The sequence below is a fragment of the Urocitellus parryii genome, chromosome 5 (assembly GCF_045843805.1).
Source record: "Urocitellus parryii isolate mUroPar1 chromosome 5, mUroPar1.hap1, whole genome shotgun sequence".
Lineage (NCBI taxonomy): Eukaryota > Metazoa > Chordata > Mammalia > Rodentia > Sciuridae > Urocitellus > Urocitellus parryii.
Window position 1 is genome coordinate 198,640,520 of NC_135535.1, and position 288,358 is coordinate 198,928,877.

Consider the following 288,358-nt stretch of genomic DNA (forward strand, 5'->3'; position numbering starts at 1 on the left):
TGTTTGTTAAGGAAATGTCACATTTTGGCAAAATCTGGAAATTGTAAAATCAATGGCATATTCTGAATCCATAATGATGAGAAAAATTGTAATAAAAGATGACCCAGAGAAAGCTGCTTTAGAGCTTTAGAGCTCTCTCTCTGGAGATTGCTCCAACTGAACGACTCCTTGTCTCATCCTTTGTGATGATGCCACTCATCCTTCAGGACCCCCTGGACCCCCTGGGGCAGGACCCCAGCACTATAGCTCTATAGTATAGTTTGAAGTCAGGTATTGTGATACCTCCAGGATTGCTTTTTGTTTTGTTTTGTTTTGTTTAGCTTAGAATTGCTTTGGCTACTCGGGTCTTTTATTCTTCCAAATGAATTTTAGGACCATTTTTTTCTATTTATGTGAAGAATGACATGGTATTTTGAATGGGTTTGCATTGAATCTGTATATTACTTTTGGTAGCATGGCCATTTTAACAAGTTCTGTCTATCTATGAACATGAGGTCTTTCCAGCTTCTCCAATTTCTTTCTTCAGTGCTTTATAGTTTTCATTGTAGAGTCTTTTACCTCCTTGATTAAATTTATTCTGAGGGTTTTTAAAAGACTATTGAGAATGAAATTGTTTTCCTACTTCCTGATTCCTTTCTTAGCAAATTTCTTGTTGGTATATAGGAAAGCTGTTGATTTTGTAACCTGCTACATTGCTAAATTTGTTTATTAGCTGTAACAGGATCTTCTAGGTATAGGAAGGATCATATCATCTACAGTGATAACTTCTTTCTTTCCTATTTCTATCCCTTTTATTTCCTTTTCTTGCCTAATTGCTCTGACGAGAATTTCTAGCACTATAATAAATATGAGTAGTGAGAGTGGGAATACTCGTCCCAGATTTTAAAGGAAATGCTTTCAGTTTTTCCCAATTTACTATGAGATTTGCTTTGTTTTTTTTTTTCATATACCTTTATGATGTTGAGGTAGGTGCCTTCTAATCTTACTTTATTCAGTTAAAAAAAATTTTAAATCATAATGGGTGCTGAATTGTGTTGGAGGTCTTCTCTGCATCTATTGAGATGACCAAGTGATTTTTGTTCTTTATTTATGTGATGAATTACATTTATCAATTTGTATATATTAAATTATTCTTGCATCTTTGGAATAAAACCAAAGTGGGTATGGTGTATAATCTTCTTATAATGTCATTAAACATGATTTGCTAACTAATATTTTTGCATTTAAGTATTGCAGTAAGTATTTTTGCATTTAAGTTCACCAGGGATATTGGTCTGTAATTTTCTTTCCTTGATGTGTCCTTATCTGGTTTTGGTATGAGTGTGATACTGGCATCATAGAATGAATGTGGAAGTTTCCATCCCTTTCTATTTCATGGGATAATTTTGAGGAGTATTGGCCTTAGTTCTTTCTTAAAGGTTTGATAGAATTCAGCTGAGAATCCAATTGATCCTGGGATGTTCTTTGTTGGAAGGCTTTTTATTACTGCTTATGTCTCATTACAAATTATTGGTCTGTTAAAGTTTTCTATGTCTTCTTGATTTAGTTTTGGAAGATTGTGTTTTTCTAGAAATGTGTGCATTTCTTCTTGGTTTTCCAAGTTATTGTAGTATAAGTTTTCAAAATATTCCCCAATGATCCACTGAATTTCTATGATGTCTATGGTGATTTCTCCTTTTGCATTTCTAATTTTATTAATCTGAGTTTTCTCTCTTTTTCTTTTGGTTAGTTTGGCTGATGGCTTACCAATCTTATTTATCAAAGAACCAACTCTTTTGTTTCATTGATCCTTTGAATTACCTTTTTCTCAAGTTCATTGATTTTGGCTCTGATCTTAATTATTTCCTTCCTTCTACTGGTTTTAGAATTGGTTTATTTTTCTTTTTCAAGGGTCTTGAGATGCATCATTAGATTGTTTACTTGGGATTTTTCTTCGGTAGGTACTCATAGCTATAAACTTTCCTCTCAGAACTTCCTTTATAGTTTCCCAGAAGTTCTGGTTTGTTTTGTCAATATTCTCATTTGAGTCTAAGAATTTTTTTACTTATTCATCAGTCAAAAGTATATTGCTCACTATTTATGTGTTTATGTATTTTCTTTAGGGTTTTGGGATAATGATTTCTAATTTCATTTCACTATGATCTGATAAGATGCAAGGAATTATAGTATATTTTTGTATTTGCTAAGAGTTGTTTTGTGGCCTAAAATATGGTCTATCTTGGAGAAGTTTCCATGAGCTGCTAAGAAGAAAATGTATTCAGCTGTTATTGGACAAAATATCCTATAGATGTCTGTTAGATCCATTTGATTTATAATATTTTTAAGGTCCAAAGAGTTGTTAACAAGTTTATGTCTGGATGACCTATCTAATGGTGAGAGAAGTGTGTTGAAATCACCCAGTATTATTGTACTGGAGTCTATCTGAGACTTCAATTTAAGTAGTATCTCTTTTATGTCATTAGTTGCACTCATGTTTGGGTCATAAATATTTATTATTGTTATATCTTCTTGTTGGATTGTTCTCTTTACCAGGTCGAGGTGACCTTCTTTGTCTCTTCTCATTAATTTTGGTTTGAGGTCTGCTCTGTCAGACATGAGAGTAGCCACTCTTGCTAGTTTTCAGGTTCCATTTGTATGGTATATCAATTTTCATTCTTTCACTTTTGGTCTGTTGCTGTCTTTGCCTGCAAAGTGCATCTCTTGCAAACAACATATAGTTGGGTCTTATTTAATCCATTCTGCTATCCTATGTCTTTTTTTTAAAGAGAGAGAGAGAGAGAGAGAGAGAGAGAGAAGTTTTTTAATATTTATTTTTTAGTATTCGGCAGACACAACATCTTTGTTTGTATGTGGTGCTGAGGATCGAACCCGGGCCGCACACATGCCAGGCGAGCGCACTACCGCTTGAGCCACATCTTCAGCCCTATCCTATGTCTTTTAATTGAAGAGTTGAGACTACATTCAATGTTATTATAGAGAGATGTTTATTAGTTCCTGTCATTTTGATTTATTTATCATGTTTAATTTGGTTTTGTTTCTCATTTGCTTAGCTACTCCTCACATAAAATTTTTTCATTTCTGAACTCTGGGGTTTGTTTTTAATTTCTTCTGTGTGGAGTATTTCTTTAAATAAGTTCTGTGGTGACACTTTAGTAGTCATGCATTCTTTTAGTTTCTACTTTCTTAGAAGAATTGTATTTTTGCTTTGATTTTTAAGGATAGCTTTGCCTTGGTTGACAGCAGTTTTCTTTCAGAACTTGGAACACATCCTTCCAAGCCCTCCTGTTTGTTAAGAGTTTGTGCTGAGAAATTGGAAGTGATTGGCTTGCCTCTAAATATGACCTAATGTTTTTCTCTTGAGGCTTTTAAAATTCTATCATTGTTCTGTATGTCAGGCGTTTTAATTATAATGTGTCATGGAGAAGTTCTTTTTTGATATTGTCTATTTTGAGTTCTGAATATTTCTTGTATCTGAATGTCCATCTCATTCTAAAGGTTTAGAAATTTTTCTGTTATTAATTCCCTGAAGAGGTTATCCATTCCATTAACCTGCATCTCACAGCTCTTCTCAATTCCAATGATTCTTAAATGTATTTTGCTAAAGTTGTCCCAGAGTTCTTGTATATTCTGATCATGGTTACTTATTTTCTTCTCTTTAATGCTGTCCGAATGTTCAAGGCTGACCACTTTGTGTTCTAGCTCTAAGATTCTGACTTCAGCAAGGTCTACTCTATTAGACTTTTAACTAAACATTTTATTCAATTTATTGTGACTTTCATTTCCAAGATTTCTGTTTGGTTCTTTTTTAAAAAAATTTTTTGATAGTTTGTATTGCTACATCTTTTTTAAAATTTTTTTAATATTTTATTTTTTAGTTTTAGGTGGACCCAGTATCTTTATTTTTATTTTTATGTGGTGCTGAGAATCAAATCCAATCCCTCATGCATGCCAGGCAAGCACGCTACCACTTGAGCCACATCCCCAGCCCTGATTCTTTTTCAATATTTCTACCTCCCTCTGAATTGAATTTCTCACTCATTTCCTATACTGACTACCTCAATTCATTAGTAGTTTTTCTGTTTTCTTGGAATCAATTGATCATTTTCACAGTGATTCTTTTGAGTTCTTTATCTGATATTTAATTCACTTCCATATCTTTGTGATCGTGAATTATGAACTTTAGGAGGTGTCATGTTAACTTTTCTTTTCATATTTCTTGTATTCCTATGTCGGGTTTTATACATCTGTTGGGAGAGATATCTCTTCTGCTCTTTTGTGTGGTCCCCTTTTTATGGAACAGTTTTCACTTGCCCAAGTGTCCTGGAGTGATCTGGATTGAGACCCCCTTGTAGGTTGGTGTCCACAGTCTTTGTGTTATTTCTGTGTTTTTGCAGTGATGTTTGTAGGTGGGATCTGGGGGCCCACCCCTAGCCATTTCTATTTGGGGCCTGGTCATTAGTTTGAGTTTTTATTTCTTCTAATCTTTGTATTAAAATATATCTGATCATTAATTTGTGGTGGAGCAAGGTGTGCTGTCTTTTGGGTGAGTTTAGTTCAGAAGCAGAGTCTCTACCCTGTGAACCTGTAGTATCCCTGTAGGTTCCCAGCACCTCACAAAATAGGGGGAAACAAACAATAGCAACTACCAATGCAAAACATACAATATGAAAATAAATACCTGGTTTCTACTAGACATCTACAATGTGAACTGCTACAAAAACAAAGAAGCAAAAAAACCAAAACCAAAAAATGGTGGGGTCACAATTGCTCCAACAGCAAAAACAATAAGTAACCATAAACCAGATTAAAGCAAACAACAGGTGTCAACTATGTCATCCACAGCAGTAATAACTTCAAAAGTATCAATGGTGGGGGCAGAAGTTATATAAACCAATCAGTTCTAAAAGATGGTAAAAATTCAGTTACGTGAAAACAAAATGTGAATGGGAAGGTAGAAAAGAGTTTACAATTTTAAGAAGTGAACAGAGAGACTGCAGCAGAGATGTAGCAGGTGATTGCTGTAAGGAAGCAGGAGAGGGCTGGGGATGTGGCTCAAGTGGTAGCGCGCTCGCCTGGTACGGCCGGGGTTCCATCCTCAGCACCACATACCAACAAAAGATGTTGTGTCCACCGAGAACTAAAAAATAAATATTAAAAAAAATTCTCTCTCTCTCCTCTCTCACTCTCTCTTAAAAAAAAAAAAAGAAGCAAGAGAGAAAGTAGGATGAACAAAGTAAAGGGGGAGAGGAAGAGAGAACAATAGAATTTTCTATTATCAGGAGAAGAGAGAAACAAAAGAAAATAATACAAAACCAAACCAAAATATACAAACTAAAACCCCTGACCCTCAAAAGTCAAGGTAAGGAAAAATAACTATTAAAACGATGGTAAAGGTGAGAAAAAAAGAAGCAAATATGTTTATGTGTATGTGTCCATGAGCCAATCAGCACGGCAATAAAACACACAAAACACACACACACACACAAAAGGAAAAAGATTCTTAATGAAAAATGAAGGAGTCATTTCCACTGAGGTGGTCAAAACAGTCCATGAGAAGAGAAGGTCACTGTCTGTGCCCACCTGTCTTTCTTTCTTCCTAAGCTGTGGACTGAGTGTGAGAAAGGGCTGGGTATTGTTAACTGCTTCCTCTTTTGTGTGGCTCTCTAAGCTGCCAGTTGGAGCGGCCTAAGACTGGAGATGGTTGAAATGATTCTCAGCTTCCCTTCTCAGCAGTATGAGGTAGGATGGGACGGGAAGCTGGAGTTTGTCTTCTGGGACCAGATTGGTGTGCTCCCAGAGTGGGGCTGGGGCAGTTCTGGGGGAGTTCAGGTGGGATTTAGCTCTAATCAGCCTCAGGGGCTGTACTGGGTCGTGTTTGCTCTGGAGAGACTGGATCACAAACCCCCAGGGCCTGGATCTCAGGACCCTCCCAGGAATTCTACTCAGGGGGCAGGAGCTCCACACACTCTGCTGCCCAGGGACGCCACCTTCCCAGCCTTCACCTCTAGAGCACTCACAGCACTTCAGCTGGTCACACCTGCCAGACTCACAGGAGAAGCCCAAGGGGCTCCCCTGCGCGTTTCTCACCTGAATCCCCCTGGCACAATCTCTCCTGTGCCTGCTCTGCCTCTAGGTACACCCTAGGCCGCCAGGCTGGCACTTGCTGGGACAGGGTGACAGTGTTTGCTCTGATTTCCAGGCTCCCACAGCAGCAGCAGCTGCAGCTTGGCCACCTCCAGATGGCTCCAGATTTCTCAGTCTCCAGCACATTCTGACTAACCAGTATTGAATTTCAGGGAATGCCCTTTTTCACCCACCTGCTGAGAAGCAGTACTTCCCCGTGGCTTGGATTCCAAGCCCCGGAGCAAAAGGGAAGCGGTCTTCCTGCAGCCGCCATCTTGACCCTTAGAGAGGCTCCTGTCCAGGGGTATCAGGCCCCAGCCAGGAGCCCAGAACTGGGAGCGCTGATCTTCCCCACCATCCCTAGAGAAGCTTCTTAGCTGTTACTTTAAATATGTACTTTACCTTTTCTCTGCCGTGATTTACATTTTATCAGAGCTGCTCAGGATCTTGATGTGTAAGCATCTACACTGTGGAATATTTTCAGTTAGACAGTTGTCATCCTCCCATCCCCAACACCACTCAATGGAAGACTCCAGGCTCTTTTGACCTTAGCCTCTTAAGAAATGGGCATCGGGTACAGGGCGTAAATTATGCATTGCAAGGAACATTCTCAGAAATGGGCAACAGGTTGGAGAAATGAGCCGCAGGGTGTGTGCCCTTTGTGGTGTTGAACTTCTGCTGAGCTTCCGAATGACTTCCCCTCTCTAACATTAAAGCATTAAAAATTCAGATCTTGGGGAAGAATGAATCTAAGTTGCACAGGGATTTCAGTGCAACTGCATGTTTCCTATGTAGACACGATTAACTGGCATACCAGCCCTCTTCTGCAGGGTCACAGGAATGCACATGTCCAAGTCTGGCTCAGCCAGTGGACTCTCTGGTGTGGAAGCCAGAATTAGACAGGCAGTGAGTATAGAGAGGTAAATCAAGTCAGGTAAGATCAAGGAGGCCAATTTGAGTGAGTCTGGGAAGTTGGACACTGTCCCCTGAGGGATTGAAATGTTAATTCCTTCAGAGCCCTTCCTCCACCCTTATCTAGAACCTTCCCCTGCTCTAACCTGTTGCCAAGGTAACCTGCCCCAGGAATTGCCCCTCCCTACAGGGAGTTATGAAGTTGTTAATTAAAGTGTCCTTGGCTGCTGCATCCGCCCTTCCCCCTTCAGCCCACCTGTGTCCCACCTTTGGGCCACCCCACCACGCATTCCTGGGCCTAGTCAGGTAAGCAGGAAGGACAAAGATCAGGGGGAAGAGGCAGGAGAACAAAGGAAGCCTAGGACAAATAAGGAGGGCAGAACACCTCGCTTCTTGAGATACCAGGGTACCAGCTATGGCCCCCTTCTCCCTCCCAGGAGAAGTCTCTGTTACCCCTTTTAAAATAAACCTGCTTCATATGCCTGCCTCCGCGTGCTTCTCTAATGTTCAGACTTCAACATGTGGGGAAGCAGGACTTGTCACCAATAACTGGTGGTATCAGTCTCATGGCCACCCCAGGACTGGCCACGCTCTGTTGGGAAGGGTCATTTCTACTGGAGGACAGAGACATATTTCTGATGTCTTAGCCGGGCGTAGTGGCACACATCTGTAATCCCAGTGGCTTCCAGAGGCTGAGGCAGGAGGATTGTGAGTTCAAAGCCAGCCTCAGCAAAAGCGGGGCCCTAAGCAACTCAGTGAGACCCTGAATCTAAATAAAATATAAAACAGGGTGTTGGTAAAGATGGTGCCCCGAGCGGAGCGCTTCTCTTCTGGGAGTTCAGGTCCAAGACTCACTGAATGGAGCGCGAACCGTCACCTCCAATCCCTGTGAATGGCGCGAATTTTGAATGGCACACCTCCAATCCCTGAAGTGGCTAGAACTCCAATGAAGAAGTAGCAGCCCACTTGCCCTGCTCCTCCTCATCCTGTGTTAAGCCCATAAGTATCAATGCCCTGTTTGTGCTCACTTTCTTACTCTTACTCTCCCTCTCTCTTACTTTGCCTCTCTTACTCCCCCCTCCTCTCTCTCCCCCTCCCTCCCTCCCTCCCTCCCTCTCTCCCTCTCTCCCTCTCTCCCTCCGCCCCCCACCTTCTCTTCTGCGACTGGCCGACTGGCCGCTATGGTCTTGCTAATAAAATCTCAGACAGGTAAAGGGTTGCTTGGGCTTGTTGAGTTTATGGAGCTTTTCCACCGTTCCTTACATAGGGCTGGGGATGTGGCTCAGTGGTCCCCCGAGTTCAATCCCCTGTACTCCCCCCCAAAAAAAACAGAAAGTCTGCCTCTTTGGAAGATGCCTTTCAGAATGCAAAACTTTGAGGAAAACAAACATTTATGAGACACCTATTATGGGCTGCATCCTCAAAACCCCCTTCCCCCTGGTGGTCTCTGTTGGGGCAGGGCTAGCTGTCTTGGTTTCCGCAGATTCTTGGTTCTTTCTGCTCAACTCTGGGGATCCACTCAGCTCTGACACAGTTCCCCAGCCCTGCCACACCTAGGTGCTGTGCGGCAGGGAGCTGGGCAATCCTAGGTGTCCCCTTTCTCAGGATCACTGTCCTTGGTTGCCTGCTGTCCAGTTTAGAAAAAAAATTACTTCATGTAACTTGTCTCTTTTTGGGTGTGAGGGTCAATCTTTTTAATGCATCTTGACTGGACTTATGAACTAGATCTGAGTTCACTAATTCTCTCTTCTACTGTGCTTAGTCTTCAGTCAAACTCATGTAGCAAGACTTTTTTTTTTTTTAATAGGCTTCATTTGGGGCTGGAGTTGTGACTCAGTGGTAGAGCGCTTGCTTAGCACATGTGAGACACTGGGTTTGATCCTCAGCACCACATAAGTAAATAAATAAAATAAAGCTATTATGTCCATTTACTACTATGTGTGTGTTTATATATATATATATATATATATATATATATATATGTATATATTTTTTTATTCATTTTTTCAGAGCAATTTTGGGCTTATAGCACAGTTCAGCCTAGAGTGTTTGTCTACACTCCTGTCTCCCCTTCAGGCACCTTCCCCACTATAAACTTTCCACACCACATGGTATATCAGTGACAGGTTCATTCTACACTCGTGCATCATTATCAATTGAAGCACCATGGCTCATGGTGTTGTAGAGTCTATGAGTTTGGAGAAGTGAATAATGATATGTATCTACCATGAGCGTATACAAAATCGTTTCATTAAAAATCCTGTCTGTTCTGCCTACCCATCCCCCCTCCCCATTCCCCTGGAAACCACTGATCTTTTTATTGTGTCCATCGTTTTGCCTTTTCTAGAAGGTCCTGTAGTTGGGGGCAATGTAGCATGAAGCTTTTCAGATTAGCCCCTTTTACTTGGTAATACGTATTTCATGGTTAGATAGCTAATTTTTAGTGCCAAACAATATTTCGTTGTCTGGATGTACCACAGTTTATCTATCCATCATCTACTGAAGGGCATGTTGGTAGGCTTCTAGGTTTGGCAACTGAATAAAGTTGCTATGAATATCTGTGTGCAGGTTTGTATGTGGACATGAGTTTTCAACTCATCTGAGTAAATACCAAAAAGAGTATGACTGCTGGCTTATATGGCAAGAGCATGTTTCGTTTTTTTGAGAAACCGCCAGACCATTTTCCAAAGTGGTTGTACCATTTGGTCTTCCCACTAGTAATGAAGGGGAGTTCTTGTTCCAGACTCTCACCAGCTTTTGGCTGTTAGTGTTTTAGCCTTCTAACAGGTGTGTGGTGTTATCTTCTTGTTTTATTTTGCAATTCCTCATGATACATGTTGGGGAGCATCTCTTCATCTGCTTATTTGCTACCTGTATTTCTTCCCCGGTGAGACATCTATTCAGATCTTTTGCCCATTCTGAAATCAGGCTGTTGTTTTACTCATGGTTGAGTGCCATGTTTCCTTTGCATGTTTTGGTTAACAGTCCTCTACCAGGTATGTCTTTTGGACACATTTACTCCCAGTCTGTGGCTTCTGTTGGCCTCAGAATTCATCTATTTTATGTATGAAATCCAGAATATCCTCTTGATTGTCTTTTATAGACTTACAAATTCTGATAGAATTATTTATTCAAACATTTGTCAATCTTTTTATTTTCTTTTACTTATCACTTATAGTTATTTTTAACTCTTAAAATTTTTACTTGATTTTTAATTGATATACAGTTATTTCAAGGCCCTTGTTTGCTAACTCTACATCGGGCTCATCTGTGGGTCAACTTTTTGCCCCTCTCAATTAAATTCAACTATATTCTCCTGTCTATTAATTTTTTGTTGCATACTGAGCATTAAGCATAGAAGACCTATGGCACCTTTAGATGACATCTGCTGCTGAGGGCCATTGCCAAGTAGGAATGATGCATCAAAATTTCCTTGCCAGCGTACCCCATGTTAAATGGACTTGCCTTGGAAATCCGCTGTGACCTTGCATGTGTGTTTGAGAAAGGCGACCCTGCTCAAGGACCAGGGTGGATCCAGGTGTAAGATGTATCTTGCAGGTTTGAGGAAGTATCCCTCTCCTTGGGTTTAAGGCGTTCCCGGTTTAAGACAAGTTTAGGGCATTCCTGCTGCCTGAGTTCCCTTTGAGTTCTCGTGGAATTCAGAAAGTATTTGGGACATGAATTGTGCGGGCAGATTTTAGATTTCCCCTGAACGTGTGTAGAGGCCAGTGTGAGTTCGGGAATAAAGAATTGCTGTTTGAATCTACAAAGCTCTGAGTGGCTCGTGATTCTGTGCCCAGCTAAGACTGCGGCAATCTGCCATCAGTAAGGTTCCTTCTTCCGATTGTTGCCAGATAAGGTGATGTAAAGGACCTCTGATCAACCTGGACTGAGCTGGGGGTTACTTATTAAGAGTTGTTATAGTTGGGAGGTGGAAGTCCCATCTGCCATGTACTGGGATCAGCTCACCCCCTGCTCCCCACCATCTCAGTCTTCTTGGCCTCAGCAGTCAGTTACATCATTAAAACCAGGATCCAGCCTCCATGAGCTCTCTGCACCAAGGATCAAACCACTGAAGAGTCACTGAAACAGCAAACCCCTGAGTCCCTCAGCTTGTTACTCAAGTGAACAGTGTTTTCCTCCACTCCCACCAGTGTGTTCTAACAGCTTCAGCAACTCATCCCCCAGGACAAAGATCAGTGGACTGCATTCCCTCCTGGTTAAAGTGCATACTGCCAGGAGAAGAAAACGGTTTTGGAAATGCACCTAATGCCAATAAATATTCTTAAACTGTAGCCCACCACTACCACCGAACAAACCCAGCTCCCTTCTTTGTTGAGAGATCAAGCTTGACTCTGTCTTGGTCAATGCTGTATGTCCCTTCCACTCCAGCAGGTAGTCCCCAATCAAGACTCTTGCTCCCATCCCCATCCTGTCTGTATTTGATTGTGATAGCGTGAGAACTCAACAAACCCCAAACACTCCCACTGGGGCATGGGCTTTTGGTGTGTCCATGTCAAGCCCATTTTCAGGCTCTTGTCAGTTTGTGACTCAACACTTAGGTTATGTTTGTGCAGGTGGCATCAGGGTCCTGGTGCGTGATAGGATGGTAGCTGGACCTTCATCTGGGGAGGACCTTGGCAAAGACTGCAAGATCAGCAGGGGGCTGGTGTAAGGGGCACAGCATTTCCTTCTGATGGAAGCCTCTTGGCCAGCGGGGGAGCAGGGTTTGTGAATGCCTATGCAATTCAGGGCTCTCTAAGCCCAAGATGCAAAACTATCCATTCAAAATTGCTTGTGTAGAAAAATATGGAGAATGTGAAAAAAATGACAAATTGAAAAACATCACAACACTTCGAATACAAAACCATTCCACCATGATCAGAGCTCCTCCTGACCACAGGAGGTCCCAAGCAAGCAAGGGACTCTGTGCTTAAGCTGGATCAGCTTCCTGGGAACCCACCACTGCCCTCTATGACCCCTAAAGGGACTCAACAGTCTCTGGTCCTTCCTCTCAACTGAGGAAGGCTTGGACCAGGCCCAACATCAAATCTGGGAGAGGACCGGCCAGGGAAGGTTCCAGCAGTCCTGGGCAGGTTCAGCCCAGTGGTCTGGCACAAGCCGTCAGGGGCAAAGGCTTGGACCCAAACACCAACATGGATCTTCCCCGGGGACTGGGGAGGGGTTCCTGTGAGCAACAGGTGTTCACCGAGGACCCACCATGCGCCAGCACGTGCCAGGGCAAGGGTGAGTCACCGTGAGCCACGCACACACAGCCATGGTGGGCGGTGGTCCCAAGGTGGCTCCTGGGTGGGAGGCAGTTAAGAGCCCTCAGGGCGGGTCGGGTTCCTTCTCTCCCCGCTGGCCAGGCGCCCTCACAAGCTGGGGCGGCAGCCCGCCCTGAGCAAGGCATACAGCAGCCCACAGGCCACTGTCCCGGAACACCAGGTCACCTCCTGCTGGTCACGTTTGGTGACAAGGCAGGACTCCCACACCTCAGAGGGCAGCAAGACCAGGGGCTGTCCCAGGCAGTCCTCAGGACACACCCAGAGCCGACTTCCGCTTGTCAGGGGTCCTCCAGCAGGTGGGGCACATCAGAGGTTCCTCTTCTCTGGGGACAAGGCGACAAGCATCCCCTCCCCTGTGTTCCCTTCCTGGGAGGCACCTGGAGGCCCGAGGCACCTCTCACTGGCCCAGAGAGCCCGGTCCTCGCGGTCTGGCGGCGCCACCTGGTGGCATGGTCGGGGAAGCGCAGGTCCGCCGCCGTCCAAGCCGCCCCTGCTGCTGTGGAGCCCAGGGGAAGAGGGTGGTGCCCCAGAGGATCCTGAGCACCTCACACCCCTGGGACTCTGCGGGGCGGCGCCCAGCTGAACACCGATGCTGACTGCTCTTCTCCCCAGAGCCCGCTGGCACTGCCCCTGGGGTGCCCCCATGGGGCCTCCCGGAGGGGCTCCCTTCATCACCCTCTACCCATCCCTTTGGCTGTCACTTTGAACTCATCACTTAGCCCCTGAACTTCCTTTTCTTCTTTTTTAAAAAAAGGTGGCGCTAGCAATACCTCTTGCCAGGCTGGCAGACAACTGGCCCGACATTTCACCACCCCTACTGCACTGCATGCCACCAAAGCTTTGATCCAGGCCTAGGGAGGGCAGAAATGAGCTGCAGGGGGGAAGAGGGCATTTCCCCAGAGTAGGAACACAGCAGGTGACCACTAAACGGCCCTCCTCCAGAGACCAGGAGTGGCTGGCACCTTCTGGACCTCCTAATTCAGGAGGCTGTTCTGGTAGAGCTGGGTCCTGCAGGACAGCTGAGAGGATCCCCAAGTGAGGCCCTAATCCCCTCCTCCGGACCCTGCAAGAAGCAGCCTCCTCCACACCAGGAGAGGCCCTGAGTTTGCAAATGAGCAGGAATGGCACCCTGGGGGACTGAGGGATTCCAGTCCTGGGAGGCCTCACTGCCCAGAGGCCCTGCCCTATAGCACCCCTTCCCACACTGGACTCCCACCTCTTACCTTTCCTCAGCTGCTGTCCCCATCACTGTTCCCACAGGGAGATGGTGGGTGGTTATTGCAATGGTTTCAAACCTGATTGAAGCATCAGAGTCACCTGAAGGGCGTGTTGAGCTCCAGCCTTGGGCTTCAGCAGGTCTCAGGTGGAAACTGAGAATCTGCTTCTCACAGTTCCCAGGTGCACTGGTGCTGCTGGTCCACTGACCACTGACTTAGAGTCAGACTGGGCCTGGGAGTGAATGCTGGCTGCTTGGCCTCACTTTCCTCATCTGTAGAATGGAGACCATTGGACCTAACCCAGTGCTGCCAAGAACATGGGCTGGATGCTGCCAAAGGGTTGAGAGCAGGATGAGGCACAGGGCAGGTGTGCAGAAAATGGAGGCTGCTGTCTTGGCATTTGTGTGACCCTAATGACCATGCAGAATCCCATCCCCAGCTGACCCAGCAAAGTGGGGGTGGGAGGAATAAAAGGAGAGAGAACAATGAAGAGAGAAACGTGGTCGTTTTATTTGGACAGCTCAGAGTTTGGAGAGGACACAAAAGGCAAGCACCCCATTCTAGTCCTGTAACAGGGATGCAGTGGGAGGATGGGGGGACAAGAGTGACCACTCCAGGAATCCAGGTCACTAGCTGGAGGGATCACAGGTGGAGGGAGCCTTGAGGCAAGTCTTCCTCCACCCCAGTGGGGAGACGGACATTTCAGGCTGAGAAAGTAGCTACTGCCCTGCTGCTTAGTGCTGGCCACACATTGGGACCACCTGGGGACCTTTGAAAATCCCAAGTCTAGATACACCCCAGACTACTGGCATCTGAGTCTTGGGAGTTGCTATGGACTGAGTGCTTGTGTGCCCCAGGTGTCCTAGGTGGAAACTAAGTGCCAGGGAGGTGGGGCTTCTGGGAGGCAATGGGTGGACAGAGGTCAGCAGGGTGGAGCCTTCAGGATGGGACTAGTGCACTCAGGAGAACAGGAGGTGAGCTTTGCCATCAGGACACCTTCTTTGGTGATACATGTGTTCGGATGCTGTGTCTGTATCCTGATGGACTATGGTTATTTGTTTTCATATTGTTGAGACTTTGTCAATTCTGGGAGCTCATTTTTAATTGCATCTGTTTTGCAAATGTTAACCAAGCAAGAGGAAGGAAAGTGACCTGAGATCCCCCTGTGTGTGCATATACTAGGAAGAGGACCTCACAAGACCTGGCCCTGCTGGCTCTGTCCTCACACATCCAGTCTCCAGAACCAGAAGTAAACTGTGGCAATGCACCCTGAGGTCACAGCACCTGGTTACAGCAGCTGGGCTAAGATGAGGAAGGGGTCAGGCACCTGAGGCACTTGATCCCCAGGTGTCAGTGTGAGTCCAGGGCTCCATGGAGGAAGGAATTCACCTTCCTGCACAGGAACAGCCCAAGAGGCAGGCATAGGAGGCAGGGCCAGGAATGAGCAGGATGTCACCCTGGGCCACTTCCTCAGAGCCAGGGAAGAAGTCTGACTAGCAAATGAAACAAGCAAATGGGCAGGACTTTGATTTGCATAGCGTGCAGCCTCAGGTCCATGTTTGCATAGGAACAGGACTTGCCATGCCTCAGGAACTGGCTGAGGGCTCCCCCAGCCTATCAGGAAGTGACTTCCAGGGTTCTGAGGATGCCCCTGGCTCGTCTTTGGATGCCCTGAGCCTGGACAATGGGCAGCAGCCCATGGGTCCAATAGCCCCTGGGTCCCACCAAGTGCTCTCCCTTGGGTGGCCAGTCTTGATGGCCTCAGGGATCCGGGGCTTTGCTGCATCTCAGCTGGGCTAATGTGCTTGGAGGATGCCGAGAAACCTCAAAAGCCCAGCACCTGGGACTGCTCCCCAAATCCCACTGGGGGTGCTCTGAGCCTTTGATGGATTTTTGTTCAGTTCCATGACCTGAGCTAGTCCCTCAGGGGCTGGAGGGACAGAACGTCTGATGGTTGTGGGGAAGAAGGGGAAGATCAGAATGGAAGAGCCCTCTGAGAGCTGGTGCTCAACACTGGGCAGAACCTGAGACTGAGCAGAGACCGGGAAGACGGTGCCTTCCTTTGCTTTCCAAGGATTCTCCCAGGGTCTCCCCTGGGCCCTGCCCAGCAGCTGCCTCCACCATTCCCCAGGGGCTCACTGACTGTGCTCACAGGACCCAGGAGGAGTCTGAAGACTCTCAGCTGAAGATGAAGTCAGGAGATGTTTCTAGTAACCAAGGAGGGAAACATCAACGTCAGGAGCCCGCAGGTGCCACCACCAGCAGTCCTGCTGCCCAGATGTCCCCAGGACTCACTCTGACATAAAGATTATTTTGCGAGTCATTTCTTAGGGAGGAGATCTCCGGAAGTCCCAGTAGAGGAAGAAGCCAAACCAGGAGACGAAGGAGGCCAGGGGACAGTGTGTCAAGGAGCACCTGAGGCTCATGTCCCCTGAGAGAAGGGGACAGCATACAGCACCCAGAGTGACCTCAGGCTGGGGCAGTGGAGCAGGGCACTGCATAGCCACCAGCTCCCTTTGGTCATTAGTGATGCTCATGGAAGCATTTGGTCCTTGTCACTTGCAGGTGGCCTGACATGTACCCACACTTTAGGGACCAGAGATGGAGCACAATGGGAGGCAAAGGGAGCTCTCCCAACAGGATGTAAGGACAGGGCACGTATAGCATCCAGGCACAGGGCAGTGAATTCATGTGTCCCTCCCCCGACAGGAACTGGGCCAGTGTGTCCACCCACCCACGAGGGCACCAGGCTACACATACGGCCCACTCGGGGGACACCATCACATGCAATTAGAGAAGTGGTCCACATAGAATCCAGCAATCAGGACATATCCCAGCCCCCGTGCACACAAGTGACCTTGTCACCAAGTGGCATCAGGGGCGGGACAGGACTGCTCCTACATGCACTCATGCAGTGATTGGAGAGAAGGGGTTGCTCAGGACCCCTGTGCCCTCCCAGTGACGGTCAGGAGCAGCTCAGGAAGGTCTACATGGCTGAAAGTACAATTCTAATGCAAAGGTAGATAATCTTGGGTCACAGGGAACCAGTGAGAGCACTGGATACTTCCTGGGCATGTGGCGGAGTTTTCTAAAAATGTGCACAAGAGATTACCTGCACTTGGGGTGAGGAAATGAAGGGCTTGTAGTGGATTTTGAAGGCCAAATTCAGCCTTCATGCAAGGCTTGTCCCCAAGCCCCAAGGTCTCGATGACAGGCTTTAGTGTCACTGCTCAAACCACACTACCCCAAAACGAGGAGAGAAGCCAGCTCTCCCGTGTGTCTCTGAGGAGTGGACAGAGCCCTCACTTCCTAGGCAGGTGGCAGCACCTCCCTGTGGCCAGGCACAGCAGGCCGTCCCTGTACACGTGCAGGAGCCTGTTTTGCATCAGCTTGAAGGCGATGCACAGGATCTCCATCCCGATGATGATGTAGAGGGAGAAGAACAGGAAGAAGGTCGGGTGGTCCAACTTGGTGTCCCCGAAGCCGATGGTGGTCAGTGTGATGAAGCAGAAGTAGAAGGCGCTCTCGAAGTTCAGGTTGGTCTCCCACATGGGGAGGATGGCGGCAGCACAGGAGATGTAGGCCAGGACCACCAGGGCGATGACAGGGAGGGGGACGTCCAGCCTCTCCACCTGGCACCCCACCTCGTCCAGGTTGCTGAGGATGGAGGCGGACAGCCTCCCCAGCGCCAGCTCTGGACACGAGTTGCTCCTCTCCATGGTCCGCGGGGCCAGGGCCAGCAGGTTCTCTTTCTCTTGTGGGAAGAACAGACTCTTCAACAGCTCTGCATGGCTGCCTGGGTCTGAGGGGCACTTGCTGGACTTGGGGCCGCGGGGATCTTCAGCGCTGATGACGATCCGAGGGACAGAGGCCACCCCTGGCTTGGCGATGGGCTTCCTCCTGCAGCACAGTCCAGAGCACCACTCAGAGGGGGCGCGAGGGAAGAAAGGGAGTTTTCGGAACTGACTGTAGGACTTGGACAGGACTGTCGCCAGGATGTCCCCTATGTCCGTGAGAACCAGGAACATCAGGGGGATCCCAAAGAGGGCATAGAGCATGCACAGGTACTTGCCAGGCTTGGTGACAGGGTAGATGTGGCCATAACCTGAAAAAGGTGATGGAGCCTGGGGTTCATTTCTGTTCCCAGCACTCCCCACAATCTTTCAAGACACCCCCTCTGTTTCCTCTCCTTGGCCTGATGTTTACAATGTGTCCAATTCGTCCATACCCACAGGAGAGCCCAGCAGTTGGGTATGGGCTTAGCGTGCACAGGGCCTGGGTTCAAGTCCCAGCACCAAACAGGAAGGAATGAAGGAAATTAAGATATGCTGCTCAAAGCCTTCACCACCTGCTGGGTATTGTGCCTGCCTTGGAGGAGGGACAGAGGGTGGGCGATCTCCTCCTAAGGATGAGGAAGCACTCATCCAGATACCTGCCTCCAAATAGCCTTGTCCAGGGACAACCCCCCTTCATGCCCTGTGGCTGTCTCTGAGGGTCTCTATAGGGGTGGTCTGCTCACCTGGAAGGTTAGGAAGAGCTCAGGAGAGGAACAGACGCTTTGCCACCCAACCCACCACCTCTCCTCCCTCCAGAGACTCTGATTCTAAGAAGCCACCCTTGTCCCCTGACGGTCTGGCCCACCCTCTGTGTCTGCACATGGCACTCGCTAAACGCCATTGGTGTGCACAGCGGTGTGCGCGGTGCTGGGCCAAGAGCAGGATGGAGGACAAAACCAACACAGCTGTTGCCCACAGAGCCTCTCAGAGGAGCAGGAAGTAACCCAGTGACAGGGAAGCTCTGAGCCCCCAGGGTGCAGAAGCCACACCTGGCTCAGGTCCCAGCCCTGACCTTGCTTCGCCATTACCTGACTGCTGGCTTTCCAGGTTTCAAGTCTGTAAAACACGGGGACAGTCCCTACACAGGGAGGGACCAGCTGGAAGGACGTCATGAGGCTGGGGCCTGCCCCACAGGGGGCCACTGATGGTCCTGGGTCCTGGCCCTGGAAAGCGGAGGGCTGCATGCAGCGGGGTCTACAGAGCTTCACGGGGTCCTATCTCCACCCTCAGAAGGGGAAACTGAGGCTCAGGGAAGGAAGCCACATGGCCAAGGGCACACCTGTGAGGAAGAGTGGAGTGCGGAGTGCAGTGCACAGGGTGCTGCAGGCCGGCCTGCTCCCAGGGTCAGACCAGGTCCTCGTCACCCGAGAGCACTGGCCACCTGGGCTAAGGGAGGGACGGGCAGGGGTCACCACACGGGGCACGGTCTTTCTGCCTTCACCCCCATACTGCAGAGGACAGGAGCAGACAGTCGTCCCACCCGCAGCCCATGGCCTGGGTCCTCGGAGGGCCAGCGTGGATGGCCTCAACAGGCAGAGGGAACAGCTCTGCTGCTCGGTGCCTGTGCTCAGTGCCCGATGCCATAAAGCCTGATTAATACACCAACATGCAGCCCAATTATGCAAATTAATTTGAAGCAATTCCCAGGCTGGCTGGGTGCCATCCTCCACAGGACTGCAGCTCCCTGGGTGAACGGGCCTCTGGCTCTGCCTTCCAGGAGCAGGTGGCATCCGGGACCCCTACCCTCCAGGACACGGTGAGGGTAGAAGGGGTGGCCCTCTAGGGGTCTCATCCATTTTCATGGGTCCCAAGCCTCCACACTGCTGTGGCTGGTTCCAGAGTGGCACCCCTTGGTGGCAGGGTTGGTTCCATGAGTGCACGCATCATTCAGTGCACATTGGGTGCTTACTGCATGCAGCGGGCACATGCTGTTGGCCAAGTCGGCGTGGCAGGCAATCTTGCTGAGCATCTGGATCACGGGAGGCAGATGGTAGTCAATAGCACACCTGCCAGGATTCATTGCAGATGGGGATCAATGGCAGGAAGTGCAAGTGCCAACTTCTCTAGGCATCAGTCTAGATTTAGGCTACCATAGGTTTCATGGTGAGGGGAGATTGGAAGGATGACCAAGGATTTCCATGTGCAGAAGGGGCAGCAGCATGTGCAGAGGCCCTGTGGTGGGTCTGTGGTGTGGTGAGGCAGCGGGTGCACTGCCGTCCATGCGGGAGTCGGGCACTTGGATCCAGCCTCGCCCACAGGCCAAGCTGTGAGCTCAGGGCACAGGGCACAAGGCTGTGTCTGCCCAGAGAGGATGCTGCTTTCTAATATTTACAAACTCTTCCCCCAGGCTGAAGCTGGTACCCTGTGTGACAGGCTGAGAGAAGGCCAGTGTGGCCAGTACACTAGGACGCAGGACAGTGGACACACGCTGTGGGTCTGTGGAGGTTGGCGGGGCCTAAGGGCTCACAGGAGAGAAGTGGCGGTGTCTTGGTCATTATGGAGGGTGGAGAAGACCCTCCAGATAATCCCAGGCTCATTCCTGGAGTCGGCTCCTCCCTCCTGGCCTGGAAGGGGCGGGGCTCCCCCAGGGCAGTGAGGATGATGAGGGAGGAGAGCAGCTGGGCCTCCTGGGAACCTGAGTGCCCTGAGAAGCCTCAGTAGCAGGAAAAGGCAGAGGGGCTTCACACCCAGGGGGAGGGGAGGCCATGTGGCCTCAGAGGCAGAGACTGCAGTGCTTCAGGCACACTGTGCTTCAAGGACAGCTGGGCCACCTGAGGATGGGCCAGGAGGGAGGCGCCTCTCTGACCCTGGAGAGCCCCGCCCACCACTCCTTGAGTTCTCCAATCAGAGCAGCTGGTCTCGAGCTGGTGGCCCCAGAACTCCAGAGAGGACAGGTCTCTGGTTTTAGTGTGTGTGGGGGGGTGTCCTACAGCAGCCACAGGAAGGAGCACAGTCCCAGCTGCACCCTGAGCACCTGCTGCACCCCCAGGGCTGGCCAGTGCAGGGGGCGGGGCTCAGGGTGATGGCCGGAGGCTTCAGCACACAGCTGGCCAGGAGAGTACCGGGCTGGGCCCTGTGGGATCCGGACAGGCAGGAGGGACTGCTAGACAGGGGTGTGTCAGAGACCTCAGCAGCAAGGGGATGGTGAGGACTCTGGGTGTCAGAAAGGAGCTGGGGACTAGTGCATGCAGCAGGCGCCCCCTGAATGCTGAGCAGTGGGGTAGGGTGCTGGCAATTCCCCACCCTGGGAGGATTCTGCACGTGGCATCCAGAAACTCGGGGACGCGGCAGTGTCTTCGCACACACAGGAGACCTTAATACCTTGCTGGGGCCAGTGTGCTCTGTGACCTTGGCCAAGGGCTTTACAGCATGCTGCCTCATTCCCTCAGGGACAATACCTAGTACCCAGCACTGGGGGTGGGGGACACTCACTCATTACATGTCAAGTGCTTGAGACAGCGCCCAGCCCAGAGCGAGATTAGAAAGCAAGAGACCTTGACTCTTGAGCTTCTGGGGACCCCATGACGGAGCCTCCACAGGAGGTGGGCAGAACGCACTGTGCGCCTGGCAGCAGGAGGTTTTGCAAGATGCTGGTCAGGGGGACAGGACGTTTGTCCTCTGGACAGATCTACCACAGCTAGGAGGCCAGCTGCTCATGCAGAGGAGGCTGGACACATGATGGACACTTCAGACCCAAAGCCACCTGCAGCTCCCGGGAAGCCAGGGGGAAGCAACGTGTCACCACCCTGCTCTTCCTTGAAGTGCGTCTTGACTGCCACCCAGTGGGGACGATGGAGAGGGTGGAAAATTCACTCTTTCTTTTAGACATTATACTTCTTGCAAATGGAGGCTGGCTCTGATGGCCCTCCCCTGCCCATGTCACTCAGGGCAGAAGCCAGTGTTCACATGGCCAAGAAGCTCTGTGTCCCCCACTTCATCTCCACTCTCCCCTCACGCCCTCTGCTCCAGCCATGCTGATGGGTTTACAGCTCTTCACACCAGGGGGCGGGCTCCCACCCCAGGACCTTTGCACTTGTGTTCACTTGGCCTAAAACCTTTCACTCAGCATACACACAGGCCTGTTCCCTCACCCTCAAAACTGATCCCATGCCACCTCCTTGGTGTTCTTCTCTCACTTCCCACAGCAGGCTTTGGCCCCTCCTTGCCCCTTGCCCTCTTTACTCTTCTCCATGACATTCTTCCTTATCTGACCCACTCAGTGTCACCATCTGAGTATCGACTTTTGTCTGTTTTGTCCCTGGATACCCACACTGTGCCAAAGACAGTGCCTGGCACTTCAATAAACAATGGTTGAATGAGCACATTCACTGAGCACCTGCTTTACACCAGGCAGGTGTGGATGGGGTTGGGACACCAGGAAGAGCAGGCAGAGGTGGCCTGATCCTTTGGGGTCTCTGAAGCTCTCCTGGACAGGAGCCCACAAGCCTGAGCCATGTGATCTCGCTGGAGTCCAGGCCTGGGGTGCCGGCATAGATTCCTGTGCCCACGCCTGGCATGGGCCCACGGAGCCAGCAGTCCTCAGGGATGTCAGTGCTGGTTAAGTGGAACCACAAACAGAAGCCAGCTCACTTTCCAGACAGGGCACACCCCCAGCTCTCCTGCACCCCTGCAGAGGTCAAGAGAGGCTCCAGTAGCAACTGGTAATCCCCAGCTCCCAGACAGGGTCCTGGGGTTGCATTTACTTGACTTAAAGGAAAGATCCTAACATTTCTTGAAAAGACCTAGAAAGTGCTCTTGGAGTCCAAATCCCCCCCCCCCCACAGCCAAACGAAGGCTGGCAATCTCCACTATGACCAGCATCCAGTGGACAAGCAACAGAGAAGTCTGGTCACACAGCCCACAGCCAACGAGGGTCTGCACCCTGGGCCTGAGGACCTTGCCTGTGCTCCTGCCCAGACAGAGGCTCTCCTGGCAAGGGGCGGGGGGGGGGGGTGCTGAGCTCCAAGCAAAGAGCCTTTGTGGCTGCCTCTGAGACAGAGAGGAACTGCAGAAGATGTGCTGCCCCCCAGAGCCTGTCCCAGGAGGGGAGGCTCAGAGCACATGAACCCCTCAAAGCAAGGTATTGACTACCACATTACCGGATGCTGCCCTGCATAATGGAGAACCACGCACTTCCCACAATGCACTGCGACGTCCCAACACAATCAGGGCTCTGCACTGAGTACTTCACTGCTCCAGCACTTTCCTCTCTGCGGCAAGGGGTCCATGCAGCTGGCCATGGCTGGGGACAAACCTGCCTCACAATTGTCAGCTGCCCTTTCTCAGCATCAAGGCCAGGTGCTTCTCAGGTGACCCAGAGATCCAGGGCAGGAAGCAGTATTCTCAGAGGGACCTTTGAACATATTATTGATTCCAGCGTGGAACATCTCCAACATCCTTCCGCAGCTGTGATTACTGTGCAGCCCGGGGTCCTAATTGACTCAGACGCTGGGTAGTGGCCTGGCTTTCCTGAGACCTAGAGCAAGCTAATGCATTCCACCAGACCAGAGATGCTCAGCCTGGGCTCCCCTGGGACTGCCTGGAGCGCTCTGAGAGACACTGACGCCTGGGCTTCTTCTGGAAAGATTCTGGCCTGATGGGTCTGGGGCAGGGCCCAGCCATGGGAGTTTGGGAAAGGTAGCAGGGTGGTTGCAGCCTGCAGCAGGCTGAGACCCCGAAGTACAGGCTGGTTCTTCCCCAATGGTGGGGGGCCCCAGAATCATGGAGAGCTCATCAGGAATGAGTGACTGGCCCCTGCCTGTAGCTTCTGGCTCAGGGGGTCTAGAATGGGCCTGAGGATAATCTGCATTGCTGAGAAGTTTCCCAGGGCCACTGAGGCTGTGGTGCAGGGCCACACTCTGAGGACTCTGACAATCTGTGCTTCTCAACAGGGGCCTCTGGGAACATCTGGAGACATTTCAGGTAGCCACAGTGGGTGGGTCAGGGGGAGGTGGAGATGCTGCTCAGCCCCCTCAGTGGGCAGCTGCCCCAACAGAGAATTGTCCAGAGCAGGAGGCCACAGGGCTGAGGCTGAAGAGCCAGCATTAGACCAATCCACATTTCTGACGTGGGGATGAGGAACTGTGTACTGTGCCTCTAGCCTTGGCTCACCTCAAGCATCTCCTCTGTTGCTGCTCTCTATGGCCTGTCTCTCCTTTATGGGGTCTGTGAGCTGTGGGTGCCCTGGAACAGCAGCAGGGGACTTGATCTCAGTCCTGCCTCTGACCTGGCGGCCTTCAGCCCTCTCTGACCAGTGCTCCTTCAGCTGTGGAAGGGGACATCCCAGCCCCTCGCTCCTGGAGCTGTGGTACGAGTTCATGCCAGGCCCACAGAGCCCCTGCCCCCAGGCTGGCCCCCATCTCTAGTGCTTCCCAAGGAAGCAGCTGCCATCTAGGTGTCGGAGACTCTGAAGCCCAGTGCTCCAGCCCTGTCCTCCCCCAACCCCCCAGGTGCCCAGGACCACATTTCCAGCAGGGCTGGGGACTCACCCTCCACTGTCCCCTTGCTCAACACCTCTGTCCCGGGCCCCCATCCTCACCACCCTCCCCAAGCCTGTCCATCCCACCCGACAGAAACTCCGGTGTCTCCCAGGAGTCCTCCTCACCCTCCCAGCTCTGGATTGTCCCCTGAAGTCTTCCTCCTGCCCTCCACCAGCCTCACAGCCACTGTCCTAGGTCAGGTGTCATTGTCACATTGCAGAAATGTGGTCTCTCGGGGGTGCTGATCAGCACACCCTTCCCTTGCTGGAAGCCCTTTAGTCACTCAACTGCCTGAGGGTCAACCCTGCATCCTGAGCCCAGTGGTCAGCCTCCCTCCAGCTCTTCCCTCTGTGACTTAATCTGCTTCTGCTCCTGATGCTCCTTGTGCTTTTGGGCTTTGGCTAGTGCCCTCCTGAGCCCGGAGGGGTTCCCCCACCTTGCCTCCCTCTTTCCTGGTTCTCCCCAGGTCTCTCTGCAGGCAGGCTGTGGCTTGTGGCTGAGCCACTTCTGCTGTCCTGCCCCTGCCTCCGAACTCACCCACGGTGCTAAACACCGTGCAGCAGAAGAAGAGCGCGCTCAGGAAGGTCCAGTCTTCTGGCTGGTGCAACCACTCGGGGTTCATGGTCTGCAGGTGTTTCCGCAGGTGCTGTGCCTTGCCTTCCGCAACTGGAGAAAGAGAGGAGAGTGAGGCTGCCCTTCAAGACAGCACTGCCCAAGCACAGGGACCGGCAACCCTGTCCTGTGGTCCCCATTAACACCAAAGCTTGGCCCTCAGGCCCTCCTGCTCGCCTTTAGACCGTTTCTGCTCCTCAGGTCCTGTCCCTGGACCCTGTGGAGAGCAGAGAGCCACACAGTCCCTTGAAAGGAGCCCTAAGAGACAGCCCTGTGCCCGCTGGAACTGCTTGGCAGCCTCGGGGAGCTTCCTTAACTTCCGGAACCTCCCTTCCTTTCACCTTTCAAAGAGGGACAAACCTTCTTGCTCTGTCTCTGTTGGACCTGAGACCAAAATGCTCTCTGGACACTCGGCTGAATCCTGATGCAAATTACATGGAGCCTGATGGGCTTTGGTGATCATACTGGGTTCTCTGGCACCAGGTGCCCTCCCTTATGGGATGGGAAGCCTAGGGTCCCCTGCATTGGCCCTGGGCCAAGAGGGCAGGGTGGCAACCCTGGCTTCGTGGAGTGGTTTCTGGGTAATTCTGTGGGCCTAGGCAACCAGTGGGCTTTGGGACTCCAGAAGATGCCACCAGAGGTACTGTCCGAAAAGAATGGCCCGCAGAGGGCTTGAGCACCAGCTGACCGGCACCCGCCCGGGAGTCCCCACACCTGGGTTCCAGGCTCAGCTCAGATTCTACCACTTCTGTGGCCATGGCCAAGGACAAGAGGCTCTCAGCCTCAGCCTCCCACGTGGGAGGCAGCACTAACGGCAGTGACAGGTTCAGACTCTGGAGTCCAGGTGCCTGGGGCTGAATCCCTGGCTCCTTTTTTCTAGTTTGTGAACTTGGACAAGTTGTTTAACCTCCCAGTGCCTCAGTTTCCTGATCTATAAAAGGGGACCATTCATGGGCTGGGGCTGGGGCTCAGTGGTAGAGCGCTTGCCTGGAAGACGTGAGGCACTGGATTCCATTCTCAGCACCCCATATAAATAAAAAATAAAGGCCCATCAACAATGGAAATGGATAAATAAATAAAGATTTAAAAGGTGAGGGACAATCATACCCAGTGTAAGGGATTCTCGGGAGGATTTAGAGAGACACTGTGTGAAATGGGATTAGCCCAGGGTCTTCACTTATGGAGTATTTTAATATCCAATGAAAATTAGTACAAAATGAAGCTGGGCCAGCTCTGTGTTCCTAGCCCTTGCTGTGCCTGGGAATCACTGGGGAAACCTTTTAAAAATAAGGTTTCCAGCCACCCTTGGAGATCCTGTTTGAGTGAGTTTGAGAAAGAGCCTAAGAATAGGCTCCCTGAATAATTCTGATGTGTGGGCTGGTTAGGAGAGCCTTGAACTTGCTGGAGTCTAGTCCTTGTGGTGGCTCCAAGTGTCCAGCAGGGGCCATGGCATCTCCCAGTACACAGGGTAGGCCTGTGTCTGTCTGCAAGGGCCCTCCACAGAGGGGATGCTTCCCATTTGGGCCAGCTAAAGCTCCTGCTCCCAAAGCAAGGCCAGCCGTGGGAGGGGCAGAGAGCCCAGGGCTGAGGCCAACTCCCGGGGAGGGTGGCAGAAGCTCCGCCACCCTGCTCCTGCCCTGGCCTCTACAGCCTGTTCTTCCTTTGTCTTGAACTTATTTCCTCGCTCTTGTTTTCTCTTGCTCTGTTGAATACACCTCTGTAAGCTTCCTTTGGGGAACAAGAGTAGAAACAAGAGATTCTGCACAAGGGGAGAGAACACCTGTAAAGTGTGTCTGTCTGCCAGAGGCTTCCCGTCCCTGAGCTGCTGTGCCTCCCACGGGGTCCCTGAGATTGGCAGGTCTCCGGTCTCTCCAGGAGACAGGCAAAGCTGGGAGGGCAACAGGTGCCGGACACGGGCCCCAGGTTCCCCTCGTGACCCCTCCCCTCCCAGCCCCACAGTAAGCAAGGCCTTTGAAATTGGAAATGGGAGAGTCGGGCAGGCTGCTGGCTCATCCTAGGGATCCAAGCCCAGTTTGGATGATTCCTTGAATTCCAGTCCCAGGAAAAAAATCTCAGGTCAGGCTGGCATAGTTCTGAGGAGCAGCAGAGGAAGCCCCCGTTCCACCTCTGCCCCCCTCCAGCCCAGACCGCCAGATCTCCAGGCATCCTCCTCCCCAAAGCCTGGGAGTCTGGGTGGAGCTGGGAGCAGCCCTTGCAGAGTATCCGTAGGAGACTCAGTGTTCTTCCCACATTCTTTGCAGCACCCGGAGAATCTATTAATCTCCCAACTTCCAAGGGAGAAACTGGAGGCTCAGAGAGAAGTCTTTTGCCTAAAGTCGCTCAGGAATTGGGAGGACACAGGCAACAGCTCCCAGACCCAGCCTGCTCCCAGGGAGCTGTCTTCACCCAGGGGGAAAGGCTGCCCTGCCCAGGGAGGCACCTACCTGTCCCATTGCATTCCAGGATGTCACACAACTTGTGCAGGAAGGCCTTGAACACCTCTTCATCTTCTGGCCTCAGGACTGGGCTGCCCTCAATGGCAGAGAAGAGTGCAGCACCTACCAGTGCATAGGTCACCAGGCAGCAGAGGAAGCAGAGGCCAGGGAAGAGCTTCCCCATGGCCTCTGGGCAGCACCTCCTGGCCTGGGGCGGCCCCTCAGCCTCCATCCTCCTAGAGCATACAGGACAGGGCAGAGCAGGAGGAGCCTGGGGAGGAGGCTGGAGCATCCAGGCCCCGCCAGGGGGAGGATGGTGGGAGTGGCAGGAGAATGGCCAGGCTCCAGCACTAAGTGCATGGTGTGTGGCTTCCCCCAGGAAGTCGGGAAGTAGTTGGAGCCTTGCTGTGTGGGAATTACTGACAGGCGGGCGCTCCTGCTGGCCGCCCCACCCCCAAGTTTCTAGGGATCCTCCTGCACAGCCTGGAGCTGCTGGCAGGGGCTTTGGAAGGGTGACATGGGCATTGTCTTCGGCTTTGTTTGGCCTTTGCCATCCTGAAACCACAGTTTCCACTTCCAAGTACCAAACCCAAATTTTTGTGTTTTGTCAAGGAACTGTCATGCTTCCTGAGGGTTGTCTGTGACACCCTGGCCTAGTGTGCCTGGCCTCCCAGACAGGCAGTGATAACAGCGCAGCCAGGGTGCCAGTTTCCAGGGGCCTTTATCATGTGTGGGTCTAGTTATTGGCCCCCTCTCCTCACTGTCTGTAAGGGAGGGAAGAATGGGCGAATGCCTCCTGCCCACTCAGAACAAGACTGGATGTTTCCATGCGCTGGGAAAGGAAGGGGGAAAACCTTGACCAGACCTCAGACCTCACCAGGAGTCTACACGGAATGGAGCACAGGTGTAAGTGTAAAACAAAAACCCAAACACTTTCTAGATGAAAACAATACCTAGGGCACCCACCCTGGGCCTGCAGAGACCTCTGACAGGACCTCACGAAGGAGGCTGGGTGCAGATGGGGTGGAGGGGGTGCACAGGCAACTGGCGCCTTCCAGGCTTGGAGACGGGGCTTCCTCCCATCCTCAGCGCAGCAGGGGAGCGGTGCAGTTCATTGCCTCCGTTTCAAATTGAAACAGGTGCAAGCGCAGGCCCCCACTGCCTTCCACCCCAAGCTCCGGGCTCTGCTGGACTGGAAGTTTCTTTTTGAACTCTGCCTCATGCCCGCTGCAGCAGGTGGACCTAGCCCCGTGATCAGCCACTGAGACATCCTTATCCAGTGATCTTCCCCCAAAGGTGGTTGCTGGCCTTGCAGGTCCATGGGGTGCTGCGGAGCCTGCCCACCCTGCTCAGGAAGCCAGAGGGAGAGGCAGGAGACTCATAGCTGTCAGGGGGCCCAGATTCCTGATGGCTCTGGCTAACACTTTCAATGTGCCCGGCAGTGTGCTAAGGTCATGATGATGGTGGTTAATTGAATCCCGATTCCTGGAGCCTCCTGCGGAGGGAAGGCATTTGGAGAGAGGGAGGAGGGGCCACACCATATCCCTGCACCTGCTTTGTATGTGTCTCCAGTCCCCAAGCTGAGGAGGAATGCCTAGTATAAGTCACCCAGAGCCCAGCAGGGCCACGGCGTGGGGAGGAGCTGTCCCTCCACTCATTCAAAGGGCTCTGGGCACCCTCAAAGCCACAAACCCTCCTCGTGGTGCTCCTGTGAAGCGTGGGCACCTGGGTCACGGAGGGATGGAACCGGGATGTGAAGATGCCTGCCTTCCTCATCCGGCCTTCCTCCCTCCCCCTCTTCCTCCTTTCTTTCTTCTTCCCTCCCTCCCTTCTGTCCTGAGTTTCTCCACAGATGCTCCCCGCCTCCCCGAGCACCAGCACATGGCAGGGGTGACTCTGGTGGCACTTTGCACTGGCAATGCGCCAGCATCTTGGAGGATGAGTTCGTCTGATGCTCACAACGAGGCAGATGCGCTCATCCTTTTCCCATTTCACACGGGGACCCTGAGGCAGCTGCAGGTCAGCCGGATGTGAGATCACACAGCACTTGTGCATCTGAGCCCAGGCCACCTGGCCTTACCCCGACCCTGCACTGTTCCCTCTGACCCTGACCTTCTGTGTCCCCAGCACACAGAACCAGACTGGTGCTCCCTGTCCTGTGGGGCTCTGGTGTGGCCCAGGAAAGGCCAGGGAAAGACAAGCCCACAGCCCCATAAACACCCAGCAGCTTGGGACTGTGTCAGGTGAAACAGAATGGGAGGGGTCCTGACTTCTCTGGGAGGGGTGGAGGGTTCCCTGTGGAAGTGACATGTGACCTGAGGTCTGAGCACCACTAGTGAGGCACTGAAGGGTGAGAAACTTCCCCCGCAGAGGAAGCAACCCAGGCAAAGCTCGGGGCTTAGTGGTCCCTTGGAAGAGATCACTGCCCTGGGGAGAGAGGACAGGGCAGAGCGTGGCGGATACCCTGTTGGGGAGTGAGGCCTCCAGGGCTGGGAAAGGGCTGGTCTTATGCCTGGACTCCATGTCCCTGGGCCAGCACTGAGATCACTGTGGTAAGGGCCTGCTCCAATCTGGCCTGCCCACTGCTGGTTCCCTTTGGAGGTCCAGCAGGGTGGGCTGGGCGGGAGGGGCCAGAGGAGGTGGAGGTGGTGGGACGCCCTCAGGCAGAGCTGTCCCCAGGAGCGTGGTTGCTCACTAGTTTCGGTCCCTCCTGGCCATCAGGATTTCTCCAGCACTGGATTTTCTCCATCCTGCTCAGTGGGTCACAAGATCCATGCCTCTCAACATGGCCAGGTTTCAGGGAAAGTGCTGCCCATCCCCTTCCATGGGACGGGTAAGCATCTCTTCCTGGAGGCCTCCCTTTGGGCCTGCTTTCCACAGACAAAAAGTTTAGCCAAAAGAAGGGCTTTCGGGTGAGCTGCAGCAAACTGATCTCTCCCTGGCCTGCAGGAGGGGAGCAGTGGCACTGCAGGAGGAACAGGGGAGTGGCCGTTGAGAGCCACCAGACTCTACTGCCATGTGCTCCAGGAGCAATGTGCAGACCCACCAGCTGTAAGGGACCTGTGGCTGCTGCCCTTACTCCCCCGATGCCAATACGGGCATGGGCAGAAAGGGCACAGAGCAAAGGACAGCAGGCGCAGCACTCAGCCAGTGCCAGCCTGGGGGCAGGGGCTCTGTGGGCCTGGACACGAACTCTTAATGTAGCCCAGGAGCGAGGGGCCGGGAATGTCCCCTTCCACAGCTGAGAGAGCACTGGTCAGAGAGTGCTCAAGGTCACCAGGTCAGAGGCAGGACTGAGATCAAGTCCCCTGCTGCCGTTCCAGGGCACCCACAGCTCACAGACCCCATAAAGGAGAGACAGGCCACAGAGAGCAACAACAGAGGAGATGCTCGAGGTGAGCTGAGGGCAAGAGGCACAGTACAGTTCGTCACCCCCAGTCAGGAACTTGGATTGGTCTAATGCTGGCTCTTCAGCCTCAGCCCTGTGGCTTCCTGCTCTGGACAATTCTCTGTTGGGGCAGCTGCCCACTGAGGGGGCTGAGCAGCATCTCCACCTCCCCCTGACCCACCCACTGTGGCTACCTGAAATGTCTCCAGATGTTCCCAGAGGCCCCTGTTGAGAAGTACAGATTGTCAGAGTCCTCAGAGTGTGGCCCTGCACCACAGCCTCAGGGGCCCTGGGAAACTTCTTAGCAATGCAGATTATCCTCAGGCCCATTCTAGACCCCCTGAGCCAGAAGCTACAGGCAGGGGCCAGTCACTCATTCCTGATGAGCTCTCCATGATTCTGGGGCCCCCCACCATTGGGGAAGAACCAGCCTGTACTTCGGGGTCTCAGCCTGCTGCAGGCTGCAACCACCCTGCTACCTTTCCCAAACTCCCATGGCTGGGCCCTGCCCCAGACCCATCAGGCCAGAATCTTTCCAGAAGAAGCCCAGGCGTCAGTGTCTCTCAGAGCGCTCCAGGCAGTCCCAGGGGAGCCCAGGCTGAGCATCTCTGGTCTGGTGGAATGCATTAGCTTGCTCTAGGTCTCAGGAAAGCCAGGCCACTACCCAGCGTCTGAGTCAATTAGGACCCCGGGCTGCACAGTAATCACAGCTGCGGAAGGATGTTGGAGATGTTCCACGCTGGAATCAATAATATGTTCAAAGGTCCCTCTGAGAATACTGCTTCCTGCCCTGGATCTCTGGGTCACCTGAGAAGCACCTGGCCTTGATGCTGAGAAAGGGCAGCTGACAATTGTGAGGCAGGTTTGTCCCCAGCCATGGCCAGCTGCATGGACCCCTTGCCGCAGAGAGGAAAGTGCTGGAGCAGTGAAGTACTCAGTGCAGAGCCCTGATTGTGTTGGGACGTCACAGTGCATTGTGGGAAGTGCGTGGTTCTCCATTATGCAGGGCAGCATCCGGTAATGTGGTAGTCAATACCTTGCTTTGAGGGGTTCATGTGCTCTGAGCCTCCCCTCCTGGGACAGGCTCTGGGGGGCAGCACATCTTCTGCAGTTCCTCTCTGTCTCAGAGGCAGCCACAAAGGCTCTTTGCTTGGAGCTCAGCACCCCCCCCCCCCGCCCCTTGCCAGGAGAGCCTCTGTCTGGGCAGGAGCACAGGCAAGGTCCTCAGGCCCAGGGTGCAGACCCTCGTTGGCTGTGGGCTGTGTGACCAGACTTCTCTGTTGCTTGTCCACTGGATGCTGGTCATAGTGGAGATTGCCAGCCTTCGTTTGGCTGTGGGGGGGGGGGGATTTGGACTCCAAGAGCACTTTCTAGGTCTTTTCAAGAAATGTTAGGATCTTTCCTTTAAGTCAAGTAAATGCAACCCCAGGACCCTGTCTGGGAGCTGGGGATTACCAGTTGCTACTGGAGCCTCTCTTGACCTCTGCAGGGGTGCAGGAGAGCTGGGGGTGTGCCCTGTCTGGAAAGTGAGCTGGCTTCTGTTTGTGGTTCCACTTAACCAGCACTGACATCCCTGAGGACTGCTGGCTCCGTGGGCCCATGCCAGGCGTGGGCACAGGAATCTATGCCGGCACCCCAGGCCTGGACTCCAGCGAGATCACATGGCTCAGGCTTGTGGGCTCCTGTCCAGGAGAGCTTCAGAGACCCCAAAGGATCAGGCCACCTCTGCCTGCTCTTCCTGGTGTCCCAACCCCATCCACACCTGCCTGGTGTAAAGCAGGTGCTCAGTGAATGTGCTCATTCAACCATTGTTTATTGAAGTGCCAGGCACTGTCTTTGGCACAGTGTGGGTATCCAGGGACAAAACAGACAAAAGTCGATACTCAGATGGTGACACTGAGTGGGTCAGATAAGGAAGAATGTCATGGAGAAGAGTAAAGAGGGCAAGGGGCAAGGAGGGGCCAAAGCCTGCTGTGGGAAGTGAGAGAAGAACACCAAGGAGGTGGCATGGGATCAGTTTTGAGGGTGAGGGAACAGGCCTGTGTGTATGCTGAGTGAAAGGTTTTAGGCCAAGTGAACACAAGTGCAAAGGTCCTGGGGTGGGAGCCCGCCCCCTGGTGTGAAGAGCTGTAAACCCATCAGCATGGCTGGAGCAGAGGGCGTGAGGGGAGAGTGGAGATGAAGTGGGGGACACAGAGCTTCTTGGCCATGTGAACACTGGCTTCTGCCCTGAGTGACATGGGCAGGGGAGGGCCATCAGAGCCAGCCTCCATTTGCAAGAAGTATAATGTCTAAAAGAAAGAGTGAATTTTCCACCCTCTCCATCGTCCCCACTGGGTGGCAGTCAAGACGCACTTCAAGGAAGAGCAGGGTGGTGACACGTTGCTTCCCCCTGGCTTCCCGGGAGCTGCAGGTGGCTTTGGGTCTGAAGTGTCCATCATGTGTCCAGCCTCCTCTGCATGAGCAGCTGGCCTCCTAGCTGTGGTAGATCTGTCCAGAGGACAAACGTCCTGTCCCCCTGACCAGCATCTTGCAAAACCTCCTGCTGCCAGGCGCACAGTGCGTTCTGCCCACCTCCTGTGGAGGCTCCGTCATGGGGTCCCCAGAAGCTCAAGAGTCAAGGTCTCTTGCTTTCTAATCTCGCTCTGGGCTGGGCGCTGTCTCAAGCACTTGACATGTAATGAGTGAGTGTCCCCCACCCCCAGTGCTGGGTACTAGGTATTGTCCCTGAGGGAATGAGGCAGCATGCTGTAAAGCCCTTGGCCAAGGTCACAGAGCACACTGGCCCCAGCAAGGTATTAAGGTCTCCTGTGTGTGCGAAGACACTGCCGCGTCCCCGAGTTTCTGGATGCCACGTGCAGAATCCTCCCAGGGTGGGGAATTGCCAGCACCCTACCCCACTGCTCAGCATTCAGGGGGCGCCTGCTGCATGCACTAGTCCCCAGCTCCTTTCTGACACCCAGAGTCCTCACCATCCCCTTGCTGCTGAGGTCTCTGACACACCCCTGTCTAGCAGTCCCTCCTGCCTGTCCGGATCCCACAGGGCCCAGCCCGGTACTCTCCTGGCCAGCTGTGTGCTGAAGCCTCCGGCCATCACCCTGAGCCCCGCCCCCTGCACTGGCCAGCCCTGGGGGTGCAGCAGGTGCTCAGGGTGCAGCTGGGACTGTGCTCCTTCCTGTGGCTGCTGTAGGACACCCCCCCACACACACTAAAACCAGAGACCTGTCCTCTCTGGAGTTCTGGGGCCACCAGCTCGAGACCAGCTGCTCTGATTGGAGAACTCAAGGAGTGGTGGGCGGGGCTCTCCAGGGTCAGAGAGGCGCCTCCCTCCTGGCCCATCCTCAGGTGGCCCAGCTGTCCTTGAAGCACAGTGTGCCTGAAGCACTGCAGTCTCTGCCTCTGAGGCCACATGGCCTCCCCTCCCCCTGGGTGTGAAGCCCCTCTGCCTTTTCCTGCTACTGAGGCTTCTCAGGGCACTCAGGTTCCCAGGAGGCCCAGCTGCTCTCCTCCCTCATCATCCTCACTGCCCTGGGGGAGCCCCGCCCCTTCCAGGCCAGGAGGGAGGAGCCGACTCCAGGAATGAGCCTGGGATTATCTGGAGGGTCTTCTCCACCCTCCATAATGACCAAGACACCGCCACTTCTCTCCTGTGAGCCCTTAGGCCCCGCCAACCTCCACAGACCCACAGCGTGTGTCCACTGTCCTGCGTCCTAGTGTACTGGCCACACTGGCCTTCTCTCAGCCTGTCACACAGGGTACCAGCTTCAGCCTGGGGGAAGAGTTTGTAAATATTAGAAAGCAGCATCCTCTCTGGGCAGACACAGCCTTGTGCCCTGTGCCCTGAGCTCACAGCTTGGCCTGTGGGCGAGGCTGGATCCAAGTGCCCGACTCCCGCATGGACGGCAGTGCACCCGCTGCCTCACCACACCACAGACCCACCACAGGGCCTCTGCACATGCTGCTGCCCCTTCTGCACATGGAAATCCTTGGTCATCCTTCCAATCTCCCCTCACCATGAAACCTATGGTAGCCTAAATCTAGACTGATGCCTAGAGAAGTTGGCACTTGCACTTCCTGCCATTGATCCCCATCTGCAATGAATCCTGGCAGGTGTGCTATTGACTACCATCTGCCTCCCGTGATCCAGATGCTCAGCAAGATTGCCTGCCACGCCGACTTGGCCAACAGCATGTGCCCGCTGCATGCAGTAAGCACCCAATGTGCACTGAATGATGCGTGCACTCATGGAACCAACCCTGCCACCAAGGGGTGCCACTCTGGAACCAGCCACAGCAGTGTGGAGGCTTGGGACCCATGAAAATGGATGAGACCCCTAGAGGGCCACCCCTTCTACCCTCACCGTGTCCTGGAGGGTAGGGGTCCCGGATGCCACCTGCTCCTGGAAGGCAGAGCCAGAGGCCCGTTCACCCAGGGAGCTGCAGTCCTGTGGAGGATGGCACCCAGCCAGCCTGGGAATTGCTTCAAATTAATTTGCATAATTGGGCTGCATGTTGGTGTATTAATCAGGCTTTATGGCATCGGGCACTGAGCACAGGCACCGAGCAGCAGAGCTGTTCCCTCTGCCTGTTGAGGCCATCCACGCTGGCCCTCCGAGGACCCAGGCCATGGGCTGCGGGTGGGACGACTGTCTGCTCCTGTCCTCTGCAGTATGGGGGTGAAGGCAGAAAGACCGTGCCCCGTGTGGTGACCCCTGCCCGTCCCTCCCTTAGCCCAGGTGGCCAGTGCTCTCGGGTGACGAGGACCTGGTCTGACCCTGGGAGCAGGCCGGCCTGCAGCACCCTGTGCACTGCACTCCGCACTCCACTCTTCCTCACAGGTGTGCCCTTGGCCATGTGGCTTCCTTCCCTGAGCCTCAGTTTCCCCTTCTGAGGGTGGAGATAGGACCCCGTGAAGCTCTGTAGACCCCGCTGCATGCAGCCCTCCGCTTTCCAGGGCCAGGACCCAGGACCATCAGTGGCCCCCTGTGGGGCAGGCCCCAGCCTCATGACGTCCTTCCAGCTGGTCCCTCCCTGTGTAGGGACTGTCCCCGTGTTTTACAGACTTGAAACCTGGAAAGCCAGCAGTCAGGTAATGGCGAAGCAAGGTCAGGGCTGGGACCTGAGCCAGGTGTGGCTTCTGCACCCTGGGGGCTCAGAGCTTCCCTGTCACTGGGTCACTTCCTGCTCCTCTGAGAGGCTCTGTGGGCAACAGCTGTGTTGGTTTTGTCCTCCATCCTGCTCTTGGCCCAGCACCGCGCACACCGCTGTGCACACCAATGGCGTTTAGCGAGTGCCATGTGCAGACACAGAGGGTGGGCCAGACCGTCAGGGGACAAGGGTGGCTTCTTAGAATCAGAGTCTCTGGAGGGAGGAGAGGTGGTGGGTTGGGTGGCAAAGCGTCTGTTCCTCTCCTGAGCTCTTCCTAACCTTCCAGGTGAGCAGACCACCCCTATAGAGACCCTCAGAGACAGCCACAGGGCATGAAGGGGGGTTGTCCCTGGACAAGGCTATTTGGAGGCAGGTATCTGGATGAGTGCTTCCTCATCCTTAGGAGGAGATCGCCCACCCTCTGTCCCTCCTCCAAGGCAGGCACAATACCCAGCAGGTGGTGAAGGCTTTGAGCAGCATATCTTAATTTCCTTCATTCCTTCCTGTTTGGTGCTGGGACTTGAACCCAGGCCCTGTGCACGCTAAGCCCATACCCAACTGCTGGGCTCTCCTGTGGGTATGGACGAATTGGACACATTGTAAACATCAGGCCAAGGAGAGGAAACAGAGGGGGTGTCTTGAAAGATTGTGGGGAGTGCTGGGAACAGAAATGAACCCCAGGCTCCATCACCTTTTTCAGGTTATGGCCACATCTACCCTGTCACCAAGCCTGGCAAGTACCTGTGCATGCTCTATGCCCTCTTTGGGATCCCCCTGATGTTCCTGGTTCTCACGGACATAGGGGACATCCTGGCGACAGTCCTGTCCAAGTCCTACAGTCAGTTCCGAAAACTCCCTTTCTTCCCTCGCGCCCCCTCTGAGTGGTGCTCTGGACTGTGCTGCAGGAGGAAGCCCATCGCCAAGCCAGGGGTGGCCTCTGTCCCTCGGATCGTCATCAGCGCTGAAGATCCCCGCGGCCCCAAGTCCAGCAAGTGCCCCTCAGACCCAGGCAGCCATGCAGAGCTGTTGAAGAGTCTGTTCTTCCCACAAGAGAAAGAGAACCTGCTGGCCCTGGCCCCGCGGACCATGGAGAGGAGCAACTCGTGTCCAGAGCTGGCGCTGGGGAGGCTGTCCGCCTCCATCCTCAGCAACCTGGACGAGGTGGGGTGCCAGGTGGAGAGGCTGGACGTCCCCCTCCCTGTCATCGCCCTGGTGGTCCTGGCCTACATCTCCTGTGCTGCCGCCATCCTCCCCATGTGGGAGACCAACCTGAACTTCGAGAGCGCCTTCTACTTCTGCTTCATCACACTGACCACCATCGGCTTCGGGGACACCAAGTTGGACCACCCGACCTTCTTCCTGTTCTTCTCCCTCTACATCATCATCGGGATGGAGATCCTGTGCATCGCCTTCAAGCTGATGCAAAACAGGCTCCTGCACGTGTACAGGGACGGCCTGCTGTGCCTGGCCACAGGGAGGTGCTGCCACCTGCCTAGGAAGTGAGGGCTCTGTCCACTCCTCAGAGACACACGGGAGAGCTGGCTTCTCTCCTCGTTTTGGGGTAGTGTGGTTTGAGCAGTGACACTAAAGCCTGTCATCGAGACCTTGGGGCTTGGGGACAAGCCTTGCATGAAGGCTGAATTTGGCCTTCAAAATCCACTACAAGCCCTTCATTTCCTCACCCCAAGTGCAGGTAATCTCTTGTGCACATTTTTAGAAAACTCCGCCACATGCCCAGGAAGTATCCAGTGCTCTCACTGGTTCCCTGTGACCCAAGATTATCTACCTTTGCATTAGAATTGTACTTTCAGCCATGTAGACCTTCCTGAGCTGCTCCTGACCGTCACTGGGAGGGCACAGGGGTCCTGAGCAACCCCTTCTCTCCAATCACTGCATGAGTGCATGTAGGAGCAGTCCTGTCCCGCCCCTGATGCCACTTGGTGACAAGGTCACTTGTGTGCACGGGGGCTGGGATATGTCCTGATTGCTGGATTCTATGTGGACCACTTCTCTAATTGCATGTGATGGTGTCCCCCGAGTGGGCCGTATGTGTAGCCTGGTGCCCTCGTGGGTGGGTGGACACACTGGCCCAGTTCCTGTCGGGGGAGGGACACATGAATTCACTGCCCTGTGCCTGGATGCTATACGTGCCCTGTCCTTACATCCTGTTGGGAGAGCTCCCTTTGCCTCCCATTGTGCTCCATCTCTGGTCCCTAAAGTGTGGGTACATGTCAGGCCACCTGCAAGTGACAAGGACCAAATGCTTCCATGAGCATCACTAATGACCAAAGGGAGCTGGTGGCTATGCAGTGCCCTGCTCCACTGCCCCAGCCTGAGGTCACTCTGGGTGCTGTATGCTGTCCCCTTCTCTCAGGGGACATGAGCCTCAGGTGCTCCTTGACACACTGTCCCCTGGCCTCCTTCGTCTCCTGGTTTGGCTTCTTCCTCTACTGGGACTTCCGGAGATCTCCTCCCTAAGAAATGACTCGCAAAATAATCTTTATGTCAGAGTGAGTCCTGGGGACATCTGGGCAGCAGGACTGCTGGTGGTGGCACCTGCGGGCTCCTGACGTTGATGTTTCCCTCCTTGGTTACTAGAAACATCTCCTGACTTCATCTTCAGCTGAGAGTCTTCAGACTCCTCCTGGGTCCTGTGAGCACAGTCAGTGAGCCCCTGGGGAATGGTGGAGGCAGCTGCTGGGCAGGGCCCAGGGGAGACCCTGGGAGAATCCTTGGAAAGCAAAGGAAGGCACCGTCTTCCCGGTCTCTGCTCAGTCTCAGGTTCTGCCCAGTGTTGAGCACCAGCTCTCAGAGGGCTCTTCCATTCTGATCTTCCCCTTCTTCCCCACAACCATCAGACGTTCTGTCCCTCCAGCCCCTGAGGGACTAGCTCAGGTCATGGAACTGAACAAAAATCCATCAAAGGCTCAGAGCACCCCCAGTGGGATTTGGGGAGCAGTCCCAGGTGCTGGGCTTTTGAGGTTTCTCGGCATCCTCCAAGCACATTAGCCCAGCTGAGATGCAGCAAAGCCCCGGATCCCTGAGGCCATCAAGACTGGCCACCCAAGGGAGAGCACTTGGTGGGACCCAGGGGCTATTGGACCCATGGGCTGCTGCCCATTGTCCAGGCTCAGGGCATCCAAAGACGAGCCAGGGGCATCCTCAGAACCCTGGAAGTCACTTCCTGATAGGCTGGGGGAGCCCTCAGCCAGTTCCTGAGGCATGGCAAGTCCTGTTCCTATGCAAACATGGACCTGAGGCTGCACGCTATGCAAATCAAAGTCCTGCCCATTTGCTTGTTTCATTTGCTAGTCAGACTTCTTCCCTGGCTCTGAGGAAGTGGCCCAGGGTGACATCCTGCTCATTCCTGGCCCTGCCTCCTATGCCTGCCTCTTGGGCTGTTCCTGTGCAGGAAGGTGAATTCCTTCCTCCATGGAGCCCTGGACTCACACTGACACCTGGGGATCAAGTGCCTCAGGTGCCTGACCCCTTCCTCATCTTAGCCCAGCTGCTGTAACCAGGTGCTGTGACCTCAGGGTGCATTGCCACAGTTTACTTCTGGTTCTGGAGACTGGATGTGTGAGGACAGAGCCAGCAGGGCCAGGTCTTGTGAGGTCCTCTTCCTAGTATATGCACACACAGGGGGATCTCAGGTCACTTTCCTTCCTCTTGCTTGGTTAACATTTGCAAAACAGATGCAATTAAAAATGAGCTCCCAGAATTGACAAAGTCTCAACAATATGAAAACAAATAACCATAGTCCATCAGGATACAGACACAGCATCCGAACACATGTATCACCAAAGAAGGTGTCCTGATGGCAAAGCTCACCTCCTGTTCTCCTGAGTGCACTAGTCCCATCCTGAAGGCTCCACCCTGCTGACCTCTGTCCACCCATTGCCTCCCAGAAGCCCCACCTCCCTGGCACTTAGTTTCCACCTAGGACACCTGGGGCACACAAGCACTCAGTCCATAGCAACTCCCAAGACTCAGATGCCAGTAGTCTGGGGTGTATCTAGACTTGGGATTTTCAAAGGTCCCCAGGTGGTCCCAATGTGTGGCCAGCACTAAGCAGCAGGGCAGTAGCTACTTTCTCAGCCTGAAATGTCCGTCTCCCCACTGGGGTGGAGGAAGACTTGCCTCAAGGCTCCCTCCACCTGTGATCCCTCCAGCTAGTGACCTGGATTCCTGGAGTGGTCACTCTTGTCCCCCCATCCTCCCACTGCATCCCTGTTACAGGACTAGAATGGGGTGCTTGCCTTTTGTGTCCTCTCCAAACTCTGAGCTGTCCAAATAAAACGACCACGTTTCTCTCTTCATTGTTCTCTCTCCTTTTATTCCTCCCACCCCCACTTTGCTGGGTCAGCTGGGGATGGGATTCTGCATGGTCATTAGGGTCACACAAATGCCAAGACAGCAGCCTCCATTTTCTGCACACCTGCCCTGTGCCTCATCCTGCTCTCAACCCTTTGGCAGCATCCAGCCCATGTTCTTGGCAGCACTGGGTTAGGTCCAATGGTCTCCATTCTACAGATGAGGAAAGTGAGGCCAAGCAGCCAGCATTCACTCCCAGGCCCAGTCTGACTCTAAGTCAGTGGTCAGTGGACCAGCAGCACCAGTGCACCTGGGAACTGTGAGAAGCAGATTCTCAGTTTCCACCTGAGACCTGCTGAAGCCCAAGGCTGGAGCTCAACACGCCCTTCAGGTGACTCTGATGCTTCAATCAGGTTTGAAACCATTGCAATAACCACCCACCATCTCCCTGTGGGAACAGTGATGGGGACAGCAGCTGAGGAAAGGTAAGAGGTGGGAGTCCAGTGTGGGAAGGGGTGCTATAGGGCAGGGCCTCTGGGCAGTGAGGCCTCCCAGGACTGGAATCCCTCAGTCCCCCAGGGTGCCATTCCTGCTCATTTGCAAACTCAGGGCCTCTCCTGGTGTGGAGGAGGCTGCTTCTTGCAGGGTCCGGAGGAGGGGATTAGGGCCTCACTTGGGGATCCTCTCAGCTGTCCTGCAGGACCCAGCTCTACCAGAACAGCCTCCTGAATTAGGAGGTCCAGAAGGTGCCAGCCACTCCTGGTCTCTGGAGGAGGGCCGTTTAGTGGTCACCTGCTGTGTTCCTACTCTGGGGAAATGCCCTCTTCCCCCCTGCAGCTCATTTCTGCCCTCCCTGGGCCTGGATCAAAGCTTTGGTGGCATGCAGTGCAGTAGGGGTGGTGAAATGTCGGGCCAGTTGTCTGCCAGCCTGGCAAGAGGTATTGCTAGCGCCACCTTTTTTTAAAAAAGAAGAAAAGGAAGTTCAGGGGCTAAGTGATGAGTTCAAAGTGACAGCCAAAGGGATGGGTAGAGGGTGATGAAGGGAGCCCTTCCGGGAGGCCCCATGGGGGCACCCCAGGGGCAGTGCCAGCGGGCTCTGGGGAGAAGAGCAGTCAGCATCGGTGTTCAGCTGGGCGCCGCCCCGCAGAGTCCCAGGTGTGTGAGGTGCTCAGGATCCTCTGGGGCACCACCCTCTTCCCCTGGGCTCCACAGCAGCAGGGGCGGCTTGGACGGCGGCGGACCTGCGCTTCCCCGACCATGCCACCAGGTGGCGCCGCCAGACCGCGAGGACCGGGCTCTCTGGGCCAGTGAGAGGTGCCCCGGGCCTCCAGGTGCCTCCCAGGAAGGGAACACAGGGGAGGGGATGCTTGTCGCCTTGTCCCCAGAGAAGAGGAACCTCTGATGTGCCCCACCTGCTGGAGGACCCCTGACAAGCGGAAGTCGGCTCTGGGTGTGTCCTGAGGACTGCCTGGGACAGCCCCTGGTCTTGCTGCCCTCTGAGGTGTGGGAGTCCTGCCTTGTCACCAAACGTGACCAGCAGGAGGTGACCTGGTGTTCCGGGACAGTGGCCTGTGGGCTGCTGTATGCCTTGCTCAGGGCGGGCTGCTGCCCCAGCTTGTGAGGGCGCCTGGCCAGCGGGGAGAGAAGGAACCCGACCCGCCCTGAGGGCTCTTAACTGCCTCCCACCCAGGAGCCACCTTGGGACCACCGCCCACCATGGCTGTGTGTGCGTGGCTCACGGTGACTCACCCTTGCCCTGGCACGTGCTGGCGCATGGTGGGTCCTCGGTGAACACCTGTTGCTCACAGGAACCCCTCCCCAGTCCCCGGGGAAGATCCATGTTGGTGTTTGGGTCCAAGCCTTTGCCCCTGACGGCTTGTGCCAGACCACTGGGCTGAACCTGCCCAGAACTGCTGGAACCTTCCCTGGCCGGTCCCCTCCCAGATGTGGTGTTGGGCCTGGGCCAAGCCTTAAAAGGCCCCAGTTGAGAGGAAGGACAGAGTCTGCTGCGTCCCTTTAGGGACCATAGAGGGCAGCGGTGGGTTCCCAGGAAGCTGATCCAGCTTAAGCCCAGAGTCCCTTGCTTGCTTGGGACCTCCTGTGGTCAGGAGGAGCTCTGATCATGGGCTGGCATGGTGAGATGGTTTTGTATTTGAAGTGTTGTGATGTTTTTCAATTTGTCGTATTTTTCACATTCTACATATTTTTCTGCACAAGCAATTTTGAATGAATATTTTGTGTCTTGGGCTTAGAGAGCCCTGAGTTGAGTAGGCATTCCCAAACCCTGCTCCCCCGCTGGCCAAGAGGCTTCCATCAGAAGGAAATGCTGTGCCCCTTACACCAGCCTCCTGCTGATCCTGCAGTCCTTGCCAAGGTCCTCCCCAGGTAAAGGTCCAGCTACCATCCCACCAGGCACCAGGTCCCTGCTGCCACATCAGCCATCCACCTGCACAAACATAACCTCAGGGTTGAATCTAAGGGTTGAGTCTCAAACTGACAAGAGCCCATAATTGGTCCTGACGGAGACACACCAATAGCCCGCAGCCTGGTTTCTGCCTGGTGGTAGGCTTGCTCATTCTCCCGAAAGTCCATAGAGAATATCGGAGATGGCCAGGGTGAAGGGGAAGGCAGTTAGAAGACCAGACCCTAACCCTCCAGACCGCCATGTTGTGGCCTGATGATTCAGACTTCTGGCACCTGGATAGCCTGGTCAGCCTCGAATCTTGGCAGGTCCTTGGCTTGTCAACTAGACATGGACAGGGCACCTACTTGTAGGGTGGCTGTGAGGCTCAAAAGGGATAGAAGGCACCTCGCCCAGCTCTGCTAGCTCTCAGAGCCCCAGCAGTGCCTCACCCTGTCTAGGAGGCCTGTTGTGGAGTCAGACTAGGTCTCTCAGCTTTCCTGGTCCCCTCCCTCTGTGATGAGGGAGCGGGGATAGATTGTAGGACGCTCACCGTGCGGTTTCAGTGGTGGCTACAGAACACTGTCAATATGACCCAGCCCCTAGGCTGCAGTCCCCGGATGTGGCAGCACGGACAGCCCCCAACAAGATGGGGCACCCCAGCACCAGCACCCAGCATGGACACTAGGGGCACTCTTCCTCTCCCCACCTGGTGTCCTTGGCTTCCTGGGCACAGGTGTCCTTCCCCAGCCTGTGCCTGTTACGTTCTTGTGTCTCCCGAAACACCACCCTTGCCTGACACTCTCGTCTGCTGGCCCCCCGGCTTTGTCCCCTGTGCCCTGGGGAAGGCACCTTAGACCCTGACTGTTGGCCAGCCCCATTCCCCCTCTGGTCTGATCATAAATGTCCCCAGAACTCCTGACTCCCCCTCCCCCCCAGCACCTCTACCTGGACTTGTCCCAACCCGCCTCTCATGGCCCTCCCCATCCCAGTGAAGGCAGCTCCAACCTTCAGTGGCCCAGGCTGGAAGCCTGGAGGGCTGTCCCTCTGTGCTCTTCTCTTCCCACTCTGACTGGAGGGACCCGTGGCACCTGGCAAGGAGCCCTGAGTTTGTCTCTTAGAAATCCCACAGCCGCTGGTTTCAGTTGGAGCCTGTGGCACTTGTGCGTATCGGAAGCTCCCGGGCGACTCTGGCTACTTTTCATTCATTCCTCAGTCACAGGCCTGTGTCCAATGACGACGCCGTGCCAGGCCTTAGAGCCCAGCCTGAAAGAGTGAACTTTGGATGTGGGGCACGCGGGCTACTCACGTGTTTTCAGGTAAAGGTACCGTTGGGCCAGTTGAGGGCTGACCTGCTGCCTCAGGATGGCAACTCTGCGAGAAGCTTAGCAGGACCTGCTGTCTGTGTGACACTCTCCCAGGTTCTTTCTTTATTTAAAATGAAGGCAGGATGTCAGTCACCCCCCGGGGGGTGGGGGTTTGTATCCTAAAAGCAACTTACCTTGTCCTTTGTCTAGGCTCTCACATGGCCAAACAGCCCACAGATCTGCAGAATTTGTGACTATCAACATCACAGAACATGGTATTTGGAGAAAGTTCAGGGAACTGGGATGTTCTCCTGGGAAAGAGAAGTCGTAAGCCATGTCAAATGATTGAGGAGCTGGGCAGGGTCCACTGAGGCCCCCAGGTCCCCAACCAGCTCTCTGGAATCTGGGCACACATCACGGCTGACCACAGGATGCACAGGGTGGGTGGCTTGGGTGACTCAGATGTTGCCATGGTGACCAATGTGCATCTGCGCTGAGCGGAGGAGAACTTTGAAGCTGACTTGGAGGCAGGGCCACGGAGGGGCCTCCATCTTGAATGCAGAGCCTGGCCACTTTCCATCCTGGCCCTTCAGTGCCCGGCTGTTATTCTTGCTATTTAGATCAGAGAATAAAATCCTTTCAAGTCCTGTGAATTTAAAACACGGGCCATTAAGGACCTTCTCTGATGTTCAAGCCTGCTTTAGTCTCTTCATAATGTCGCTGGTTTGTGGAGAATTAGAGATGATGTGCCAAGGCTCTCAGCCTTGCTTGCCTGTCCCTTACCCAGCATGACTTTGCTGAGCACCTATTTTGTAACAGACTGTTAGGGGCTGGGGATTCAATGTGGCACAAGCTGACCCAATCTCTGACCTCTCAGGGTCACGCCTCTGTGCCTCATTTTCCCCAGGGTACACTAAGGTCGTTTGTCAAAGTGGCCAGGAGTTTTCTTTAGGTGTTTGCTGAATCCCACGGAAGAGCCAGTCTCCCAGCCCTGCTTTGACCTCGGTGGTTTTCATGTTTCATGTTTTAAGTGTTTGGCTTCCTAGTCACATTTTGTTTGAAAGCAGAAGTCCACAACGACAACAAAAAAATATGAGGGTGGGAATGAAAAACAGGGCTGAGGATTCCCTAAGGTTTCTTCCCCACGGAATGTCTGTGGTGTGGACAGCCAGAGGACTACAGATCCTCTGGTCGTATGGAGACCAAGACCCAGGAGGAGGTAGGTTCTGTTTAGGACGTGCCCACCTAGGGTGTTGGCAGCTTAAACTAAGGACCCGGGGAGCACTGATCTGCTGTCCTGCTAAGCTCCTCCCTGCGTGGAGCGAGTACTTCCTTCTGCAGGGGTCTGCCCATCTCATACTGGGGATCCCACATGGGCCTCGAGGGCCTGCCCCCACCGTGGCCTCTCCAAGCTTCTTGGTGGCCAGCATCCTTCAGAGACAGTGTCCTCTTCTGAGGCTCCCTGCCCCGGTGCCCTGGGATGCCCTAGGGTCGGCCTTCTCCCCGCAGTGGGGCTGAGCCTTCTCAGACCTTGTAGGCTGAAGGGTCTCAGAGGAGGTGTGGGGACCCAGCTGGTGCTACCCCCAGGGGTGCCTCTCACCTGGCAGCTGCTGGGTTTCCTCCTGAGATGAGAAGAGGCGGGGCAGGCCTTCTGTGCCCCCTCCCCTCCCTCCTCAGCATCCTCTCTCTTCCTTCCCAACAGGTGACTGAGGGAAGGCGACCCTGATCTTTCCCCAAAGCCATGGACACTGCCTGGGCAGAGTCTCACAAGTGCCTGGGGTGCTGCTGCCTCCCTGCTGCCTAGAGGAGCTGCAGGAAGGCGAGACCTGAGCTGAGGCCCTGCGCGGCCTGGCCCCCTCCAGCCTCACGCCGTTAGTTCTGCTCCTGGGCTGAGTCTTCTCGCCCTCCTTTTTTGGGACACATATTCCGTCTCTTCCTGAGGGCCCTGTTAATGCAAAGCCCAAAGAGATACTCTGGCTTGGAGAAGAGCTTATATCCCACACCTCGAACTTGCTGGGGCCACCCCGCTGTGGGGGCTGCTGAAGTTGCCCTCCGCTGTGGCAGGCAGAGGCTGGAGGCTCCGGGAGCTGGGGCTGTGTCGTCCAGTTCCTTCCGTGAGGCCCTCTGGTCATTCTGCACCCTGCCGTCTAAGAGGCGAATGGCCAACCTTCCTCAGAATAGTGAGGAGCCCGGCTGCCACAAAGATGGGCCCCAGGGTCTGGACAGCCCAGTCTCTCTGCAAGGCAGCTGGCTCCTGGCCTTCTGAGGTCCATGGCTGTCCATGCCCCTGGCCTTAGGCAGTTGGAGAATGCCGGCCCTGTTTTGCTCAGGACTGAAGCCTCGCTATTCCCTGTCCTGCCCTTCCTTGGAAAGCATCCCAGTTCTCCTAGAGCCAGAGACTTTGTTTTGAGCTCTGTTGTCCCTCCTCAGCTCCCTGCATGGGCTTTGATGTCCTGAGCCCTGTCAGAGGCCTCTTACTTGCCCCCAGCATACCATGGAGCTCCGTGGACTTGGATGTGGGCTTTTGCCTGATTCTGAGTGTACATTGACTAGTGCCAGGCTCTGACACATGCTGCCTCCACAAGGGCAGAAAGACTGATGTGCTCACCACTGAGTCCTTGGTGTCTGTTACAACCCCTAGTACATAATAGGTGCTCAGTAAAGTGAAAGAATGAACATTGGATGGCACAAGGCAGGCCTTGATGATGTGCCTAGTCCTGAGCACTCAGGAGGATCCTCCAGGGCGAGCAGCACCCTGTGCTGGAGCTGGAAGCTGAGCCAGGTGGGCACCTGTTTGTCAGGGGAAAGACCTGGGTGAGGTCACAGAGATGAAAGGAGATAAGACAGACAGTCCTTCCTCTGTGCCAGAATTGCTAAGCTCCAGTGCCCTTCTAGAATCTTCAAAGCTAAACTGACAAAGGCTCTGAGCTCATCAACAGCTGGGCAGAACACATCCAAGGTTGGGGGGGCACCCTGCAGCAGACTCCCAGCACCTTCCTGTAGGTTGCACCATTTGGGACAGAAGGGTGGCGCTAACACCAGGGAAGGTGGCCGCAGTCTTGTAGCCACTGCCTGGAAGAGCCTCCCCCAGTCCTCCAGCCGCTGTGCTGTGCTGCTGTCACAGAGAAGATGGCCTGCAATATGGGAATGGGTTTTTGAAATGGCATTTATCCACCATGAAATTCCTGCTATTTGCCCCAACCATGCCACTCCTAGGGGCTCTCTGATAATTGCTCAGGGGAGAAGAGCCACGGTCCCAGGGATTGCTCACCGCAGCTTTATCTATTCTGGACAAACCATGCAAGTGTCCATTCACAGAGAGCCGTAGTGCAGATTCCTAAGCAGTCTCGCACTGGACTCTGCACCATTCATTGATGGTGCAACTCTTTTCAATCCACACCTGTTCCTGACATAGTAAGGCGGAAGCACAATAAAATATTTTTTAATTATTGGGAAGGTTTGCCACAGAAGGCTACTATTGCCGAGTTCGAATCCACAGCAGTAATTGTGCACAGTGCAGGAGAGTGAGGGCCTGCGGGGCTGCTGGCAAGGCTCCTATCTTGACCTGGGGAGCGGTCACATTGGGGCTCACTGCCCAATTATTCTTCACACAGTAAATGTGTTTTGTGCTCTCTTCCTTATGCCTGATACATTGCATAACAAAAATATAAGGAAAAAATAGCAGCCCTGTGGTAAAACAAAACAAAACAAAACAAAAAACTCTTTAAAAAAATATTGAAAGGTAGAAAATTACAACTAAGAATTACAAAGTAAAAATCTTCACCTTTCTGGGCTCCCTCTGCACCCACTGTTTCATTCCCTGGAACTAATTGCGGTCAACACCACAGAGGGTGACGAACAGCCTTCCACAACCCTCCCATCTGCATTTTGCACCAGCCCATGTATGTACACCTGTGAGCCTTGCTTTCCCTGAAGAATGACGTGTCTTTTGATATATATATATATATATATATATATATATATATATATATATATATATATATATATATATATATTTATTTATTTATGGTAAACATTGAGCTACTTCAATTGTCTCCAGCGTCAGTTGGTGTCCCACCACCTACTCTCACGGGCCCCTCTGTGCAGACAATCTGGAGGCTTCTGGGATTGTCCTATTGCCATTCCAAAGTCACACAAATGACTTGACCTACGAATATCTTAACTAATTTCAAAAAGATTTCTCACCCTGACGTATCCTCTCCCGTTTGGGAGTTTGCAGAACACCTCGGTTTGCAGGACAAACTTCATCTTTCCACGTCACCCTCTAAGGCAATATGTGTTTTGCCTGCCTCGGAGGAAATGGGATTGTGAGATCTAAAACCTCAAGATGAACCTCAGGAAGCCGCCCTGTCGATAGTACCCTGGGCCACCAGCATCAAATGAGCAGACCAGAACCTTCCCCAGAGTCTCCCACAGAAGGAGAGGCTGTGTGCGCCTGTGTGGATCTTGTGCAGCGCCCGAGTCATGGTTTTTGCAGGAGGCACTGTCTCCCCAACAGTCAATGTAAATCCAATTGGACATAATGACTGCATTTCTCTCCCCTCAGAGATGGTGACAGTGATTTCTCAGATGCCTTTTAGTTACAGACACAATTTCAGTGATTTCAGTGATTTCAGATGCCTTTTAGTTACAGACACAATTCTGAACAACATAATTGGGTTGGGTCTTTGCAGCCTGCCCTATTGGGCTATTGATTAGCCACTAAAGCCTTCCGCCCTGCGGATGTCTGGGTGCGCAGTCGGCATAGCAAGTGGGCGACGACGGCCCTGAGTGGGGGTGTGGGCGCCTTCCCAGAGCTGCATCCTGAGGCGGAGGCTCCTCCCAGAGTCCTCTGCCGCTGACAACCACCTGTCGGCACCCGCGTGTCAGCACCCCAAGCCAGGAAGTCCTGGGAAGCAGAGTTCCAGCCTTTGCTGTCCTGCTTCACCCCTGTGTGACTTGGATTTGCACTGTCCCTCTCTGGGTCTGCTTTCTTGTAGGTCAAAGGTCACCTTCAAGGCCCCTTCTGGCGTTGAAGGCCCTCCCAGCGCCGTCTCATAGAAATTGAATGTGAGCTATAAACACAAGTCACATAAGCAATGGAACTTTTCCAGCAGCCACATTGAAAAAAGCCAAAGGACACTGGCAAAATTAGTTTTAATAATATATTTTATTGAATCCAACAGGTCTTAAATAATATCATTTCTGCATGTGAACAATAGAGAAAAACTTAGTAAAAGATTTTACATTTTCTTCATTCTAAGTCTTTGAAATCCAGCCTGGAGGTTTGTGCTCACAGCACCTCCATTCAGCCTGCTTGCATCTCAAGGCTCCATGCCCGCATGTGGCAGGTGGCCACTGGATCAGACCCGGCAGGGGTACCTGGGCCATGCACGGGGGGATCCGGCTGGGGCCCCAGTCCCTTACACTGCCTTTCCCTGGGGAAGCCTGAGGATCTACAGATCTCCTCTGTGCCAGCATGGCCACTGCCCTCAGCAAGGCACGGGAGGAGGGCTTGCTTCCTCCGCTGCCAGAGTTCCATTTGGAGGAAGAACAAGACAAAAACAAAGTGTGTGTGTGGAGGTTGGAGAACATGACTAACTGACCCTACCTGGGAGCAGTGCGAGCTGGTAAAGGCTGTAGCGGAGGCGACCAGCAGGGCTCTGTGTTCTTAGAGGCAGAAGCCCAAGAAGACCTCCAGGGTTTGACTTTTGCGAGAGAAGCCTTTCACTAGCCTCTGGGGCTAGACATAGGGGATGGGAAGTCAGAGGGATGAAGAAAATATGGTGATTGTTTCTGGAGCTTCGAGGAGGCCAGTCTGGTAGAGCAGGCGGCAGGAGTTAGCAGCTGGGTGGGGTGAATTGCAGACAGCCTGGAAAGCCAGGCAGAGAGTTCAGATAGGAGGTATTAGGGAGCCACCTTGGGCTCTTGAGCTGGGGAGGAGTTCATTCAGGAAAACACTGGTTCCTGCAGATTGGCTAAGTCGCTGATGAACTGGAGGCAGCACCTATGAAGGGGAGGCCGTTAGGATGCTGCAAGAGCAGGAGGTGGTCAGTGTGGGTGGAGAGGGAAGAGTGACCATTCAAGGGAGACTTGCAGGAAGCCTGTGCTGTGACCAACTTCAACTTTGATGGTGAACTGGAACCATGTGATGACATCTGGTATTTTGCTTTTGGCTGGGCTCCCCTGGCCGAAGGCAGGAAGGACATTCTGGGACGATGATGAGCCTTAGCACAGACTCACGGTCAGAAAGGAACTGGGATGCGACAGGTAGCTGCCGGGGAGGAGGAGGGGGCCCCGGGGGGCCCCGAGGGTTCCACCATCTGAGGCCTCAACAAGAGGAGACAGCGAGTCCTTGTTTGTACTATACATTGAGTGGGTTTTTGGTCAGATGGTGGGATGTTGGGAAAGGTTTTCCAAGTTAAACCAGGTTGAATAAATAACGTTCCGGGTGCGACAGTCATTTACGCAAAGGCTTGGAAACTGAACCAGGCACAGCACATCCCCGGGCCTGTGTGGCGACAGCTTGTTAGGGCAGAGGTCCCCTGGGAACGAGTGCCCAACAACCGATGCTGTGAGTCACACTCCGATGGCTAATGTACTGCCTAAGTGGCCAGGGAACTTGAGTCACAGTGGCATTTAGAAGTTTATTTTGTTTTTAATTTACTTTTTAGCTGTAGTTGGACACAATATCTTTATTTTATTTATTTTTATGTGGTGCTGAGGATCAAACCCAGGGCCTGGCATGTGCTGGGCGAGGGCTCTACCACTGAGCCACAACCCCAGCCCCTGTATTTAGAACTCCTACACTGTGCCAGGCAGCCTGAGGCTCTGTGGGCAGCGGTGCCCAGGACTCTGAAGACCCCACCCTCACTGGGCAGGGAGGATGCAGAAGCCAGACATTAGTAAAATTTTGATTATAACAAGAAGTGCCGGACTGAAAGGGTTAGGGACCTAGCAGTACAGCGCAGGGCCGTGAGCGCAGAAGCAGGGAGACTTCCCTCAGAAGAAGTGCTTTCCCATAAGTCTACCTAAGACTGGGGGGCGGGAGGGGGCTGCCTTGATAAAGGGGAAGAGGGGAGGACCCTGTAGGCAGTAGGAATGGCTGGAGCAAAGACCCCCAGGGTGGGAAGGAGCAGAGGAAAGGAATGAGAAGGTAATTCACAGGGAGAAGAGCTTTGCAGGCAGAATGTGAGGAGGCTCTCAGGCCAGAGCACCTTTGGCTGAGATGCCAGGGCTCTGGGGGGTCCGTGAAGCCATGCAAGAGCCCATACAATCATGGGGACTTGATCTTAGACCATAGGACAATGACAGATGTGCAAATTAAGTGGATAGAATGGTCAGGGCAGGACCAGGCACGCCCCATGGGGCCACATCTTGGGCATTATCCCAAGTGCAAGCCACAGAAGCGTCTTAGACAGAATATTGTGGCCACTGTGGTACTCTGGAGCCTTCTTGGCTGGTGAGGAGACTGCACTGTGGGAGGTCTGGGCAGCCCACAGGGCCATCATTGGGGCCACTGCAATGGTCTAGAGAGTTGAGGATCAGGCATAAAGCTGCCTGGTTCCCCTGAAGCTCTCAATTACTGCAAATGTCCTCAGACAGGTTAGTGATTCTATTAAAGCATCCAAACCTGGAGACCCACATTTACAGATAATGTGCATGAAGCCAGCTAATTCAGTGATCCAATTATTAAGTTAGAGCATCTATGACTTAATTTCATTGGCCGCCAGCAAGGCATCCTTCAAGTTAATTGACATCTGCTTTGCCATTCCCTCTTAAAATCGGAACAATCGATTTGGTTAAATTTCATACAGAAAATGTGCTTTGGAGTGCCCCATGCAGACCTCAGAAAAGCCTGAGAACAAAGTGCATTCTTTTTTAAAACTGTAGTTTCATTATATGTATGTATGTTAAACAACTATTAAAGTTGGCATCAAGGGGAAAAAAAAAAAACTAATTAAATGAGACAGATCCTGGTTGAGACCTTCCGGGAACACTTGAAAAGAATTCAAAGTCTGCTACTGTTCAGTGCAAATCAACGTCAATCAAGCCAAGGCGGCTGAGGTTATTATTTTCCATCCTCTATGTCTGATGATTTGTCGGTTCAGGTGTCAGAGTAATTGTTGAGAAAATGATACTCCATTCATTTGCTTTGATTATGAGATTGTCCGTTTCTTCCTTTAATTCTGTCTAGTTTTCTTCCATATATTCTGAGCTCTATGATTGGTGAATATGTATGATGACTCATCTTCTGGTGATTAACACTTTTACCATTATGAAGTGTCCTTCTTTATGTCTTGGTTTAAAGTTTTATCTGAAATTGACATAGTCACCTCAGCCTTCTTGTGCTTACAGGTGGCATGGACTGGATTGTTTCAACTTATTTGAGATATATATATATATATATATATATATATATACACACACACACACACACACACACACACACACACACATACACACACACATATAAATTTAAGCAATGTCTGCTAAAGATAGATAGCATAGAGTCAAGACAATTTTTTAATTCATTCTAATTTTTTTTTTTGTGTGTGTGGTTCTAGGGATTGAACCCAGGGCCTTGTGCATGGGAGGCAAGCACTCTATCAACTGAGCTAAAAATTTCTTTTTTTAAAATAGCACTCTATCAACTGAGCTAAAAATTTCTTTTTTTAAAATTTAGCTCAGTTGATAGAGTGCTTTATTATTGTCCTTTACTATTTAATATAATGTCCACATAGCTGGGTCTCAGCTATCATTTTATTTTTGTTTTCTGCTTGGCTCCTGTATTTTTTGTTTATGTTCCTTTTGTTCCACCTTCTACAATAATTTGAATACTTTTTGGAAATCCTTTTAATTAAAATTTTTCTGTTTCTGTCTAGCTATTCTTTGCACTATTTGCACACCAACTGCCTGACAGAGTATATTATACATGCTTAACTTTTCAGAGTCCATTTATAGTTAATAATAGACCACTTCACATAAAACGTAGAAATCTGGCCACATTACAGCCCCATAACCACCCCCATCTTTTAAGTTGTAGTTATTTGGAGTAAGATATCTATTCATGCCATAAAGTCCTCAAGACAATGTCATGACTTTAATTTAATTTTATTCATATTTGTTTATTTATTTTTGGTACTAGGGTTTGAATGCAGGCCTTGAGCAGGGTAGATAAGTACTTTACCACTGAGCTACATCCCCAGCCCTGATTTTAATTTTTTTTAAAAAATATTTTTTAGTTGTCAATGGACCTTTTATTATTATTATTTATTTACTTATATGCAGTGCTGAGAATTGAACCCAGGGCCTCACACATGCTAGGCAAGCACTCTACCACTGAGCCACCACCCCAGTCCCTAATTTTAATTTTAAATAAAGATGTATAAAGAAAATAGTCCGTGGAAAAAGGCAAAATTCAAAACAAAACAATCCACCCAATAATCTTTGCCTGTAGCCAGCTACTCACCTATCCTGAGGGTCTTCATTCATTCGGAGGATCTGGTTTCCATCTACCACCCTTTCCCTTTGGTTGGTCTTGAGACAGAGTAAATCCCTGCCTGTCCCTGCGAGATGTTTTCCCTATGTGGCCTCTGTGTTCAGGACAGCCAACCCTGTAGGGACAGCCTTTGTTAGGTCTTCAGGTCACCAGCCCCTGGGATGGACACATACATCACGGTGGGGGGACCTTATGTTTGGAGAGCTGAGCTGATCGTCTGACTCAGTTCCAAGTGCTTCATGGTCAGTGGCTCTTGCAAGGCTGATTTCTTGGTTTACTTCCTCCTGTTTCCAGACTCCATTCCTGGTTCCCTCCCCACAGGACATGCTCGGGTGCACTTGATCCACAGCCTTGTACAGGAAGGTAACCTCTAAACGTGTATGTGTGCTTTTCACACACCCACCTGGATTGTCTCTCTTCCCTCTGCCCCCCTCCCCTCCCCTCTCCCTCCTGCCCCCTCCCTCCTCCCCTTCCTCCTCCTCCCCTTCCTCCTCCTCTTCCTCCTCTTCTTCCTTCTCTTTCTCCTCTTTTATTTGTACTCAAAGCATCCTAAACTCACCTGTGGAGGTGTGTGTGAGTCACTTCTTTTTTAAAAATATTTTTTTCGTTGTCAATGGACCTTTATTTTGTTGATTTATACGTGGTGCTGAGAATGGAACCCAGAGCCTCACACAGGCTAGACAAGCGCTCTTTCACTGAGCTACAGTCCCAGCCCTCAGTGTGTCACTTCGGATGGCTCCCTGGTGCTTCTCCGTGAGCATCTTTCCCTTCACTCACAGGATCCCCCAACCCCTCGGCTCCATCCCCAAGGCCTCCAGTAAATGCCTGAAACCACAGACAGGAAAAAACCCTGTATTTATTATTTTTTCCTCTCTATACATACTTATGAGACACAGTAAGAGATCAACAACAATAACTAATGACAAAATAGAACAATTATGACAAGTAACTAATTATAACAAGTAAGGAGTCTCACAAGGTCTTTTTACAGTGTGCACCCTTCTTGTGATGATGGGAGGTGATACTTTAAAGGGAGCTCTCTTGACAGCTTCTCTTCGGCATATCTGAACTGCAAGATCACTACCCCTGTGCTCTGCAGCCGCAATTAGGTAAAATATGGGTTACGTGAACACAAGCACAGCACGACCACGTCAGCCCATCTGATGGCGGACTTGACTAACAGGCAGGGAGCATGCATCCTGCAGATTTGCTGGACAAAGGGATGATTCATGTCCCAGGCTGGATGGAGAGGCACGGCGCGAGGTTTCATCCTGCTCCTCAGAATGGTGCACCATTTAAAACGTATAGGTTGTTTACTTCTGGCATTTTCCATTTCATATGTTCAGACCATGGTTGACCACTGGTAATTGTAACCTGAGAGAGAAAACCCTGGGCAAGGGGGGACAGCACTACTGATTCCCTAGTGATAGAAACTGAGATTCCTCAACCCTCCACCTCCACAGGCAGCACTGCAGCGACCACCCTTCCCCCTTGGGCTGTGGCAGGGATTTTTCTGAGACCTAGATGGGTGAGACACTGCAGCCTGGAGGGTCTCTTTTGGCTCAGGAGTGGTCTCAGCCCTGGGCCCTCTCATTCCTGCCATTCTTTCCTGCTCTGCCCAAGTGTCTCACAACAGAGAGACCTTCCCTCAAGTCACCCATAAAGCCATCACTAGCACAATGGCTTTGTGTCACCAGGAGGTTAGCAAAGCATTTGGGGAATGCTGCAGTCCTCACAGTCTCTGGATGATGCAAATAAGCCCTGTCCAGATGGAGGCTTCATTTTTCTCTCATTAAAGGACCAGGGACTAAGGGCCAGGCCACAAGAACCACTGGAACCTGTGCACAACTGGAGAGGGGTTTGCACCCGGCAGTGTGAACCACCCCTGGTGAGCTAGGGGATCCTGCGGTTTGTCCTATGTGTACCCCAGCTCTCCAGGAACAGCTCTGGGTGCACAGGCCTCCATCTTCAGGGAGCCCCTGGGGAGCTTGGGCCAGGACTGAATCCAAGGCTTCAGTGTGCACCAGACAACACCCTTGCTCCCCAGGGAGCAATTTGATCTGGCTTCCTGGGGTAAAGAAAGACCCAGGAAGGGAGATTGCTGGACCAGAAAGTAGGCACTCACTCCACCAAACCCTGATGGCTCTCCAGAGAGGCTACACAGCCCACTTCTCCAAGAGAAGGGTACCCCTATACTTACCCATCACCAACAAATTTCCTGCCTCAACTTCCTGTTGTTGCGGGTGCTGGAGGTGTAGCACTGGGTCTTGCTGCCATTTTAACTGTCAATTCTGATGGCTGGTGAGTCCAAGTGTCTCTTCATGAGCTCTGTAGTCACTGGGTTCTCGCTTGTTCCTGCCTGTTCCTGTCCAGTTCTCTGCGGGTAGCATACTGGGGGTGGCTGCCTAGGAACCACTGTGTCTCTTCAGGATGGCTCTGTTCACTTCTGTTCTCACCATCCTTTGAATCTCACAGCTTAATGCACAGGGAAAAGTTGGTGTCCCTTGTTCCCTAGTTCTCTGGTGAGGGGCAGCACCCGAGGTCCCCCGGAACACCTGCACCTTCCCTGTATTCAGCACTTGCAGTTTCCCAAGAACTGAGAAACCTCACTGAGGGTGCGTGTCGGGCACCGTGTGAGGCTCATCCCATTCCATCTCCACAACCACTCTATGAAGGAGGGACTATTACCAGGCTCCAGGGACAGATGAGAAGTCCACCCTCATAAAGGTTAGGCTGCTTGTCTAAGCTCGTAGCGTGTGAAAGTGACCCAGCCAGGATGCTATGTCTGGTTTTCACTCAGATTAGTGTGTCCCTCAAATAAAATCTATTTCAAATAACTGCTGTGTCCCAGGTGGCCACGTGACGTATCATTCCTAAGTAGTGAGACTTAATGATGAGGTCAACTCTGGTGGTACCTTTGTGCCTTCTCAGACCCTAGTGCCTGACAAAGGTGCAAGTTGGTGGAGACAAGGGGCTGGGTGACAGTCCACCAGCCTGGGTGGACAAGGGAACAAACAAACGTGCTCTCTGGGCGGCATCCTCAGAGTCTACTCCTCCTGGAGAGGCCTCTTGTGGGGAGAGAAGCAGGAATATGACCTTCCCCTTCCAGCAAGGGCGCCTCTCCTTCTGGTTCCCCAGCTCTGCACTGGAAAGGAAGCCTAACTGGCCGCAGCGGGGCTTAATGAGCAAGAACCTCATTAAGGAATGTCAATGATGGCGACCAAAAAGGGTGTTTTGGAATATCAGTGATGAGGGAGCAAAAAGAGTGTCCTCTGTCCTGATACCTGGGGAGACAGATATCCCCAGGCACAATAAGGAACATCCTTTCTCTTGGAGAGAAGGACTCTGGAGAAGGTAATGGTTTCATGACTGCTAAGAAGGGAGGGACCTTCCTAATACTGGGTACGGAGTCCAAAAAAGAATAGCTTCTCCCAGGAAGTGATATCAGGGCTGGTCATGAAGAATGAGGAAACTGTAGCTAGGAAAAGAGGAAGGACTTACAAGGAAAAGGGTAAAGAAAGTCAAAGGCCCAGAGGCAGAGAGAGATACATGAAGAAGAACCAGTGTGGCTGGAGGGTACTAGAGGAGGCTATGAAGGTCTGAAAGCCCAGGCCAGGCAGGGACTCCCAAGCTGGCCTCTTTACCCTGGATTGCCAGCACACTGGCACACGTGAAGATTTCTCTCAATTTCCACATATCCTCTATTTCAAACTGATCTGCTGAGGTCAACCCCACATTGGTGGAGCCAGAAAAATGTCCCTTTATCACCTTACCTCTCAAGCATCCTTTTGTCCCTCCTAGAATGCAAAGAAAGGCTCACCTCTCACCCAACCTAACTCTGGCAGTCTTATTGTTACCATCCCTGAGGCATAAAAGCATCCAGGATAATGTTGGTGCCTCTTTAATCAAGCCTCAACAAATTCTCTTCCTACTCATTGAATTAAGTAATGTATTTTAATTAAGTAGTGCAATTTCTCTTTTTATGTTTAATAATTATTTATCAAAGTTCAAATTATATATAGGATACATTGATCTTTTGTGTACCATTCATAATTATCATAATCATACAATCCTCAAGGGAACTGAAAAACTTAGAGCCTTGTGGCCGTAAGAAAAATTTAAAAAGTTAATGCATATTCACAATTGTTGCACTTCATATAACAGATGGGTGGTGAATAAAGAAGTTGTGGGACAGAAAGATTAGAGTGGGATAAAATTCTGTTGGAAGTGGAGTGAAAACATACTTTGAAGGTGCAAAGGACACAATGTAAATTTTTTTGACTGTAAAAGAGAAACTAATTTGTATTTTTAAGCCTAATGTAGTAGTTTTGCATTTTTATGCTTATATTCTATCAGATACATTTTAAAAAGAGATGTGATAGCTTTTTATGTGAAGGTCTATGTATGCAATATGTCCCAAATTTGTAATAAAAAAAAAACCATTCTAAATGCCAACTTAAAAATGTATAAGGCAGGGCTGGGCTTTTGGCTCAGTGGTAGAGCGCTTGCCTCTTACGTGTGAGGCACTGAATCTGATCCTCAGCACCACATAAAATAAATAAGTAAAGGTATTGTGTCCATCTATAACTAAACTTTTTTTAATGTGTAAGGCAATTTATTTATTTATTTGGCATCAGGAATTGAACCCAGAGGGGCCTAACCACTGAGCCATATTCCCAGCCCTTTTTATTTTGAGACAGGGTATCCCTAAGTCGCTAGGTTGCTGAGGCTAACTTTGAACTTGTAATCTTCCTGCCTCAGCCTCCCAAGTTGTTGGGATTACAGGTGTGTGCCAGCTTGACTGGCTAGGCATACAATTTAAAAGAAAATTCTTATGGAGAGGGTGTCATAAAAATGTGAAGCCTTTATTATAGGCCATCGTATCCTGGGAGTGGGGCAGAGACCAGTAGGAGGTACGTTCCCTGGAGCCATCTTCCTCCAGCTGGCTGGGCTGGAGTTGGGTGTGGCTCCCTGTGTTCCCCATTATGATGTGACTACATGTGACTACCAGATGAAAGCACTCAAGGGCAAGGATTTTGTCTTTTTGGGCCATTTCTGTCTCCCCAGCAGCAACCACAGCTCTGGTACATGGAAAGCACTCAACCTATTGAATGAATGAATGAATGAATGAATGGCCAACATTGACTGGGCTCTCACTGAGAGCCGCCCATTCATGCCCCGTTAGTTCCCATGACTACCCTGCAGTAGTTCCAATTGGTATCCCCACTTGACAGATGGGGGAAACTGAGGCATGAAACAGCTCAGAAGCTGCTCTTAGTCACCAATCAAAGAAGTAGCAGACTGGGACCCAGGCATCCTGGAAAGAATCCTTAGAATGAGGCCTCTCTGTCCCTGGGATGCCTGTGTCTTTGGGTTCTGAAGCTCCAAAGCCAGCACTTAGGGGCACTCCACGAATGTGATCCCTCCACGGCCATCTTAACAGCTCTCTGCCGTCTGCTTTCTCCTCCTACATGGTTTCCCTTCTCCTTCCCTGTTTAATATTTAAGTCACATACATCCTGGGACTTCCTGGAGACCCATGTCACTGACCTACTTACCTATCCAACCATCTTTTTCTCACACATGGGGGAGGGGAGCAATGGGAAGCACAGGGGGTCTCTGGAAGGAAGGAAGGAAGGAGGCGGAGAGCAGAGATGGCCGCAGATCACACTGCTGCTCCGAGCAGACTCCTGCTGTCAGCAGGAGAACATTAATAAAACAAGGTCAGACTCCTCTGCCTGGAGACTGTGACAGGATAACACTGATTCTAAGTGGCTTTCCAAGAAAATCTCTCCCGTTCCTCTGGCCCAGAAGATAGACCTCCAAAGTGCTAGCTGTATGTATGGGGTGGGGGCGGGGAGAGGGGTCTCTATTTTGTAAAAAGGACTTGGAAATCCAAGGTGAGCTCTTACCCCTTGGTAGGGAGAAGAGCTTGAATTCAGCCACTAACATGCACTGAGTCCCTCTTGCCATTTCTAGCCAGACCCCAGGCACAGCATGGAGGAGTGCCCTTCACCAAAGAAATAGGCAGTGCCTTCTGCCTACAGCCAGGTGATCCTGGTGGCCCTAGAGGTCCAAGCCTGTTGCTCCTACTTTTGAACTCAAGGGCCTGGGATCCTTTCCTCTCCCCACTCCCACTGTGGGCTGACACTGAGAGGCATACTCTTTTCCTATCTCTGTCACTGGCCTGAGGGTTCCCAGGGCTCAGAAGACTCCAAATGGGAACGTGCATCAGGCTGCAGAGGTGGGAGAAGGGAGGGAACGGTGGGTTGCAGAAGATAGCTTCCACAGTGTTAGGGTTTGAAATGAGGTGTCCCCCAAAGCTCCTGTATTGATGCAGGAATGTGAGCGGACTGGATTGTGAGAGCTGTACTCTAGTAGTCCATCCTAGTTTGGATGGACTGAGTGGTAACCGTAGGCAGGTGGGGCATGGCATGTCTGGAGGAGATGGGTCACTGGGGTATGTCCTGGAAGGCTGCATCTTACCTGCGGGGCCCTTCCTGCTTTCTCTGCTTCCTGACGCCGCTGTGAGCTCATCAGTTCTGCTCCGTGGGGCTGTGACCCCCTGTTTTGCCTCACTTAGGCCCAGAGCAATGGAGTCGGCTGTGTATGCACCGAGACCTCTGGAACCATGAACTCCAAATAAAAATTTCCTCCTCCAAGTTTTGGTCACAGCGATGAAAAAGGTAACCAAAACACCTGGGGTCGTCCCTGGCTTCCAACACCTAAGGCCCCTTTTGATGTCACTTCCCCCACCGCCTTCATCCAGGTACCCCTGGACCATTTCATCCACACTGAGGCTCAGAGAGCCACGAGACCTGGGCAGAGCAGCTCGGGTCACTACTCCGGGCCAGAAGAAAGCACTGACCTCGCCTCCTCACCCAGAGCCCCTGACTCTTCTCCGCGGACCCCTCGCCCCAGGCTTCTGATCCCCTCCCTCCGCGCCCCTGCTGCTTCACAGAACCCAGGTTCCCGGGGCTCAGGCACAGGAGGGCTGGCGGCACCTCGTCGGCCCCTCCCGCGCAGCAAGCGACGACGTGGGGTGGGCGAGGCCGGGGCGCCCCAGCCCCCCGCCCCCGTGACGTCAGAGCCGGACCGGGTAAACCGAGCGCGGCGGCCGAGCGCTGGGCGGAGACTGCGACCCCGAGCCGCGGACGGACGGAGCCCACGTCGGCCGGGAGGCGCGGGCCTGAGGAGCCTGCAGGCAGCCGCCAGCGACACGAGGTATGCCAGCCCGGTCTTGTCCCCTGCACGGCGCGGAGGAGAGAGGGTCGGGGAGAGCAGGGAGGACCCCAAGCCACGCGCGGGGGTTCCAGGGACCCCCGGGAAGCGGGGCGCGGGGCTCACGGAGAGCGGGGTCCCCGGCGCTCTCGAGCCCGCAGTCGAAGAGGGGAGACCCTCGGGCGCGGCGGGGAGCGGGACAGCCGGAGCCCAGCGGTCCCAGGTCGGTCCCCGACGGCGCTCCGTGCGCTCGTGGGGATGCGCTAGCTGCCGGTGAGCGAGGCTGGGCGCTTGCTGCTGTCGCCAGTCGCCGCGGACGACTCCTCACCCGCCGCTCACTGCCCCGCCAAGTCTGAGCGCTTGGCTGGGGGCTGCCTGGCGCCCCGGCCCTCACCGCGTTCGCTCCCGCAGCCGCGACCCGAGCCATGGCCTTGAGCGAGCTGGCACCGCTCCGCTGGCTGCGGGAGAGCCGCCACTCGCGAAAGCTCATCCTGTTCATCGTGTTCCTCGCGCTGCTGCTGGACAACATGCTGCTGACCGTCGTGGGTACGTACCGCCCCGGTGTCCCCCGCCCTCCCGGCACCCTCCTCCGGGGCTCCCTCCTCCTAGGCGCGGTCCCAGAGCTCTGCGCCTGCCTGGGAAAGTTGGAGAACACGCTTTGCAAAAGAAAAAAAGTAAAAAAAGTTAAAAAAAAAAAAAAGTCCCTAAAAGACTGCAGTGCCTGGACTTGGAGGAGTTGCGTTTGTGGCTTGGCTTTCCTGGTGGTCAGGTCAAAACTGCGACATCCGATAAGACCCGAAACTTATGTTTCCTCTTGATAATTTCTTGCTTCCTTTTACCCACTTTCACCGCGATGAAAAAAAGATTTCTATTAAAGAGGAGCAGTTTCCCGAGTTCAAAATAATGCGTTCAAATAATTATGCTTCGAGAAAAGGTGGGCTAATTATTTGTTGTGATCCTTCCTTAAATAAAGGAAATGACGTTTAAATGTATCAGTGGATGATTTGAGATGGAAGCATCTCAGCACGCAGTATAAGAGCAATTGCAACAATCCCTTTTCCTATAGTGGATTTTTGAAAAACTAAATACTTATTACTTAATTAGCCTCGTTAACAGAAAAGTGTTTGGCATGTTTCCCCTTAATATCCCAATTTGCAGCAAATAAAAAAAAAAACTGTTTTCATTCAAACTCTTAAGTGCTGGGTCATTTCCTCTCTCCCCATTTTCAAGTTCTCTCATGACAGTTCTCTGGGCCTCAGGTTTTCAGCTCAGGAGCATCCTAGCTCATGCCAGTTCAGGAGCAGTTTGCCTTTGTCTTGAATGCTTTGTTTCATACACACCCAAGCTTCTGTTGTATCACACAGTTTTCTTTTCCTTTGTGAAAGTCTACAGAATTCTTAAATCTTACTGGTTGTTTGGGAAATTGCAGATTCCCACTCACAGAATGATGAAATCGGTCTGTTGCAGAATTTCCAATTTATTGCTTCCTGCAGGTTTATCTTTTTCTAAGATGTGTAGATGTGTCATGAAATTTAGATTCCTGTTTCCTTGCTTCATTCATTTACAAATCTTTTGAGCCTCTCAGAGAAGCACTGGTTGATTCCAGATCAGCAATGACTTGACTTCAGCCCAAATTTTGCTTTTTTAAAACATTTTTTTTTCTGATGGAAAGCCATAATGAGAAACCCCACAAATGACAAAAACATTTGGGGCCAGTCACTTTGGCACAGCAGCTGCCCCTGAGAATAGACAGAACTCCCAGGGTGTCTTGGGGCTTTGCTCTCTCTAGTGGACCGAGCAATGTGAAATTGTTCCAGCATGGTGGTCCTGCTTCTGGAGTAGATATGTCCCTTCATTGGGTCTCATTTGGCTTTTGACTAAACCATAGTTTTGCTGGCTTTTGTCTGAGGGAGGGTTTGGGGGTGGTCATCGCCTTGTTCTGCTCTTGTCCCAGTCCCCATCATCCCTAGTTACTTATACAGCATTAAGCATGAGAAAAATGCAACTGAAATCCAGACTGCCAGGCCTGCGCTCACAGCCTCCACTTCAGGAAGCTTCCAGACCATCTTCTCCTATTATGACAACTCTACCATGGTCACTGGGAATGCTACTGGAAACCTTCATGGGGAACAGCTGCATAGAGCTGCTGCCACACAGCACATGGTGACCAACAAGTCCTCTGCCCCCTCTGACTGTCCCAGTGAAGACAAAGACCTTCTCAATGAAAATGTGCAAGTCGGTCTGCTGTTTGCCTCCAAAGCCACCGTCCAGCTCCTCACTAACCCTTTCGTAGGGCTGCTGACCAACAGGTAGGTGATGTGATGCTAGCCAAAGGGTTTATGTTTTTATCAATCCATATGCATTTCCCTGCGCCTTTCTGATCATTCGGTTGTCCATATCTCAGGAATCAGTAGCGTGTGAGCTGGGGAAAACCCAGTCTCCTTACTCTTATGTCTCTGTCCTCAGTTAACCATGACTTCCCGTTTGTTCCCTCTTCCCTCCTGTTGTTCAAAGAGTATGAAAATAGTACAGAAGACAGATCAAAGAGAACAAAACAGTGGTTCTTTATAAATGCCGAATTTCTTAATTACATTTGTCGTCATTGCCTTTGGCGGCAAGAACTCTGCGGTCAGGTCACCATGGCTGTCATTAGATCCTATATGCTCTGTGGCCTTGTCTTGTCTTCTGCCTCTGGTCAAGCAGCTGCTTGTTGAAAGCTGAGGTGGCAAAGGACCTAGTAGCTGCCTAAGTGAGGAGTGTGGGGAAAGTCTGGTGCATGGACCTAACTCTAAACTGATACCCAGGTCCTGGGCTACACTCTGCTCATTTCTGAGCTGTTTCCACAAGCAAAAAGAGAATTGAGGCTATATTGTCTGGAAAATCCAAGCTGCCCGCACTAGCTTTATATGAACATAGTGTTCTGATGGTTTTGGCCCTGCATTATTTGGAATAATGGTTCACTTCTCCATTGTTGGTGGCCATCCAGTGAGTATTTTTGGTTCTACACCTGAGACAGCCCAGTTCTACCTGGCACCTGGGGTGCTCATAGCGCAGGACATGGGGATCCTCACCAAAGGTATCAGCTTCAAGAAGTGGGAGCAGTTGGGATTAGGGTATCACATGAACAAGTAGCCCCAGAGGCAGAAATTCAAAAATGGCAGGGAAGAGAGTGCCCAGAATCTTATCTTCCAGCCAGTGCCAGAGCTGTGACAGAGATAAAGACTAGAGAGGGAGGAAGGGTGAACTAAGGGGACAGGGCTGAGGAGAAAGGCTCCTAGGTGAGGCTGTGAGGCCTCAAGTGCCAGGCCAGAAGTGGGAGGCAGTTGGGAGCCATCTGAGATTCCAGAACCAAACTGAAGAGCCAGTGAACCAAGCAGTGGGGAGGTGGGGAGGAGCAGGAGTGGCTGCATAATTTGTGGTCCCAGTGCAAAATGAAATGCAGGCCCCTTGTTCAAATGCCGTGAAGCCTTTCAAGATGGCAGTGACAGGGCACTGAGCCATGCAGAGGCCCTTCTGAGAGTGGGGCCCTGTGCTTCTGTGGACCTGGGGTGGTGGCAGGGGCTCAGAGAAGGTATGGCAGATCTCGTCCTCTTCTAGCACCAGCTGTCCTTGGACACATGGGGTGGCTGCTTGGAGCTCACAGTGAAGTGCACAGGGGCACATTTCCAACTGCAGTTTAAATTCTAGACTGAGTAATGCTGCTGAATCCATGTTAACCATCCCAGGCCATGGCCAGCCCTCCCTTCTGCAGAGCAGGATGAGATAGCTGCCACAGACCATACTCAGTTAGCCCCTGGATGGGCTGACTGTGAAGCACCATTATGGAGGTGACATTCTGTTCTCCAGGAAAAACAAACACACCTCAGGAGTTGCAGAATTATTTTCTTTCTTTTTTTTTCAAGACTAAGAGTGCTTCTTAAAATACATCTGGCATAATTACAGAAAACTGCTCAGGGTTTTGTATCCCAGCGGAACAAACAGCTCAAATACTATATGTGAAAATTGAGGATGTTATTGTGGCAATGTTTTGCCAGTCTCATGGGTGGAAATGTTACCAACCCTGGATGTAATACTTGGAAATGCCCTGAAATGATGTCAGTATTCTAATCTTGCAAATGTAAATGGCAAATGAAAAGCCTTTTAAGAATCCCCATTTTGTTTTTAAGATGCTTTGCTTATGCCAGGAGGAACAAACTTGTTTATAATCCGTGAGGCCTTTCCACTAGTAAATGCTGCAAGTTCTTTGAGGTTGCAGCCAGCTAAGGTTTATATTTGGGGCTACAAAAAGTTGACCTCCAAGAGAATACTAATTTTATCTTGTGACTTGTAAAATTTAGTTTATCCTTTTTTTTAAAAAAAGTATTTTTTAGTTGTAGTTGTCAATACTTTTATTTTATTTATTTATTTTTATATGGTGCTGCAGATAGAACCAGTGCTTCACGCATGCTAGGCAAGCACTCTGCCACTGAGCTATAGCCCCTGCCCAAATTTAATCATTCTTGTAGTAGGTGATCCACTTTAGAAATCATTGAGAGCAAAATTGTAACGCTTAACTAGTTTCCCCAGTTACCCAGCAAATGGAAAATCATCACTGTATCCAGTGCTGCCTGTAATGTAGAAATTCAAACAAATTTTAATATTGATGTAGGCAAAACAATTGAGTCAATTCCATCATCTCTTCAAAATGACTGTGGTACTCTCTAAGCCCAGTAGATGTAAATTTGGGGACTTATGGTTCCTCTAAGCACTCCTGGACTCTGCTTCCCTCCACAGTTTAGATGGAAACTAACACAAAAAGGACAAATACATTCCATTTGCACAGAAAGAACAAAGGGACAGGTCCCTCTGTCCTTGTGAGCCATTGCAGACAGTCTTTTGATGTAATTTGGGCCAGTCTCATCCTCAATTACCAAGAGGAGGTATGACTCACGTTTTCTGTGTAGTTGGTAGGCACGAGTGTTTACAACAGCATTCTAAAGTTGGTGAGTGTTTTTGATTAAAAGAGGAGCAAAAACCATTATGCGTAACTTATGTTTTTAGTGAAATAAACAAGTGTGCTTACACAGTATTTTAAGATCGGCTCCTGTATTCCTGGAGAAATTAGTGAGAAATTGAAACCATGACATGGGAACTTGCGGAGACTTTCATAAAAGCTTTTGGGCCAGTCCCAGGTTTAATGGGCAAAGGAGCTTGTAGAACAGGAGGAGAGATGTTATGGGAGTCCTGGGCCTGACCGAGCCTTGACTTCAGGGGCCCCAACAAACCAGGACCGGCCACTCCTTGCAACTGAAAAGGTCACAGTGAAAGTCAGGAAAGGGGCATTGACCAATATGGCCATGTTGGGAAGGCAAGATGAGACCCAGCATCTCAGCCCTGTCTTTGGGTGCTGACGGGAGCTTCATGTTTAAATACAGAAAAAATTAGGGCAGGGGCCAGAGGTCTGCATAGTTTGGTCGTCTCGGCCAAACAGTGGTCTGGTTGTTCAGTTCTGGTTCTGTGAGGTTGCTCTAGAAAATCCTTACTGCTTGAGGGGGTGATTTTCACTTGTTCCGCAGGGTGTTTGTCTCTCAAAACCATGATCCTGGCAGAGGGTAATGACTGGAAACTTCTAGGCACGACTCCTGCAGTCTGAGACGGGGTGTTGGGAATCTTACTTCTGTCTTGAAGGGGGAGCGAGAGAGGTTAGGTAAATGTATTTCTGGTAAACCTTGTATTAATATTTAGATGAACACTCTTTACATGCTCAGTGTGCCTGCCTGCAGAACTGAGCGGGACCTGACCCAAAGTTTAAGGTAATAAAAGGGACAAACAAAATAAAACTAGAGACACCAAGCTCTAGCCTGCTTTTACTTACCGTGGTTGGGCACCTGCAGGCTTGAGTAGGGAGCCACTGCTTTTAGTAAAGGTCTCAGTCTCTGTGAGGAAAGCCTTTGCCCTCAGCCACAGTAGGGCTATAATCTGTTCACTGTCCCTGTTTCAAGGCTCTGTTCTCCCCACTCCTGTTCTTTGTACCTGCTTACAGTTATACAGCTTGTACTTTTAGCTACTGAAAATAAAGAATACAGGTTAAAAAAAATCTGTCATTCTTGTATTTTCTTGGGCCCTTTCTGGTTGTACCATGCTAAATAGGTAAAGGTATAGAGAGTTTTAATCAGTGGCCAGAGAATTTGGAAAAAAAAAATCAGCCTAATTTTTTTGGACCTGGACTTTTTCTGGCTCCAGCTCCTGATGTGAGCTGGCCCAGCTTTGTAAATCCCCCAAAACTCAAGGAGCTGCTTAGTCAGACTGGTAGGAGCCACGACTCTTTGAAGCCCCTGGCTTTAATTTAAGGGGGGCCCATTCTGAGATGAGACATCCAGCTCCACATAGGCCCCAGCCCAACCCTGTATTCATGGTCATGATGGTGCCACCTTAGCGGCTTTTGTCAGATGATACAAGAAGGTGGACAGCTTGTCTGTTGTTTTTAGTGTTAGGGTAAGTCTCTGGCCTAACTCTGAAAACACAAAGTAGCCATCTTAGGAAGTGTTTAAGTGTAGGTTTGGCAGTAATCTGATACAAATTATTCTTTCGTTGACTCTTCGGTTACTATATTTCCACTGAATATATGTGACCACATAAGGAACAAAGGGCATTTGATTTTGTCATATGTCATTGTCAAGTATCTAGCAGCACTTTTTAATGCCTGAGCCTGCCTTGCTCTACTCAATTTCCATCTTGGAGGTTCGTGTGACTTATTTTACAATTCCAGTTGAACTATTCATTTCAGAATTGTGGTCATGAATAACAGGAGGTAGCAAAATTATACTAGTGACACCTCTCATCATTTGGCCCAGTAAGTGGATTTTAAGCTTATATGTACATAAAAGGAACACTCACAGACCATGTGAAAACAAGTTTCCCTTTCCCCTGCCATAATTCAGGCAAAGATGTGGCTCCTTTTTCTCTTCTTTCTTTTTTGGTACTGGAATTTGATCCTGGGGCCTCATTCATGCTAGCTTGTCCTCTATTACTGAGCTACCTCCAGCTCAGGGTGTGGCATCCTGGTCTGCCCTTGCCTAGTGTAAAGTTTAAATAGTAGTTGCAGCTTTAGAACCAAAAGATATTCCAAACCTTCCAGCCAGCTGGGGAAGGAGTTAACGGCATGGCTGGGGCTGTCTGCCTTGGCTTCCTCCTTAGCCGTCATTGTCTGGGTGGTCTGTTTTTTATCAAGCCAGAGTCAGTGGCTTAATTTATTTCCATAGTTACCTAGTCGAGTTGAAAGCAGTTATTTTTCCATACAAATCTTAGCTAACATCTGAATGACAAGGAGGAAGCTAGCTACAGGGCATGAAATCTCTCTGAAATCTACTGGGGTTATTATTTTCTCTCTCTCTCTCTCTCTCTCTCTCTCTCTCTCTCTCTCTCTCTCAGCTTCAGCCAGTTACTCTAAAGTGAGCTTTGCAAGAATCATCAGTGACCTATTCAGCTTCTCTGTGAACAGGGGAACCGGCTGTTCTGGACAGGGATCTCCCACTCCAGATGTTGCGGGGATGGTAAAAGCACAGTATGACAGAGTCTTCGCTTTGAAATCAGAATAAACTGCAGTGGAATTAGAGCAGTTCTCGTGGGAGCAAAGATTGCAGTTGAGCTGGTGTCGGGAACAGGGCCCACCTCAGGAAGGGCAGTAATTTGTGGGCCACATAAATACCTGCTTACATCTTCTATCTGCAGAAGACCTGCAAACCTCAGGGCTACACCTGAGGATTTTGTTTCATTTAATAAATGATTGACAAACTTCCTATTATATCCAAGAAAATTTGAAATATCATCCTGTTCCTTGACATTCACTTCCTGTTCCACCTTTTAGGAGTGGTCTGAGATAATTAAATGGGAGCAGATCCCTTTGTCTTATCTGGTGATGGTTCACCCTGCTGGGTCCTTACTTTGTGTCCTTCCTTTTATCATTTCCCAAAGTAGAAGAAACTGTGGTCTTTGCAAGCTAAGAATAGTCTACCTTAGCCTCTCTGGCAAAGAGAAACTACTTATTAGCATTTGAGAATAAATATCATTTGTCAGTGGCCATTAAGGGACATATGGGTTTCTCCACTGACTAGGTCTGTGTAATTAGCCTAACTTTTATTGTTTTCACATATTTTCCTAGGATTCAATATGTGATTTTTAATCTTCCTCAAATTGGGTTAACTGCTCCCTGAGGCTTTATAGAGGATGACCGTGGGCTGGCATGACTCACGGGGAGATGATGGACATTTGGTTAAACGTTGGCTGAATCAGATCTAGCTCTGCTGGTAATACGTTATTTGAGATGGCCTTGAATCCAGATAAGAGGCCAACTCAGATGGTTATGACTAACATCAAATGAGCTTCTGTCTATTTGTAGACATTGTAGGGAAAGACAAAGGGCTTTGTGTTCTGCCCACTACACAGTGACCCAAGGGTATGGACGACCCTCTTTCTGATGTGAGTGTGCAAGTTTGGGGCTGGAGGAGTTTGAGGTTGGAGACCCAGCAGCCACCTGTTGGGTCTTATTTGCCTTGGGGCTGCATATCAGGTAAAGATGCTGCCAGGCACTGGCCATTGGGCAGCCCTGTCAATGGCTTCGCTGGTACTGAAGGTGTTACAGCTGTGTGTCTGGCAGGAAGGTAGCTTTTGGCTTGCTCTCTGCTTGTGGGTGAGCCACTCCATCTCACTGAAGACCACAAAGGCTATGAATTGGCCAGCCTGGGTGTTTCCACCCAGCTCTGCATTCAGTTATTCCATACATGCTTTGCTAAAATCCAGAGAAATTTTAAATGGACAGTATTGCAGTGTTTATAAAGCAAATGCAGCCTGAGGCTTGGTGAGAAGACCCGTGTATGAGCACACAGCCCTGTGGACTTTGATGAGATTGTGCACCTCCATCCCAAGTATCACTGGGAATGTCCGTCCCTGGGACTAGTGTACCCACATGTATGCCAGCAGGACCTGGCACACATTAGATACTCACAGTATACCTGCCACCTGAGTTTGGGGCAGGTTACTTACCTTCTGGAACCCTAGTGCTGGCTGCTGAAAAGCAGGCATGAAGGCCAAAGGAACTGCAGGATCCCCAGGCCATCTACCTTCACAATGCAGTCACAGAGTGTCCTAGCCTCCTGGGAAGAACATGGCTCCGTGGCTTCCAGCCAACCTCAGCTATGTCCTGTCATGGGACCTCAGCTGCTGGCCATGGTAAACTGGTTGTGGTATCACTGGTGGTTTGGGGCCACAGATGAGTTGTTGAATTTTCTTGAGTTTTGACCTGAAACCATTCAGGACTTTTGCGTGCAGTCTGCAAAGGGACCAGAAATGTCTTTTGTGGCCACAGGGCTCCACGTTAAGGCTTTATTAATAACCAAAGCTAAGACCTGGTGAAGGGAGGTAAACCCCTAATTCCAGTGGCTTTGACACACATATCGGGCACTTCAACTACTGGGTTTCCCAAATGTATGTTGAAAGGGATGGGAGGCCTGTTTTTATTCCAGGGGAGCCATGAACATTGTGAGCTGTCTATTCTTTCACAAGATGTGTCACAGTTTCTGAAAATAAACTGCCTGTGAGCTCTTGCTGAGCCTCTTGAACTTTGCCTTGTTCAGTGCCCATCAATGCCTTGTAAGACCCCAGTGGGGTTTCTTTGGTCCTTAGGAATAAGGAGCACAGAGCACTCGGCTGGGGCGGCTGAGATGAGAGAAGCTGCCCTTGATGGCCGTGTGAACTGTGGCTCAGGGTCCCCGTGTCTCTCCTCTTCACCTGATTTGCTTGGCGCCCCCTTTGTGAATTATGAGCTCATCTCAGTTCACATCAGGGAATCTTTTCCCGGAGGGGGACTGAACTGACTGAGAATCTGTTACAATTTTGAGAGGCTATTTATATTTTTGGTACTTGGTTTCTGGATGCACACAAAGCCATTTTAAAAACTATGAGTATAGTCAGGAGAACTTTTGGAAAGATTCCATTTAAAGCCACTTCTGCCCTTTACGTCCCTGGGGAAAAGCTACCAAAGGAAAAGCTCTGGACTGAAGGAAAGCTAGTGGCCCGACTGAAACTAGTCCAATGACATTGGACAAGTCATTCTTTCAAGCCTTGGTTTCCTTATTTGTAAAATGGGGGCGTGATTGTGTGCTTTTAGGAAATGATTGAACTGGTTGGTCTATGTGTTTGTAGGGTTGGGTGCAACCTTTAAATGAAGATGCTGTGATTGTGACTTTTTATGAGAGCCTGAGATGCAAGAACCCATCCAGGCATGTCTGGGCTCATCACGTTTTGCCCTCCTGCCTTCCTGGGTTCACTTGGTCCCTCTCCAGGTTTCTGGGGCCTGGGCTGTTGTGGTTTGGAAGAAGCCTACGGTAGGGCAGTGGCTCATCCAGTGGGGGCCCTGCCTGCTGAGGGCTGAGGGGCAGGCAGCTGCCTGGGCCTGCAGGCCTCTGTACACAGGGAGCTCTTGACGGCGGCGCAGCAAAGCAGAGGAAGGAGAGGGAGGAAATGAAATTTCTGAAGCGCTTTCTCTGCTCCAGGCACCCGGTGGACAGTTTATCATCCACATCTCTACATTCCGGCCCTAGGAGGTAGGGTAGCCTCTCCCTGGGCTGAGCCCACCTACGTGGCTTTAGGCAGGGTCACATGTCAGCCAGGCATCCGGCCTGGTGCCGGAGCCCTGTGTGGGAGGTGACCTTCCTTAGAGAGAAATTTGGGTTTTGAGTTTTTGTACAGAAAAATGAGGTGTATCTTTTGAGGTGGCCTCACTGGGGTCAATGGAAAGGCAGGTTTTAAAACCATCTCCTAGACAGTGTGGTTGTCTCTGCTGCCAACTGAAGCTCTTGATAGCCTTTTACCAGAGTCAGGTGATTGCAGTCGGTCCCCTTGGGGACGTTCTAGCAAAGACTATAATTAAAGAGATTTAAAAAAAGGGGATGGTGGCGGTGGAACTGGGGGCTGTGTATTTTGGGTATGTTCTGGGTTACTTGCTCATATTGTGTTGACATTTATTCCAGAGAAATTTCTGTTCCGAGTGGCAGTCTACAAATGTATTCACGTTCTAAGACAGTCCAAACACTGAAAGGTCACATAGGAAGCACTGAGGATATGAATTTTTAGAAAAGCCAACCAAGCACTTATCTGTCTGATCCCAAAGGATAACCAGGAGAGAATCAATATAAAGCCTTAAAAAAATACCCAGCAGTCACCAGATTTCCCTCATGTTTGTGTTTTGCAGAATCGGCTATCCCATTCCTATGTTTGCGGGATTCTGCATCATGTTTATCTCAACAATTAGTAAGTGTCCCATGTTTGCCTTCTGAGTGTGGGTCTCAGAATGAATCCTGTTATCCATGAGCTGAGAATCAGAATACAACCTGGGGTGTGTGTATGGATAACAATTACAGAAAGCGGCGGACAGAGGGGACCTCCTGGAGCCAGAGCCCAGTGTAGGAACATTGAAATGCTCCTTTGGAAAAGGGTGGGCCTCAGAAAGCCCCTGTTGGGATGGTTCCATCCTGTCCTCAGGGGCATGGCCCTAACCGGCTGGACTGGCCTCTTGTCTTGGCAGTGTTTGCCTTCTCCAGCAGCTATGCCTTGCTGCTCATCGCCAGGTCCCTGCAGGGCATTGGCTCCTCCTGCTCATCTGTAGCTGGTAGGTGTGGAAACAGCTGTTGGAGGGGGAGGCCCAGCCCTGTCCTGTGCAGCCCTTGCACAGCTTGTTGAACTTGGGGACTCAAGGCTGGGTGGTGGTGGGGATTCTCAGAGAAGGTGCCCTTCCTCCTTCTTGGATTTCCTTTGGTTTTATGTGTCAGTTAATCTCACAGGTTCCAGAAGATCCCTGGTCTGGCTGGGGAGAGAGGGTAAGTCACAGATGCCTCTGAGCGCCCTCCAGCCTGTTGACTGCGTCTTCTCCTGTTTAGGGATGGGCATGCTTGCCAGTGTGTACACAGATGATGAGGAGAGAGGCAACGCTATGGGGATCGCCTTAGGAGGCCTGGCCATGGGGGTCTTAGGTGGGTAAGGCCATCATGCGAGCTTGCAGGCAGAAGGGGCCTGTCTGGCTTTGGGCAGTGACAGTCCTTGCCCAGTGGCCCTGGATACAGTGGGAACAAGTCTATATTTACACTGACAGATTCCCCAGCTGCCCCCCAATCTGCCTTTCCATTTCCTACTTTCAGGGAGACTGTGGAAGGTAGTAGGAAGAGTCCTGAGTTAGGAGGACCCGATCTTTGGTCTCCTAAACCTCCTTTGGCCCTAATGAAAAAGAAAGGGTTGAGCAGGCAGGTCTGCGGACCCTCAAACATTCTGAGTTATCCAGAGAACTTTCCAACCGCCTGTGTCTGCCTCCCCAGAATGCCCTCCCATGCAGACTTCATAGGCCAGGGGCCAGATCTCTCCCCTGAGGGAGAGTTGGATCCTTTCCCTTTTTCTCTGACATTTGGCCTTCATTTGGAGGCATGGTTTCCATCTGTGCCAGTCTGGAGCAGTGGAACCCGGGTGCCCCTTTCCTGGGCTCTGAAAGTGGTGCTGTCCTGTGCCTGAACCGGTTCCTGTCCCCCCTTGCCTTTTCAGTGGCCTTATATGCTCTTCCCACTTCTCAGGTGAAAATCCACCTGGAGGAAGCTGTTGAGGCAACTTAGTATTGACGATATAGAATGTAGGGTGTGTACCCCAGATCTTTCTTTGGAACAGAGTAGAGAGGGAAATGCAAGAAGCAAGTAATGGTTCTGGTCCGGGGCAGGGCGTCCACGAGGCTGGCATGGCTCCTCTCTCCCACAGTGGGCCCGCCCTTCGGGAGTGTGCTGTATGAGTTCGTGGGGAAGACGGCTCCGTTCCTGGTGCTGGCTGCCTTGGTGCTCCTGGATGGAGGTGAGTGAGGCCGCGTGGGCACTGTTGCTGTGATCATGGCCTGCACAAGGGTGCATGATCAGGGCCACACCTGCTTCCTGAAAAGGGGATCCTCTGTGTTTTTTCCCTTGCAGCTATTCAGCTCTTTGTGCTCCAGCCATCCCGGGTGCAGCCAGAGGTGAGCAGCTGGGGAGTGAGGGCTGGCGGTAGCCACAGTGACTCTTCTAAACCCCTGTTTTTGCTTGACAGAGTCAGAAGGGGACACCTCTGACCACTCTGTTGAAAGACCCGTACATCCTCATTGCCGCAGGTGAGGCTCCCAGGTTCTTCACAGTCGAGGCCACGCCCTTGAAGCTGGGGTGGGCGGCAGGTACCAGTTTCTATGTTGCTGCTAGAAACATAGGGCAATGGAAGAAGCCAAAGGCAAGAAGGGTTAAAAGTTTCAGGAAACGGTTTTCTTCTGTCATTGATTTCTGACTCTTAGACGAGGTCTCTTTTGTGTTTCACTTGGGGCAAATCTATATGGTATGCACCATGCTCTGCAGAGCTGCCAGAGTCACATTGCGCCCCGGGGACGCCCTGCCTCAGAGGTTTGTTTGAAGCTAAGCCTGCTCATTCCCTTTGTGTCAAAGTCATCATTGTTTGGCCTTGAACTTTCTGGAAGGATTTGTACTGCTGAGGTCTTCAGTGGGCATACTGCTTCTCTTAGCTACTGACAGTGGAGCCCCAGAGGGCCCAGGGAACCCCTCTCCTCCTGCAGGAGCACATCCCCATGGAGCAGCAGGCAGGTCGCAGAAATCACCTTTTAGTGAAAGGTTACGCCTTTGGTTTCTTGGCGTGGATGGGCTAAGAGAAAGCTTTAGGGTTCTGTGACTCTGGGGAAGGGGAAAGGCTGCATTCATCCAAGAGGCTGTCCCCAGTCTGTGACTCTGGGAAAGGGGAAAGGCTGCATTCATCCAAGAGGCTGTCCCCAGTCTGTCTAGGTAGCAGTAGGCCACCTCCCTGCTTGACAAGGGACCAGGTTCATGTAGGTGCTGCCTGGACCTGAGGCCAAGGTCAGCAGGGCCCTGGTGTGAGGCGTCAGGTCTGGCTAGTGCTCTCTGGGGTGGCCCTGCAGTGAGGCATCACACACAGCTATGGTGAGATCTTTCTAAGCAGGGCTCCAGCTGTCCAGGAGGGCTGGGGGTGCCTGGGCCTCTGGCCCTGCTGTCCCCGAGGCCATTTAAAGGCTAGTTTTGTTTAATCCTGCTGCTGTTGGCTTTTGTAGAATTGGGAAGCTGGTGCTGAGACCTCTTCCTGCAGCAGGCCCTGCAAAGCACAGGCAGCATCCCAGAGCTCAGATGTCCCTGGAGTCCTGGCCATTGAAGTGTGGGGATGAGGAGGGTGTGGATGGGGACCAGGTCTCAGAGATATGACTCCCTGAACCTTGGGCATACCTGGTCTGCCTGCCTAGAATTTCTTTAAGTCTTACTGCCTGGTCCCATTCATGAAAGGAAATACAAAGATATACTCAGTACCGTCAGACCATCCCCAGTTCTGGGGCAGGGGAGTTGGGAACAAGGTGGGTGGGAGGAGAGCCCAATCATTTTTATGTTCTGCCTTTAAATGTCACAGAGAATGAAAAGATCTCTCATTACGTGTGCAGCTTCATCATGATTGTAAGAGTGTTTTGAATTTGTTCTAGCAAATTACAGGTTCCGTGGAACACAATACAGTAGGCTCCCAGATTGATGGAGACAGTTCTGTGTGTCTTTTTCCAGATTGTTCTATATTTACAAAGGGTCTAGTTAACAGAGTGATAATATTTGCATAGGTACCTTGTATGTTTAGTTGATTTAAAAAAAAAATCCCTCCGTAGCACACCTGTACTAACTGCACTGTGGTCTTCCTTGGATTTTCTGGCATTTCAGGGAATCATTAGAAATGTCCACATTCATTGCACAATAAAACATAGTCACAAGAGCTCAGGTTGCCATCACCATGTGTGGCCTGGAAATTGCTGGCTGCTGGGCAGCCCCAGGCAGGTTCCTTCATTAATAGATTGGATAGATTAACCAAATGACCAGTCAGCGCCCTCTAGTTCTAACCTCATGACTCTGGGATTCTACTTATTTAAAATTATAATAACAAAAAACTCCTTGTTAGCTCTTTGGCTTGTTGTTTTACCTTTTCCTTATGGAAGGAGGAGAAGTTCTAGATAATGTGAGCTGGGGTCCAACTGTGTTTGGCGAGACCGTGGAGGACACTCAGGACCTGAAGTCTAAGCATACTCACCCTCTTCCTCCTTCAAAGGCTCCATCTGCTTCGCCAACATGGGGATCGCCATGCTGGAGCCAGCCCTGCCCATCTGGATGATGGAGACCATGTGTTCCCGAAAGTGGCAGCTGGGTAAGGACTGGGGTGGGTTCTTTGGATTCTAGAACTTTTATCCCCAGAGTGGTTCCCATCAGTGCAGCCCTACTGAATTGAACCAGGATGATGCAGTGATTGCTTCTGTTTGACTGCTTTAGGGTCAATGTCTAGGGTACTTTTGGGGTCTGTTTCAGCTCTGGGTTTTACGTCATCCCTGACGAATGCTTCAAATGGAAAGGTTAAAGTATAATATGAGATTGAGATTGATGTAGAGATATATAGAGAGAATATTCACAAACTTTTATTAAATTGATACTTCTTTTATTTCATTATTGTTAATCTCTGACTATTCTATAAACTTTGGCATAGGTGCATAGGTGTTTAGGGAAAATGATATATGCAGGATTTAGTATTACCTGTAGTTTCAGGCATTCACTAGGGGTCTTGGAACATTTCCTCCACAGAGAAGGGGGGGTACCACTGTAAATGCATCACAGTTTTTTGTTGTTATTGTTGGCATTTAGCATTGATATTTTTGTGACTGTAAATATTGATTCACGTTGAGCATTGTAGGGTACTGTGATTAATTTTTTTCTTTCTACAAACTTGTTTTTCCTGAACAAGTTTTTGCCTTGTTTTTTTTTTTTTTTCATTTTCTTAGTTTTCTATGTAGCATTTATGAATCACCCCCTAGACTCTCTGGCTGGTATGAAGGTCCCCTAAAGGCGTTCATGTTCATTGGCTGCCTACTCTTTCTGGCTTTGCTCATTTGTGAACTCTGTTCCATCTCTGGGTCTAGATGGAGTGTTCTCCAGGCCTTGCTCCCCATCCCCTGGGCATCCTCTTTGCTTCTCTTATTTCCTGGGTTCTTCTCTCCTCTGTCCTCTCTCAGGTCACCCCCTCATCATGTGGAAGGGCATTGTCCAGCAGCTTTGGGAAAGAGGGTGCTGCAAGGTGTGGGAAGTTCTGAGGCCCTGCATACCTGCAGATGTCTCACCCGCCCCGTGGCTGACTTAGTCTGTCTTCACAGTTCCTGATGGAAAGCATTTTCTTTCCGAGTTTCGAGGCCACCATTCTATTGCATTCGAGCATCCCGCACTACTGCTCAAGAGGCCCCGGGTCTTCTGATTCCTGAGTCTCTGTTGGAGCCTTTACCTCTCTGGGTTATGAGTGTCTGCGATGGCAATGGGCCGTGGTTGTTTATTTTTATTCTTTTCCCAAATACTGGCGGCTTGCTGGGTTAGCCCTTTCACCTGGGGAACCTTTTTCTATGATTACTCTCATGAACCCCCTCCCTCCTCATTTTCTTCTTTCACTCCACTTGGTTGGATGTTGGACCTCTGTGTTTCATTCTTTTTATTTCTCACCTTTCCTTTTTTGCCCTTAATTTATGAATCTTTTATCTTTTAAGCTATCTATCAAAGTTTTAAAGTTGATGCTGTTACATTTTTTTTTCAGTCCTGGAGATTGAATGCAGGGCCTTGTCCATGGTATTGCTGTACAAATGAGCTACATCCCCATCCTTTTATTTTTTTAAAACATATTTTTAGTTGTTGATAGACCTTTATTTTATTTATTTATATGTGGTTCTGAGAATCGAACCCAGTGCTTCGCACATGCCAGGCAAGTGTGCTACCACTGAGCCCCAGCCCCAGCCCCTTAATTTTTATTTAAAGACAGGATCTTGCTGAATTGCTAATCTTGAACTTGCAGCCCCCTGCCTCAGCCTCCTGAGTAGCTGGGATTACAGGTGTGCTCTGCCATGCCCAGCTGCCTGTCTTCAATTTGAAGAGCCCTTTTGTATTGTGTGTGTGAGTTGATCTTTGTTGAAATGACACCCCCTGGCCATTTCAGTAGGGACTTTCTTTCAATCTCCATTTCAGCTTCTATTGTCCCTTGCCTCCTTGCTGCCCATTCCTTGGGACCTTAACCATTCCAGTTTAGCTTCTCTAGAGAACCTGCATCCTTCTGGGATGAGGGCTGGGGGGCTGGAGGGCTGGAGATCCAGCTTCTCTCAAAGCAGCTTTCCCACCTTTTCCCTGTCCACAGTCCCCGCTCTCAGCCGACCTTCTCAACTCCTCATTCCTCAGCTCCTGAACTTTCTGGAGTATGAGGCACAGGGCTCTTGCTTCTTGTTGACAGCTCCACATGCAGGTGGAAGGTTCCAGTGTTCCCTGTGTGTCCACCACCATTGCCCTCTGTTTGCTTCTCTTTCTTGTTACTGCTTCTCCTGGCCCATTCTGTTTGTCCTTAGGCCTGGGGAGGAGCATGTGGGATTGTGCCTAGAACTTTCATTTATTCTTTTAGGAATATTTGAATAGACATTGGGGGTGTGGGAAGTGGAGTAAATCCTAGAAATTCAATCTGCCTTTTTTTTTTTAACTACAAGGCTATCATTATTTTAATGGTGAATATTCTGTTTAAGATTATGCCAGGAGCTGTTGCTCAGTGGTAGAGTGCTCGCCTAGCACGTGTGAGGCCATGGGTTCGATCCTCAGCACCACATAAAAATAAATACATAAAATAAAGATATTTTTTAAAAAAGGATTATGCCATAAATTTGCAACCATTGCCTTTTGTTGGGCATTTGGGTTACTGCCAGTTTGTACCATTAGAAACCATACTGCAGAGAATACCCATCATCTGCATCCCTCTTCATGTTTGGAGATATATTTGTCAGGCACAAATTCTAAAAGTTAAACGAATGTTTTAGTGCCTGGAAGTGAGTGTTTTAACACAGCTATTATTGGTCTTCAGTCTTTTCCAGTGACTAAAACGTGTAAGAAAGGGGAGCTTGTTTTAATTTCATTTAATAAGTGAAATTGAGCATCTTTTCTTATTGATATTTGCCCCTTTTCTTTAAGAATTGATTGATATCCATCTTAGAGATTTATTTTCCTTTCATAGTTTTTTGAACTCACATGGGAGATCGCAGGGAGACTCAGTTTTGAGTTAAGCTGGTGTTTTTAATGCCCCCAAGCCTTTCTGCAGGCCACCTGCATTTGTCCTTGAGCATCCAGCCCTCACAGGGGTGTCTTCTTGGAAGCTTCCACCTCTTGATTTAGACTGTGTCCTATTCTGGCTCCCACCACGTGGTCCAGCCTGAGAACCCGCCAGTCCCTTCAAGTTCTGCATTGATTCGCTGGTGTTCTCTCACCAACCAATCCTTGAGCAGCCCAAACTAAGTGTGAGGTTTCTTTTTGGGGTGATCATAGTCTTGTGGATTCAGTTGGTGGTGGTGATTGCACAACCTGGTGAACATACCCAAACCAACCAAACTGCACACTGTCAAGGATGAATTTTACAGGATGTGAATTGTGTCACAAAAGAAGCCCCAAATAACAAGAGTTATTCCCTATAAGAGGGAGGATTCTTGGAGCTAAGCAAAGGTTATTTCTTAGGCATAAAATATATCTCTGAACTTCCTGGGAGTCAAGATGGGAGAGGAAATCCAGGGACCGTCAAGGTCCTGGGGAAAGCACCATGCTCTGCGGGAGGAGCACTTCCTCTTATGCTTAGTGCTGATAGGTTTTGCAAAAGATGAGGACATTCTCAGTCTTGCTGCTGCTCTTGTAGAGGTGTTTCCCAGCTTTCCTTTTCCTCTGGGACCTGGGTCTCAGGTGTCCTCAGGAAGCACCATCTCCCAGGTGGGCGTGCACAGCCCAGCAGAGCTCCCTGCACTTGACTGCACAATGTGGGCTGTGAGGCTTTCCCCAGGCCTTCTGAGTTCCACTTAATTGGCCCGTGATCCTAATTAAATGTGGCCCGGCCATGTGCAGGGCACTCTAGCTGCTCTGCTCCTTGTCCTCTTCAAAGCCCGAGGCTTCCTTTGTAAAGTCTTTAAGGTCAGCCAGGAGCCCTGGGCCACGTGGGTAGACAGCAGAGTACAGGCTGCCTGGATGTCAGGGGGAGGTCATTTTTCAGGCTCATCACCTGCGCTTTCAGTGTCCACCTGACCAGCACCACACATTTCCACCACTGAGGTTCCTCTCCCATTTGCCTCAGAGGTAGACTCATCTTTCTTCAAGAGAATCTAATTTCTCTTCTGTTTTCCTCAGATCCAGCATGGGGGAAACATGCCACCTTTTGTGGGTTTCTGAAGTTTGGGGTCCATGGCTTCTGCATCCCCCCAGGCCCCAGAATCTGGGGATACTGTGGGAGACACGTTATGAAGGACCAGTGCCTGCAGGCCAGTCAGTCCTCTGGAGCAGCACGGCTCTCCTGCCCAGTCTCTCTCAGCTCAGGAGTCTTCTGCAATCTGCTATAACCCAGTGTGGACAGGAGCCTTTCCACCTCTGTGTGTCCCTTGTCATTTCTGGAGAAGGAACAAAAGTCAGAGCTTACTAACTATGTGGACAACACACAATTACTCTCCTTGGGCCATGGTTTTAGGGGAAGTAGACTCCCTTGGCCTGCCCCCCACCCCCACCCAAACTCCTCTCTGACATTTGGCAGGAAGTCCTGAGTTTGGGTTGGTGGAGAGAGAATTCTTTCATGGTGTTTTCTTTTTACCTTAAGTTCTAGTCACATGACCTCCCCCAGAACCTTGATTCTTAGGAACTCAGAATTCAGAGTGAGGCCTATAAATCCCCAACGGGGAGTGTAGGCCCAGGCAAGGCTGGAGTCAAACTCTTTCTTCTGGTTCTTCTAGCCCATTTGTCTTGAATAAGATGTGGTGATGGAGGACAGGGTGGGGCCACTCTGCTCCTAGCCAGCTATGACCTCATGTCATGTCCTGTGCCAGCCCCGCAGGGTCCCAAGACAAGAGGATGGCCAGCATCCTGTGGTTCCCTGATATGAGGCCTCCCCTAGGATAGGGCAACCTGAGACCATTGTCTCATTTCATTTACAAGCAGAGCCTTGGGGGGATGGGCGCGTAGGGGCAGGTCATCTGGAGCTGGGAAGAAGCCCAAGGGCACATTCCCTGCATCACTGCTAGGACTATGCCTCCAGCTCCAGCTCCTGAGCTTCAAGGGGTAGAGCTCTACCTGGTGTGCTGGCAGTGGCTGCAGGTGGAGCCAGACTAGAGAGCACTGGGGTGGGTGGAGGAGCTGCCTGTGCTGAACTTTCTGGTGTGACCAGAGGTGAGTGAGGAAGCCACCAGCATCCCTGTCAGGACAGCAGTGACATGCAGGAGGAGGGGCTCATGCCAGTGGCCATGGGCACCATGTGTACAACCAGGCCCAGCCAACACTTCTCATTGAATTCTGAAAAGAATCGGCCAGCAGGTTGCAGATAAAGGTCTCCTCTGGCAGAAAAGGCCTGCAGGGAACATGGTGCAGTTTCTTTGATGCCTTACAATAGAAAGACCTTTCCTGTGAAGACATGGTGTGGGGCCTGGTGCTACAAGCCCCTCATGGTCTGGTGATGAAGGGGCTCCAGAGAGGTCAAAACAGGGAGGAGGAGAGCGACTGAGGAGCTCGGGAAACAAAGCCTATGGGATGCATTTGGTCCTTCTTTTCTTTCACATATGCTTATTGCTCATCTGTGTAGCCAGCAAGAAGATGGAGGTGGGGTCAGCTGTAGGCATCATGTTTCCAAGTAGAGAAAGAACTTGAACTTGTCCACAGGGAAACTGGTGGGAGCCTTGTATTGGAGAACAATCCAAAGCCCTGGTGTGTTTCATTTGGACATCTAGGTCTTACTCTTCTTGTGCTAGTGGCTGTTCTGGGACAAGGTTGGCGCCATCTTTCATTGGCTCTGGATGCAAATCATGACCAGAGAGTGAGTGTGACCAGGGAACGTTTAGGGCTTGGTGTCAGAAGCCTGCCCAATTGTTGGAGCTATCTTAGAAATGGCTGGAAAAGTCCCCTGGTCCTGGGTCTTGGAGCAAAGGTAGATGGCCACCTCTGGCAACCACTGGCTGAGGGCTCTCTACCCCTTATGGGCTGCCACTTGAGACACTGAGGTGTCTTTGAGTTCCAGGACTCTGAGGTTCTGTAAGTTGTGGAGCCCTGGTGAGAAAAGGGTGCTGAGCAACATCAGAACAGGTGCAAACAGGCTCTTCCCTCTCCATGGCCATGCTCTGGATACCTCCTGTGTGCCACTGTTGAACTAGGCCACCGAAGACAGGTGGGGGGTTTCTGCTCACTGGGAACTTATTGAGCATGGAGAAGGCCAGCAGGCTGGGGTGGAAAATGGGGGTCTGGGGTTTGCATGGAATGACAGGGCACTGAAATCAAACTGGAAGGGCTGTTTGAAATGCAAGGGCCATGAAATGCACCTAGCCATTTGATCCTTAAAACCATGCTGTGAGGTGTGCACAATGGGAGCTATGGCTGTTTCTTGGGCTCTAAGAGGTTGAAGTGATCTTTTCAGGCCTCAGGTAGCAAGTTCAAGTTGAAGTGAAAACCTTGCTGCATGCCTACTAATCTAGTACTTTTTGCTTGAGACTCATAAGATGGAGTTTGTGCCTGTACAGCCCTGCTCTTTTGGCTCCTTGGTCCTAGGTGTGAGCTCTTCCCACTCAACAGGTTGGGAAGATGTGGCTGCTCTGTGGCTTCTGCTGGAGCTTCTCTAGGTACCCCTGCCTTAAGTTTTTGGCTTCAGTGATGCATCCCTTGCCCTACTTCTGGAGTGAGTACTGACCAGGAGCCCTGGAGCCCCGCTGGGCTCCCTGTGAACTACTTCATTTGACCAGATCTTACAATGGACTGTCTGTGGCCCAAATTCAGCTCTTAAGCAGGTTTCTTTCTTTCTTTCTTTTTTTTTTTTTTTTTTTTTTTTTTTTGAGTGACTGGCATAGTGTTAACTTCTTGGGGTTTGTTTTCAAAGGATGAATTTCCAACATTTAAAATCAGTTTTCCTGCAAGAATCCAGAATTCCAGCTTATCTAGAAAAAATAGATCTTCCAATACTGAAACTGTGGTCTCCCAGGGTAGTGACTGATTGGAGAGAGTAGCAGCTGCCTCCTCTGATGGGGTCTAGGCCCCGCGAGTCACCACACCTCCTCCCCACTCCAGGGTTCAGTCTGTTTCTCTGACTCTGGGGCTGTACGTCGGTGGCTCTTTATCATGGGGCTTGCACTGTTGTTTTTCTTACAGTTTATTGCTTCCTTCCTTTACTCCTCCCTGGCCCCAGAGCCACTTATCATGACACAAGGATGACAGGATTTCCATGCCCAGACTAACAGTCTGTGGAGTGTGGGAAATTGGCTGCTTACCTCGGAGGTCAGGTGTAGATTCCGTCTGCTTTGGGGAGCTTGGCCAGCTGTGGCTCTGGGCTCCTGGACCACGGTGCCTGTGCTTTTGTTCCATTCTTAATGAGGGAATGTCTCTGTTCAAACATCATCTGACTTTTTCTTTTAAAGACATTTTTGTGGTGACAAGAGCCACACTGTCATTGTCTCTGCTGCAGGCCATTGCTGTGCTAGGCACATGGCGGTCAGTAAATGTTTTCTGAATCAGATTACACTGAGCAATTATTTGGCCACCGCATATTGCCAAGTATGGTGGAAATGATTCCCTGGAACATGAAGTGAGATTGCTCTTTATTATTATTTTCCAGAATCCCCAGGCCTGGAATGATTTGGTTTTGGATTTTGCTCATGGAACCCATCATTCTGAAGTCCCTACTGTGTTGGAGGCTTGACCTTTCTCGGGTTTGATGGCTTTCTTTAGTGCCTATTCTTAAAGGGACAAGATCATACTTGTCCAGGAAGGCTCCAGGGCCTCTGCATTTGGAATGCAGCAGGCACTTACAGACAGTCTGGGACCTAAGGCCATCATGATTGAGAACTGGGAAGCTTTTACCATTTGTGGATAAGGCTTGGAATCAAATATGATTTATCTGTCTTCTGACAAAAAATGCTAGAGTTTGATAAGTAGTCTCTCTTAAAGAGATTGTCTTGTCATCCTAATAATAGACAGTGAGTTGAGGTGGACACAGTCCATGACAGCCAAGCCTGGTCTGTCTTGACTAATCTTCCTGTTCAGTGAAGGGGCATATTCAAGGCAGCCACTGTCCTACCTGCAGGAAATCTCTCCTGGCTCATGAGAACCCAGGAGATGCAAGTAATTCGACCACAGACATGAAATTGTCAGTCACCTATGATTCCACTGCAAAAGTTGACCACGTAGATTCAGTTCTGTTTTTGACACGTAAAAATGGTCATGAAACTAATTGAGAAAAGCAGGATGTAGAGCAGTAGGCACAGCATAGCCCCGTTGGAGTGCACAGCATCCTGTGCCCACATGTGTACGTATAAACTTAAAAGGGAGAAGAGTGATGGGGTTTGGATAATTTTATCTCCTGTCTTTTCACTTACCTCAATTTCCCCTAATACTTTCAACGATTGCATTTTACTTCTGATATGCAAAATTGAAGAGAGGAGCAGGACACTGTGCGTAGACGCCTGGTGCACACAGGTCCTGTTGCTGGCCTCCTGCAGCTGGGAGCTGTGCGTATCAGTGCACGTGTCATGCCTGCTCCAGACAGATGAAGCCGAGGATAGAGAATTGATTTTCATCTCTGGAGTGTCTCAGCAGCTCTGTGGGACAGATGAGCCGTGTGGGGTCCAGACCGGAGCCGTGGGCTGCCGGATATGAGCTGCTCGGGCGCGGGCCCTGGGGCTTCATTTCATCTGCTGTAATCAACACTGGGGTGTCTGTGATTATTAGTTTTTCTAACATGTGACTGCTCTCAGTACTGATAAGGTGTCCTTTTCATAAATTTACAGGCGTTGCTTTCTTGCCAGCGAGTATTTCTTATCTCATTGGAACCAATATTTTTGGGATACTTGCACACAAAATGGGGAGGTAAGATTAAATGAAAACAGGCTTCTTTCTGTTATACTGATAATGAAGTGATTCTTTTAAAAAAATTCTAAGTGTTTCTACCTTAGATGTTACAATTGTTTTGATTTCCATTGAATATTTGTACTGGGGAAAAAACATTAAATGTTCATTTATTGATGTGCTTTTTCTTTTGACAGGTGGCTTTGTTCACTTCTAGGAATGATAATTGTTGGAATCAGCATTTTATGTGTGAGTAAAAGATGGCATTTGACAAGTGGGAACAGTCTGAGACTGAGACTTTGGTTTTGGGCAAGACTCACCAAGCAACATTATAGCAATTCGAGTTTGGTGATGTTTAGTTTTGTTGTTTTCCATTTATTTTATTTTTTTTGGAAAAGACTCTCCAATGCATTTATGTTAGAAATTTAGATATTTTATTACCTAGTTTGCCTTTTACCCCCTCCATTATTTAAATCTTGCCATATCTTAAACTAGCCTGAAACAATAGCAGGATGTCTTCCTAGAATAGAACATCTCCTACCAGTGGCCAATAAATACCCCAAATGAGACCTCCTTGTCCTTGTCAGACATTGAGTGTGGACTAGGCTGATCCCTCACAGATAGCAGCTGACTAATTTTTCATGGTCGTCAGAATACTGTTTTAATGATTGGGACGACAAGTCCCATCCTTCCTTTTCCTTGTATAGGGAGTAGCCATATCAGGCCCAGAGAAAACATGTTTTTAGTAAGTTTTCAAGATTACTTGGAGTTGGATATTCCATTATTTTATCATGACATTTATTTCCTCTTACAGATTCCTTTTGCAAAAAACATTTATGGTCTCATAGCTCCCAACTTTGGAGTTGGTTTTGCAATTGGTAAGTTGCATGCAGCTTATGCCTAAATTGAACACTTATTTAACCTCTAGGAGAGATTTACTCTGGTAGAGTAAGTAGACTGTAGTTCTCAGCCTAAATTTCTAGAGGTTCGCACAGAGGCTGCTGGCAGCTTAGCCCAGTGATATCCTGTAGACCATCTCCACAAACACTTTCTTCCACTACGCATCATTTATGTCCTGGAAACCAGCATTTCTAAATGCCTGATGCTTAGAAGCAGACTGCTGTGCCACTGCTATGCTTGGGCAAACAGGGGACCCCCTCACCTATAGCACATCTCCCAGGACTCCTATCTGAAAACAAACCAGACAAGGCTGGGGGACAAAGTCTGTTTTTTATAGGGCTTAGTAAGGGAGTGCTGACTGCTGTGCCCAGATTTTCACAGATAGAGGCAATGGGTCTTTGTAACATAGGAAAAATAATGTCAGGAAAGAGCTTGTTAATATTTTGGATGAACAGTATGTTTTTGTTTCTCATTAATTGAATAATAATTGATCATGATAAAGGCAAATGCCAAATCTGTCACTCCATTGAGGCAGGAATTTAATCTTTGATTGGCACAGCAGAAAGAATAAATGGAGCCCTTCCTGACCCCAGAGGGGTCCTCCTGGTTTCTGCATGTCCCATGGCACGTTCACAGCCTCAGTCCCAGTCACCATTCGACTCTTTGCCTGGCTTCCAGCTCTTATGTTTGGTTCATCCCTTGCTCCCCAGCACCTTGCCCATATCAGGAGATCAGCAAATACTGTTGCCTGTGGAGGGGAGGGAACTAACATTTCTAATGTTTGAGTCCTCTCCTGGTGTGTTCATGGACACTGGCTCTCCGCAGCAGTCATCAGCACCTCCATTTTGTAGATGGAGAAACAGTGTTCAGAGAGGTTAGGTCTGACCATGCTCACTCAGCCAGGCATTTGAATCCAGCACTCTGAACACTTGTGCCCTTTATGCTCCCTGTATCTGGCTGTTTAAGAGATCAGAGATTCAAATACTGGTCTTTGTTGTTGGTTTTAGCCAACTACATGAGACTCCCTCTTTGGGTTTTACCTTCCCAAGTAGAGCCAGATGATCTCTCAGGCTCCTTTGTATACTGGTATCTTCTGATTTCTCCGTAGCATTTTCCACCATGGTGACTCTGATGGTTTGAGTGTGAGGGCTGGTGTGGATGGGGAAGAGGAGAGGTGAGACCTGTAGGTGTGCCAAGTGGCAAGGGACAAGAGGATGAGAAAAATGGCGAATCAGGGAAGCACCAGCAGGAAGTAGGCTCCTAGGGATCCACATAGCTAGTAACCTGCAAGTCCACTGGATCTGAAGAACGGCACGGTAGGTCACCAGAGGACTAGACGCTGTCACCCAAAGATGGGCCATTCTGGCAGAGGGGGACAAGGTGAGGTTAAGGCAGGGGCAGGCAAGTGGAGGCTTAATAAAGGACTCAGACTGTGGTGCTGGATTCCACCCTCAACCTCAGTTACCTTCCACTGACTGTCTTCAGTGAAAGGTTTGCTGTCAAGGGTCCACCATTGCAGGGGAAGAGCTGGCAGTGTAGTGAGTTTAGGACACTGTCACTCAGCTCATTTTTGCTTTTCATCTGTTTTCTATACACTGTGCTCCCTGACTGTCCACAGGGATGGTGGATTCATCAATGATGCCTATCATGGCCTACCTCGTGGACCTGCGGCACGTGTCCGTCTATGGGAGTGTGTATGCCATTGCAGACGTGGCGTTTTGTATGGGATATGCTATAGGTAAGAACATGGCTCTCAAAAAAGCCTTTTACCTCTGTGCAGGATGGATAATGCCTCCTAAAAATATTGAAGTCTTTGCATTCTCTGTGGACAAGGCATTTGGGGAGAGCTTTATCTAATTCTCTGTTTCCTGAAAGGTCCTTCTGCTGGTGGTGCTATCGCAAAGGCAATTGGCTTTCCATGGCTCATGACAATTATTGGGATCATTGATATTCTTTTTGCTCCCCTCTGCTTTTTCCTTCGAAGTCCACCTGCCAAGGAAGAAAAAATGGTAAGAAAAATTGGGGATTCAATGAAGCCATCTGGGTTATTTCCTCATGGTTCAATTGGAAAATATATTTCTGATCCTTTTGGGCAGAAATCTCCAAACACAGAGTTCCTGTTTAGTTTGTACCCCAAGGGTAGTTACTTGTTTTATTTTTACTACCTTTATAGTTATTTCTTTCAAGTAGTATGTTTTTAAACTTAAAGAATGAAATTATTTTGTACATAGATTAGCGTCAGTACTCTTTTCAACCAAGTATAAGCCTGGCAGCATTCAATTTGATTTTCTGTGGATCTTGCAAATCTTGGACATAATTTCCCAGGGCCATTTGTGGCACTGTTTGCTTTCTCCTAACTCTTTCAGCATTCAGTGACAGTTGGTGTCTTGTTCCTTACTATATATAGGAATAGAGATGATTTTAGGTATTTTTTTCTTATTGAAAACCATTGTATATGCACCCTAAGGCCCACGTGTGAACGTGTAGAAGTGTTTAATACGTAATCATCAGAATCGTAACCACAGGCAAGATACAGAAAATAAATTGTCTTTTTTAAACAGATTCCAACTTATTGGTTCTAAATTTGAATTTTGAAGTGTACAAGTCATTTTGCCCTTTGGGTGGTGTTTACCCTACCCAGCAGAGAGAAGCTCAGTGTTTCTGATAATTATTCATACTTGGTAGTGATGTTGCTGATTATTTTTCAATATCAAATGCTGATATTCATGTAGCTAAGGAGAGGGTCTTGGACAAAGAGTAAATGAATTGAGCATGAGAAGGTGATTTTTTTTTAATATTTGGTTGTAGGTGGAAACCATACCTTTATTTTTTATTTTTATGTGGTACTGAGGATGGAACCCTGTGGCTCACATGTGCTAGGCGAGCACTCTACCACTGAGCCACAACCCCAGACCGATTTTTTTTTTTTTGTTTTTATGAGGCTAGTTTATAATGTTTTCTTGGAAGTATGTTGGAAGTTCTTTCCGAGAGTTGAACTGAATTGGTCTTAGTGCTTTGGCATTTTGTGAACTGCCCTCTGGTGATGGTTTTCTCCAAAAGTGGACTTAAAGACAGACCCTAAAGTTAGGTTATGTGAACTCGATGTTTGGGGCATTTAAAAAATTCATTACTTTGTTCATCAAGTCTTAAAAATATGTCAAGTATTTAACTAGATAACTAAGTTGCTCACGACCCACTGGACTCTCAAAAAAGGAGAGGGAAGGTGCCATGGCCCTCGAGTCCCTTCTCCTTTCTTTCCTCCTATGAGCATGTGTCTCCAGTTCTCCTCTCGTATGGGCCTTGCAGCTTTCCAGCCTGGTTGTGTGTATTCCTGCTCCATCTTCATCTGGCTGACCAGAGTGCAGTATCGTGTGCAAAACAGGCCAGAACATTCTTAGCACAATTATATATATATATATATAAATTACCTGCAAATACTTGTGTCACTCAGGAGACTATTTGAAACTCTTTAGATGTCAGAGGCTAGCCTGGGCCTGGCAGCAGCTGAACTGCCCCCGCCCATAGGCCTGTGTGATTCTGTGTCCAGTGGGGAAATGAGAACTTCTGCCTCACACGGTTGTGTGAAGAGTAAACAGAAGTGTCCCAGCAGAATGCTTGGCTGTGTGGCTCAGTGAATGTGTTCCTGTCATCTCCAGCATCACTCTCTTATCCTTCTTGCTTTGTGTACCTCTCCACTTACTCTGTCCACCCAGTGGCACCCGAATATCCTCCCTGCCCCCCTCTGCATCATGACAGCTTCCTTCCTTTTGCTATACAGATCCCAGAACTGCTGGGTAGATGCCTCTCACCAGGGTGGTGGGCCGCAGCTGTGGTGTTATCTGTCTGTGGTCCACAGTATGATGGCTTATCTGAGGGAGTGAAGGAAATGAATGAGGTCAGAGGACAAGTGGGGGATGTGCTTCCTCAGCCAGTTGTTGCTGTGTCCTGCAAAATGATGGCAGAAGGCAGGCCTCAGGACCCCTTTTCTTTCTCCATATAAACCAGAGCTTTAGTTCATTAAAAAATGATGGAGGAAGTGGAAGAGACTATCCTGAAAGGGAAAGCAATAAGAATTACAGGTTTCCAGAAAGCCACTCCACTCTCACTGTAAAATGTCACAATCCTCAATAAGTGCCTAGCTAGATAAACCATTAAAATCTTGAGAAAAATGTGCATCTCACTGCCTATAATTGATGCCCATAATGAAGGATGCCATTTGACTGGCATGGTGGTGACATTTGAGGGTGTTGGCTAGCAGCTGCTGCCTGCTCATTGTGCAAGCAGAACAGGAAGAAAGTGGGTGGAAGCTGATATAGCACCTAATGACAAGGGGACGTGCGGGTGGGACACTGTGTGCCATGAAGGAGAAAGAATCAATTACCGTGCACTTGAGAAAACTCAGCAGAGACAAGTGCTGGCATTCAGGATCAGCAGTAACCAAAGGCAGCGGGATGCGAGAGCCAGAGGCGGCTTGCACCCTTAGCAGAGTTCTCTCATGAGACAGTGTCCTGATAACAGGGTGTTCAGACTTGACCTCTTTTATATTGAAAGGCCTGATGCTACTTTCATAGATCACAACTCACAGAATCATGAATTAGCTTGTAAGCACTTGAGTCTTCCTTCTATTTGGTTTATTGGATTTCTGTTTCTTATAATCAGCGTTAACAATATAGGCAGAGGACAACAAACAAAACAAAACCCTCATGGATACTCAAGTCCCTCTGTAAATATAAGGAATTTCCATATTGCCATTAGGAAAACTGTCCCAGGGACAAGGCAATTCAGGGCAGCCCTTAACTCTCAAAATACCCAGCTGAATTTTGGTATGGATTTTTCTCTTCCAGGTTGAATAATAATAATTTTTAAAGGCAGGGCAGGGTTCTTAGTTTTGCTCTTGAAGTTCCTAATTGTTGCCAGGGCAGAAGAGTCTGTAGTGGGAGAACTGCCAATTGCTTTTACTGGATGGCTCTGATAGTGGTGCCATAGGTCCTCCAACAACAACGCTGTCTCCTGGATGCCATGGGCTGGGCAGGGATGGGTGGCCAGAGGCTAAAGACCAGATATACTCCACACATTGCAATCCATTTGTGGAAACCTGTTCCTTTGCAAGGCACTTACACAGAGGGTACAAAACCACTTTTTTTTTTTTCTAGGTACGTTAAAGAGAGAAAAAAGGAAAACTTTTTTTTTTTTTTTTTTACTAGATCTGGTACCTTTCAAAGTCCCCAAGACTAGGACTTTTTCCTTCTAATGCTTTAACTGTTGTTTCCTTAGCCCAGAATCTCATTTCATTTGGTCTGACATGGTTTTACTACCTTAAGATCTGGGTTTTGCTCTGTATCTGACATGAGCTTAGGTGTTGCAGGGGCTACCCTTGGCTCTTACCATTTGGGCTTTGCTCTGTCTCAAAACACCAATGCCTCCTATTGATTTTCTCTTCATTTGTGAGTTGACACACCTTTCTCCCCAAAGCAACATACAGAGTGCTGGAGTGCTGGTTTAAATTGTGGGCCCGTGTGGGCTGGGGTGTAGCTCAGTGATAGAGTACTTGCCGAGCATGCATGAGACCATGGGTTTTAGCCCCAATGACCTCCCCAACCACACACACACAAATTGCCTGCTTGCTTCATAGACCTGCTACTCATCATGAACTTGATTTAGACCCACTTACACTATTTGTGCCTTGCTTTTCTTTCCTTCCCTCTTCTTTCTTCCCTCCCTTCTCCTTCTCTTCCTTTCTATCAAACCTCAGGTGATCCACCACAGAGCTACATCTCCAGCCCCTCCTTCTTTTTTTGTTTCTTTCAGACAGTTAAGTTCCCAAGCTGGCCTTGAACTTGTGGTCCTCCTGCCTCAGCCTCCTGGGTTGCTGAGACGACAGGAATGTGCCACCACTCCCAGCTTGTGCTTGCTTTTCATGGTGGGGCTTTTGCAATATTACATGCCATCTGCCTTATTTAATCATATGTTACTTTTTTGGAAAAAAAAAAGTACAGTTGCATAATTACTCTTTCAAGACAGGTTCAGAAGCCAGTGAGCTAGGTTTTAGAAGCTATGAAACAGTATTTCATGGAAGAAACTTCTTTACTGGACTGTGTAGCCAAGTACCATTGGCTGTGTTGATAAATACTGGTCATTTACTTCTGTATAATGCCAAATAATCAGCCTGATAGAGCTTTCCCCCTGCAGTGCATTCTAAAAAATTGTTTTTTGCAGTGCTGGGGATGGAACCCAGGGCCTCCAGCATACTAGGCAAGTGCTCTACCATTGAGCTACATCCCCAGCCCAGCAATGCAGTTTTATAGAGATTTTTTGGGTGCACTGTAGTTGTACATATGGTGGGATTCATTATGCCATATTCATAAATGCTCATAATTTTATTAATCTTGTTCTCTAGTACCTTACCCTTCTTTCCCCTCAGGAATGTAATTTTTTAGTAAGTTCATATTTTGTGCCAGGTCCTAGGTTCAGGGGATCCTTAAGATTACACATTCAGGTGTAATGGTGAGTGAGCTAGAGAGTGGAAGGCAATCATAAGGTAGTGATGGCCATCTTTCCGAAGAAGGTCTTGCTGCCTTTGGGCAAGTGTGGCTCAAGGCCCACTTGGCATTCCTGGCTCTGACTTCCGACTGACTTTTCACATTGCTTCCTCCCCAGATCTTTGATGGCCAGGCGGCTTCCTGCTGCCCTGTTGCTGAATAATGCATGCTTTGGTCATAGCCTCCTCCCCTGCTGTCCAAATCTTTTCATCTTTCAAGGATTTTCTCAACTCCCTTTCTTCCATATAACCTTCTCTGGCACTTGACCCACAGCAAGCACTTGACCTGTGACCCTGGAGGACCTGGCCTTATTTGTGCAGGAAGGCAATTTAGTTGCTGATACTCTAGAAGGTGTCTTGGAAGTTCTTGATGGCTGGATGACTGCTTAGTCAACCAGCTTAGAAAATGCCTTATAACTAGGGGAGTGTTTCTCAAAGCCATCAATAGCACCATCACATGAAAGTAGGGATCTGGAATTTCATTTTTAACCCGCTCCATACCCATTATCCATGTGCCACCCCTCCCACCCCCAAGTGATCCTTAGACACATTTCTTTGAGAATCACTAATCTGGGCAGATGAGACAGTTAGCTACTAGGGGGTTAAATTAAACCTTTGTGTAACATAGGGAGAATGGTCCTGGCGTATGATGTCTGTTGCCTCAGTTATTTTTAAAATTGAACTCTTTTTAAAAATACAAGCATCAATTCACTCGGCAAGCAGTATAATCACAAACAGTTAAGTCCAAAGCTGACAGTGTGAGCTGGCAGCTTGACTCTGAGGTCAAGGAAGTCTTATCTTTATGTGTCACACAGGCAAAATCATTTGAGAATTTCTTGGGAAATGATAAATGGGTTAAGCATTGACTGGACTCTTATCACATCTGCAGGACAAGAGCTGGGGTAATAGCTAACAGACACTGAGATAGGTTGCAACAGGCCAGCATCAGGAACATTCTAATCCATTTAGATTTTCAAACTACACAAAAAGGATTGAGAAACGGTTCATGCAAAGGGAAGAAAACTGTAGGAGACATACCTGGGGAGAGAGAGAATCCACTGTAGTTGCATGTGGCGTCCCACCAATGGCCTCGGCGTTTCCAGCTGCCTGGGTGTGTCGCACACCTTTGTCCTGAGGCTGTCTAGGCTCCCTCAACCTGTCACCTTCTGCTATACTGTTGGCCTTCACATCTGTGGGTTCTGTGTGTGTGGCTTCAATCAACTGGTTTGAAATATTTGAAAAAACTGCATCTGTACTAATATATACAAACCTTTTTCATTATTCCCTAAACAATACAGCATAACAAGTCTATACACAGCATCTTCAGTGTGTGAGGTATTATAAGTAAACTAAAGGTGATTTTTGAGTATACAGTATGTGTAGGTTATGTGCAAACAATTACATCACTTTATATAGGGGATTTGAGCATTCACAGATTTGGTGTCCTGGTGTGTGTATGTGTGTGTGTGGGGGTGTCCTAGAACAATCCCCTGAGAATTCAAGGGACAGCTATGTATCCCTTGGTCCAATAACCACTCTGTGCCTGCTTCCGCAGCCTACCATACAGGGTTATTCTGGAGTTCAGGAATTGCATCTAAAATGCTTAGTATAGTCCCAGCCTGGTAAACACCAGCTGTCACCAGCCTCCATGCTTGGTTCCACACATTTCAGGAGGAAGAACGGCTGTCCCTGCTTAGTGGTTGAGTATGCTTTGAAAACAAGGCATCACTTGTTTTTTTTTTTTCAGTCACACTATTTAAAAAGTTTTTAGTAATAATAAGAAGGCATGAGACTTTTATGTTCATCAGAGGAGAAACACATTAAAAATAATCATACCAAATGGATGAGGACAGCAAGGATCTGAGGAAGAAGTGGTCTGGACATCACATTAATCTCAGGACAGTGTGTATATATGGCTGATATCAAAACCACATCTATGAATGGAAATAATGGAGTGAGTAGTCCAGACTTCCAGAGGTTTCTAAGAAGTGTGAGCTCCCCTCAAGAAGCATTACAAAATGTGCTATCACAAGTTGGACTGGGTGATCCCCAGAGTCCCCACTTTCATTTCCCAGAACCTAGGTATAACTCTCCTTCAACCTAACCTTTTGTTGCACAGCATCTAAATTCCCAGAAATGACTTTTCCCCGAAAAGGTATATGAAAACTTGGCAACGACCATTTCTGCTATCTCCTACCACTGGGAATTTCCACACAGCGGAGAATTCCAAGTCTTTTAGGCCAGGTACCTGGCAATTGTGCCAAAATGACTGGGTAATAGCAGATAGTACAGCACTTTCAAACTAACCCCTAAACAGTAATCCCATCTGATCTTTACCTAACAGGAAGTTAATGTACCTGCACTGTGCTTTTTTTTAGGCTATTCTCATGGATCACAACTGCCCCATTAAAACAAAAATGTACACTCAGAATAATATCCAGTCATATCCGATAGGTGATGATGAAGAATCAGAAAGTGACTGAGACCCTCAAAAATCATCGGTGTTTAATTGTATACAAGTGTTTCCAGTGAAATGACTCATCCGGAGCTGTCTTAGTCATACCATCCATCCCTGGCGAAAGAGTAAAACAACCAAAGGTTATTATTTCTTTTCTGTGGTTATGATTGACTGCCAACAGCCTTATAAAGAAAAAGAAGCTTTTCTAGGGGTTTGTATAAATAGTGTTGAAAACTTTATTTTATGTATTTGATTTTATTAAATATTATACAATATATTTTGACGAAATAGGTATATTGTAAATCTATAAATATTTGAATCCAAATCAAATATAATTTTTTAACTTACATTCATGAACACTTGGACAAAAATATCTTATATTTTTTCTGAATATTGGTAATGAGTGTTTAAAGCACACATTGACTCTTCCAACAATGAGAAATTAGAAGGAAGTCTGAAAACAATCACATAAGACGGCATGTTATGTAGCGACACTGCGAGTATTATTTAACTTGTAATTACTATCAGTATATTTATGAGTTAAAAGCTAGTTTTCTCAAGTGCAGAGGACAAGAACTCAAGTCAGTATCTTTTGGATTTATCTGTTAATCTTTCGCCGGCATTAGTTTTCTACGTAATCACCTACTTGGAAAGGGATGGTTGTAAATTATGTTTACATGTCCTGTGGTTGGCAGCAAACATTAAAGTCAACATGGGAAAATAGTAAATGTTCTGAAAGTGGAGAAAAGCACCGAAATGGTTGTAATGAAGCAAAGCTTTCCTTGTAAGATGTGTAGTTGATTCTTATTGGGTGAGAATGGGGAGTACAGGCACCTTACACTGTTAAGGTTGTATAAGCAAGGTAAGGTTTGTCAACATCTAGTTCAAAACTTTTGGAAAAAATAAAACAAGGCTAATTGCTGCTATAAATTGAAAACTCAGACTGTAATATCTTCAGCCTGTCTGTAGGTCATCCAAGTGTTTTTTTTTTTTTTTTTTTTTTTTTAGGGATCGATTAATTTTTGGTTGTCCAAAACTATTATTTTTTGACTCCCAAAAGTTGTTCACATAATGTGGAAACAAATTTTAAACAAAAATGGAATGAAATTGTTTATGTATTTAATCCCACATTAGAAAATCAGATAAAATTCATAGGGTGGTCAGGACACATCTCCTTTCCCAGGCAGAAAAGAAAAACCAAACATAAAAATGTGTGTGTTACCATATCATCTGTGTGCTGGGTAATAAACATTTTCTAAGCATGATAACATTGATATGTCTTTTTAGTGTACCAGCAAATACTGTTAGTGAATATTGTCGTTTACATTGTTTCATATGAGGTGTGACTGGAATGTGAAGATAGTGTGGAATATATCCCAAATAATACTAATTCTACAATTCTGTAACCATAAATTACTTCATGTCAGTTTGGTTCAGTAAACTGTGTTTGTGTTAACTTGGACATCAAGGAGCAAAGATCTTTAGACAAAGACTTCTCAACCTTATTGACTACTACATATTCTCTAGGAAAGTGGCTAGTACTTCTTTTGCTTTCTGAAGCTCTTCCGTGGGGATTAGATGATTTGATGATTGGTTTCCAAAGGCAGTGTTCGAGGAAAACAATCTTCCTACTCAGTAGAATGGACTATTACACAAGTCAGCTACTTTGGAAGATGGCTCTGGAGGAATTCTTATATGGCCAAAACAAAAAGGATTGTTTTTACTTGTACAGAATAGCCTTTAAAAAAATATACTAGGAGCTGGGGATGTGGTTCAGCGGTAGCGAGCCTGCCTGACACTTGAGGCCCTGGGTTCAATCCCCAGCATTGCAAAACCAAAACAAACAAAAAAGAACCAGTGTGCTGCAAATTGCTTCTTAGAGGGGCTTGTGGTTCTCCCTGCCCCAATACTCTATAATTTATTCCGATTTTACTTTTGCCTCTAAGGATTCAGCTTCTGTTAAGAATAACTGGCAAAGGCATGCTTGCTATTGATCCCTAGGAAAAAGATAAAACAGATGGATTTTTGAGAACTGTTTGGGGAGCAAAAGAAATGTATGTATTTAAGGAGAAAAATGATAAGGTATTTTATATGACTAATATTCTGGATTAACAAGACTGAAAACGGGTGATGTTGTATCATGTATATCAGAACAAAGAACATAGAGCTCTCTGAACATTTATTTTTTTGAAGAAATGGCTTTTATGTTTGTACTTGGTAATACAGACACAAAAACCTTAATGAGGTAGTAATGAATATTCATCTTTCTTTTGACTGCTATTGTGTATCTGTCCTAATCATGTTTTAGCTAGCCTATTTAATAAACCTGATCACACTATACTGTGCCTGTTTGTACTCTTTCATAAACCAAATATTGTTGGAATAAAATATATTAGGTATCATTTTGATTATGGATGTTTAATTAAAAACTCTTCTATGCTTGCAGGCTTAATTAAAAGTCACTCCAGGTTAGTGTGTACTTTTTTGGCTTCCCACATTTGTTTTAAATAAAAATATGTAACTAGGCACATTATGTCAATGTGGAAAATAGTTATCCCCAAACCTCTACTCTTGCATTACTATTCTGATTGCTGTGAACAAGTTAACTGTACCTGATAAAAAGAACTATAATATCCAGCCATTTGGCATAATGTACCCAGGCCCCTGGGTCCTGGAAGTTTTGTAAAACCCTTGAAATCAGGGGCATTCTGAATGGGGTGAACATGATCCAGCTTCCAGGGCTGAGGGTACACAGTTTTAACCAGACCTTAAAGGGTATCTGGGACTCAAAAAGGATGAGGGGAATCTCCCACTCTTTTGGGGTACACTATTATCTCAATTTAGAAACAAACACAATATTTTTTAAAAAATTTAAAGTGATTTTAAATTTATTCACTTTTAGAGGACTTGAGAATCTTATTCTTCATTATCCTACTACTAGAGCCAAATGTTTTCAAATTGCCTTTTAAAAATCTAGATACATTTAAACTTAGAACTTGGTAGTACCCTCAAAGTTTTTATACTGCTTTCTTCCCTCAGAATCACAAAATATCCACATAATAAATATTTCAACTAGTTCTGATATTGAAGAATGTTTCCTGATATTAAGAAATGTAGCGTATATTTTTTAATTGCAAAATAATGCCAAAATGTTGCCCATTTTCTCTAACCCATTCATGTAAATACCAATATGGAAAATACACTCTAGTAGTCTAATTATTACTATATAGTAGAAGCAAATCCATAAATATGATATTTTACAAGTTAAGAAAACAACAATTAAAAAATTGTTTTTGCAATTTCATTTTGTAAAAGTGGACTTCAGTAGCTTATCTGCATGGCCAAGTTATACCAGGCAATAATTCCACATAGATGCAGCAATCACTTTTTTTTTTTTTTTGGATGGCATCAAATGAAGATATTCTTTTTTTCTGTGGTAGTCTTTATTTATTTATTTATTTATTATTTTTAGCTATTGATAACATAGCATGGCAGCGAGATTACATCAGTAATGTAATATAATACAACTTTTTCACTGAAGCCTTATACCTTACTATACTCTAGGCTGTCTGTGGAGTGTTCCCCCCTTGCACTAAAGTACAACTGAGATGCCTCTACTGCTTCTTCCAGCAGATAGAAAAATATTGCACTACATTCAAGGTATATTTTACAAATGTCATTAGCAGCATTACTGAGCTTTCCATAATTGTGGTTTCAAAGAGTTAAATACTTTAAAACATGAGTAGATTCTTATGAAATCAAAGTTTTGCATTATCTCCATTGCTCTTTCAAATGCAACAGCTTCAGGGGCATGTTTAGATGTCACTAAAACTCCCATGGTTTAATCTATAAACACCAACCACTTAGATACTCCACCTTCCTGGTTAGCAATGGTAAGTTATTTTACAATAGGAAACATGGTTATACATTGGGCAGACAAGTTCACGCATATGTTGTGGGACATTTTAGCTTTCAGGGGGTTTGGTGTGGAAAGTCTGCTGTAGCAGTGTTCTTTTAAAATTCGAGCATGCGTAAACAATGAGAAAGGGGGTTCACATACATTCTTGTTATAAACCTGGTCAAGAAAGATATTTAGTGTCTTAATATTTTCCTTAGTAGTCTACTGATTTTAAAAGTGGAATGACTTTTCTACCCTCAAAAATGTTTTTCTCATATAAATAATATCTTCTATCTGTATAGCTTTTTGCTGTTCAAAGTGCTTTTGTAGTTATGCTACTATTTTCCTCACAACAACCCTGTGAGGTAGTTATTAGAGTAAGTAGTATTAGCCTAGCTTTACAGATGAGAAACGGCTGCACTGAGCTCTTCTGTGACTTGCTTATGGCTGACAGCTCATTAAGGGAAGACCTTGAACTTAAACTCTTGTATAGAGTCCTGGGTCACAATCCTTACTGTGCCTTTCTTTGCCCACCATGAAAGCTGTTTCATCTTGTTTTAAATTCGTGTTGATTATGTATCAACTTATCAGAAAAAGGGGAAAAATATATATATATTTATTTTGTAGGCATATAATAGGCCCAAACTATTATGTATACAAACAGGGGTCAAGTTTACACATTTTCCCTCAGATGTGTTACTGGCATCAATAAGTGGACCAGTATCAGAGAAGATCTTCATTTTCAGAGAACTGGTTCCAATTCCTATATATATGGTCTATTTTTTTTCTTTCTAAAAAAAAGAATGACAGTCTACACTACAGAAATATTCAGAATGATCACCATTCCTTTAAGCCTGTAAAATAGATGAAGCAATAAATACACTTTGCATAACTCCTCTCCTTCACAATATATACTCCTACATGAGAATGTTTTTAAAACAAAACCAATTATCAATAGTCATTTAACAACAGTCCTCTGAAACTTTAAATATCCTTGTACATGCTTTATTTCCTATGGGAGAACTGAAGATAAAAAAACATTATGAATGCTTAGGACTTCCATTTAAAAGGAAAGAATTGACATTTTGAAAAATATTTCAAAACCCTACTGGCTACTAATTTTCAGTAATCTTGTTATCTTCTACAAAATTCTTGACCAACTGTATTCTATGTTTATTCCCTATTTTGTTTATCAATGCAAGCCCTTCAGATTCATCACTATGTATCTACTATACTTCAGCTGCACACAAGCTTTAGACAAAAATCTCAGAAGCATAGATAGCAAGCAATATATGTAAAAAATAATTTTACTAAATCAGCATAACAGACTAAAACTGCAGCATCTGCTTCCATGTTATTTTTGGCAAAAACAAAAGAAAAAGCCTCCCAAAGCTCCAAAGTAACAAAAATCTCAAGCAAGTAGAGATGACAAACTTCAAAACAAAAAAACAAAACAAAAAGATTCAAAACCTGTTCCCTTAAAGATTGCTGTTGTCAATTTGGGCATGCAGCAAAACTGTTGTTATAACCGTGATGGAAATGAAAATACTAAGAGTCTGGACAATAACCTATTTAACACTAATTCAAAAACTAAGTTGAAGGAAAAATAACACAGTGAGACACCACACATACATAAATGTGACAAATTAGCTTACATAATTAGAAAAAGTTAAAAATAAATTAGTAAAAATAAATTCCCAGTATAAACCCCAAAAAAGCATAGCTATAAATGCAACCCAAAACAACCAATTAATGAGCTGGTCATATTTTTACTGGAAAACAAACTCATTCCTGTTCTTTCTTATACAAGTAAATAACTGGAGCAGCAGGCTGAGGTGCATTACAAGAGGACTGAAACATGGTTGTATCCATGGTACTTTAGATGCATCTTTTCCCCAATCATTTGAAAGCTGACACAGCCTGTTGGTTACACAGACTCGGATGGACCAAATAGGTCATCTGAGATACTGCTGAATGGCTGCGAGTCTATCAGTTGGCTTATTTCACTATCAAGGTCTTCTTCTGTATCTTCTGTGTACTTGCTTATTTTTTTGGAGTGCTGGTCTAATGATAGACTTTCTAAAGTTTCAATATCTTCAATGCCTGCCCTATAGTGGATCATAAGAAGTGTGAGAGCTTGTAGTCTTTCACCCGATTTAGTCAAAGCAGCTGAAAGAAGTGATTTTTTCCTTGTATCAGTTGTCTCTTTTTCTTCTCTAACAAGGGAATTATTGTGTTCCAACTCCTGATCAATCTCATTCTGTAGTTTATCCAGCATGAACTCCAGCTTCTGGATTCTCTCCTCTGTAGGCAAGCCCCTGTACAGATCACGGCCGATTTCTTTAACTGCAATAAAAACACTGTCATCCAGCCCACCTTCTTTTCTCACTAACTTTATTCCTGTGCTGCTTCCTCGTTTGGAAGGACTGTTTGGACCACAGACCTCTGTGTCACTGCCTTCGTTGTCTGATGTGTTGGGTGTGTGTTTTGGTGAAGGTTCTACGAGATCAGTTCCTGGTTCAGAAAGGCGAGTTTTAGAGACTTGACGTAAATTTAGCAAACGAGAGCTTGTATTAATAATGTGCCTTGTCAAACCTGTCGTTTTATTAACTGACTTGTTAGCTTCGGCATCAACACGAGGAGCCAGGCCCAAGAGGGGTTCCTGTCCTTCTAGCCTAAGGTTTTTCAGGGTTCGGTCTATTCGTCTCTCAGTTGCTCCACAAAGAGGAGTCTCAGCTAGACACTTTTCTTGACATTTTTTATGGCAAACATAAGCACAGAACATACACTGGGAAGCTGCTTTTGTCCAAACTTTTTTTTTACAGTAATCACACCAAGTTGGGTTTTGGAACTGAGTATCCTGGAAACTATGTTTACTTTCTGATGAACCCATCTGTCCAACAAAGTGCTCCTCTTTAGGCAGGATAGAAACTTCTTCAACCAAATGGAGTTCTTTTTCTTTCTCTAAATTAGTAACTACATGGTGGTCTGGTTCTCCTTCCTTCAAATATTTGAAGTGAATAGTAATGTCACCATAGCAAAATTTGTCATTGAAGCCCTTTTGCATACTCAGATTCCTTAAAGCAGTTCTAGTGACCATGGCCTTAGGTGCAGGGGCTTCCAGTCTGAATTTTGAAAGGTATTCCATGTTTGATGTAGCTAAGCATCCTAAAGCCACCTCTTCAAGTTTTAAACTAATGTGCCCCAAACAGATAAGACCTCCCAACTTGAAAGGATCCCTGCACCACAGTGCAACATTCAGGTATCTGTGGCAGGCTTCTATATCAAACAAACAGGATGCTCTGGTTTTTGTCCACTTTCCTAGCTTATTCCGATAAAGAATTTCTGATGACTCCCACATTTGACGGTCATCCGAACTGTCTTTAGTAGGGCAAGAACCTTCTGAAGTAAAATCTTTAGTCATTTCTTGCTTTGCTATAAACTGCTTAGATGTAGTCACATCTTCTACGTGATCCACATTTTTTGCTTGCTTCTCAGATTTATCTGCAGGAGGAGGAGGAAGAAGCACCTTCTCTGGCTTTTCAACAAGAATGTCTGGTTCGGCCTGATTTGGGGTGTCAGCAGAAGGCAAAGGAACTTTTAATTGTGGTCGTGGTGGCACAGGTGGTTTGAAAGTGGATCCTTGGGTGGGTTTTGACACTTGTGATGGGTCTAGTACCTCAGAAGTTTTTAGGGCTGGCGGTTTATTTCCTTCTTTGGCTGGAATTTTTGGTGGTGGTGGGTGACTTCCTGCAACTAATTTACGGTTTAAAACTGGGGATATAGCGCCAAGAGGTTTAATAGAAAGTGTTGTTGGAGTACGTTTGGGACTATGACTTAATGACTGTGCCTCATCTTTGAACTCGTTTTGTACTCTGACATCACTTGCCAAATCTTCAAATTCAGAATCAAGGTCTCTATTTTCACCATCCACTGCAAGTCCTGCAGCTTCCTCTTCATAACTTGGTTGGCATGAGCTTGATAAAAAGTTTTCTTCCAACTGGCCAAAATTATCTTGCAGAACAGTACCTTGATTGCTCTGGCCAACAGGCCTTTCGTAGTACACCAAGACTCGGTCACCAGCCTGCTTGATAAGCTTCAACACCTGTAGTGTCGATGTAATTTTTACACCTGGTTGAAGATTTAAAAGGGAAAACATGTAAATTACTGCAATAAAAACTGCCTAATTTTTAAAATATAATTGCTATTACCTCAAAATCATTTAACCAAAAAACAACACAAATGTTATGATATTGTCTGTAGAGGTAAATGTTTAAATTCCTGGCACTGAATTTCAAGTGAAATTTGTCATATTTATACATGCACTTGATCAATCTCTTTCCCCTGTACCTTGCTTTTACTTCTTTTCCTCCTTCTGCCCATCCATTTGCTCTACTCTAATGATCTCCCTTCTATTATTATTAATAAAAGTGGAATTCATTGTGAAAAAAATTATTTAACATATGGAAGAATAATAGGGAAACCTAAGGATATTTGACTTTTGACTCTTGTACTGAATCTTAGCTGAATGTGTGGATATTCTGGAAATTTACCTTGTCAGCCTGGCTATTAACTGCTAATTGCTTCCCATTCTTTCCTAGGTTAAATGACATTACTTCTGAGTTTGAAATGAGAAAGTGAGCAGACAGAGACCTATTTAAATGGGCTTTGTTATTGGTTAAACCAGTCTTAGAATGATGAGAAGCTATGATTCCACTGAAAGAAATTCCAACATATTCCCCAGAGATTGCAAGCTATGTGCTAAATGACTTAAATCAAGAGACCAATGCTTAAAATAAGTATAGCAAAATACTATAAGATGGGCAATGGACTCTCTCTCAGATTCTTTCTATTAGCTACAGCCACACAACTCATTTGTTTCAGGATGTGAAAAAACAAGGGATAAATTGCTTAAAGTTAAACAAATTGGTTACTATCTAAATCTGGAATATCTATCTTAAATTTTATTATTTTCTAATTTTGATACCAACAGAGTTTAACACTCAAAAGACACAAATGGATACAGAGTGAAAAACTCTTCACCTTTACCTTCTAGCTATTCTGTCCCTTCCATAAGGTACCCAATGTGTTAAACATACTCTAGAAGTATTGTCATTTGAAGATGTGACTTGTTTCCTGCAAGACTTCCCATCTTCCTCAGATAGTACTTATCTCTTACTTAGAGTTTGGAGAAAAAGTCCTTGTTTTCCAAAGGTCTCCAGGCCATCCTCAATAAATCAAAGTTAACACCAGCCCCTTCTAATACCTTGATCTCAGAGTTCCTCAACTGTGTGATCTACTTCAGTGCCTGGAAAGATCATGCTGTAGGCTGCTCATCAAGTTTAACTTTCCCATATCAAAGATCTCTCATTTTAAATTAATTTCTGACCACATCTCTAATTTTTCACCTATTACAATACTGTCTGCTGACTCTGCTTTTAGGTAGTTTATTGGCCCAACCATTCCTTCTTTCTTTGCATGGTCCCACTGGTCTTCTGATACCACATGCTTTGCTATCCAACTTAAGTGTCAAGATTACAAAATAATGTTCTCACAAATATTTGTGATTCTCTTGTTCTAGCCCTTTCCTCTTCTAGGTTTTTTTTTTTTTTTTAAATAATTAATCCTCAGATTTGCTAGCCCTCCATCCCCTTTTCCTGCTTTTCAGCTTCCCACCTGGATCTAGAATTGAGTCATGCTATCCATCCTTGGCAAGGTGTTCAGTACTGCTTAGCATTTAGATGGCTCTCTAAAACAATTAAGATTCCAAATCAACAGTTTTAAACCTTTCCTGTTCCCTGAAGCTCAACCCTCCCCACTCTTTCTCTGCAGATGTCATCTATCTTACTAACCAAAAAGCACCACATGAAGTTACCTGAACTCCCTGCCAGTAACTCTTCATCTTATTTTATTTCAGAGGAGGAAGTATCCCTTTTTTTTATATTTTTGATCTTGCCCTCCTGTCTCCTTCAGGATTTTGCTTTATCAGTTATTCTCTATTCCCCCCACCCTTTGGGTACTAGGATTGAACTCGGGGACACTCAACCTCTGAGCCACATCCCCAGCCCTATTTTGTATTTTATTTAGAGACACGGTATCACTGAGTTGCTTAGTGCCTCACTTTTGCTGAGGCTAGCTTTGAACTTTGGATCCTCCTGCCTCAGCCTTCTGAGCTCCTCCAATTACAGGTGTGCATCCACACTCAGCCTCACTTATTTTTTCTTACTTCTTTTTTCTTTAGAACTTTTCTTTTCCTTAGTTTCCAAGATATTGTACTAAACTGGTTCACATCATCTCTCCTCTGTTTCTTTTCTGTATATACACTTGACCTTTACATGTAGTCACTACGAAGGTTTGTCTGTCATTAGTTCTCAGCCTTTTTTTGCTCTCTCCCTGGTACAAAGGTCCCCTCTAATAGTTCACAAACTAGCATATTTGTTTTTTGGTTGGTTTCTCCTTTTATTCACTACTGCCCAACTTCCAGACAAAACCATCTAGATACTTCTTTGGCACTACATTTTTGGCACAGTTAAAACCCTTCTGTGACTCTCTGGTCCTCTTATCCTGACTACTATGAATCAACCTGCCACCTCCCAGTTAGCTCAATTTGAATCCTGGAAGTAGCAGACTCCCTAGATCCATTCACCTGTCAATTCTAATTCAGAGTTCAGGTCCATTTGCTTTCAGTGTTTGGATACTCCTGATCACTGCCCTCAACTACGGAAATAAACAGTCTTCAACTACAACCTCTCACTCAGACCTTTGCTACTTTTAATCACCAAGTATATTGCTGCCAGATTTTCCTAAAGTTACAGCTCAAAAGCCTTTGGCCAAAAAACTCACACTGAAATCCAGAGCTTTCTAATGTGGTTCTTCATGATTCATCTAGCTTTAACTTCTAATGCTTCTCTCTAAGTACACTATGTCACAGGAATACCTCAGTTTGACATATACATAAATGAAAAATAAATCCATCCAGTGATCTTTAACAGGAAAAAACTTCAACTCAACCTAAATCCATTTTTTTGTGACTCAAAAAATCTGTCCTTGTCTCATCTCTTTTCTAATCATCGGGTACTTGTGGAGATGGCTACTGTACCTCTCTCTCCAGGCTAGATCATTCAGGTTTGGATTTTTCTTTTGGAATACTTAAAACATCCTTGAAAGCTATAAAACCAGTAAAATGGACTATTAATGAATTTAACTATAACATTTTGCCAATCTTATTTCAACTCTCACCAATACCCTGATACTAAGTACCTTAAAAATTTTATATATCCATATAAGTGAATCAAATACAAATATACGAAAAATAGCTGTTGACATGGGGTAAAGTTTGTGACATATTTAAAAAAAATAAAGCCTACTACCAAAAATACACTGTAGGCTTTTAATTTGCTTCCTAGAACTGGGGCAGAGGATGTACTTAAGGGAGAAAAAAAAAAAAAGCCAGGAAAGAGATGTAAAGTTTTTCTGTTATGCTTTAAACCTTTTGTCAATGATTGTTTATTGCATCTGTCTAATCAATAAAAGTTATATTTTTATAAATGTTAGATTTGAAGGAATAATTTTTACTTTTACTCTCTGTATACATTTGTATTGGTTGAATTTATTTGTCTTTTATTTTGAATTACAGATATTCACTACTTCTGTCATTTAAAATGAAACCCTAAAAGGTTTCATTTACATAAAAAAGTAAAAAAAAAATAATAAAAATTCACCCAATATATAAAACCAAAACAGGGTATGTGTGAACATAAAAAAATTATATTGAATTGTGATTTTAGCAGAGTTTGTCAGACAGCTGACATAATGAATGGAGGGCTATTTTATGACTTTCCTAGTGTCTTCCTAGTGTTTATGGACCAGTAGCACTGGCATCATCTGGGAAGTTGTTAGAAACAGAGAATTCTGGGCCCTTCCCCAGGTCTACCAAATACATATTTGAATACGTCTACATGACAGGAATACACATGGAAGTGTGACAAGTGCTGCTTAGGCTATGATCAGAGCATGTGACAATGCTAACTTAGTTGGGTTTCATTATTTTCTTGTCACGATGAAACTGAACCAAAGAGAGGTTTTTAGTTTTTTGAACTAGAAATTGATTCCAGGGGCACTTTACCACTGAGTTACATTCCCAAATCCTTTTTATCTTGAAGCTGGGTCTCTCAAAGTTGCTGAGGTTGACCTTGAATTTGTAATCCTCCTGCCTTAGCCTCTAGTATCTGGGATTACAGGTGTCTTTGGTCACCCTACCAAAGACAGTTTTTCGACATCTAACAAAGGATAATTGCTCTTTGCTTTGAGAACTGCTGTATCTTATTTAGTGTCTTTCGACATCTAACCAAGGATAATTGCTCTTTGCTTTGAGAACTGCTGTATCTTATTTAGTGTCTTAGCTGTGAAAGAACATACCACAATGCCCTTAAAGGACCAAATGTGACCAAGCATGTGTTCAAGAAATCTCTTACAAGCCATAACAGCCAGGTACCGCAAGGTTAGAAAAGGTTTTCGACTTTCCCTTCTGGCTGTGCTGTGCTTAGGCATATATATACAAGAAAGTAATCCTATTAATAGGGAGTTTTTGTTGCTATTATTAATAATCCGGTTGATAAAAAGGTATGCAGTATGCAGGTGATGTATTTTTCCACCAGTGATTTAGGCTGAACTCTAAATAACAGCCTCCTAACAAACAGCTGGCTTTTCAAACAATATGGGGCCTTAGGACAGTGCAGATGTATCCTCTTGGACAAGGAATAATATTTCTTCTCTTCATTTTCTAATTGTATGGGATGGGGGCAATAGTGCTAGTACTCATAGTAGTAATGGTGGTAATTATGAAAAAAGATGACTTATTGACTTACCCTAAAAAACGAGAGAAGTAGAGGATAGGAAGGGAAGGAAAATTAGAGAAGTTACATAAAAGTGGTCTAAAAATGAAGTTAAAGATTTATATGTTAGGACTAAAATAGCATATGTTTTAAATGCATTTGTAAGGTATCCTTCCAAGTAGCATTTAAAATAGTTTATTTCTTTCCATAATAAAATTAACAAGTGCTTATTATAGAAGTAAGGAAGAAGACAGACAAGAAAAACTCCACATCTACTTTCTAGTTTCTCTGTAAATATTAAATATTTACATTATCATCATTACCTCCAATAGCAATGAGTCGATCTCCCCGCTGAAGATCTGCAATTGCAGCAGGTGAGTTTGGGGCCACAGTTTCAATTATGACATGCCCAGCATATCCATCAGTTGACTGAACAAGACGAAGTGTAAGTCCAACGCTTTGTAAATTCCCTTTTATTAATTCAACCTTTGATAAAGCATGAAAAAGTAAAAATAGGTTCAATGGATTCACAGTAGTAGAGTGAGATAACAGTAACACACTGAGATCACCACAGATGACTGTGACTTCTGCATAATGGTAAGTATAATTACAGTCAAAGGAGGGATAAAAATCATTATTGAAACAATGTAAGTTAAAATATTCTCAGATCATACACTTAAGTTATTGAAAAAAAATCAAGCACTTTGTCTTCCATGTGTTTTATTAAGGATTCATGCTTATTCTAGAAAATGTGGATTGGAAAGGCAAAATAAAAGAAAACCACTCCAAATCATACCATCTAGAAATACTGCTAATATTTTGTATTTTCTAACATGTATTTAATAGAAAATTGAGAAATGCCTCAAAACTGAGGCACTGTGAATATAAATAGACACCCTATTAATATAATGATATATTTTGAGTAAAATTCTAAATCTTACTTTTTTCAAATATAATGGGAATAATTAAATGGGAACCCCCCCACCCCGCAACGTGTCTATACTGAATATGTACAGATGTTTTTATTGTCATTACTTGAACTACAGTATGACAACTATTTACACAGAATTTACATTAGATAAGTAATCAAGAGATGATTTAAAGCATATGGGAGAATATGCATAGGTTATATGTAAATACTCTGCTATTTTATATAATGGACTTGAACATCTGCTGATTTTGGTGTCACAAGGTAAAAAGTTGGGGATGGAGATACCAAGGGTGGACTGTGTAGTTGAGTTTTCTTTTTTGGGAGGGAAGGCAAAGGAAGAGTTTACATTTACAACTTATTAAGTTATTTTATTAATGAGATGCTGTGTTCTACTTCATCAGGATCATTTTGTTTTCTAAACAAATCAGTCATCTAATTTATCAGGAATACATATTCCAGATTAATATCATCTGTGAATTAAGAAGAAAAGCATGCCATTCAAATCACCAATTTAAAAAAAAAAAAAAGGAGTACCACAACCCTCCAGATGTCAAGAATTCAATTGGTGTTTATGGTGCTCAGTTAGAAATCAGTCTAATTATATCATCCTCCAGCTGACATTTCTTAGTCCTGTTCTTTAAGGGTATGTCATGAGGAACTTTGTCAAATACCCTAATATCCAAATATATCATTGTCTGTGGCTTTAATATAAATCACACTTAGCTAAAATGCAGTTTCCCTAAATAATGATGTTGGCTGGAACCCTTATTAGAAGTTGTTCTTTAATTTGAGTGCTAATAGGGTTTAAAAAGTTTCTTTTCTTTTTTTTTTTTTTTCATTTGAGGAAAATCTTAATTATATTATGTTGGTGGGAGAGGAAATTTGGTCAAAGTTTGAATTACGTAGAGGTTTATAAAACACGAAGATAACCCATATAAAAAACATTTGTATCAAATCTCCCCAAACATCCATCACTGAATTCCTGCCTTATGATCTAGTAAATAAATCATCTTATAAAATATTTTTCAGTTAATAAAGCCCTAGGAACACATCCTTGCAAATCTAGGAACACACACACACACACACACACACACACACACACACACACACACACATTAACAGACAAAATGCCAATTAGAAAATTTAGAATGTAAAATCTCTAGTTACATTCAGAAACTTACTAAGAGTAGAAAATAAGAAGTTAATTTGTATGAGTCTGAATACTGGATATTTAAAAAATTAACAACTGGGTTTAGAATGTGTTTTCTATGACCCTTTGCTCTTCAAAGTAGAATAGAAACTGGGAGGAATGGGTTTGAGAAATGAATTGAATCTAGTATAAGTATCAGAATAATTTAGCTTCTTTATTTTCTGCCTATAAATCATGTTCTTTTTCATTTCAAATGATAGTTAAAGTAAACATTCCAGATAGAGAAAGAGATTAATGAGGGGAAATATTAACTTATTCCCTCTTTCCCCAATTAAGTTTGGACAGTGTCTCAAAAGTGACTCAAGAGTATAAAAATATCTTTTAATTAAAAATCTGATAGAATGATGCACTTCAAAATGAGTATAAATGGAAATACTGTATTTTATCATAAAATTTAAGATGAACTTTACAAGACCATTCAAACGATACCTAGCTTTTAGAACAAAATTGACATCTCCATGGAGTTAAGACTATTCTTTTTAAGCAAGAATAGTGAAAAAAAAACAACAACACATAACTACCTCCTATATATATATATATATATATATATATATATATATATATATATATTTTAAAGTTATACATGACAATTGAATATACCATGCACCATATATATATATATATATAAATAAATAAAACAAAACATGACTTTTGAAATGATATGACAATAAACAGAAATAGAAATCCTAAATATTTCTCCTATGTTTGATGAAGCATATAATATGCATTCCCTAGAACATGATGTATTACCTGAAAAATTGTTCGTAACATTTTATTGTGGAAAATTTCAAATAGATACAAGACTACAGAAAACATTAAAATAAACCCTAGTAAGTTGTAAAATATGGTCACAGATTTCTCCTGTTCTTGTATGAATGTTCTCTGCAATGTAGCTTTACTGAACTTGCAATTAGAAGTATAATTTATTCTCTAGCCTTTTCTCAACAACCAATATAACTGGGGGGGGGGGGGTGCACCGGGGAGGCAAAGCAGAGACACAGGTGATCTGAACATTATTAACCTTGAGTTAACTGACACTTATAGAACAATACACCTCACAATGGGACAATACACTTTTCAAATGCCTCCAGAATATGGAAGACCATAAAACAAGTATAAGTGAATTTAAAAAGACTAAAATTGTAAAATGTCTATTTTCTGACCATAATGGAATTAAGTTAGAAATGAGTCATAATTAGTAAAACCCTAAATGTTTGAAAAGTAAAACAACATACTCCTAAATAATTCATGGAATCAAAAAAGCAATTGCAAGGTAAAGTGAAAATATGTTTAATGAAATGATGAAAATATAATCAATGTGATTATAACTAAATCACTCTGAGAGGAAATTTATGGCTTTAAATGCTCATGTTAGAGAAAATAATCTAATATTAGTAATATGAATTCCCACTTTCAGAAATGCAAAACTCAGAAGGAAACAATAAAGAGAAGAAACAATGAAACAGAAAATAAAAGAAAACTCAATGAAATCTGATTCAATGAAATGATAAAAAACCCCCAGAAAGTCTCTAGGTTAAACTGATGGAGGACATGTATTATTAAAATCAAGAATAAGAGAGAGAGCACTAGAGATGCTACAGATCCTATGAACACAATAGGGCAGCAACTTCATGTCAATACAGTTGACAGCCTAGATGAGCTGGAAACATTTCCTTCAAAGATAGAAATAACAAATACCCACCAAAGACAGAAAATTTTAATACTCCTATTATCAGCTGAATACAACAAATTTACAATTTTAAGGTCAGTCCCCATGCCCCAGCAAAGAAAGCCCCTGCAGGTCTAGGTTGCTTCACTTGTGAATTCCTTTTTTAAATTATTTTTTGTAGTTACAAATGAATACAAGACCTTTAATTTTATTTATTTATCATTATATGGTGCTGAGGACTGAACCCAGGGCCTCACACATGCCAGGCAAGAGCTCTACCACTGAGCCCAAACCACAGTAAACCCCACTTGTGAATTCTTAAAGAAGAAATTGTAACAATCTTACCTGGAATCTTTTAGAATGAGAGAAAAAGGAAACACTTCCCAAATCATACGTTAAGGTCAATATTCACTTATATCAAACACATAACAAGAAAAGAGAACTATAGAATAATATCTCTAATATTCAAGCATGATGAAAAATGAAACAGTCTAGCAATATTAAAAAAGGATAATAAAAACATAACCAAATAGGGATTGATTCCAGGAATTCAAGACTGGATTAGCACTCAGGAATTGATCAGTGTAAATTATCATATTAACAAAATAATGACGAAAGCCAAATAAATATTTTAACAACTGCCAAAAAAATAGATTAATTTAAAAATCCAACATCTATTCATGAGAAAAGCCCTCAGCCAACTAGAAACACAAGGAAATTTTTAAAAAACTAATTATTTTCATTTACAAAAATCTACAAATAACATAAAACTCAAAGGTGGAAAAAAAAGAATCCATGTTTTCTATCTGAATCAGAAACAAAGCAAGGATTTCTGCTCTTATCACTTCAAAATTCAATACTGTACAGGAAGTGACAGTGTGATGAAAAAATGGAAAGCATAAAGACTGTACAGGGAGGAAAAAAACATTGGTAGATAACAGCATCCTATACATGGATCATTCCAAGGCATATAACAATTTTTGTCTTAAGATATTTAAATACACAGATCATTATTTCAGATCACCTTCTGTTTTTTTCATTTTATATATTTATATTAATAAAATGCATAATTCTTAATTATAGATAATTAGTATTACCAGACTATAAAGGTTTAGGCCACATATAATTAGAAGCAAGAACTAAATGTTTATGAAAGAAAAAAATGCCACCAAAATAAAATCCAAGTTTTTAATTTTAATACTGTTAAATTTAGAGGAAAAAAATTAGACCATTTAAACTTTTATCAGGGGCTGGGGATGTGGCTCAAGCGGTAGCGCGCTCGCTTGGCATGCGTGCGGCCCGGGTTCGATCCTCAGCACCACATACCAACAAAGATGTTGTGTCTGCCGAGAACTAAAAAATAAATATTAAAAATTCTCTCTCTCTCTCTCTCCCTCTCCTCTCTCACTCTCTCTTAAAAAAAAAAATAAACTTTTATCAAATATTTGCATGTGATTAAAAAATAAATGAAAGGAATTTAAAGAACAACAGTCCTGTCTCCCCATTACCAATACCAACACCACCATAGCAACTACTTTAAAACTCTGTTTTTGGTTGTTCTTGAAGTTACCCTTTGTTTTTTGCTAGATAATATATGTATATATTATTATTTCTTAATATATCAAATTTTAAACATATTGACTTCCTACTATTAACAAATATTCCCCCTTCCTCAAGTTATAATAAAGCTGTAGCACTGTTTTAGTTCTACTATATAATAACCTTTCTGTAATTTTAATTAATACATTATACTCCTATTTGTTATTCATCAACTACAGAAAATATATATTTTGATATTTAAACTTCTATCGTTCCATCTTTCCTCCTTTTTTTTTTTGGTCGGTGTGGGGTGTGTGTGCTGGAGATTGAACTCAGGGCACTCAACCACTGAGCCACATTCCCACCCTATTTTGTATTTTATTTAGAGACAGGGTCTCACTGAGTTGCTTAGCACCTCGCTCGATGTTGCCGAGGCTGGCTTTGAACTTGCCATTCTCTTGCCTCAGCCTCCCGAGCTGCTGGGATCACAGGTGTGTGTCGCCATGCCTGGCTCATCGTTCCTCTTTATACCTTCTAAGTTCTACCATCAAAGTTAAAAATTATCATATTTGTTTTCTATCTATAATTAGGCTATCAAGGTTAACTGATTCCAAAAGCTAAAATAACAAAGTGTTTATAATATATAATATTCTGAATATATTAAAACTTGTTTATTACAAAGCTGAGTATCACTGCATTTCCTGTCTTGTATGCCTTTTATTTTTCTTGGAGGCTAATAGTTTGAATGTCCCTTCCAAAACTCATGATGAAATTTAATTGTCATCCTGACACTCTTTCAGAGGTGGAACCTTGAAAAGGTAATTAGGTCATAAGGGCATGGCCCTCATGAATAGATTAATGCTGTTATCACAGGTGTCGGTGAATTATGAAGAAATGTGTTTGCTGTAAGTTCAGCTCCCTCTCGGTCCCCTCTTTGTCTCACAGATGTTCACTTGCCCTTCCACCAGGTGATGAAGAAGCAGAAAGGCCCTTGGCAGATGCCAGAACCATGCTCTTGGATTTTCCAGCCTCTAAACAGTGAGCCAAATACACTTCTATTGTCTATGTTACCCATGTGGTATTTTGGTAAAGCAACAGAAAACTGCTGTACCAAAATACCTCTAGGGTATGAGAGGTGTGTTGTCCCCGCTCAAGATAACTTTAGTTGTAGGATTTATAAAGTGCTATTTCTGAGATTAGCTCATAACTTCATCTATTCACTAATTTACATAATATTTAGCATCTAGTTGAGCAAAGTTTATCTGCGACCCCCTTGCCAAAAACAAGCTAGTGAACAAATGGGTAGAAGGAATGACCAGACTGGGGGGTGGGGAGAACATCCTTTTAAACACCAGCTTCCCCCCACAAGTAACATGAATCTTGATCAGATTCTAGATTTTTTTTTTAAAGCCATGAAACACATTTAATGACATTTGGTACTTTGGAGACATTTTAATAAAGGCTGAAGATCAGGTGATATTAAGTCAATTGCTGTTTTTCTGATATGTGATAATTATTATTGTGGTTATGCAAAATGTTCTGTGAAACCTCATACTGAAATATTTAGGGTGAAATATTATCAGGGATAGGCAAACTTTGCTAGTGATTTTAGGCAAATGTTAATTTCTCTGAACTTCATTTGTGTGGTGTTTTGGTTTAGAGAGAGGTGAGGTGTCCCCCAAAAGCTCATGTATGAGACAATCCAAGAATTTTCTAAGGTGAAATGATTACTCAATCAGTACCGTAATCCAGCGATATGGTTTGAGGGGGCAGTAAGTGTAGGCAGGCAGAGTGTGGCTGGAGGAGATAGGTCACTGGGGGCCTGCCTTTGGGGTTTATATTTGTCCTGATTTGAGCAGAACTTGTTTCCAGTTGCCATGTCCTGAGCTGCTTTCCTCTGCCGTGACGTTCTGCTTTACCTCACAACCCAGAGCTATGGAGTCAGCCTTCTATGGACTGAGACTTCTGAAACAGTGAGCCAAAAGAATCTTTTCCTCCTCTATTTTGTTCTTTTTGGTCCTTTGGTCACACAGATGAAAAAAAGCTGACTAAAACAGGTGGTAAGCTTTAAACAGACTTAGTAGATTATTATTACTGCTATTAGTAAGACTTAGCAGAACTACTCAAAAACAGGAATGAAAAAGGAAATTTTAAAAACCAGTCTGCAATGAATGAATGAATACAATATCCAGTTTCAGAAACAAGGCAAAAATATTACGAAACAAACACTAATTCAAGATACTAAAATTTATTATAACACTCTGACATTTTATAATTATGTGATTAAAAAGTTGTCTTCTCAAAAAAGACAAGGATGATGACTGAAATGTCAATGTTTAGTAAAGGAAAAACAATGAGTTCAAACCAGTTCAAACACATTAGAAATAATGTTCTTCCAAAGAGTAGAAATTATACTGATGGCAGTAAATATCTTTACCTAGATATTACTCAGAGGAGGAAAAAAAATAGCAGAGGGGGGGAAATCTGTATTTCTTACAGCAGAGGGGAAAAAAAAAAACGAACATTGAACAACCTAATATTGTCCTTTGGACTGCTGATCATGAAGTCTTCATTAAAAGAGAAAATTGGGTGATTGTAGAAATAAATGTCTATCATAATAAACACATTTACAGATTATAGAAGAGAAGAGGCCCGAAATCAATTCCAACCAACACCCGTATGAGTGTTTCTTTTCTTACAGGAAATCAACTGGCTATTTTAAGTTTCCCCAAGATCTGGGTGCTCTCCAAGATAAGCTACAATTAAAGCAAAGTTAACATCTTTAAAACTTCTCACTCAACATCTTTGTAGGTGGGAGAAGTTTGCAATGTTTCTCTTTAAGAACCAAGGCTGGGGTTGCAGCTCAGTGGTAGAGCACTTGCCTGGCATGTGTGAGGCACTGGGTTTGATTCTCAGCACTGCATATAAATAAATGAATACATAAATAATAAAGGCCCATCAATAACTCAAAATAAGTAAATAATATCTATCCAAACCTTTTAAAAATGTTTAGATTTAATTTAACAAGTAAAAGTGAATGGAATATTAAAAAATAAGTGGTATATTTCACACTGACACAAAAATTACTGGATTTATAAATAAACTTAAAAAAAAAAAAAAAACCAAGAAAATCTGTCTCCTCACCATTCCAAGTAAAGAGCAAGACTGATACAGCAGCAGAGGTAATACATGGGTTCATGACACCTCTTCCCTTTCAGTCATGTGTTACATGCATGGAATTTGTCTGGAAGTTTTAGGCTGAACCTTGCAAGTCTGAATCTGTAGTGAGGTTAGCCATATAAACTGCTCAGCTCACAAACACCCTATTTTTGTCAGAGTTGGCATCACCATGGCCAATATCTAAACAATAGTTAACATTGTTTTAGAGTATCTAAGCTATACTTCCAAGACTGAACCATGATGTGCACGATATCTCTATGTAAGTATGGATAAGGTATGATGGTAATTCAAGGGAGAAAAAGACTACCTCTGGGTAAGTGGTTTGAGGAAGACTTCATGTAAGGATATAGCATTTAGGTTATATCTTAAAGCATGAGAAGACTCTGAACAGATAGCCCAGGAGTTGGAATGGGAAAAGCTATTGCTCTGGGCTATGGCAATAGCACTATTAGAGCAAAGAGATGGCAGCAGAGGAATATCAGGAAATTAAAATTGTCAAAGTGTTATTTGAGGTTTAATAAAAAACTCCTACTCTGAATGTAACAGAGTAAGATTTACTTGGAAAGAGCAGCAGCATTTCATACAACATATAACAGAATCCTACATATTGATTATAAATGAGAGATCTCACATTATGTTATCTTGCAATAAACATATGAAGTTTATAATATATATTAATAGATTTTCTGTAAACATGTTTCTAAAACCTATACTTTAAGGCATAAGCAACATTTTATTATTTATTTATTTTTGGTACTGGGGATTGAACCCAGAGGCACTTGACTACTGAGCCACATCCCAGCCCTATTTTGTATTTTATTTAGAGACAGAGTCTCACTGAGTTGTTTAGCACCTTGCTTTTTGCTCAGGCTGGCTTTGAACTCAAGATCCTCCTTCGTCAGCCTCCCTAGCCAGTGGGATTACAGGCATATGCCACCATGGCTAGCATAAGTGACACCATATAAGAGAAATAAGAAATGAAATATATAACAATTATCAAACACTTACTATATGCTTAGTATAGACACTAATGTTTGCTAAGCCCTCTCTGGCTTTGGGATCCATGCAATCCTTTAATCCCACATATGTTATAGCAGGAACAATCATGCTCATATAAACCTGGTTCCACTGCTTTGCCTCATTTGATGGTTCAGAGGCACACACCTGATCAAAATGAACCAGAATGGTTTGAATTTAGACTCAACGATCTCTTGAATTTCTCTTTATTCTAAATGTAATTATAGCTGTGGGAATCTGTATGTGTTCTTATGGACCTTGAAAATCTAAATCTGTAGTGATGCAAGCCATATAAACTACTCAGCTCTCAAGGAATTGGAGAATGTCTCCAGATTTCAAACATCCAAGTAACCAGGAAGAGAAAGCAAACAGAAGTAGTAGCCCAAAGTGGCTTGGTCTTCTGTTCTAGTTTGTTTCTTTTTTGTACTGGGGATTGAACCCAGGGGTGTTTAACCATTGAGCTATATCCCAGTTTTGTGAAAAATTAATTTATTTTGAGATAGCATCTCAGTTGCTGAGGGTCTTGCTAAATTGCCCAATCTGGCTCATATCTATGATCCTCCTGCCTCAACCAACTGAGTTGCTAGGATTAGATGCATATGCCATTGTACCTAGTGTCTGTTTCAGTTTGTTTCTAAAGCCTGACTGTATTCTTGCTTAAAGGTGTGCAGAGCTTAACCCACACCACCATGCAGTATCACTTATGCCAGGTGTGGAGGCATAAGCCTGTAATTCCAGTGGTTAGGGAGGCTGAGGAAGGAAGATCTTGAGTTCAAAGCCAGCCTGAGCAAAAGCAAGGTGCTAAGCAACTCAGTGAAATAAAACTCTCTAAATAAAATATAAAATAGGGCTGAGATGTGGCTCAGTAGTCAAGAGCCTCTGGGTTCAATCACCAGATGGCTGCCCTGGGGTCCAGAAAACACCCTAGTATCTTTAGGGTAAGTACTTTTTTTGCTTGCACTAGTTTTAGTGTGTATCTGATTTTTCTCTAATAGGCTTCTAGCTTGCCAGACATTGTGCTAGACACTGTCATATATAATATCTTATTAATTTGAAATGCTGGTTTATTAAATTGAAAAGCTAAAAATAAATTATAAAGGTAGGATGTACTCTGTGGCTTAGCCTGTGTCAACTGGCTTGAATTTGTTGAAACTAAAAGGTAGATTTCTACTGGAGTTAGAAATACTATTTCTATGACATGCACAAAAATGTCTATTAATTACCAAGAATTGTGACACATGCTAACTAAACATAAAATTGCATTAGTTGACTCACAGGGGTCATTATATATATACAAGATTGTGAATAGTCTGTGTTTAACTTCATCACTGATGCCAGTCACCATTTTAAAAATTCTAGCTGTTTGTGCATCTGTCTTGGAAAGAGCAATTTAATAACAAGACTGCCTTTAAGAGCTCTCATACTCTGACAGCCTTTTAGTCTTAAAGACACAGCTGGAAGCCCCTTGGCAGGGGGACAACACATTGATCTTTTCCATCCCTTTCTAACTAACATGGATGAACATCATTTTATATGCTAGATAACAAGGGGATATATTTTAATAGCACATCGATGTAACTCTCTTATTTTACTTTATTTATTTATTTTTATGTGGTGCTGAGGATCAAACCCAGGGCCTTGCACGTGCTAGGCAAGTGCTCTACCGCTGAGCTACAACCCCAGTCCTCGAACTCTCTTATTTACAAACTGTTCTCTCCTACACTGGCTTATAACATCAATGAAAAATAAAATATCCAAGAAAAAGTAAAAAGATCACCAAGTGAAAAACACTGAATTACTATGATCAGTTATATTTTAAATATTCTTTCATCAAATAAAATTCTCAAAAATACCTCACAAGAACTATTTCTCAGCTTTTTTTTTTTAAAGAATAGTGATGCAGGGAAGGGAAAAATATGATATAAAACATAATAATCAGTTCATGTATGTCCATGACACCAATATAAAACTGAATTTTTCACAAAGGTATACAATCCTGAACACAGATGAGCTTCTCTGTATTCAAAGGAGCAGGAAAGGAGGGCATGTGCAAGTTACTGCAATCATTCAGTGATTTAATAAAAGCCACCTAACACAAGTAAGGGGAGGTGTGTTAATCAGCTTTCCACTGCAGTTGCAAAATACCTGAGGGAAAATAGCTTAGAGGATGAAAGATTTGGCTCAGGTTTCAGAGGTTATAGTTTGGTCTGCTGGCTCCATTGCTTTAAGCCTGAGGAGAGGCAGAACATCATGGTAGAAAGGTGAGGCGGAGTAAAACTGACTGTCTCATAAAAGCCCAGACGTAAAGAGAAAGACGAAGGGGCTGGGGACAACATATAGTTCCCAAGAACATGCTTCCAAGTGATGACTTCCCTCAATAGGGAACTCCAGTAGAAATCTACCTTTTGATTTCAACAAAATCAGGCCAGTTGACACAGGCTACCTCCTACACTACCTCTCATGAAAGTCTTCAAGTAGTTAATCCTTCAATATATTAATCCACTGATGAGGTCAGTAACTAAAGATCATTGTTTTTGATGGACCAATGTATTGACAATGTATTGATCAACTTTGCTTGGCTTTCTTTTGAAATATAAGAGATTCAAGCAATTATATTTAGCATATTAAAGGTATATCTCCAAACTTTGTATTATAATCGAGAAAAACTAAATTTAAACTAAATAAGTTATCTTATTAATTTTAAGGTGAACTTCTAGGTACAACCTATTTGGCACAGAATGTATCGGAAATGTAACTTTCTGATCATTTCATGTATTAGTTCAATTTGTTTATGATTACCAAATTACACCAGGCTAGGGACTAATAGCTTATTGTCCATCCCAACTGGGAACAATAAGGTTGTTGAAGATCTAGGACTAGATTTCCTCTTTTACCATTCCGGTCACCTTTAAATGTCACAACTGATTATCCTACTAACACCATTAGTACTAGGAAAACACAAAACGAAGCATGTTTTTGTTCATATTAATTTTCTTATTCCTTCCTTCCCCAAACACACTTGGGTATAAGGTAACACAAGAATCATCTGGCTTCATTAGAAGAGGCTGAGTTAGAACAAGAGTAGTATTACTCAACATCTATTTAAAAGGCTATTTCTTTTTTAAAAACATTTTTTATTTTAAGACAGAGTTTCACTATGTTGCCCAGGTTAGCCTTGAACTTTTGATTTTCTTGCCTCAGCCTTCCAAGTAGCTGGGGTTACAGGTGTGCACCATCATGCCCAGCTTAATCCATTTTTGTCTCTTGGTTCTAGATGTGAAAAATCCATAAAAATTTAAATAATATATGATACATAATTATATAATATGCAATTATACAATAAAAATATAATTATATCAACTAATATAAGCTCTGTATTCTGATTTCCAACACATTTTAATGTACCTATCAATTTCATTGAAATGTTGAGAATTTAAAATTTGGGACTTAATGGATTAAAAGGGTATGCCAGGCTGAGCGTGGTGGTGCATGCCTGTAATTCCAGCAGCCCTGAAGGCTGAGGCAGGAGGATCACAAGTTCAAAGCCAGACTGAGCAAGAGCGAGGTGCTAAGCAACTCAGTGAGATCCTGTCTCTAAATAAAATTCAAAATAGGGCTGTGAATGTGGCTCAGTGTTTGAGTGCCCCCTGAGTTCAATCCCTGGTACCAAAAACAAAACAAAAAGTATATGCCAATAAATTATTATCCCAAGAAGTCACTAAAACTTGATTCTAGAATACAAAAAAGGAAACATATAAAAAAGAAATAAAAGCCAAGTCTCTGAAGGTATTAGTCTAATCTACTTCTAAACACCAGTTATTCTTTCAAATGCATAGAAGATGCAAACAAATATTTCCTGCACCCTCCCTCAACTACTTATAAATTATGTATACCTTGTTCCCAAGGACCACATTAAATTCTAAATTAACTATTATTCAGTTCCATCACTCTTTTTTAAAAAAATATTTTTAGTTATTGATGGACCTTTATTTTATTTGCTTATTTATATGTGGTGCTAGGAATCGAACCCAGTGCCTCACACGTATGAGGCAAGTGCTTTACCTTTGAGCTACAACTCCAGCCCCAACTTCCATCACTCTTAACAGAAGAAAGGAGATACTATTTTTATTAGCTGTCTCTTACCAGTAAAGATTCACAATGTGAATGCATACAATCATACTATCCTTTTCGTATTAAAAATAACTCTTTGAAATCAATACATGGCAATGTCTTGCTTTTATCTCTTGGCAGAAAAATTATCACTCTCACAAAACTTTTCAGAGGCCTGTCATTTAAGTTTGACCAATTCATAAAGGTATAAATTAGAATAGTTCTTTAACTTGTAAGCCAGATAAATAAAAAAGAATCCGTCAACTAATATATTTCTGCTGAAGTAAAATTTGATGTCGCCATTCTAATGACAAAAATTACACGTGTACATATGCACATACATACACACAAGTTTTTTTGGACCAGACATTGAACTCATGGATGCTAAACCATAGAGCTACCTTCCAGCCCTTTTTTATAGTTCATTTAGAGACAGGATCTCCCTGAGTTGCTTAGGGCCTTGCTAAATTACTGAGGTTAGCTTTGAACACATGATCCTCCTGCCTCAGCATCCCAAGCCGCTGGGATTACAGGTATGCGCCATCATACCCAGCTCACACAAAGTTCTGAATAGAACAGGTCTGAAAATTACAAGGAATGAATTCTAAATTCTTTCACATGAACTCTCAGATTGTAATGCCTACATTTTCAGTAATTAACTCTTAATGGATAGCTGAAAAACCACTGATATCATACACCTCTACCCTGCTCTGGTGTGGATATTGTGGCAGATGGCCAGATGGCCTCATAACAGTGGGAGTACATGTGGGAGGAAGAGAACTCACAGCAAAATGTGAAGCGAGAGAAGGATCCTGGGGCTGTGCTTGCTCTTATAACATGCTGTTTAAGAGCTCAGGAGTCCCAAGAGCTACCTGCAGAAGGCAGCACCCTCCAACCTCTGACCTAAGGATTTCCTATTAGGCCCCACCTCTTAAAGGTTCAATCACTTCCCACACTGCCAAACTGGGGACCAAGCTTCCAACACACAGGCTTTTGGGGGACAAACTCAAATCATACCCAAATTATAGGAAAGAGGCTACTAATAATTGTCTACCACACTGGGTTGCTGTTGTCAAGATTAAAGGAAATTATGGGCATAAAAGTCTGGCATTTCCATTATCTTCCCTCAGAAAGACTTCTTTCTAGGTGATACAAGTGAAGCCCCTCAAAACAGAATGCCACTTTGGCTATCTGATAACTCGGTCTCTAAAATAACGAGAAAGTAAGTATGCTAAAAAAGTAAAACTCCATTATACAAATGCAACATACCTAAGAGATCTAAGGAATAAAAATGTTCTTCAACTTAAAAGGGTTCAAAAGGTGGTTAGGAAAATAATTATATCTAAATGATTACAACACACTTAGGTTTCTTCTTTTTTCTCTTTTTAAATCTAATTGAAGTCTCTATCAATGTTTTGATTTAAAACAAATTTAAATTTTATACAACCATTCAGTGAAATAAAAAGCTAAGAAAAGTAGGCAGAGGCTGAGGTTGTTATGGAAACAATGGAGTGGAACATTCTTGCCCTTTATAATTCCTTTGTCAAACAGAAACAGCTTTAGTTTGAATCATAAAATCAACCTTCACCTTCATATATTACATTATAGTCATGCAGGGTGACTTGTATCTTACTAAAAAAGTGGGAGAGTCTAAGGGATAGTTTTTTCTTTTACAAGTTTTAAAAATAACCTTTTATCTTGAAATTATTTCAAAATAGAAAAGTTGCAAAACATTTAAAAAAGATATCCCATTTATCCTGAACCCGTATTTCTCAGTTGTTAATACCATCTCACCACATTTGTTTCTCCCTGTATATTTTTTACTGGATCATTTAAAATTAAGTTTCAGACATAATCACAGTATAGCTATCAAAGTCAGAAAACATTGGCACAATACTATTATATAATTTGTAGACCTTATTCTAGTGGAATGCAATTTTGAAATATATATCAACAGCCTACTATTCTTACATAAATACAAAGGGGTTACTTAAATCAAGGGTCAGCAAACTATAGTCTATGGGTTGACTTTTTAAAAAATCTTATTAGAACCATACTTACTTGTCTACGTCTTGTCTATGGCAGCTTCAACTAAAATAGCAGAACCGGGTAGTGTCATGGCAATTACCTATCCTGGAAAACCCCAAATACTTACTTTGGCCCTTTCCAAAAAAGTATACCAAACCATGACTTGAAGAATAGAATGCACGTGAATATACATATATTGATATTAATTACAGATTTCATTAAACATCAAAAAACTGAAAAACATAAACCCTAAATCCCTAAATGTTTGTCAACAGACTGGGTGATTAAATAAAATAAGGTATACACTAAAATACCATGCAGGCATAAAAACAGTGACACATGTACAAGCAGATAGAAATATGCCCTCAGTATACTGTTAAGCTTTGAAAAAGGCAGGTTACAAAAGACTCCTGATTTTATTGTTAAAATATGCAAGCTTCCTTGCATTTTGAAAATGAGTATATTATTACAAAAATTAAAAATCTGTTTCACATTTCCTTCCTTATGCTCAATGGCTATGTACAACATTCTCAGCATTGATCAATTTATGAAAGATAATTCACACATCATTCATCATTTTGAAAACAATCTGTCCATACTCTAAAAATTACTGTCCATACTCTAAAAAAGTTTTTTTTTTTTTGGCACTGGGAATTGAACCCAGGGCCCTCAAGTGTGCTAGGTCCACTGAACTACATCCCAGTCTACGAACTAAGTCAAGTTCAATAGTAACAGTGTATGCTGGTATTGTGCTAAGTGTTTTCATATATTTAAAACCTGTACCCTATAAGGCAGATGTTATTCCCTTTATCTTAGAGATGATGAAACAATTTGCTCAGAGTCATAAAAGTAAAATGGAAATGTGGACATGAATGCAGGCCTACTGGGTACCTTTTGTGGAGATGATGCAGTAATGTTAAGAATACCAGCTGTGGAGTTATTATACCTGGCTTTGCAGACTGTCTTTATCCCTTGCCAGCTATGTGTTACTTTCTCCTTTTGCACCTCAGTTTCCTCATAAGTAAAATGGAGATGATGACAGTGTCCATTCTCATGGATTTGATCAATAAGGATTAAATAGTTATTGCATGAGTAGTCTTAAAACTGCGACTGGCAAAGAGACTGTATATTGTAGTGCCGACAAACCCTGGACTGGGTACATCTGGGTCATGAGCTGAATACTACTACAGCTCTCTGATAACACCGCTCTTAACACCTTTCTAAATCATTCATGATCTAGTTCTACATTCTGTATAAACTCTTTATATGACTCAAAACAAGTTATATGGCTAGGTGAGTTTTTGTATCGGGGACTGAACTTGGGAGTACTTGACCACTGAGCCACATCCCCAGCCCTTTTTTGTATTTTATTTAGAGACAGGGTCTCATTGAGTTGCTTAACGCCTTGCTGTTTGTGAAGCTGGCTTTTAAACTTGAGATCCTCCTGTCTCAGCCTACAAAGCTGCTGAGATTACAGGCGATGCAACACAACACCCGGCCTAAGTTAGTTTTTAATGGGAAATTACTACTGTGCTTGAAAAGGATGTTTTAGTTCATGAGAAAGTATGAACTGAGTCAATCAATTTTACTTGGGTCACAGTAAACTGCAGGGTCCTGAGAAACAAAATGTAAAAGTAATGTTTAAGTTTTATGAATATGATCTCCTTAATGTTCTTTCAAAATCTCTTCCTAAAAAACTTTTTAGCAAGGGATGTAGCTCAATGGTTGAATGCCTAGTATGCATGAGACCCTGCATTTGATCCTCAGCAAAATAAAAATAAATTAGAATGTTATCACTATATTGTAAAAACACTGTTTTTCTTATCCTATTTGAAAAAAGAGAATAAAAAATATAGCAGCATAAAGCCCAACAGTGTTCATCTTAAAAGTTCACTAGAAGTTGAAATAACAGATTTGAAAATTTTAAAAAAACAAAGAACAAAACAGCAGATCACAAAACTTCCATCTCTGGACTGGCCTGTTTTTATAGTTTGCCACTGTAATCTCAAAACCAACTTGTCCTAAGTGAGATCCTCTTTTGCCTCTTCTTTTTCCCTCCTCATAGCCTGGTCTTTCTGGCTTCCCTTCTTACTTCCAAACCTTTCCAATTCCAAAGGTACGCAAATTCACATTGATAATATTTTCCATTTCCATTGTTATCATTTTGGATCAGACTTTTATTAGACATCACCACTAGTACTTTATGTTAAAATCAAACCATCCTTGATTTTACCCACTGTGACTGGTCAATACACATATTATCAATAAACTACTATGTGCCAGCTACTGTACTAGATATTTTCATATACAGAATCTCATTTAACCCCCATACATCCATGAGAAGCACTATCAGAACCATTTTATAGAATGATAACTACGTGTGGATAGAACGGCTTTGGGAACTTTGATGAAGGTCATACTACCAACAAGTGGTCTGAGATTGAAATCTAGTTCCAAGACTACCTAAAGAAAGATTCTGATGAGCTTGTTTTCATTTTAAAAGCCGCCATAGTTCCTACTATCTTTGACCGTAAACAGTCAAATTCTTAGCCTGGTATTTAAAGCACTCTATAATAAGATCCAAGCTTTCACTCTTGTTTGGCATAATCTTCCTATGCTACCATATTCTTTAGACAACACTGACAACTCACTATATCTTAATTATACCCAAATATTCTTACTCTTTATTGGGGTTTATGCCATGGCCTCCATCTTGAAATGCCTTCTTTACCATCTCAAAATTCCACATACACTGTGAGGCTAGGCTCAAATGTCATCTCCTTAATATATTCTTTTCTAGATTTTCCAAAAGAAGGTTGCTTTCCTTTCAACGGAAGCTCATGATATTTTATACTGAAACTCTGATTCCCTTCATATGTTAATAGTGATACTGATGATGTACACAGTACCACTGTTTGAATTTCCATTGAAGAAAAGGATCACAAAATGACTTATCTCCTCATATTCAGTTTCTTCTCATACAATAGTGCCTTACACTGATCTGATATGGAGACTTTATGTTTCTGTATTTTAACATAAGTGCCCACTCTTTTCGCAGCATTTCACAATCATACTAAACAGTAAGAAAACCTAAGGCAGAAAACTGCATCCCTCATTTTTAATTAAGATCAATTTCAAGAGTGAAAATGTTGCACAGGATTTACTATTAAAGCTCAAAGGCATTTAGTATTTAAAAAGCCAAATCGCAGAACATTATATACAGTTAAAGTTTCACTGAATCCCTCCTGTATTTGCAAATATTATCAGATTGAACTAAACCAGAGTTTTCATAAAAACTGACATTTTCAAAAAAGCTTTATTTGCATTAATCTTTCTCTTTCTTTTCATAAGATTAAGACTGTAAATGGCAAATGGTTAAATAGGTGCACCAAAATGCTACCTGCAAGGCATTTGGCCCTACACAAATACCAAAATGCCAACTTTGAGGCATCTGGCCTAAAGTATTTATAAATCTGTCTCAGATGTTCTTACTCAAAAAGTCAGAGTTCTTTAGGGAGCTCTTTTATGTTCTTTGTATGAACACTCAACAATATGGAGCTAGAACATTCAATATCACCCAGCAAGAATTCTAAAATTCTCTACAACTAAAAGGGTAAATCTTAGATCATACTTAGTCATTTTATTTAGGCAACCCTGAACTTACACATAGTCAGAAGTCCTTTTGACATTTTTAGTAATTCCAGAAGTAAAATACTTACACCAATAGGTATCACATTTGTAAACTAAAATTCTCATTCTAGAAACCAGACTTTTCACAAAAGTAATAATCAGCAGGAAATCTTGTTTTGTGGACTTCCTCTTCTAAAGGTTTTTATTTTATTAAAACAGATCAAAAACAGCTTTGATGGAAGGAAGGAGACAAACATAACTAAAAGTCACTCTGAAACCCTAAAGGTGTGAGAACAAAAAAGTGTTGAGAGTACCTGGAGGATGGAGGCCAGAGTCTTCTCAGAAACAGTTACTGAATATCCAGAGTAAAACCAATCATGACACTTGCTGTAATGAAAGATACTGGTGGCGACACTGATCAAATTAGCATACAGCTACAAATATAAAATTCCAACTGTGACACAAGTATTTATCAAGGAGTTTGTGCTAGTTAGGAAAGGCTTCCCAGAGGAAATGATGATTGGTTTATCAGGTTCTGATAAGAAAAGAGAAAACACCTGAGTATTTGAAAGCATGGGACTTCAAAATGGGAATCGCTACTTGGTGACAGAAAAACTGAATACCAAATAAGGAGAGAGTGAGGAAACTCAGATATTAGCTACAGTAAAAAGTCACTACTACCTTAGGCTGGAATGACAGAGGGGAAAAAGTGGTATTAGAAGAGGCCAGGGACTGAAGTACCAAACAGAAGTTGGAAGCATTGTGGGCCTGTCCTGGGAGAAACATAGAGCATGGAGGAGAAAGAGCCTCTGCCAGACATGTTGTCCAAAGCAGAGGATAAGAGGAAAACCTCCCTGGCTTCCCCAGTGCTTCACTTCCTATGAGTGTTCACTCTGGTCAAACTTGGCTGAAAGCTGGATACCCCTGAAGGCTTGAAACACAATGGCAGAGGCTAGTCCTCTTAAGGCATGGAGCAGGGAGACCGCCCAAGAACAAACCTGAGGGCAAACAAGCTAACATCTGGCATAAGCAGAGATCTGAAGAATGGGGTGGGTGAAGATATGCGTGGAGGAGTGAGTTGGGGGGAAGGGTACACACATATCAGGATCGTGTAGTGTAAAGAGTGTGTGACCAGGAATGACGGAGTAAAAGACAACCAAACCACACATGGTTTGGTTGAGAATGAGAAGCAAGAAAGAGGGCAGGGAAAACAAATAGGAACCAGACCAGGACGGTTGACTTTGTCACATCAAAGAATTTGTTCTTAGAGGTAAGCCAATCCCAAGAAAACCAAAGGCCGAATGTTTTCTCTGATAGGTGGATGCTAATCCATAATGGGGGGAGGGGGATGAGTGGAGGAATTTTGGATTGGGCAAAGGGAAGGGAGGGGCAGGGAGGGGCACAGGGGTAGGAAAGATGTTGAAATGAGATGGACATCATTACGCTAGATATGTGCATGATTGATTGCACAAATGGTGTGACCCTACATTGCATACAACCAGAAGCAAAAAATTGTGCTCCATTTGTGTACAACAAAGAGTATTCTGCTGGCATGTATAACTGACAAGAACAAATTAAAAAAAGAGAGAGAAGGAAAAAATGCCATTGAGGGACTTAAGTGGGCAATGGACAGACTTAGATCTATATTTCAGAAAATCATTCTGTCTTTTTGCTTACAGGACATTGACTGAACAACACAACATACCAGGAATTATACTAGGGGTAGGACACATAGCATTAAAAATATAGCGTATTTGTTCCCCTGTGAAGTCTACCACCAAGTATGTAGCCTGCAGTATTATCAAAGACCTTTTAAGTATTCTTTTAGCATTAATCACCTGATTATCATCAGGGACATGAGGTTTATATTCATAATTCCATAGACTTAGTTCTCAACTCAGTAAATTTGTTGATTATCTATTATTTATTTTTTGTATTTATTCATTCTCATTAATCACACCCACCTGTCTTTTCAGCTGAAGAACACTAATTCTTTTTCCCATCCATTTACTTTTACTTGGCTAACTCATTTCCTTGTACCCGGGGGTACATTTTAAGTAAAGTATTGAAAGACAAAATCTGGTTGACATGTGCCTTTGGCCTATCTTAGACCTTACCCTTTTTCTTAAATGATGTGATACTGAGGGGTGCATTAGATATCTTGCAATCATAAGGATAAAACTATATGAGTGACGGAAGATAAAGCCAGGCTCTTTTATTACAGCCTTGTAGTGTCTTAAAACTTCAAAGGCACATTAAAATACTGGAGGAATTAAATTTCTTTCATTCTGCATATTCATTACAATTAGTGGTTACATGCACTGAACAAATTTCAACATTTAAAAGGTGAATTTAAACCTGAAGACTATATTTATATAATGATAATGTCCTAAATTCATCACTAATTTAGCATACTTGTTTTCTAAAGAGCTATTTTCTACTCAAATTTGCAATATATCCCTAATTATCAAATCCTATTCTCTGATATTTTGTATTGTCTTGAAAAACTAATTCTCCTCCCTTGAGTTATTAAATTCAGACATAGGTAATTTAATGCCTGAAGACACTTAATGTTTTTGACATTTTCAATGAGATCACTAAATACAGTAACCTAGAATTCTTTCTTGAAAACTGTTAATGACATATACTAAGATCTAAAATAATAATTCAAGATGAAGGTCTTGCTAGCCTTTGTTCTAAAGTATTAAAGCCGTCTAATCTTATATCTTTGCAAATATAATAAAGGAAACTGAAAATGCCAACAGCAATGGCAAGTTACAACCAACTCACAGTCAAAAATGTACTTAGACAAAACAACGTGTTTCAATGTAGTTATGTATTTCAATACAAACTCTAAAACTGGATATTTTATTCCTTGAGGAGCTGATTCAAACAGCGGAGATATAACTTAAAAGAAAGTTGGGCAATGACAGTCACCAAATAAAAAAGGAAAACACCTTTAAACCTCTATTTTGACCATGTCAGTTACCAGGGTCAAAATCTTCAGCAGCTCCCACTATTTTCATCATCTCAAATTCTGTGTGCCAGGCTGCCCTCCCTTGCCAGTTTTACTTCTCCCTACTTTCCTACTCTCATCAAAATTACTTTATTCCTTCCAAGAAAATTTCTATCCCCCCCTCTGATTTTTATGTAAGGATGTTCACAACAGAAAGAAATTGAAAACAAATTAAAAGTAAAAGGAACATACATAAAAATACCTTGCCATTACATGTTAAAAGATTTAGCAGCATTTTTGACTGTTAACCCTGAAATACTGGGGAGATATTAATATTAATATTGGGAAGAGAAAAAAAAACATATATATGTTCATTATTTACCTATGATTCAGATTTAGCTGAGCATCGCCTCTAGTGTCTTCTTTTTAGAGGCTTTCCCTGTTATCACCAGATCTAAAAAGCCTCCTTTGTCATAACTTCTAAGTCCTTTGTCATACACCTTTTCATGTACTTTTCTTCCTAGTACTTGTCAATCTCTGGAACTTTGTTCACTTTTTTGGCTTACAGTTTATTGCTACATTCTGTCCTATAATGGGAAGCTTACCTCCCAGCCAGCTTCTAACTCCCACACCAAACCACTGCCCCATGTTCATATAACAGGTATAGGATCTTTTCTTTTTTGGAATCGTCCCTCCAGCCTCCAAACAGTGCCTACCACAAAATAAGTGCTCCTAAAACACCTGCTGAATGAATGAATGCTGTGAATTCATGTTTTCTCAGGCATTCAGTAAAACTATTTCCTTCTAATCCCTTACTGAAACAATTTTAAAATTCTGGGATGAAAAATCAGTCAGATTTTATTTCTTAGGCAGACAGTCTGAATATTAACTATTTTCACGTGATTTATTTTATTACCAATATTGTACTATTTTAATAAGACAATTAAGAACTGGTCATCACTATTTGCTCATGACTAAAAATAACTCTATGAATATAAAAATATTAATAAAAATATGCTTAGAGAATAAAACTTTATACAGAAGTAAAATTAAGTAAATCAATTTTACCGTCTTAATAGAACTCCTTTGTTTTTCTTCCCAAACACCACTGCTCAACTCAAGTGTGCAATGAATATTTGCTTCTCTATCATAGGATCCAAAAATGAGTAATCTGCAGTACAAAATAAAACAGGAAGAGCATTATACCGATTCTATGCATTATTTTTTTTTATTTCTGGTCACTATAATAAGAAATACTTATTCCATTACTATTGTGGTTTATTTACAGGGGAAAAAAACAAGTCAAACCTAACATTTTGTATGCCCTCTAGTGGAAAAGCAAAGTAAAGCTAAAATTAGATGAGATCACAAGATATGCTCTTTTTCAGCAGCCAAGCCAAACAAGAAAATATTATCCACTCATAAGACACTGACCACATAGCCTTATGTAGTAAGCAAGAGTTAGAGATTTTTCAAGACTGTTGAATTAAGAATTTTAAAAGTTGCAAAGCAATACAGTACATCAGCTCCACAAGAATTAAATACACAGAAGTATAATACAATTGTTTATAAACAAACACACAACTTCATCTCCTAATGTGAACCTATGCAAATTATTTACTTCTCTAAATCCAGCTGCTCCTGCAGAAAATTTGGGGTTAAAAATAGTACTTACCTCTAAGAATTGTTCTGAAAGTACAAGACAATGTACAAAAGGCATTTAGCACAGTGTTTAGCAAACTCTAAGTGCTCAATGGATGTGTGTCATTTCTATTATCTTGAAAACAATTATCAATGAATGGCAACACCTAATTTCCCTGTTTACTAGGCTGTCCTAAAAAAGAACATCTGAGGTCCAATTATGAAATTATGTAAAAACTGTCTTTATTACTGAATTTAAAAAAAGAGATCCCTTATGTGTCCAACTTCTATTTTACCTATATCCTTAGAATCTTCCAATTTGTTTCAGAACAGTTTTAGCACTAACCAACATTTTGACTGTTACTCTACCACTTCATCTCTACATGAAGATTATAAATAGGAGTGAGATAATTAAGTAGATAAAATACATTAGAGAAATCTGAGAAAACTGTGTCCTGGGTTTGGCAAATCATGACATCATGTGCATACCTCACAAACTGGCCTTTTCACACACTGAAAAGTCTGAATAAACTTATGTAGAAAAATACCTGATTTAAATAATCCTTCAAGAATCTTACAAGGAGCCTAAAACTTAGCATTTAACAACCTATTACCAAAAAGAAGGCAGGCCAAAAGAACTCATAATTTTAAAATATTAACTTCTAACTACAATTTTCATTCACCAAACTCTGCTGCCATCATCTGTTTAAAGAGTAAACTACCTCAGAGCCTTTACTACCATACAGAGAAAAGAAGGTTGGGCACCACCTAGCGCTCCTAATAGAATTCTCAGAAATTCTCCCTGAATTCATAAGCTATTCCATATTTTCCATAGTGTTTTAAAAATGCTTTTAAAAATAATTACACAAAGCGTAACAAAAATTGACCACAGACCTAAAACAAAATTCTTAGAAGAAAACATAAAATCAAACCTTTTTGACCTTGAACTACGCAATGGTTTGCTAGATAAAACATCAAAAACATGATCGCCAAAAGGGAAAATAGATAACTTTGGCTTCATCACAATTAAAAAAAATTTTGTAAAGGGCACACCATGAAAATGAAAAGATAACCCACACATTGGGAGAAAATATTTGCAAATTATGTACTTGGTTAAGTCTCCAGTATCCAGAAAAAAAAATGAAAAACTCTTACAACTCAACAATAAAAAGTCAAATAATCCACTTTTAAAACAGGCAAAAGGATCTGAATAGGTGTTTCTACAAAGATGTACAAATGACCAGTAAAGCACATGAAAAGAAGCTCAATGTTATTAGGCATCAAGGTAATACAAATCAAAACTACTTGAAATGCACTAGAATAGCCATAGTGAAAAAGGTAGAAAGTACTGGTAAGGATATAGAAAAACTGGAATCCTCATACATACTGGTGGGAATGTAAAACAGTGCCGTCACTTTGGAAAACAGTTTGGCAATTGCTTAAAAAATTAACATATGAGGGGCTGGGGTTGTGGCTCAGAGGTAGAGCGCTTGCCTAGCATGCGTGAGGCAGTGGGTTCGATCCTCAGCACACATAAAAATAAAATTAAAATATTGTGTCCACTTATAACTAAAGAAAAAATATATTTAAAAAGTTAACATATGATATGATTCAGCAATTTCACTTCTAGCTATACAGCTGAAAGAAAAGCTTAAAATATTTATATTAACATCAAAATATGCATATGAATGTTCAAAGGAGCATAATTCATAACAGCCTCAAAGTGTTAACAACCAAAATGTCTAACAAGTGATAAATAGGTTAAATAAAATGTGGTATATTCATAAAATGAAATATTTTTTGAAGCAAAATGAAGTACTAGAATATGCCATAATATGAATAGAAAATGCTAAGTGAAAAGAGGGTCACAAAAGAACACATACACGGAATATGAAAATTTATAGACAGAAAGTAGATAAGTATGTATAACAAATTATAAGAAGCCATTGTTTGTTTATTTTTTCATTATTTATCATTTATTACTTATTTTAGTTTATTTTGGGTACTGAGGATTGAACCCAGAGGTGCTTCACGACTGAGCTACAACCTACTTTCACCCACTCCCAGTTTTTCATGTTTTTGATACAGGCTCTCACTCAGTTGCTTAGGACCTCACTAAGTAGCTAAGGCTGGCTTTGAACTTGTGATCCTCCTGCCTCACTCAATATCCTAAATTGCTAGGATTATAAGCATGTGCCCCTACTCCTGGCAAGAGGCCCTGAATGAACAGACCAAGCTAAATGGAGTTATTCAAAATTAAGTATCACATAATCAAACTGAAACTTTAATGAAGCAGATAGATCCCCAAACACACCAGTTTTTCCTAAAAGCAATACATTTCAGTATATCTGAATCAGTATAATAAGGAAGTTCCCTTAGCTTAACTTTGACAAAAAAGCAATCTGAAGTAACCTGATGTTAATCAACCTTTTTTCCCTTCTATTGCTGTTTCCTTGTTCCCATTTCATTCTTAACAATGAAAACCCACTGTTTTACTACTGCCCACTGGGAACTATAAGGGGTTTTGTAGAAGGGATGTCACCTGCTATTTTGTTGAATAGTTGCTGCCTTGATTCATGAACTGCAAATAAAATCCAATTGGATCTATAACTAAATTTGTTATCACTTTGTTGTCCGACAAACTTCCCAATGTAGAATTAGGAAAAACTAGAGGAGAATGGGATAGTCTGCTAATGAGTATGGGATTTCTTTGAGAGGAATGAAAATGACCTAAAATTAGATTATGATGATGGTTGCATAACCCTGTTACAAATACAGTAAAAATCAGTAAATTGTACACTTTAAATGGTAGAACTGTATGGTAGACGAACTTTATCTCAATAATGCAATTCAAAGAAAACAAATAATGAGTGATTATAATAATGAATAATCATTTTTCTGTGATAGGGTCATAATAAGTTTCAAAGATGTTAAAGGATAATAAATGCTTGGTTTACTATTATTATGAATCAATAATAATATTACAACAAGATTATATATCTAAAAAAAACATAAACATGATCTTTACCTGATACAGAAATTTGATAATACAACATATTAAAAGGAATCTTAGGACAAAATAAATTCTCAATAGAAATCATTAAAAATATTAAAAAGATAATTACACAAATATTTGAAACTTATCATTATTTGTTTTTTCTTTTTTGCTGTACTGGGGATCGAAACCAGGGCCTCACATATAGTAGGTTAAGTGTTTTACCACTGAGCTACATTCCCCAGCCCACAATTTATTATTCTTAACAATGGATGTTTAAAGCACACAAAACATTATTCATTCTATTCAAAAGTCTTTATTTATTTATTTATTTTATTGACAAATATCCCAGCAAATGGACTCTTTCGCTATTACTGACTACTCCAATCGTATGAGTACGGGTTGAATATCTCTTATCTAGAATGCTTGGGACCAGTAGTGTTTCAGGTTTTCCTGATTTTGGAACATCTGCATATACCTTTGAAATGCTTAGGGAATGGAACCCAAGACTAAACATGAATTTCATTTATGTTTTATATACACATTATACATATAACCTGAAGGTAATTTTATACATCATTTTTAGTGTTCCTGAGTTTTGACTGCAACCTGTCAATGAAGTCAGATGTAAAATTTCCCACTTGTGGGTACATACTGGTGCTCAAAAATTTTTGGATTTTGCTGCATTTTGGATTTCAGATTTGAGATGCTCAGCCTGTATTTTCATTGTTTCAGTTAAGTTTATTTTGATGTTTAATGATGAAAATATTTTGTCTGGTTGTTTAGAATTTAGTTTTGCTTTTGTAATGTATATTGATTTAACTAATTGATTTGAAATCAGCTTTTGATTCTAGTCAAAGCATTACACAACATCTTCACATACATCACATCTTCTTTTTACATTTCTTCTGTTAAAGCACTCAGAAGGAACTGCAGCCTTTAGTAAATGTTCAAATACTAGAAAATACCAGCAAACAGTATTAATACTCAATAAAGAAAGTAACATCAGTGCTTCCTAGATAAGTTAACTTCCCTATTGCTGTGGTCTGTATGTTCCCCACAAAACTCATGTTGAATTCTAAATCTCCACTATGAGGTATTATTAAGGGAGTAGAAACTTAGTCCAACAATAATATTTGAAGGTAGAAATACTGGGAGATAATTAAAGTTAAATGAGGCCAAAAGAGTAGGACCCTGATTAGACGGGGCTCTGGCTTCCTAAAAGGAGAAGAAACTTGAGCTAGACACTCAGTCTTGCTTACTAAGAGATCAATTTTTAGCAACACTGTTTTCGGTCATAAGGCCTGCATCAGAAGTCAAGCAGATGCTAGTGCCATGTTCTTGGACCTCCAGAACTGTGAACAAAATAAACCTCCCACTTCCCAGCCTCAGATATTCTATTATAGCAAAAGCAAACGTACTAAGACAATTTCACAGAAGCACTTGTCAAAATTGCCAATCTAATAATCTACTCCAAAATTTATCTCTTAAAAAAGTACTATTTCTTAGAATTTTAATAAAGTATAATGTTTATGAACTTACGTTTAATATTTTTTCAGTCTAAAAATAACAAAAACTTACTCCAGACTGTTTAGATTATAACTATTTTCCACAAGCTCCATATCTCGTTCCTGGGACATAATTCCTTACATTAGTGTTTCCTGCGCCTGCTTTTGACTTCGATTATTAGTGGACTCCTTTGACCAGTAATGCATTTATGTTGGCTGTCAGGCTTTAGTTCTCTGAAGAATAACAGTATTTCCTCCATTTTCCTGATTTCCCAACTGTTATCTAAATATTTAAAAAATATGGAAGTTTCTGAAGAAATGACAGAAACGAATGCCTACTGGAAATACTAGGACCAGTTAGATGTGTGCTTTTAGCTTAGATGAACTATATTCTTCATATTTAAAGTACTAATTTTCATTCTATACCTCTGTATTCTTACAATTCAATCTTCAGTAAACAAAGCCAGACATTCCATTCAAATTATAAAATCACTAGGAATAAGTAGTAACAACCATTGGCTAATACCTGTTTTAATTAAAAAAGATAATCAAATTACATAGAGTAGACAATAAATGAGTATAAACCAAATTTTTACTATACTATTTCCAAAGATTGAGGAAAGATCAGCACTATTACACAAAAAAGCAAAGGAAATTGCCTTTAGACCCCTCTATCTGTTGAAAGAGTTATTATTAGCTCCATGAAAGTTCTGAGTTCAAAATATAAAGTAAAAGATATCTTGAAAGCTTATGTTAAACACAAACACAAACCAGATCTATTAAGAAATAGGGAAAAAGAATTTACATGGCTCAAGAGCAAATTACTGAAAAAGGAAAGTAATTCCCAATGCCCCCTGTATTAAAAAGTTGTTTTTTAATAATTTAATATGAAAGGAGAACCTTGTACCCAAAGGGGGCCAACTATCAACTCATCAGTTGTTAAAAAAATTAAGCTTGGCTGCTCACTCCCTCTCACATTCCTCCCACTCAAACATCCTCACATAAGGACTCAACTCTGCTGTCTACGACAATGACTTAAAAATCAAATCTCCAGGCCTCATCTTTCTCCTACTCAACCTGTAAAATTCCAAGAATTTGCAGAAAACTTCTACAAGGAAATTCAACCACACCCTTCTCCTTACGTCACATAAAATGAAATCCACTTGCTTCTGAAATTAAGCACCTGTTTCCCTTACTACTCTTCGAAGGCAGAAAGCTAAGTTTTGCTCTTTACATCACCAAAATCTGAAAAATAATAAATACTTGCTGGCCAAATTAATGCCAATGATAACACGATCCTATACAAGAATCCTTAGCATTCCTTTTCCTCCCCTGCCTGTACCATCCACAGTCACTCTAAGCCCTGTCCCAGTTACCCCTCATGTCCCTACCTTCCTGTTCTTACTAACGTGTATCCTCACTCTTACTACTGCATCCCTTAGTTTGTCTCTGGGGATTCAATCATTCCTTTTAAAACCCACCCTATAACAGTCTTCTGAAATAGGTATTTTTTAATGATACAAACAATGACTTTTCTCTGATTAAAGGATCACAGTCTTCTTTTGCTAGCAAATTTGGCCCTCATTTTTATGCTTCTACACTTCATTCAGACAGATCCCTGAAAATATTTACAATTCTCACTTTTATCCAAACTGGCTCTTTTTCAATTATATAATATTTATCATCCATCTGTCTGTCTCTTATTCATAAGGTTCTCAATAGCAGCCTCAACTAGAAAACATATTTTCCTTGCACTAATTTCTATATCTACTTAAGCCTCAATTCAATCAGACAGCCTTGAATAGATGATTGGCTTATGCATTTGTTTTTGTCGGTTAGCTTAACTGCACTTTGTTTCCAGAGGGCAGGCAATGAAAATGAACTTCACACTTTCTTGTATTCACCACAGTACATAGACAAAATTTTTCACTACTGACAGTAACAGAATAATTGGCGGCAGAAGTGGTGGTGATAGTAGTAGTAGTAACAATTAACAATTACTATAGGAGCAGTTCTAAGAGCTTTATATGTATTATTACACTAAATTTTCACAATTACTCCATGAGATAGATTATATTATTACCCCTGATTTACAGCTTGTAAAACTGGTCACAGAGAGGTTGGGTAACCTGCCAAATATCACACAGCTAATGAAGACTACATAAATTGAGATGAACAAGTTGAAGAAATTTTGACAGCAAAAAAAAAAAAAAAAAGACAGTTATCTTTTGGTTCAAATCATTAACTTATTTGCAAATAAAATACATTAAAAGCACTGATGGACAGTTATGGCATAATGGTACAAAGATAGGGAAAATTCAAAGACATAATCGTTTTATGAATTCTTATTTCTGACCACAGTTCATTTTTTTATAGTTCATCTTTGTGGAAGGTATTAAATATGAGCAGATAGCATGCCAACATAACATTAAAAAAAATTGGAGTTCCACATTTTAAAATAGCACTGGTTTTATGTCAGCTGGCTCCCTAATTTTCTTAAATTCTTACAATTCAGGCACCAGAGGAATTAAAACAGCTATATTTTGCCATATGAAATAGAGTAGAAGTATACAAAGAAACAAAACTATTTTCTAACATCATAACTTTAGGGAGGAAAAAAAGAGAATCTATGCAAATGCAGGACAGATGAATTCCAAAATTGGAATCTTCTGTAAAGTTTAGTCAAAAGCAACTTAATTATAGGGAAGATTCTTTAATTACACCCTAGAGAAACACAAAAGAAATGAAGAGAAAACACCACTTGGCTTTATTTTTTTAAACTGTCATGGGGAACTTAAATAGCTAACAAACACAAGCATAGTCTCAAGACTTCTATATTCTATAGATAGAATCATTTCTAAATTCACACAGAATTATAGATATAAGAGTCCTCTAACAATAATAATCAGCAACAAATCCAAGAAATTCCTTCCAGTTTTATTAACTTTGAGTGAAATGTTTCTTTATACAAATTTAAATGTCTCATGTTTAAGCTAATTTCTTCTCTCTCCTTCCATGAAGGAAAAAACTTTCAGCCTTCATCTGAATGATACTTGATTCTTTTTCTTTTCTTCTTCTTTTTTTGGGGCAGTACTAGAGATTCAACCCAGGGCCTTGCTCATGCTAGGCAAGTGCTCTATCTCTGAACTACATGCCCAGCTCTTGGTATTTCATTCTTAATTTACATTTCTAAATCATAAGACCTTGAAAAGGTAACTTATTTTAAAAATACTAACTTGCCCTTAAAAGGGCAAAAAAATTCTAAAATTTATATTCTTCTAATATAATATCAAGTTTTTAGGACAAAGTATTTTTTCTTCTGTAAGTTGAAAAGAAAAAGAAAAAAAATATGGAATAAGATAACAGAGTAAGGAATTTTGGAGTCAAACACAGATCCCAATTCCAGCTGCACATTCTTAAGCAAGTAACTTATGTATCTTGGTTCATCTATAAAATGGATATAATAATACTAATCTTATAAAAATGCTCTAAGCTAGAAACAATGAATGCAAAGTGCTTACTACAGGGACAACATATTATAGTTAACTCAGAATTATGTGTAGCCATCATGTCCTCAAATATTTAGTTCTTCCTTTCTAAAAATTAAATAAGATGTCAAAAATTAAAATAAATGCAGAAATTATAAAGAATAACCATATATTAACTACTCAAGGGGGAAAAACAAAGATTATCACTTATTCTCATTTGTTTCTGATAGAGGTTTTTTATTAAATATATTTTTTAGTTGTAGGTGGACCCAATACCTTTATTTATTTATTTATTTTTATGTGTTGCTAAGGGTCAAACCTTGCCAATGCCTCACATGTGCCAGGCTCTACCACTGAGCCACGACTCCAGCCCCCCCCATAGAGGTTTTTAAAAAACATAATACCTGGACCAAAAATAATCACATAAATTCAAACTCAATGCTAAAATAAATGAAGACTTCACAAACAAATGCAAACTAGAAATATTTTGTGGTTATAACACAGAAACCATAACCATTCTTGTAAATTAATTTCAAAATTCTGTAATATTAATATGCCAACCTACAGAAGAACTAAACATATCACTTTAAAATATGAACATAGTGCTATTTAAAGGATTAATTCTGTTTCTCCCTTCTAACAAATTTTCATCTTCAAACTGTTTCTCCTATTACATATAACAAGACAAATGATATCATTAACAAAGAATTAAATCACACTCAAACACTTCCCTTTGCCTTATAAAAACCAAAGTAAAATTATTTTTGGTTCTTGATGAATGTCAGGGGCCAAATCACCATGATAAGAGCCATTAAGTGAGTGTCTCCTATGTGCAAGGATTAATGATAATTACAATCTAGTAAGATCAATATTACCATTCTGTATTACAGATAAGGAAACATTCAGTGAGTTCAAATGCATGCCCCAGGCTAATATTTAGTAATTAAAACAAGAGATGATGAGGGTATAATTGTAAGATTCTAAAGCTTAGTGGCATGGTTTGAGTCTCCTTAAATGCCCTCAACAGAAGCACAAAAGGCAACCAAGAAAACTACAACAAAATCAAGTGACCAGTAGACAGAATGCTATTACCTCAGCAGTGAAGTGGTCAAACCTTCCATAAACTGCAATTATAGAACTGGATAAAAAGAATGTTTAAAACACACTTAAAGACAATGAAAACTTACTCATAGCAGACTTTTGAGATTAATATTTAATCTAAAAAACTTGCATCTGGAAGAAGTACAAATTGCTAGCTTGTGGTTTTTCAAGTCTAAGGGCACTATTTGACCCAAGCCCAGTTCACCTAGCTCAGAGCAAAGGCTGCAGGAAAATGGTGGTTAGTTTGGGCAACAGAAGTTTGAAGCTTTATGGGCTTCAAGTTATTAGAAGACAGAATGCAAAGCCAGCAGAGCTAACAGTAGTTGACCACATGTCCTCAATCTGGGTAGGGTCAGGAGAACTGCAAATAAATCCTCAACTCCTTGTAGTAAATATTTTTTGTGTGTTTTAAATTATTTTGTTGTTGTTGTTATAGATAGACAATATGCCTTTATTTATATTTATTTATTTTTATGTGGTGCTGAGGATCGAACCCAGCACCTCACACATGCTAGGCAAGCGCTTTGCCACTGAACTACAGCCTCAGCCCTGTAGTAAATGTTTTTTGTATCTGAATCAAAAAAAAGTCTGAAACTATTTGAGATATATTTTACAGGACTGAACAAATGAATAAAAATACTGATGCTGTTGGGAGAAGCAAACACAAAATACAAAATGGGAGAAGGACCAAGGCAAGAAAAAACCCCATGAAGATGAAATGGAGCTGGACACATCAGGTGAACTCAACAGACTTCTAATGCTACATGTACGTATGTGTAAAACATAAATGCATTTCCTAAATCTGCCTGAAGAAGAGGTCAATAAACATATGAAAGAACAGTGAACACACCCGGATCCTGGTTTCTTTCTTTTTTTTTTTTTTTTTATTTATTTTTTTAGTTGTAGATGGACACAATGCCTTTACTTTATTTTTATGTGCTGAGGATAGAACCCAGTGCCTCACCTATGCTAGGCAAGCGCTCTACCACTCCAGCTCCCCCAGATCCTGGTTTCGAAGACTTGCTTTAGTCAGCTTTCATGACACTGTGACCAATATACCTGACAAAAACAACTTAAAAATTATTAGACGCTCATAGTTTCAGAGGTTTCAGTCCAAAGTGGTCATTCCAGTGCTCTAGGCCCAAGATGAGGCACCATAATATGGGGACAGGGCCCAGTGAAGGAATGCTGCTCAGATCATGGAGAGGTCATGAAGCAGGGAGAGAGGGGAGAAGGGGCCACAGGGAAGATGCAGCTTCCAGGGCACACCTGAGAGACCCATCTTCTCCAGCCATGCCCCACAAGCCTACAGTTACCACCCAGTTAGTCTATTCAAACTAAGATAGACTGAGAAGGTTGCAGCCTTCACAATCCAATCATTTCACCTCTGAACATTGCTGCATTAACATAGGTGCTTTGGAGGACATCTCATATCCATACCATAACCACCATTTCTATTAAAAGAAACTAAGGTTCTTTGGAAACATAGTTGATACTAGGATTATGGCAGAGGGAAGATAAGATAAACATATAACTGCTTGTTACAGCAGAAAGTAATGAAGTTCTCAAAAATAAAGTTGAGGTCATGTCATAAGCATGCAGGGGCCAGCTTGAGAGGGGCTCCTACTAGCCAAATCTGGGACAATTTAGGCACTAAAATAATTAAAATGGTCCTTCTCTCATTTTGTATTTTGTATTTGCTTCTCCCAACAGCATCAGTACTTTTATTCATTTGTTCAGACAATAAGGGATTATAAACATTGAGAAAAACTGAAATTCGTGAGTCCATGATGACAACAGATTAATGAGAATAAGGCAACAAAGAATGCCAACCGCTTTATTTTATAATATTTAACATTAAAAAGTTTTTTAAAGATGTATTTTTGGAACCCAGAAAAATAACACGTTAAAAGCTGCTGAGAAAACAGAGGCTTTAGAACAGCGTAAGTGTGACTCAGTGAAGAACTGACCTTAATTAGTATCTCCTTCTATTTAAAATCAGTTCAGACACTCCGAAATATACTGCTTTGGAGTAGGGGATTCTTACACAACAAAGATTTATAGCCTTTGCTTTCATTGACTATAATCTTAATTTGTTTTAAAAAATGTTATTGGGTTAGTAAAATCAGATCCTCAAATATATCCACTACATTATTCAATGTCTTACATAAAGCTTTATGGACACATCCCTCTTAGAATGTGAAGTCAGAATTTTTTTCTCCTAAAGGACATGCATACTTTATCAGAAAATTGAATTAAGTGCTTGTGAGGTAATACAGGTTACTTAGCTTGAGTTAGCCATTTTACAATATGTATATATCTATATCTGTATCTAATATATTTCAAAACAACATGTTGTACAAAATGAACACAATTTTTCAATTAAAAATAAGTTAATTTTTAAAAAATGATAATAAGAGCTAAATAATTCATCAATTTCCTTTGTTGCCAAGGCTGTCAGAAAATTTATCTCTTTTCTATATGGTTGTTTTGATCTAATTTATCTTGTACTTAATCTCACAAGGGTATACGTTTTCTTTGAAAAACACCTCAAGTTCTTCAAGATAGAAGAGGGACTGCAGGTTAAAATTAAAAACTAATTATCTTAATAATATGATACAACACTAATGTAAAATAATAGAGCCTCTTAATAGCAGTACAACAAATATAGCAATTGAATTCATTTGTGGTTAAAAAAAGAAGCTTTAGTCAACTCAAACATACAACCATTTAGAATGATTGCTTTTTAATAAGTAAGACAAAAGCAAAATGTTGGAAGCAATATTTACAAAGAAAATTATCTTTCCACATCCAAACTACTGCTTGGGAATCTCAAAACTATATTTCAGATAATTAGAAATGAACTTCCCTTTACAGTATGAGACCCTTTAAGTTAATAAAATTCAAACTCTAATTCTCACAACAAAATATGCAAAAGAGAAGACAGTTTTGTTTAATGACCTTTTTCTTGATAAATACTGTAATGATGATCTTGAGAAATAATAACAGAAGCTATTTCAACTGCAGGCTTACCACAAGGTAGGCACTGTGGTGCAGCTGCCTATCTCTGATCAAAATTACCATCTCTAAGAGTTTCAAAAAGCACTGTGTTCTATTAACATTTCTAATTTGTTTCCACATTGGCAAAATTTACTCTCAAAACCTTACAACAGGGAAGTTCAATAAAAGTCTTCAAAGACTTTTCTGTAAGTCTGAAGTTACTTCAAAATAAAGTTAAAAAGTTCTCACTCAGAACCATTTTATTTTTATTTCAAATTGATACTTTAAAAACTGAAAGTCCTCACATGGAACTATGGCTACCTGTGGGTGAGGAGTATGATATTCCACCTTATGGATCTGGAGAAACAATTACTGAAGTTATATTCTTTGTACTTGATTCAAGTTCTAAAAAGCTTAACAAATAAAAATATGAAGCTAAAATTAATAGTAAATGATCCATATGATATAACAATTCAGATAGGTTTAAATAGGTCTTATTCAAACAGCAGAAATGTGAATATGCATGCCCAAATGCTAAAAACAAAGGAAATGCCAAGGCATGACCGCATGCTAATTCAAAACAACTTTATGGACAAATCATCTACAGAAACACCTTAATTTTAACTGGTTTGTGTTGTTTTAAAATTTTGACCATTCTATTTATTTCCAATTTTTTTTTGTATCACTAAGTAGTTATGGTTAAAACATACACACTCCTCAAGGTGTTACATATTTAACTTGTTTCCAATATGTGAAATAAGCATTGCTTTTGGTTCTTCCTCCAAAAAAGGGGCACTATTATTTGTTCTGATATTTTCTCTAGTGTCATTCTCTGCTTCAGAGATGACAATAAACCACAGAGGATGAATTTACACTCAAAATAAGACAAAAACTGAAATAATGCTTAGTAATATCTCCTCTTTAGTTGGAATCTACCTGAGAGTTCTATTTTACAGTAAAATGTGTGCTATCACCTTGACTCCATCCATCATCATCAACCTAGATCCCTCTCTCTTTACCATCAACCTTGATCCTTATAAAAACTTTTTTAAAATATTTTTTTAGATATTGATGAACCTTTAATTTTATTCATGTATTTATATGTGGTGCTGAGGATAGCACCCAATGCCTCACACATGCTAGGCAAGTGCTCTACCACTGAGCCACAACCCCAGCCCCTTGTAAGAATTTTTACTGGTTTCTCATGTATCCTTTCAGATTTATTATGCAGTTCTTTATTAAAATAAAGAGGGTTGCAACTACTCCACAAATTGTTGTGCTTTCCTTTGTACCATTTATCTCAATTCAACGAGACCTAAATAATGTCTGTCTACCCTTTCTCAAGCTCATGCAGTCTCTGATTCCTGTGGCAAGGCTTCGAGAAGTTCCACAGGAAAAGCAAAAAGATCAGTGAGCAAAGAAACACCAAAACTAGCAGTCACACAGACACGAGCTAACACACATCAATCAATCCTTCACCTCACCAGCAATACTAAGGCAAAAAAAGAACTAGTCTTTTCTAAATACCGAGCATGGTACCTAATACATCTATTTTACTATAGTTCCTTTTACAAAATATAGAGGATATTTAGTCTTTTGAGGGAGGGGGCAGGGACAGTAAAAGAATTCTTTGTCAATCACACTTTGTGACAGAATGATGCATAATAGCAATGTCACCTCAGGACTTAAATGGAAGCTTGGTACTCAGGTGCTTATTTTTATTATGGTTTGGAAATAAAAACTATAAGTACTAAGTAAATGATACAAGCAAGTGTCAGAAAAATGTAGCAGACAGAGTACATTTCACTTGGAACTATCAGGAGAGACATTAAGGCTGAACTAGGCAAGGTTGGTTTTAGGGAGCAGAGAATGGGGTAAGACAAGGAAAGAGCGAAGAGTCAACTTAAGGGGTTTTATACTTTAAAATATCTAAGCAGGGAATGGCAAACTACAGCTAGTGGTCCAAATCCAATCCACTGCTTATTTTATTTGGTTTAAAGGTTCATCAACATTTAAAAATTTTTTTTAATTCTTTTTTAAAATGTTTTAAATAGTTAAATAAATCAAAAGACATTTCATGACACATGAAAATTAAGATATTCATATATGAAGTTTTACGGCTACACAGCCATGCCATACATTCGCATGATGTCTGTGATCTACATGGCAGAGCTGGGAACTGCAACAGAGACCTCACAAAGCCTAAAATATTTACTATTGGCATTTCAGAGAAAAAATTTGTCAATCTCTTCCCTTAGGACAGCCTATTTATCTCAAATATTATAAGTGTGGGGCTGGGAAGAGGATGGTGAGAAAGAACAGAAAAAGAGACTCATAGGTGGAAGTAAGGATTTTAGTCCACATCCTAGAAGTAGTGGGGAAGTCATTAAATAAAGAGTTTTAAGGAAAATGACAACTAGATTTGTATTTTGAAAAGATCATTCTGGCTGTTATACTGGGAGCTAGAGTGTTAAAAGATAAATAAGAAAACTAGTGTAGTAAATAGTTCAAGCAAGATAAGAACTTAATTTGTGGGAGCAAAATTATTTCTGAACCCAGAAGGGTTCAAAGTCTGGCTATGCAACTTGCCAGGTTATTTCAATTCTCACAATTCTCACATTCATTATGTTACAACAGTTTTAGGTAGAGAAAGCTAAAAATATTCCAAAGTATGTACATCTAAAAAGTTTGGGAATATTACAGAATAAGTGCTCCCTTAGAATACTTTCTAAAATGTTTTATTCTTGTTATACGCTAGAAAAGACTTTTACTAAATTGTTTACTTTTACAAGTAAACAATACAACATAAATTAACAAAAACAAAAAAAGGGAATATATACAAATGCTGCTTAGGTACATTTTTCAGAGCCCTTTTTCCCCATAGTGTAGTAGTAACAAAACAAAGAACGTACCTGCTACATTCTAACAACGTAACTTTAAGACGTCCTTCAACAAGTGCCCACTGGTGTATATGGATATACTCTTCATCTTCTTCAGATTCTTGCAAGGTCTGATATGGAAAAAACGGCTTGAACCTGACAAAAGTAAAAATAAGTCTAAATTTCTAAATAACACACCACTCTAAAGTTCAAAGCACAATAACAAAACATACACATACTTTAGAAAACAATACAAAACACCTAATACTGCATGTGGTCTACAAAACAAAAGCTTATTGTATTTGCCCATAAATGGCAACAACTGGTGGCACTTTTTTTTTTTTTTCATTTATTTTGAGACAGGTCTACCTAAGTTGCTGAGGCTGGCCTTGAATTTTCAATCCTCTGGTCTCAGCCTCCCCAGTCACTGGAATTACTGGTGTGTGCCACCATGTCCATAAAATGGTACCTTCTTTATAGCACCCAGGAATTCTCACTTTTTGGTCTGCTCTCAATAAAAAGGCAGGACTCATCACTAAAAAGGAAACTCCAGAAGGAGCCAGTAGGTTTAGGTGGGGCAGGAGATTCTTTGGATCAGAGAGGAAAAGTATTCCTATAGCACAAGTTCAAAATTCAGAATGTACTGTTTTATGAAAATAATGAGATAGAAATTAGTACATGATAATAATCTCAGTAAAAATTAATAGCAGCAAGGTATTCACCAGAGTAACAAGGTAACAAGTAACCTGTCTAGTAGCTGTTTCACATGCATTATTTTATTTAATGCTCACAAACTAAGTGGTGATATTGCTTGCTCTCTTCTGCAGATGAAGAGTGAGTCTTCATCTGAGTGAAGCATTTGTTCAATTTTACACAGTGAGTGGCAAAACCAGAATTCAAGCTAGTCTGACTCCACCAAAACCCAAACTATCTCACAATTTTGTCACCCATGAATTATTTGGGCTATGTGTTCATTGTTAACCCTTATTTTTAATGGAGATACTTATGCTGAATTATATAAACTGTAGGCTTTAAAAAAACTTTTAATCTGAAATAGAACTCATACTCCCCCATTATAGCAAAGGACAAAGAAAATGAGAGAAAACTGGGCTTGAGGCCCTGTAGTTTTCAATTCACCCTAAACACTATCACTAACCATGGCATTTGCTTGTTCAGAAAGTTTTCATGACTTCCCACTGACCACAAAAGAACAGCAAGAAAAGAGCTAGGTGTGGTGATGCTATAGCCTGAAGTGCTATAGCCTATAGTCCCAGCTATTCAGGAGGCTGAGGCAGGAGTCATAAGAGTTCACAACCATCCTGGGCAACATAACACTATCCTGTTTCAAAAGAGAGAGTCCTAAGTCACTAGTTCCACATTCAAGATCCACCACAATTTTTCTAATCATATATTTACTTAAAATAAATCTTTCAATCTAGGAAGTTACATTCTATAGTTCAAAAACATTACATATTCCCGCTTTCAGGTCTTCTGTACCCACTGAAAGTTTTCCTTAGTATTCAAGGATCGTCCAGCTCCTAAGCTCTTTCTATACTTGGTTTCAGATTCTAGACCACAGCAGTCCCATCCACTGGTTTCAATTCTGTTTATCTTGCAGTCATTTAAATGGCCTAGTCTCACAATTCTCTGCACAAGTCACATACCTGACAAGGCTCCTCATACACTTAAGACTTGAGTATGTGCTAAGTTAATTATAAAAATCCAACACTGAAAATGAAATAAAACACTTGGAAAGTATTAGTAGCCCACTATAGTTTATACCAGAAAAATACTGAAGAGGGGAAATATCACCATCTATCTGAGGTGGCGACCTACGGTGGGTTCACAAAATCTGACTATTTCAATAACTTAAGGAAACGGCCAAGAAACCATGCAAAGACACAGAAGTACCTTTTCAAAATCCAGGGATGGCTCTGTAACCTTAGGGGTCAGTGGAAAGAGAGAGAGAGAGCCACTGGAATTCTTTTTTCTTATATAGGGAACACACGAGGGGAAGTTCCATGGAACATTCTATCCCAAAAAGGGCAAAGGGGTAGGATTACCAAGGAATAGGTGAGTGTAACTCAACCCCACTGGGTGACGCCCACTCCTGGAGCCACACCTTCCGAATCCAAGCAGAAGTAAAGCCCAATGTATTGTGGGGTACAATAACTGCTCAGCACCCCTTTACTCAGGACTTACAGGTGTGCACAAAGCTTCTGTCCAGAGCAGCTCCCAAATGGGAAGGGTACTGTTTTATGTCTTCCTAGTAAACAGGACTAAAGAAAAAAAAAAACTTTTTAAGAAAACAGAATTAGACACACAGACAATGCTTAGGCTTTCTCCTTTATCTGAACTAGTATAGCAAACAGAAGCCCCTTCAAAACTCCCAGCTACTACACTAATTTGCATTTGAAGTAATTTGATTCAGACAGACTGGCACCAAAGTTTTAGAGGGAAAAATATAGGAACCAAATTAATTATATTAACACAATGCTGTAATTGAGTGCTTTTAACACAAACCTTATAGCTCCTAAAGAGCATATAACCTTGTTACTCTGTAAAAAAAATTACAAATATCACTACATACACTAGCAATTTCAAATGTAGTAATCCAAGCTAATTAGCTAAAATAAAAACTGCTTTTAGAAAACTTTCCTTGTCAAGTATAAAGTTAAAATTCAATAAAAAATTTCTCACAGGGGTGTGAATTGAATGTTATATGGAATAAAGTCTAATTTGGTTAAGTAATACCTAGAGGGTTTAACTAAGAGTGTTTATGCACAAAAATATATTAAAATCAGAAAAACAAAATAAAAATAAAATAAAATCAGAAACATATTCCTTTTAAAATGAATATACTAAGCTGGGATGCAGCTCAGTGGTAGAGCACTTGCCTAGTATGTGTGAGGACCAAGCTTCAATGCCCAGTGCAGCCAAGAAAAACAACAGAATCCACACACGAATGTTTTATAAAAACACTTGGTTTTCAAAACATTTAAGTCCAAGCCTTTTAAAATATCTCAAAACCATAAGGAGTCCAAATAATTATGCAGACTTCCTGTTTCCCTTCCTTTTATCTTCCTGTCCTACCGAATTATCTTTCCTTAGTTTATCTCCTATTAGTCAAAAATGTCCATTTTCTCGCTCAAGTTCCCAGGAAACGAGCCTTCTTTACCAAGCTACCTGAACTCCTCCTACAGAAACTTAGGAATTTAACCTAGGAAAATTTATTTTCAGGGTAATAGCATGAGGAACTGTGCTGATGGGCCCCCCAGTGAAACTGGTGAAAACTATTTTAAAACAAAATACTTAACAGCCTTTGTAAGTGGTCCTAAGGGCAACAGCAAATGACGAAACTCTATTCAAGACAACGTGAAACATTTGTTAAGAAAGCCAAGTCTGTGGTATTTGAACCAAGACTACTCCCCTACCCTGCAAACTCAGGGAGGCAGAGGCTAAACTCCAGCTCTCAGTCGGAGGGCTTTCTTGAAGAATAAGACACCAGTATCTCTCATTTGCCTCCAGCTACCTGTTCCTAGTCAAGTGTGGTCAAAGGATGGGGCATCCCATAATGAGACCCTGATCATCTTTGTCCTGGCTCTTGAAGTAGTTGTTCCACAGTGGGAAAGGCAAGCCAAAAAGCTTGGCTGCCCTTCCCATTCCAATGATCACCAATTAGAGTGGGGGTGTCACCCAAAGGGAAGCTTGTCATTGTTTCTGCCCCTAGCTCTAGTGCCTTGGTTCAGATATTTTGCTGGGGGAGAAGGAGAGACAGAAACAGGTCAGATCATAAAACAGGTATCTCCAATCTCTTCCTAATAAAATGACTTTGTTTACCATACACTAAGAATTTCAAACCCATGTGGACTATCAAGTACAATGGCGACTGCAGCAAAAGGCAATGGGAGAGACTTATGGATTTAAGGAAGAGACAGCACACACTGCAGGCTGCAGAGTTTGCAGAACAGACCAGAATATGAAACAGCTGGCAGAAGCTTTCCTGGGGTGAGAACAAATATCAAACACTGACCTCAGAAACTTCCTGAAGGAGCCAAAAATTTGACTGGATTAACAAAGGAGGTATTATGATAATGTCACAATCAGTAGAGTATCAATAAAGAGGAATTACTTTAAGAAAAACAAAATAGATATTCTGGAATTGAAAAGTATAACTGAACCGGGCATGGAGGTGCATGCCTTAATCCCAGAGGCTCAGGAGGCGGAGTCAGAAGGACCTCAAGTTCAAAGCCAGCCTCAGCAACTTAGTGAAGCCCTAAGTAACTCAGTGAGACTTTGTCTCTAAATAAAATATAAAAAAGTGGCTCAGTGGTTAAGTGTCCTGAGTTCAATCCCTGGTACCAAAATGAAAAAGAAAAATAGTATAACTGAAAATTAAAAATTCACCTGAAGGATTTCCAACAGTAGATTTGAAGTGTCAGAAGAAAGAATTACTAAATTTGAAAAAAGAAGCCATGGGTGGGGGGAATAAAGAAAAATGTACTGAGCTTTAGGGAAATGTGTGATACCATTAAGCACACCTACAACCACAGAATGGTAATACCAGAAAGAGACAGGAGAACAAAATATTCCAAGAAATAAAGAGAGATAGTCAGTAGGTCCTGAGCTCCATTCATATTAAAACCTGAGAATAGTAAAATTTATAGAGTGATTGTTTAAGATTGGGGATATGTAAGAGATTAGGAGGGTAAAAGCTAAGGGTTATGAGTTTTCTTTCTGAGATGTTAAAAATGCTCTAAAATTGACTATTATGATGGTTGCACATATATTTGAATATGCTAAAATCCAGTGAATTGCAATTTTTAAATAGGTGAATTGTATGGAATATGAATTATATTTCAATAGTTATTAAAAAATAATTACTCTTGTTTCTGCTTTGATATATGTTTGGTTAGAATTATTTGATTAAATAATAAAACCATAAATGACAAAGCTCTACTTAAAATACATTAGAGCCCCCATTAAATATTATGAAAAACAAACATTTGTTGAATCCCTACCATACCAGGTGCTGACTGTAAAACACTTTATATTTATTTTAAAACTTAATCCTTAACAATGATCCCCAAACTAGGGATGTACACAGTACATAAAGGAAAGGGTCTTAGCACTTTCATACCTAGTAAATGTTAGTGCTAAAACTGAAATCTGTACTAGTGTCTGCTAAGACTTTCATAATAGAATACCATAGCCTGGGTATTCTGTTACGAAATACTCTGGGTATATTTTCTGACAGTTTTTGGAGGCTGGAAGTCTCAGATCAAGATGCAGGCAAGGTTGGTTTCTAGTGAGGATCTCTCCTTGGCTTGCAGATGGCTTCCTTCTCACCGTATCCTCTCATGGCCTTTTCTGCGTGCATATTCCTGATGTCTCTTCTTCTTAGAGGGATACCAGTTTTATTAAGTTAGATCTTATGATATCACTTAACCTTAATTATCTCCTTGAAGGTCCAATCTCAAAACACAGTCACATTGAGGAGTAAGATTTCAACAGAAGAATTTGCAAGGGACAGAAAGAGGGCACAATTCAGTCCATAACACAAATGTAACTGCAGAGCCTGGTCTACGGTCTGAGGCTGATCTGACTGCCATCCTGTTAGCTGCAGGAATATATGCTCTAGTACCAGGGAAAAGGTACTAGATGTATTGTATTATTATTATATGTATGTACTATTATGCTTGTATGTATTATTATGCTTGATCCTCACAATTACATGGTGAGGCAAGCGGGTCCCCATCACTTCCTCATTTCCCACAGACACATTAACAGGGTCAGGAAGAACAAACTGTCTGCCGAAGGATGCACTTTTTATTTTAAAAATGACATAAAAATACAGGCCCACAAAATGGGGGCCTAAGGCAAAAATGAAAAAGTGATCCAGAAAATAGTGAATCCAAGTCAGGAGAGCAATGATGTCCTAAAACCAGATGACTGATATGTGGAAAGCCAAATAAAGGAAATAAGAGAGATAAAAGAAATGAGGCGGGAGAGGGGCACTGTGAAAATTTGGTTTAAGGCAATATGATAAGAGAATAAAAAAGAATTCAAACAACTCAAGGAACATATTGCTTTTAATGATACAAAGGTTAAGAAACTAGAATATTTAAAAGGAAATGTTGAGAAGGAATTGTATGTGGACATTAAATTTATGTAGACATAAAAATGTGAATACAGAGAATAAGAAAGACTTAACTATAAGCAGAACATAAACATTATAAGTTATATAAAAATAAGGATGTAGTTCAATGAATGAACTGAAATAGTGATATAATTATATTGGGAAAAGGCAAAAAAAAAAAGGAAGGCAAGAGAAGATACTGCTTAGCTAAATCCTCATCTATCTTAGAAAGTCAATCAACAGACAAGGTCTAAAGTTGTTAAATTAAAAATAGCTATATTACATTGCTTACCGATATAGAGATAATACCATAATTTATTGAATACTCAGCATGGAAACATTTATTGAATACTTAGCATGGAAAGGCATTATATTAACGTAGTTAATTCCCACAACAATTTCATGAGATAGGTAATATTATTAACCTCCATTGTGCAAATGAGGGAGCTGAGACACAGACATTGAACAATTTGCTCTCGGATATATCGCTATTAAGTGGAAGAGTCAATCTAAGCAGTTTAGCTTCACGATCATACCCTTGATTAATGTTTCAACATTGTTGAAAAGAGAAATTACAAATAGTTGCTTCTGAAGAACATGATTCAGCACAGAAAAGTAGAGGGTTTAGGAAGTAACTAATGATTTTCATGATAAATCCTTCTGTTATATTTGGTTTTAAAATTATGGGCATTAGCTAAAACAAAGATAGACAATACTAAATGTTGAAGAGGATGTGAAACTGTTGGTGTGAGATTATTAAAATTACTTTGAAAACTGTGTAAATATCTACTTAACCTGAAGAGATACACATAGCCCATGACTCAGCAACTGTACCCCTAGTCATAACCAATAGAAACGTGCAGTGTTCATCAAGAGACGTGTAAGAACACTCATAACAACACTATCCACCATCATTGGTAGAATGGTTAGCTTGAGGTACATTCACACAGTGGAACACGCCACAGATTGGTCCCACAAATATCCTGTAGTATAAGAAGCAAGACCCCCCCCAAAAAAATACAGTATGATTCTATTAAAAAGTTTAAAACATACAAAAAAAAAAAAAGCAATGGTGTTTGAGGTCAGGAGAGTAGCTACTTTTAGGCTAGGCAAGGCAAGGCAGGAAAGGACAGGGACTAGGTGGCATACAAGGGGCTTCTTGGTTACTGATATATTCTGTTGTCACTTGTTCTGAAGGCTGGTTTCATGGGTCCATTCATATTGTCAAAATTCACTCTGTTAAACTTTTACAACTGTTATACTTTTCAGGTAATGACATATTTTAATAAAAGTTTAAGTAAATGTTTAATTTTAAAATGTATATTAGTATAGTAGAATTTTAAAATATATTTAATATTTTACACTTACAAGAGAAGCAAGCCTTCTTCTCACATATGGATCTGAGAAAATCTTTTTTAACATCTAAGATATTTTTTCAATCTAAGATGTCTTTTCAAGATTGCTCTATAAAGCACCCTGAATACCAGCTGGTGACATCTTCATCACATGGTAGCAATAAAACTGTTAGTAAACACTGCAATCTTTAGAGAAAAAGAGTTTACAACAAATCCAATAGAAAAATATGCTGTGATCTAGATCTACTCTTGATTTGTATGGGGCTTGTGTGTCCTTGCCTAAATGAGAAATCAGTTAAGAATTTTTAGCTCAAGCCGGGTACAGTGGCACACACCTATAAATCCCACCAGCTATGGAGGCTGAGGCAAGAGGAACCCAAATTCAAAGGCAACCTCAGCAACTTAGCCAGGTCTTGCAAGCAACTTAGCCAGACCCTGTGTCAAAAAAAAAAAAAAAAAAAAGGTCTGGGAATGTGATTAGGGGTTGAGTACCCCTGGGTTCAAGCCCTGGTATCCACCCCTCCCCCAACGCCCCCCAATAAAAAAAAGACAAATCCTAACACCAAGCTCCTTTATGCTTACCAAAGTTAGTCCTCCATATTATTTCTTCTGATGAACTGTATCTGTTAACCACTCTGATCCCATACCTAGCCCCGTCTGGTAAACTCCTTTTCACTCTTCAAGTTCTACTTTAAAGTAACCTACTCTCTATAACCTGTCTCCCTCCCTTCTCTACCATCTGGTAATTGCTTCCTCACTTAAGTTCTAAAATTACTTTATAAACACTTCTATTATACTACCAGTCAACCTGTTTACTGCCTGTCTCTTTCCAGTGCTCCTCAAATGGCACCTTCTTCACAATTAAATCATGAGTTGTTGAGAAAAAGAACCATATGTCATAGGCAGCACAAATAGTGGTTAAGAGCAGAATTTCAAGCCAGACTGCTTGGCTAGGGATCCTGTTGTACCATTTCCCAGCAATATGACCTTCAGAAAACTGTCTTTAACCTTCAGTTTCCCCAAATGCAAAAATTATACCTACTTCATGGTGGTAGTATAAGGAATGCATAAAATAATGAAAACCACTTAGAACCATGCCAGCAAATTCCTGTTTAATAGCAGGAATTTAAGCTGAACAATAAACAAAATGCCTCAACATGAATCGGCCATTTAATATATATCCACCAAAATAAAGATGCCATTTGATGTTAAAATGGTAAAACTGTAATTATACTACAATACTTGGATTTTTCCTGAAACTCTTTGGAAATTCCTAAAAGAAATTCCATAAAGGTTTTATTAGTCTACTTTTTATAAGAATTATGGTACATTTTTAATTTAAAGTTACTATATACATATAGTAAATAGTTGGGGGTCCTGTCCAGAAGGAACAAAAAGGAAAAAAGTTAGAAATAACCCAGATAGCTTTTAAGTCATGTGCAGTTATAATTGAGATTACTATTGACATAGAAAGAGTTCATGTCTTATCTATGGTTTTGGAGTACTCTCTGCCCCTCCCGTCCCATGATACAAAACCTTTAAACCTTTGAGAAATTAAAGTATTTTAACATATTATCATGTTATTATTTTAGCTTAAAATTTTTCATAGTGACAAACTTTCTTCCAGTAAAAGCAAATAAAACAGTGAAGTGTTTAAATAAAACAAAGGAATGCAGTTGAATCTTAAAAGATAATTTACAAAGTTAAAATAAAATATAGGAAAATGTTTAAGTTAAAAGGGGCTGGGATTGCAGCTCAGTGGTAGAGCCTGTGGAGCATGCATAAGGCACTAGGTCTGATCCCAGCACCACATAAAAATAAACAAAATAAAGGTACTGTGTCCATCTTTACAACTAAAAAAATATTAAAAAAAAAAAAAAAAAAAGGCTATGGCCAGGGCCAGGTGCAGTAGCACACACACCAGTAATACCAATGGCTCAGAATGTTAGGTAGTATCTAGCAATGAGCATTGAGATACATGGTAAGGTCATAAAGTGTTCTTCAAATTACTTTAGGATCCTTCTTTAAACTACTTTCAAAGCAGACCAGAAAGCAAAGGGTGGTAATTTGTAGAAAATAAAGAGAAGCAAAAGGAGCTAACTGGGAAAATCCATCAAGAGAAAAGGGGACTTTTAACTTTTTTTGCAGTACTGAGGATTGAACCCAGTGATATTCTACCACTGAGTTATATTCTGAGTTCTTTAAATTTATTTATTTATTTTTAAGTTTGAGACAGGGTCTTCCTGTGGATAACAGGGTCCACCCGGAGGTTGATGTGAAGTTAGGAATTATAGCTATAAGTGTGTCTCCATGTATCTAGGAAGACTTTGCACTGTAACTTCTGACCAGCTATTGACCCCAGTGCCCACATTAACATGGGACTGACTTGTAGACAAAGCCCTCCTAAGTAGGATGGCCATTATGACAATTCTGGAGAGGACCAACTAAGGTCAAATACTCTACCACCCAACATGAAGGAGGGACTGAACATATGATTGGTAAAGAGTACAGAAGGTGGTTCCCAGTTCTCCTGGTAAGCATCAAACAGTAATAAAATTTGGGGACAGCATTGTCTTTCTTATCATTCTCTGCACAGAGACAGCCCACTCTCTTTTAAGAGTACTCTCTGCTTACACCTCACTTTTACTTTATGTTCACCTCACTTTTGTTTATAATAAAGTTCTCTTGCATGGCTTTTGGTATCTGACTTTAAATTTTCTTTCACTGGAACACAAGAACAGGGGTTTGGAGTTTTAGCTCCCTGCTTTCCCGTGACAAGGAGGCTGAGACAAGAGGGTAACAAGTTCAAAGCCAGCCTCATCAATTTAGTGAGGCTCTAAACAATTAGTAAGAATCTATCTCAAAATAAAATATAAAAAGGGCTAAGGATGTGGCTGAATGGTTAAGTGTCCTGGGTTCAATCCCCAGCACAAAAGAAAAAAGAGAAAAAAAAAAAAAAAAACACCTCTGTAGGAAATCAGGATTCATTGTTGAATCTCAGAGCACTACACATTATGTTGTATAAAATGAACCAAAAGTCTATGTTTGAAAATGCCTACAGGATCAGGAAAATTTAAACACTAGATGTTTAATGAATTTGGCATTACTGTTGAAATTTATTTTAGATCTGATAAAAATTAAAATTCTTCTTCTTTAGATATACAGACTTTGTATTTGTGGATAAAATATGAGGAGATTTGCTTCAAAATAATCCAGGTGGGGAAGGGAGGTTAGAGATAAAATAAGATTGGCTGTGAGTTGACAACTGTTAAATTAGGGACAGACATCTGAAAGTTCATTTTATTACATGTTTTACCTCTGAACTATGATTTTTTTGCTAATAAAAAGTCAAAACAGTGCTGGATATGGTGGAACACACCTTTAATCCAGCAATTCAGAGGATTACCAGTTCCACGTTAGCCTCAGAAATTTAGGAAGACCCTGTCTCAAAATTTAAAAATAAATAAATAAATTTAAAGAACTGAGAATATAACTCAGTGGTAGAGTATCACTGGGTTCAATCCTCAGTACTGCAAAAAAAGTTAAAAGTCCCCACTATATAGTAATATAAAAGTATGAGCTCTATAATCTCAGAAACCTAGGTTTCAAATTGAGTAATTTATTTAATTTTTCTGACCCTATATTGATTCATTTATAACTGAAATATCACTATTATGGTATTATTATGTAGATTTGATAATATACATATAAAACATATAGTAATGTCCTGGCCCAAATTATAAGTTTAATAAATCTAATCATATTTCTTACTTTCTTCTTCAACTCTTCTTTTATAAACTGCAAAATAGTTCTCTGCCAATTGCTGACCCTTAATTTCCAGTGCTGTGTTCCACATCCATTTTAATACCTATCATCTAATCTTTGTATTTCCTCTGATTTTCTTCTCTTGGGTTTTCTATTATTTCTCCTTCACATGTCTGCTTAATCAATATTTTTTTATATTTTTTATTGGTTGTTCAAAACATCACAAAGCTCATGACATATCATCTTTCATACATTTGACTCAATTGGGTTATGAACTCCCATTTTTACCCCAAATACAAATTGCAGAATCACATCGGTTACACACTCATATTTTTACATAATGGCATATTAGTGACTGTTGTATTCTGCTACCTTTCCTATCCCCTACTATCCCCACTCCCCTCCCCACCCATAATCCCTCTCTACCTCATCTGCTGTTGTTCAATTCTCTCCCTTGTTTCCCCCGCCTTTCCCCTCACATCCTCTTCTATGTAATTTTGTGTAACATTGAGGGTCTTCTACCATTTCCATATGCTTTCCCTTCTCTCTCCCTTTCTCTCCCCCCACTCGTAGTACTCCATTGTGTATAGATGCCACATTTTTCTTAACCATTCATCTATTGAAGGGCATCTAGGTTGGTTCCACAGTCTAGCTATTGTGAATTGTGCCGCTATGATCATTGATGTGGCAGTATCCCTATAGTATGCTCTTTTAAGATCCTCAGGTAATAGTCCGAGGAGGGCGATAGCTGGGTCAAATGGTGGATCCGTTCCCAGCTTTCCCAGGTATCTCCATAGTGCTTTCCAAATTGGCCTTACCAATTTGCAGTCCCACCAGCAGTGTACAAGTGTACCCTTTCCCCACATCCTCGCCAACACTTATTGTTGTTTGACTTCATAATGGCTGCCAATCTTACTGGAGTGAAATGGTATCTTAGGGTGGTTTTGATTTGCATTTCTCTGACTGCTAGAGATGGTGAGCATTTTTTCATGTACTTGTTGATTGATTGTATGTCCTCCTCTGTGAAGTGTCTGTTCAGGTCCTTGGCCCATTTGTTGATTGGGTTATTTGTTATCTTATTGTTTAATTTTTTGACTTCTTTGTATATTCTGGATATTAGGGCTCTATCTAAAGTGTGAGGTGTAAAAATTTGCTCCCAGGATGTAGGCTCTCTATTTACCTCTCTTATTGTTTCTCTTGCTGAGAAAAAACTTTTTAGTTTAAGTAAGTCCCATTTATTTATTCTTGTTATAAACTCTTGGGCTATGGGCGTCCTATTAAGGAATTTGGAGCCCGACCCCACAGTATGTAGATCGTAGCCAACTTTTTCTTCTATCAGACGCAGTATCTCTAATTTGATATCTAGCTCCTTGATCCATTTTGAGTTAACTTTTGTGCATGGCGAGAGAAAGGGATTCAGTTTCATTTTGTTGCATATATTTTCCCAGCACCATATTTTGAAGATGCTATCCTTCCTCCATTGCATGCTTTTAGCCCCTTTATCAAATATAAGAAAGTTGTAATTTTGTGGATTGGTTTCTGTGTCCTCTATTCTGTACCATTGGTCCACCTGCCTGTTTTGGTACCAGTACCATGCTGTTTTTGTCACTATTGCTTTGTAGTACAGTTTGAACTCTGGTATCACTATATCTCCACATTCACACTTCCTGCTTAGAATTGCTTTTGCTATTCTGGGTCTTTTGTTTTTCCATATGAATTTCATGATTGCTTTATCTATTTCTACAAGAAATGCCGTTGGGATTTTGATTGGCATCACATTAAACCTGTAGAGAACTTTGGGTAGTATAGCCATTTTGATGATGTTAGTTCTGCCTATCCACCAACAGGGTACATTTTTCCATCTTCTAAGATCTTCTTCTATCTCTCTCTTTAGGGTTCTGTAGTTTTCATTGTATAAATCTTTCACCTCTTTTGTTAGGTTGATTCCCAAGTATTTTATTTTCTTTGAGGATATTGTGAATGGAGTGGTTTTCCTCATTTCCATTTCAGAAGTTTTGTTGCTGATATACAGGAATGCCTTTGATTTATGCATGTTGATTTTATATCCTGCCACTTTGCTGAATTCGTTTATTAACTCTAGCAGTTTCTTTGTAGACCCTTTTGGGTCCGTTAAATATATTATCATGTCATCTGCAAATAGCGATAATTTAAGTTCTTCTTTTCCTATTTTTATGCCTTTAATTTCTTTTGTCTAATTGCTCTGGCTAGTGTTTCAAGAAGTAAATTGAATAGAAGTGGTGATAGAGGGCATCCCTGTCTTGTTCCAGATTTTAGAGGGAATGCCTTCAATTTTTCTCCATTTAGGATGATGCTAGCCTGAGGCTTAGCATATATAGCTTTTACAATGTTGAGGTAAGTTCCTGTTATCCCTAGTATTTCTAGTGTTTTGAACATAAAGGGATGCTGCACTTTGTCAAATGCTTTTTCTGCATCTATAGAGATGATCATATGGTTCTTGTCTTTAAGTCTATTGATGTGGTGAATAGTATTTATTGATTTCCGTATATTGAACCAGCCTTGCATCCCAGCGATGAATCCTACTTTATCATGGTGCACAATTTTTTTGATATGCTTTTGTATTCGATTCACCAGGATTTTATTTAGAATTTTTGCATCCAAATTCATTAGAGATATTGGTCTGTAGTTTTCTTTCTTTGAAGTGTCTTTGTCTGGTTTCGGGATCAGGGTGATGTTGGCCTCATAGAATGAATTTGGAAGAGCTCCTTCTTTTTCTATTTCTTGAAATAGCTTGAAAAGTATTGGTATTAATTCTTCTTTGAAGGTTTTGTAAAACTCCACTGTATACCCATCCAGTCCAGGGCTTTTTTGGTTGGTAGTCTTTTGATGGCTTCTTCAATTTCTTCCTTTGTTATTGGTCTGTTTAAATTGTGTGTGTTTTCCTGACTCAATCTGGGCAGATCGTATGACTTAAGAAATTTATCGATATCTTCCCTATCTTCTATTTTATTGGAATATAGGGTTTCAAAATACTTTCTAATTATCTTCTGTATTTCTGTAGTGTCTGTTGTGATATTGCCTTTTTCATCCCGTGTTTTAGTAATTTGAGTTCTCTCTCTTCTTCTCTTCGTTAGCATGGCTAAGGGCCTGTTGATCTTATGAATTTTCTCAAAGAACCAACTTTTAATTTTTTCAATGGTTTTTTTTTTTTGTTTCAATTTCGTTGATTTCTGCTCTAATTTTAATTATTTCTTGTCTTCTACTACATTTGCTGTTGTTTTGCTCTTCCTTTTCTAGGTTTTTGAGGTGTAGTGTGAGTTTATTTATTTGTTGGTTTTTTCTTTTTTTGAGGAAAGAACTCCAAGAAATGAATTTCCCTCTTAAAACTGCTTTCATTGTGTCCCATAGATTCCGGTATGTTGTGTCTGTATTGTCATTTTTCTCTATGAATTTTTTTATCTCCTCCTTTATGTCTTCTGTAACCCACTGATCATTCAGTAACATATTGTTCATTTTCCATGTGAATTTATCATTGATTTCCAGTTTCATTCCATTATGATCAGATATGGTGCATGGTATTATCTCCACACCTTTATATTTACTAAGAGTTGCCCTATGGCATAATATATGGTCTATCTTTGAGTAGGATCCATGTGCTGCTGAGAAGAACGTGTATCCACTTGATGATGGTTGATATATTCTATATATGTCGGTTAAGTCTAGGTTATTGATTGTGCTATTGAGTTCAATAGTTTCTTTATTCAGCTTTTGTCTAGAGGATCTGTCTAATGGTGAGAGCGGTGTGTTGAAGTCACCCATAATTATTGTGTTGTATTCTATTTGACTCTTGAACTTAAGGAGAGTTTGTTTTATGAACGTTGCAGCTCCATTGTTTGGAGCATACAAATTGATAATTGTTATGTCTTGTTGGTGGATGGTTCCTTTTAACAGTATATAGTGTCCTTCTTTATCCCTTTTGATTAACTTAGGTTTGAAGTTGATTTTATTCGATATGAGTATGGCCACTCCTGCTTGCTTCCGAGGGCCATGTGAGTGATATGATTTTTCCCAATCTTTTACTTTCAGCCTGTGTATGACTTTTCCTATCATATGAGTCTCCTGAAGGCAGCATATTGTTGGATTTGTTTTTTTGATGCAGGTTACTAGCCTATGTCTCTTGATTGGTGAGTTTAGGCCATTAACATTTAAGGTTACAATTAAAATATGATTTGTACTTCCAGTCATGTTTATTTATTTATTTATTTTAGTTTGGCTAGTTTTTACTTTTTGGTTATTTTCCTCCCCCTTTACTGAGATACCTCCTGCTGTTAGTTTTGGGCACTATTTTTCAATTCCTCTTCTTGTAGTATTTTGCTCAAAATGCTTTGCAGTGCTGGTTTTCTGGCTGCGAATTCTTTTAGCTTTTGTTTATCGTGAAAGATTTTAATTTCATTGTCAAATCTGAAGCTTAATTTTGCTGGATACAGTATTCTTGGTTGGAAACCATTATTTTTCAATGTTTGAAATACATTGTTCCCGGGGGCTGTGGATGTGGCTCAAGCGGTAGCGCGCTCACCTAGCATGCGTGCGGCCCGGGTTCGATCCTCAGCAGCACCACATACCAACAAAGATGTTGTGTCCGCCGAGAACTAAGAAAAAATGAATAAATGTTAAAATTCTCTCTCTCTCTCTCTCTCTCTCTCTCTCTCTCTCTGTCCCTCTCACTCTCTCTTTAAAAAAAAAAAAAAAAGAAATACATTGTTCCAGGATCTTCTCGCTTTTAAAGTCTGTGATGAAAAATCAGTCGTTAACCTAATTGGTTTATCCCTGAATGTAATCTGCCTCCTTTCTCTCATAGCTTTTAATATTCTCTCCTTGTTCTGTATGTTGGCTATCTTCATAATTATATGTCTTGGAGTTGGTCTATTATGGTTTTGAATGTTTGGGGTCCTGTAGGCTTCCAGTATTTGGCAATCCATTCCATCTTTCATCTCTGGGAAGTTTTCTAGAATTATTTCATTTAATAGGTTGTCCATTCCTTTGGTTTGATTCTCTATGCCTTCTTCTATCCCGATGACTCTCAAATTTGTTTTTTTTTTATGACATCCCATATTTCTTTAATAGATTGCTCGTGGGATTTAAGCATCTTTTCTGTGTTGACTATATTCTTTTCAAGTTGATAAACTTTGTCTTCATTATCTGATGTTCTGACTTCTACTTGATCTAGTCTACTTGTAATATTCTCATTTGAGTTCTTAATTTGGTTTATAGTTTCCTGCATTTCTAGGATTACTGTTTGATTTTTTTTAAGATCTATCTATCTCCTGGTAAAGCTTGTTCTTTGCCATTTAAATTTGTTTGTTTAATTCATTTTTAAAATATACTTTTATTGCTTGGACTTGCTATCTCATGTCTTCTCTAATATTCCTTTCCATCTGAGTTAGGTATGCCTTGAGTTCTTTCCCTATCCCTGTTTCTGATGCTTCTAGGTCCTCCTGTAGAATTAAGTTGTCCTGCATTGTTTGTACTCCTTTTTTCCCTTGTTTTTTCATGATATTCACGCTACTTTCCAGCTCTATTTGACTGCTGTTTTTCTGCTCTCTTCTATAAATTTGTTTTGGTTTTTTATATCTCTGTTGTCTCTCCTTTGTGTTGGTAGACTATGCTTGCTAAACTGGATTCCGCTGGGAAGGAATTCCGATGGCCGAGCTCCAGTGACGTCACCTCTCTGCTATGGCGGGCCCCAGGCTCCTTACTGGGGTGTCTGAATGGAGGGGTGGGACTGGACTGTCTCTGGTTGGTTTCAGCTCCCGGACGGCGGCGGCTGGGCGGTCTCCAGCCGCCCAGTCGTGGTGGCAGCCGGCGGGCAATTGGTCACCAGCAGACGTGCGGTTTCCAGCTGCCCAGTCGCAGCAGCAACGTGCCGGCTGTCGCTGGTGGGCCTGCGATCTCTAGCCGCCTAGTCATGCGGTCGGTTGCCCACGGGCATGTGGTCTCCAGCCGCTCAGTCGCAGGGGAAATGGGCTGGCTGTCGCTGGTGGGCGGGCGATCTCTAGCCGCCCAGTTGCAGGGGCAATGGGCCGGCTGTTGCAGGCGGGCGTGAGGTCTCCAGCCACCCAGTCACAGGGGCAATGGGCCGGCTGTTGCTGGTGGGCGGGCAATCTCTAGCTGCCCAGTCATGCGGTTGGTCGCCGGCAGGGGGCGGACTCCAGCCATCCAGTTACATGGGCGGCGGTTGGAGTTTCGCGGGCATTCTCCAGCCGCCCAGTCGCGAGGGCCTGGCCTCTAGTCCCCTGGTTTCTCCTGCTAGTCCTGGTTTCTCCTGCTAGACCAGATTTCCCCTGAGTGATGCCTCTCGGCAGTTCAAACTGTACTCTGGGCCTGCCGTTTGTTGGCCGTGGAGGGTGGCTATTGAGACGCCCCCCCCGCACTCTATTATTTTGATTTTTTCTGCTTGCCCCTCCCCCCGTGCTGGCAATACAGGTTTCGTTTTCCCCGCTGATGGGAGGGGGAGTTGAAGGTCAGGTGTCTCTAGTTTTCCCCGAGTCTTTATGCAGGCTTGCTCTGATAATCCCTCCCCCAGAGAGCCTAGGAGAGATTTTATGCAAATTCCCCTCTGTATGGGAGATGAGCTGAGTAACACGCACCTGTTTTATTGTTGCAATCTGTTGGAGAGTGGCGGTGGTTACTTCAGCTCTCCAAGATGGTGGCCGCTGGTTTCCTTGGTGGAGTTTCCATTGTGGGGGATAGAACTGTCCCGTTTCCTTCCCCGTCTGAAATCCCGAACTCAGCCCGGGGCTCCATGAGTGCTCAGGCAGCAGGATTCCACAGAATCTGCAGCAATCTCCCTGCTTGCTGGTCGCTTCTCAGCGGCTCCCACGCGGATCAGTCAGCCCGGCGCACAGTTGGCTCGTGTATGAGACTCAATTACCGGACTTTGGTGCTGGAAATTCTTCCTCTAGGTTTTGGTGCACCCCCATTTTGCTTTAAGTTCCTAACAAGATAGTTTTTTGTTGTTCTAACTCATTATTCACCCGCGAAGTGGCGCGGTACACAGGGTGTGATGCACTCTATTCGCGGCCATATTGGGGATCTCTGCTTTTTCTTGACAAGACAGTTTAAAATAGTGCTGTTAAGCACACAGGCTTTAGAGTCAATAGTTAGTCTTCAATTTTGGCTCTAATCCTTACTAGCTCTGAGATCCTGGGCAAGATACTTCAGCTTTAAAATCCAAGTTTCTTCATCTGTAAAGTAAGATAATTACAGAACCTAGTTTTGAGTAGTTATTGTAAAGATCAGATGAGAAAATTTCTCATAAAGCATTTGGCACAGTGAAATGCTCCAGAAATACTGTCTATCAACTTTCTATTTATTTATATTAAGGCTGGTTTCCTACAGAATCATCAGGGAACAAACTGCTCCCTCTTCACAAGGAACTACTTCAGGACTCAGCATTCACCATGTGTGAGGTTCAAACTCATGGTATTTGTCTTCCTCTGACTTCACCCACCACATGGCCATGATTTCAGTCCCCATGCTAGTTCATTTTTTAAAAAGTGTGTGTTCTGTGATATTATCAACTTGTAATTGCAAAAGAACAATTTAACAATAGCTAATATGCCTCCCTATTTTAGGTATCACCTTTCTACTTCTGTGTCATTAAGTTTTATAAATAAGATTATATTAAACTCAACATATTAGGAATATATTAAAGAAACCCATGCAGAATTGTTCTGTTTATGGAATTCCTTGGTGTGTTCTATTGCTGACCAACTCAATTCACATGGGGAAAGGATTTTAATTTCTGTAGTTCTACAAAGAAAAAAGTACTCTTGAATAGTTATGAAACTATGAACAAGAATAACAAATACTATCACAAAAAAACCCCAACAACCCCAAAGTTTCCACCGCTTGTTCCTATACCCTCTCTCTAATAATGCTTATTTTTTCAATTCTGCATAAGAAAAATCAAGATCTAAAATGTCTCCAATCCTCTTAAGTGGTTTTACCTATACAAGGAACAAAAGAGTAATAATAGAGGCTTGCTGGTCTCTCATAAAAGAACTTAAATAGCTGGTGACTCAAAGGTGAATCAATGTCAACTGATATCCTATGCACCGGAGAGATAAGGTATCAAGTGAGATGAGTTGCTCAGGGAACCCAAGTCATTCTCTTGACCAGGTCTGTCAAATCTAATATCCTTTTAGGTTCACCAAAACCCAAAAAGAGTCCTTTACAATTGTCTAGGATCAAAACTACTACTTCATATATTTCTAGCACTTATGCAAATTACACAATACTTCACATACACAGTTTATTCCCATGACTTGTAAAAACATATGATATTATATACATATAATTATTTTGTGTGTGTGTTGGGGGTGGTGGTGCTGGGGATTGAACCCAGGGCCTTATGCATGCTAGGCAAGTGCCCTACCACTGAGCTACATCCCCAGCCCATACTTTTACACATGAGGAAAATAAGGATGAAAAAGGCCAAGTGTCTTGTACATGATCATGTAATAAATGGTACAGTCAAAACTGAAACAGATCTATCAACCCTGTGTGCCAAGATGGACAAGCAATACCAGACAGCAATTAAAAATAATATTTTGTCTAATATTTACTAAAGATAACTGATAAAGTGAAGTAATTGAGATAGTTCCTTTATATGTGGCAAAAAATATGTAGACCAGTGGTTCTCAAACATTTGGTTCTCAACATCCCAATACAAATTTTAAATTATTGAGGACCCCAAAGGACCAATACTTATGTGAATTATATTCATAAATATTTCCCATATGATCTATTTAAAATGATAGTGTTTATAACATAAGAATGTACAAGCTTACATTTCATTAATAGGGTGATGAGTCATCACACATAACTTCTGGAAAACACCATTAATATACTTATGAGAGAATGAGAGTGCTAAAGGCAGAAACATTCTCAAATTACTATGGGAATTGTTTTGATTTGGTAGGTCCATCTTGGGAAAGATTGGAGATTCAAAAGGATGCCCCAATAACACATAGAAAACCATTTAGTTAGACTGTAATAACTCTTAATTGTGGCAATTCTTTTTTTTTTTTTTATTTTTGGTTGTGGATGGACACAATACCTTTATTTTATTTATTTATTTCTATGTGATGCTGAGGATTGAATCCGTGCCTCACACATGCCAGGCAAGCACTCCACCACTGAGCCACAACTCCAGCCCCCACAATTCTTTTTAAAAAAGTTTAAGCCACAACTCATTACCTTAAGTTCACTATTTTTCCTACTTGATTAAAAACAAAACAAAACCTTAAAAAGATGACTATTTTGCTTTATTCCCTTTCAGCACTAGTTCTTTCTTCAGTATACTGTAGAATCGGCAAAGATCATATTGAACATTCATTGAATAAAATGATTTTTTTCTGAATTGAGGGACAAAAAACATCTTAAGGTAAAATTATTACCTCACTACTATAATAAAGGCATAAACAATTATATAATACAAAAGTCTAGTCATCTTAAACCAGTCAAATGAATTAAGACAAAAACAAAAACAAAAAACTCTGTTCCAGATATGAAGTAAGAAACAGCAAAAGAAATGATGACAAATTTAATACTTCAAGGTTATAATTGTCAGCTTTTCCCCAATTTCTCCCTAGCCAAGTAAAAGCAAAACATCTTCAAAAGTATGATTGTATTTCTCCATCTCAGTTTATAATTATTTCACTCAAGTTTGAACTTATTAAATGAAAATGGTAATTTTTATCTACATAGTTGAGAGGTAGCTCTATCATTAGACTTATGGTAGGATAAGAGGTAGCCTGCCAAAATAATAGAAGAGTATTAAACAATGCCACCTATTTTGCATAATTGTGCTCTCTTTAAAAATTTTAGATTCTATTTCATTTGGTCTCAAAAATAATAACTTAAACCAACAAATGAATAGTAATTACAGAAATAGATTCCTTATCTTCTAATTCTACTTTTTGAAGGCAACAGGCTGCGTTACTTTTAAGACAAATTTTAAGAACATAGATATTTTGTAAGCTTCAACAATTCTTATCACTGAATCTAGTTCAATAAATTCTTATTGACTGTCATGATTCTCATAATTACTGAGTCCAAATTCTACTCTGTAGTACTAAAAATTAGATAATTTACTTAATTATTTCACACAAGAAATTTATTTCAATATAGAATATAACTTAGGTATACTGTACTTATGGGCTTTATTACAGACTAAGGCTATCAGGAATTTTCTCTTAACATTTTATTAATGTTAAAATAGCCAAACTAAATTCAATTTGTATAACCTACCACACCAGAATTGGTACACAAAAGAATTCATATTTTACTATAAACATTCAGTTAAATTCTTCCATGTCAAGAGTTTGACATTCTGGTTCTAAATAAAATCTACAATGTTAAATAAATACTGAGAACTAACTAATACATCTTTCCAAATATTGAAAGAGATATCACCTGTCCTAAATTTTACAGAAAATAATATTATACTTACTATAATGGTGGGAACAAAATAAGATTTTCAGTGCATTATAAAAATAATTATCAAAACAACTGAAATTAGCTACATTAGAATGGCTTACTTTAGCCAAAGCATGTTGCAGAAAACTATAAGCTTTGAATTATTACTTGCATGATTAAGTAAATAATTTGCATAAGCAAAGGATTAAGGTAAGAAGACTAGTGAGTTAGTATAACCTAGTATGAAAGACTATTAAGTGAAAAGGTTAAAAAAAAGCATACAACAGAAATCCAACGAACTATTTAGTAGATAATGATGTCTGCACAAAATGTTGTTTCTAAGAACAGAATAGGAGATATTTTTCAAAATACAGATTCTTGTAGTCAGCTACTATACAGAAATGGTCTCCTTATTATTGCTATTTAAGATTTTACAGCAAAAAAAAAGTCATTTATAATTATACATTACAAAGGTAGGATACAGAATTGATCCTAGAAGAAACACCATCCCAGAACATACTTAAGTCACAAATGTCTGTTTAACTGCTACATATCTTACCAAAGACCCAAGTAAACATAATAGGCTCTTAATACAAAAGGATAAACTCCATTAGCTTATTTTTACCATGCAAATCACAGCATTTTTAAAGTACATAGCAACAAGAACTAATTATGCCAGGGAGTGGGAAATTTTCTAGTTACTTATCAGTTAGGCAAATCAGAGCTCAGATATTTCAGTACCCCACCCACCATCTCATCAGCTCCATTCTCCTTATAATACATGAAGAATTCATGGGCATAAATACTCAAAGTGCTGATTAGGAGAATAAAGAGAAATATGTTCTAAAGCATTCTGCTGATTTCACAAAAATGCATCAGACTAATGAAAACAAGTTTTATTGTTATTCTATATATTAGACCAGGGGAAGGTATAAACTGCAGTTTAACAGCACTTACTTTTCTGAGAAATGTGAAATTAAAAACCCAGTCTTTCAAAATGTCAGAGAAGGTTGCAATCACATCTATGCTTTTGTGTGCGGGCGCGCGTGCACAAATGGGTACCTGTGTGGTACCAGGAGAGATCTCAAAGTCAGCAAGCTGAACAGCTCAGGTATCTCAATTGTAGGCACGCACAAAGGGGAAGAGGCACTCTTCTTCAATACAGTATTGGCTTACAGTCATCAGCCTGTGTTTACTATGACAACTTTTAAACATTAAGGGGGGGAAAAATAAGTTCCACTCATTCTATTTAAGAAATCCAAAAATACAGATGTTCTTTAGAAAGAGAAAGACTAAATCCAAAATCACATTATTTCAGTAAATTGGCTGACTTCACTTTGTGAAAATTCATCATTTAGGATTTTGGCAGTTTCTGTACAAACGTATTCATATATTATATTTTAGTAAGAGGTATGTGCAGGAAAAAACTCAGTATTTAAAGGGTTAACCCTCTTTTATGATATTTAAAGGTGATATTTTAATGTAAACTGAAATATGATGGAATGAGTCTTTGGCTTTCTGTGGGAAAAACATTGTAGAAATGAGAATAGCAAAGGTCCTCTGGTGAGATTAAGTGAAGGCCTATTCTTGGAAAGTAAGATTAAGAGGCATGCCAGTAGGCATGAAGAGATTAAGAAGGAAAGAGAAGGAAGACAGGTCTAGCTAGAAAGAACGTGCAAGAATGTTGTGCAAAGTGAATGATCAGGAACAAGTTGGATTCATATATACTGTCTACAGACATGCCCACGTTATAAGCCAATTTGCAGGATCATGTTTATATTATACTCCCATTTTATATTAAGCACAAAGGGAGGGAGGGATGGATGGAAAGAAGAAAGAAAAAGAAAGAGTGAGGTACTCCTCAATATATAAGAGGCTTGTGTGAATGTATAAGACAGTTAGGTATAGACCTCAAATTTAACACTGGGTATATCAGGGAGACAAAATGGAGAGGTGATTTTTAACTACTAGTATTTTAACTACTCGGTAGTGTTTGAACATCTGCAAAAAAAAAAAAAAAAAAAAAAAAAAAAGAACAAGAAAAACCCAGCTCTACCCAAAGAGACGGATAGAAGGATGTTTATGGTACCATTATTTATTTTAGTAAGGAACAAATGAAGAAAAAAATAAACCCTCTCAACAATGTAGTGGTTAACTTATGGTACAACTGATCAATGTCATTCCATGTACCCATTAGAACAAAAGAAGTATATATAGAAAACCCAAAATACAATAAGGGGAGTGGGGAAACAAGATGCTAATACTGATACTGAGTACGATCTTGTTTTTGTAAATTAATAACAAATTATAATACATGTTAAGTGGAAAAACAGTTCCCAAATTTCATGGTTTTCTTTAGGAAAATGTATTACAGATTTTTTATATTACATATATTCTATCTGCTTGAATTCTTAAAATGAGTTTATCCCTCATTGAAAGGGAAAAAAATTAATATTTCACCTAGGAAATACCTCATATATCTCTACAAAATGTTGACAAGTGTAGGGTAATCAACAAAAATGTATCTGATTAGTTATGAAAGATATTTATTCAATAGTTATCACATATATGAAATTACCTACAATTATTCAATATTAAACAACTTTACTTCTATTTTATAATTAAGAAAACTGAGACTATGAAAAATGTCTTTTGTTCAAGGTCTATTGTTCAGGACAATGCTGATATCTGAAATAGGTCCATGTTACTACCAAGCTCTATCTATTCAAAGAGACAACCTAAGTATTTCTCTATAGCCTCAATCCAAAAAAAGTTCAAATACTTCTATAGTACTAGATTCTCTTCTTATCATCTTGTAAATTGTTCTAAGAAAATGGAGAATGTGATGGGAAGAAAATGTTAAGTCTGTAACTTTTAAACACAGTATAGTTAGTAGAAAAACCTCTAACTTGAAATGTTAGATATTCTTATTGACTACTGATTTAGAGTGTCTCAGCCTACAATAGGGAAGCTCTTCAAGAAGAAAAAAGAGGGGTGGGAGGGACATGTTACTCCTAACTAGTTGGAGGATTACATCCCCTTCCAACTTGTTTAGAAATGCCTGAGCCATACCAATCCTGTATATATTCTAAGGTAAGCAAGATTATGAAGTTTGAATATTTATTTTAGGGTGTTAGTTTTAGTTCTATTTATGGCAACAAAGTTGGATCCTGGCTGTGTTACTCTCCAACCAGAAGTCTAAGAAACCTAGGCAGGTTTCAAGGGGACTATGAATTTCATGAAATTAAATAAAAAACTGTTTATGTATGTTTTTCTGCAGAAATTATCCACAGCTTTCATTAACTTTCCAAAAAACAATGACCCTTCAGAAAAGATTAAGAACTTTCAATATATATGCACAAATTCTTTCTTTTTTTTTTTTTTCCTTTTTCTTTTTGCAGAACTAGGAATCAAACACAATTCCCTAAGTTGCACCAGTTGGCCTCAAACTTGAGATCCTCCTGCCTCAGCTCCCCGCATCACTGGGATTAGAGGTATATATGGTGACACCCCTACATATCCTCATTTTTATTAAGCATTTTAGCTTTTTTTTTTTAATTTAAGAGCAGAGATCAGGGAATCTTTTTAATAAAAGGCCAGATGGTAAATATTTTAGAATTTGTGGGTGCATATAGTCTGTCACACCCTTTTAAACAACTTTAAAGTTTTAAAACCATACAAAGGCCATCTTAACTGAGGCCTGATGGGATCTAGTCTGCATGGACTTTGGGAGTCTAGGACTTTTTCCCTAGAACTTAGAAATCCACTAATCTCCTCTAAGTTTGAAGTTTCTACATCTATAAAAATGAGACACTGCACCTTTCCTACATATAAGTGAGAGAGCAAGTACATGGTCAACCCACACAGTGCTTGAAATACACATACGTAGCAAACTAATTTTATTACCCTTCTCATCTAATAGATTGTTAGTAATACCTGTAAATCAATATTAAATGTTTAATAAAGCATGCACCTCCAACTCAATCTGCTAATGATTTAGTCTAGCTCTTTTCAGGAACAAACTGGCTTTCTGGGATACCCAATATACCCATATTACTAGTTAGAACTTAACATCCTCCTCAAATTACTCTTCTCTCCTCAGTGTGTAAATCAAATTTCCAAAGCAAAGATTTATCAATTATTTTCCACCTAACCTTTGGCTTTCTGTGGGAAAAACATTGTAGAAATGAGAATGGCAAAGGAAATCCAACTTGTAAGAAGTAAAATTAGCACCAGAGTATATTTATATGTACTAAGTCACAATACATTATAAGCTGTCTTCCCTTACCTACAAGGGATAAGCTCTAATCCCCCCCACCCGTTGATGTCTGAAACTACACATAGTACTAAATCCTAATGCACTGTTTCTTCATAGATGAGGCTAAGTAGGAGGATTGTAAATTCTTGAGGCCAGCCTTGGCAATTTAGTTGAGACCCAGTCTCAAAATAAAAAGGGTTGGGAAAGCTCAGTGGTGAAGTGCCCTTGGGTTCAATTCCCAGTAAAAAAAAAAAGAAAAAAAAACATAATAGATTTAAAATGAGCTACTATCTCACATTATTATTGCAGGACAGCTAGATTCATACACAATGCCTGTTGTCTCTAATATACCAAAGGATCAAAAGTTAGTTATTACATTTTCTACCAACATTAGTAAGTAAAACTATGATGACTATATCACTAAAGAATTTTTTTAAACATTTATTTTTTTTTAGTTTAGACAATTTCTTTACTTCTTTATTTTTATGTGGTGCTGAGGATCGAACCCAGGGCCTTGCATGTGCTAGGGGAGCGCTCTACCGCTGAGCCACAATCACAGCTCCCTCACTAAAGAATTTTATTAGCTGATTTAAAATTCATTCTACTCCAAGACGCCTTTTTAAAGTTGTCTACACACACACACACACAATGAAATAATGAGAAAAAAAGTAAATAAATACATTAACTTCAGAAATGGTTTTGTCACCTTTCAGGGAATTTGCTTTAAAAGTTTTTGAGACAACACTGATTACTAAAGTCACATTTCCTCAAATAATCAATAAAATGAAAAGCTATAAATTAAGAAAAAAACATTATTGTTCCTCATTTCAGAAGACCGAGGAAGATATACATTGTATACAAACCATATTATAGACTATGAAGCTTTACAAATTCAGTTACCTGAAATTAATGGCATATCGATTAATTTAAAGTTGTTTCAACCCTTAAGGAAAAGTTTTGTCTTTCTTGCCTTCTAGGCACTAAGAATATTTGAAAATTTCCATGAATACATTTCAAAAATGTTTTTCAGAAGAATAATCAGTTATGACAAAAATAGTCATGCTCAGAAAACATTAGAAGAAACTATAAAGTCAAATTTTCCAAAAATGTATTCCATATGCATTAAATTCAAGTATAGTGTCAATAAATATGTTTTCTATAGATCAAAGTTATACAGTTAACTAATGAAAAACTAACGAAAAATATCCACCAAATCCAAGTAAAAATCAGCCACCATTTGTTTGCTATAATGACATGACAGAAAAGTGGAAATATTTCAAGGAATTTTTTTGTTTTATTTTGAGTTTCTGGCGGAAATAAGTCTTTAAAATTCAGCATTATATAGACACCATCTTTTTTAAAAAAAAATATTTATTTATGTATGTATCTTTAGTTTTAGGTGGATACATGAGTTTGTTTTTATGTGGTGCCGAGGATCGAACCCAGTGCCTCATGCATGCTAGACAAGCACTCTACCACTGAGCCACCACCCCAGCCCTAACACTATCTTTTAAAATAAAATTAATCAATGAAAATCCGTTCCAAGATAGTTAAAGAGGGGTTAGAATACAAACAACAATAAGTGTTGGCAAGGATGTGGCAGAATAGGCACACTCATACATTGCTGGTGGGACTGCAAATTGGTACAGCTAATCTGGAAAGCAGTATGGAGATTCCTTAGAAAACCTGGAATGGAACCACCATTTGACCCAGCTCTCCCATTCCTTGGTATATACCCAAATGACTTAAAATCAGCATATTATAGTAATGCAGCCACATCAATGTTTACATCACAATAGCTAAATTGTGGAACCAACCTAGAAGCCCTTCAATAGATGAATGGATAAAGAAACTGTGCTATATATACACAATGGAATATTATTCAGCATTAAAATAATAAAATTATGGCATTTGCAGGTAAATGGATGGAGTTGGAGAATATCATGCTAACCAAAGTAAGCCAATCCCAAAACACCAAAGGCCAAATGTTCTCTCTGAGAAGTGGATGCTGATCCATAATGGGATTGGGGGAGGGGTGATGGGAAAAATGGAGGAACTATGAATGGGCAAAGGGGAAGGAGAGGAGGAGAGGAAGCATGGGGGCTGGAAAGATGGTGGAATGAGATAAATATCATTACCCTAGGTACATGCATGACTGTACATATGGCGCCACCCTATATCATATACAACCAGAGAAATGAAAAGATGTGCTGCAATTGTGTACAATGAATCAAAATGCATTCTGCTTTCACATATAATTAGAATAAATAAATAAATAAATAAATAAAATTTAAAGGAAAAAATCTATCTTTCCTATCTATTAGATCTTCCCATTATTACTCTTCCAATAAGGGTCTAACTCCAGGCTAGGCAAGTACCAGTAGTCAAATGAGGCAAGTTCATGGGGACTGTAAACTACCTGCAGGAGCTTACAGGCTCCTCCCCTGCTCCAACCTGCTACTACAGATCCTTTCTCATCCTATTGCTAGCTGTAAGGAATGCAGACCTGGTACAAGATACCTCAGTTTTTCCTAACAGAAGTCAAAAAATCAAATCCTGTGAAATCTTCCATTTTTTACTGTTAGCAATTAAAAATCAAACCCAAAACAGTGCAGGCTATGTAACAAGTATATACAAACTGAATTTGACCTTCCAATATGCAACCAATACAAGCTGCAGGGAAAGAATACTGTACAAACAGAAGCATCAGTAAGAATCCCAAATATGTGACTCCTAAAACCCCCAAAAGCCCTCCTCACTCCAGGACTAATACTCAGATTTCACAATGAAGACAGGCTCAACACATACTAAAAAATACCACCAGTAATCTTTCCCACTTGAAGATGAATTTTGGGGTTAATTTTTTTCAATATACCATTAATATATACCATTTAATATATATATATATATTTAATATATACCTTTAATATACCATTTTAGTATACATTTTAAGGGAAAAAAAACAAAAGTTATCATTGACATGACTGGATCAAGAAACACCTAACTTCAATAAATTGGAAACCACATTTTCTATAGATTTGTTTAAAAGTTAGTATTTTATAAACCAAATATGTTAGGTAAAATGAAGTGTCGATCAGCCAGATCCTTAGGAGGCAACTACTTGAACTACTTTAGCATCTCTAGGTGAAATATCAGGAACTGGCAGTCCTGATAGGACATTTCAATTAAGCAACATGAAAAAGGAAAAGTAAAGGGGGAAGAAGTGACAACAATATTATCTGGCAAGATATTTCTGTTATGTAATGATTAAAAATGCCAGAGGACCCAAGATTCAATACAATTTTCTTTACTGCTTTAGCTCTACTAAGAAGATTAGATGGCTAAAATGGATAAACTAGCAAGACCTTCTTTTGGAAACACAATCTGCTGGATTTTAAAAAATGCTATGTGGAGTAGCACTCAAAGATTTAATCTTATGGTTTAACTTTAAAAGGATCCTCTCAATATTTCCAATTTAAGGGAAAAATAAGCTTTATAGAGTTCTCACTTAACTTGGAAAGATACCCCATATATATTATATTGACGACATTTTTAAGCCCTTAAGAACAATGCAATATAATTTTTTTAAGGCAGTCTGACTTCTTCAAAGCTAGATTTCACCACCTGAAAGCTGTGTGACTTTACACAGGTTATTAAACTACTCTGAGCTTCACTCCTCTCATCTATAAAATAGGATAACACTAGGCTAATTTAATTCCCATAGTGAGAACTGTAATACATCTTAGATGCACTGTAATTTATTCTCTTTAAATCACCAGTTTAAAACACTTCTTGCAGAGCAGGTACACACAAAAAAAGAGAAGTTAATACTTTCTGAGGTCACCTTTTTCATTCCTACACTTCTATTTTTCTTTCACTAAGCAAAAATCAATTTCCCCAGTTACTTCAATCCCATCAATCCCACTCAACCTTAAATCTTATCAAGTACAGGTAATTCAACTCACTGAATTCTAGACTCTGAGAGTTGAGCCTATATCTATTTAGTATTAAAGCCCTAGCACATAGAATAATAAGCATATTGCAGGAGTCTAATAAATACCTGCAGACTGAGTGATGCAGTCAGTGCAGTATTTACTTACTGATCAATAAGATGCCCTCTAATAAAAAGGGCACAGACGTGTATATTTTCAGGCATGATCATTTAATGCTGAAGGTTTAAAGTTAAAATAACAATCAAACTTATGTTGTACTTGGAGGAGGAGGGAAGTACTGGGGATTAACCCTGGGGCACTCTACCATTAAATTCACTCCCAACCTTTTAAAAAAATCTCATGTGTGGGGGTAGGGGTGGGCAGAGAGAGAGAGACAAGGTCTCACTAAGTTGGTGAGGGTCTCCTTAAACTATGCAGGCTGTCCTGGAACATGTGATCAATCTCTTGCCTCAGCCTTCTAAGGTGCTGGGATTATAGATGTACACCACCAAACCTGGGTATGTCCTGCTTTCTTTAAAATCCTTCTGTATACAGTAAATGAAAGACAATTTTGCCATACTTAAAATAAATAGTGTTCTTCTTCAATGATAAAGCTTATTCAAAGTAATGAACTTCTCAGTGGCTCCATAACTCTTATTCATTGCTTCAGATATAATTGAATTCCAAATCTACATTTTAAAAAATTCTCAAAATGATATGCAATCTTATCACCAATGACTATCTGCAAATAAGCCCCAAATAATAAAAACCTACTCAAATTTTATCACCCGAAGGCTCTAGAAAACATCAGTATTAAAGTTGTGATTATAAAATCTGTAACAACTTTTTCTCCTTACTTTCTCAGCAACACACGGCTATAAATAAACACCTCACTGCTTAAACACTCATTTATAATTTAGTCACTTATATTCCACAACTTAAAAGTAGGTTTCATAAAGTATGATCTATTTCAGAAAACCAGAAAGCAAACAATGAATGATTAGTTTACCATCTTCTGCAAATCTATTGGAAAATTTTCATTATAAAATAAATTTCTCCCACCCAACAATTTTGTCACTGTGCTATTAGCTTAAACAAGTCTGCTACATACTCAAGTCAACAGCCATTCCAAATTCACAATATTTCTGGATTATCTGGCTTGAGCTTGCGGTAGTGATCCAGAACTATTCAGCCTCCTCTAAAGGGCATTAGGTAAAGCTACTACAAAACTGAAATAATTTTATAATAAAGAGTAAAATCCAAAAGCCTTTATTAATAAACACAAAACTAAGGGAGGATATGAAGAGAAATTTAATATTCAGCTTTTAAAAGAAACAGCCATGTTTTTTTCCCACTCTAACCACAAACTTTGCCATCCACTAAAGTGGATGAAGCCCATAGTCCTACAAAACTTTCTTTACCCTTCCATTTCTCCTGTGATAGTAAAAGAAAACTCATACATTAACCAAAACAGTATATTACGTAAAAATAAGCCATTACATGCAGGAAGGCTCTAAAAAATTAAAATCACTACATCATTAAAATACTATCTGAAGGGTGACTTTAAGTACTGAGTAAGGAACTTAACAGCCAGAGAATAGACACTTGAGGGGCCCATTCTGGGTCTGTACCACACAGGCTACCCCCAAAGGGAAGATGACAGTAATTCAAAATGCAGGGATCCACACACTATCTACGGGCTCCCAACTCCTTCCCAATTTGCTGCGGAAAGTATTCCTTTGCTATGGCTACTACCTTTGCCCTCAAAGTTGCCAATGCATCAAAGCAAAAGTGGTTGGAGATGGCAAAATAGAACAGACCTGGGCTAAAAGCACACCTTCATGCCTTGTCCTGTGTCCAGGAACAATTTCTCAACGTGGCCCAGGGCTTGCTGCAAAGCCAATGACATGGCCCTTCTTGCAGCAAGTACGCACAGGAAGTTTCTCAACAGTCCCAGAGGCGACTTCTGGGGATAATTATCAATATACTTCCATTATCAATGCGCTGCTGACAGCATCAGGAGTGCCCACGAACACAAGGAAAGGTTCGGAGGCAAAGTGTCCATTACTTGCCTTTGCCTAGGTCCCTGGTCCTGGGGAAACAGGGGCTGGGGTTACAAGTACGCCTCTGCCCTTCCCACTCCCCGCAGGCAGCAGCCGCCGGCCGGCCCCGATCCCGCAGCCAGGTCCCGCGCCTGCGGACCCCGTGGGTGCCCCGGCCCCCCTCTCACCTGATCTTGTAATTCGGCAGCGTGTGTTTGCGCTTGATGATTTTCTTGAGCTGGTTGACGATGATGGAGGTGAGTTGGGGCATGGGCCGCCCTTCAAACTGGGAGCGCACCTCGAAGTCGATCAGCGGGTCCTCCACGAAGGAGAAGAACCAGTGGGTGAAGGGCACGCGGGTGAGGACGAAGCGCAGCCTCCCCACCACTCGGGACAGTTTGACGAACAGGTAGGCGGACTTGCCAAAAACCAGGTCCACGTCGATGGCCAGGTGGAAGCCCCCGCTGTACTCCACCTCCGCCTCGAAGGCCAGCTCCTCCGGGCAGGAGGCGGGCAGCGCCTCCCCCTCGGGGCCGTCGGGCTCCCCGGTGGCCGAAGCTACCACGGGCCGCACGAGCCGGATGGTCTTGATGAAGGGCACCGTCTCGCCCAGGAACACGTCCCGCAGGCTCAGCCCCTCCAGCAGGCGCCCTGCCGTCTTGGTCTGCAGCAGCTCCTCGAACTCCACCTTGATCTTCTTGGTGACCCAGCGGCGAGTCAGCGCGGTGTCCCGCAGCTCCCGGAACAGGAACAGGATGGTGGCGTTGAGAAAGTAGCAGGTCTCCCGCATCGGCGGGGCGGGGGTCTCGGAGGCCGGGGTCGCACCGCCCTCGGGCGCCCCGCTGGAGGGCTCCTCAGTCCCGCCGCCGCCATAGAGGTACTCCCGCAGGGGCAGGCCCGGCACCGGCTTGGTGTAGCGGAAGCCGTCGCCTGCGCTGGCCGCCTCGTCCGGCGGCGGCTCGGGCTGTCTGCGGTACAGCAGCAGGAACTGGGTGAGCAGCGTGAGGAAGGAGCCCAGCACGGCCGACGCCAGGATCATAAGCAGCAGCCCCATCCCGCCGCCGCCGCCCGGGCCGCCGGGCCCCCTACTCCCGCGCCCACAGCGCCGCTTTCTTCACGCCACCGCCCCCGCTGCCTCCATCTTGAGGGCATGGGGCGGCGGGGTCGGGGCGAGCGGCTCCCTGGGCCTCGTCCGGGACTTGGGCCCGCGCGCTGCGGCGCCTGAGCCTGCAGCGGCCCGCGCCTCCTCAGACTCTCCGGGGGCGGCCGGTGCGACCGCGGCGGCGGCGGCGGCGGCGGGGCGAGGGCGGGAGGAGGCGGGGACGGCGCCTCCCCCAAGCCTCCGCTCATTGGGCGAGCGGCGAGTGACGTCAAGCGTGCTCGCTCCCGGAAGCGTCGCCTGGCAGTCGGCGTCAGGGCGCGCGGACGCGGGTACTTCACCTCTCGGGCCCCTTTCCAGCCCCGCCCCCACGCCCACATTCCATTCCCCGCCTCGCGCGCCGAGATCCACGTGGCTGTCACTTCAGGAGTCGCGGTCAGCATCTGAGAGGATAACTGAGGGCACGGGTTAGAGGCTGCGAGGTCCGGCGGAGATGGCTTGTCCGGTCACTCAGTTATCGTCTAACGCGCCCATCCCCCTCCGCTGGCCACTGGCCCTGCCACCTCTGCAGCAGCGTCGATCTTCCCGCAGTGTGGTTCTTCCACTTGCTGCCGCACGCCTCTCCCCGCGCCGACAGCTGAGCCGGTGGCGGCTGTGGCTTTCCCTGCAAAGCCCAACTGCAGAAGTCCCGAGCAGGCCACTCGGACACTGCCCAAACTGACTAAAGAAGACCGATTGTCTCAGAGACCGCCATCGCTGGCCAGCAATCCGACCAGCAGTCGCCCTGCGTCCGCGGAGCGTGGGACCTGGGAAGAAGAGGCAAAGGCAAAGGACTAACTTTCCCTCCAAAGGAAGTTTAAATAGAGCTGACCGGAGGATGACCGAAATGAATCTGCCAGGTGATTGGAAGACGAATTAGTGACTTGTCAGGTTCTTGTTGAACCCCTATATGTATTACCCCATTTAGGCCATGCAGTTAGTGAGAGCCTTCACCCATTTTACCGATGCGAATTCACATAGAGTCTATGGAAGTGGCATGGGATCCTGGTTTATCCAACATGAAACCCTAAGTTTTTGGTCATCACTCTGTACCTTAACACCAAGATTGCTAGAGTTTTAAGAGGGCTGATCTGTTCCCTGGTGCACCAGAAGAGAGAGTTGGGGGAGGGATGTTAGGGAAAACAGAATTTTGTCCCGGGCAGCATCTCAATCACATGAAGCCAGATTGCTTAGTAACCAGTGTTTTTCCTTTGATCTCTAAGTTGTTGCCTCATAAAAGTTTAGGTCCCTCCATCCACGTGGACACCACAACACTTCTAATCCTAAAAGAAGCCAGATATTCTATACATATTCTATGCAGCTGCCCCTAAGGCACCAGAGGAGCACTCCTCTCTAACCCTTAAAAATCTTCAGGCCAAGAATTCTCTTTGACTCTGGGTGATTCTAGGACAAAATCAGAGTTCTGACCCTACTAGGGCAAGTACAGAACTTTGGAACCAGTCTGATCTCACCTTACATATTCATGCCCAAGTCAGAGACCAGAATGACTATTACTAGGAAGATATAAGTCAGGTCTCTGCTCAGAAACAAGGCTCAAAACCTTGCTGAGATTTCTGGAAGGTCAAGCAACTTCTGTTCTCATCATCACCCTCTGCTTCTGGGATGCTGTCTCAGAAATGTACACCTTTTCTCAATTTCTGAAACCTTATGAATAACACTCATGCACTGGTTTAGCCAGCTTCTTTGCTGCTGGGACTAAAAGACCTGACCTGAACAATTTTAAGGGAGGAAAAGTTTATTTAAGGGCTTGTGGTTTCAGAGGTCTCTATCCAGAGACTGCAGGCTCCATTCCTCAGGGCTTGAGATGAGGCAGGACATCATGGCTGAAGAGAGTGGCAGAGAGAACCAGCTCACATGGTGATCAGAAAGCAGAGAGACTCCACTCTCCAGACACAAAATATATACCCCATAGCCATGCCCCCAATGGACTAGTTCCTCTAGCCACACCACATCTGCCTCCAGTTACTACTCAGTCAATCCCATCAGGGACCAATTCACTGATCATGCCAAGACTATAATCCAGTCATCTCTCCTTGCATTGTCTCACACATGAGCTTTTGGGGGACACCACATCTAAACCATAACATGCACCATTGTAGTAAATGTTACAGAAACCAGAGGTGAAGTGGGGAGAAGGAATATTTCACATCAGTGACATAAAAACCTCAGACTGTATGTTTACTCTTCCTGGATCTTAATGTACCCTTCACCTACCTACCCACAAGATAAGGTGGTAGTCTTCACAGTCCTCAATCTCACACTCCATCCTGTAGACTCCTTCCCTTCCCCCATCTTCTGCCTTACTCCTTAGAATACTTCTGGGTACCCAAATCTTCTCAATCCATTATTCAGTCATTCAGTTCCTCAGCAACACTTGTCCCATGCTAAACAGCAAACCTCTGGGGGAAGATAGAAGAAAAATATATTCCCTTGTGTTAAAAATGGTTAACATTTATTGAGCACCAATTCTCAGAATTCAGAGAATTAACTTGTACCAGGCACAATGTTAAGCACTTCATAATTTAAAAATACTTACCTATTTTTAAAAATATTGGAAAATCAAAATGTTAATGAGTTTTTATACAGTCAAAAGTATTTGATATTTAAATTAGGTGGTAATGAGCATGATAATTTTGGTGTTAACATACACTTTATTTTATGAAATGATGTTGTGTTAACAGAAGTTTAGTGTTTTTAGTGTTATTCGTTGGAAGAATATAAATTCAGCAACCCTTTTTTCTTTTTAAATATTCATGCTGGTTCATAGTAATTCTAAAGACTGAGAGCCACTGGCCTTGGCTCTGAAAATCTATGATTCTGAGTAGGTTTCTGAAGAAAGGAGTTCTACTGCTTTTTAATGTGCTTTAAATGACATCATTGAAATTAAGCTGCCCCATCAGCCTTCACAGGAAGTATGCATTTCAAAGGCAAAGACAGTTGAATACTGAAAGACAGGTTTTGTCTAGGACTCAAAATCCCACCAACCAGAGAGAAACTTGTGCCTCTAGTGCTGCTAAGCCCTTACTCCTTCCTGGTACCCACCAAATAGGAGAAAGCCAAAGCATATGAGTGTGGGAAGTTTGTGAGTACATGAAAAGCTGATTTGATTAAAACCATATAAAATAATGCAAATGTAGCAACATGGAGGTAAGCATAGAGAAGTTTAGAGTGTTTGCTAACAAATGATCCATCAACTCATCCTATCAACTCTGAGGATATAAATCCAACAACTATTTTCTGAGCATCCAACATGTATCAGGCACTAGAGGTGCTGGATGAACAGGATCAAGTTCTTGCCCTCAGGGGTGCCAGGCCCCTGTTTGCTTGCCAGGTGCAAGCAAACACACCAGCATAACTCTGATGATAAGAGATAGTTATTGTACTAGCAGAGCCTTCTGGTTCATGGGGAGAGACAGTTGACTATAAGGAACAGAAACTGCCTCAGGATAACTTAACTGAAATTGGATTCATGTTAAGGATACTGGAATATCTCCAGGAACTCCACTGCAAGATGTTCAGCTGGGGCATCACAGAAACCCTGGAATGGTTCTCTCTCTCTCTCTCTCTCTCTCTCTCTATCTCTCTCTCTCTCTCTCTCTCCACCTGTCCCCACCCCCACCCAATAGCGTGTGCTCACAGCTCTCTGCAGATATGCTGTGTTATTCTATATGGCTCTTGATTTCTGCTCCCCTATGGCCTCCGCATGCAGGCAACTTGGAAGGCACCAGCTCTGCACCCAAATCTAGATGGTCCCACGTCCCCAGTACCCCATGTGACCTGCTAGCTCAATCTCAAGTGCTGGGAAAGAATATCTAATTGGTTACTCAAATCCAGCCATTTGTGCCTCAGGGCTTGCTGCTTCTGCACTGCTGGAAGGTGAGGCAACTTCCCCAATAAGAGGGATTGAGAAAATGTGATGGGCAATTCTAGGGGATGATGAGAGAGGAATGCTGGCTTGGGAAGGTGGGAGGCTTCCTAGGGTAAATGGAATTTGCATTAACCTTGGAGGATTAGACAGATGCTCTAATCAGAAGGAGGCCAAAGCTCAGAAATTGGAATTCCAACAGAACCTAGAGAAATAGCAGGATGAATGGAGGAGGATAGCATGAATAGGGTTGGTGCCAAGGGGAGTGAAAGAAGATGGGGGTAAAACATAAACTGAGTTATGGAAGGACTGAGTATCAGGGCAAAAGAGGATTCTATTTTGCAGGCTTTGTAAAGTTTCCAAAGTTTGTTTAAGTAAGAGCGTGGCATTTAATACTTTTCCTTCCATCTCCTCTGCCTGCAAAATCTCAACCTTAGTGTGATCCAGCTATCTTCCTTTTCCCCTCTGCGTCTGTAAACTTATGGTCTTCATTCTCATGGGGCCTTCATAGCACTCCTAGCTCCCACCTACTCTTTTATCCATTACCCCAGCCAACATCTTCTTCTCTCCCACAACAATGTCATCAAACCTTGACCATCTCAGGCCTCCCACCCTTACCTGCCCCACCAAGCTTAAGAGAAGACCCAAGTCCCCATTAATGAGAAGAAAAAGAAACCCTAAGGCTGGCATGCCCTGGGCTTGCCTGGCCCCAGATCACCTTCTAGAGACACTCGTCTTTTCATCCTCCTCTTCTGTGGCAACAACGTAATGACTAAAAACCAAACACACACACACACACACACACACACACACACACATGCACACGTACACGCACACGCATGTGCACACACACTAAAAGGAGGAGGAGGAGGAGGAAATAAAGAAAAGCAGACAGACAAAACAGCAAAAATTTGCTTCTGCTGTGGATCCCACTGCCTTCCAGGGTCTATCTCCTCTTCTTTAGCAGATCAGCCACTTTTGATTCTCACAAAATGAAAATGAACATCCTACTTTAAGCCTTCCAACTTCTGCCTTTTTTCTCTCTTCATAGTCAAGTCTAGCTGATTCTTTCTGATTACATCCTTCCTTTCCACTCCCTTGAGTCCTCTGTACTCTGACTTCTGCCTGAACAGCTCTTCCTCAATCCATGAACCCATTCTTGCCAAAGCCCCAGTGACTTCCTTTTGGTCACAACCAATAGACTTTTAAAAATTTTTTTCATCAGAGGATCCAAGGATCCTCTGATAATGTGGATCATTTCTTCTTTCTTGAAACCCTTCCATTCCTTGGTAACACCATAAAGGACATCAACTGGAGGTAAATGTAAAACATGCTTCCTTGTTTAGGTTGCAATGCAGAGAAATTGCCACTTGAATGTTGCCTGCCATTTCTGTGTCTAGAGATGATGACAGAAAAATGTCTTCCATGAAGAACCCCCTGGGTTCTTCCTGGATGCAGGAATGCCAGCTGCTCCAATTTTGCCACCATTGAGAGAGTTCCTGGGAGTAAGACCTCAAGGCTAAAATTAGAAAAGACTGGGCAAGATGCTCAGCCTACCTGAGTGGTACTTTCAGGAATTAAATAATAGGTGAGTTGGTTCCCATCCTCCTGAATGACTCAATATTTTATGGAATAGTGGAAGGACAGTATTGTTTATTTTCTCTTTCTCAATTGAAATGAAAAACTGCTTCTAACAATACATTGAGGAGAGTCTATCAGAAACTCTAAATTCTATCTACTTTATACTTTAATCATTGTACTTGACAAACTCAAACTTCTTATCTTTCTTTTAAGGCTATCTACCAATTTCAACTCCCTTTCATTACAATTCAGAAACCTAACTAAATCCTGGCACCAGGCTTCTAAGAAGGTCATTTTGACACTTTTCTTTCTTGGAACAACCATAATCAGATCCTTTTCAAATGGATGAGGCCTTAACTAGCATTTGCATTCCCCCCAAACTGTCCTCCAATCTGTTCCATTTCTGTCCTTCCCCTGACAATGCTTGGATCTGGGCCATTGTCATCTGAACCCTTTAAGTTCAGACTTGAATATTCCTCTCAAGGAGGCTCTCCTTGACTTGGCCCCTGTCTCTTGCTCATATAAATCTTGTGCCTTCCCTATTCTGATGCTTTGTAGAAGAGACTGCTAGTAGTTTCTCCCATATCCATTCACTCCTTCCATCATTTCAAAGAAGAATATGAGACCAGCAAATTCTTCAGCTTAAAAAAAAAAAATCTTTCCCCAACCAGCCTTGCAGATAAGAGTGGTCAATATGATATAAGCAGATGTTGTTGGGCGGGAGCTCTTTAAAGAATTCTGACTCAACATGCTCCATTTGTTTTATGTACTTCCTTCTCCCACCTTTCTGCCTGGAAAGAAGATGGAATGGCTGGAGCTGCAGTGTCAATCTTATAACTCTGTGATAATCTTGAGGATAGATGCCACATGCTAATGATGATTTGGTAGGACAGAAGATGCTCAGAAAACTGATGATATTGAAGCTACACTCAACCTTACAATCCCCACTTCCAGACGACTTTTACATTAGAGGGGAAAATGCCTCTTAAACTGTCAAACAACTATTTCTCTGGTCTCTCTGCTGCTAGCAGCCAAATACAATTCTGACACAGTATTCACCATGCTGCTGACAGGCAGCACTTACACAAGGTATATTTTGTAAATACATTTTCCCAATACTGGGCACAGTACCCGGCACATAGGAATCGCTCAATTGATAATTATGAAGGGGATGAAGAAATTAACACGATGTACTCTCCACTTTTGGTGAGAAAGAGCCAAGCTATTCTCCTGAAGCTTTGTCACCAACTGTTTGAAAGAAGAGGCTCAGGTACAGGAAAAGCCAACATGCAAATGCCCTAAGAGGCCTGGAAGGGACATAACTGTTGCTATGCTCCTGGCAAAGCCAGGAGCTAATGTTGGGGAGAATAACCTGGTAAGCAGTCATAGGCTCTGAGATGGTTGGTCTTTGAGATTGAGTGTGGATCTAATTCCTCTGTTAAGAGAGCAATGTATCTGTTGGGGCCCCAGCATACATGTCCTCACCCCTGTTGCACTTATCCAGTCTTATAGCTTTTATACGGTTCATATGCTGATGCATCCCAGTGTATTTATTCAGTCTGAGCTTCTCTGGGAAACCCTTACATCCAATAGCTCACCAGGCACTTCCACGTGGATTTGAAATGGCCTACTGAGTGCAGACCTGAGCAGATACTCATCCCACCCCAGTTCTTGGGCAGTCAGTGGTACCTCTGTACTTCCAGCTGCTCAGGTCAACAGCCTTATCTTGTCCTTGACTCTTCTTTCTCTCAAATCTACATTCACTCTGCCAACAAATACTGTTAGCTTTACCTTCAAAGTGTCTTCAGAATGTACCCACTTCTCACCACATTCACTGTCCTGGTGCAAGCAGTATCTTGGACCTGGATTTTTGGAATGGCTTCTTAACTGGCTTTTCTGCTGCTGTCCTTGCTACCCTGGTGTCTGTTCCAACACAGCAACCACAATAGCTGTGTTAAAGTATATCACATCATGTCCCCCATCTGTTCCCAACCACCAATGGTTTTTGTGATGGACAAATAAAAATAGTCTTCCAAAGATGTCCATATCCAAATCCCCAGAACCTGTGAATATACTAACAGTGAAGGGCAATTAATGGTGCAGATGGAATTGAGCTTGTTATTCAGCTGACCTTCAGATAAGGAGATTATGCTAGATTATCAAATTGGGCCCAATATAATCACAAAGGTCCTTGAAAGTGAAAGAAGGAGGCAGAAGGAAAAGTCAGAGTGATGTGATGTGATGATGACTAACCTGCCATTGCTAGCTTTGGAGGTGGAAGGACCTAGAAGCAAGGAGTAAATAGCTTCAGAGCTGGAAAATACCAGGAAACGAGTTCTCCCTGAGATTAGAGCCTTCAGAAGGAGTTCATCTCTACTGACACTTGGTTTTTTCAGTCCAGAGAGTCCTGCTAGAGGTCAGATTTTTTTATGTCTAGAACCTTACTGTTATAAACTGTATTATTTTAAGTTGCTAAGCTTGTGGCAATTTGTTATAGCAGCCACAGAAACTCATACAGTTCCCACCTCATGCAAGGTAAAAACCAAGGTCCTCCGAGGGAAGTCCAAGGTTCCAAATGACCTGATCTTGGCTACCTCTCCAGACTTACCAACCCGATTTATACTCTAGTCACACTGCCCTCTTGCTCCAGCCACCATCTTTGTAGAATGAAGGAATGATTTTGAAACTCCTCATTTCCCAGAAGAAAGAGAGGAGAAGTAGGTTGCCCATGGCCCCTGCAGAGACCGGGACCCAGGACTCCTGTCAAATTACTAGTAAGTTACTATTTCTACATGTGCTTAGCATTCTCCCTGAGAAGGACTGTGGTTAAGCCTCCCCTGGCCACCTGCTTTTATGGCAGGAAAAAAAAAATGACTAATTATATAATTGTGATCAAAGTATATAAATAATTTATGTGCTGTTGTCAGTAATTACCTAAAGGATTAAAAATAACATGTAATTGTATTTAAAAAGTATCAAATTGGAATATATTTCCATCAAATGTAAAATGAAAGTGAATGTAGAAATAAAATTGAATGTTTTAGAAGAAATTTTATTTTTTAAAACATGAAAATTATTATCATTAAAAAGCAAAGTAGAAATTATAATTAATGAATGTAAAAGTTACAGGTTAAATTATTTAATCTATAATTAAATAATTGTAGCTCAGTGGTGAAGTGCTTGCCTAGCACATGTGAGGCACTGGGTTTGATCCTCAGCACCACATAAAAATAAATAAAGGCATTGTGCTCATCTACAACTATATATAGATTATTTATATAGAAATAGTATTTTTAAATTATTTAAAGTAAAAAATATTTAAGTACATCTGTGACTTTTACTTAAACTTTTGACAATTTTAAATTTTCATAAAAGTAAACTGTTGGGGCTGAGATTGTGGCTCAGTGGTAGAGTGCTTGCCTAGCATGTGTGAGGCACTGGGTTCGATTCTCAGCACCACATATAAATTAATAAATAAATAAAGGTCCATCAACAACTAAAAAATATATATTAAAAAAAAGTAAGCTCTTCACAATTGTAGCATTCATTCTCTTAACTTAGCTGCCAATATAAATGATCAGTATCTTTTTTGACTTGTATTAAGCCCAGGCTTACAAATGTATCTGAGTAATATGAGCTTTTTAATAATGTTATATATTTTTTAAAATATTTTTTAGTTGTAGATTGTCACAATATATTTATTTATTTATTTATGTGGTGCTGAGGATCGAACCCAGTCCCCCACATGTGCTAGGCAAGTGCTCTACCATTGAGCCACAACCCCAGCCCTATTGTATATTTTTCAACTACCCATGTGCATACATTCATGATAATGCCAACTTATGAGTTCTTTAGGAACCGCAAATGGAACACAAATTGAAGAAAAAGAAGACAAGTCAGCATGCCGGCAATGACAGGGCTATCCCAAAATCCATTTCATTAACGCTCTCTGGGAGGAAGGGATTGACAAATTAATCTGCCTTTCTTTTTACTCAGGGCTCCGACCATTTCAGCCCTCTGAAGCAGTTTCCATCTCTGATGTGGGCAGGAACAGTCCACAAACTTCCTGGCATTTGGGGTTGGTAGAGAACAAAAGGAAATATATGTGACAAATGTTCCCTGAGGCCTGAGCAGTGTGTGTTGGACTGAAGAATGGATGCTTAGGATAGGGGTTGTGATGTGCTAGTGCTATCAGAGCCCAAGTGACAGGCACACACGTTCTTTAGTGTGTGTGCGTGTGTGAGTGTGTGAAGTTGGAGGGTCATCAAGGTCAGGGATCTCTCTTTTCTTGCCCAGGTCTGCTGCGGGCAGTGTAGAAAGGAGGCCCCTGGACAGGGTTGACAGGTCTCTGGGGTGTGAGCTCTGTAAGCAAACTCTTCTGCTTAGCCTCCCAGGAATCTCTGGAATGAGTGGGGCCTTAAAGGCAAGTGGGAGCTGAGGGAATGTGCGGTGCCTCTTGCCTACGCTGTTCCTCTCTGCCCACCACATGTCGAAGGGCGGGGTGCAGTAGCTCAGCAGCTCTCTCAGGCTCTGACTTCTGCAAAAGAGGAGAAGAGCACCATGCAATAAAACAATTCATACTTGGCAATCAAGGGCTTTAGTTCTTCATTTCCTGACTGATAGCAAACTCTCAGAAAAGAACTTTGATGAGTAACTTAATAATAAACACATCAAGATGAAACAGCTAATGGGAAAGAAGGATAAGATCTTGTTCTGCAGAAAATGCCAATACTTAAGTCAGGAATACTCATCGATGCCTAATAACGACCTTTTAAAAAAATGGGACTGAGGGTGTAGCTCAGAGGTAGTGCATTCACCTAGCATGTATGAGGCCCAGGGTTCAATTCCCAGTTCAATTCCCATGAATACAATAGATAGATCTTCAAATAAAAACTGAAGTAAGTATAGAATTCCCATTTTGCAGAGAAGGAAATGCAAGCTCTGAAAGTCTATGTAGCTTGCACCAGGTCACACAGCTACTAAAAGACAAGGACAGTATTCCAAGCCAGGTGTGTCTGTGTGCAGATTCTGACCTTGTAACCTGTATGACACACCAGTTCTTGCTCCCTTCCACCCAACAAAGATCCAGATAATCAATATTAGCAAACAAAAATTCAGTGGAAGCCCTGGTAACCATTCTTCTGGTTCACCACAAAAGACAAAAAAATCTTATTAACCCCAAATAAACAGTTAATAAGTGTGTGTTACAGGGTTATTATAAGATATTAAAAAGCAACGTTTGTTGACCTACTTTTCTAATTGTGTACAAACCCAACTACTGAACTTTAGAGAACCTTTCATTACAAAATGCTGGCTTACTTCATCTTTTGAAGATCAACGAGCTTTGCAGGGTTAAGGCAAGTTGAAAAAGTGCCTGCAGGGCCTTGAGTCATAAAATGGGAAAACATGTTGTAGTGTTACAAAAATATTGACAATATCGTTATGATTAATGGCATTTTTTTGTATTCCATCAAATTCATCCTTTGAAAGTGTAAATTTCTCCAGTTTTAAATATATTCAGAGTGTGTCAGCATCACCACAGTCTAATTTTAGAACTTTTCAACACCCTAAGAAGAAACCTATACCTATCAATAGTCACTCCCCTGTTCCCTCCCAACCCAGAAACCAAATAATCACTTTCTGACCCTATGGATTTTCTTAATCTGGATATTCCACATAAAAGGAACCATACATGTGGTCTTTTGTGGCTTCTTGCTCTTGCCATGTTTTCAAGGTTCACTCATGTTGTTTCACGTGGCTGTATTTGGATCTTTTTTATGATCAAATATTCCTTGTGGGATATGCAAGTTATATTTCATAAGGAGAAATGTTAGATGCATGGTATAAGTGTGCTGTCTCTACCTGGGAATCTGATGACCATCTATTTTAAAATACAAAATAAAAGGTGAATGTCTGTAGCAGAGGCCTTTCTCCTTCTTCATATTCTTTCCCCTCCCCCACCCCTTGGAGTTCCATTACTCCAGCCTCTCCCAACTTATGTCTTGAATTTCAGATGATTTTTTTCTTGTTTTCTTTGCTGCCTCCTGTTTCTCTCTCTGTTCCCTAAATGATAGACACCTCCAGGTTCATTGCATTCATCCTTATCTTTGCCCTTCATATTCTTCAAGTCTGCAAAAGTCATTGACCCAGAGTGACCGTCTCAGGTCATGCTTTCTACAATGCTTCCAGACCCCCATCTCCCTGATTATGTCCTTTATAGCACTCATTATCATCTGAAATTATGTTTGTTTATTTTTTTATTCTTTGTCTCATCCCACCAAAATGCAACTTCATATGGACAGCAACTACATCTGTCTTATTCACTGCTATATCAAACAGTACCTGCCTGGTACATAGTATGTACTCAGTAACTATCTGAATTAATACCTGGAAGACTTGGTCTCTCCCTATGCTTCTTCGCCTCCATCTTACATGTCTTCCTGTCCACTTCTCTCTTCATCCTAGTGACTATCAATGACCCCTTGAATGACAAGACTTTGTACCTCTGTGCCTTTGCACGGGCACTTGCTCTAATGGACTGCCTCTACCTCCCTGTCAGATTCCCTCTTTGTTCTTGAAAATGCTCTGTAACTCCATAGGGTTCTTTCATTTCCTAAGATGCTTGTCACTACAATTAGATAGGGCTCCTTGAAGGCAGGGACAACAACCTTATCTGTCTTTATAGCTCCATGCCCAGGAATTTCACATGTGTCAAATGAATGATTTGGATCCATTTGGTATATATGAACTCCTTTGGGGAGAAAAACACCTCAAATTTTCTAACCAGTAATCCTGAAAGTTTTGGCACATCTGTGGGCAAGTCCTTCTTTTACAAACTGGAAAGAAGTATTAATGATTGTTGGATTCATTAACAGGGATAGGTTGATTAAGAAGAGTCTTGCAGGACTCTATACATGTATGTTTTTTAAACATCCCTATGAGGACTGAATTTTCTCGAATGCTTGAATGCATTGGTTAAATAAGCCCCTGGTTGTCAAAACTCCTCTTTTCCTGGAACTCTATAGAAGTTGACCTAGACTCTCACTCAACCCCTAGAAGCTTCTGTTCTCATTTGCCCAAAAGCCACTTTCCTCACACCACACTTGGGCTCTTGACCTCCTCTGCTACCTTTGGATCAATAGGTGGAAGATGCTCATGGTTTTCAGATGTTTTTACCCTCACTGTCTCACTTCCTGGCTCAGACCAAAATATCTCTGGACTGAACACAGACCAAATGCTGGCCTAAGAACATCGATCCTGCCCATTTTAGACCACACGCCTTTTTATAGTCATTCCCATCAGCATGGGAGTGATCAAGAGCATCCCTAGAATGATGGGGGTTGAGTCCTTTCCACAAAATGCTTAGCTGGCAGACCTTCCTTCTTGCATGTTGCTAGGTTGCCTCCAAATTCCACAGGGATGGATTGGAGGGGATCCCTTTCTTAATGAAGAGGAGCCAAACTGTCTTTTTGACCAAGGGCAATTTCCTAGTACATTTAATACCAGGAATGAACAATGCTGACCCATGCGTCCAGTGCAACATGAAGGTTAGGAGTCTTCTGTTTTGAAACTGCTCCACATGACTCTACTTTACAAAGAATCCTTGAGAGGACTGCATACCACTTTCTACCCTAAAGCCAGTACAAATGGCCTCGTGTACCCCAACCTACGAAGCCCTTGTTTTAGAGCTCAGAGGTCACACAAAAAGCTTGAAAAATCTGTATTTATCTTAGAAAATGAAGAATTCCTTTCTCTCTATCCTAGTCATAAGCTTTTAAAGTAAAGCATTCCTAGTGCTCATTCTACTGGCATTATTAATGCAGAATCAAAACAAAAAAAAATTAGAAGAAACTTCAGAGGTATGGTGTGTTATAGCACAAAAAAATGAAAAACAAAGATCTGCTTAGGAAAACCCTAGCTGAAGAAAGAGGAGAGGAGCCAGAGCCCCCACCCTTCATTCTCCAATCACATATATCACTCTTCCCTTTCCTCCTCTTATGGGGCAGAGAGAGGTCAACAGCCTTCCTCGGAGGGAGTTTCTTTCACAAAGAAACATAAGATGCTCCACTCCCAAAGGAATTTTTTGCCACATGATTTGGGGGAACAGTGGGCTAGGCTCTAGTAAGCAAGGTCTGTCTACTCTCTTCCCTGTAGACCTAGGAGCCTCAAATATGCTTATGTCAAGGGAGATGTGGTATACTGTTTTCTCTAAAGGCATTTGACCATTTAAATTCTCTTCCCAATTTCTAAATTTTCTTCCCAGACCATCCCTTCTCAAGGTTAGTATTCCATGGCACACACTTAACTCCTGGGTCTACAATTAACTCATGCTTCTCCATCCAGACCTGGGGACCCTGTTCTCAAAGCACAGTCACTTCCCAAGAAGGAGAAATGTGGTACTGCCTAGAGCATGTGTGGTTTTGTTCAGGGAAGTGTCACAAGTTGTCTGGTCAGACTTAAGCCATGTACTTCAATATAACTTTATCAGTGATAAAGGCGATCTTTTCATTTCTATCTCCTAATTTGTTCAAAACTCAATTGTAATTTCTTTACTGGTCCATGAAAATCCCAAGACTCATTAAACCAGGGTTCCTCTGGACATATTTTGAAAACCCCTGCTGTAGGCTAATGGGGGGGGGGGGAGCGTAATCACAGAGTTGAAATCAAAGGAGCAAGAAGAACAAACCAAGATCTGACAGAAGTGTGGAGACCAGAGTCCTGGGGCCATATCCAGGGCCACAACAGTCGGGGATTGGGGGAGGAAGACGCTGAAGGAACAGATAGGCCGAACATGATGACAGATGGCTCTGAGGCAGAAGGCAAAACTGAATGAGGAGGACATCCTGGGGGCCAACTCGGATGACTCTGTAGATGGAATTATGTGGGGAGCAATAAGGGAAGAAGGAAGGTTGTGGTCTTGATCTGAGTTGTGTGTCCTCAACACTTGAGGAAGTGGCAATAAGGAGGAGGAAGGAAACTGTGAGACTAGCGTGGGGCTTTTGAAAGGAAGTCCTCTCCTAGGATTGGGGTGGGAAAATCACTGAGACCTGTGCCAGGGGAGGCTGCCTCACTTCCATTCCCATCCAGACCCACAATTTGGAAATTGGCATTAGTAGCTTCTTCTACAAGAAGAATATTCTAATCCCGGGGCTATTTTCTCACCCAACATTTGTAGTTGCCTTTCTGGAGTCCATCTGTGTCATGTTTCCTTAAGTTATTGCGAGGAGACCTGGAGGGGTGGTCCCCTGGGGCCTGAGAAACTGGAAAGCCTGGTTCTTTGTCCTACAGACTTCTGCAGATAGCAAACATGGGTAGCATCCATGGCTAGTGTGATAAGACTTCTGCATCAGCTTCATCTCAGAGGAGCTACAAAGATCAAATGAGATAACAGACATGAAGCACCAAACACAAAGGTTGGCACATTGTGGTTTCTGCCCACATGTTTGAGTTCATTTTCTGTTGCTGTAGCATAATACCTAATACTAAGTAAATTTTAAAAGAAATTGGTTAATTTTAGCTCAATGTTCTGGGGGCTAGGAAGTCTGAGATTGGGTGATCCTATCTGGTTAGAGCCTCATGCTGCTTCATAACATGGTGGAAGTCAGAAAGGCAAGTGTACACATGTGAAAGAGAGAAAATCTGAGGGGTAGCCTATCTTGATAACAACTTGCTTACATGTACAAATCCAGTTCTGTGAGATAGGTATTAATCCTTCTTTTTTTAATATTTATTTTTTAGTTTTGGGCAGACACAACATCTTTGTTTGTATGTGGTGCAGAGGATCAAACCCAGGCCACACGCATGCCAGGTGAGAGCGCTACCACTTGAGCCACATCCCCAGCCCATTTTAATCCTTCTTAATGACCTAATCACTTCTTGAGCTTCCACTTCCAAATCTCCATTTTTCCATCACAATGGAGAATCAAATTCAGCATGAGTTTGGAAGAAGCCAAAACCATAGTCCCACAGTCCTCAACTATGCTGGGTCTCCATAAAGAGCATCCTGGGATGAAACCCACCATGCGGGCTCCAACTTGGGTCTGGCTCTTGGGGATAATAAACCTACTTCTGGAAGCTCATTGTGAAGATTCTATGTGACATCCTATGTAAAGAGCCATGCGAAGTGCCTGGCACCTAGCAGTGCATCATGGCAGCCATTAAGCTGTAATTATTATCATCAGTACACATACATGAGACTAGAGAAGTCAGTGACTTCCAATGTGACAAAGCAGGGCTTGGCTCCATTCCAGAATATTTAAAACCAAAGCGTCACACTTTGCCCTTAAAAAACACAACACATATTGCTTTATTCATCGATCCATCCTTTAGAATCTATAAACCATTTTTACTGTGGGCTGAGTATCACTTTACCAGGATATTCAGGAATACTTGGCAGGTTCAGGACTCAGTGTGCTTCTGGGTGTAGCAAGTTGAATGGTGGCATTCCAAAAGACATGTTTGAGTTCTAATATTTGGACCCTATCGATATGACCTCACTTGGGAGGTCTTTGTAGATGTAATTAAGTGAAGGATCTAGATCGTCCTGGTTAATCAGGTGTGCCCTATGTCCATCAACAAGTATCTTGTGATAGAGAAGAGCAGACTCATAGGAGAAGAGGTTCTATAAAGATGGAGGTAAAGATTGGAATGATGCCGCAAGAAGCCAAGGAGCACCTGAAGCCACCCGAAGTTGGAGGAAGCAAAGAAGGAGATTCGCCTAGAAGCTCAGAGGGATTGTGACTCTGCTGACAGCTTGATTTCAGACTTCTAGCTGCTGGAACAGTAGGAGACCCGTTTCCGCTGTTGTAAACTACACAGGCTGTGGCAATCTTTTTACAACAGTCACAGGAAGCTAGTATATGGGGAACAGTCACACACTCAAACCAACTTTGACAACAGAAAAATAGTGAGAGGGATTTTCCAGGAAGACTTGAAGGTGTATTATGGATTCCAACGACAGAAATTTTGTAAAGGACGAAGCCCAGGACCTGGACAGTTGAAAATGGTCTGGCTCCTTCATGTGGGGACACCTGACTTCTCCTCTCTTGTCTTTCTTCCTTCTTTTTCTGCAGGCTGGCTCTCTCTGCTTCTTCATGCAGCCAAACCTTGAACTTGACCTTCATCACATTCCATTCCAAGTGCCTAACAGAGCAACAGATGGCTCTGTGGTCTGACTCCAAAATCGAGAGAGAGAGAGAGAGAGAGAGAGAGAGAGAGAGAGAGAGAGAGAGAGAGAGAGAGAGAGGGAGAGGAGAGGAGAGGAGAGGAGAGGAGAGGAGAGGAGAGGAGAGGAGAGGAGAGGAGAGGAGAGGAGAGGAGAGGAGAGGAGAGGAGAGGAGAGGAGATCTCTCCTCTGTGGAATAATGAACTCTCCCCAAAGGATGAGTTCTCAGGTCTGGGGACATTTGTCTGGGATCAGGAGCTCACTGGCAGACACCTTTGCTTGTTTCTTCTGGAATTGCAAGGACAGTTTTGAGAGGCATACAACTAGTTGGCTAAACTCGCCCCTGGTGTGACAGGTCCAAGAGAATCTAACCTCACATCTTGCAGGAGGGATGATGTCCTTGGCCTTCTAACCTGTCTCCTCAAACTCTTCTCTCTGCATCATTTTACAGAGGGGGGAAGAGCAGCAGAAAAGCTGTCCATTTAGATTCTCTTCCTGCTCTAAACATGAAGTTAATCTACTGGAACAAAAATCCTATTGATTTTTACCTATTATATTCTTCTCCCTGAAACAGCAAATGCATGCTACTACTGGGGTCATATTTGCCTTCTTTTGGATTCAGAGCTTAATAAAATTTCCAGCTCATTATTTTTACATGTTGCTTTTGCACAGCTCCTTGAGGCCAAGTGGTGCCTGAGATATTGGAGGTTGAAGGACTTTGCCTTCGACTATAAAATTTTCCATCTTCAAAGCAAAGCCTCAAAGCAAACAGAAATCCAACCCAGGCACAACTGGAGAAACGGGATCTGGGGGGGAAATCCCATTACTTGATGTGCTTCAATAGTCGATGAGAATCTGTTGGGTGTGGACCAAGTGCTGGGCCTTGAGCTGGAAGCGTGGGTTACAGAGATGAACAAGCTGGACATTGGGTTTCTCACATGGAGTTTATGGCCTTGGGAGAGGCAGGCAGAGATGAAAGAAAATGACACAAATGGATGCATAATTGCAAGCTATGACAGGCCATGCAGGAGAGGCACCTCGGTGTCGTGAAGGCGAATAAGCTCAGGCAACAGCCTGAGGGTCAGGAACAGCTTCTCCAACGGGGCACCTTCCCCTGAGATCTGAAGAGTATGTGGGTGTTTCACCGGGTGAAGGAGGGAGGTGGAGTTTGGGAGAGGGGTGTTCATTATGCTAGCCCAGCCGAAACTCATAAAATGTTGATAGTCCACCCATGGCATTGTGAAGGCCTGGGCCAGCAGGCAGGTGTGCTCTGCTTTTTTTGGTCATCTTCTAGTAAAAGAGGCTGCTTGAGTTTCTCCACCCAGTCTCTGACCCCTTATAGATCTCCCTAGAGTGTTTTAAGGGGCACATCAAATTCTGGGCCCAGTTGAGAGTCCCCAGGGCTCTCTGTGTCAGCCACATCCATAGTGCTTAAAGGTGCTTCTGGTCTAATGGGTCTTGTCAGAACAAAAATTAATGTTGAAAAGAGAAGCTATTGCATACTCTTTTATTTTGTTACTAAAGGAGGCAGATGGGATTCTTTTGGCACAGGGAGATGCCCACCTGAGACTTTTCCATCTGACACTTGACCATCTCAGACCTGTGCACCTGAGGCCCTCCAGTCCAGAGAAGGCCACCTGCAGGAGTAAGCGTCTCACCCTGGAGCAGCGATCAGCATGGAGAAAAGTGGAGGTTGTGAGGAGGAGGTGCCTGGCTTCTCCCCAGGACACCGTCTTGGCCATTCCTAAGAGACCACTCCTTCCAGTGTGTTCTAGGAGCCTGAGGAACACATCTCCATCAGAGTCAGCTTATCATGCTCTTCTGACCTGTCTGCCTCCCCAACAAGACTCTGGAGTCCTTCAGGGACAGTGTTTTTCCATCTGTTTTGTGCCCAGCCCCTGGAATCTACATGGTAAGCATTCACTAAATATTTATTAAAGGAATAAATACATAGACCTTATTAATTTATACTTTCCTGCAGTCTCTAATCATTTTGAGGCTGAACCATGCTGCCTAGATAAAGGTGAGAGGGGTTATTATATTAAGGGTACCCTTCCCACTCCCTTGTACATAGTAGGTGCTTCGTGGTGACTTACCAAGTGTGCGACCATAGATGCGTCCATGTTAATGCTCTAGAGATTATATGTAGTTTCTTTCTCAGTGGCATTGATTTTGCAACAAAGCCACACGGTGGGAGTGCACTAAGACCTCCCAACGTGCACTATTTTGGTAAGGCAGAAAGCCCCCAATGAATGTATGTTTTGAGACTGTAGCTTCTTTCTCTGGGACCAACCTTTTTTTTTTTTTTTTTCTCATGTGTTCAGCAGAGGCAGTTGTGGTTTCTACATCTCTTGCATAATGAATCCTGCAGCTGAAGACTCAGCCAGGGTGGGAGGGGGTGGCAGCTGGCCAGGATGGCCTGTGGCATTTCGATAAACAAACATCAATATTTATCAGAGCTGCTCTGACATGCTTCCTTGGCTGTAGGAACAGGGAGTCCTCCCTGGGTTTGTATATAGTTTTCTCTGTATGAGATAAATGTTTGGGGCCATTAAAGGGGGAAAAATGTTTGTACTCTGCTCCCCAGTTACCTTGGCTAATTTACTGCACTAGGAGGTCCTGTAGTTCACTAATAATATACAAATACAAATCAAAGGAAGAAATTGCCTTGTTAATTGACTTTTGTGATGCTAATCTAAGTCAGGCTTCTCAACACTGCCCTACAACCATGTTTCTATCACACGGGAACAATTGACTTTGGAGAAAGCAGAAAGCCACCAAAGCAGAAGTCTGAAATGTTGCTGAGAGCTTTGTAAACAGATCCGCACCTCTCCTGGCTCTCTTTAGGAATCTAAAGGTAGAGAACACAGACCAGGTGGCTAATGAGAGGTCACATTGGGCTGTGCTGGGCTGTAGGGGGTGTCCCAGCCTCCCTGCCCCAGCCCAGATGTCTGTAGCAAGATTGATCAGAAACAATAACCATTAAACTCAGCTGACTGGTCCAGTTAAGAGCAAGGTTCATCAGTGTTAAGAATTAAATTGGTGCCATATCCATTTCTCACTGACATCCCTGGGCTGAGCTCTGACTCCTCTTGTTCTCTCTGATCTTCACCTCTGGGGAAGACACAGAGCTTCAGTTCAACAATGGAGTGGGAGGTGGTAGAGTGCGGGTCGAGGTTTCCCAGGCCAGCCTTGGCAGTCAAAAAGATCTGGATTTAGATACTGCCCATTCTCTCTTTCCCTATAGCTGCCCGTCATCCACCATGGCAAGTGTGGGAGCTGGCATTTCAAGTTCATGACTATGATCTCCACATAGCATCTCCCAGCCTCCAGCACTACCTCTGTTCTCTCTGAGTTGGCTTGGGCCTCCTGGATGACAGACCTGGCTCCTTCTAGAAGGAGCCACTCACCAGCCCCACTGGGAGGGAGCCATGTAGATTTTGACAGATTTCACAGGAAGGGCAACTGATGTAGGGACAAACGAGGCAAGGCACCAAAGGTAGCAGGAAACAGTTTTATTTGGCTGCAGCCAGGTTCAGAGGGCACAGCTTTTGAGTAATCAATTAATTCCCTGAACCCCAAGTTCAGGTAGTTTTAGAGTTTTATACCCAGTATGTAAGGGGAGGGGCTCAGAAGTTCACAGTCTGCAGAAGTTCACATAAAAGCAGCTTTTTCTTTCACTGTTTTGGGCAAGTTACTCTTCAAGGACAACATCTGAGAAGGGGAGAGCTTCTTCTCCCCTTTCTATTCTCCCCCTGCCAGCTGGTACCATGGAGCCCAGTTGGTAACTTATCTTAAAAATGTAGACATCTCTGTGAAGCCCAGCTCAAGGCCAGAGGCCTTGTTTGCACATTTCTTCAAAGTACTCTACTGGATATGTTTGTGAAAAACTAATAAGGGGGTGTCCAGCACCTGGAGTGCTGGTTATCTTCCAGGCCAGTGGCCAAGTAAACAGGGCGACACGAAAATAGGAAGTTTATCTACATTGGACTCTTTTGCAGAAACTCTTTTGCTGACAGTCCCAAAATCAGCCATGGTGAAGATTTCTGGAGAGGCCCCCTTCACAACGGGCGGGCGGCTTTAAACTGCATACTCCCCAGAACCATCCTGGATCCCCTTGCTGGAACCTTCCCAAAATTCTCCTTGATTGCTTTGCCTCTAGGAATTTTTCTCTTTCATGTGATTCTTTGAAGTCTCTTATTCCCCTTATAAAAAAGTAAATGAAATAAACCAAAACCAATTTGATCCAGATTATGAAGTTTGAGATTCATTTGTCTATTCTGTAAAATGGGGAGGACAATTCCTGTCTTAGAAGGTGAGATGGAGAATTAAATGGGAATTAAATACATGTGAATCCTTGCTGTGAGTGAGCTATGTCATTAACATAGACCAAACCCATCTGTGTCTTTCCACAATGTCCTCACTTATTGAATAACAATAAATTCACAGGCTACACCACTTTCGTCAGTGACAGTTCACTGAATACTTGTGGGATACTTGGTAATCATAAGCGGGGCAATCACAGGTTCTTTTATTCCAATCTTAATTTCTATTATCTATGACGTTCAGGTCACATATCACACTTCACACAATTATATATAGAGATTACAGGAAGGGTAATAAAGGGTTAAGGCAGCCACAGGGGCTCAGGAGGCAGAGCTGAGAGCAAGGCAGAAAACAGATAGGAATGCAAACAGCCTCAGTAGGAGGTCAGATAAGAGTAGGAACCTGGGGAAGAACTTGTTCCAGGTGCAGAGCTATCAAAGCACTGGAACTTATTCTAGGCCAAAGTCCACACAGAGGGCAATTCCACAGTGTCAGTGTGGAGTGTTAGCTTGGAGTGGGACTTGCGTGGGCACAAGCAACTGCACTCTGCTAAAGCCCAAGGACAGAGATTCAGAAGTTCGTTGCTGTGGCGATTTTCCTGAGCAAGACTTGAGATGAGAGACCAGGTGATGAGGCCAGGGGGCTGCTGTGTCCAGCTTGGGGTGCTCCACCTTATAGGGCCCTGAGTAAGGGGGTTGCTTCATTCAGTGGTCTGGTGTGTTCAGTGAGTTCATGAGCCTGTTTTTCCCAGTATGAGTTTGGTACATCCACGCATCCACATGCTTTTGATTAATTCAGTAAGTCCACAGGTGGGCATTCTTAGCACAATTAATTCATTTATGGGTTTGTGCCTTAAGATTGAGCCAGGCAGGTGGTAGTTGTTTACTTGTATACACAGGTGTAAAGTCATTCCGCCTCAGCCCTTAAACTCAAAATGGAGTACCATATGGCAAACCACTGCTTCTGGTTTAGGTACAGCCTTAAAAATGCTGTGCTGTACATCATGGAGTAGCTCTGCGGAGTACAGCCTGCTCTGCACAACTCCAGAACAATGTTTTTCGACCACAATCTGTGAAATCACTGTCATGGGTTGCTACCAGCCTTAAAATGAAATAGTATAAAATTAAAAGAGCAGCATCTGCTGCACGCAGCTTTGTTTTCTACCTCTCTTTTTTTGGTTTCATTATGCACATATGTGCCTGTGTCTGTGTGTGACCACTAGCAAAACATGATGGACTTTTTGTGGTGGGCAATGGGGAGCAGGATGTGCCTGGCTCTGGGTCTCTCCATGATGAACAGAGCAGTAGTTTTCAGGCTGTGCCTGACCCTGAATTATCCATTTTATAAGCAGTAATTTTCCCTGAGTTATTCCACTTTGAGGATGAGTGCTGAGGTGGAATGACTCTCTACCCAGCTGGTACAAGTAAACAGTCACCATCTGCCTAGCACAAGCATAAGGTACAAACTGATAAATAAGTTAATCATGCTAATAAAAATGACCAATTATTAACAGCAAAATTAAATTAAATTAGAAACTCATGGATATATGGGCATATCAAACCCATATCTGAGAGAACAGGCCCATAAGCTTATCAAACATGCCAGACCACCAAATGAGGCAACCCCCTTACCTGAGACTAATAAAAGGAGGAGCACCCCAAGACTGGACACAGTGGCACACTAACCCCATCACCTGGTCACTGTGAGCCTTGCCCAGGAAAATTGCCACAGTGGTGAACCTCTGATTCTCTGTCTCTGGGCTTCAGCTTGGCATAGTTTTTCTTGCCTGTAAAGACAATGTACAGCCCACTCCAACTTGACACCTCAAGCTGACACTCTGAAACTGCATCTGTCCAGACCCTGACCTAGAGTAAGTTGTCTGTCCAGTCTCCTCCACTCTGTCCCCACTTGCTGCACAGTTCTGGGTCCTGAGCAAGTTCTCCACTGGTTTGAAATGTTATCTGACCACCTACAGTGATCTCCATTCCAATTAGCTTTCTGCTTTTGCTCTCAGTTCAGCCTCCTGAGCCCAAGTGGCTACCTTAACCCTTTCTTAGTCTTTCTGTTATACATTTGTAATGGTGTCAAGTTTGATATGTGTTTTGAGTGTTATAGATTTTAGTACTTGAGATTGGAATAAAAGCAGTTAAGATTGAGCAGCTTGACTACCAGGTGACCCCCAAGTACTCAATGAATAGCAATGGATGAAAGTGATCTAGCATGTGACTTTATTGCTCCAATTCAATAAATTCTGTCATCATGGAAAGAGACAAACATGTTTGATCTATGTTAATGGCATAGCTCACTCAAGACAAAATGTTTGAAAACTCTTTAAGAGATACATAGATTACGGTATTTATCATTAAAATTTGTCTTTGCCTCTGAGGTAGTGATCTCTTAGACTTAAGTGAGTTGCAAAACACTGATGTTGAAAAGATCAGTCACCCTTAACCAGTCCTTTGCCACAGGGAGTCAATGATGTCACACCAAAAACAGCCTAGAGACCTAATTCTATTCACACACATTTTTGTTAGGCTCACATGACATTTTTAAGAAATATTTACTTTTTAAATTTTAGGTGGACGCAATATTTTTATTTTACACTTATGTGGTTCTGAGGATTGAACCTACTGCATCATGCATGCTAGGTGAGCGCTCTACCACTGAGCCACAACCCCAGCCCCATAGGCTCACAAAACATTTATAAAAATGTTTGAAATAATTGTCATTTGAAAATGAGGCTGGGTATAAAAATCAGGATTTTTATATTTTCTTGAAGATTTGGAGAGCTGACCCACCAGGAGTTTCCCCAGCCCCTCACCTGCCTGTGTCCCCCCCCCCCCCGCCCCCCGCATGCCACCCCTTCATCTGGGCTCTGGACTCTCTCCAGGATTCTCTGGGCAGACTCTGTGGGCTAACATTGCTGCCCTTCCCTGCCCTGGAGTCCTTCTCTACCCAATGCTCAAGGTTTATTTCCAAAATCCACAAAGCTGGACTATCCCAAGAGTTCCTTTTGTTCAAAATCTCATCTGTCCATGGAGAAAAGAGTCCCAGGCAGGAAGAGGTGATTCAACCAAGGTCATAGGGATCTCTAGTGAGAAGAGCCCAGGTCTCCCTCCCCCAGGGTTGTGATCCTCTTCATCCATCCTCCTTCTCATAAAAACGGAGAATTTATTAAGAAATGTGTTTGAGTCACCTCGGTGGTCATCATGAGCCCTTGCTTTTTTCCTCTGGTCTCCGCCAGGCAAATGTTTACCTTGTACAAGTGAAATTCGATCCAGAGTGGTTCTTGCGTGGTTTCACGGTGCTTAAATGTCTCTTCTCTTGTTCTCCGCGACGTTTCCTCACTGTCTTGCCGGGGCTGCAGCTGCCCTACAGCAGCTTCAGTCTGCAGAAGACACCCAGGCAAAGGGCAGAGGGACTCACTAAAGTGGGCATTTGGAAAGGACACACATCTCTGATTTGTTTCACCCTAGTTTAGTCAAGGTCAGAGAAAACAGCTTGGGGCCGATGCAGTTTTCATTAAGCAAGGTTACAGGCAATGCCAACATCAGCAGCATGACACATGTGCCACTCTCTGACAGTCCTAGTAGAGGGTGCAGCACAGCCCTGGGGGGGCCATTCACAGGAGGAAGCCACCCTGTGTCCCACACTGCACCAGGAGCTTGAGGATCTGTTTTTTGATTCTTTTAACTTTTAAAAATTACTTTTGCGTAATAAAATAGTCAAACATATACAAAAGTAGAAAGAACATAGGATGAATCCCCATTTATCTGTCACTCAGATTCAACATTTATTAAGATTTTGCTACAGTGTTTCCTACCCCTGCTTTTTAACTTTTAGTTTGACAGATTAACATATATACAGCTAAATGCATCAAACTTTTTTTTTTGAGAGCGAGAACGAATTTTTTTTTTTTTTTGTAGATGGACACAACACAATGCCTTTATTTTTATGTGGTGCTGAGAATCGAACCCGTGCTAGGTGAGCACTCTACCACTGAGCCACAATCCCAGCCCAAAATGCATTCATCTTAAGCAAACAGACTGATGAGTTTTTAAGCTTTAATTATTATGAAATAATTTTATTCATAGAAGGAGTTGCAAAAATAAGACAAAGAATTCATATATTCTTTTCACTGACTGCCTAAGTGTTTACATTTTTTACCACACTTGCTTTATGATTTTATCATGCTTTATATACACTCACACACTCACTGTTGTTAATGATTTTTTTCTGAATACACAGATGCTATTCTTCTTCTTCTGAACCATTTGCAGGTCAATGAGTTTTGAGACATATTTATGCCCATGTTATTATCACTCCAATCAAGTTGAGTTGTAGAGCATTTTCCATATTCCAGAAAGTTCCCTGGTGCCCTTCCAGAGGAAATCAATGTTCTTATTTTTATCACCATAGATTAATTTTGCCTGTTCCTGAACTCAGTGTAAATGGAATCATCCCCCACTATTTTTGCTGAATTATTTTAAAGCAAATCCAAGCTCTCAGGTTCTACCATCCCTGTATCTTCTGTAAATGTCTCTACAAGGGGCATTTTCTTACATATGGAGATCCCCTGTGGTTATATAAGAAGCCTCCGTAGCAAGCTACTGATTATTTCCGTTTCACAGAAGAGCACACAGGTCCAAGTTTACCCCGGGAAGAGCTAGGGGAGCAGGCCGTCTTCCTGCCAAGCCAGTACCTTCCTTCTGCTGCTAAGCAGGTGCTGTGGCCCAGCAGGGTCCCCTGCAGTGGTGTTGGCTGCTCTGGGGAGGAGGTAAGCCTGACCCTTGCCTGCTCTCCTGTGGTTGCTCTCACTGCTCTCTCACACCAGTACTTCCTAGCACTGCTGCCTTCGGCCTCTGGCTGCTTCTTGCTGAAGACAGAAGAAAGGCAACACTCAGCCCCCAGTGGTTGAGCAGACGGAGAGCCCCGCAGATGTGTTTGAAGGCTGCTGAGAGCTTCCCCCTCAGCACAATCTAGACTTCAGAGACAACCGAAATCATCAAAACACAGAACTGACCTATGACTTTAATATTTCAGATCACACTTGCAAATGAGTTCTAATAATACACAAACCCACATTTACACAAAAAGGAAAATAAGCCCCACAGCAACCTGTTCTTCCAGAGGCAGACAGGTAGCAACAAATCTAAAAGCATACATTTTACCCCTGGAAGTGCAACACAGGGCTCCCCAGGAACAAATAACTTATTAGCTGAATCAACTCCTCGTGATCATGGTTTTATTGTCTCATAAATTGGAAGGTTGGTGTAGCAACTAGATAAGTCAAAGACTTATGCATTCACAAATCATTTCTTGTTCCTAAAACATAGCTGGATGGGGCTGTTTGAATAGAAATGGATTGTCAGCAAAACTATATTGCCCAGTTACTTAGAAATAACTTTCTCTGTTCCCCAGATGATAGACAAGTTGACTATTGTAAGGTTTTCAAGCTGTGTTCCTTTTTAGGCACAGAAATCAAAAGAAGGGCCTTGGCTAGGGCTTAGATTGGGAGGTGCAGAGAGGCAGAGACTGTAGGGGGGTGGGTCCACTTTGCAAATGAAAAAATGTGACACAAAAAACTTGAATTGCTTGGTCAAGCTCATCAGGTAGTAGGGATGGAACTGGGACTAGAACCATCTCCTGCCTGGAGTCCCCTGACCTGGGCTGTGGCAGGATCCTGTCTGCATTAGGGGCTGGAAGGACTTTCACCTACCTGCCCCTGGCTGGAGGGGCCAGCAACACCTTTTCCCACACCCACTCACACTGAAGACACAGAAGCATCCTTGGCCCCCCACAAAGGCCTCATGATCCCTCAGAGCCTGATGGTGTTCAAATATATGGGACAAGAAGAACTCTTTGGAGATAGGGCCTTTTTAATTTTATTTCATTTCACAAACACAATGAAAAAAAAAATTCTGCTAATAGGATTGCCAACTCAGCAGGCCCAGGCAGGCGATTCGAAGGAAATAGAAAGCATCCTGGCACACCTGGAGATTGATTGCAAGTCAAGAACAATGACAGGCAACCAGAAATTAATCAGCAGAGTCGCTTCTCACTAAAGGGAGGGGGAGGAGAGACTGAGAGGTGCAGCCATTACCACCGACTCCTATTGATTATGTGTGTTTCTCCTGGGGCCCCCATGGCTCCTGGGAGCAGGGAAGTAGCCAGGTGGCTCTCCAGGCTGCCCAAGAGCCAGCTGTCCCTCCTATCCCCGTGAACAGTCAGCTGCACTGTCAGCAAGGAAGGCTGGTGCAGGTGATAAACCCTGGTCCTGCCCTGCCCCATAGGCCTCATAGGCCTCTCTGGGGAGGCACCATGCCTCCCGGGCCACAAGAGGCCCCTTGTTTCTAATCCTGGCCTTCAGCAGCTCTGACTTGGGGCTGATGCAGCAGCTTCCAAACTGCTATCTGCCACCTCCCTAAGATTGCTATCTGCTGGTCTCACGTGGTTCTTCAGCACGGTGGCCTTCATGTGGTCTTCTTATCACTCACCTCTGCCAGGCAGCTGACTATGGTAGGAGGGCTGAGAGTGATCAGGTGGGGGCCCACAGGGAGGCAGCAGCTCCAGGACAAGGCACAGAGGTCCAGGCCTGGCTGCGCTCCAGCACCTGTGTAGCTCACAGGCCCCCCTCCTCTTTCAGGTCTCAGACCTCCCTGGAAAGGGACCTGTGGGTGCTCAGATCTTGGGTTATAGTCCAAACTCCTCAGGTACTTTGTGAGTTTACTCTTGAGCTTGTATGCTAGGCTCAGGTCAAGAATTTTCCAGAATGCCCAGTGCTCTTATAGCTTTCTCCCCTGCTCCTCCTTTATTGGCAATTCCTCCTCCCTGGAGTCCCTGCTCTGGCATCACCTCCTCCCTGGCTCTGGTGAGGCCTTTCCTGACAGAAGCCCCACACCTTGCCCTGCCTGCCCTATAAATAGCAGGTAAATGTCACTTACCTACTGCTACATACTGTTAAACCCGGCCCAGTGCAGAGGCCAAAGGAAGGCCTGACAGAGGAGGTTTAGGCTCTGCTTGGGAGAATACAGGCCAATCTTAGGGGTGGCAGGCACTGGACCTGTTTCTGACCCTGAAATCCTGTTACCCTGGACTATGTTTCAGTCTTGTTATTCAAAAACGTCTGCCTGAGCCTCCAGACCATCATGAGAAGCACCTGGATTCATCCATTTGCCTTCATTTTAAGACCCAGGAGTAACTGCCAAGAGTGTTGCCCTATTGACCAATTGCTTCTTATTTTCAGTGCCCTTCTGTCTCCTAAAGCAGAGGGCAGGGCATCACCACGGCTGCCCCTTTGCTCTGTGTGCTCCTTTGTCAGTGGGACTGTACGTGTTTGAAGGAGACTGGGTTTCCCCTGGAGAGGGCATACTTGCACCCCTGTTGGGAGAGGTGGGCACTGTACATCCCAGTGACTGCTTCTAGGAGAGTCCTCAGGGCCTTTGGGCTCACCTAGATGGCCCTCCTGGGATGGGAGCTGAGGGCCAGGACTCTGCCCAGAACTGCGTTTATAGGCCAGTAGTTTCTTCCTGTGGGTCATAAGGCAACTGAATTTTGACCTCTCCACTCAAGTTTCTTCTCCAGGATCACTGGCTTTCTGGGAACCTGCTTTCTGCTTGAGGAGGAGAGATCAGAGGGATGCTCAGATATGGGGGAGAATGTTGGGATGGTAGAGAGACTGCCACCCACAAACTGTAGACGGGTAGGACTTGGCAGGGAGTTGAGAGACCAATCAGCTCATTTCAGTCTTAACACTTAACAATGTGGCGAGCTTGGAGGGGTTTGTTTTGTTTTAACTTAGAAGAGCAAATGTACTCTGGAAGTAATTGAAGAGGCGTTTGGCAACTGAGATTTTCAGATGCCAAACAGCAGGGATTCCAACAGGGTGGATACTCAGATTGTGGCAACCACTCTTCTCTGGAGGAAGCTCAGAGTAGGACCAAGCCTGGGCTGTGTGTTCTCAAACCCATGTCACACCCATGAAATTGATTGGTCCAGAGTTGGACACCTAGCCAAAGCCAAGCCAATCAGAGTTCTTCCCTGGGATTTTTTCAGATTTGGAATCATTTGGAGGTGGGCAGCACCAAGATATGAACATGTTGGCATGTTATCATCCACATGGAGAAAATTGGGCCATGGTGAGAGAAAATGAAATCAACAGGCAGAGGAAAGGTGGCATTTGAGTCCCTGTTTGCAGTTGTTCCCATGGCCCAACTGCAGCTCCATCCTTCCGGCATTGAGGTGAGACAGCTCCTTATAGTCTGAGTGAGTTTGAGATTCTATCACTGTGACCAAGTACCCAGATTCATAGAAGCAAAGCCCCATCTAGCATTGGACATGCCAGGAACTATTTTTTTTTCCTTAAAGAACCCTTCTTAAGAAAGACCCCTACCTCTGTAGAAGATGACGTCATAAGGGAGGTCAGCAACCTGGAAATATCTGTATTGAAGTTACAGTAAGCTCACCAAAAGAGTTTTCACAACTTAGCCAAGCACAGCTTTTGACTTTTCCTCACCTTCTGTTCCCAAAACCTCCTCATTGCTGCCTCTGTTCTACTGTCCTTTGTCTGACCTTGACAGGCCTGTGCTGCGGTGCACAAGCACTGGACTGGGAGGCCCAGTTCTCACCCTTCCCAGTCATGTGAGGTCAGGGAGCCTCTATGAGGGTTGTTCTCTCATTCTGAGGATGGGAAGAATAATACGTAACTCATGGATTTGCTGGGAGGCCCATCTGGAAGGGAAGTTCTGAACTCAAGGGCTGTGGCTATCTCTTGTAAAACAAGTGGGGACCACATGTCTGATAGCTCTTCAATCATTTGGTTCAGTTCAATTCCATTTAATAAATATTGCCGAGTGGCCGCCATAAGTCAGTTCTGTTTGGGGAGCTGAAGATGCTGTAAGGAGCAGAACAGATAAGGATTGTCCTAAGCTGCTGACATTCTAATTGGGAAAACCAACAGATCAGCCAAGAAATGAGCAGTTTAGAAAGTGTGGAGAGAAGCTGTGAGGAGAATCCACAGGACAGAGAGTGAGTGGGGCTGAGCTGCAGAAAAGGGTGGGCGGGCATTGAAACTGGGACAATCCTACAAATCTGGGGCATGATGTCCATAAACATAAGCCTGTCTCCGCAGGTCACACACCCAGCATGCTGGTGACGGGCCATGGCCAGTGGAGGACAGAGGTAGAGATGGTAATGGCTGAAGAACTCCCAGGCACTTTTGTACTCTGCAACTCAAAGAACTGAAAGATTGTTTCTTAAGCATTCGGAAACAGTGTGTATTAACTGAAGGCTGGCTGAGGAGGGGCAAATGCCCACTCTGAGTTTGCATTTCTTTGCTTCCTTCTCTGGCATTTCTTTGCTGTGGGTAACATCTGGAAAGTCTTCCAGTTCAAATCTGATTTAGCTTCTACTTTTTTTCTTAAGCAATTGGGCCTCATCTGGTGGTCCAACACTTTGGAGTTTCCTCCTGCTGACATCTTCAGAAAAAAAAGAAAAAAAATTTTTTTTCCTCCCATGAGGTTTCTAAATGTTGGGAGGACCATGCCTTAGTCACCATGTGGGGGCATTGCACCATTTCATCCTTAAAGGACTGGGCTTGCAGAGGCTGTGTGAGTCAACCCAAGTCACAAGGCTGGTCAAAACCCGGCAGCCAGCCTCCACGCCCTGGACCTGGTCACCTAGCTGCTTGGCCTCTTAGCTTTACCAGGGACTCCTATCCACAAACGACAGAAGGCGTTGCTCAGCATGCCTGAAACAAAGCTGCTCAGGAGCTCTTCTGCACCCTGTATCAATTGGTCTGCACAAAAGCTAGATGGGGTGCTGTGGATATTTCTATTATGACTTGTGAGTTCCTCTTCCCTGTCTCTTTTTTGCTCCCCTTTCCAACGTACTGCATTTCTTACTTAAATGAATTCATTTTAAGGCCATGATAATAAGAATCCTGCATGCCACCCGCCCCCCCCCCAAAAAAAAGCCAAAACAAAATAAGAGGATCCACCTGGTACCTTGCTCTTCTGGGTTGCAGTGACTGTTCTGGCTTTGTGCATGAGGCTAATCAGAGCCCTTCTTGGAGTTTATTGTATTTTGAGCTAGAGGAAATGAACCATTTCCTTGCAGTGGTAAATCCACACAGGAGCCCATAGCTGAAGGTAGCCTCGCTGAGTTCCAGCCTTGAAGGGAAGCGGGTTTGAGAGAATGAAGCCAGATGTCCAGGAGAGAATGCAGGATCCTAAGGTATCGGTGGCCCTTGTTTTGATTCCTCCTGTTCTTCAGTTTGAGTTAACTTGCTAGGACATGCATTCAGAGAGCTCTCACTATGAGGCTAGCAGGAATGAGTTTGTAGGGTAGCAACTAGGGACAATGGCTTCATATAGGTTTCTTTGAGAGGCAATATAAGAGCCTCCAAATGATAGAAAACTCCAACTTAAACCAGTTTGCTAATAAAGAAGGTTCAATAACAGATGTAAATTTAGAAATCTACAGAGAAAATCCCACCTTCAGGTGATGCCTGATCCAGGCTCTATTGATGTCCCTGAAGTTATTGCTTTTAAACTTTGTTCCTCAGGTTTCACAAAATGACCGTAGAAGCTTTGCGTTTCCCTTATAGCAGCAGAATGCCTCAGTTTCAGACCTTCAGAGAAAGAGAAGGTAATTTTTGTTTCCCATAGATTTTGCACAGTCTGGGATTTGCCTTTCCTTGGTGGTTCAGGCTGGGCCAGCTGCCATTTTAAAATAAACCACTTGCACTATATTGCAAGGAGATTTTAGAGCAATCTGTCCCCATTCCACGAAGGAGGGAGAATCCTCCAAAGGAAAATCAGAATCTCATTGGAGAGAGAAGTAGAGGTAGAGACAATGGAAACCACAGCACAGGTCCCCTGAGGCTGTCATGGCTAAGGTCACTGTGTGCCCAATGCAGACAGGGGCTGGCTGAGATGCTGGGGGCAGCTCAGCTTACACAGAGACAAGGGGAGCTTTTAAAAAACAGCTACGGAGGAAACACACTTTGGGGTGATCTGCAGCAGTGGTACCTACTTAATTAGCTTGGCTAATCAGCTCACTCTACTGAGGATCTAGCAGATGAAGTGTCACATGGCCTTCCTCCTGCACCCTGAACCTCCTCATGGGGCAGAGTGGGATTCTTAACCCGAGGTCTCTGATGTCCCCAGACTCTACTGCCCATCAAGATCAAAGCCATGTCCTCTCTCCTGCTCTTCTAGCTGTTGGTGCTCCCCCTCTCTGGACCAGGCTCTGTCTAGCCTTGTACAGCCTGTCTCTGCAGAGGGCAGGCTACTTAGGAATAGGAACAGGAAGCCCTGCGAGTCTGTCTGTCGCGATGACAACCAAGGTTCTCTCACTGCCTGCTGAGTCAAGATTTTTAGGGCTTACACTAATATTTTGAGTCTTAAAAAACCAGCTAAACAGACTCTCCTGACTTTGTGTTATTTATAAGATACAGCTTCAAAATGTAGCCCAGGTTTTTCACTTCTAAAAATCTGACCTTTTCAAATGCCCAAACAGCTGTTCCTTTTGCATTATGTATAATAGAGATCAGAGAGAAGCCTATTTCTACCAATAGGATACCTCTCTGATGGGACATTTAGAAGCTCTTTTTAAAAAATGGGTTAGTCACATGTCCTCTCATAGAAAGATGTCCAGGATATATATTCAAATGACATAAAAAGTTACAGAATAGTATCTAGTATAACCCTCCCACCCCCCGCCACCACCACCAAAATAACGCACATGCATCACTGACGAGTACTCTCTGTCCAGAGGCCGACAATCCAGGTCTGATCTGTTCATAGTGATTCTCTTTGGAGAACAGGATTGGGGAGGGTATTTTAATTTTTATTTTACTTTATTTCATATTTCTTGTTATCTTTGATAGTGAACATATACTACTTTTGTAATTTAAAACAATTAGAATAACTCTCAAATAAAATAAAAATAAACTATGGTGGTGGGTTGGTGGATGGTGCTCACCACTCATTACATCCTCCTTCGGGGTGTGCCTTCCAACTGGCAGGCATAAGAAACTAGAAAAGGACACATCCTGGACTCCTTTGCAGTGGGGGCTCGGGTGTGACTTAGATTCCGCCAGGCTCCTTTATGGGGCGCTGGGAGGGTGTAAGTGACATAGAAGTTGCTCTTGTGCAGGTTGGCACAGCCTTGGGGGTGGGAGCCTGGGCTTGACTGGGGAAGTGTTAACAGAGGTCTCAGAGCTGACCAGTCCCTCTGTGGGTGTAGGGTGTGGCACCGTTTGCAGTTTGAGCCTGCTGCAAGGGAAGCTTTCTGGTTCACGGGTGATAGAAGGGCCAGCTGCCCCCTCGGAGCCTGATTATGTCATCGGACTGGAAATTGTACCTTTTTCCAGTCTGTCCTATAATTGTATAAACTGTAATCAACGCTTTCTGTTTAAACTAGTTAGCCTGCCAGGGTTTTTTTTTTTTTTTTTTTTTTTTTTTTTTTTTTTTTTTAAATTCTTGACAGATACATTTACATGGAAATCTGCAAAAAGCAACATAGTATTTCTTCTGTTTCAAAGCCCTCTGGTACCTTAAGGAAACATAAAAAAAAAAAAAAATTGAGGTTGTTTCTTTTAAATTAAGCTCAACTAAGGAGACTAGACTATACTAGACTAAACTGTGTTCAGTCTTGGGGCCACCGTCCCTCCACACAGCCCCTCCCGCACACATGCTGTTTCTCTATCTCTGGCCACCTCATCATTTCATCTTTCAGATATAATGGAAATCCAAGAAAAACATTGTAAGGAAATGAAAAAGGGCTTGGTGTACCAGTCATGGGTATTAACGGCAGCTCTCTTTATGGGAAAACAAATGGGGATGGTATTTTTCCTTTTGGTTGTGCTTCTTTGTCTTAAAACCTGTTTTGATATGTAATTTTTGAAATTTGGTGGACCTGAAGTTACTTACTGATTTCATCTCAGAGCCTTTTATCCAGAGAATGAGGAATCCCCTAATTGGTGAGGTTGCCCTGGGAAGCCAAGGCAGAGTCTCTGGGGCTTGAGGGACATTGGAAGCTGGACCTGTTATTTGTCATCTGGCCAAGCCCCTAATACATCCTCCCCAGCTCCACTTTGTACTGCCTGTCAATCAGCTCCCTCACCCGGCAGCCTCCGCTGTACAGCACTTTAGTTACAGAAAGCTTTTTCGTAGCTTCTCATTTGGCATTCCCACAACCCTAGGAGGCCGGCAGAGCAGGTGCATCAACCTCACCTCAAAGACCAGGAAGCTAAAGCGCAGAGAGTTTAAGGGGCTTGCTCCAGGTGGCACAGAAGCAACCCCAAGTTTCTAACTCAAAGACCTGTGCCTTTTCTAGAAGGCTATGTGGCCACTTGTGTTTTATTCTTTATGATCTTACCCCTATGCTAGCAATGGCCACCATTTCTCCCTATGGCTCTGGGGCCAACATTCAAATAACTCACATGCATCTCACAAAGTAGGAGGAATTAGACCTGAGATTGTTGGCCTCTGGACACAGTCACACGGTTCTCCTAAGCTAACATCATTGTTAGCTCCCACTCTCCACTCCTGCTTTATCTGCACACTGAGTGGATTCTGGGAAGAGAGACGCAGAGAGAGCTTCAGGCAGATAACTCTCTGTGACCACTGGATGTCAGTGCTGATCTACGCTTGATAACCAAACTCCTTCCCAGATTAGGCAGAGCCAGCAGCACCAGTGTCAAAATGGAATCAGACAGGTGCATTGACCAAAAGCAAAGGGTACAGTGGCTGTGTATTTTAATTAAACAAATGGGTTTCTCTGACCTGCTGCTGTTCTTGAATTTTTCTAAATTGCTTGATCTAGCCATTCTAGCCTTGATCTAGCAAGAGGGAAGAACCAGCCTTCCAAACACAGGCTTAGAACATCTCTGCTGGCCCCTCACTAAGGACACAACTCCAGATGTATTTAAAGTATTATCAAGTAAGACCAGAAGAGGTTGCCTTTAAGATGAAGAAAATTAAGAGGGAAGAGCTTTGAATAACTATGGGAGTCTTGTTTTCCCGACAGTATTGGAGATGGAACTCAGGGCTCTTCTACCATTGAGCCACATCCCAGCCCTTTTTTTGTTTTTGTTTTTAATCTTGAGACAGGGTCTTACTAAGTTGCTGCAGCTGGCCTCCAACTTGGGATCCTCCCTCCTCAGCCTCCCAAATAGCTGGCATGTACCACTTTGCCGGGCGCTATGTGACTCTTTAAGTTCTGGGAATGTGTCGCTTGAATAAAAATAGGCACACACACACAAAAAGGGTGCTGAAGCAGCCACCACATGTGAAGGGAGGGAAAGAAGGGAGGCTGGGCCTTTGGGCTGGACACAATGGCCCTGGCTGAGAGCTCTGAGGACCCTGCTCTAGAAGTTTCCCTTGTGTGAACCCATCCTCTTCTCTTTTAGCCTCCAGCAGTTCCATGAGGCACTAGAAGAGGAAACTGAGGTTTGAGAGGTTATGTCCCAGGAGCCTGAGGGTGTGGACCTGAGCTTCAAATCCCGGCCTGCCTGGCCCCAGAACCCATGCTCTACCTGCTCTACCTGCTCGGTTATCCTGTCTCCCTGCACCTGCACCCACAGGCTCTAGTGACTTGTCCAAGACCATGTTTGGGGTTGGGGAAGTGGAGGGACTAAGTATTGGGGTTTCCCAACATCTGGAATGTTCTTTCCCTGGCCTCACTGAGCTCCTCCAATTGTCAGGGTCAGAACTGGGGGGAGGTGGGGCCAAGGACCCATTTCATCACTGCCTTGGGGAGGGCCCCCAGAGCCATGGTGACTGTTTTGTAGGGCTCCATAGCTCAGCTCTGACCAGCCCCTGGATGACCCTCACTTCCAGGGACCCTCCAGCCTTTCCTCCTATGGCCTGCAGCCCCCGCCCCGGACCTAGCCAAGTAACCCCAGGCTGGCGGGAGCTCCTCCTCTCACGCTCCTCCTCGGGAGCTGTGTTCGTTCAAGGCCGCCTTCCAAACCTCTGGATCCGGTACCCACGTCATCAGGAGCCCTTTTCTTGTCACCTGGGATGTGGCAACAGGTGTGCATGTGAAGCGTGGGTCTCCACGACTGCTCACCCGGTGATTCTGATCTGGCCACCCCGGGGGTCCCAAAGCTCTCCAACCTGGACCTGGGAGGTTTCCTCAAATGGCTTAGTAACTCAAATGGTGGGACTTCCAGGAGGAGAAGCCCCTCTGTCCTCCAGTTAGAGACAGGTGGAAGGCCCCACTTCCTCCCCTGTCATATAATGAGGTGGATCTGGGGGACCTTCCGTGGCCACCCACCTTCAGTGTTCTGTGTGTCTAAGGAAAGTTGAGTCTGGAGCTGATGTCATTCATGATGACAGGTGGGCAGAGCCTCAGCTCATCCTAGATGGTGGGTCAAGGGATCTAGTGACCTCTCAGATGGCAAATGGATGAGGTCTGGTGGAGGAACAGGATGTCCTCGGTCTCCAACCCAACAAAAATCCCTACTCAAATCAAAGGCATCATCCAGGTGAGTAACCTGATTTATGAGGAAGTTGGGTGCTCTTCCAAGTTCACAACCATCTCCAGGTAGATGGCAGGGGTGGAACTTTGAGGCTGAAAAGGACAAGTCTCAAAGTTCTGAGGTCACTCACCCTGCAGGAGGAAGGATTGGCTGCTGGCCTGCATCCTCAGCCATCAGATCAGGAAGCCATTGTTGAGTTAGAAAATGTTAGCTCTTTCCCCCTCCTTTTCCCTGAGGAGTTTGATGGAGCAGGTAAGATGAATTTTTCAAATTCCCTAAAAATCTGGAAGGCGGGTGGGATGGGTGGGAGAGAATCTGGGTGGGTGATGAGCACGGAGGCAGAGGGTGGTCAGCCTGGTGCCTTCATATTTACAGATATGCAAGTTTTGGCTTGCCTCACCTTGAAATAGGAGTTTGCATGGAAGAAAATATGTCAGGTAGACAGATTCTCTCCTTTATGAAATGTCATATGACTATTCTTGCATGCAGCTATTTTTCTTTTAAAATAATTCATAATGGTAGAGCTTGCTGCCATAATCGGTTTCTGTTTCCATTATAAATCCAATTTGGAAGGGTGACGGTGTCTGTCATTTCATCTTCGTCAGGGCTTCAACTTTGTATTTCCTTAAAAAAAAAAGCAACTTGTGTGTGTGTTTACAGAAACTAAAAATCTGTGCTTTTTGGAACATGATTTGGCAAGAGGACTTGAGGTAAGAACAGGATAACGAGTGGGTGTCAACTCCCTTGTCAACTTTGATCAATTCTAAGTGGATGACTGGAGTGTTGGGAGGAGAAGGATTCTATGACCACATTTCATAGACAAACTGAAGTGGAAAATAGCTGTGATTGATTAATGATGTCTGCCACCAACTTCTTCGAGGGAGATGGGAGAAGGACGGAAACATTTTTCTTCCAACTAGAGTAAGTTTTCTCCTACTGGGGGACCCTTCACTTCTTTATAGTATTTCATAGTTGTAAAAACATTTCTCACGTGATTTTTTTATTTTTTATTTAATTATTATTATTATTATTATTTTTTGTGGTGCTGGGGATTGAACATGGGGCCTTGTGCATGCGACACAAACACTCTACCAACTGAGCTATATCCCCAGCCCTCCCTCATGTACTTTGTTTTCATTTAACCATTAATTCAACTGGGTAAACTCACTAGAGCTCATCTGTGTTCATATGAATTTATCTGTTAGATTTTTTTTGAACAATTACTGTGCTGGTCTGTGGGAGACAATCTTCACGCATGCTGCCTCTCTCAGCAGGATTTGGAGTCTGAGTCTTCCCCCTTCAGTCTGGACTGTTCTTGGTGATTTGCTTGGCCAACAGGATGCAGCTGAAATTCTCCCCTGGCACTTCCAATGCAAGGTCTTAAGAAGCCTTTTCATTTCAGTCTAGATCTTCTTGAAACCTTTGCATTTGAAGTTCTGACCTTAAGAAACACTTAGGAAATACCACCCTTCTGGAAAGATCATGTGAAGAGGTCCAGAGGCTCTAGGGAGGGGCTCAACTGAGCCCAGCCCTCTAGCTGTGCCACCAAAGCACTAGTTATGTGAGACACTATCTTTGATTCTCCAGCCCAGCCCTGTTGCCAGTGAATACCACTGAGTCACACTGCTGAGTCACCCCAAAGGAATCATGGACCCGAGTTCTGCCTGAATTCCTGACTCACAAAATCATCAAGTGAAAAGATTGTTACTGGAAGTTCTGGGGTACTTTGTTATGTAGCAATGTTATGTTATGTAACCAGAATGTTGACCTAGGATGAGTAAGACCCAATTTCAACCTGAGAGAGCTCCAAATCTCTTTGGAGAAATAGACACACGATGGACAAAACATAATTTGGTGAAACTACACATTTATAAGATAAGATGGAATGGTAGCTCGGATAACAGGCAGGAAACTCTAACTTGAAGAGATAGGGAAGGCTTCCTGACAGGAATGATGCCTGTCTGGTCTCTGGTTCTATCATTCTTGGGATGCATGACCTATAAGAAGCCATTTTTTTTTTCTGGGAATACCCCCAACATGAAAGAAGGGTGCCCAGTGGCCAAGTCTGCATTAGTTGACTTTTTTTTTCCTTGGCCATAGCTGTTAAGTCCAGGGCTGGACAAATACTCAAGGTGGCTAATCAAGCTTTTTCTCCCAGTATACTGTAATTTCTAAGCTTGGGTGTCATTGGAACCAATCATGGGGTGACAGCAGTCTTCCGGGGCAGGGTTTCTTAATCTTGGCACTATTTATGTTTGGGCTGGCTAATTCTTTGCTGGGTGGACGGAACCATCCTGTGCATTCTAGCATGCTCAGCAACCTCCATGGACTCCATCCAGTAGATGCCTGTAGCACTGGACCTCCCATCACCAGCATCAGAAAGTCTCCAGACATTTCCAAGTACGCACTGAGGGGCAAAATCACCCCCAGCTGAGAACCTTTTATCTGGAGTGACAGTTGCAAAGTTCATGAGCGGCCCAAGCCTGGTCCTTATTGAGATGTGGTTGTCGAACTCTGTGTATCTGTGAGGCATCCCAGAGCCTCTACTAATCCAGAGTCAGTTTCCATATCTTGCAACCCAAAGAGTCCTCATCCACATGGTATTGAAGAATGGAATGGAGTTTGTACCACAGGTCGGGCTGGTATTTGAATGGAGGTGTGAAATACCACACTAGAAGCTATTCCAAGGCTGAAGCTATGTGTGGAAGGTGGGGGTACACTGTGGGGCCACAAGGACCAGCCATACTTTGTAGGCCACACTCAAGTACGCAGACCAGGGGACTGTGGCTCTGGGAACCTAAATGTCTGTGTTTCCCATGGAACCAAAGGCCAGCTTCTATTATTTCAGGAAGGAAAGTTCTTTGGTGTCTCCACCTTGGGAACTTACAGAACCATACTCCACTGAGAAGATGTCTCCTTGTTGAAGAGTGTGTGGCTCCTAGATTTTAACCTTGTCCACATTTCATAGACAAACTGAAGTGAGGAACTGAAGACATATTTTTTGAATCATGCTGGATCTCAAGTGTCTGCTCAAAGTCAGGTCAAAGGGGAATGCCTTGTGCTTGAATCAGTCTGGTAAGTGTGCCATTGTTCACTTGGCTATCTGTGCACATGTTTGAGTGTGTGCATGAGGATCTTTGGGGCCACGGAGAGCAGAGATGAACTACTTCAGGCTACAGGCTCTGTTGTGAGGAGCTCTACAGTACTGTAAGCAGCCAGGCCGCAGGAGCAAGAGCCTTCTCTTCCTTAGGGACTGGCCCCTCTCAATTCACATTTCCACTGCTCTTCCTGATACCCAGTAATAGGTTTTCTGCGAATCTCAAGTTCTCAGGGAATTAGTCTGGTTAGTTTAGGCTAGCTAACAGTGCCGCAGTCTGGCTGGGCACAAATCACGAGCCACTCAAGAGGAACAAACTTTATTTCTGAACTCCACCAGCACACTCCACACACGCTCCTCAGGAACTCTCCCGAATGCCACACGGCTCCTCCAGGAACCACCAACCGGAAATCCCTCCTCCGGCACTTCCCTAACCAATGGGAACTCTCCGGGAATCCCTGCCAGAGCTCAAGCAGAAACTCAACGAGAACTCTGTGAGAACTCAAAAGTCATCATCTTAATGGCTCGCTGGCGTCACCCCTCAACCACTACTTCTGGCAAAAATGCCATGTGTCATTCCGACTCCGCTGTAGCCCTCAATATAACAGGACAGAGTTTTGGCTCTTGGCCAACTAGAAACTATTGCCTTGGGGGACTGTGTTCATCCCTAAGAAAACCAGGTAAGTAGTAAGATGGACCCTTTGCAGAAAAAGGGTCTTAGCAAAGGCTTGTGTGGAAGCAGAATCTCTAAGCTGCCCAGAAATGGATGTGTTCTTGACAGGCTCCATCATAAATACCTGAGCTGGGGCTGAGCTGTGCTGTTGGTCTCCCTCTGCAAATTACAGGCTGTGCTTCTGGACCCAGAAGGCCCAGTTTCTAACCAACTGGTCAAATCCAGCAGCCCTGGACTAGGTGTTCCAAGGGGAGGCCACTTCTGAGGAGTTAGCTTCCAGGAATAAATTCCCTTGGGAAACTCCACAGGCGACTTAAACCTCAAGAAAACTTCTCATTAGGAGCTTGGGGAGCTGTTAATTGCCCTGTCCAGCCAAGACGCAGCGCTGCTGCGCCAGCCTGCTGAAAAATAATGAAGTCACAAGAAGTTCCAGCTCTGGCCCTGTCTACCAGGCCCCCTCCTGCTTCCTCTTCCTCCTCTCACTCCAGACACTCTGGCCCCCCTGCTGCCCTGCTGCCCAGAGACCCTCACTGTGGTGTTCAAACAAAACTGCTCCCCCAGGGACCTATCCCGGAGGCAATCAAATTCTCAGAAAGAACACACGGGAATATGGAGCTCGGCAAAGGCTTGTTTTGCTGCATTATAAATGTATTCATCTCAAAGTTCTGTTTACAAAGGGATAAAGATTAACTACCAGAGAGCTATTACTCATCCTTCTTACAGAAGTATGAAAATTCAAGAAATTCATCCAGTCTTGGACAAGCTGTGGCTTTGGGTTGCCATGGCAATACCCACATCCTCTGCCTCCCAATCCTATACTGGAGCAGGCCAGTTGCAGCCTTTAGGGCAGTGCAGAGGGACAGAAAGACCATGGGAGGGGAAGCTGGGAGGCCTGTGTTCTGATTTCAGCTCCAATGCTAACTCGCCAGCTTCTCTGAGCTTTCTGGAACAGGACCGATGAACTGGTAGATTCCGTCTTTTTTGGCAGGAGCATCCCAGGGTAAATTATCTGAGTGCAGGGGACCTTGTGCCCTTTTAAAGGAATTTGGCATGTGTAGCCACTTGGTACTGGGGCAATTCTCCCATAGGGTGCATTAACGTGGGAAGGGCTCCCGACCAGCTCATTGGGGAAGTTGGAGTTGGGCAGAGGCTGTCTCTCTGCCCTTGGCCACCAGGGGGCAGCATCTAACCTATGCCCAGGCAGCCGGTTTTCTTCTGGAACTGTGAATCTGGAGAATGACCCAGAAGCGTAGACAACTTTGCAGGGTGGCAGCTGCGGAGGTGCCAACACCCCAGGGTAACAGTGATGTTCCCGTTGAGCTTTCCTGTGGCACACACACAACTGTGCTGCCCCTGCTGACTTCCACGGTCTTGCCTCTTTTCTCTGCTCTTTATTCAATTTTGTGAGCAACCCAGTATTTTCAGAAGGGATCTGGTGTTTTCTCTTCAGTCGGCCAGAGCTGGTTTCCATTGTTTGAAACCAGAATCAGTGACCGGAACCTTGCTGAACTAATGAACCCACGGTGTGCTACCCATTGCTGAAACTGTCTGAAGATCTTACCTAATGCCAGAAGTCTTTCAAGGAAAAAACTGGCATCTGTGAAATGTCAACCCAAGGCTGCCACAGATGTCACCTCGCCTGCCAGTTCTGCTTAATTGGGAGGGACTGCGTTGAGGAGGACTCTGAATATAGAGTGGTTTTGGTAACAGAGGAGTATCCCAAGTCCCCCCCCAATGCTCCTGCCTCAGGACTTCCTCTAGCACCCTCTAGAGGAATGGGTCACCCTCTAGCAGCACAGTCTCTTTGACAAACCAAAGACAGATGCAGCACCCCTTTGTGGGATCTACCAGAGAGCCGCATGGGGGGCTACTCAGGTGACCACAGCTGCAAAGCTAGAGGGACTAGCCCATGGTGTCAGAGCAGCAGAGGTAGTACATTCTGATAGTCCCACAGCACAGACGGGGAAACTGAGGCCCAGAGAGGGGAGGGATGACTTGCCTGTGGCTCTGCGTTGGATTTAGTGGCAGTCTGAGGTTTCACACATCGCTTGGCTCTTGGCCAGTGCTCCTGCTGCATCCCATCTTCCTGCCACTTGGTTTCTCCCTACGTTTCAGTCATCCCTACATTTGGAATTGCCACCGCGCCCCCCCCCCAGCTGTGGAAGCTTGCTACGGCTGTTACAACAAATTGACAAAAACCTGGTGGCGTATAGTAACTCCAAGGTACCTCATGGTTCTGGAGGTCAGAAGTCTGACATCTGTCCCCCTGGGCTAAAAGCGAGTGGTCTGCCGGCTGCTCTCCCTCTGGGGTGAGTCCATTTCCTTCCTCTTCTGGCTTTGCACACATCCCTCAGTGCTCATCAGAGCAGCGCCGGCTGGCTGAGTCTTTGTCACATCACACTGCTCTGCTATCTACGGCTCTGCCTCCTCCTGCTTTCCAGGCCCTCCTGATGAGCTGGGGCCTGCCTGGGTAGCCCAGGGTCATCTCCCCATGTTGAGGTCAACCAATGAGCATCTTCATTCTCTTGGCAATCTTCACTCACCTTTACCACATAAGGCAATATGTACACAGGTTTCAGGCATCAGGAAAGGGACGTTTTGGGAGGTCATTATTGTGCCGACCATACCCACATACTCTCTGAAATCAGGATTTATCCTAAAAAAATCATTTCCTGGCTCTCCTGTACCGACCCCGGGTGCCGCAGGCTCTCTCTTGGGTTCACTGCTGAGCCCCTGGAGGGAGGGTCTGTTCTTCCTGCCTCCTTTCCATAAGCATCCATTGATTTAAAATCCTTGGGATAATGATAGCCCTCTAGTGTGCACAATTTAGAGGTTTGTGGAGTGGTCACTGAGTGGTGCAAACACCACCCCTGTCTAATTTCACCACCTTGAAAAGAGATCTCATGCCCATTGGCAGTCACTGCCCACTCCTCCCTCCCCAGCCGCTGGCAGCCGCTAATCCTCTTTCAGCCTCTGTGGGTCACCCGTCCAATTCTGGACATTTCATGGCAGTGCTGAACTGGTATCTGTGGCCTTTCCTGTGTGGCTCCTTTCCCTCAGCAACATCTTCAGGTTTGCTCTCTTAGAGACCTTGCCACCTGGCTGCTGTGCGCCCACCTGTGCCGCCCTTGCTGAGTCCTCTAAGATGTCCAACCCCAGGGCTTTTCTCTGCCCTGGTCCGTCACTGGTGATCCTGTCCTCCCGAGAGTCCCCTCTTCACAGAGTCCCCTCCTCCCTAGAATGCGGGGCTCTGCCATGACACCCCTTCTTTGTTCTCCTACCTCTAGGCTCTTTGTAAATTCTCCTGTGGCCCTGATCGCTTTCCCCCTGTCTTCTGCAGAGAGAGCCCCCAGGCCCGAGGCTCTTTGCTGTGCCCTGTATCCCAGAGGTTCTTGGAGTCCTGGGAGGCTTTTGGGAGATGTCCCTGGAACAGCAGAGCATTCGGTGCATGCGCAGCTTTTGTCAGCTTCTCAAGTGCCTGTCTGAGCGGCAGGGCATTGAACTGCTGCTTTGTGAACTTTCTGCCTTTGAGAGCCACATTGGCTATGACTCTTAGGGATGCAAGTGACAGAAACCCAACTCAAGATTTATTCTCTCCTGCAAATTATCATCCTTCAAACCACAGGAGATACACCTGGCCCTTCTGTTCCTCCCACCGCCCTGGACTCCAGAGACAAAGCCCCACCCTGTCCAGTTCCAAATCAAAAGACACCAAGGGCAGGTGCTCAGTGTCCTGTGTTAGGTCACCTGCAGCCATCGGAGCAGTGCCATGGCTGAGGGAGTCACGTGCTGGGACGGATGCTGGGGGCAGGGTCAGTAACTGGCAGCCCTGCAGAGCACATGGATGTATGTCTCCTGCAGAGGTACTCAGCTACCGCCATGTGGACGATCCCCACGGTCCCCAGCTGCCACCTGCCCACTGGCTCCCAAACTGAGCATCCTTGGTGTCCTGTCTTTTTTTTTTTTTTTTTTTTTTTTTAAAGAGAGAGTGAGAGAGGGAGAGAGAGAGAGAGAGAGAGAGAGAGAATTTTAATATTTATTTTTTAGTTTTCTGCGGACACAACATCTTTGGTTTTTTTTTGTACGTGGTGCTGAGGATCGAACCCGGGCCGCACGCATGCCAGGCGAACACGCTACCGCTTGAGCCACATCCCCAGCCCTGGTGTCCTGTCTTTGTCAATGGCACTCCCCACCTGTCTCCCGAGCTTTTCTCTGTTCTTTGCCCTCATGCGTACCTGTCCTGGCTCCCATCCAGGGGCTCTCCAAGTCCCGCTGATCTGAGCACTTCTCTCTCAGCCATCATTCTTATTGCCAGGTCCCCTCTGATCAGACTTTCTGGGCCTGTTGCTCTAAGTCACCTCCCTATTTCTTAGTGGGTCTTCCTTTTTTCAAGACAGACTCAACCATGGCTATGGCACCCCCTCCCTGACGGTAATGCACTGGGCATCGCTATTTAAAAATTCTCATACTACCAGGCGCCGAGGCGCATGTCTGGAATCCCAGCCTCTCAGGAGACTGAGGCAGAGGATCATGAGTTCAAAGCCAGCTTCAGCAACTTGGTGAGACCCTGTCTTAAAATAAAAAAGAGCCAGGGATGTGGCTCAGTGGTTAAGAGCCCCTGGATTCAATTCCTAGTACACCCCCCCCCCCAAATAAAAATGCCAACAAGCCCACGTGGGGGAGAGCGTTCTCACTTTGACAGGTCAGGAAAGAGCCTTGGTAAGTTGAGGGCTTGCCAAAGGGGCAGGAATCTTCAATTCCAAACCCAGTGCGGGTTCCTGGCTCCCCTCCATGCCTTAAAATAGTTGCTGAATGAATTTATGAAAGATTGCATTATTCTTTTGGATCACGCGGCTGTCTGAACATTCTGGTTTACAAATAAGAAGAGTCCTTGAGCTGCTCGGTCCTTGCTTGCTGCTCACAAAGCAAAGTGATACTAAGCTGACCCTGATACCTGGGCTTTTCTGAGAGGTTGGGGGTCCCCTTTTTCTCAGGGGGGTCTAGAGAAGGGAAGAAAGCATGTTTCCAAAGAGAGTTAACCAGAAGAATCCACAGAAAGCACGTAATGTGTGGCCTGGCACCTGGTAAGTCAACTCTCTTAACCGCAGCTCTTGATCAAGCCATGTGGGGAGAGGTGCGGGGGCGGGGGTGAGACTCCCGGTCCTGGCCGCCCCTGAAGGCTCAGGGGCCTCCTCTGGGCTGCTACTCCTGCTAGTAACATTGCTTCCAGGCTCCGTTGCTGGTCTTCTTGCTCAGGTTTGTTTTCAGCCCACTTGGAGTGGGAGGACTTTGCCTGTTTTCTTCTGTGCCAGTGGTTGACACAAAGTAGATGCTCAATAAATAATTTGGAATGGAGGGATGGGATGGGATGGAGAGACCAGGGAAGGAATTCTATCTAGTTAAAGCCCTGGACCCTGAGATGTTCTGAACTGCAGCATCTGGCACTCCCACTCAAGAGCCAGTTGATTTTCCACTGACTTGATCCACTGTGTCCAAACAGGGCAGAGCCACAGGGACAGGGCCTCTAAATGGTCACTGATGGCTCCAGGAAAAGTGCCTGCCATTCCCCTCCCACATCAGACTTCCTGCTGCAGAACACAGGGCCACTCTCTAATTGACCTTGAATGAGGCGGTGTTTACAGCTGCGACTTAGCAGCCATTGATCTTGAATTGATTAAGCAAGCAATTTGCAAAAGGGAACTTCAAGAACCCAGGGAAAGAACCCAGTGTGTGAAGGAGCAGCAGCCCCCACTTTCTCCCCTCCCCACGCCCACTGCTGGGCCCTTCTAAAAAATAAACAAACAATTAGTGAATTACTGTAGGGCCAGAAGGGAGCAGGTCCAACTCTGTCCCAGCAGGGGGGCAGCGTGGCTGTCTAGGGCCCTGCCAGGGCTTTTGGGGCCTCATTAGTTTGGGTTGGAGGGGCTCCCCCAGTTCCCAGCATGGCCTCCCAGGGCTCTGTGGGTGGGGACTTCATCAGCGATTATAACCTCTTTGCATCTGTTTGTTTTGGGGGGTGGGGGCAGTTCCAGCAGTTGGCAGGGTCCCCAGAAAGAGCAGAGACGTGGGTTCTCCTCTTGGCTCGGCCTGGCTGAGCTGGACCGGGCAAGGCACTTTGGGGACTTCAGATCACTCATCTGTAAAATGAGGGGGGTGGACAGGCGCAGTGGTTTCCAAACGTTTTATTTATTTATTTTCTGTCCTAGACTCTGTTCTTGAAACAAAGCCTAACTGGGCCACCTCGCCCTCTGAGATCCGCTCCGACAAAGTTCCTAAAGAGACAGGCCAGGGAGAGGCAGCAAGTTCCCATGCCCCTCCGGCCTCTGCTCTTCAGTTCCGGGACCGGGCTCCACGGAATCCCTCTGCTCCTGCAGAACAGTTGACTCATTTCTTCTGGATCTCATTCAGTGTTAATCAGAGTTGCTGCTCGTGAGAAGGAACCAGTAGCAGTTAGGAGTTGTGTGTGGCTGCTACAAAGAGCAAACTGACAGGGGCTTAGGTAGACTAAGGGCTTAATATGCCATCATGGATTTGGTAACAAGAAGCCCAAACGCAGGCTGCCTGGGGCTGATCAGGCAGCTTCACAACATCCTCTGGGAGAAGAGACCAGGCTCCCTTCCTCTTTCTGTTCCATCATCCTGAGCCCATGACCGCCAATCTCAAATTGGATTCACAGTCAAATGTGGCTTTTGAAACTCCAGACATCACATTCACATTCTCAACAAGGGAGAAAGACACCTGGCAATTTAGGCTATATTTCCTGGGAATATTACCTATATCTTCAGCTGATATCTCTTGCTAGAACTGCAGTTGTCAGCTGGAGACTTCTGACTGCTAAAAATAGTTGCATTACTATTTTTTCAACAAGGGTATATTGGTATCCAGCATATAACCAGAATTCTGCTAATAAGAATGATGAAAAGAACCGGTCTTAGGTAGTCACAGGAAAGCCACTATAATAAGCTAACGTCTATGGAGCACTGCCAAGTACCAAGCACAGTGATGAGAACTGTGCATGTATTATCTCATTCAAATTCTCATAACTGCTCATCACTCCTGTCTTACAGCTGAGGATCTTGAGGTACTGAGAAGTTAAGTAACTTGGCCAAGTTCCCCCAGGAAATAAGTGGTGAAGCCAGGATTTTAACTCAAAGGCTACAGCCCCAAACTCTGACCACCAGATGAAACCTTTATGGCAAAGACTTTAAAGTCAATTATCCCCATGCCTTTCAATGCTATTTCAGCATCTTTCAGGGAAAGAGGGACAAAACCTTGGTGTGGAGGGCCAGAGCCCTGTCTCTCTGCTCCACAGTTTCTTATCGTCCTTCTCCTGATAATGAAGACGGCACTGATGGTCTGAATGGGCCATGAGGCGTTGACCACAGGGTGTTTCAAATACAGTTTGGAGGGATTTCAAGAACTTGACTTGCAGGAATGACTTCTGAAGCAAGATTAAAAGAGCTAAATATATAGGGGCTGGCGCAGGGTGGACAGGGTAAGGGCGGAGGAGGCGTGGAAGGAAAACAGAGACACTCTGAGCATTCCAGAAACCAAGGGGAGGGCCATGGCAACACGAGGCAGAGGTCTCTGCTCAGCTCCAGTGGGACCTGGGCTCGGTCAGCAGAAGGCTTCTGTAGCACTCGCTCTGGCCTCAGCGCTAGGGTGCAGATGGGGGCTCCTGCCTCCATGGCTTGGAGCTAAGAGTTGTGTGCAGAAGAGAACCGCTGAGGGCTGGCCACGAAGGGAGAGCCTGGTCGGAAATGTGGTCTCCTGCAGGAAGGAGGCAACAGCTTTTAGTACACTTCCTAGTGTGCAGTCTGCTCTGGTCACATTTCTTCTCTGAAGTGTCACCATATCATCCCCAGTTTGCAGATGAGAAAATGAAGGCAGAGCAGGCTCAAGTGGCTTCCAGTTCAGGTGACATGGCACAATCAGGGGCAGATGCAGGAATGGGGACAGCAGGGGCAACGGCAGGAACACTGCTCCTGTTCTCAAAAGCAGCATCCTCAGGACGATAACTGACACGTAATAGATGCACAGTTAATACCATCACTCTGCTCAGTGTGGCTCATAACTAAACTGTGGACAAAGCCTCTCACTGGTCAGAATTTCTCTCGAGGGATGTTCAATTTCAGTGTCAGCTCACTCATCAGGAGAAAGACTCAGCAAAGGGAGAAAGTGGGAATAAATATCTCTAAGGCCAAGGAGTCATGCAAACTAAGTTGCTACGAACCAACATGGATTCAGACAGATACTGACATGAAATTTTATAGTTTTTTGTTTGTTTGCACAAGGAAGCCTTTCTTCCTGGGGTGTCAGTAGCTTTCTATGTTTTCATTCACTGTGATAATCAGTCCAGCCTTGTCATTTGCATACACTTTATTAAAGTGTATTTAATATTTAGAAAGGTTCTTTTAAAAAAATCCAAGTGGAATCTTCAGCAGTTTAAGGGTTAAGTCAGTTAAGATGGTGACCTGGCAGAGACTACAGGTACCTCCCAATGTCACCTTCCTTCCTGCCCCTTTGAGTGTTCGAGGCTTGGAGTGGTGCATGTGGCCACCCCACTTGGCTGTACAATGGACCACTGTCCCTGCTGCACTGTGGGAGGCTGTGTCACACTCATGGTTCCCAGGAGAGCCATGGAGATCACATGGCTTAAAACATGAGTGAGGCAGCACCTGCCAGAGGGTTTTTCTTGATTTCCAGTCATAAACATAGAAAGGCATTTTATTTTACTGTGAAGCTGCCTTTACCAAAAAGTTGGAGATCAGACCCAGGACCTCCATGTATATGAGCCCCTGGGCTTAATCATTATGGCGTCCACCCTGCTGGAGTCCCAAAGACACCAGTTGCAGCTCAGATGCTATGGAAGGGAAATGTGGCTATTTGTCCCTAAAGGATCTCAAGGATACCCTTTTTAGGGAAATCAGAACCAATAGACAGTCTCTAGAATTCCCTGTCTTCCTAAATCACCTAAAACTTTGGGCTTGTGAAACAACAAATCAACCAAAAAGCCTAACCAGTGATTTAATCAATAAAGAGTGTTTATTATCTCCCATAACCAGAGGTCAGGCAATGCGGGGGCTGCAGGGTTGGATAGCTTAGCACTTCAACATCGAATGTTAAGACTTCACCGACAAGTGCAAGACCCGGGTTCTGGCAGTGTTTTTGCTCTGCTGTCTTGACCTTTGAAAGCTGGTCCCTCATGGTCACAAGACAGCTCCATCAACCTCACACAGCAATGTCCATAGGCCAGAAAGTTGGAAGAAGGCATAGCTCTTCCTCATGTCCCCTTTGAAGAATATGGACCACACTTCCTTTTATGTCTCTTTTGAAGCCATTACTATGCCTGTGTCCGTCCTTTAGTCACTCACTGGCAAGGAGAATGGGATTACTATCATGATTGGTTTGTGGGCTAACTATGGCTGTACTGCAGAACCACCTGAGAAATTTAAAAACCATGTCTGTGCCTGGGTCCCAGCCCCAGATGACCTGTTTCATCTGATTTCAGACAGGATCTATTTGTGGGTATAAAGTCCCCCCCCCTCCCAAGACAGTGCTAATATGCATCCAGGGTTGAAAAGCCCCAAGTTAGACCACTTCAGATTCCACCTTGGGGCTGGGTTAGGACTGGGACCCAGCCTGCTGTAGAACCCCTGGCCACCTGATTCCTGAACAGAATTAAGTTTCTATTTTGTATAAAAGAACAAGGAGGGGTGGGGCAGAGAAGGGGCCTCTCCCACACCCCTTCCTTCTCCTGCAGGTAGAGGCAGGGATTCTTATGGGTGACAGCAGAGCACAGTTAAGATTTCTGTTCCATCACGGTGCTTCCATTCCAGCAGCCAGAGCTAGCAGCTCCCAGCAGTTAGGCAAAATAGAACCATCCAGAAGAGGCCTTGATGTTGTCACTAGCTGAGGTCACGTGGGAAAGGAGAAAATGAGAGCAGGGCACATAGCTCCTCTGTCTCCACATAGGTGTGTGCCAAATTTCAGTTTGCTCTGCCCACCTGGGCCCCTTAAACATGTCGATTCCTGGCCAGCCATGTGGTGCACACCTGTAATCTCAGCTACTTGGGAAGACTGAGGCAGCTCAAGACCAGCCTGAGCAACTTAGCAAGAGTCTGTCTCAAAATAAAGTAACCCCAAGTGCCTGGCGCTCCCCTGCTCCAGTGCCGCAGACACCTGTGGCTCCATGACTGTGCGCTGGGCTCCACGGCTTTGCTGGCACTGCTCCCTCCCCCAGAGCATCCTCCAAGGCTTAAAATGCGGCTCCCACCCAAAAGGTCCCCAAGCAGGATGCCAACGCCACCTCTGTGCCCCAACAGGGGACAGAAGAGAAGCACCCGATGCTCCCAAGAGACTCTTTATTTCTGCCTTCCGGGTCTGACAGCCGGCAGCTTGGAGGAGTTTGCTTTGGCTTTGGCAGCTTGGGTGGTGGGTCAGGCCCAAATGACTTTGTCCTGCAGCTTCTCTTCAGCCCTTCAGCTGTCCCCGTCAGATCAGCAAGGGCCCCTCTCTGACCCATGACTAAGCAGAGAGGTTGCAGTTGGTTGGCAGAGATCGCATATGTGTGGGCCCGACATTTTGCCTATGCAGCTTCCACACACCCTTCCCAGGTCCCTCGGGTGCTGCTTCCCCTTAGGCTGCAGCAGAGTCCTAGTAAGGCCTCTTCTGAGAGCTGCTGGCTCTGGCTGCTGGACGGCTTCCAGAGAGCTTCTGACTGACAGGAGAGCTGCCAACACCAAGACCTGAGAGCCGCTGACCCTCAGAGCCCAGAGCTGCTAACCCTGAGGGAGCTGCCCTGGGTCTGTTGGTGATTTCTGTCTGAATTGAGCAAAAGAACCAACCCTCAGCTGCTTGGTCACATGGGAGCACTTGAGTCCTTTAATGCGGGGCTGTGAGACCAGGAAAGGGCGTATCTCGTTCTTGAGCCTGCAGACCCCCACTGGGCCCACTCAGCTTCTGCAGGGTCTGCTCCAGAGTCTCTGTGGGAGCATCTCCCCGGAGCCCTCTACTCTGTCCTCCCAGCAGCTCGTGCCATGGTCTCCACTTCCTGGTGCCAACTGGAAAGCCATGTGACTCACTCGTGTGAGGAAACAGGTTGCCCCCAGCAGGACAAGTGAGATGCTGTCAGGACCAGGGTCCCCTCCAGGCAGGCCAAGTCGAGGCTCCCAGGCCTCACCCCAAGCTCTTCCGGGTGAGCTCAGGCCAGGCGAGGGGCAGAGCCAGGCAGGCAGGAAGGAGAAGGTGGGGATGGATTTATGGGCTCATTGTATGCAAATGAGCTGGAAGGGGCTACAGGCCTCCCCTTGACCCCAGCCCTGCCCCCGTGCTGGGTGGAGAAAGACCACAGGTGTCACCTCCCTTTCTCTGCTGCCATTGTTTCAGGTCTCTGGAGAAGAAAGGAGACCAAAGTAATGATGGGTGAAAAAGCATGAAATGAGATCTTTTCTTAAAGTCTAGGTTTCTGTCCTTGTCTAGGCTCAGGCCAGTGACCAGGTTAAACACCCCCAGTCCCTGACCTGCCCCAGATCCTGACTCAGCGCTCAGGCCTGGCCACCTTCTGGGTGTCCACAGCCCTGCAGGCATCCCCAGCCACCGCTGCAGGAAGTGGAGGCCGCCAAGCCAGTTCCCCTCCCCCTTGCCTCTCTCTGGGTTTGGGGGCTTTCCTTCTGAAACTCCCTTTTGCTCCTGGTGGCAACTCTCTCCCCAGCAGCCTCCCAGGAGCCGGGAGTGGTCACGGTTTCAGGAGAATTCACACCAGCAGAACCACCCAGAGGGAGGCTCTTCCTCAAGAGGGTCTGCGTGTCCACCAGCAGCTGGGCCTAGCCCTCCCCCACCCACAGGGTGGCTGCCCTTCCCTTATGGCGCAGGCAGCCTGGCTTGGCACAGCGAGGGGGCCTCAGATGGAGTTATCCCTGGGTCCCGGAGCTTGGAGAGAAGAGGGAGGAAGCAGAGAGGCAGAGGAAGAGGAGAGGGAGAGGAGAGGGAGAGGAGGAGGCGGAAGGGAGGAGACCAGGAAGAGCAATATGACCATGGGGCCAAGGCCTTGCCCACAGAGAAGGGCCCTTGGTGGCCTGAAGGTTCTCCTGGAACCAGAGAGACTCCCATCCTTTTTGCCCATCCACCCTACATCTCCCAAGCCAGCCCTGCATCTGGGGCCTGCCCTTCTCGCTGCCCCGTGGCTGCCTGGCCCACCTCCTACATCCCCACGGCCCCTGCTCCGAGTCTGGCCTGCTGTCCACCCTCACCCCAGAGCTCCCGTTGACTGGCAGAAGCACAACCTCATTAAGTGCCCATGGTACCTTCTGAGATCAGTGGCTTTACCCTTGCTTTTCAGATGGGTACACTGAGGCCAGAAAGGTTTGATGTCCAAGGTCACGTTGACTAGTAACAACTGAGATGGATTGGAGCCTGTGTGTCTGACCCATGTTCTTAACCTCAACACCTCCCATAAACTCTTTTGGCCTATTTTACCTAAAAAAACAAAGTTTCAATGATTAGGATTTGCTTTTATTTGACCTCAGACCATTGCACATAAGGTCTGGTGGAGCATCCTGTGACTGTTCTCCATGGAGTAATCAAAATATCTCACCAGGCAACAGAAACACCTGCCCACAGGTGCTGATGTTCGGCAGAGGGAAGTTGAGCCTCCTCACACATGGCTTATGGGATGCCAAGGTCCCCAGGTGGGCTTGCTCCCTCCTCTCTGGCCACTTTCTGGGGCCTCCTTTCCCCCTCAGTGATAATTAGGAGTAGTAACACCCACCCACGATATTAGAGCAGTTTCAAAACTCTTTCAGGGCCTCTGTTTTGTTTGATCCTTCCTCCAAGCCTCTGGAGTGGAAGACCAATACATTTTGTTCCCAGTTCACAGATGGAGAAATAGCGGCCAGATAGATTACTGACTTTACCAAGTTCCCACAGCTGAGCTGAAACAGTTCTGCAACTCCTGGCTCCTCATCCAGGTGGAGACACAGGCCTCGCTGACTATTATCACAGGAGTTTGAGCAGGGAGGACCTGCAGGACCATCTCACCATGCCCTTTGTTTCATAGATGAGCTGAAGGGCAGAGCGGGTCCTGCCTTGTCCCAGTTTACACACGGCCTGGGGAGAGCTGGGAGAAGGCCCAGGGAGGGCTTGCCACCTGCAACTGATGGCGTGATATGACCAGGGGCACGACAGAGACAACACATGCGCACATCTCCTCACCTACAGATACAGTGAAGCATGGAGCTCTGAGTTCTGCTGCTGAAGGCTGTAAAGGGAGACATAAAAACATTTCAAATTACAGTGACACAGCCTCATCCATATTTATAGCAGCTCAATTCACAGTAGCTAAACTATGGCACCAACTTACGTGTCCTTCAACAGATGAATGGATAAAGACACGTGGTAGATACACAATAGAATATTACTCAGTCTTAAAGCAAAATGAAATCATGGCATTTGCTGGTAAAATGAATGAAGCTGGAGAATATCATGCTAAGTGAAATAAGCCAATCCCCAAAAACCAAAAGCCGAAATGTTTTCTCTGATATGCGGATGCTAGTTCATAATGGTGGGGTGATGAGCTAGGAAAGAATAGAGCTACTTTGGATTGAGTAGAGCAGAGTGAATAAAGGGGAGGGGTTTTGGGGTTAGGAAGGATAGTAGAATGAATATCAGACATCATTACCCTATGTACATATATGACTATATGATCAGTGGGATTCTGTATCATGCACAACCAGAAGAATGAGAAATTATACTCCATTCTATATAGTGTAACAAAGTGCATTCTACTGTCATGTATAACTAATAAAAACAAATTTAAAAAATTATAAAAACATTTCAAGGTGTGGGTGGAGAAGAACAGTTGGTTTTGAAATCAGATGTCCTACTTGACCCTACGGGTAAATGACTTCATCCCACAGAGTCTTGGTTTCCTCAACTGCAAAATTGAGATAGCCATGCCCACCTGGCCGAGTTGTTTAAGGACTCAATGTATATGAAGTACTTAGCTCAAGCCTGGGTCACAGGAAGCACTCAGGGAGGGAAGCTGTTCTAGTCACTGTGGTGTTGGTACTGGCTGTTGTCTCCTCCAAGCAGCCGGCAGAGCGCCGAGCTCCAAGAGGGCGGGAGAGTATCTCTCCCACTCGTCTCTGTGTCTCTGGTGCCCAGACGCTGCCTGGCCTGAGGCCAGCACTTGGTAGAGTTCTTTGAGTTGAGCTCAAGCCTTGCTGGTCTTCACTGTTATGTGACACTTTGCACTTCTGTAAATCCTCTGAACACTGTATTCCATCTGAGCCTGCCACATTCCTGTGGGGACAGCAGGGCCAGTGTCATCTTTCCCATTTCATAGCTGAAAACAATCGAAGCTTCCTGCCTAAGCCAATGGCTGAGCTGAGATAACCAGATTCTGGCTGTCCCACGGCCACTGTGTGAAAACCATCCACAGAAAGCAGATCCCCAGGGGGAAAAGCCACTTCAGAAACTCCCAGGGTTCCTAGCTGAGAGGTTCAGAAAGGCTTCCGAGAATGGCTGAGATAAGGTCATTGGCCATGCTGACCTTGGTCCTTCTCCCTATCCAGAGCAGGGCAGCTCTGGGCCTATCAGAAAGGACCTTGGGAGCCCTGTCAATTGTAGCACATTTCAGGTAGGGCCGCCTGGGTGCCCCCGAGGAGCTGGGAGCAAGAGGTCCTGCCCAGCTGCAGGAGGAGCAGAGTCCGCCTCCTGGCCGGCCCACCGCACTGACAGGTTTATTACCAAGTTTATGACCTCCAAGCTTAGTCACTGCTTAAGTTGGCCTGCCCAGAAAAAACACATAGCAAAGCCGAGACCCAGATGCTTCAGCTGGGAAAGGCAGGCCCCGCCCTCAGCAGAACTGGCCTCCAGGGCCAAGTCCGGGCATATGGGAGGCAGCAGGGCTGTGGCTGGTTGTGTTTGGTGGACCATACAGTTGTCCTTTGTTTTGCTCAAGTCTCCACTACAGTTGCCCCTGAGACAGCCTGACACAGGCCAGGGGTATCTGATCCCATCCCGTAGACCTTCCTCAGGAACCTGAAGCATGATGGACGGCACCTCTTCTGACAGGTGGATCTGACTCCCTTCTGGCTTTCAGGTTGTAAGCAGAGATGGAAGCCTAAGCCGGCCCACCGCAGTTCAACCTCAGATTCCTGTTCTTACCGATGCTCCCACCTCCATGCGGCCTCCTAGAAACCCAGGTCTTCCTGAATCTCTAGCCATGACCCTGAGACCAGCACCGAGTCCTTCATCTGAGTACTCGGCTGCAGAGGCCCGATGCAGTGGCAAAGCCCCTCTGCCCAGCTGGGTGCACAGAGCCCTGGGAATGAGGAGCCCACCTCGGGGGAGGCCAGCCTGGCTGCCTGAGGCTGCAAGGACATGGAACCTTCTTCCTGCTGGGTGGCCCTTTGTTCAGCTCACTTAGGGCCCCATGACCAGGTGGAGAAGACAGGCAGCCATGATGGTAACTGGGAGCTGGCTCCAGCCTGGAGCTGCGCTGAGCTCACCCGGCTCCATTGCCGTGTGGCTTCAGTGCTCCGTCACGGCGGGGGCTTCTCCAGGTCCCCGCTTGACCCTCACCCTGCACTAAGTCGCCACTGTCATTTGCCTGATTAAATGCAAGAGCCTCTTCACTGACCTCCCGCTGGAGGACTCGGGCCCTGAGGGAAAGAATAATCATTTTCTCCTTCTTTCTCTCCTTAGCCCTTTCATATCTCAAATACGGTCCATTTCCTTCATTTCCCTTTTCCCCCTTCTTCTTCAACATACTGGTGTTTTATTCTAAAAACTACTCTTGACCTCTAGCTAATTATAATACAGTAAGATCCACAGTGATGCTCTTAAATGGGACTGAAAATCCGCATGCACGACAGGTGAGGGGCACCCTGAGAAGTTTACGGGATGAGCAGGGGAGTCTGTGCTTCTGGGCAGCTCCAGGCTCCAGAGGTCAGTGGTCACTTATGTCATGCCCCCATTTGCATCACAAGTGTATGTCATTGCAGGGTTCTGCATTTTGAAATTTAACCCCTGCCCCGAATCATAAATTTAAATCCCAACTATGCCACTTACTAATTTTGCCACATAGGCCAATATATAACCCTCAATTCCAGATTCTTCGACTGTAAAATGGTAGGGAATAATGCTCACCTCATAGAGTCATGAGGTTTAAAACTATATCAGTCAGCTATGGCTGTGTAACAATCAGCCATCACCTCTTAGTGGCATTCACAAATGAGTGCTTATTTCTAATATTTCTCAGTGTTGGCTGAGACCAGCGGATGTAGCCGTGCATGGCTGGGTCCAGTGTGTTTCATGCTGCACATTTGGCCGACTCATGCCTATTCTATGAATCTCACAGTGGGCCCAGGCAAAGTGAGCTCAGCTGCCTGGTGGAGTTTACTTTTTGGTACTAAGCCACAACCCTGGTCCTTCTGTATTTTATTTTGGGACTAACATCTCCGTGGCTGGAACAAGTCACATGACTACATCCAATGACAGGGATGGGGGTGCACTCTGCCATAGGCACGCCCTGGATGCTGGAGGATCAGGGTGAATAATGCAATCCACCAGACAGGGCAGTGCTCAATCAGCTCTCACATGGGCAGCTGTGACCCTGGACTGACTCCCTACAGTTTGTGTAAGCATGTGCTTGGGTTTGAGAATGGAATCTGGGTCTCAGGGCGTCTTGCTACCACTCAACATTTTTTAGACTTTCCGTCACCATCTTCTCATGGGTCGGAAACTTCAGCTCTGGTGGCTGAGGAATGTCCAAGCTATGAAGACTGAACAACGGAGGAGAAATCAATTAGTCCTTGCTCCCGTTTGCTTAGTAACTGGGTGCTGGGGCATGGTGGGGAGAGCAAGACTTTGGGTTCCTACAGGCTGGGTGACCTTGAGATCCAGAAGGAAGCGTTCCTTAAGTCCTCTATTTTAGGAACCCCTGTTATTGTGTCTCACCGCATCCCCTGGCCTTTCCTCTGTATTTTATGGTGACGTTTAATCACTTACTGATTTGTGGGCATTTCTTTGATGCCAGCCCTCTTAATGTGGCATAACCCATGTCTTTCAGGTGAGCTACTACTCAGAGCTGGTACAATGTCTGTTCAGTGCCTGTTTGACAATGAATGGTCATTCAATGCCACTAAAATTTATGAGTCTCAAGTGAGGTAACAGGTTTTTTTTTTTTAAATAAAACAATGTAAAGGAAACTGACATGGAAAGCCTTCCACGTGTCTTGGTATGACAAGGTATCTATATATCATCTTTCTATCTATTATCTCTCTATTCTCTCCCTCCACCCCCACCCTTCCTCTTGGAATATGTGCTCAGTGCTGCACCCTCCACTCTTGCCATTGGGCACTTAAGAATGGCATCCAGCTGTTCAAAGCACACCTGGACTTGCAGCTTCTCTTTCCAGCCCAGAGCTCCTCAGTGAACGTTTTCCCTGGGCTCCTGGGACAGCCCCACTCAGCTGGTGGGAAAGCCCTCAGCGTCAGACTCCTCTGTTTCCACCCCTTTCCTTGTATCCCTTGGTCCCTCTGACCCAGGCTTTCCACTCAGTGGGGACATACTGCCAAGGCCTCATGGTGATTCAGATATTGAAATCCTCTCATCCCAGATGGTGAGAGTCTAGTCATCCACCACCCAATGACATTGCCCACAGCAGAGGAGAAGGTCATCAGGGCTGAGAATGGAGCTAGAGAGGACCGGGACACAGAGTGGGCAGGGGTGGTCAGGGGCAGTTCCATACCTGCCCACCATAGCAGGGCAGCTGGCTTTAGTGGGGATGACACCAGGGGTGGCAGGGCAGGTGGCCACTGCACCAGAGGCCTCTGGAGCATGTGGTGGGCAGGGTCTTTCCAGGCATGGTTTGTGGCCAGGATGCCTGGTAGCCATGTCTTCATCATAGCACCAGGTGCCAGGGACCTAGTGGCCATCACTGTGAGGAAGAGCGTGAAGCATCTCTGTAGCCAAACACGGTTCCAACAGGGAGCTCCCAGCTGACGCAGGCAGAATGAATGAAAAAAAATTCACCCATGAGGCCTTGGCAGTGTGTCCCGCTGAGGGACAGCCCCATGACAGAGTTAGTACTATGACATGGATTCGGTGAATCGTTTATGCTGTGATGTTGGTCTCCAAGAAGCAATTTTGGCTCACGTCATTTTACTAACTTAAAGAAGAGCAGAGAATGCTTTTTGAATTTCTTATGTCAATATTAATCAATTAGTGACAGCCCAGATCTAAGTTCACAATCCCCTGCCCTCGTCTGGGCCTCCCCCTCCTGCAGCCCTCCCCAGGGCATCTCTTCTTCTGCTTCTTGCACCTAGTGTATCGCACCTGCCCTGGCCTCGCTCAGGCCGGGGCACCTGCAGGACAGTCAGGCATTTTTCTGGCCTGAAGGGGGCCTTTTCTTGGGTAGCACATGGTATTTTTATGCTATGTGTCCCCTCTTTATCTACCTTGAGCCCTGTAATGGCTAATTTTAAGGGTGAAATTGACTGGGCCATGGGGTGCCCAGATATTTGCTCTAATGTTATACCAGGTGTTTCCATGAGCTTAACAAATAAACCAGCAGCCCGGGGAAGCAGATTGTCCTCCCTGTGTGGATGGGGCCTCCTCCACTCCTTGGAAGGCCTGGGGACACTACACAGGCTGTCCTTCCCGAGAGTGAGAGACACTCCACCTGCCTTCTCGCCTGCACTTGGGACACGTTTTTTCTTTGTTTGTTTTTCTGCCTTCAGACTTGAACTGCAACCCTGGCTCTGCTGGGTCTCCAGGCTTTCAGACTCGGGGCTGCTGGATCTTCTGGCTCCAGCCGGCTGCCTGCAGACTGAGGCTTCTTGTCCTCCATAATTAGGAGTCACCCCCCATATACATATCAGTTCTGTCTCTCTGGAGATCCTGACTGACACAAGCCTGTCCTCTGCTGTCCTGGTGTGTGTATGCCGGGGCCCACCAAGACCATGAGAAGAAAAAACCAGGAAGCACATGACTCCATGACCCCACAGGCCAAGAAGCCATGGCCAAGGGTCTCACTGGGTCCTCCGTGTTCTTCATCCCTTGCTGCCTCCCCATCCCATTGCCGATTGCTGGGCAGAGTGTTCCCCCAAAGATGGTGAAGCGGCCCAGAGGGGTCTTGGCCTGAAAGCCCCACCTGAGCCCCACGGAGAGTTCCACCAGGGCTGGCTCCCGTGGGTGCGATTTACTTTGCCTTTTCTGAAGACTAGTTAGTGGCTGAGTGTCAGGGCGGCTCATCTGTCTCTCGATGGCCCCAGATTCAATCCACATGGAATTAAATCTGGAATGAAAATGCACGGCTTGTTCTGGACTGGAAGGCCGACTCAGCCCATTCCCTCAGGGTACAAGGAAAGCCCAAGGCCGGCTTGAGAGGGCAGTTTGGCTGGGGTCTGCTGGGGTGATGGGCTGTCTGCTGCAGGGTGGGAGGAGACAGAACCCCTATCATCAGGGGATTTACACATGGAAGAGCCCAGAGGGGCCCGGGAGGCTAAAGGACCACGGCTGGAGGCAGCCTCCCACCCTCCTGCAGGGAGGGCACCTCTGCCCCTGCCTCATGGCCTCCACTATAGGTGGCCACCTGCTTTCCCTTCTCTGCATCCCTTCCCAGAAAACCCTGTACCCAAGGCAGGAGGAAGGCCGGGGCCAGGGAGGCCCAGGCTGGAGGCTGCCAGGCTCTTTTTTAGACCTGGGTGTCTTCTTTTCCCCCCACTCAGGCCAGCTCCCTGGGTGCCCAGTGTGTAGGCCAAGCCTGGGGGACCCCACGTAAGGAATCTGCTCTTGGCAGGAGGCGGGGTAGTGGAGTGGTCAATCCCAGAAGAGCTGCTAGGGTCCTGGGTCTACCGCAGAGTCGCTGCTCACCCGGGCAATGCAGCCTCCTTCCACACGCTTCACTTTTTTTGTTTGTAAAATGGGAAGGAAGAGGGTCGCCATCCTGCGGCTGCTCCCAGTTACTGTCATTAATGCATCAAATGAATCAGGAGGGGAAAGCTCCTGATTTTAGAGCTTGAACTGCAACACTGGCTCTGCTGGGTCTGCTGGGATGGGGAGGCAGCAGGGGATGGAATCAGTGCTTTTCAGAGGCCCTCGGTTGTGTGGATTGTGATATCCTCATTTACTGTGATGGGCTAGAGGAGGCCCTGTGACCCCATGGGTGGTGTCATCTGCTGGCGGAGGTGATCCCTGCACAGGTCGCCTGGTACGCGGCCTGGAGCCGCTTTCTGAATTCCCCTTCCTTGCTTTTTTTTTCCTGGACAAAACTCCTATTGGTTGTTGAGAGACTCAACCTTGATCAGGAAAGCCACACAAGTGGAGTTGATGGTGGCACCATGACAGAGTTCCCGGCCTGTTTTGGAGAGGCCCCACAGATGGAGGCAGGCAAGGTTTGGTCTCAGGACTCGGAGTGACATGATTGCCACATAGGGCCTGCCAATGGTCAAGGCCCTGCAAAATTCAAGAGAGACTTATTTTCAAGTCATTGTCCCCAGAAAGAACTCACAGAGGAAGGCCTCATGCCCTGGACACCAACCCCAGCCTAAGTGGGGCACCCAGTTTTTAGCTCTCCCTGGTTTCAAATGGGCCCAACTCTTTCCCTCCAGATTTGGAGTGGATCTTTGCCTTCCGTTTTCTTCAGATGCCTGTATTGCTTCATTTTGTCACTTTACTGGGCTGTGGGGTGCCCAACTACTGGGTCACATTATTCTGTGTGCTACAGGAGATTAACATTTGAACTGCAACACTGAGCTAAGAAGATTGCCCACCCCTATGTGGGTGGGCTTTGCCCCATCAGTCAAAGGCCTCCGTAGTACAAAGGCCTTCCCTGCCCGACAGCCTTCAAGCTGGGACACCGGTTTGTTCTTGCGTTTTGTCTTAAACTGAGACAATGACTCTCCTGGTTCTCCAGTTTGCCCACTCTTCCTGCAGATAGCAGGACTTCTTTTCCTCCCAAACCGCGTGAACCTTCTCACGGCTTCTCCTAGAGGCCCAAGACTCCTGCATACCAGGCTCCTCCAGTGTCCTGCGGCTTCCAAAGGGGCCTGTCCTTTGTGCCCCTGTGCCCACAACCTGCCTCACCTATAAATGCCTATTTTCTGAGGCATTGGTGGGAGCACCCTGCCAGTCCCTGCTCCCTCGGGCTTCCTTACAGGACGGACAGCAAATCTGATGACTAGAACCCAGGAAGAATCCTGACCTGGTCTTGGTGCGAAGGTCCTGTGACCAAGCAAAGTCACCCTTAAGTAAATGAATGACCTCTATTTGGAGACAGTGTTTGTCCAATTGAATCTTCTGTGGGTTGACTTTCCTCATATGAGTAAAAATCATATTTGGGATTAAGCTTTCACTGCGCTGAATGCATTACTGGATTTCTGCTTCTGTCATTAGGAAGGGGGCGTCACCTTCGCTGCCGCGGTCTGCGGGGACCCTGGACGGCTGGCGTTCTGGCCGAGCGCTGACTGACCGCGGGGATTAGGGCCGAACACAACTCATTTCCCACTGAAAATAAGCCGATTTGTTTTTGTTTTTAAATAAGCCTTATTAAAAACTGGCTGCGCTCGTGTAGGATCTGCGGAAGCATCCTGGGGCAGGCTGCGATTTCCCAGCCTTGGCAGATAGCAAAACAATCGCTTTTTCCTGCTCCAAATTCAGGAATAATCTAGAAAGACTTGCTACTGTCCAGGGTCCTGGAGGAGGTCCAGAAGCTGGAGTCCCAGGGAGTGGTGGAGCGTGGGCAGCTTTGGGCCTCATTGTCAAATTGCAGGAGACCCTGGGCCTGGGCTGGGTAGGCACAGCCAGCTTCTTGGGTCTTCTCTCTACAGCCATTGGCCTTCCTGTGGGTCCCCAGGGCGCGTCCCATTAGGATGCTATCTTCTCCCCTTCCCCTCCTCCCCGCTGTCCGGCCCCTCTAGGCCCCAACAGATGGGCTGTTCCCAGTGTGTTCTGGGGTGCACGGGAGATCTGGGGAGATTCCAGGAGATCCATAAAGTGAGAGCTGTTTCCCTTTTCCCTTTCATTCCTTCTCGAGTGAGTGGCAGAGTTTTCCAGAGGCTGTAAGCCACGTGGCTGATGTTTCCCCTCCGGCAGCCGATGGAGGGGCTCTGGGCGGTTCTTGTTTGCTAAACATTTCCTAGTTTTAATATTGAATGTGAAAAATGTCAATAGATACAAACCATGCAATCCCAGATTTTGGGGAGGGTTTTAATTGTGGTTTAAAGAATGTAAAAAAAAAAAAATCTTGAGATCAAAAATTTAGCCCTTGTTCTAGATCTTTCTTTCTTCTCTTCAAGGAGAGGTGCTGTATTTACTTAAAGATTGATGTATGTCTTAACTGTTTAATGCAAGTAGAACTGCATTACTGTTTTTATTAGTGCAGAATCGAAAGAGGTTTTCCTTGTGGCCTTAACCCCTTCTTTCTCATGCTCTAATTTTTATTGTGTGATTTTTGATCACTGTTGTGTCTCCAGAGCGCCTTTCATCTGGCAAAACTAAATCTCTGTGCCCCTTAAACCCTAACTCCCTGTTGCCCCCCACCTCCAGGCCCTGGCAACCTCCATTCTGTCCTCTGTCTAGGAACGTGACCTCAGCATGAGACTGAAATGCCTTAGATTCCTCCTCTGTCAAATCAGGACTTACTCCTTTCTGGGGGCTGTGAAGATTAAAAAATAAATAAATAAATACAATGGAGGAGAAGGAAGGGATGTTGGTGGGTGGTGTCGAGAAAGCCTGGAGAGGAAGAGAATGGCACAGGGAGGGGTTGGGGACAGGAGCAGGTGGCAGAAACTTGCCAAGTGTGGAGTCAAAGGTGAGAAGCACTGAGGCGCCACATTGTGAAGGGTCCTGTGGCTTTGTGACTTCATGCAGAGGGCCATGGGGAGCCATGGAAAGCTTTAGTCAGAGAGAAGACTGTCAGATTTGCATTTCAGGAAGGTCACCCCTTCAGTGGAGTGGACAATGCCTTGGTAGGGGTCATAGTGAGGGACCAGGGAGGAAGCCACTGCCATGTCCTGGGTGATAGATGTTAGGATTCAGCAAAATGCTAGGAAAGTCCTCTTGAAACCTCTTTTTTCTTTCCTCAAAGTTCCTCTTCCCTTCCTCTCCTTTCTCTTTTACTCTATGGTCTGTAAAACCTTCTAGATTATTCTGAGCAATCCTGCTTTCACTCTTGACTCTCACTCCCCTCCCAAGTGAGCTAAGGGCTTAGCTGGAAACCACCCCTTCTTCCTCTAGCATGCCCTTGGGGGTCTCCCTGCCTCCCACTCCAGTCGAAGAGCTTATCAAAGTATCCACCCAAGAAATCGGCTGCCTGTGAGGGCAGCTGGGCCAGCAGACTTGGAGTTGACATGGGTGCTCCTGATTTCCTGTTGTCCTGTTGCCCTCCCCCATGTGGGACAGTGGGACCGTCACCTCCAATGCAGAGAACAAGAGTTACATTTTTGATGTTAGATTTTGAAAGCCAAGGGCAAAGTGAAACCAGATCTGGAAGACTGATCCCTGAGCCTGTCCCCTGCTCCTCAGAGAGGAGACCCAGTGTGCCCAGCAAGGGCTGGGCAGGAGCCAAGAAGGGAAACATGGGCTTTAGCTGTAGGGCTTCCTGCCCTGGTCAAGTCCCTGTGTACATTTTGAGCAGGGAGAGGTGAGGCAGAGGGACGCATCAGAACCTTAAGTCAGGTTTGAGGAGCCGAGTGCATGTGCCTGGGAAGGGGGCCAGACCCTAGAGTTCCCTCTGTCCAGTGTGAAGCCAGAGAAGTATCTGGACAGATGATGATAACCAAGGACTAGATGCATTCTGACCCCCAGGAGTGCTTATGGGACAGATGAACAATCTGTGTGATGTAGGAGGCTGCTTCTCACAAGTAACAGGAAATACTCCTCTTGGCTTAAATGATAAAGAGATTTTATTGGTTCAAGTAGATGAAAAGGTCCAGAATAGGACGGTCTTCAGGTGCAGTTTGATCCAGATATTCAGCAAAGCATCAGGATGTGGCTCAATTTCTCTCATTCTCTCGGCTTTGTGTTCCTTTCTATTGTCTTTTGCTCATACTAACAAGATGCCACATGCTTCTTTGTCCTGGGGGTGACAGCAGAAAAAGAAAGAGGTTGTATTTCTCTTCCCCTAATGATTGAACAAAAGCCCAAGATTTACCCTGTTGAACTAACATGCCTGTGGCTACGATCTGCCGTAAACCAAGGGAAGGAATGGTGGGAAGTGAGGTCCCAGAGGTGGGAAGGGGTCTGCTGTGGTCAGAAAGCCATGGGAAGGGTTTGAATTCTACTCTAATGACTGGGGAAGACAGTGGGTTTGGACTGGGTATGATAAAAGCTGATTTGCATTTTTAAAGAACACTCAGCTAAGGATGGAGATTGGCTTAAGTGGATGAAGCTTTTGGGTGTAGGAAGGAGTGAGAACTTTTGGCTACTTACAACTCTTGGGTCTGTCCTGGTAAGGGAGAATCCCCCTGCATGAAAGAACTTTCTGTCCTGAGCCGGCAAACTCAGGGAGCAGAGGCTGGTCAGGACTGAATTTCAGTATGTAAGAAAAAGGAAGGATTGTATTGTAATTTTTAGCTGCTGTTCTTCTGAGACAGCGGACAGGGATTGGGGGAGAGAGAGATGAACCAAGTAGAAATCAGAAGGCTACAACCGGGGCTTCCAGAACTTTGGGGGCAATTAGAGAAATAGGTTTATTGAACTTGGTCTTTTAAGTTGTATGGATCCTAAGCTGTAAATCCTTCCATTTCCCTGAAGCTTCAGTAGTCTGCACATTTATGAATAACTGGATGTGAGAGAAGTGTGTGTTTGTGTGTGTATGTGTGTGTGTATGTGCACGAGCACACAGATGCATGTTATGGAAAAGGGCTCAGTCCCAAGTCCAGGTTAGTGCCACCTGGACAGGCTAGCATGCATGGGATTAGAAGGTGGATCCCAATGAGATGATTTCAGGCTCATCTAGAATGAGGAGTCACAGGTGACCCTAAAACTGCAAGCTCTTTCCTCTCCCAAGAGGAATTTCCAGAAACCTTGGTTGGGGCATTGACTTAGGGAATCTGCAGAATGGGAATTGAAGCTTCCAACTTAGAATTCAAGGGGAAGCCACCACCAACTGATATCTGAGCTGTAACTGCTTTAGAGTTTATAAAGTAATTTCACATGTTTTACCTAAAGATGGAGTGAAACTTAAAAAAGGCTTTCCCTGAGAGATTGATGGTCACCCTCTGGTTTGAGAGCTGAGGACTTATTCTGAAGGAGTGAGATCACAAGATCTTTCTGGGCTGCTCTCTAGTAGCACCTACTACTGTTTAAGCACCAGTCGCCCCTGGTGCAATAATCTCACTTGGAGGACTCTGACCTAGGACATAAACCCCCATCCAGCAGGAGGAAATCCACAGTGAGTGCTCAGGGTCATATACAGAACAGCAAAAACAAAAACAAAACAAAACAAAACAATAAACAAAAATAAAACTCAAAAAAGCCCCCCCCCAACCTCAAACAAACAACAAACAAACCCCACCATTCAAACAAATCCAAAACCCAACCTGAAACAATCCAGATGTCCTTTAACAGGAGACGGAGCAGTTAAGTCATGGTACCTCCACCCAGTGGGAGGGGACGCAGCTGTTAAAAAGGGGGCTGGAATATAGTAGAGCGCTTGGCTCGAATGCACAGGGCCCTGGGTTTGATCCCCAGCACCACACACAAGAAAGAAAGAAAGAAAGAAAGAAAGAAAGAAAGAAAGAAAGAAAGAAGGAAAGAAGGAAAGAAGGAAAGAAGGAAAGAAGGAAAGAAGGAAAGAAGGAAAGAAGGAAGGAAGGAAGGAAGGAAGGAAGGAAGGAAGGAAGGAAGGAAGGAAGGAAGGAAGGAAAAAGGATGGGTCAGGCCAGCACTGTGACACATGGCTGTAATCCCAGTGGCTCTGGGAGGCTGAGACAGGAGGGTCGTGAGGGGTTCGCAAGTTCAAAGCCAGCCTCAGCAAAATAGCGAGGCACAGTCTGGGGCTGGGGCTCAGTGGCAGAGGGCTTGCCTCGCGTGTATGAGCCACTGGGGTGGATTCTCAGCACCACATAAAAATAAAAAATATATAGGCATGCTGTCCAACTACAAAACAACAAAAGTGAGGCCCTATGCAACTCAGTGAGACCCTGTCTCTGTATAAAATACAAAATAGGGCGGGGGATGTGGCTCAGTGGTCGGGTGCTCCCGAGTTCAATCCCTGGTACCCCATCCCCCCCAAAAAAAGTCGGGTCAGATCCATGTCTCATGAGCCAGAACAACAGAAAGGATGTATTGTCACATTTTAGAAAAGCAAGTTTTGGGATAATACGTGGCCTACCTAGTTTTGTCAGGGGGGAAAGACAGTAAGTGAATGTGTATTTAAACGTATTAAAAAACAACAAAACACCATCGTTAATGATGCACCACAAACTAGTAATTCTCAGAGGGGTGGGACTAAGAGACAGGGGGAAACCACGCACTCACTCTCTATACCAATATAAAACTTTATTTATTATGTGATTTGATTCCACATGTATGAAAAAAAAATCCGGACTCACTCTGAGGAGGAGCTGCGATTGTATTGTGGGAGAAAGGTTCTGGGCTCTGTGGATGGCTGGTACTTTTCTGTGTGCCGCAGCAGGAAGTATCTTCTGTGCAAGAGGGTATTAGTGTGTGTGTGGGGTGCGTGGGAGGGAGGGCCTAGCTCAAGCCAGTAACTGGAAGTGATTTATCTCACCCATCCTTATCCATAAAACCTTCTGAATAACAAATAAACAAAAGAAGAAGAAAAAAAAAAAAAAGAAAAGGAAGGAAGGTGGGGTTTCTAAGATGGAGGCTGGTTTTCCACAGCTTCAATTCTCCTCATCCCTTCTCAAGGGAGACCCACTTGGCAAAGGAATGTTCAGCCATATTGGCTCCCCCATGGGACAATTTCCGCTTCCTGTTTATCTTCCATTTTCCTTCTTGGTCTCCACTTCCTGCCTTTCTACTTCTTGCTTTTCTTCTTCTTCTTACTGAAGCTTCTGACCAATACTGTAGGAGTACCGATCCTCCATCTTGGTCTCAGTCCTTGTAGAATTGGGCCCTTGAAGGAGGATTGTGCCCAGGTAAAGGCCTCTTTGATTCCACAGAGTGACACGGATTAGAGTTTAACCAGCTGGATTCCTTTCTGTCTTTAGTACTCACCCCCATTTTTTTTTTTTTTTTTGAAGCACCAGGGGAAGAGAGGTTAGGAAGAAGAGAGGCTTTGAGAGACTTCTCCACTAGGTAAACTAGGACTGGGACTGGAAGAAAAGCTGGGTAGACGTGGGGGTAGCAATGGACAGCAGATGGCTGAGGGTCCCCAGGTTTCCCCAACCCTGAAGGTTTCACAGGAGGCCACTGGACACTGTCTCTTTAGACAGTGTCTGCCAGGAAGCTTCCTAAGCTGAACCTACTGCCCAAGGGTCCCGGCCGGAGCCTCACAGACCCAGGCTTGGGGCCTTTCGAATATAAACATATTAAATGGACAATGCCTCTGCAGTGAGTGGCCACTTTCCACTGGGGAAAAATTTGTTTTCCCCTTGAAAAGCTAATGAAAAGCAGTCATGGTGAGAAACTCAGCCAAAGAAAGAATTGAAGCTTGTTTTCTAAGAGGAGAACACTACCAATTTCTGGGTGGTTCTTTGTGGAATCCAGACTGAGGGAGAAGAGGCAGCTGGGCCCCTCAGAGTCCCTCAAACTCTGGGTGGAAGATGGGCTTCAGGGCCAGTCCGAAAATGTACTGGGGTTGGCAAAGCCCACGGGAGCCCAGGAAACACGTGCGTTCTTCTGGGTATGATGAGGAACGCCTGTGCGGAGAGCATCTGAATAGAGTGAGACAGACAGTGCGAGAGCCTGAGCTGTTTTAATAAATCCAACACGTTCTTGCCATGCCTCCTGGCTCTGGGCGGGCGGGGGCCCAACTGGAACCATCAGAGTGCCCTGTCTCCAGGAGCCCTGGCTCACCCCGCCTATGCTCTTCTCCCACATCACCCAGAGAACGGACAACAGAGCTCATTTCTGGCCTGAGATCTTTTCGATTCCTGCTTATCACCTTCACCATCTCCCTGTTGCCTCCAGAAATTCCACTTTCTAGGTTGCTGTTCAAAGCTCTTTGTAACCACGCTCCTGTCTCTGTTCACCACTGCATCTCCTCTACCACCTCACAAGCCTCTTGGGTTGCAGAATTAACAAATGACTCACCACACCCAGGTGCCTTGCACACGATGTTCCTGATCCAGGAATTTGCTTCTCTTCCACCTTGTGCTGGGGATCCCTGAATGCTCCACGAGGCTCAGGTCCTGTTCTTCCATTACTGCAACTTGCACTGCCCTGAACCGTTAGAGCAGGAGGCCTTCAGAGTCAGGATGCCCATGGTTCAACTCCCAGCCCTTCCAGGAACAAGCTGCTGGGCCTCAGACAAGACTCTTGCACTCTTTGCACCTGTTTACTCATCTGTAAAATGGGCACGGTAATGGTGCCTGCCTTGCAAGACCTGTGAGCCTCAAGGAGAGAACACACATTCCGTGCTTGGTGGCCATCCAGCCTCCTAGAAGGCCTTTGCTAAAATTAGATGCATAATTGACAGCTGAGGAAAGGGACGCTTGGCCTTGGGGTGACCTGCTGCCTCCCAGCTGCCCCTGATGCAACATCTTTCCTTGCTGGCCAGACATAACTTCCCAGTTCCTGGGAAGCTTGTCCGGCTGACGTAGCTGGAGCTCTAATATGCATTCAGCTAAAAAGCAAAGCAAATGAACAGCTGCAAGATCAAGGTGAAGAATACTATGCACAACATGCCCAACTGGATTAAGCTTCTATGGACGCAGGTGCTTAGAGATGCACGCAAGCATCTCTGGGAGGTCAGCAGGTCAGCAGGGACAGTGGCTGCCTCTGAAGAAGCTGTCTGGGGTCTGGGGACCAGGAGGGGTACGCTGCTTTCCTCAGCATGTCCTTTGTTGCTTGGATCACTGTCCACACTCCCCACCTTCCCTGTACCTTCTCCCACAGCAAGGGAGACTGGGAGAGGTGGCTTGAGCTGATGAGGCCAGGGCACAGGGCCTCCTCACTGTCCCCTGGACCCGGGTGATGACACCTGTGCCTGGCCCCACCCCTGGATGTCCAGGCCTCTGCTTGGTGCTGTTGCAAGAGCTCCGTAGAATTCTGAGTCAGGGCACACAGTCGCCCAGCTCAGGGCACCAAGGGCCCTGAGACCTTAGCATTCTCCCACTGTCAGCTTTCCTCTTTGCTGAGCACCTACTGAGTGCCAGGGTTGAGCACATCCCGTGGAGTTGTCGGTGGTGGAGATTAGGACAATAGAGCAGTGGACACCCTGTGTGGTCAGGGTCCTGGTCAGGCATGCTGCAGCAGCAAAGCAAGAGGGCCTCAGGGCTGTGGCCGTGGGGTGGGGCAGGGCGAGCAGGTGATGTTCAGGCTGAGAGCTGAGGTGAGAAGGGGCAGCAGGGAGAGGTGGGGCAGAGCACTGGCTGAGGGACATGCATGGTGGCCCCATGGAGGATAGACCGGAAGGACCACAGGCAGCCAATGAGGCCAAAGAGTGATGAGTAGGGACAGCAGGGAGCCAGATGAGCTGTGGGGGGTGAGGAGGGAGGCCACAGTCCTGCAGCCCTGGTGGGCTCAGCTGTTGGCTTGGGGCTGTGATGGCCCACCTCCCTAGGGGCTGCAGGTACCTTTTCTTGGTTCCCCCTGACCCCGGCTTCCATCCAGGTGGGTGTAACCGCCCCACTGTTCCTAGGAGGACGGGACTCTGGCTAGTTCCTGCCTGCTGGCTTTGCTCGTCGTAAGAGGCATGTTCTGGATCCAACTTTCTGAGAATAGGTGATGTGAAAAACTGGGTGTAAGGGCCTGGCTTAGCATCTGGACGGTCATCATAAGTGACAGTCACCATTTTAAGAAAAAATTCACTTTCCCACCCAAGGCAGCCTCTGAGAAAGGCTCCCCACTCCCTCCTACCAACTCCACCCTTCACTGCTGGCATTAGGACCCTCCCAGCTCTAATCCCTGAGCCTGCCCCATAAAAGTACCGAACCCCAAACCTGTTTTGCCTCTCTCTGTCTGTGGAAAGATATGCCTTTGTTTGTCAGCTCTGACAAATAAACTCTGGTGTGTATCTCTGCCTGGTCTCCGTCGTTCATTTCTCGCTCGCCAGTCTCCCAGTTCCTCGCTTTCCTTTCAGGGGGCTCTGTAGCAGATTGGTTAGATTACGTTTGGCTGCATGGGACAGAAAACGCTAGCTCATGTAGCTTAAACAAGATAGATTTTTTTTTTTCAGGTCAACAAGATCTGGAGGTAAATCTAGTCCAAGATCACCCATGAGAAACTAACTCATGATTCGAGATAGCTGCTCAAACACCTGCAATCACAACTACAGTTCAAACAGGAGGAGGAAGGTGTGGAAAAGAGGAGGGCATACCTCTTCTCTGTAAGGCCCCTTCCTGGAAGTCATACAGGATTGACTTCTGTCTGTATTTCATTGTCCAGAAATTATGGCAGGCTGCACCCTGCTGCAGGGAAAGCTGGGAAGTGTAGTAGCCATATGCCATGCTAATAATACTGGGGATTGTGTGTCTTAGGAAGGAGGGGAAAATGGAAAATGCAAGTCACAATGTTCTCTGCTGCATATGAGCAAATGAATTTGAGAACTGTTTGGCTAAATAAAGTTAAAGGGTTCCTTTACGAGGAAGCATCCTGTAGTCTTTAGGGCACCAACAGGCACTGTTAACCTGCAAAAGGGGCTGTAGTATGGAGCGTTTGCAAAATGCATTAAGTTATGGAATTGGTGTGTGTGTGTGTGTGTGTGTGTGTGTGTGTGTGTGTGATGCACTTTACAGAATTGTTCTGCAGAATACACTCAGGTAAACTCAGTCTTTGATGATCCAAAAACGACAGAACCAGGCAGCACTCTTCATTTTCCAGACCAGATGCAAAGCCTTCAGGAAGCCTAGGGTAGCTGCCCTGGATCAGAAGGTCTTGGCGAGGTGCTGGCCGGTAGAGAGGGGTCATGCTGGCAGGTAGATATGGGTCGTGTTTTCCACTCTCAGTAAGTTCAAAGTCAGGAGAGACACAGTCTCAGCAAAAGAATCAACAATACCCAGTGGAACATGAACTTGGAGGTGTGACATTGGCCTGCAGAAGCCGGTGGTGATGGAGGTAAAGGGGGAAGAGGGCTGTTGTGGGGAATGAGGGACCTTGCAGAGTGGGAGCAACAGCACGGACTAGGCGGATGGAAAAGGGCTCGTTAATGGGGACGAGGGGCAAATGCCTCCCAGACTGGAATTAGCCTATGAAGGCACAGAAGGGCCATTGCCTAGGAGTGAAGTCCAGGCCTCTCCTGCTCCCCGCCTCCTGGCTCCCGGCTCCCAGCCCACTGTCAGTATTGAGGGCTTCTCCCTGCCCTACCCCAGGTACTTTGGTCCAAAAGCACACAGCCCTTGGCAGGTCACGTAGCTCTGTCACTTCCCTTCCCTCGATCTCATAAAGAACCAGAACCAGCAAGGTGGCCATTCTCACCCCCACTCCTCAGAATCTGGATGGCACCAATGTCACCCCCTTCCAGGGACAGGGTGCAAAGGGGGAAACTTCAGCCTGTTGCTGGGGAGTGTGGGGCGAGGAGGCTGAGGCTGAAGCCCCTCTGAGGCCAGCCTGGGCTCTGCAGCCTCTTCCCAGCCCTGACGAAGGCGTCCCGGAGGCCGCTGCACTTGGCAGCAGGAAGGGCTCCCGTCTGGGTTTCCTGGGCTGCCAAAGTGCCACAAACCACGTGAACAGACAACAGAAATGTGTCCTCTCCCTGTTCTGGAGACCAGAAGAATGGAGTCGAGGTGTGGGCAGGGCCTGCTCTGAGGGACCTAGGGAGGAGACCTCCTGCCCTTCCAGCCTCTGGCCGTGGGGACTGACTGACCACCCTTGGCTTATAGATGCGTGGCCCCAATCTCTGCCTCCGCCGTCTCACACCGTTCCCTGTGTGTGTGCATCTCTGTCTTCGAACAGCTTTCTCCTCTTTGGGTGTCTGCCCAAAGTTCCCTTGTCGAAAGACCTTGGAGGAGAGCCCTCTGAATCCAGTATGCCTCCCCTTACGTGGTTACCTCTGCAAAGACCCCATTTCCACATTCAGAGTCTAGGACTTCAACCTCTTTTTTTATGGGGATACAATTCAGCCTACAACAGTGGTGACGTTTCCCCTCTTGGATTCACACTCCAGCCAGCCCAGAGCCATGGAAAGGACCCTGTGCCGAGGATCCTGCAGCTCTAACCACCAGCAAATCAACAAATCCCACTTATCTCTAATTTATTAGCTTTGCATTGATCTAACGCCCTTCAGTACAAAGCCCTATAAACACACACTGTTTTCCTACTGACTCCCGGCCAGGTATGTGGTGGGGAGCTGGGCCAGCTGGCAGGGAGCACCACCCTGGCCAGGGAGGCAGGCAGGGATGCAGCCAAGTTTTCCTCCTCTGCTCCTCTGCCTGGCCAGGGCACTCATCTGCAATCAGGCAGGGGACAAGCTGGTTTTGTAGGCAGCCTGGGTACCCGCTGCAGTCCACCTCCCCACCCTGGTCAGCTGCATCACGTTTAACAGCTTTGCAAGTGACAGCCATGGGAGGGGTAGAGGGTGCTAAGATTCTGTTCATTTCAACTGGCAGCAAGTTTGCTTTCTGTGTGCCACACAAATTCCTGCTGTCTGTCAACACTGTATCAGTTTGCTAGTGCTGCTGTAACAAAGATTCACAAGGTAAGTATTTCAACAACAGAAATGGTAATGCCTCTGTTCTGGAGGCTGAAGCCTGAAATCAAGGTCAGCAGGGTTGCTTCCTTCTGAGGTTCTTGTCTCCTCCTGCTGCCCATGAGGGAGAATCTGTTTCATGCCTCTCTCCCAGGTTCTGGCAGGATTAGGCATCTCTTGGCTTGTGGACGCTTCATCTGATCTCTGCCTTGTCTTCACATGGCATTCTCCCTGTGTGCATGCAGCTTACCCCCAGCACAGGGTAAGCAAAGTGACCCAACCCCGGAGGAGAGTGCATCTTTGTTTAAAACAATCATCAATTTTTGGAACCATTTGAGACTCTCCCTGTCTGTTTTGGGTGTCAAGGGAAGTGGCCAGGCAGAGCCATCTGGGGCTCTAAAAATGCACATAAACGCTGGCCACATTGAAGGGCCCCTTTGGAACCTGGATTTAGGAAACAAAGTTATCTTCAAATTTAAACTCTAGGACAAACAAAGCTAAGGTCAGAGAGCGACCAAGACTTTGTTTCACTAGATTGACAGACGGTATTAACATACCCCCAAAAATGTGGTCGTCAGATGTGTGTGTGTGTGTGTGTGTGTGTGTGTGTGTGAGTAGAAGCATGTCTGTGGATGTGTGAGTTTGTGTGATTTGCACAATCGTGTGTGCAATCGTGTGTGTAGCGAGGGGACAGCCAGGGATGCCCAGGACAGAGTAGCTACCCTTCCCTGGGGCCAACTGTCCCTGTCCCTGACTAACTGGTACTTTGTTCACTCTTGGAGTGGACAGTTAGGGCAGGAGTTGGATACCAAGTTCTCTGAACAGCCACGTGGGCTCCTTCTTCATTCGTTTGGAGGGCAGTGTCCCTGAGCATGGTTGGCATCCCCTGATCCCAAGTGTGTTCCAGGGACCAGCAAAATCAACCTGAGCGAGGGGCTTGTTCAAAATGCAGAAGACAGGGCCAGATCCATGGAATCCCAGCCTACCTTCCAAGCAGGTCCAGGGTAGCCATGTGCATAGTCAGCTGTGAGGCTGCTGCTCTGGAGGAGGCGCCATGGGGACCTAGGGTTTGGTCATGGCTAAAAGAAACTCCAGCATTTGAGAACTGTTCCTTCTTCCCCCTCCAGAAGGTGCGTCCACGTAACAGATCCACCCAGACAAGGCAGCCCTGGGTAGGCGCCGGCCCTGGCTTTTTGCTTCTTGTCTCCCCTCTCCCCTCCCCTCTTTTCAAACTCTTTCACCTGTCAACAACCAAACTGTTACGCTGGTCAACAGCCTGGTTTTCCTCATGATGATAATGAACCACTTCTCTGCTGTCTGCTTTCTGATTGGTCTCTACTGATTTTAAATTCCACGGGAATCATCGTCAAGGCAAGTTATACTGCAGACAGTTTTACTGTCCCTCTGTGGGACCAGCCCAGGCCCTGGCATGCACCTTGTGATGCCTGAGGAGCTAACGGCCTCCTCAGCCTTCCTCCGCACCTCGCCTTCCGCCCAGCTGTGCAGAGATGGCACCTGGGCACTCCCTGCCTTGGTTCTTCCCCCTCTTACCTGCTTTGGAAAAACTACAAGCAATGACAATGGCAATACACTAAAACCTGATGACAGCCAGAGAACTCCTAAATCTTCCCAATTGCCGCCTGCGCTTCCTCTAACTTGACGCCCTGGCATGCCCGCCCCGCCCTCCCCCATCGGGTCCCAACTTTGTAATCTGCCGCCTGCTCCTCCAGCCGCTTCGGGGAAATGCTGGAGCTCCAGGTGCCAGCCTGTTCCCAGCACACCGTCCCAGAGTGGGATGCAGGTAAGGAGCGGAGACCCCTTGGGGTGTCAGGAGACAGTGTGGCCTAGAACGCGCCCAGATCCAGCTCACTGGGAAGGCCCCTTTGGCTTCCCACGTGGAAAACCAGCCAAGAAATGAAGGAATCCAGTGCATCTTTCACAGGTCAAAAAAAGAACTCCTGGTGGGTGGGAAGGGAGCAAGGAGAAGCTACCTTCTTCCTGCACGGCCCCATGCTAGGTGTGGGAGCTCAAAAGGAAGGTTAGAATTTTCCTCCAGCAACTAGAGATTAAGCCTCTGCCGGGGGTTCAAGTTGAACAGAGAGTCTAGTTTTCTGGTGTCAACTTTGCCAGAGAAAGCGGGTGGAGAAAGCCCTTGGCTTGGCATTGACATGACAGCAGCTGACTCCTGGCCCCAGCACTGGTAAAGGGCTTTGGGAGACCTGTGCTCCCCGAGGGCCCCTCACTCGTCAGAGGTGCAGAGGCCAGCCCTTGGCCACCAGTGCTCCTTTGATTTTAGAGAAGGTAGGGAGAAGCAAGGCCATTGACTCTTCATTTCTTAATGAAGAATGTTGTTGTTTTAAACCTTCCTGTCCCTTTTACCAGCTGACCCTGTCATTACAGCGAGATCACTCTTTCTATGTCATCTCCCCATCGAGGTCCATTCGTTAGGACCTAAACAAGAGGGCACTTTTATATCAGGAGGTTTTAAGGACCATTTACAAGGGTGTGGGTGAGGTCCTGGGAAACTGAAGGGCATGCTACAGGGTCCTGGGGTCAGTAACTTACCGTGAGGCTCTTTCCACCCTGGACCTGAGGGCTGCTGACAGGGGGCGCACTTTCTGGATCAGGTAGAAGATGATCAAGGAGAGCAGGGGCCTCAGAGGAACCTTCAGCCCAGGGGTGCAGCTGGCCTGAGATGACCCTGCGAGGAGGGAGACAGGGAAGTGATCCTAGCCTCACCTTCCCCCTTCCCTGCTGTCTTATACCAAAGTTCCCAGTGACTGGACTCACCCGAGAGGCAGCAGGGAAGGAGCCTGGGATGTGGCATGCCCAGGGCAGAGGGAAGGATGGAGAAGGTCAAGAATGGATCAGGAGGGGCCAAGAGGAGCCACCTGGCCCCCAGGCTGTCCTTCCATCCATCCATCCTGGCCCCATCGGATTCAATCCGTGCAGCCGTGTAGACAGCTGGTCATTTTACTCTTGCACTGTCCACTTCTTGTCATCAACATCACTGTACACTGCCAGAGAGCCCATTGGCCGAGGCAGCTCATAAGCTTTTCAGGGACAGAGATCACATCTACCTTAGATTGTTTCTTGGCCTTGGGTGCCTCCTTTGGACAAGAGAGGCGAGTGTATGTGTACACACATGCACGTGTGCACATGGGAGCATCAGCAAGGATAGGTGATATTGCAGTGACTACCACTAGATCTCAGTAGCTTTGTACAATAAATGTTTTTTCCTGTTCACATTACCCATCTGTCTTAGTCCGTCTTCTGTTGATATAACAGAATACATGAGACTGGTAAATTATAAAAGAAAAAAATTTATTTTTCCTCCATGGTTTTGGAAGCTGGGAGTCCAAGAACATGGTAGCAGCTGGCTTGGCTTCATGTATCACGGTCATGTGCTGAGTTATAACATGGTGGGAGGCCAGAAGGAATCACATGGTAAAAGAGGATGAGAGAAAAGCCAAGGAAACCAGTCACTTATCACTTTCCCGATAACTCCCTCCACCTGAGAATTAACCCTCTCCTTTGAGAAAGGAGTGACTCGCTCTTCACCTGATCGCCCTTTAAACGCCCCACCTCCCAACGCTACCCCCAATGACCTCCAAATTCCACAAGAGCTTGGGAGGAGGCAAGCCACATTCAGTCCACAGCGCCAACCATTGTGGGTCTGCAGGTCATAACACTTTGGGACCTGTGAGGGCTTCATCGAGATACCTGCATCCACAAGAAGATGAAGAAGACAGAGCAGATTGCAGGCTGGCCTGAAGTTTCTGTCAGGTTAGGTCACTTCACACATTTCATGGTCCAAAGCTTCATGGCCACACCGTTGACAGGCAGGAAGGCAAAATCCTTGCATACTCAGAAAAGAGAGCAGAAATACCTTGTGAGTAGTCCCCACAGTGGGTGAGGGTGGTCTCCACAGGGAGCTATGAAGGAGTGGGTGATGTTTTTGAATTTAATTTAACAGCAATTGTTAATAAAAAATTAAACTTAAAACTAACCTATGGTCTTTTTGACATACTCAATTTTAGTTGTTCTCAACCATAGCAACAAAAAGTTAAGTGTTCAAGAATTACAGAAATCAGAAGATTTTTTAAATGCACAGACTGGTTTACATTACAGTGCTTTATTTTGGGCTGGTTTTCACATTGTCTGTTTTGTTTGATAGGAATTGAGTTGTCCCTAGAGAATGGATTCTTCACCCCTCCCCCCAATCAGGTTATCATTTTCCAGATTCTCACGTCCTTGGCTGTTCGTTAAGTCTTGCATAGATTGACATAGGTCTGCTTACCCACCTTGATCCCTTTGGCTCAGATCTAAGGACACTCCCTTCTCTGCCACTTGTGGAGCACACCCAGCAATGGTACCTGCAATGTCCCCAGGTACTGGGTTATAAACTTGCTCAAGTCTGGGTCCCCAAGAAATCCTGGACCTTGCAGGAAATCACCTTATCTCAAAACGGGGCGGGGGGGAGTGAAAAGATGTGAAGACCTAGGCCATTGCCCCATTGAATGAAAATTTAAAAAGCCGACAAACAACCCCCCCAAAACATTAAAACCAGTTCTTACCATTATTGTCAAAAGTAGAAAAGCATCTTCACCCATCTTCAGAGATTGTCCACATCTAGGAACTGTTTGGGTGGTGACCCTGCCCAGCTGGGGTAATCATCCAATTGGCTCATCCAATCAGTTTCCCAAAGGGTTTACCTAATGAAAACAGGAAGAGATTGCGGCTGAAGGTGAAAAAGATGGTTATATTAAGAATAGCAAAAAACAAACAATAAAAAACCCTACAAACACCCAATATCTCTTCTCTGTTCTCTCCTGCTTTTTTAGTTATCTTTTAAGCCCTGAAGGTAAATGCCAACACTACTTCCCCAAAGTGTCAAAGTAATTTTGATGGGTGGATTTAGAAAGAAGTTTCCTCTAATTCATGGGATCTCAAGGGGCTCTCCACAGTGAGGAGAGAAAGGCTGAAATCACCCTGGGGTTCAGGGTGCACAGGACCTCAATGATAAGGCGTTTGCTGCAACTATTACAGAAGCAGATGCCAGTTGAGTGGCTAGCTGCATCCTTCCCTGACCCAAGGCCAGGGGCAATTTAGCTCTGGGACCTCCTGGAGGGTCCTTTGGTGACCCTGCTTCTCATCCTCAGTTTTTTTCACTAGTTCAAATTCTGATATAACCTGTCAGGGAGGGCGTGGGAACCATCAGAAAGAGCAATCCTCACTTTTATAATTCCTTTACCTGATGGTAAAAGTAGTGCATGCTCATTGCAGAGAATTTGAAAACTATAAAATGTAAGAGGAGAAAATAAGAAGAAACTGTGTTGCTCCACCTAGTGATGATCACCATTGATTTTTCTCATATCTCCCGCCCCCTTTTTGATTTTTAAATTAAATATTTTAATCATTCACCCATCTTTACTTATTGATCATCTACTTTTGCCCTGTTCTCAGTTTGAGTGATATAAATAGTAGAAGAAATAGACAGTCCTGTTCTCACGGGGATACAACCTCAAAGATTTTGAGGTGATTATTGAAATTCAGTGGACAGAAAGACAACAAGAAAATCTCCAAACCCTCCGAAGTTCAACAGCATATCACTGAATACACTTCATAGGTCAGAGAATCTCAAAGAAAATAAGAAATGCTTGGCACTCTGAGGTGCAACTAAAAATACTAACCTTAGAGCACAGGAAATCAACCAATAGTCAAAGTTCTCACTTCAGGAAACGAGAAAAAAAAGGCACAAAATTACAGTCAAGACAAGTAGAAAAGGGAAATCAAAATAGGAGCAGAATCAATGAAATCAAAAGTGGGAAAATAATAGGAAAAAAAACAATGGAACAGAAAGAGCTGATAAATCTCTAGGAAGATGGACAAAAGTTAAAAATGAGTATTAGCAACTACCAGTATCAGCAATTACACAGAGGATATCACCACAGATCCTGCTGTCATTAAAAATATAATAAGAAGATACTTTGAGTAACTCAATGCTCATAAATTCAACACACCTTAAAAGAAATGGGCCAATTCCTCAAACACTGCAAATTACACAAATCCAACCAAGATGAAGCAGACTACCTGAATAGCCCTGAACCATTACAGAGGCAGAGTTCGTAATGTAATAGGATTCCCAGGTAGCTTTACTGGAGGACTCTTGCAGACGTTTAATTAATTAATACTAATTTTACACCCCTTTTTCCAGAAAATAGAAGAGGAAGGGACATTTCCCAACTCATTTTTGAAACTAGTGTCACCCTGATTCCAAAATAGTTATGGATGGTACGAGAGAACCACAGGCCACCATCTCTCATGAACTTAGGTGCAAAAGTCCTCAACAAAATAGGAGCAATTTGAATCCAGCAAAGTGTACTGAGAAAATGAAATGGCAGGCCGAAGAAGTCAGTGCAAGTTATCATTTTCCATATTTGTCTCTGTTTATTTCTTAAAGAGAAATGGAATGTTGTGGATATAGTCAATGTCTACTTCCATGGTGAGTGTTAGCATGAAGTGGTTAGAGTGTATATTTCTGTTCCAGATTTTAATAGTATTGCTACTCAGATATATGCTAGGTGTAATTTGTACATCATTATGTGCCTCTTTTAAAAGAACATAAGTGGCATTATATAGCATCTGTCTCTTAACAATCATTCTTTTAATGTGATGTAGACGTACACATAGTTTTAACAATCAGGAGCATATGGAATATGTACTTTAGAAGACTGAACACCTGTTTTTGAAAATTCAACATTGTGTGCCAGTCAACCTTACATCCAACTGGAATATAACTTATTATGCTTTCAGCACACATGGGCATATGGCACATAGTAGGTGCTCAGTAAATATCAAAGACATGAATAATGGATTGATTTCTTTATTCCCCACAACTACTCAGGAGTTGGGTAGTGACCTTCCCATGGAGGTGGAACCCGGGAGATGGGGTGGAAGTGGCAGGGCAGGGAGTCGGAGCCACACCACTGGCCTCCCAAGCTCTCACCTCTCTGCACTGCAGCCAGTATTAGTCAGGTGTCCAGTGAGCCAGCAGATGGTCACCTCACTGCAGGCAGGGCCGTAAAGGTCTCCCCAGCCCTGCTGCCTCCATGGGAGCCCAGGTGGAGGCCTGGTTCCAGTCCTCAGAAGGGTGGATGGTGGAAGTGCAAGGAGCAGGAGGAGAGGCTGAAGAAGAGGGAGCACAGCCTGCTGGAGGCAGAGGATGGGCTGGGGCTCCTGGGCCTGGGCAGAGGTGTGGGGACAGGAGAGGTGGGGCTCTGGGGGGAGGCCGGCAGGTTCTGGGAAGCGGGTGCTCAGGCAGGTGCTCTGGGTGCAGGTTGCTGTGTGGGGCCGACGCTAGGCACAGAATGACGCCTGAGATCCTCGGTAAGTGTTTGCTCAGCATCGCACCCGTCATGGTGTGAGGTGCACCCAGTTCACACCCATACTGGCACATCACCTGGCACAGATGGTTTGACTTAGTTTCCCCCCATTTTATTTACATATTCACAGAATAAAGAGACTTGCTGGAGGGGCCGGTGTTCTTGATGTCCAAGTTTTCTGGATGTCTTGGCGTTGGGGTCTCTCTCTTCCTTCTCTGCAGCAAAAGCCAATGTTACAGACTCACAGTTGGTCCCTCCCCCCTAGATGTGCACACTGAGGAAATGCACAGAGAGAGGGAAGTGGTCTGCAGGCCAGGAAGAGCCCTCCCGGAAGCCCAGCTGGCCAGCACCTCCCTGATCTTGATCTTGACGTCCAGGCTCTAGAACGGTGAAAAAATAAATCCTGAGTTTCTGTCACCCAGCCTGGCGTATTTGTTACAGCAGCCAGAGCAGACGAGTGCAGCCAGGTTCTTACCCGTGGCCTGTGAGACCCCACTCTTCTCTCCAGTCACCTCTCAGACTCCTCCTCTCAGGCTCCCTCCCTCCAGCCACCAGCGTCCTGGGGACTCCCTGATGCAGGGAGTCCATGCCAATCTCAGGGCTTGGCACTTCCATCCTCTCTGCTGCCGGTGACTCTCCTTCCATGGCACAAATCCTGTCACTTCCTTCAAGTCATTTCTCAAAAACTGATAACTACTTAAATTTGCAACTCACCTTTCCCACCCCCCAGCACTTCCAATCCCTTTGCATATCCTACTTTTTAATTTTTTCCATGCACTTATCACTCTGCAAGAATATTACCCAGAAGAACAGGGATATGCATCTGTTTTGCTTTGTGATAAGTCCCCAGCACCCAGGACTATGACCTTGTTCCTTTTCCGTCAGTATTTCCGTGGCTGAGTCAATGAGCCTCTTCATCCCTGGAGAATTAGCCTGCCAGCTGGGAGACCATGCCATGCCAGCACTTCCCAGCAGAGGGCAGCCGACGCACACCAGACTGGAGCTCAAGGTTTTCCCAAAGACGTGTAAGAAAACCATCTGGGAGACGGAATCCTTTTGGACTTTTCTCCTAACCCAGACTCCTCTGTGTGCCCAAGAGGCTGAATGTAGGAGGTGAGCTGGTGAGCCAATAAAGCCATTAGCTAGCACAGGAGGCTGTTTACCCAAAATTCTGAGGTAAAAATTGAAACTGCTGTTGAAAAGAAACAAGCTCATTCTTCTCATGGTGGAGAAGGACTGTGGTCATGGATCTGTGTCACTCCTCCAAATGATGGGAAAATGACACTTGCCCACTCCTACCAAGGAAGAAAAGTCGGCCCCTAACCCACCACTGGGGTGTGATGATTCTGGTCGTACCCCCAGCACACCAGAAGATGCTTGTCATGGGAACTTCAAGTCTCCCTCTGGGTGCCTGCAGAGGTGACCTCTTCCCAGGTGCTTCTGTTACCCATTCAATCAGGAACTGAGTAGCAGTTGACCATAGGCCCTTCAAAAGCCAAGTTCAAGCTGAAACTACCTTAGATCCAACTCAGCATTCGGGTGTCAAGTTAGGGTGGGGTTCCAAGGCAGATACTGCTCAAGAATCTGAGTCTAGGGGGCTCAGTTGGTAGAGTGCTTGCCTTGCATGCACAAGGCCCTGGGTTGAATCCTCAGCAACACACACACACACACACACACACACACACACACACACACAAAGAATCTGAATTTACCAACCCAAAACAATCCAGCCAGTTGCTCATCTTGTTACTACTACAATGACTACGAGAGCCACAATTTATCGAGCTCTTTCTTTGGGCAGGGTGGGTGTGTCACCTGCATTGCTGGGCTCATTCTCCTGGCAACTCTCTAAGTCCACATTCTTCTCCTCCTCATCTTGCAGGTGACATAAGATAGGTTGTCATTCACCCAGGGACCCAGCTAGTTGCTTTGCAGTTCAGCCTCAACCCTTGGGAGGAAAGAATCTGCTGAATAGATGCACCATAGGTACTATCAATGTCGGGCAGCACCTATTCCAGCCCCCTCTGTGACCATACGAGAAGCTGAGGAAGGGAACTGGCTCCAGTTCATACAGAGAAGCCCAAAGCCTAGGCACAAAGAAGCATCCTGAGCCTTCACATCCCCGACTAGCGCTATGAGGTAAACCGAAGGTGTTTATTTTGCCTTCCATATTTGCATCAGTCTTTGCTGGCACTGGATTCTTCTGCAAGATTTGTGAAAACAACAATTTATCTTTTACTTTAGGAGGTTTTGTCAACCAGTAGACTGTCCAGCTGGAAAAATCCACTGGCCTCTCATATGGTGAATTTGCTTCTGTGGCTCTTAGCTGGTGTCCTGGTCAAGCCCTTCAATCTGCAAGCTGGTTCATTCATTGGGAAGAAGGAAATAATGCTAGTCACCTAAGGATGCCTTGGATTCTAGGCCAGGGATTCCAGCACAAATGGGAGCTGCAAATGCAGGCCACCTATGTAATCTTAAATTTTCTAGTGGCCACATCAAAAAGAAATAAAAAGAGCAGGTGAATCAATGCACCTGGCACCACTCACCGGCTTTAATTTTTACAATTGTTTTACTTAACTCAATATCTTCAAAATATCAGCAGGTCAATAGGCAGTTGTCAGTGAGATCCTTTATGTTTTGATTTCACATCAAGCCTTTGCGATCTGGTGTGTATTTTGCATCAACAGCACATCTGATTTGCACCAGCCACGTTTCAAATGCTCCAGAGGCACGCATGGCTAGTGGCTACTGTATTGGACAGTCCTGTCCTAGGTCCTTCTCTGACCTCCGCAGGTACCTTTGGAAACCGTCCCTGCCCAAATTCCTCTCCCCCAGTGTCACCGACGGGACTTGTGGCTCCCCTGCAGAAGTTCATCTGGTCCTCTGTCTCCATGCAGCAGGAGTTTTTGTAACAAGCAGGACAGATCTTGATACAGGGAGGTGGGAAGGCCCAGGAGGGTGAGGTGATGGGACAATTGGAAGAGTCAGTCCTTCCCAAGGAGGGGGCTGGCCCCAGGGGTCCTGGAGCCAGGGCTCTGGGCACCATGAGACCTGGGCACTAAACCAGCTTAGAAGCTCCCCTCAGTCCACCCCACTCAACTCTGTGGCCTGAACAGAAACACCCTCATTACAAGAGCACCCCACCTCTGTGGCCATTCTGATATTTGGTAATTATTGCGTGGAAGGCCTGCGATTGTGCATGGGCTGTGCTCAGAGAAACGTAAAAAGGCCCAAGCCAGGCTTCAGCCTCCAGGGGTTGGGGTGGGTGATGGGAGGTAGTGTTGCCCGGGTTCTCCTGATGGCAGTGGTTCCTGGGCCTCCTAGAGAGGGTCAAGGTCAGGCCAGTGGTGCTGGAGCCACAGAGGACTGAGAGCCTAGACTGGGACCTAGTGGGAAGCGCAGATGGGCCTGCTCACACACAGGGCTTTCCAGCACACCTGGGGATGACAGACACCCCTCACTCTCTCTTCACCCCCAGTTTCCAGATAGTACCTCCTTTTTTCTGGAAGGCAGTGGCTGGGGCCCAAAGTCTGCATTCAGACTGCCTGGGTTCAAATCCTGACACTTCCACTCATTGTATGAATCCAGCAATTACCTCTCTTAGCCTTGGTCCTCATCTGGGACTCCTTGCTGGGGTTTCTGAGCATTAAATGAGGCAATAATGTGAGGCTTAGCATCATGCCAGGCTACTATTATTATATTTTACTGGGGAGTGAGCTGGTTCCCCAGCCCTTCAGCTTGTCCAGGATAGACGCATCCCATTATTTTTTTTCAATTAACACATTTTATGAGTTAAAAGCACAACATTAATGTAAATCTATGCTGATAGAGAACAATCTGAAATGCATCGTTAAGTTAAAAAAGGAAGTGCAGCTAGTATGTAATATGGACCAACATGGTGCCATATGTGTGGCTTGTATTTGGAAAGGTAGAAAAGGCACTGTATTTTGTAAGGGGTGACTGGGCTAGGGATCTGGGGACAGGGTGCCAGAGAGTTGACTTCCCATTATCCAGTTCCTCATATTCCTGTTTTACTATGGATGTGTATTATAACTTTTTAGTTAAAAGTAAGCATTAACCCCCTCACACCTATCACAAATGGTTGCTGTGGAAAATGTCTGAATTCTGAAGGCAGCTCATGAAAACATAGTGCATTCCCCTGTGGAGTGTTTGAGGATCCAGGTCCCTAGTGGGAGAGAAGGCTTGTCTGATCCTAAGTTCATTTTCTGTGTTTCACCCTTTGCGCTTCTGTCAGGATATAAATCAGGCAAAAAGAAAATATCAAAGGGTCCATTCATATGTGTACATGTAACGTACATGGGGCCACTCACACATGTGTGTCCAACATGCCTGGGATCATCCACGCATGTTCATGTAACAGGCATGCACTCAACAAAGGAAGCATGTCACATGCTCACACGCATGTGCAATGTCAGCTACACATGCACCCCTCAAACAAACCACTCCACACCTACATATCAGCAGCAGAAGGTCTACCTCCACTTTACCCACCCACGTCCCAGTTCCCCAAAGCACTTTGCACCTACAACTACACACACACTCCAACAACCAAGCCTGTCTTCACACGCCCATCAACCAAAGCGCTTCACACACCCCCAGTAATCAAAGCACTCCATCCATGCACCAACACAGGGACACACACACACCAATAAACAAAGCACGTCACCACTATACACACCCCAAAGAGCTTTACTCCCCCAACCAAGTGCTTCATACCTAGCCCCCAGCAACCAAGATATTTCCTGCCGCCCCCCCAGCCCAGCTCCCCACGCAGCCCCCAGCCCCCAGCGCGTGGGTTTGCTTTCTGCAGCAGCAGATACTTGAACACTAAAACACTAGGCTGCGACTTTCTTTTCAGATTAATGAGCAGAAAAAGATTGGAAGCAGGGGGGCTGAGAGTGGCGGGAGAGAGCAATTACACCCAAATCTTTTCTCTGTTGATTAGGGATTCCTTCTCCAGCCTGCTTTGGCTCTGGCTAAATCTTTTTCTAATGAGATGTGGCTTATCCAGATCAGAGCGCTGAGAAAAAAGTTGCAATTAACTTTAGGAAGAAAAGGAGTGAGTGAGAAAGAGAATGAAGTGCGGGGGTGGGGTGGGGGCAGGGACAATGGGGCAGACAGGGAGCCCAGCCAGGAAGGGCTTCCGGCAGGTGGAGGGACACAGGCCAGTCTCACCAGGACCTCCAGCCTCTCTGAGGCCAGGGCTCCTGCCCCTTGGATTCCAGAGCTTAGGGAACTCCCACGAGGCCTCCATGTGTCTGGGTCAGGCCTCAGGGCCTCTCTGGGCACAAGTAAGGCTGGAAGATGGCAGGTCTTCTTGGGTGGGGTCTGCCCACGCCAGAACAGCCCCCCTCAGTGCTTCTATCCCTTTTGCTTGCCCATCCTCAAGAAGACACGGGCCCTTGACCACCCGACAGGCCCCTAGGGCCCCACGTCAGGACAGCACCCACTCTTGTCTTAGGAGCTGCTGGGGTTGGGCTGCCCACTGGTGGGCAGGGGCCATGGTCCAGGAGGGGCCTGAGGTTCCAGAGCCACTGCTGGGATGGCCCAGGCCTGCCTCGCTCTTCCCACCTGAGGGGGGTCCTCAGTTTTATTTTCATATGAGCCTCTTGAAAGGGCAGGGGGGGCTGCCACTGAAGAGGTACAAACGCCCGCGGCCCCGAGAACCAGCGCAGTCCACCCGAGTGCACCTTCCCACAGTGGGGCCCGAGCGTGGCCAAGCCACAGCTGCGGACCAGCTTCTCCCGGTGCCCAGCGTCTTCATCTGTAAGAAAAATCAAGGGGGAGGGCAGCGGGCTCCACAGCCTCTGCCGGTCCTGACACCCCTCGATCAGGCACAGACGTGGCTTCTGCGTGTCCCCACTTGAGTCACCGAGCCTGTGTCCCCTGACTTCCTTTCTCTGTTTGCACACACACGGGAGACTTTCACCTTCCTGCAAGTTCTTATCCATGAGGAGACTGGGTTTGGCCCTATCTGGTCATCAATACCCAGCAATGCCGGCGCTCGGCTCCGACCTGGCACTCGTGTGGGCTCTGGGGTCTCAGGTCATAAGTGGACGTGGGTATGCCAGTGGAGCTGGGGACCCTGAGCTCGGACCAGCTGGAATCAGGTGAGGAGGGGTGGTTGGAAGGACAGGAGTGGGGTGCAGCCTTCGTCCTCTTCGGTCACACAGGCACACACACAGCCAGGTATGCTAAAGGGTCCAGGCAGGTCATCCAAGGCGGGACCCTCCACTCTCCTCGTCACAGCCTAGGTTTTTCCAATCCTCTGTCTTCCCAGTGTGACTGGGAAGGGCTTTTTATCGATGGCACTGCTGGTGACTCTGTTGGAGCCAGTGAAGCTGGGCCTCTGAATTTTGCTCCACCTGACGAGCTTGTCTGATGCCCAAAGAAGGGCCCCTGTGTGTGTGTGGCCACCCGCAGACACACAGCTCCCCCCATGGCCCCAGACTAGAGACACACAAGCTCAGGCCATTTTTCCTATGCCTGAGTTCCAAGAGTCCCAGAGTCCCCACCTTCAAGCCTTGAAGCCTGGTACCTGGGTCCCAGGCAGCCCTCCTCTCTGGCCCCCGCCCTCCGCGGCACGAGCTCTGGGAGTCAATCCTGGCTTTCCGCCACCTCTGCCTGGCCATCGTCAATCCAATAAGCATATGTGTTAGGAATACTAGCCCGAGTGCTAAGTTAGAAATTCCCCTTAAACATATAGCAAGGTCAGATGAAGGGGAAAAAAAATAGAAAACAAAACACAAAACCCCGAAACAGAAATTGGACACAGAAGGGCAGATGTGGACTGAACAGGAAGTGCCGCCCCTGAGCTAAATGAAACAGCTGTCACCATTGTTCTGGCCCCGGGACAGCCTCTGCAGGCTCCATGCGGCCCGGCTCAGAAAGCAGATGTTAATAATTACAGCACATGAAACGAAGGGCACAGGATTAGGCAAGTGACGAAAAAGAAATGGTACCAGTAGATTTATAACTCACTCAGGCAAATCGGCCTGGGTTGGGGTGGGGGGGTGGGGGGTGGGCCAGGGGCCTCACGGCAGAGGCCCCCTCAATCCCCTCCCTAGCTCTGCCTTTTGGCTCCTGGGATGGTCTCAGAATTGGGGGGTTGTTTAGGTTGTTTTATGGCGGAGGTCTCTCCTAGCTGCTGTCCCAGGGACCCCATGACTACAGGGCCACAGCCAACTGCCTCTAACCTACAGGAAACAGATACAATCCACAATATTCAGCCTCAGCACCAAAAAGGGGATCCCAGGGCCAGCTAGTAGTTGGATGGCTTACTGGTGAGCAGCGACTTTGAATAACACGGGGCTCTTGCTCTGACTGCGGGGTTCACGCTTTAAATCCAGCAGCTGACGTTCTTTGCAGTTCAAATTGATTCAAGTTTTCAAGTGGGCCAGCGGCTCATGCCTTGGAGAAGGCCAGGTAGCGCTGGGAGAAGGCTGGGACCGTTGCAGAAAGGAAAAGAGTCAGGTTTGGGGGCTAATGACGTAAGTCGAAAAACGCAGAGTCTCCACATGTTTTCTGAACACTCCTCTGTGCTTTTCCACGTGAATGGTAAAAAGCCAAACACGACAACACAGTGACACCCACCAAACAATCCTCCCCTCTCGCCGCCCGCCGGCAAGAACGTCTCTCCGAAAGGTTAGAAAGAAGGTAAGGCATGTGTTTACCATCTTTCTGCCTGATATGGAAACCATATGCTTAAATACACTAGCAAACATACTTAATATAACACTCTCTTTTATTAAATGTGGTTTTATAAACGCTCTCCCCAGCCAGGGCACCTCTGCGGAGCTGGAGGCTGGAGCTTGGCAGAATAATCTTCCCGCTGTTCCATCTATTGATACACATTTTTTTTTAAATGAGTCTCGGACCCTTGGAAAATAGACTGGTTCTGATTATTATTGCAGGAGGGAAGGGGCGCACGAGGGCATCTTTTTTCCTCTGATAAATTAAAAGAACTGTAACGGGTGCGTTCTGCAACCTGCAAAAGGGCAGCGCCATCTGTGATTCATTTAGCAGCCCCTTACAGAAGATTTATTTGATTAATTCGGTCAGAAGAGAGAGAATATGGATTTTTCCTCTTCTCGGAAAGGCACATACACACACACGCTCCCACCCATGGGTAGATATCTTAGGAATGAAAAATGACTAATCATGTTATTGGAACCGGGGGACTTGGGGCCGGGTGGTGAGAGAGCGGGCACCCGCCCTGCCGATGGGAGGGCTGGCTTCAGAGTAGATTTAATGTCCTCAGGCCCAACGCCACTGAGCGAGCCCAGAGAATAATGCCAGAAGGCTGGGTGGCTTGGATTAGGCGTGATTACTGGGTGCCAGGCACTGCCCTGAGCTCTTTGTATAATTATCTCACTGCATGGTTCCAATGTCCTCACTGGGGGATCAGTGGGGGTGATATTATCGTCATCACTGTCCAGACAACAAGACAGCTCCCTTCCCAGCATACCTCTGCTCAAAAGTCTTTCACTTTTTTTTTTTTTTTTTGGTACCAGGGATTGAACCCAGGGGTGCTTAACCATCGAGCCACATCCCCAGCCTCTTTTTAAATATTTTATTTATTTAGAGAGAATTTTTTAATATTTATTTTTTTAGTTCTCGGTGGACACAACATCTTTGTTGGTATGTGGTGCTGAGGATCGAACCCGGGCCGCACGCAAACCAGGCGAGCGTGCTACTGCTGGAGCCACATCCCCTGCCCTAAATATTTTATTTAGAGACAGGGTCTTGCAGAGCTGCGTAGGGCCTTACTAAGTTGCGAAGGCTGGCTTTGAACTTGTGATCTTTCTGCTTCAGCCTCCCACACTGCTGGGATCACAGGCGTGCACCACCGTGCTCAGCTTCTTTCACTTTTTTTTTTTTTTTAGATGGTATTTGGCTTTCTCTGTCTTCCTCACCTAAACCGGGCTCACGGTGTGTATTATTACCATGTCCGCTTTCCGATCTGTGGGTGTCAGTTCAGTGGTGACCACAGAATGCCTCTCTTTTAGCCTTATTTCTGGTCTCCAGGACAGCTAGCCTCCCCAACCTTGGTGGTCTGTAACTCACATGGCCCATCCCCTCAAACACCGATCTTACTTCCTGGTGGATGGGTGCTCAAAGAAAGCAGCAAAACCAAGAGGAATTTTAGAATCATACAAGATAAATACACATGGCAAGTAAATGTGCCCCTTCTCTCTATCCTTTGCCCAGAGCAGGCATTACTAATTGATCTCAGCTATCCTTCAACATCTTCTCAACACAACCCCCAGGTGGCCTCCACCAATAGGACAGCATTAGCACCTGAGCTGAAAGTTGGGAGCAGTTCCTTTTGGTTGAAACAGGAGGGAGAAACAGGAGCCCGGGGAGAAGTCAGCTACAAAACCAGGTAGGAAGTGGTTCCAAGCCTCCCTTCTCTTCCCCCCCCCACCCCCACCAATTTTTTTTTTTTGTATCTACTCCAGTGAGGAGGGACCAAGCCAGGCACAGTGGGTCATGAACCTCTGGGTCTCTGCTCCCTTTCCCAGTAGATAGGCACCTAAGCTACTCGCAGACCTGGTAAAATCTTTCCCAGGGCAGAAGACTGAAGGTCTCTTTGTTATTTTAAAGTAATTAACCCCAAACCAAGATGGGGTGGGGCGGCTTGAGCCCATGACATGTTACAGCCCAGGGTCCAAGAGTCTAGAAAGCAATGCACTTTTTCACTGAGGGAAACTCTGGGGTCAGCAGACACTCCCCACTCCTCACTGGCCTGACCACAGGAAATGCCAGGATCAAAGGCAACCGAGGCTCAATAGGCTTAAGGTATTGAGGGCTTGTCTAGCTGCGGCTGCTTTTTCTGCCAGGCAGCCTCTCTCCATGGAAAGAACAACAGGGTTCTGAGAAAGGAAGAGGGAGTCTCACATCCAGATTCCCCTCTGCAGCCCCTGTCCTGCTGACCCTGTCTGGGGCCTGGCGGTAACTGCTCCTCAGCCTGGGGCGGCTCCGGGGACTTGGGGCTCACTCCCTGAATGTCTGATTGGCAGGAATAAAGCCTGTCCATAGGGGAAGGGACACTGTGAGCCAGGGCTCTGGTCCTGTGAGCCAGAGGGTGAGTCTGAAACAGCACATTGCAACGAAGGCATAGGTGGTCAGCTCACTGTCCAGGTTGCCTGGGGTGGGAGGGGACGGGACGGACCTGCTTGAAGCTTAGATGTGAGTTGGGGGGACCGTCCTCGCAGTGCCTGGGAGCGCAAGTTGCTCCTGCTGTTTCTGCCATCTCTGAGGAGGCTTGGAAACACTTCGCTTAAGCCTGATTTCTACAATCTTGTTTATACTCTGAATTTCTGCTTTTTATGAAGGAAAGTTTAACTAACCAGATCCCACACTAGCTCTGCACAGTCTCTCGAAAAGAGCACAAATATTGAGTTAGTGAGGTCCTAAAGAATGAAGGACTTTACAGGGATCAAATAATACCCCTTAAAGGGTTTTGTAGACCAAACATCATTTGTTGACTAAAGATGTTTGTCTCGATAGCAGGAGTGATTTTTCTAGAATGTTCCTGACTGAGGGAGTGATTGGATAGCTCAAAGAAGGAGCCAGATTGCAGGGGTGGTTGTGCCATTTTGGATTCCACTTGGGGATAAGGAGTGGATTTAAGGGTGGATGAGTCGTCCCTGCCAACGGGGAGTCACAATCGAACTCCGGAGCTAAGCCGATATTCACTAGCTAGGTGACCTTGGGCAAACTCGAGAACCTCTCTGTGCTTCAGTGTCCTTATTGGTAAAGTAGGGGTAACCATAGCACCTATCTCCTAAGGTTGTTGTGAGGATGAAATGAGATGAAGCACTTAGAACAAGGACTGACACATAGTATCAAGAACACATCATCTCCCCAGCCCACCCAGGACAAGTGGACACAGAAGGTGGAATATTCATAGAATGAGACTTTATTCACCCAGTGAAGTATCCACACATCCTCTAAGGTGACGGATCTAGAAAGCATTACATTAAATGAAAGGGCCACATGCTGTCTAGCTCCGTTCAGATGAAAGATCTAGAACAGGCAACTTCACAGAGATACAAGGCAGATCAGCAGTCACTTAGGGCTGGTGGGGAAGGTGACAGCTAACGGCAGGGGGCTTCCCTCTGAGGTGACAGAAGTGTTCTAAAATTGACCGTGGTGGGGGGGTGCCGGGATCCAGTTCACCACTGAAGAGCATCTATTGACACCCTAACTGGATGGACGGTGGACTCTGTGACAATCTGAATAAAGCCATGTTAAGATGAAACCAAGATCTTCCTTTTGACAGTAACAGGGTGGTAGAAACTGATAACTGGAGAGTGCTTGTCCCACCTAGAGACCCTCAGAAGGAAAGACTCATGAGACAGGCCTGGGGGGCCAAGCCCGGCCTCCGTGTCCCCATGTTCTGGAAGGGAAAGAAGTTCCTCCCTCCAAGGGCCGCTAGAAGGAAAGATGAGATAGTTCACGAGAGCACTAGGCACTAGGGAAGCAGAAGGGGACGTGATCATCATCCTGTTAGACTCCAGAGTTCACGAGGCTGGTGTCTGGGGGACAATCCTGTTGGAGAGTGGGGGAGTCACATAAGGAAGGGGTAACACCCGCAAATCCAGCCTACAAATCAGCCTAGGTCCTGGGTGACAGTAACAAGAAATTTGCCGTTTTCTAAGGTGCTTTCATTCTCACTTTTCATGAGGTTGCAAACACATCTACATCAAATAGTAACTTGATTATTTTTTAAAACTTGGGGCATCTTTGATGGGAGGCTGGTGCAGACTTGGGAGGAATCTGTGTCTCCCTGCTCCCTGCCTTCCACCACCCTGTTTAGGATGAAGTGCTTACATCAAACAGCATTACCAAGGGCACCAGAGAACCAAGGGCTGACTGGACCCGACTCTGCCGCTCACTGACTGCGGGACTCAGGAAAAGAACTTCCCTGGAATCCGATGTTTTCGGCTATAAAATGGGAAAACATGGGTGCCACCTCTGGGTGTCCTTCAAGCAAAACTCTTCAGCGTCTATGGCAGTGGACTGAATCTCACCAGTGGCCAGGGGAGACAACCTGTCTGCTGTAGGCTGGGACCTGCTCCTCTGTCCCAAGGGTCTGAGGTTCTAGAATCTCAGCTGGAAGCACACACTGGCTATTGCAGCCACCAGATTCTCCTCCCAAATCCTGTGCTCCAGAATCTGCGAATGTGACCTCGTGTAGAAATAGGACTTTTGAGGATGTGATGTAGTTATGATGTGATTCTTAGGATGGCCCCTAATCCAATGATCAGGCCCTTCTAAGGGAAGGGAGTTTGGAAGCAAAGACACATAGAGACACAGAGGGACATGCCATGTGTCAAGGGAGGCAGAGATGGGAACGAAGGTGCTACCAGCCTGGGAACACCAAGGATGGCCAATGCCTCCCAGTAGCTAGGGGAGGGATGGAGGACAGATTCTCCGGAAGGAACCAGCTTTGATCCTGAACTTCCAGCTAAGGATGTACCAGTCCTGGGCTGCAGGGTTGGTTGAGATTGGTCTGTAGATTCTTGAGCATTTTTTGCAATTTCTGAGTCTAATGGAGATGGTGGAGCTACTCCCAGCAGGGTCACTCGGGCTTCTGGGCATGTCACATTCCTTTGCAGTGATCCAAAATGATATCAGCTGCACACAGCGTTGCTCATTCTCCTGCGGGGGCCAGAGCTGCCCAGATGGCAGCACTGCAGCCAGAATTAACTTCTTGCAACAGCAAAGCAGTTAGTACACCATGGACGCTCAGCAGATAGACACTTTCAAACTGTGAAACCCACTGTAGGAAGAAACAAAGGGATCTCGGGGAAAGGAAAGCCTTTGCACTTGATTTATAAAACGCCTTTGATGGCACCTGTGCCAAGCTCTGTGCTTGGTGCTGGGAACAGTGATACACAGGGCAGGGAAGGTCCCTGCTCCCTTGGAGCTAATGCACTCACTACAAGAGAAAGACAGTCCATGGGGACAACAACATGTTCTTCTTAGGCACTTAATAAAGGGTACCAATATAAATGTCCCACAATAGGGTGCTGGTTTGGTGTATTTTAATATACCCACACCTTGGACCATTGTGCAGCCACCATAACCACAGTTATTGAAGGGCATCTATTGACACAGAAATGTGCTCATAGTTCATTCATTCATTCACAGTATTAGTTGATCACCTATTTTGTTATGGCCCTGTCCTGGGCTCTGGAGACAGAGCAAGGTGCAGCTGAGACCCTGGACAGATTCCCTGCTGTTCTGAAATTTATATCCTATCAGGGGTAACAACTACCAGCCTTATGGAAAAAGATCCAAATGGGAAAAGATCAGATGGAGGCAACAAACAGGGTGCCATGGCAGACTCCCAGGGAGACAGGAGGGAGCTGCTGGAGCAGGTGATCAGGGAAGACTGCCTGGAGGAAGTGACCCCAAAGCTAAGACTGACCAAGAGGTGACCAGCAAGCAGTTGAGGAATTCCTGCAAATGATCATCTCTCAAGGGACAAGTGAGGAATCAGGGGTTTGGATTTATGCTTAGCCATGGCAGGTCAGAGAGTGGTGGGTCCTGCAGGACCAACTGGCTTTTCTTTAGGGCTATAGATGGGTACCCTGAGGTGCTGCAGTCTGTCTTGCATTTCTCAGGAGGTGGGTGGCAAAGCCAGGACGGAACCCTGGACCTAGGCTCCTTGGACGGTGCCCTTCCCAGGCTGTGTACCTGCCTCCCAGGAGATGTCCCCACCGAGTGCCTCTAGGGACATACAGAGGGTATGTGTCTCCGTGAGGAAGGTCGTACAGTGTGGATGCTGCTGCGCTCAGAGCCAGCAGGGAGACCCACACCCACACAGGAAAGCGGAGGCAGCAAAGCCAGGGAGCCAGGGTTCAGGGGGCTGCGCAGGACGGGGCACGAGGGATCTCCTGGGAGGAGAGCAGGCGGCTGGGCTGCAGGTGGAAGCCATTCATCCCCGGCGCCTTCTCAACCCTGTGTCTTTGGCCCCCAGGCCCTGGCACAGGATGGGGAGGTCCCGGCTGGAGCCCCAGGCCTCGCTGAGCGCCCTGGTCGGGTGTCCTGGACCTCCAGAGAGGCCCCGCCCTCAGCACAGCCACGGGATGTGGCACAGCCCAGTCCCTGCACTTCTGTTCCTCGTTGCTCCTCCGTCCCGCTGGCTTTGATCTCCGCCCCACTCGGCTTGGCCGGCTCGGAGGTCTCCTGCTGCGACGCCTCAGGACCGGTCTCCAGCTCCCGACTCTCCCTGTCTCTATCATAGTCCAGATCTGGCCTCCTGCTTGCTGCGCTGTCGCCACGGGACCCCTCTGGGGCCCAGGGGGGCGGGGACGAAAGAAAAAGGTAGCTTTGGGCGAGATGGGGGAGGGTTCTGCAGCCAGGGGCAGCCCCGTGACCCTCTGGGATGGCCATCGGGTCAGCAGGGGTCAGGAGTTTCAGCTCTGGGTGGGAAGAGCTGGTCACTGGCCAGTTTCTGCCATTTCGTCCCCGGAAACCATGATCAAGCTCATAGAGCCACGTTGTGCCTCAGTTTGCTGATCTTTAAAATGGAGATAAGAGCGGCCACTTGATCGGATTCTCAGTGGTACGTGCAGGCACCCGGCTCCCGGCGACTGCGCAGGGCCGGGCTGTGTTTCATGCCTCCGTGGGCTTTGGGAGGGATCAGGGCCAGCCCTCAGGAGCAGAACGGCCGTGGTTCTCAGAGCCCTCTGCATGGTGGGACTCTACCTCCCCTTTCCCTCGTCCTCTCTTCCCCCACTGGCCCTTGGCCCAGGTGGGCTCTGCCAGCCTCAGAGGCTGAGCACCTGCTTCCTTCATCCCTGCCCAATCCCCAACCCTCTTTAGGCTCCAGCTTCTCCTGTTTGCAATGGACCCATGGAGCTTGCAGACCTGCTCAGAGTCCGTGGATCTCACGGACTGCAGAGGAAATAGCCACCTCCCCAGTCTTGATTGAAGACCCTCAGTAATCTGACCTTTGTCTTAACATCTCAGCCTTTTGGGGGCCTGGGAAGTCCAAGCCAGAGCTTGAAATGGGGTTCTACTGCACCTGAGCTGTGAAGTCTTGGCAAATGCACACGACGTCTCTGTACCTTGGTTTTCTGATTTATAAAATGGAGAAGATGATACTTGCCGTGTCGACTTCACGGGGGTCCTTGAGGATCCACTGAGTGGAGCTGAGGGTGCTGTTTGTAATCTGGAAAGCGAATCACTGTTTCTGGATCATACAGTGGCTTCCTTTCTTGAGACCTTGGGCCGCGATGTTCCCTTCCTGGAAGTGCCCGGTGACCCTCAGGTGCCACCGTCCAGGTGGGGATATCATTCAGAGCCCTGGAGGAATCAGCGTCTCTGGTGAAGTTGCCCTATGTCCTCCATCAGAAGTGCTCTCTCCTGTATTGAGCTCCCCCCATTTCCAAGCACACCTCCTGTGTCTGCCCAGCTCCCTCCTTTGATGGGGGGCTCCTGGGGGTCAGGGCCACACTGGCCAGCGCTTCCCTTCCCACAGCACCTGGCCCTCCTCACGGCAGGTGATGGGGGGGTGCTGCCAAAAGGATGGGCAAGGAGCTGGGAGGAGCCAAAGGGGGGGTGGCAGACTGCCCCCCAGGTCTGTGTGACCCTCCATATGTGTCAGACAGGTAGCCAGTTCCAGTGTGTGACCCAAATGTTTACACACAGCAGATCCAGAGTGCCTATAGGAGAGGGACCCAGGGGCAGAAACTTGATTGGCCGTCAGGGAGGGGGCTTGTGAGGACGCTGTGATAGGGTGACCAAGTACACACACACACACAAACACACACACCCACACACACACAGGAGCGCACGTCTCCCTTGGGGACACAGGAACGTGTGTGGGGTGCGTCCCACACCAGCCCAGGGAGTGGGGGTGAGTCATTATCCTGCTGGGGCGTCAGTCTCCTAAAGTGCCTTCCTGGGGTGGGGTGGGGGGACGGGCTGGGGAGGTGACTCTGGGTGACCTGAATCCTGTTCCATACACAGGAGCCCTGATACATTATCAGGGACTGAAGTACAAAGAACCAAGGGCCCTGGGGACATCGGTGACCCCTGTGTTCCCTCTGGGTTCTGGGTGGGGCGTAGCACTCCGGGTCATTCTCAGGGTGTCTGCTCTGCAGGGGCCCCGGGCCACCCCCATGGGTATTCCTGCACACATTCCTCAGGCCCTGCCGAACCTGAGTGTCGGAAAGCCTGATATTTATCACTGTGTGGAGTTTTGTTTTATCATGAGGCCATAGAAAGTTTTTTTTTGATATCTCTTTGAAACAGATGTCAGCAAAAGCTCCCAGCACAGATCAAGGGCAGGTTAAGGGCTCTGAGATGGGTCTGAATGTCCCTTTAACATCGCTCAACCTAATGCCCAAATATACCTCGAGTCATTACCCTGTTTTTATAAGAAGCTCAGAACCAGATGTTTGGGAACTAATTAAGCATACAAATCAAACCCCGGGATCAGGTGGCGCTCTGTTTAAATATCTTAACCTTTTATGATTATCTTAATTCAGAGAAAATTCAAAACACATTCAGAAGTCTTAGAAAATGAACTAAGTAGGAATTTACTGGCTGGGGCTTTTCTTGATGTCAGGATCCTTTCTTTACGAGCCCAGCCCGGGTTCCTGGGGAAGTCCTGGGCGCTCATTCCCAGCTCCCTGGGATCCGGAGGCTTTGAGAAGGGGCCACACCTGACCTCACCTCTGCAGTGAGGCGGAGGCTTCTCTCAGCGGCAGTCCCCCCCCTCCTGCGGCAGTCCCCCACCTCCTGCGGCCACCCACCAGTCTACTGGAACCAGCGGGAGGAAGAAGAGTGGGATCTGCACTTGGGGGTTTTATCTTCTTTTTAAATAAAATAAAACATGAAATTAGTAGGTGGGAAATATTCCTGCAGCTTGAGGTGTTTGGGGAGCTGTGGAAGGGAGCCCGGGCTGCGATGGGAACTGCCCAGGGCTGCTCCATGGTCGCATGTTGGCTGCAGGTGGCTAAGGGAGAAGACCCGAGCACAGGAGCTGCCCTCTTTCTTGATTCTGTTTCTAGTAGCAGTGGAAAGTGGGGCTTGAGGTTCCATCTTCTGCCCTCTTTAGGTAGAGGAGACGCTCAATCCAAAGGGCACATGTGAAATATATATACTTACCAAATCCAACTGTCCCATGACAAATTCTTACAGTCTCTTAGCTGTACATGAGTCCACACATTTTTTTTTTTACTGAGCACCTACGATATGCCAGCTCTATTCTAGGAATAGTCTGTAGGAGGACCTTAAACTCCCCTCTGAATCAGGTGCCCAGTTAGTGTAGCAGGACTGGACTGGGTCTCTTTTCATTCTTAGGACAATTTAACCTTTACAACAGGGCTTCCAGACAAACTACAGAATGCCCGGTCAAATATAAATTTCAGATAAAAAATACATACTTCTTTACTTAAAGTATATCCCCAATATCACATGGGACATAATCATACTAAATAATGATTCATTATTTATCTAAAGTTCAAATTTAACTGGATGTCCTGTTTTTATTCGTCAGATCTTACAATCTAACTTTAGAAAAAGATTAGAGTCCATGGGGATGGTGTCTCAGTCTTGGATGCTAAATACTAACTTTGCCTGGGTGACCGACCTCCTTTAGATCTCACCGCCACTCCCCAAAGTAGGTTCTATTGCCATCCCCATTTTGCCCATGGGTGATCTCAAGCTCAGAGAGGTTAAATGATCTGCTCAAGGTTGCCCAGCTGGACTTTTTAGCCCAGCTCTGCTAGAGTTCAAAGCCTGGGCTGGTTTCATGGCACCCCCTGTGCAAAACTGATGGTTATCTTTCCAGAGTTCTCAGGTTCCCAGCTTGCCCTGGCTTCTCTCAACTTCTCCTCTTTTTCCACAAATGTTCAAGGAGAGATTCACTCCGTCAGATCAATGTCACTGCCATAATGAAAACCTCCCAAGCCCACGCAGGACGAGATCTGTCGGACCCTAATGAGAATGGTTCCGATTATGCAAAAAGCAACCTCATGGTTATTCTAATGTTACAAGTAAATATAAAACATTTAGAAATACTTGGCTTGGGAGTGTTTTTTTTTTTTTCCCAAGTACAGATGTCTGACTCGCTGCCAGTTTGTTATTAAAAATGCTACGGTGGTTTGGGTACAAAGATTGCAGTAAAAATAAAAGCTGATGTCCTCCCAGCATTCGCTTTGACTTTGCGGGGAAGTCGGAGACGGGGAGGCAGGAGCAGATGGAGAATAACAGTGGCCCTAAAAGCGGGGACTCCCATGTTCAGGGCTCAGTCACTGCCCTGCCGAAAGCCCAGCCGGGGTCTCCCATTGCCCCTCCAGTCCTGGGGGGTTCCTGCTGGCCCACGTTCCTGGGCTTCCCGGTTCCCGACTCACCTGCACCTGCCCTTGCCAGGCTCTGCGTGGGGAGCGTCTCCCAGCTCCCCTCTGCCTGGCTCCTCTTGCCTTCATCCTCAGCCTCTCTGACTAACTCCTCTGGCATGATTCTCCTGCTCCTGCCTCCTGTCCCTCTGTCCCCTCACTCTGCTGGCTTCCTTTCTTCCCCTCACGTTCCTCTGGGATGATCTTGGTCACTTTGGGTCTTTCTCACCAGTCAGTAAACCCTGGGGAGGCCTTTTCCTTCTGTTTGGTTCATCCAACACCTAGAGCCAGGCTAGCCTCATACTAGTTGTTCAAAAAACATTTGCTGAACAAATGAGTCTATCAAAGCACCTGAAATCTTGCCCTGCCTCGTGCCCTCTGGGGCCACAGGCAGAAAGGAAAGTGGCAGCCTCTACAGATTTTAATCAGCTCCTGGAAAACACTGGAACTCGAGAGAGTCCCAAACCTCTGTGAGTGACGGCGTAGAATCCTGCAGGAATTTCCAGGACAACATGGCGAACTGCAGCAAGGAAAACCCTTGGTTGCCACGGAGTTTGCCTACGTGTAGGAGGAGGAGTGCAAAACAAGATCCAGGAGTTCCGATGCACCGACATGATATTGTCACCCTGAACAGTGACTTTGATGTCACTGAGTAGTCTGGGAGTGTGGGCACAGAGGTGCTTCTTAGCCCTGCATTCGGGGTCCTTCCCAAGGGTGCCTCCCCCTCCCCTCCCGGATTCCTGCTCACCCTGTCTTTGTGCAGCCTGCCCCCCCTGGTCCTGAAGGGCTCGCCATGTGCCCCATCCTTCATGCTTCCCCTGCTGGCCTCTGTGTCTGGCCGTGTCTCTTCCCCTGTCCTTGCATGTCGGACCTAGCCAGCCTCACAGCCAGGCTCGCACTCCATGTCCCCCCAGACCCCATCACAGCCACCCCAACCTGGCCACCCCCTCTTCTCTGGGCATTTTTGCCTTTTCCTTCTCACCGTCTTCCTGATATCAAGCCTGACTTCAAGCTGCTTCCGGGCAGGAACTGTGCCTCACTTTTGTGTCTTCTGCTGCCCTCGGCACAGTTGATTTTTGTGAATGAATGATGAGGATGTTGCTTAGGACATGCCACCTTGGTCAATATGGGCAATAACAATTGCCCACGCAGTGTGCGATTGCTGCGGCTGGACAGAGTCCATAACTTCACCTCCCCCTCCCCAAGATGGGAAGTGACGTGGCTCATGGACTGGGCAATCCAAGCCAGTGTCCCCACCACCCCACGTCTCCAGATAAAAGGCCCCATAAACAAAAAATCCAGAAAACAGCCTGAACCTTCCCTGTTCCACTCACATGTTTCCTGTTGGGTGGCCAGAAGCCTGAAACAGCTGAATTCCTGGGCGCTCTACAAACCTCTCCCATCCCCAACTTCTTCAAATGTTTTATTCCAAAACTTGGTCCAAGCAAAAAAAAAAGTCCCTTCAGAAACTCAAGTGCTAACACTGAACACATGAGCCGGAGAGCCAGAGATCCAAGTGGCAACAAACGCCCAGTTCTTGCTAGGTGAGTATCGCCGAACGTGTGAGCAGGCAGATGGGTTTATCTCAAGTGGGTTCTTGCAGAGGATGCCTCTCACCAGGGATCCCAAGCGCTTGCAAAAGACAGCAACTGCTTTTGGAGAATCACATGCTCAGGAAGCAAGGATCCCTCCTTTCAGCCTGATCTAGGAGATGTGGAGGGTTCTGCAGGCAATGTGGCTTAAAATGAAGCCCAGTGCAAGCTTTTGATCTATACAGGATAGTATGTGCTCATGCATCACTGAGCCGGCGGGCTAAATTTAAACAGTCCCCTCATGGACAGAATCTGGATTCATTACTTTGTTTTGGGACACACGGGTCATTTGAGTGTCTACATATAGGACACAGAGGTGGGAGCAACAGGAACAGTTTTTGTCAGGCTAACACCGTGTGTCTTAGCTGCGATAGCATCATCGCCCTATGTCAAAAGTGATTGCTGTTGGAGAGAGCCAGCGGGCTGGTAGAAAGGTTTCCCCGAGCTCACAAAGGACTGCAACAGGAGGAAACACTCCATCACCAGGAAGTGACACTAATATATTCTATTAGATTTGCTTATCATGTTAAAGAGTGTATTAAAAGAAAACGTTTGGAAAAGGGATGCCCTAACAGTGGGATGATGGATGGAGAATTCCTAATTTGGAAAAAATGTGCTAAGAGGACATGATGGATGTGAGTGACCTACTTTATTTTATAAGAAAGTCTGAGTTGCCTGGGGCCCATTGGTACACATATTTGGAAAAAGTTGTTTTTTTTCCACATTAAGTTTTTATTAACATTTTCAAAAGAGCGAAAACACCATAGAAGGATATAAGTTTTGACTTGTCAACGCAGATGTGTTTGTAATCATTTGCTGTTTGGGAAAACGTGTCCCCTTGCTCGAAGTACTTCTAAATGAGGAGTGTCTTGCCAGGGGAATACCTGATGGGGGGAACAACATGACATCCTTTCTGTTGATCAAAAGTGACAGGGAAAGGGTGTTTTTATTGAAAGCCCAAATGGATCCTCTGCCACATGTAAGCAGTGACCTCTTACAGTGGCGAACACCTCCTGGAGGCCCTGCCCTTCTGCTGCAAGGGGCAAAGGATCAAGGCTGAGTTAACCATTCTCGTTCCACCCTAGATGATGGGGCACAACGCTGAGAATCCCCGACATGGAAGGAAACTCCTTTGTCTGGAGTCAGGAACTCTGGGGTTTGTCTAGGCAGCAGAAGGGACTGTCAGGGTTCTCCAGGGGACTGGTGGCAGACAATACTCCGTCACCACTGTAACGATGTTGTCAGAACCTAAGGAATACCTGTGGTGTCACGTTTACTGCAGCAAGTGGGATGGAAGGGGAGAAGAGTGCCAATTTGACATAAATTGGATTGCTACATATCTGGTTCTAGAAATTCTTTAGGAGATACAATTAAAAATAGTTACCAAGATTTAGCCAATAAATTGTTTACTATAGAACTATTTATAATAATAATAAATAATAATAAGAGATAGACTCAATCTAAATGTCTGAAGCTGGGGGACTGCTTAAATAAATTCAAACATTTAATGCAGCCATTAAAATGATAATGTAGAAGAAGAATGTGGAAAAAAACCTTTAAAGCATCGTATTAAGTAGGAAAAGTGGGTTATAAATATTATGCATGTTATAATGCTCTTTGAAAAACTTATGTAGGTTTACTGCAGCAGTTAGATGTAAAATGTTGTATATATTATGATTGACTTTTATAGTATATATATGTATACATACAGATTTTGATGAAGGACACTTCACAGTTAGAAGTGACTGTGAAGAGTAGGTTTTATAAGCACTCTTTCATTTCTTTCCTTCTGAATGTTTGCATTTTCTACATAAGACATGCTTTACTTGGGTAATAAGTAAATCGGTTTCAATGGAAAATCTAAGAGATGCAACTGGTTACTTAGTAGAAATAATCAAGAGAGCTTGCAAGGATTCCCAGACACAAACTAAATGGTTTTCTCATACAATAATAAAAACTTAGAAATACAAAATGGAAAATTACTCCATTCCCAATAGCAAAACCAAAGCCTAAATCATTCACAAAACCGAAAATACAATGACTCATTCATGCAAGACGCATCTAAGACCTATTTAGAACCGAATAATGAAACATATCAAAGAAACTCTAAACAAATTACTGTTTCTGGTTAGGAAACCAAATATTGTGAAGGTTTCAATTCTCTCCCAAATTTGTTTATAAATTTTAGACAATTTCAGGGAAGTTTCTGATTAAGATAGCTGGCAAGTAGATTTTAGACATTATCTCAGAGCAGATACATAAAAACAATTTTTTTCTGAAAGAAAAAAATGAGAGAGAGGAAGTTTACCCTCTTGGGTTTTAAAAGATACTACAAAGTGAAAGTAATTAAGCAGTAGATAATCTAGGGATACCAAACAAATAATGAGTAAAATAGAATGCAGAATAGAATAAACTAGATTAATGGAATAAAACATGGGCACCTACCATTTGATAAAGATTTAATTTCTTGTCAATTGAGAAAGGCTCAATTGTTCCATAAATTATTTTGAAATAATTAGTTACTCATTTGGAGGAAAACAGAGTTTTGTTTTGTTTTTACTTCATGCCACATTCATAGGAAAAAAATGCCAAATGTATCAGATACATTGTTAAAAATTATAACAGTTATAAAGGAGGCTAAAGAATAATCATTTCATATTGGAGGATGAGAAAGACCTTTCTTGAAAAAAGACAAATCTCAGAATGCATAAGGGAAAAATTAACAATTCTACCTGCAAAAATATTTAAATATTTGAAAAAGGAAATACATACTATAATTAAAGAGTAAATTAGGAAGGAAATGCAAGCAATAGATGAGGGTCTTTACTAAATAAAGTGCTGTTCTAAGACAAGAAAAAGACCATCATATGCACAAGGTCCTGGGTTTGATCCCCCATACCACAAACAAACAAAGAAACAAACAAACAAACAAAAAAAAAACAGTAAAAGATCATCGTTTCAACAGATGTATTGGAAAGACACAAGCAAGCTTTTTACAGAAGAAGAAATACAAATAATCACTAAGTACACTAATAATCAAATAAATATTGAACAGAAAAAAATGTTATTTTCACTTACCACTGTTAGTTTTAAAAAGGAACAAAAGTCAATATACTTAGGGCTTGGAGAAAGACTTTTGATGCAGTAATTTCATCCCAGGGAATTGACCCTGTGAGGACTCACCAGATGGTCTGGCAGAGCTCTGGTGGTACAAGGCGGTTGAATGAATGAGCCAGAACTGTACCCTGGTGGAGGCAAAGTCTGAGAGATATTGACAAGTAAAGCCAGAGAACAATGGATCTTTGCTGCCCCAATCTCTCTCTCCGTGTGTGTGTCTCTCTCTTTATCTCTTCTCCTTCTCTGTCTATCTCTCTTGTTTTTTTTTTTTTTTCTTAGCACCAGGGATTGAACCCAGGGGTGCTTAACCACTGAGCCATACCCCCAGCCTCCTTTTTAAATGTTTTATTTTGAGACAGGGTCTGGCTAAGTTGCTTAGGGCCTTTCTAGGTTGCTGAGGCTGGCTTTGAACTTGTGATCCTCCTGCTTCCTCCTCCTGAGCCCCATGGGATTATAGGCCTGCGCCACCCCGCCTGGCCCAATATCTCTTTAAGAAGCAGATGGACTATTTGTGTGCTTGGATAATTCTGTAGTAGATTTTTGACTTTCTTTTTTGTCATCGATTTTTCAAAGTCGTTCTGCTTTTATCATAAAACCTGACAAAATCTGCCCGTTGAGGTGGGGTGACTTGCCCAAGGTCGACAGCTTGTCAGGACCAGAAGGAGCTGGGTCTCCTGATGCCCAGGTTGCTGGTGCTCCTGCAGAGTCCCCTCTTCTTACTGAGCATAGTCTCTTAGCCCAAGGGGGCCACAAATGCCCCCAAATTTGCCACTGGCAGCCACCTGTCAGCTTGCAGAACACCCCAGATCCCAGGCACAGGCAGCTGGGAGGAGCACATGCCAAGGCAGAGTGTAGTGAGCCCCGGGGAAGGGGGTGCTGCAGTCTCAGTGGTGACTGGGCTGCTCAGCCCTTGCTGAGCACTGGTGCCAGCTGCCCATGTGCCTCAGGCTGGTGTCAGTGGGCTCTGGAGGGACCCCTGCAACCCATGAGAAAGGACAGGGCCAGGGACTCACCCCCAACCTCAGGCTGCTCCTGCATTCACCACACGGGGAAACCTCACACCGCTGACAGGAAGGGTCTGGTGGGGGGGAGCTAGGCACGAAGGAGATGTAGGAAGGGGAGGCAGCAGGCAGACACAACTCTTCCGGGACATAATATCAGCTTATGTTTAAAGTGCCTTGTCATTCACTTACCCACCCACTTCCTCAGCTGACCTTGAGGATCATTTATCTCAGGGAAGAACAAGAGTAACTGTTACTGTTCCATTTAGAGAAGGAGAAACTGAGGCACGGGAGGAGGTTGAGCCATCTGCCTGGTGGCAGAGCTGGGACCTGTGGACAAAGAATAAGAGGCGGGGGTCAGCCGGGGCGGCTCTTCTGCTCCTTCCACATGGCCTTCTATCTTCTCTTCTGGGTCAACAACACCCACCCTCAGCCTGTGGGTGCTCCTGCCCACCAACGCCCTGGTTGCTAAGCCTGACCTATGGTTGATTCACTCCTGCACTCCCACAATCTGGCCAGGTGCTTGGTATACAGCAGGTGCTCAACAAGGTGGCTGAATCAGTGGAGTGACCAGAGGAATTCTGAGTCCATCTCAGACATCCGAGAGCTCACCCTGACGTTAGGCCATCCTTGCCCCCACCTGAGAGTCTTCTACCATACTGTGACATGGGTGTGAAGTCGTCACTCGGTCCTGAAGCCACCTGGCTAGGTGAGGGGCTCTATCAATTTTATTTTCAGAAGTGAGAGGCTAGACAGCAGCCAGTGTTGCCGGGGAGATCCAGAGGGAGAGAAGGTGGGGAAGTGGAGGAAGGGCCCACAGTCTGCTCTGAGTCTTTCTATTGGTGTCACCAGCTTTGACACCTCTAGTTATTTGCTTTGGCCATGAGCAGCCCCTTAAGGACAGGGACCTTGCCTCTTGCTCCTGTCCCCAGGGGCACATGAATGAAAGAACAACAGTGAGCTCCTGCCATGGCTTGCCGTAACAGAAATCAGAAGCCCAGGACTGGAGCCACAGTGCAGGCCACACCGCCAACTCCCTTGCTTGGAGACCTGGACGTGGACGACTCCATCAAGGGTACAGAGGGAACCAGGACAGATCTGGGTAGGAGGCGTGAGCTGGTTTTCAGAGAGCAGATCAGTCAAAGCAAGGCCAGCTGCCTTGGCTTGTTTCGGGAATCAGAGGGACCCTGTTGGGAGCCACCTACATGCACTAGAACCCCCACAATGATTATCCCAGAATCTCCATCACCAAGGGGAGAGGCCTGATGCTCTCCTAATGACATCACACCTATAGCAAGGATCCTTGAGGCTACTTAACGGTGAAATAATTATATGTGCCCAGAACTGGGAGAGCAAGCGTTTCTGTAGAGCAGCCCATGATGCTCTTAAACAAGGTTTCACTATAAACTGCAGGTGGGGTGGGGAGAGGCAAGATTTTCAAGCCAGGACTCCACGTTTTAATTCCACCTTTTATGTTTTGGCACCTTCCCAGCTGTGTGTCTATATTGCTGTAGAGGCATATTAAAACAACATTAAAGGAGATTAAAAGAGTAACAATTGTCATCCATAATCATATTGCTATAACTAAATTGTACGCACATGCGTCTCCTTGTTTAATGACGCCCATGATACATGAATGCATTATCATCAGTACCAATTAAACAATCAAGAAGGACACGCTGCAGTCAGTAAAAGTGTCCAGTCCACGCCAGACACACCCGTTCCCTTCTCTCCAGAAGCAGCACAGTTGTCAGCTTAGTGGCTTACAATTACAGTGTATCTTTCCAGAACTTTTCTGAGTTTACATCTAAATATACACAGGTAGCTACCCAGTGTGCAAACACACAGTGTTTATTTCAAACATTAACAGGATCATAGTATGTGTTGTTCTAGAACTTGCTACTTCTCCCCTTCCTAGGTCTTAGAGATCTTTCCAGGATACTACAGAGATCTACTTCCACATTTGTAAATAGCTACATAGTTTTCTATAGTATGGAAACATTCTAATTTTTTTTAAAAAAGTAGTCACCATTAAGGATATTTAGTTGTTTCTGATTTTTCAATATTCCATAAAAGGACTACATGTAGCCTCATCTTGCTTTAGGCTCCTGCCTCCCTCCCAAGGCTGATCAATCTTTTTATTCTCATCAGCAGAGAGTCCTGTGGGGGAACATCAGCTCCACGAGGGCAGAGGTTTTGCTTTATCCCCAGTGCTCATAACCATGCCTCGCTCAGCACATGTTCACAAGAAATGTTTGTCGAATGAATAATTGACTGGCAAGACAAAGACGAAGCTGCAAATCATTTTAGCAATTACTGCTTGTCTAATTCTACATTTTGCAAAGTGTTTCAACTCCCTCCCTAGAACCATTCAATGCTCAGAACTGCTTGTGAGGTCGGCAGATCCTGCACTGTCATCGCCCCTGACCTCCTGATGAATCCTGGCCTGAAGTCAGGGTTTAGGAGTCGGAAGACAAAGGTCCAAAGCCTTGTGCTGTCATTTCTCTGTGTGTCTTTGGAGAATGCACTTAACTTCCATGAGCCCCAATTTTTTAACTTATAAAACAAAGACACACATACTTCCCCTTGAAGGGTTTTATGACAGTTACTGTGATTGGCCATGCAAAGTCCCCATACACAGCAAGCACTCGATAAGTGATGGTTCCCTTTTGTCCCTTTCTTGGTATATTTTTTCTGCCTGTCCAGGGTCAGCCACCCATTCCCTACTTGTCATGTACCTGCCAATGACAAAATGCCCTACTGTTTTCTCTAAAGGACTCCTGGCAAACTTACAGGAGTTTCCTGGGGTGAGGTGCAGGAAATATTTGCCTGTCTTATTTAAATATGACATCAGCACCATTTTCCTGAGTATTTTATATTTGAACACTTATCACATTAAATTATATGGGGCCGACTAGTTCCCCAACTAATTCTTGAGGGAGAGAATCATGATTGACTAACTTTGTTAAATGTGGGTCAACTGCAAGTTTCCTTATAAATAGTAAATGCTCAGTGTGGGTAGGATAAAGAAATGATCCCCAAAGAGCGTGAAAGTCTGGTCCTGTGCTTCTAGACTTCTGAGGGACAGGCTGACCTGCTCTGCTCTCAAGAGCCTTCCGGAACCAGGCTGCCCGTCCAGTGGCTGGTCTCTCTGCCCAGTGCTGGGTTGATGCTTCAGCCTGCCTGCTCCTCAGTCAAACCTACCCCCTGGCTGTGCTGGGCTGCTAGTACGTCTTTCCTTTTCCCTTTGGAATTGCAAGACTTGCCCATTTCTACTCCCTTTCAATAATTTGAAAGTCAAAAATAATCAATACACTCCAGTAGAGACTGGGGAGTTAAACTGGGATGCCCTCACAGCAGCAAAAGGAAGACATTTCCCGCGATACCTGAGACCGTGTGCACTTTAGTGCCTGCAGGACGGTCTTCTTCTACTGGACTCTGAGCGCCTTGAGGGCTGGTATCATAGGATTTGTCATTATCGAACCCCCAAAGCCAACAGAATGCTTGGCACCGACGGGGGTGTGTTTTGGGGATAAGGATATCGCTGTCTAGTCAGTTTTCTTTTTATTTTCATGCCACACAATCACTATAACTCAATATACTTGTATTCTTACCAAATTTAAAATTCTTGTGTTTTTTATGAGTAGGTCTTTTACAGGCCTTTTGGGTGGAATCTTAACCAACTTTTATAGCATGGTTTTTACGACAACATACTCAATGCCAGATAACGACTAGAAAGAAACTTTGGGAATTTGTGTGAAAGTTAAGGTTTTTCTATTGTCCTGCCCTGCCTTAGTTTGGATTCCTTCCCCCACCCCCCAACCATCTCTGTTCCATTCAGTCCTGGGGAATGAATCAAGGAGTGCTCTACCACTGAGCTACATCCCCAGCCCTTTTCATTAAAAAAAAAAAAAAAAAAGTTGTTGATAGACTTTTTTTTTTTTTATTTCTATGTGGTGCTGAGAATCGAACCCAGTACTTCACACATGCCAGGCAAGTGTGCTAACGCTGAGCCCCAGCCCCTGCCCTCAGCCCTTTTCATTTTTGAGGTGAAGTCTCCCTAAGTTGTCCAGGCTGGCCTCAAAGTTGCCATCCTCCTGACTCTGCCTCCCAGGAACTGAGATTAGGTCTGAGCCACACTTCACAGCTCGGCACAGAGCTTAGCGGTTCTCCAAGGGACCCTCACCCCTGCCGGAAATACAGGACGTCCCATTGAACATATCAGAGGAATAACCAAATCTGGAAGATTGTGGGTCCCAACAGCATCTTAAAATCTTCAAAGAGTGATCTCTTTGAAGGATGCAGCCCCCTTAGATTTAACTGGACTGGAGTGAAGGGGCCCTGCTGCTCTCCCTCTCCACAGGGCTTGGTGTGGGCAGTCTGTCTTAGCTCAGCCTGTTATGCTTTGAGCTCAGTCTTTTTCTTCTCCACCTCTCCGGTTGGCCTTTTACTACAGTATCTAAGATTCCTTCCTTTATTTTTCTCTATTAAGGTATGGTCATTTACTGTGAAATGCTTTAAAAGCCTTGAATCCAATGAGTTTTTATAGTTGCAAACACCCTTATAACCATTACCCAAATCAGGATAGAGAACACTTCTGGAAGGCTGAAAGGCTCCTTCTGGCCCTCTGCAGTCACCCCTCTCCAGGATGCGGTCCTATCTATAGATGAGATTGGCCTGCTCTGAACTCATAAAAACAGAACCCCAAAGCCTGTTCCTTGTCCTTCATTTTTTCCCTGGAACAACAATAACAAAAGTCATTAATAATAACAATAATGAAAACGTATAGCCATCATCTAATTTCTTTTCTTTTCCAAGATGTTCAAAGTTAACATTCTAAAATGTTTGGCAGTGGTGGCTTCTGGGTAGAAGGAATTTGGGTTATTGTTACCGACTTCTTTATAGAGTCTGGTATAATATAAACAAAAGCACATGATTTTGTAATAACAAAGGGAAAAAGGTTTGTGGAGGGACGTGGCTCTTGTGGAGAAGTGAAGAAGTGAGGTTCGGAAGGGGCCTGATGGGGGAGCCTTGGCCTTCTTGAAGCCTGAGAACACTCATCCTTGGTAAGCTCTTGCTGGTGGTGGTGACCGAGGCGGGACTCGGCATATTATGTCAAACTCACTGACCTCTCAAGCCATTTCCTATCTGGATTCTTGTTTGTCTCTTTGGACAAGGAACCATTTGA

At 45.1% G+C, this 288,358-nt stretch overlaps 4 protein-coding genes and 1 non-coding gene across 7 annotated transcripts; 2 read left to right on the forward strand and 3 right to left on the reverse strand.

The window, feature by feature from the left end:
* Positions 1–16,842: 16,842 nt before the first annotated feature.
* On the reverse strand, positions 16,843–27,134 carry LOC144255103 (potassium channel subfamily K member 18-like). The gene is made up of 3 exons (XM_077799124.1): positions 26,912–27,134; positions 24,393–24,521; positions 16,843–17,645 (listed from the first exon to the last, which is right to left on the reverse strand). Exons 1-3 carry the CDS (start codon positions 27,132–27,134, stop codon positions 16,843–16,845), a joined length of 1,155 nt encoding a protein of 384 aa, XP_077655250.1.
* A 1,706-nt stretch (positions 27,135–28,840) lies between these two features.
* Positions 28,841–36,940, forward strand: LOC113178462 (potassium channel subfamily K member 18). The gene is made up of 4 exons (XM_077799125.1): positions 28,841–28,932; positions 34,401–34,497; positions 34,959–35,127; positions 36,138–36,940. The coding sequence occupies exons 1-4, from the start codon at positions 28,841–28,843 to the stop codon at positions 36,938–36,940; spliced, it is 1,161 nt and encodes a 386-aa protein (XP_077655251.1).
* A 23,164-nt stretch (positions 36,941–60,104) lies between these two features.
* Slc18a2 (solute carrier family 18 member A2) lies at positions 60,105–94,029 on the forward strand. Its single transcript, XM_026384204.2, has 16 exons — positions 60,105–60,184; positions 60,593–60,727; positions 62,136–62,490; positions 71,409–71,467; positions 71,742–71,825; positions 72,094–72,186; positions 72,953–73,042; positions 73,156–73,199; positions 73,271–73,331; positions 75,314–75,409; positions 84,051–84,129; positions 84,306–84,357; positions 84,923–84,986; positions 86,627–86,746; positions 86,884–87,017; positions 93,925–94,029. The coding sequence occupies exons 2-16, from the start codon at positions 60,607–60,609 to the stop codon at positions 94,027–94,029; spliced, it is 1,557 nt and encodes a 518-aa protein (XP_026239989.2). The 5' UTR covers positions 60,105–60,184; positions 60,593–60,606.
* On the reverse strand, positions 93,954–178,844 carry Pdzd8 (PDZ domain containing 8). Of its 3 annotated transcripts, XM_077799140.1 has the most exons (6): positions 177,759–178,844; positions 145,652–145,774; positions 130,075–130,177; positions 107,060–107,222; positions 101,932–102,033; positions 93,954–94,118 (listed from the first exon to the last, which is right to left on the reverse strand). In XM_077799140.1, the coding sequence occupies exons 1-6, from the start codon at positions 178,622–178,624 to the stop codon at positions 94,042–94,044; spliced, it is 1,434 nt and encodes a 477-aa protein (XP_077655266.1). In that variant the 5' UTR covers positions 178,625–178,844; the 3' UTR covers positions 93,954–94,041. The 3 variants fall into 3 exon arrangements, with proteins under 3 accessions (XP_077655266.1, XP_026239987.1, XP_077655267.1); XM_026384202.2 differs by lacking the exon at positions 93,954–94,118 and having other exon boundaries at positions 94,360–102,033; XM_077799141.1 differs by lacking the exons at positions 93,954–94,118; positions 107,060–107,222 and having other exon boundaries at positions 101,966–102,033.
* Trnaa-agc (transfer RNA alanine (anticodon AGC)) lies at positions 165,239–165,310 on the reverse strand. The gene has a single exon. It is a non-coding gene; the product is annotated as a tRNA-Ala (tRNA).
* Positions 178,845–288,358: the final 109,514 nt, after the last annotated feature.

Excerpts from the sequence above, each read along its gene's own strand:
- LOC144255103 (XM_077799124.1), bottom strand. The coding sequence starts at position 27,134 with ATGGAGGCTGAGGGGCCGCCCCAGGCCAGGAGGTGCTGCCCAGAGGCC. Across the intron at positions 24,522-26,911 it reads CCTGGAATGCAATGGGACAG|TTGCGGAAGGCAAGGCACAG; the intron begins GTAGGTGCCTCC and ends CTCTTTCTCCAG. Across the intron at positions 17,646-24,392 it reads CACGGTGTTTAGCACCGTGG|GTTATGGCCACATCTACCCT; the intron begins GTGAGTTCGGAG and ends CACCTTTTTCAG.
- LOC113178462 (XM_077799125.1), top strand. The coding sequence starts at position 28,841 with ATGAGTTCGTCTGATGCTCACAACGAGGCAGATGCGCTCATCCTTTTC. Across the intron at positions 28,933-34,400 it reads CAGCTGCAGGTCAGCCGGAT|GTGTGCTATTGACTACCATC; the intron begins GTGAGATCACAC and ends GAATCCTGGCAG. Across the intron at positions 34,498-34,958 it reads GCATGTGCCCGCTGCATGCA|TATGGGGGTGAAGGCAGAAA; the intron begins GTAAGCACCCAA and ends TGTCCTCTGCAG.
- Slc18a2 (XM_026384204.2), top strand. The coding sequence starts at position 60,607 with ATGGCCTTGAGCGAGCTGGCACCGCTCCGCTGGCTGCGGGAGAGCCGC. Across the intron at positions 71,826-72,093 it reads CTCCTGCTCATCTGTAGCTG|GGATGGGCATGCTTGCCAGT; the intron begins GTAGGTGTGGAA and ends TCTCCTGTTTAG. Across the intron at positions 73,200-73,270 it reads CATCCCGGGTGCAGCCAGAG|AGTCAGAAGGGGACACCTCT; the intron begins GTGAGCAGCTGG and ends TTTGCTTGACAG.
- Pdzd8 (XM_026384202.2), bottom strand. The coding sequence starts at position 178,624 with ATGGGGCTGCTGCTTATGATCCTGGCGTCGGCCGTGCTGGGCTCCTTC. Across the intron at positions 145,775-177,758 it reads CTGCCGAATTACAAGATCAG|GTTCAAGCCGTTTTTTCCAT; the intron begins GTGAGAGGGGGG and ends TACTTTTGTCAG. Across the intron at positions 102,034-107,059 it reads TCGACTCATTGCTATTGGAG|GTGTAAAAATTACATCGACA; the intron begins GTAATGATGATA and ends ATCTTCAACCAG.